At 44.3% G+C, this 288358-nt stretch overlaps 2 protein-coding genes across 2 annotated transcripts; both read right to left on the bottom strand.

Moving 5' to 3' along the window:
- Nucleotides 1-9987: 9987 nt before the first annotated feature.
- On the bottom strand, nucleotides 9988-48348 carry PAK1IP1 (PAK1 interacting protein 1). The gene is made up of 10 exons (XM_068236886.1): nucleotides 48143-48348; nucleotides 45411-45573; nucleotides 39791-39911; nucleotides 33735-33809; nucleotides 32244-32296; nucleotides 29653-29798; nucleotides 24917-25014; nucleotides 24073-24172; nucleotides 19382-19505; nucleotides 9988-10209 (listed from the first exon to the last, which is right to left on the bottom strand). The coding sequence occupies exons 1-10, from the start codon at nucleotides 48218-48220 to the stop codon at nucleotides 10070-10072; spliced, it is 1098 nt and encodes a 365-aa protein (XP_068092987.1). The 5' UTR covers nucleotides 48221-48348; the 3' UTR covers nucleotides 9988-10069.
- Nucleotides 48349-105044: 56696 nt separating this feature from the next.
- Nucleotides 105045-222077, bottom strand: LOC137518701 (N-acetyllactosaminide beta-1,6-N-acetylglucosaminyl-transferase-like). The gene is made up of 3 exons (XM_068236882.1): nucleotides 220937-222077; nucleotides 139902-139991; nucleotides 105045-109028 (listed from the first exon to the last, which is right to left on the bottom strand). Exons 1-3 carry the CDS (start codon nucleotides 221850-221852, stop codon nucleotides 108838-108840), a joined length of 1197 nt encoding a protein of 398 aa, XP_068092983.1. The 5' UTR covers nucleotides 221853-222077; the 3' UTR covers nucleotides 105045-108837.
- Nucleotides 222078-288358: the final 66281 nt, after the last annotated feature.

Here is a 288358-nt window from a genome sequence, read left to right as displayed (position 1 = left end):
GTTCCTTGATACAGCACTCTGGGAACAGCCTATTCGTTCAGAAATTTCTTTGTGTCTTACCCTCTTGCTTGAGGGTGTCAATGATGGCCTCCTGGACAGCAGTCAGGTCAGCAGTCTTACCCATGATTGCGGTTTTGAGTAATGAACCAGGCTGGGAGTTTTTAAAAGCCTCAGGAATCTTTTGCAGGTGTTTAGAGTTAATTAGTTGATTCAGATGATTAGGTTAATAGCTCGTTTAGAGAACCTTTTCATGATATGCTAATTTTTGTGAGATAGGAATTTTGGGTTTTCATGAGTTGTATGCCAAAATCATCAATATTAAACCAATAAAAGGCTTGAACTACTTCAGTTGTGTGTAATGAATCTAAAATATATGAAAGTCTAATGTTTATCAGTACATTACAGAAAATAATTAACTTTATCACAATATGCTAATTTTTTGAGAAGGACCTGTAAGTTGTTCTACAATTCAAACCACACTGGTCCTTTCTATCGTGGTTCATTTTTTTCATATTAACAATTGAAAATAAAAAATTATTTAAAGCATGAGAATAAAATAAGTCAATTAAACACATTTTTCAGTAGAAAATTACATTTATTTACTCAGATCAGTACATCAGTCCCTGAAAGAGGGATACATGAGGAAGAAAGAGGGACAGAGGGATTTGGTTCCCACAAAAAGGGACGGTCCCTCAGAAAAAAAAAGGACAATTGAGAGCTATGCTGTACAATTAAAAAAAAAAAAAAAAAAAAAATCAGGTCGGTAGAATACCGCATTTGGTATTTTAGACTTTTTTTTTTCAAAATTCACAAAGATTTTCACTGGTGCAGTACATGTTCGGTAATTGACCTAAAAATGCAGCAGGTTGTGGCGACTGGTCTGCATCAGCCATGCCCGTGTCCTGTGACAGCTTGTTAAGGCCCATACACACGTCGGATTTTTTTTAAACGACCCATCGTTTGGACATCCTGTCGTTCAGTCGTCCGAACGTCAAATCGAGCGTGTGTACAGTCCATCGTTCAGCTAATAAGACTGCTGAATGACGGAATGTACACACGCCCGATTTGACGTCCGGACGACTGACCGACAGGACGTCCAAACGACGGGTCGTTTAACCACTTGATGACCCACCCTTTACCCCCCCTTAAGGACCAGCGTGGTTTTTAGTGATCTGTGCTGGGTGGGCTCTACAGCCCCCAGCACAGATCAGGGTGCAGGCAGAGAGATCAGATTGCCCCCCTTTTTTCCCCCTATGGGGATGATGTGCAGGGGGGGTCTGATCTCTTCTGCCTGCGTGTGGCTGGCGGGGGGGGGGGGCACCTCAAAGCCCCCCTCCGCGGCGAAATTCCCCCCCTCCCTCTCCTACCTGCTCCCCCCCCGGTGATCGAGGCTGCACAGGACGCTATCCGTCCTGTGCAGCTAGTGACAGGACGTCCCCTGTCACATGGCGGCGATCCCCGGCCGCTGATTTGGCCGGGGATCGCCGATCTGCCTTACGGCGCTGCTGCGCAGCAGCGCCGTACAAATGTAAACAAAGCGGATTATTTCCGCTTGTGTTTACATTTAGCCTGCGAGCCGCCATCGGCTCGCAGGCTAAATGTAACCCTAACCCCTAACCCTAACCCTCCCTGTACCTACCCCTAACCCCTAGACCCCCCTGTTGATGCCTAAACCTAAGACCCCCCTTTTGGTGCCTAAACCTAAGACCCCCTGTTGGTGCCTAAACCTAAGACCCCCCCTGTTGGTGCCTAAACCTAAGACCCCCCTGTTGGTGCCTAAACCTAAGACCCCCCTGTTGGTGCCTAAACCTAAGACCCCCCTGTTGGTTTTTTTCGTTTAAAAATAATGTAAAAAAAAAATATTGTACTGTTTTTCGTTTAAAAATAATATTTAAAAATGTATAAATCATTAAATAATGTGTAATCATGAGAAGCAGTAATAAAACATTAAGTCTCCGGGCGCCGCTTTTAAAACGTTATTTTTCACCGGCGCCCTTTTTTTCCTATCGGGCGCCCATTAAACGATATTTATTATAGGAGTGAATGGCGGCGCCTGATTTGTCCACTAGCCTCAGGCGCCCGAATTTACTGTTTCCGGATTTCAGCACTTAGCTTCCACAGCTCCTGGTGTGGTCTTGATCCTTGATGAAGTCAAATGGTAACCACTTCCTCCGACTGTGACAGACCACAATACCCATGCAGAGCTGGAGGTCACCATGTCGTCAAGTCAGTGATGGCACGGACCGGCATCACTCGGGGATGCTGCAGCAGCAGCACACGGGGAGGAAAAAATGAAGAGTCAGAGCTCCAGATGCCAGCAGTCTGGTGATGAGCACGCCATCTGCAATAGCTCAACAGCCCAGGCTCAGCAGCTCCTTTGTGCACATCAGCTGCAATGGAAAGTACAGCACCTTAGAGGCCTACATCAGGTCGGGTACACGCGGTTTACCCAAAATGCGGGTCGGGGTACCAGTTTTTGATTTTACTCAGGTTGCAGGTTGGGTACGGGTAGCGGGTCTGCAGGTGAGAGCACCAGATAGCAGGTGCGGGTAGCGGGTCTGAAAATTAGACCCGTGTAGAGCAGCAGGTCGGGTACCCGCGGGTTACCAGAAATGCTAGTCAGGTTCAGGTACACATTTTGATTTAATCAGGGTAGCGGGTCTGCAGGTGTTGGTCTGAAAAATTAAGACTCGCTCAGGCCTCTACAGCACCCCCCCCCCCCCACAACGGCCCAGCAACCTGCACTGAGGAGAGACTCCCATCTTTGTACGGAAGGGGGCAACAGCAGGAGAGCCCAGGACTCAGCAGCTCATCAGGTGCATCAGAAAGAACAGCACCTCCCACAGTAGCCACCTCTTTTACCAGCCTAACAAGCCCTCCAGGTCCAGTGCCGTGCACAGCAACTCCCACCACACCGCAACCTACACGATGAGGAGAGAGTCCTCTCTCTTGGCAATAGACAACGGGGGCCGCAGAGAGACTATCCCTGGCAGAATATGTACTATTTAGACTATAAGATGCACTGACTTCCGCCACCCAGTTGTGGGGGAGAAAAATTGCATCTTATGGTCCACATAGTAACAGCTGATCTAGTGAAGTATCGCAATCGCTGCAGACCGCACATAGTGTGCCTCCCTGTATTTAGCTCCCAGTGCGGTCATGGTGCTCGCACTGCTATAGCAGCACAGCTTCATGAATCTGCCCCAAAGTCCCAATGGCTTAAAGGAAAACTGAAGCGAGAGGGATATGGAGGCTGCCATATGCATCTCCTTTTAACAATACCAGTTACCTGGCAGCCCTGCTTATCCTCTGCCTCTAATACTTTTAGCTATACAGAAGTGGAAGGCCAAACGCTCTGAAACCCCCAAGAGGCAGATGCTCCACCGGTGCAGGATCAGGTGAGCCAAGCCACAGGTAACATCAACAAAGGAGGATCCGCAGTCACAGCGAAGTTGTAAAAGCTGATATTCTTTATTGGAAAACGCCACAAAAAAATGACACAAAAAGGACCACAGAATGACTGACGCGTATCGGGCTCAAAATCTGCCCTTAATCATAGTCATACAGATTCTGAAAGAGGCGGGGACTTTATAGCAGAAGGGAGGGGAAAAAACCCACACCCAGTCATCCTGAAAAAGTCACAAACCCTTAAAGGGAACAATATACATCTTGTAACAAAAGACAGCTGGATAGCTAAATAGAGATAATGCATCATTACAAAAGTGCAAAAATGTAGCAAAATTTGTAAAAAAACATCTAAATGTTAAAATTTCATACAAAAGGTACAAGTAAAAAGAAGAAAAACTAGCAACTGAAAGAAAGAATAATCTTTCTTAACTGTCATATATTAAACTGATGTCCCAACGGGTGTTTAAGCCATCAGGGGAGCGGGTACCCATACAATGAATCCAGAACGCCTCTCGTTTTAGGAGAAGCTTCTGGGGGTCGCCTCCCCTGAATGGGGGGACCACTCTTTCCACACCCTGAAATTTGAAAGAGGTCATATTCCCATTGTGACAGTTCTCAAAATGCTTAGAAACAGCAGATTTTTTAAAGGTGTTCCAGCTAGTCGCACAGTAGTGCTCACCTATCCTCGCACGAAGTTTGCGGGTGGTGCACCCCACATACTGAATGTGACAGCTGGTACACAAAATTACATAAATAGTGTGCTTAGTATCACAGTTGATATACTGCAAAATGGGAAAAGACTTGTTGGTGGTATATGAAAAGATGGAAGTGCTTTTATGGTGACACCTACAATAATGACATGTGGTAAAACCACAAGGATAAGATCCTACTGTTCTCAACCAGGTCAGGGTACGTATAGAAGCCGGAGACCTAAAAAGGCTGGGAGACAGGAGGGACCCTAGTGTGCGTGTTTTGCGAGATGAAAAACAGCACCCTGCATCCAGAACTTGTTTTAATTTGAGATCTGAATGCAACACTGGGAGATATTTTTTGATGGTGTCAACAATATTTTTGTATTCTAAACTGTATTCTGTTACAAACGTGACAACACCCTTCCCTGTTCGTCTTTGTCTATCCTTATTGCTGTCCAAAAGCTCAGTCCTAGATTCCTTAGCCACTTTATTACGACTGTTTTTTAGATGCTTGTCTGTGTATCCCCTCTGCCGCAACCTACACTCAATCAGACTGCACTCCTTATTGGCACTCTCCAAATTGGAGCAATTACGGATTGCTCTGACAAATTCACCTGTCGGTATGGCATTAATGGTGTGTATAGGGTGACAAGAATTTGCTAAAAGAATAGAATTACCTGATGTGGGTTTCCGAAAAGTACATGTGGAGATTGTGTGTGTCACAGAATCACCTGTCAATGTGAGATCTAGATAATCTATCAAAGTTGCATGGGTGTTCATAGTAAAAATCAGATTTAATTGATTGTCATTAAGGTAGTTCAAAAAGGACTCCAAAATGTCGGGAGAGCCCTCCCACACCAACAACAAATCGTCTATATATCTGCCATACCATTGTATATGGGAGGCAAAAGGATTATCATCCCCAAAGATGCAGAGCTCCTCCCACCAACCCATGTATAGGTTGGCCAGGGAGGGGGAAAACTTTGCCCCCATAGAAGCCCCGCATCTCTGGAGACCCTGAACAAGCATGCAGCAGATCAGATGTCTGATATTACTGTCAGATCTGACAAAATTAGCTGCATGCTGGCTTCTGGTGCTATTCAGACAATACTGCAGCCAAATAGATCAGCAGGGCTGCCAGGCAACTGGTATTGATTAAAAGGAAATAAACATGGCCGTCTCCATATTCTTCTCTGTTCAGTTGTCTTTTTATGTTATGCACTACAGACCCTATAACACTTGTGATGGTGTATTGGTAGTACATGTATCAAAGCAGCATAGAACCTCTCAAGACTTTTTATTTTTTTGAAGCTGCAGTTTGCAAAGCAGTCATTGGCATTTTGAACCAGGGATCAGGTTTTGTTACCACAAACCTGTTTTCAAAACCTGGATTGTGCTGCAAATAAGCATTTTCAAGATACTGGAACCCACTAGCAGTGCTGGTTAGTTGGAAAGCTCTTAGGACTCGTTCACACTTCAAGAGCTTTTCTGAGCGCTTTGTGATTTTAAAAGCTCCTACTAATGTTATCTTGTGTGTGTTCACATTGGAGCGATGTGATTTAGTAAAAATCCCCCATAGCGTTGCATTAGCAAGAGCTTTTAAAATCTCTAGCATTTAAAAAGCTCTTGTGTGCATGGGCCCTTAATGTAATGCTATGGGTGTGAATCCACTTGAGAGATGTAATTTAAAAAAAATCCCCTATAGGATTACATTAGCAAGAGCTTTTCAAATCACAAGTGCTTATAAAAGTGCTGCTAGTGGGTCCCTGGCTTCAGTGTTTTCAGCTCTCAAAGGGGTATATTTACTAACCTGCAGTAATCAAAATGTTAAGATGGCCATACACCTAGCGATGGGCAGATTCGACCATGAGACAAATCTGTCAGGTGCCCATATCATGCAGGCCGAATCCCAATCAATTTCAGCATGAAATCTCTCGGGAATTGGCCTAGCCTGCCACTGCCCCTAATGTATAAAGCCTCATCTACACGCGTAGATGAGGCAGCGATCCGGCGGCTCAATTAGCCGCCAGATCACCTCTTCCGCATCCCCGCTCGCGCGCCTGATTCGATACCCGCTCGTTCTCGCGCCGCTTATCTTCCGCTTGATTCCCTGCCATTGTCCCCGCGCAGGGAGTCGGTGGTAGCAAGATCCGACCGTGTAGATGAGGCTTAAATGTGCGTTCATACATTACCTGTCCTGTGTCGTAGTGCCCTACAGCCTGATGTACAGCCACCTTAACACTTTGCACGCGTTATTCTGATTATTGCAGTTTAGTGAATATACCATTAAGTGCTATGAGTACAATAGAGGAATAGTGCTATACAAGTGTTAATGTTTACACTTAAAGGAATAATGTAGGGGGGGAAATGAGTTGAGCTTGCAAGGCAAGAGCACTAATCACTATGCCACCGTGCTGCCCTCGAGTTGTAAAATTGAAAGCGGTCTTTCTCTGAAAAGAAACTGAGCTGGCTTGGGATCTTGTATTTCTTTAAAACGTAGTTTTTGGAATGTTAAAGGGAAGGTTCAGGGAGGGTGGGTAAAAAATAAAAATCAATTTCCACTTACCTGGGGCTTCCTCCAGTCCGTGGCAGGCAGGAGGTGCCCTCGCCGCCGCTCCGCAGGCTCCCGGTGGTCTCCGGTGGCCGACCCGACCGGCAGTAGTTCTGCGCCTGCGCAGTACAGCCCGGAGGACGTCCGATGACGTCAGCGCGCCGGCGTGGGACGCAGAAGTTCCGGGTCTTGGAGCGCAGAAGAGCCCGACCTGGCAGCCGACCTGGCCAGGTCGGGTCGGCCACCGGAGACCACCGGGAGCCTGCGGAGCGGCGGCGAGGGCACCTCCTGCCTGCCACGGGCTGGAGGAAGCCCCAGGTAAGTGGAAATTGATATTTATTTTTTTACCCACCCTCCCTGAACCTTTCCTTTAAGGGCCCTTTGACACTTAATCAATTGCTCTCCATTTTAACTGAAAAAAAAAAAAACCTTTTCAAAGTAATGTCCATGCTTCCCTATGGCTCAATTTCCACTATATGTATTTTAACTGAAATATTTTTCACAATGTACTGCTATGGAGGAAAAAAAACAAAAAACGCAACTCCAAGAAAACTCAAGTTTAAAATAATCATTTCAAATGGAATCTCTTCTTGGTCATGAAACATTCATTGTTTCCTTTTCACATTCCAATTACTCTATTATTCAGTGCTGCCAGCTGTATATGTGCATACATCTCATCTAAAAATTATGTATTCTTTAGGGCCTATACTTTAAAATGTTGCTGTTTATGCTGACCTTTGTGGCAAAAATTCGACAAATGTTCTAAATCTTTCATTAATCTTACAAATAATCCAAAACAGAGGGCCCTATCCAATTCACTATTTATCCAAGTTTTTTCCTAGTAGATCATTTTCTTTTCATCTTCTGTTTAAAAAAATTTTTACACTCTGCAATTGCAAACGTACCAAAACATAGGTGAAAATGTACAGCTAAAATCATTCTGAGTATATGTTCCTGCTTGCTAGTGACTTAAAAAGACATTTATAATGTCCATCCATTTTTACCCATTTGATCAACAGTAAGTTCACCATGATTACATTTATCATACAAAACACCATAATCACAACTGTGAATATTGGACATAAAATAAACATTGCTTTCCATTTTCTTCAGACGCAGCCATCCAAGGCTCTTGTTGACCATCACAGATGTTAAGACCCATCTACAACATACAATTTTTCTGTCCAATTCAAGTCATTAATTCAATCAGACATGTCCGATCAGTATTCGATTCAATTCGCCATTGCAAAACAATGGCAAATTGAATCGAATCCTGATCGGACATGTCGAAGTGCATCGAATCGAATCAATGAATCGAACAAAAAAAAAACAAAAAAAAAAACAAAAAAAAAAATGAATGGTGTAGATGGGGCTTTAGACTGCTGATCCTATTCATCGTTATAGCTCGTTTTCTTTTGCTAATCTTGTCCTCAAACTTTTGGTCATTGGCACTTTTTACTGGTGCGTAATTGCAAAGTACTTCTTTTAATTTTTTTTTTTATTCCTACATGCCTGTTTGCACGTAGCATCCTTACATTTTTATTGTGAAAGCAAAGATCGTCTTAATTTTTTTGCATCCTGCTTTTTTCCCTCACTGAAACAGAGGAGCAATGTTTGAAAAAATTGTTCTACATGGAAGGGCAGTATTTGGTTTGTTGTAAATTTCACCATAGTATAGCAGTCATCCCCATTCATGTGTTGCAGCAGCACCGGGTATATGTTGCTACCCTGCTGTCTCTCTTGCCTCTGCTCCATCTGTAGTTAGAGCAGGGCTACAAGAAAATGTCCACTGAAGCACACATAGGCGGCCATTATTTTGTAGCCCTGCCCTAACTACAGATGGAATGGAGGCAGGGAAAGAAGAGGAATGTCAGTGCTGGAAAGCGTGGAGCTAGTGAATCAGCTGCCGCTAGCACATCCCACTGAGGGCACCTATAGCAGACTACCTATACCGGAGGCACCTACCCCTGGCTGCCTAAACAGGGAGCACCTACACCAGACTTTTTATTTTAAAACTAGAACAGGCAAAAAAATTTAAAATGTGTTTGTTCTTCCATTCGCTCTCAAAGCATAACAAAATAAAAATTTTGGTTGAAAATACTTCCCAAAGAAAGACAAGTTTGTCCTGGAAAAAAAATACTATTCCCCCTCCATGGATGGAGGGAAATATGTAATTCGGCTTCCAGCTATTGTTGGCTGCCAAATTACAGTGTTTTTATAGTAATTTGTGCTCTGTTTTTAGACAGCTCCAAAAATACTCACTGAGCACCGCTATAGCTGTAATTCCTATTACACCCTATGGCAGCGGCCAAAGCTCTGGCGCGGTTTTTACAGCGATCCTTCTCTTCCACTTCAGCATTGGTCCTGAAGGTCCAGATTTGCATACACTTGTGATGGGTTGTTTTTACCACCTTTAAAGAGAACCTGATCTGAAAATAAAAAGTCAAAATAACCATACACAGGTCATATTTACCTCCTGTGTATTCTACTCAATCTCTTTCTTCTCTCCTGCATCCTGTTTCTCCACTGAGATCAATGGAATTCTCCATCCTCCATTTTAAAAACGGCCATTACCCCATAACAGCTTCCTGGTCAGCACACTGTTAAACTGTAATATCACCCATTTGTGCCATAGGGAAACATGGACATTACCTTGCACATTCAGTTGTAACTTACAGCTGCTGATCTATAACTGACAGCAACTGGTATATTTCAGTTCTGACAAAATCTTGTCAGAACTGGAAGGGATCACTGTAGGAAGAAAATTGTGAGCTTCTGAGAAGAACTGGCGGTGAGGTTAGTATGCAATATTCACTTGCAGCTACGTCATGTGTTTATTTTAAATAATTTTACTCGCTTCAGGTTCCCTTTAAAATACCTGTATTGATAGTTTGCACTCAAGACTATAATGAAGGACACGGGTCTGAAACACCTTAGTACTTGTATAAATATCTTGAACATGTCTGAATGGCAGATAAAGATCCCAAGATTGTGTGTGCTGCAGATTTCCCCTTGCTACTACTGTCTGTCCTGCCCAGCTGTGGATGGGAGCCGGGGCAGGCTGTTCCTGATCACTTATGTTTCCACAAGTGCCTAAGCATTCAGCATAGTCCTCTGCAGCAATTAAATATCATTTAACTATGGTGGAAACAAATATCTTACTTCGCAATGAAATAAACCTCCAGACAAGTAACATCAGGATAGAGGCCTAAAACAGCTTTGCTCTGCACTTGTTAAACATTTCTGCCAAAGTTGGGCTTGTTTATACACTTTGAAATGTACGGCTGCATAATCACAGCTCTGTAAAAGAGAATGGACACAAAGTGAACAGAAGGCGCCGGTTACAAAATAACTTTAGTCTGTACAAGTCAGCAAAGTGGACATTAAAATAAAATATGTTCGTTGTCAAATGCAGTACTTATTTCGTTTTTTTCTTTTGAGTATCTGTAACTTTTATCTTCTTGTGCACCTCGTGTTTTTCAACTTTTTCTTCTACATCTGTGGTTTCAACTTTGTCCCGAGGGATCTTCCTTTTCTTCTTGGGACATTCTTCTTGTACTGGAAATTAAATATTTACAACAGTGTTAAACAAAAGCAGGATATCTTACAGAGCAAGTTCCTGTTCATGCAATGCCTGAAGGCTGCTCTTAGCTAAGATTTTAGAGTGGAATAAGTCTATTCTAGAAGAAAAAGGAGGAGGTTTAATGGGTCTATACAGCACATTATCAGTAAGGACCCTTTCACACTGTTCATTGCATTACAGTGTATTACCAGGAGCGTTCTGCACTAGCGGAGTTACTGTCTTAAAGAACTGAGCATGTGCAGAACGTTCTCGAAGACGGGAGCACGATAGGGAGGTTTCTCGTGGCTGGCTGATAGGGGGTTGCTTGTGGCACAGTAGACCGGGTGCTGGTTCAGTCTGGAACTTTACCAGCGCCTATAATAGAAGCAAGGAGGGGGGGGGGGGGGGGGAGCGCGGTAGTACAGCGAGGGAGTTATTGGGACCACAGGGCTGGAGGAAGCCCCTGGTAAGTATACAGTTGTGTTCAAAATGATTCAACCCCCACTGAAATTGAGTGTTTTGGCCAGTTTGACATTGATCTTGATCATTTCAGTCATCTTTTTTTACAATCAAAGAGTCACTTGTAAGTCAGACAAATATATAACATAACATTTATAATGAAATAGCCACAAATGTTTTTTTCTGTGCTCACATCATCAGTTTTTATTCAACCCCCAAGTGACATTCATTCTTAGTACAACATCCTTTTTCAGTTATAACCGCTTTTAAACATGAAGCATAGCTTGACACAAGTGTCTTGCAGCGATCTACGGGTATCGTAGCCCATTCTTCATGGGCAAAAGCCTCCAGTTCAGTCACATTCTTAGGCTTGCGCACTGCAACTGCTTTCTTTAAGTCCCATCAGATGTTCTCAATCGATTTAACTCTGGTGACTGCGATGGCCACTCCAAAATGTTCTAGGCTTTAATCTGCAACCATTCTCTAGTGGACTTGGAGGTATGCTTGGGAACATTGTCCTGTTGAAAGGTCCAACGTCTCCCAAGCCTCAGGTTTGTGACAGTCTGCATCACATTTTCATCCAATATCTCCTGGTACTGAAGATAATTCATGGTACCTTGCACATGTTGAAGCTTCCCTGTACCTGCAGAAGCAAAACAGCCCCAAAGCATGATTAACCCCCCGCCAAGCTTCATAGAAGGCAAGGTGTTCTTTTCATAGGCCTTGTTCTTCCTCCTCCAAACATAGCGTTGATCCATGGGCCCAAAATTTTGTTTCATCAGTCCACAGAACACTATCCCAAAACTTTAGTGGTTTGTCCACATGACTTTTGGCATACTGCAGTCGACTCTTCTTATTCTTTGGAGACAGCAAGGGGGCGCGCCTGGGAGTTCTGGCATGGAGGCCTTAATTACGCAGTGTGCGCCTTATTGTCTGAGCTGAATCTTCAGTACCCGCATTTGAAAAATCTTTTTCAGTTCCTCAGCAGTCACACGGGGACTTTTCTCCACTTTGTGCTTCAGGTAGCGCACAGCAGTCAAAGTCAGCATCTTCTTTCTGCCACGACTAGGTAATGTTTCAACAGTGCCCTTTGCCTTGAATTTGTGAATGATGCTTCCTATGGTGTCTCTTGGTATGTTTAACATCTTTGCAATCTTCTTATAGCCATTGCCCTTCCTGTGAAGCGAAATCACCTCTTCTCTGGTCTTCCTGGACCATTCTCTTGACTTCACCATGTTTGTAAACACACCAGTAAATGTCTAGAAGGAGCTGAGTATCAGTCATTTTAAATATGCCTAATTGGTGATTATTATGCTTGATTGCTGCTCGTTAACATCCACTGGTGTTTTCAATACCTGATCAAAAACACTTGAATGAACCTCTGTTCTTAACCACTTGCCTACCAGGGCTTTTCTGAATGATCTGTGCTGCGTAGGCTCTCCAGCCCGCAGCACAGATCAGGTTTTAGCCAGGGCGATCAGACTTACCCCCTTTTTTCCCCACTAGGGGGATGTCCTGCTGGGGGGGGGTCTGATCGCCGCCGGCTCTCTGCGCTTTGCGGGGGGGGGGGGGGGGCTCTTCACAGCCCCCCTCCGCAGCGTTTTCAGCGCTCCGTCCCTCTCCCTTCCCCTCTGAGCTGCGCAGGACGGATATCCGTCCTGCGCATTGTAGGATAGGCTTCAGCCTATCAAATGACGGCGATCCCCGGCCAATCAGAGGCCGGGGATCGCCGATCTGCCTTACGGCGCCGCTGCGCAGCAGCGCCGTATGATGTAAACAGCGGGGATTTCTTCCCCGCGTGTTTACATTTTGCCGGCGAGCCACGATCGGCGGCTCTCCGGCTGTTCACGGAGACAGCTTTCGTGAACGGACATGGATGGAAACTTGCAGACGACCAGTTTACGCCAATCGGCGTTAGCTGGTCGTCAAGAGGTTAAAGAGACACTGAAGCGAAAAAAAAATTATATGATATGATTTGTATGTGTAGTACAGCTAAGAAATAAACCATTAAGATCAGATACATCAGTCTAATTGTTTCCAGTACAGGAAGAGTTCAGAAACTCCAGTTATTTCTATACAAAAAAGCCATTAAGCTCTATGACTTTCAAAGTCTTGGAGAGGGCTGTTATCTGACTTATTATCTCAACTGTTATTTAACTATTTACTTTTTCTCTGTCAGAGGAGAGGTCATTAGTTCACAGACTGCTCTGGAAGAATCATTTTGAATGCTGAGTGTTGTGTAACCTGCACATATTATAGAATGATGCAATGTTAGAAAAAACACTACATACCTGAAAATAAAAATATCAGAATATTTTCTTTGCTGCTAATCTTCTAGTAATTATTTATAGTACACAACCAATTCATTATATCATATTTTTTTTTTCCGCTTCAGTGTCTCTTTAAGGCCTCCTTTCCACGAACTGTTGATAGGCAGTGAAATGCCTCTCAAACTCACAACTGCTCACTGCTGCCTGGTAACTGCTCACTGCTGCCTGGCAACTGCTTGCTGAGCACACAGCTCAACAGTTCGTGGAAAAGAGGCCTAAGAGTGGTAGTCTTTAAGGGGTTGAATAATTGTGTCAATGAAGAAATTACAAAAAAAAACATTTAACCACTTCCACACCATAAAATTTTGTGCTGATCTGTGCTGCGTGGGCTCTCCAGCCCACAGCACAGATCAGGTTGCAGCCAGGGCGATCAGACTTCCCCCCTTTTTTCCCCACTAGGGGGGTGTCCTGCTGGGGGGGTCTGATCGCCGCTGGCTGCTTGCGCTTGCAGGGGGCTCTTCAAAGCCCCCCTCCGCAGCGCTTCCTGGCCTCCTTCCCCTTCCCTCCCTCTCCCTCCCCCTGTGAGCGGCGCAGGACGGATTTCCGTCCTGCGCCTGATGGGATAGGCTTTAGCCTATCAGATGCCGGTGATCCCCGGCCAATCAGAGGCCGGGGATCGCCGATCTCCTCTACGGCGCTGCTGCGCAGCAGCGCCGTATACATGTAAATACCGGGGAAGATCTTCCCCGTGTGTTTACATTTACGTGTTCACGGAGACACCCTCTGTGAACTGACATGGAACGGCCGCTCGTAGGTATACACTTCAGGATTCAGGGGCGTATATATACGCACCGAGAATCCGGAAGTGGTTAATACTATATTACAAAAACAAGTGATGTCATTTTAGTAGCATTTGGTTCTGTAAAATGTCCTTGTAAGATTTCATTCTGAACAATTACAAATGTACACTAAATTCCCTAAAACCCTTTACAGCATTGGGGGTTGAATAATTTTGACAACTGTAAATCCTTTTATTACTAATGTCTCAGGTACAGTTTTTAGTGCTTCCTTATGCTGCCTCTGTCAAACTGCTCCAGTCTCTGACAGTTGTGAACCACTGTTCTGCCTTTTCCCTAAAGCCTTGAGGCTAGAAGTACACTTTTTGCATCTCACATCCATCCCTGCAATATATAATCACTTATATAATTCTTGTGTAGATACCATTTAACTGAAAGTCTACATAAGGTATTATTTAAATCCTTTTCCATAATTGGTACATCAGAAGCCACAGTAATGCCTCTGGGGTTTAGGCCCAGGCTTTACAAAACTAGAAAGGTTATTTCCCCAGTGGCATAATAAGCTCTCACCAGATACATGTATCACAATCCAAGTGGATGAATAAAAGAAATAGACGTTGTCACAGACCGCGAGCCGGTCTGCGGGTGGGGTAAATCGATCAGCGTCAGAAATCCTCTTACACGGTCATTTGTTCATCACGAAGGGTAACCCGCATTCGCAATTTGATGAACTGACTCGCGAAGGGAGCGTTCTGATACCAACCGAATCACTCCACACACATATACAATTCAAAGATCTGCCACCAAGCGAGTTACACAGCCCGCTACTGTAATTTTACTAGGACTTCGAGAACGCTATATTAACCCTTAGCAGTATGCAAGAATCTGGGTCAGATCGTTATGTCTGGGCCGGGTTCTCGCATACGGGTTAATAAATGTGTACTTCTATTAAACACAGGGTAGCGAGTTCAGGAGAATAGGTACGATTGTGTATGTTCAGCAACAGGTCATAACCGCTAAACGATTTTTAAACGTTTAATAACACAAATGCATTACATACAGTTATATACACCTATTAACATATAAACCACAGAGCTTAAAAATAAAAGGAATAAAACAGAAAGTTCTTACTTAGTTAGCTGAGCAGTCCATTTGAAGCATGAAGAAAATAGTCCAGTTTAAACGTAGGCATTCAGCTTAAAAGTCCTTTGTACACAACATGCGCCCGGTTCTTCCGTGAGCACATGTCTGGACTTCCCTAGTCGATGTAAATTGAAGAACTGGGTGGAGTTCCTTGCAAACGCTTTTTACTGACCAGAGTTTTGGGGCGGTCACTACCTGGAAAGTAGGTGTGTTTGAGGCAGGGTTACCTCCTAGCAGGCAAGTTACCACCCACAGACTTGGAGCAAGGAATGTACCAATTATTAATAATTTGTGTAATTCCGCCCCAGATGGGTGCAACGCAAATCCGAGACCATATTCATAAGCAGCATGCGACTCTGTATTAAATGAGACTATACACGTCTAGTCTAATGAATTGGCTCTACGCATGCCGGATAAAGGGGTCTCTCTATTGATTCCTGATAGCCAGAAAATTATAAATCATGTGAGTGATAGAACTGATTTCTGGGTATCAGGAAATGTGTTTGTTGTCTTTCTGTGCCAAACCCATCTTGAATTATTAATAAAGTAAAGGTTCTCATTGTGTGAAGCTATGAGCTTGGAGGGAAATGTGAGTCTCAACCAGTTTGAGCTGGTTTGGTGGAACATGAGCTATGTGACCAAATGTCTGCTGTCCAGGTGGTCTGGCCACGTGTGAATTCTTTCCTGACCTGAACAGGATGTGGGGGGAAGGTTACTGTTCTCAGTAAGAGAGAGGGAAATTGACATCTATTGTGCATTTACCCAAGACTGACAGGGACTGCGCACGACTATTGCGAAAATCGTTGGCGTTTACGCGCACGACTTTCGCAATATCCGTCACAGACGTTAAGACTTTATAATAATTATAAATAAATAAACAAAGTATACATACCTGGGGCTTCCTCCAGCCCCCTCTGGCCTAATCGATCCCTCGCCACCGTCCTCCACCGCCTGCAGCCTCCGCATATTATACAATACAACAACATTTGTAAAGCACTTTTCTCCCATAGGACTCAAAGTGCATCCATATTGCCACTAAGTCCTCTGGCCCGGGGCATACTGTGCAGGTACAGTCCCGGCTGTGTGCCTTCCTGTGGCAGGGAGTGTTCTTCGGCCATGGGAGCGTGCAGAGCCACACTGCGCTGACTGGCCCCTGACTGGATTACTTACAAGGGCCAGTTGCAGAGGCTGCAGGCAGTGGAAGACGGTGGCAAGGGAGCAATCAGGCCGGAAGAAGCCCCAGGTATGTATACATTTTTATATCCCTCGTCTCAAGTACACTTTAAAATGTTTACTGTACCCCAAATACATAAGGTTTTCAAACAGAAATTTTGAGATCACTTTTGAGTAAAAGTGAATAGCCAATTACTGTGTCCCTCTGCCTCCCTTTGTGGCTCCTTCTGTCCCCCTGTGCCTGTACACTGTCACCTTCCATCCCCATGCACTCTCCAAATCCAGAGATTGCCATTGGAAGCTTCTCATCTCCCCGCCGGAATACATCGTTGAGTGGCCTTCCTCTCGGCTCACAGCTCACTCTAGTGCCAGCATTTCCTCCTGTATGAAGCATAGTTTTATGCAACATGCAGTAGGTGATACTGGCACTAGAGTGACCTTTGAGCGGAAAGAAAGATCAATCATCCCTGACTCCAGCAGGCAGCAAAAGGGGACAGAGGGTGACAGAAAGAGTCCCTGATAGGATGCGTCTGGATCGGCATGTCATTGGTAGGGTGTTTGCATCTCGGGTGTTCATAAGTCGGGGAACACACACACACACACACACACACACACACACACACACACACACACACACACACACACACACACACACACACACACACACACACACACACACACACTTTCTTATGGGACATAATTCTAAGTCTTAAAACATGCACACCAAATGTGAAGCCAAGATGAGTTTGTCAAGTCTTTTAGGAAAGCTCTCCTGGATAAAGCGTGAAAGCAGATAGGACCTGAGCTCAACCACAATTACAGTTTAATCCCTTTTATTATGCAGTGTACATAATGCAGACACAACATTTCAGTCGGGAGCCCTTTCAAAAGGGCCTGCCCAAAACATTGTACACTGCATAATAAAAGGAATACATTCGTAATTGTGGTTGAGCTCTGGTCATATCTTCTTTCAGGATTCTTGACAGGGGTGGTGGTGGTGGATCACCCTGAGACCTTGGTGCTCTCACACCACGTACCCATAATTGGTGTAGCCAGCGGGATCATTGCCACTTGTTTGGGGGGGGGGGGGGAGAAAGAGCATACAGTGGCTTGCAAAAGTATTCAGCCCCCTTGAAGTTTTCCACATTTTGTCACATTACTGCCACAAACATGAATCAATTTTATTGGAATTCCACGTGAAAGACCAATACAAAGTGGTGTGCACGTGAGAAGTGGATCGAAAATCATACATGATTCCAAACATTTTTTACAAATCAATAACTGCAAAGTAGGGTGTGCGTAATTAATCAGCCCCCTGAGTCAATACTTTGTAGAATCACCTTTTGCTGCAATTACTGCTGACAGTCTTTTAGGGTATGTCTCTACCAGCTTTGCACATCTAGAGACTGAAATACTTGCCCATTCTTATTTGCAAAACAGCTCCAGCTCAGTCAGATTAGATGGACAGCGTTTGTGAACAGCAGTTTTCAGATCTTGACACAGATTCTCGATTGGATTTAGATCTGGACTTTGACTGGGCCATTCTAAAACATGGATATGTTTTGTTTTAAACCATTCCATTGTTGCCCTGGCTTTATGTTTAGGGTCATTGTCCGGCTAAAAAAGGTGAACCTCCGCCCCAGTCTCAAGTCTTTTGCAGACTCCAAGAGGTTTTCTTCCAAGATTGCCCTGTATTTGGCTCCATCCATCTTCCCATGAACTTTGACCAACTTCCCTGCTGAAGAGATGCACCCCCCGAGCATGATGCTGCCACCACCATATTTGACAGTGGGGATGGTGTGTTCAGAGTGATGTGCAGTGTTAGTTTTCTGCCACACATAGCATTTTGCATTTTGGCCCAAAAGTTCCATTTTGGTCTCATCTGACCAGAGCATCTTCTTCCACGTGTTTTCTGTGTCCCCCACATGGCTTGTGGCAAACTGCAAACGGGACGTCTTATGCTTTTCTGTTAACAATGGCTTTCTTCTTGCCACTCTTCCATAATGGCCAACTTTGTGCAGTGCACGACTAATAGTTGTCCTCTGGACAGATTCCCCCACCTGAGCTGTAGATCTCTGCACCTTGTCCAGAGTCACCATGGGCCTCTTGACTGCATTTCTGATCAGCGCTCTCCTTGTTCGGCCTGTGAGTTTAGGTGGAAGGCCTTGTCTTGGTAGGTTTACAGTTGTGCCATACTCCTTCCATTTCTGAATGATCACTTGAACAGTGCTCCGTGGGATGTTCAAGGATTTGGAAAATCTTTTTGTAGCCTAAGCCTGCTTTAAATGTCTCAATAACTTTATCCCTGACCTGTCTGGTGTGTTCTTTGGACTTCATGGTGTTGTTGCTCCCAATATTCTCTTAGACAACCTCTGAGGCCGTCACAGAGCAGCTGTATTTATACTGACATTAGATTACACACAGGTGCACTCTATTTAGTCATTAGCACTCATCAGGCAATGTCTGTAGGCAACTGACTGCACTCAGATCAAAGGGGGCTGAATAATTACGCACACCCCACTTTGCAGTTATTTATTTGTAAAAAATGTTGGGAATCATGTATGATTTTCGTTCCACTTCTCACGTGTACACCACTTTGTATTAGTCGTTCACGTGGAATTCCAATAAAATTGATTCAGGTTTGTGGCAGTAATGTGACAAAATGTGAAACTTGAAGGGGGCCGAATACTTTTGCAAGCCACTGTATATATCCTGGCTTCAGCCCTACTTGACAGAACAGTGAAAAGGGTGTTTAAAGTGTACCAGAGCTCAAAAGTAAAAAGATTTTATAGATACCTGGGGCTTCCTCCAGCCTCATCCGCCTGGATCGCTCCCACGCCGCTGTCCTCCGATGTCCGCAGCTCCGGTGCCGGCTCTGCATACTTCCGTCAGTCGGAGCCAGTCTAGCGTAGGAGAAGTGCGCTGTTTGCATATCTCTCCAGCAGCCGCTGGAGAGATACGTAGAGGGCGCACTTCTGGATTATGTCAATCCACATAAAACCTGAAATTTTTTTTATTATTTTTTTTGGCCAATGTAAGGTCTAGTTCTTGTTTAAAAGGAATTTGCACACTATTCAAACTTTTTGTTCACCACTATTCAGTTACCTTTTAGCAACCCCACGATTTACTGACATGACCCAGGATGCAAATTCTTGTGACTTTATAGCAAATACAAAAACATTGTTACATACACTACTACAGAGTCCTACATCACACACTTCTGTGAGAAAACATGCCAAACTGCAGCATGCAAAATTGTTCACAAATGTACTGTACATAAGCATACAAGTGTAATAAGGACAACTGTAGTGAGACTGAATCCTTACCAGCAGCAGTTTGTGCAGTTTCTGCATTTGCTTTATGGTCATCCAGTCCAGAAAGCCACACTGAAAGACATGTGAGTCTGGCTGACGTGCTCACTTCACAAAGTAAAGATGGTGCACAATGTACCTATAAATCGACCACAAATGAAAAGCTTTTTCAGTATTACATTATACAATTTTTAGAGGTTTTCAATTTTAACTACTGTACAGTCACTTACAAATGTAACTCATACATAAACATGTTTGATCACAGGGCATCGATTCCAACCCCCACAGCAAATCGATATTTAATAGATTTCAGGAGAAAATCTACTGAAAATGTTAACGAAATGTGGCATTTCACTGTTTTCTGCAATACAATTGCCCATCAATCACTACCCTCAATCAATGGAAATTTTCTGTCATGTTCATGACCGATTCTTTTGATCAATTTTAGGTAGAACTCAATCAAAATTCGATCAGACAATAGAGGTCTGACAGATTTAAACAACGTGATCCAGTCAGAATTCAGTCAGGAACATTGGATCTGCAAGCTTGTTCAGGGTATATGGCTAAAAGTATTAGAGGCAGAAGATCAGCCATGCAGCCAGGATATGGGCATTGTTTAAAAGGAAAAATATATATGCAATCCTTCATATCCCTCTAACTTCAGTTGTGCTTTAAGATAATTTTTTTAGCGGGAGAAAAGGCAGGTTTAGGTGATCTTTCAATCAGATTAGCAAATCAAAAATTGGTTTACATATCATTGGCAAAACCTGATACCTTAGGGATTAGTTTTATAAAATACATTTTGTTCACGGCAGCAGCACCGGAGCCTGCATTAGAATATCATTGTCAATTACTATACAAAATGGTTAGGAGAGAAACCTTGGCCACTGGGCTGACACTGCTCTGCTCAAACATGTTTTTTTCAATACAGGAAGTATAATAATAAGGGGCACATTACCAGGTAATCTTTTATTGCATGAAAATACTGCTGATCTTTCAGGTAAAGCTTGCTTACGAAAGGCGATTTAAGAAACACCAATATATTACACAGTATTATTTAAGAAATTGTAAAAGTCGCAAGTTACAAACTTCCCAGTATGGAATAAAAAGAAAAAAAAAATTCCAAAAAGAGATATGTGAAAAAGGCATAAAAATCTCATGTCAATGCTAGGGCTTGTTCACACCATACGCACTGCCATGCGCATTTTTGGCAAGACGTATGGTATGCGATCAGCAAGATCATCAGAAGTGCATAGAGAGCACTTCTGATGTTCATACTATGTGCGTTGCGCAATCGCACTGCTGCACGCATTTTGGCAAAGTGCATCGCTGATCTCATTCACTATAATGAATAGGATCAGCAACGCAACACATGGCAACGCGTGTGGCATGCGATCAGGTGTGCTTGCGTCCCGAATGCATGGCCATATACATTGCCTAAATGTGAACGAGGCCTCAAAAGGCATGGTTTTAAATGGCAAGTATCTTTTTCAGCTCAAAGGTCTTGTCTATGCATTTCTGAAATGGCCTTTTCTAAATAATATTACTGGAGGTTTTCAGTCAAATGATTTGAATGGGAAAAGAGAAGGCCAACACAAATGATATGGATCTTCTCATTGTCCTGTAATAGTGTGCATTCTTTAGTGACATTTTTAAACTGGTTTCCCAAACGCACTGCTGCAAACAGCACACACGTTACTGGAGTACGAGCACATTATCGGATGAGCATTACCGGACTCGACTAAGACTAATCTAACAAGTGTTAGAGGCAGACACACAAACATCAGAAGTGCAAGGACTGCTGTAACGATTGGTGTCAGCACACAGAGAGAATCTGATTATGGATGATCTGCAGAATCACCAATAATATAAGTATGACTAACCTCTGGACACCTAATGAAGTGTAAGTGTTTGGTGCAACTGTAGGCTATCTCCCGTGGGGTGGGAGACACAGATAACTTCGGCCAGAGACCACCTGAGGAGCAGGTGGCCCTCGGCTGTGCAGGGACTATCTCCTTAAGAGAGGAGATAGAGTTAATCTGGCAGCCAGTGATTCCCTGGTAAACTGGTAATCAGATTGTACTGAAGCCAGGGGACTCCTATGGGGTAGAGGCCACTGGCTGCACTGCAGGAAGGACTCTCTGACGAGCAAGAGTCCTTGCAGCTAACTGACACTTGGTGGAATAGTGTCATGGGTAGTACAGACAGACTGAACACTCGGAGGACGAGTGACAGACAGGAGGGCAGGTCAGGTCGGCAACACACGAGCAGATAAGGTACAAAGACAGAAGGCTGATTCGGTAACCGGGTACAGGCAAGGTTGGCAACTGGTAGGCAGAGGTACCGAATCAGAAAGCAAGAGAGAGGTCGACAGAGCAAATGGTCATAACAGATATAAAGCACAATCCTAGTCTGGGGTGTGAGGTCCTTGGTCTCGACACCCAGGAACTAGTCTAAGGAATAACACAGTATCCTATGCTTGGGTGTGAGGTCCTTGGTCTCAACACTCTGGAACTGGTCTAAAGTATAACACAGTAATAACAAGAGCGTAATCTGGCTAAGTGTGAATTCCCAGGTCCACCTGGTTCTAACACACTGTAGGATCTGACTGAGGTCTGAGTGCTCACACATAAGTATTCGCAACGGCAGACAACCAGCAACTGACAAGCAAGATCTATATATACTCTAGCACTCCTCAGCGCCGCCCCCAGCCACTCAGCCAATCAGGAGTTCCGCTGGAATCAGCTGATCGTCCTGATACCTCTCCTGCTGGCATAAAGGTCCTGTCTTCTAGCGCGCGCGTAGCTCTCCATCTGTGTGCACTAGAAGGCCCAGGCAAACCAGACGCATGCTGCTGTGCGGAAACCGCCGTTCTGAACGCGGAGACAGCCGCCCCGCCGCCAGACCATGCAGCGCCATCTCCGCTATTCATTACAACTGCACTGTCTGATGTTCACACTGCATGTGTTGCGGACCAGTGCGGTGCGCAAACGCATGCTCCACGCATTGTTTTTGCAAAACACCCGGGTTGCCCATTCACTACAGTGAATGGGATCAGCCACGTAACGCAAGCAAACGCAGATGGCGTGCAAAGGTATGCATTGCATTCCGATCACATGACCATCTGCGTGTGATGATGTAAACGAGGCCTTGGTTACATTGTTAAACTTAGCACAAGATAAATGAGGTAAGCAAATACAGGATACAATAGGCAAGGCTCAGCTCCATTTCTATGGGTGTGCAAATAGTGCAATCCTCCGCAGCCTCTATCTTTTTCCTCTCCCATGCGTCCATCGCGTTGTTACAGCGCCCCCTGTGAAAATGTGCCTGCATGTCATCACGGGGGGCTCTGTTAGTAGGCATGGGCTCAGAGTAGTTAAGAGTCCCTAAGTACTCAAATTCGTGATATAAATGAGGCTTAATTGCCTCAGGTGTGTGGCTGGATGAGAAGGGGTTAGTTACCCATAAGTCCGTTATCCTCCCTGCGCATCCAATAGGATGCGTGCAAGTTGTTTGGAGCGCAGGGAGGATGACCGGACTTATGGGTAACTAACATCTTCTCATCCTGGCGCACTACTGAGGCAATTAACCTCCCTGGCGGTAAGCCCGAGCTGAGCTCGGGCTATGCCGCGCAGGAGGATTTCTCCCGATCTATTGGGGCGAATCGCCCCATTCAAAGTGCTGTGCGTGCAGCCAGCACTTTGCTAGCCGCGCGCACAGCTCGATCGCCGCCGCTCTGCGGCGATCGCCCGCACGCAGCGGCGAAAGAGGGCCCCCCCCCTGCCAGAGCCCTGCGCTGCCCGGACCAATGAGTTCCAGGCAGCGCTATGGGCTGGATCGGGTGTGCATGACGTCAGCTGACGTCCATGATGTCATTCCGATCGTCGCCATGGCGACAGGAGAAGCCAAACAGGGGAACGCGTTATATACGCGCTCCCCTGTTTGCTATTAGTGCCGGCGACGATCGCACTAGAGGGACACATGCGCCCTCTAGTGGTGTTTCATGTAGCTACCACTCTGGTAGCTTTACATGAAAAAAAAAAAAAATTAAACAAAAAAAAATTAAAAAAAAAAAAAAAAAAAAGGATTTTTGCCCATTTGGGGAAAAGAATTAACCGCCAGGGAGGTTAAGCCTCATTTACATCACGAATTTGAGTCCTTAGAGACTTGTAACTACTCCTGAGCTGTAACTACTCGTAGCGGTTACCAATGTGACAGATGCCTGGAATCGTGGAAGGAAGGCGAGTTGTAACTACGCTATAATCGCTGCCCCCGCCGCTGTGCCTATACTGGGGGAACCTACCTATATAACCTATACTCGGGGCACCTTCCTGACTAACCTATACAGGCTACCCTATACTGAAGGCACCTACCTAGCTAGCCTACGCTGGGGGCACCTACCTATCTAACCTATACTGGCGGCAACAATACAGGCTACCTTACACTGGTGGCACCTACCTAGCTAACCTATACTGGGTGCAACTACGCCTGGCTACCTATACTGGGGGCACCTATACCTGGCTCCATGGGGGTGGTGGAGATTTTTACACCCAAGGAGGGGCATTACAATTATGTGGACTGTGAAAACTTCTATGGAATGCCTAATTTAAACTAGTGTGTGTAGTACCGCTTGTTCTACTGTTTAGACGTTCAAGACATTTTTATTTTGTTGATGAAAACTTACTATTCAGTCCTTAGTGTCTCACCTTATCCAGATCTACCTTCCATAGCTTAAAATATCCATCACTTGATGAAGATGCAAGGATATGGGAGCCTTCATGTTCAAAAGAAAACAGACTCTTCACTCTAGTACATAAAAAAAAAAAGAAGTAAATATGTGTATTAAAACACGAGAGAGGGAAAAAAAAAAAAAAAAAAAAACACATCTAAGCAAATTGTTTCTAAAGATGGCCATACTACCATACATCATACAATTATGGCAGCCAATTGACCAAGTCACAGTTTTCTCTCTGATCGAATCTGACTGGATGGATATCTGTTGGCTGCCATACAACACAGGCCGATTCCCGAATGATTTGAAAATCATCAGTGCCTGTGCTTTAAAAAAAAAAAAAAGTTTACCTGTCCGCTGTCTCCCAAGTGTCCGTTGCGGTGTCCAAACTCTAGTTCCTCATTGGTGCACCATGTGCAATACGCCGGCAACCATGTTGGGTGCCTATATGGAAGAAGAGTGCGGACACAGTTCTGGACCCTCAGGGATGGCGATACACAGTTAAGTATTAATGCATGGGCTCTGGGGTGTTTAACATTTGGGGGAACATGGCCAGGGGTTTCCACTGCATTCGTCATTTGCGATTATCGCACACCATTCCCCCGCACACCCGATCGAGCAATTAGCCCGAGATCTTCCAGCATGTCCGATCTATACATGCGCCCAATTTACGCCTAAAAATTGGTCAAATCGTCGATTGGGCATGCTCTTGGCAAACTCTATTTCCATCCGATTCAATAATTATCGAATCAGATGGTCGATCCAACACCAATTTGAGAGATGTATGGCCACCTTGAAATGGACCCAATCTTCCTTACCGTGTCTCATGGGCTGTGAATTCAGACAGACATTTCTGGGATTCCATGTCATAGATTCGGATAACTTCCTCATCTCCTGCTACAGCCAGGACACCCTCCTGTTGAGTCACAATAACAAAGAATTAAACTCTGCTGCCCTGTTATCTTTGCTGAAAGCCTTCTGAAACCAGAGAAAGCATTTTAATAGGCTCCTAATTAAAAATGTATGCAATCCATCAGTAAGAATGGCTAAAATAAAAGCCACAACACCAAACAGCAATTAAACTTACTCAAGGCTGACAGAGTTCTAAACAATGGCGGGAGAATGTATTAATAATTACTAAGTACTGTAATTAGTACAGGAACTTGTGTTTCATAACTGTTCTTTAATATATCTTTAGCAGTAGTGTTGCATCGTTCTTAAAGAGAATCTGTATTGTTAAAATCGCACAAAAGTAAACATACCAGTGCGTTAGGGGGCATCTCCTATTACCCTCTGTCACAATTTCACCGCTCCCCGCCGCATTAAAAGTGGTTAAAAACAGTTTTAAAAAGTTTGTTTATAAACAAACAAAATGGCTACCAAAACAGGAAGTAGGTTGATGTACAGTATGTCCACACATAGAAAATACATCCATACACAAGCAGGCTGTATACAGCCTTCCTTTTGAATCTCAAGAGATCATTTGTGTGTTTCTTTCCCCCCTGAGGGGGGAGTGCATAGCAGAACCACAACACTGAAGAACTTGGCAGCCTTCCAGACACAGGCTGACAAGTCTGACAGGGGAAAGATACATTGATTTATTACAGAGACTGTGATAGTACAAAGTGCTGCAGTAAGCCAGAACACATTAGAATAGCTTTTGGAACTTGTAGGATGATAAAAAACAGTTACGGAGTCTCTTTAAGTTCTTTGTCATTTACACAGATAGCTCAATCACACAAGTTTATTCCTTTTCTGTTACTCTTAGGGTACTTTCACATCGCATGCACAGCATTCTATCACAACAGTAATAAAATATTATCGCAAGGCCATGCCATTATATTGCAATGGTACATTCACATCTATGCGTCAAACTCTGTTTATGAAACCACGACTCCGACTTCAGGCATCCAATATTGCTCTGACTCCTCAACTCTGACTCCACAGTCCTGGTCAGTAGTGCGGTGGATTCTGTCAGAATAACACGCAGTATGCTGTACATTTACCGCATGAAGTGCAGAATTACAGTTGCACACTTCTATGTACTGTACGCGTTGCATCATACAATGTGACTTTTCCCCTCCACTGCATTGCAATCCTGTATTTACAGGTTATGCAAAGTCCCAGTGTGAAAGCAGCCAACGGGTATCTTCTAGTTTATGTGTGAGTAGTAGTCAAGGTTTTCAGAACAACCACATCCAACAGCACTGCGCCTATGTGTGCAGGAGCCACAGGCACAAGACTGTCACCGGGCTAGGTTGAAAACAACAACCAACTATTATCTCATATCTATGGGTACCTCTCTCACTACACTGATCCACTAGTTCCTCTCTGCCTGGACAGGGAGAATAGTTTTCCCCACACAAGGCAGATCACCTGACTCCTACCTCCTTCCACTGCTGAGAGAGAAAAAAAAATGCATATATTTGTGACCATACCTGGCTGTAGCTGAGCGGTTTCATCTCTCTATACAGTTCCTCTCAGTTTAGTAATAAAGCATATACCCGTAATTCTCTCTCCACACTTTCCCTAGTTCACATGTTCCAGTTAGCACCCTGCATGCAACTGGAAACCATGTCTCACTGTTTTTATTTAACCCTTTAACAAGGACATTGGGTAGGGTGTTGAATACATAATTCCCTCCCCCCCCCCCTACACAATGAGTAGGAAAAGGGCGATACATTTTTATTGAGCTGTAGATCAGGGCCAGATCTACCATATGGCATGTTCCTAGAGATGCCTGATGATGGAAAGGCAGCTCACTCCCATCCCCAAGTGCCTTCCTGCCTCCTTCCTTCCCTGTGCAGAGTCCCAAGCAGAGTGTAAATGAGGAGGTTATTCATCCAGCTTTCTGCATTCCACTGACAAGATCTCCCATTAGTCTGGGGCACTGCTAGCTACTTAATACTGAGGGTACCTGTGGTTACCTAATGCTAAGGGACATCTGTAGCAATGAAGGGCAAGGGAAGTAATGGAAAAGTTACAGCTGGGTTTGTAGGTTAATGCAGGGCAAAGTCTAGGGTGCCAGGACATCTGTGCCTATAGGCTTTTGTAATGTAAATCCAGGCCTCCTGTAGATATTTTAGTTTTGAAGTGTTTTGCTGTTCCTGTGGAAGAGCTTTACCAGCTTCACGACAGAACCCGAAGTTAGAGAAATTTTCCTAGATGAAAATACAGACAGTAACAACCCACAAGTTATCCTAAATCTTTTCATAATGTACAATGCACTATTCACCCTAAAGTAGAGCTGAAATCTTTTGAAGTCTTTCCTTGTCACTTTAAGAGAATCAAGACAACCGCACTGCTCTCAGGAGGAAAACTGGACATGCTTCCAGTAACAGTTTTTGCTTAGTATAAAAAAAATAAAAATAAAGTCTTTTAAGGTCATTATTGCAGTTAATATGACTAGCTATGAGGAAAAGCAAGAGGACTCATACTAAAAGCTCTTTGCGTTATAAACTCATTTCCCCAAACAAGCCACAGCAAACACATCAGTACTCCACTTAGCAATTTTAATTATGTAGCATTACAAATATCTGCATTTCACATAATACACCATTTTATAAATCAATTTACACCAAAAAGCCCATTTTTACACAGGTAACTGAACTTACATGCCTACTACAGTGTTGATAGAACTCAAATTACTTTTTCAGACTGATCTGCACTTCTGAAAATATGGTTATTTACTTTTATAATGAGGTTAACATTTCATATGCTTGTAAAAGCAGGCGCGATTTATTACTGGCAAGTCTAAAGAATGTAGGTTTTGGGGATATTTACACATAGGCTTCAATTCACAAAGACATCTTTGGTAAAAAATTGAGGCTAGGTTCACAGCGTGAACTGCAATGAAGACTGGACTTTACAAAGCCTGCATGCAACAAGTTAGAAAAGGCTCATAAAATTGTATGGGCAGTGATTCTGTAACGCAACTGAGCACAAGCCCTAAGGCTGGTTTCACAGTGGGACGTTACAGGCGCACATTAGAGCAGCCTGTAACGCACAGCAATGAAAAATCAATGGGCTGTTCACAGTGTCCACGTTGCGCTACATAGTAACGCTGCGCCACCAGACAACGTACTGCATGCAGTACTTTCTAAGCGGCAGAGCCGCATTAGACTGCTTGCACATGCTCAGTAACGTTGGGGAGGAGCGGAGAGCGGCCAGGCACATGGCTAATTAATATTCACTGTACTCAGTGACGTGCAGTGTTTACTTCCTGGAGCGGCCGCTCTGTGCAGCGATTGGCCGGCGGGACCACGTGATGCCGCATGCGCACAAGAGTATGCATCACGGACGCCAGAGTGAGCTGCACAACGCGGCTCACTCTGACGTCCACCTTAGAGAGCACCAGGCGTTGCGTTAGGGGCACGTTATGCGACCATAACGTCCCCTAAAACGCAACGTCCTGGTGTGAAACTAGCCTAAAAGTCTGGTAATTTACTGAAAAACTGTATGACAATTCACTAAGTTTTTTTTTATCTCGTGGTATATCAGTGGGTAGGTTTGGAGTGGCACACCTTGCTGTATTGGTTGGGTGCATAACCTTGGGTGCAAAGCAACACCCTATGTAAAGCACACAAGTCCAAGAATCGGTCAGCACACCAAGCTTCTCAGGAGCAAGAAATGTTGTTTTATTCCATCAAATGCATGTGTCAAACACTAAATGTTGAAAATTGTTTCGCGGCCACACAGTGTCCCCTTCTTCAGAACATAGCAGACATATTGCACTTGCAAGTTAAGAAAAGTGTGATCGGCACTAGATGCTATTGGCAGCCTATCGTGGGGTTCACGTGGACAACTCACTGTGCCTTCAGATAGCGTAATCCAATTGCTTCCATTGTTTGTATTGTGAGATGCATTAGTTCTTAATGCACCTGTTTCACTGCAATGAGTACCCTATGCAGTGAGTACCTATCAGGTGCATCTTGGTTAGATGTGCAACCATTTCATTTTCTCCCCATTGCATAGTAATCCAATGATAAATAGTAGAAGAACAGGATCCGGGCACCAGTCTCGTTGCAAAGATTCCACAATTTATTTCATCCTCAAGACAAATAGACAACCAAGGCAGGTCTGATAGCTGTTTCACAAGCTACGCTTGCTTCCTCAGAGACAATGAGACTGGTGCAATGAGACTGGTGCCTGGACCCTGTTCTTCTACGGTTTATCATTTGTCTGCACTGTTCTGAAGAAGGGGACACTGCATGGCCCCAAAAACATTGTTAACATTTAGTGTTTGACATGCATTTGATGGAATAAAACAACGTTTTTCGCTCATGAGAATGTTGTTGTGCTGACCGATCCTTGTACTAGTACACTCCCCAATCCAGGCAGGCGCAGCATCCTCTCTTCTCTCCCTCACTCATGTCAGTCTGCAAGCATTAGCGGAGCTCTGGCTCCCAAAGCGACGTGACATGGGGATGTAGAGCACGCCAAGCTTGCAGAGTGGCGTGAGGGAGAAGAGAGAACTCTGCGCCCGGCACTGGATGGGTATATGCAGTATATACTTGTTAGAAGTAAAATCAGTTTAGGGCAAAACTGTACTTACTGTAATGAACCGTACTGAAGATATTCTCTTGGGATTGGTGATCGTGCCAATAACTGATGCCGTTTCCAGTTTGTATACATCCACTTTGTTCTGTACCACTACTATATAATTTTCTCCACAAGGAGACCACTGAACTATATGTGCATCTATAGGCAGAAAAATATTGTATTAATCTAATATATGCATATAGGCAGAGGTTTATTGTGGATAGATATATATATATATATATATATATATATATATATATATATATATATATATATATATATATATATATATATATATATATATATATATATATATATATATATATAAAAACACACAGCAAACTTGCAGGTTATTTTGTCTGTTGCCCTTTGGACACCTTGTAAAACCAGTAACTAACTACAAGCAGCTTAAAGAGAACCTGAACTGAAAATTAAAGCGGAATATAACCCTGCATTTCAACTTTGCTCTAAAACATTATTTACAGCATATTATATGCAAAAAGCATTTTTTTTTTTTTTACTAGACTAGCATTGGAAGGGTTAAACACAGAGGTTTAAAGTTCCGTGGAGAGATATGCAGAAGTTCAGATTGTTTTATTCTATTTAGTTAAATGTATCTATTGAGAAATGTTACACACTCTTTGGCTGTCCTCCAGCTCCTCAGTCAGAGAGAGTGAGTCACATTCAACACTTAGATACATTTATGTAAACAAAATGTATCTAGGTCAGCTTCGGATGCGTCTGCAGAAATCTCCAGGAACTTTACAGCTCTGTGTAACCCTTCCAATGCTGGTCTAGTAAAAAAAAAAAATGCTGGTTGCATATAATATACTGTAAATAATGTTTTAGAGCAAAGAGGAAATGCAGGGTTATATTACGCTTTTTAAAACTCAAAATAAACATACTTACCTTCTGTGTAGTCCCCTCATCAATCTCTTTCTCCTCTACTGTGTCCTGTTTGTCTACTGTGATAAATGGAATTCTCTGTCCTCCATTTGGAAAATGGCCATTACCCCATAACAGCTTCCTGGTCAGCACACTGTTAAACTGATACATCGCCCACTTGAGCCATAGAAAAACAGACATTACTTAGCACATTCAGTTGTAACTGACAGCAGCTGATATATATAACTGACTGCAACTGGTAAATTTCAGTTCTGACAAAATCTTGTCAGAACTGGAAGGGATCACTGTAAGAAGAAAATGGTGAGCTTCTGAGAGGAACTGATGGCGAGGTTAGTATGTAATATTCATTTGCAGCTACATCATGTGTTTATTTCAAATAATTTTACTCAGGTCAGGTTCTCTTTAAGCGGATAAGGTATATGCTGGAATAACTGATCAAAATTAAACTCACACCTGGGATTCCATCACAGTGTAAGGTGACCGTATTATCTGAAAATCTATGCGCAATGTGTGGAAGGAATAGATCCCTCTCAGATCAGAATCTGATCTGAGATGGATACATACATTAGCCAAAAAGGGTTCCCATCTAGAAGTTTATGAATACCTTAAGTATTCCCTATTTGGGATGGTCAATGAGATGCGGCGAATTTCAAACAGATGCAGCATTACGCAAATTTTGTATGTATGCAGCTTGAAAATTAACCAATCAAATCCTGCTGAGGAAAAATTGAATTGGTCCATTTTCAAGTTGCATAAAATTTGCATAATCTTTTCAGTTCGAAATTTGCATCTCATTGATCATCCCTATTCCCTATGCCTAGAAGGAGGCTGCCAGAAATAAAGAAGAAGAAAAAAAGAAAAAAAAAAACAAAGAAAAAACAAAGAAAAAACAGTCTTGGAAAAGAGAGCAGACACTACTAAAAAAAAACATTTTTTCTGGACATACTAAAAGAAGTCCCAATGGGCTGCTAGATTTAGCCCGAACACACAGTGTAATGAGAAATACTTTCATTGGACAGTTGAGATTTAAAAAAAAAAAAAAAAAAAAAAAAAAAAATTCTCAAACAAACACAAGAGAAGTGGTATTACAGAGGTCAAGTGCAACTTAAGCCTCATACAGATACCACAGGAACTCGGAAGAGGCACCCATCCAGGACAGTCTTGGGTGAGAATAGTGTGGGTGTGTGTGCGTGTGCGTGTCCAACCATCATGCTGGACCTTTCATCAAACATGAACAGGCACACCATTCCTCTACTAACCCCTTCTGCAGGAAGCTGCCCCCTTGCATTGTCCCTTCTCCCCTCTGCATTGAACGATTGTGCCCAGAACGGTCGCTCTAGTGATCGAGTCACGATCACTACAGGCAACAGTTACTGACCATCTGTACTCCTCTTTAGCCACAATGGAGCAGGTTTATGAAGGTGGGTGCAAAGAAAACTGGAGCAAAAGTGTAACATTGGCCATAGCAACCAGATTCTTTGCTCTAAGTAAAGCCTGATAGTTTACTGAAGGTTCCATGAGATTACTAAACAACTTTTCTGCAAGTGCTCTTTGATCAGGTCCCAACAGTATTAAAATACCAGTTAATATTTAACACAAGATTACCATACTTACATAGAACCACTGCAATGCATCAAGCATAAGCAAAACCTCTTAAAGACTAAACTAATACAGAATGACACGAAATTAAAAACTCACTTTGCTTGATATTTTTTATAAACGCAGATCGGCCTTCAACAAGGTTCCAGGTCCTGAATAAAAAAGAAAATATTTAGAACGGCATTATGCAAAGCTGTTTACAGAACTAATGTAGCACAAACTCATGGAAACACTGGCATTCAGCCAGGTAAACCAATTACAGTATCCAGAGGACACAAGAAAATCAATCCGCCAGCTTTGTTAGATCACTGGAAAACAGACACAACATTGATTAAATAGAAGGCTTGTGTAATCAAGTTGATATACAAATCAGGATTTGCAACTTCTTGAAATTCACATTTAAATAGGACATCTCTAGACTCCAGATTACTGTCTGCTGCTGGCCATATTTCAAACTCAGAAACATCATCTAATGTTTTGGAGAAGTGCTCAAACAGCAAAGAAGATATTCAAATTCTGTTTACAGATAGACGTGATTTGCATCATCAACAGGTTACCTGACCTCAGGGAAAGAGAGAGGAGGAGGAAGCCTTCCTCAGTACCCAAGTGGAAAGAGGCGCCCAGGGTAAAATAAAAACCCTTGGGAAAAAAAAAAAAAAAAAAAAAAAAAAAAAAGGCTGTCTGAGGTAAGCCACCTCACTTTTTTCGCTTTAACTGTTTTTTAGCTCAAGGGGTAGCAGCCAGGAAGGGGGGCACAGCGGCACATGCCCCATTCTGCGCTCCCCCTCTTTTTTTTTTAAATCAATCCATCAGCGAACTCACTCACTTCCTTGTTCTACCGTTCGCTGCATCACTTCCTGCAATGCCGCCCACTGAAGTATGGAGGGCGGCATTGCAGGAAGTGATGCGGTGCGCAGTGCAACGCAAGGAAGCGAGTTCCCCGTTCACTGATGGATTGATTTTAAAGACACTTGCTGAAGGGGGAGCGGGGAAGGAGTGACCCAGGTGAGGGAGGGGGTCTGAGCCCCCTCCCCATTGCTGTGCCTGCTGCTCCCCTTCCTGGCTGCTACCCCCTTCAGCATGGCGGCCCCCTCCCCACCCACAGACAGGGCTGAGACACTGGAAACAAATCAGTTTCTGTGTCCAAAGCTGTCTGTGTAAAGGGAGATCCGTTTTTACATTGGTTTTCACTACCCCTGCGTGTATCTGGGGTTCGTGAAAACCCGGCAAATCCGGACCCTCTGTTTAGTTTTTAAAAGCAGATACCCTGGATCGCCCACGGATCCGCTATTTTTAACATTTGTATCCGTGGCCCTGGTTTTGGTCCGGGTCTAAAAAACAGAGCCAAGGATATGTTTTTAAAACAAATGTGAACCGAGCCTTACTTTCTAGGGCTACTGTAAGAAGAATTTGACTAAGCCGGCTATCGTGGACTTTCATGCAAACATATCGAGTAACATAGGCAAACTAAATCATTCATACATGAAGCAACTGATGAGAGATGGCTTTGTGAGCATCAGCATTTTTTTTCTATATGAGCACAACTCTATACTATAAAAAATAAAATAAATAAATAAAAAATATATATACCTTAAAGTTTTGTCTGTCCCCACAGATAAGGCTAATTTTCCAGAAGGGTGAATTGAAAGAGACGAGACATGACCTCTGTAGACAGATCAAGGTTATACAGCCGTTTAGACTCAATCACAAATTAAATGTTTACTTCTGAAAAAAAATTCCTAAAATTGAACTTGAAACTAGTGACACACAGGCGAAATGAAAAATAGAACTTAAAGAGAACCCGGGGTGGGTTTGAAGAATATTATCTGCATACAGCGGCTGGATCTGCCTATACAGCCCAGTCTCTGTTGCTATCCCAAACCCCCCTAAGGTCCCCCTGCACTCTGCAATCCCTCATAAATCACAGCCGTGCTGCTGACAAACAGCTTGTCAGAGCTAGCTGTGTTTATCTCTATAGTGTCAGTCTGCTGCTCTCCCCGCCTCCTGCAGAACTCCAGTCCCCGCCTGCATCCCTTCCCTCCCTGCTGATTGGAGGGAAGGGACGGGGGCAGGGACCGGAGCTATGCAGGAGGCGGGGGAGCAGCTGAGACTGACACTACAGATGTAAACACAGCCTCACAGCACGCCTGTGATTTATGAGGGATTGCAGAGTGCAGGGGGACCTTAGTGGGGTTTGGGATAGCAACAGAAGCTGGGCTGTATAGGCAGATCCAGCCTCTGTATGCAGATAACATTCTTTAAACACACCTCGGGTTCTCTTTAAAGTTCAGAGATTGTGGTGATGTACAGCGTTTGTCTGACCTGATCTCCTTTTGTTTTCCAGTTCCACTGTTCTCACTAAACCTACAACTTTTTCTCCAAAAACTAATAGGACAGCACACAAATCTGCATTGATTATCCCTACCACCACAAGTCTGTGCCAACAGCTATGCTAGGCCACATTCTGTGATGTCAAGATGATGCTGCTGGCTTTGCTGCATTATAGGAAGTTGACTGAACCAGACACAGAAATACTGTCACATACTGTATAGACATGCAGGCCGACCTTGTAATGGCCTCTCCAGACTGGCTTCCACACTTAACCACTAGATATAGACACTTGGCTAGAGAAACTCTATGGCCTCAATTCACCAAGCTTTATCAAACACTTTACCAAACGTTTAATAATTTACCTCATGGGTAAAATCTAATTTTTAATTCACTAAGGTGTTACAGATTTATTGAATGTTTTATCCATAAAACATTTTGATAAATATATAACACGGTGGCGAGGCAGCACGGTGGCGTAGTGGTTAGCTCTCTCGCCTTGCAGCGCTGGATCCCAGCCAGGGCACTATCTGCAAAGAGTTTGTATGTTCTCTCCGTGTCTGCGTGGGTTTCCTCCGGGCACTCCGGTTTCCTCCCACATTCCAAAAACACACGGATAAGTTAATTGGCTCCCCCTAAAATTGGCCCTAGACTACAGTACTTACACTACATAATATAGACATATGGCAATGGTAGGGATTAGATTGTGAGCCCCTTTGAGGGACAGTTAGTGACAAGATATATATATACATTGTACAGCGCTGCGTAATATGTTGGCGCTATATAAATAATAAATAATAACACTCAATTTTAGATTTTAACCATGAGGTAAATTATCAAACATTCGGTAAAGTGTTTGATAAAGCTTAGTGAATTGAGGCCTTTGTGTACACACCAATATTGCTTGTACATGACTAACTTAGTTCAAATCAAGTACAGGTATCTGGCTGCAACTGAACACAAAACCTACTTTAACCACTTAAGCTCTCAGTCGTTTTCACTTTATGCATCAGAGCAATGTTCACCTCCCTAACCACTTAAGCTCTCAGTCGTTTTCACTTTATGCATCCGAGCAATGTTCACCTCCCATTCTATAACTTTATCACTACTTATCACAATCAACTGATCTATATCTTGTTTTTTCCACCACCAATTAGGCTTTCTTTGGGGGGTACATTTTGCTAAGAGCTACCTTACTGTAAATACATTTTAACAGTAAGAATAAGAAAAAAAAATGAAAAAATTCATTATTTGTCATTTTTCGGCCATTACAGTTTTAAAATAATACATGCCTCCATAATTAAAACCCACGTATTGTATTTGCCCATTTGTCAGTTATTTCACCGTTTAAATTATGTCCCTATCACAATGTATCGCGACAATATTTTATTTGGAAATAAGAGCATTTTTTCCGTTTTGCATCCATCACTATTTACAAGCTTATAAAAAAAAAAAAAAAAAAAAAAAAAGAGAAATATTTTATCTTTACATAGATATTTAAAAAGTTTAGACCCTTAGGTAAATATTTATGTGTTTTTTTATAGTAATGTTTTTGTTTTTTTATTAAACATTATATGTGGGCATTTTTGGGAGGGTGGGATATAAATTGTGTTTTATTTGGGGAAATATTTGTGTATTGTACTTTTTTTTACTTTTACTTGTAGTTTTACTTTTTGGCCACAAGATGGCAATCTCGATTTTGTTTACATGACGTCACTAAGCGTACAATGTACGCTTAGAGGGACATAGCTTCAGAAAAAGCGTAGCTTCCGAGAGAAGCTGTCGCTTTTTCAGCGGGGGAGAGGAATCAGTGATCGGGCACCATAGCCCGATACATTGATTCCTGGGCTACCGAAACCGCGGTCGGGAGTGCGCGTGCACGCGCTTGATCGGGCGCGGGAGCGCGCCTGTCCTCCTTGACGTTTTTATACGTCAAGGAGGACAAAGTGGTTAAAAAAAAAAAGAAGCTCTACTTTGCAACGTGCCATCACTTCAACAGCCATTTTAAAAGTTAATTATACAGTAGTTTTCAAAGTGAAGCTGAAAAAAAAAAAGCTTGATAGGCGTTGAGAGAGTAAAAGCTCTGGATCTCAGAGCAGGGATATCGAACTGCCGCCCTCGTGGGCCACGGTCCTCACACCTTTTTTTAATTTATTTATTTTTACACAGTTCCATTTAATTTATGGGATTGAATCAGGAAAGGTGGGGGTCATCAAGTAGAACACATGCCTCAATCCATCTTATACACTGGCATGGATATGACCCTTGAAGACTGGAGTTTGCCATAGACATTTCCCGGTCCTCTCTCTCCCCTGTCTGTTAAATCGCTGCACCTTTGGGATCCCTCAAGTCAGCTTTGGAAGCACTTGCATCCCAAGTGCTTACAAAGACATCTGCATACAAACTCAACCGTGCACAGTACGGATCTGCTTGTCTTTGTAAATACTTGATAACAAATGTTGGGGGGGGTGTAGGTCAAAGAACTTCACTGGGGCCTGGTTGCGGAACAAGGGGATGGAGTTAGGAAAGGGAAGGCTCTTTGGGATCTAGAGCTTTTTTGAGCATCTAACTAATTTTTTTAAGTTTCCAATCAGAAGAGAAGAAGGCGATAGGCACAGCTGCTAAAATACCCTTTATTGTGGCTGGGTTGGCTAAAAAAAAAAAAAAAAAAAAAAAAAGAGCTTACAGCAGTGGGGGAGGGGGAAAGGACAAGTTTAAAGCTAATGTAACCCTGTAACGCATTCTACAATTACAGCCACTCACAGCCTGGAAATTTGCCCTAAGCTCCTCTCCTAAAATAAGGAAGAAAAACCATATCACTACCCCTATCACAGCTTTAAAAGCAGCTAGCTCAGATATTAGATTAACCCGTTGGATTGCAGCAGGAATAACATCTATTGAACAAAAAGCCAACCCTCTCATCAGATCATTTTCATCCCTAAAGCAGGAATTTAACCTTTCGGATAATGAAATATTCACATATATGCAGATCTCCCACCTACTCTCAAAACAACCCTTTACCCTAACACAGATGCATGAAAAACTTTATGGGAGCTTATATATACAGCCAAATACAGGAAGAAAGGAATATCTGTAGGATATAACTCACTTATGGAAGCCTCCCAGTCCCCATTAATCAAATACCTCAGAATATAGGAATACGATCTGCAAACTACACTACCATTACCGCAAATACTCTCGGCTATCCACTCGGTTAAGACATATTCCAAATGCATATCTCATTCCGAAACGATCAGGAAAATTATATGCAAATGGTATATTACCCCCAACATTTTATCTAAAATCCATCCAGCCATTCTTCGAACTGTTGGAGAAACTGTACACAAGTAGGCACTCTACACCACATTTTATGGACATGCCCTGCAGTGAAACCATTATGGAACACAATAGGGAGATTAATCTCAAATGCAACAAACATAAAATTCCAGCTATCTCCAGAGATAGCATTATTCCACATAGGGATAACTAACTTCCCTGGTGAAGACCAAATGGCAGTTTCACACATTATTTGCGCAACCAGACAACTGCTCCTCTCCAACTGGAATCAAACCTCAATTCCCTCACTCTCCCAGATATTAAACCTAGTTGACCAAAACCTCAAGATTGAGCATCTCCACAGATCCAAAAACAACTCTCCTCTCCCGGTGGCCCCGATGCTGCGCTGGCTCCTCCGTTCTCGTCCCACGCCGAGGGGACATCAGAAGTGTTCGGGAGCAGAGTCCTCCCGAAGACAGGCGGCGCACACGCGTCATAGAGGGCGCACGCATGTGCAGTGTAGAGCGGCCAGTCTTCGGGAGCACTCGTGACTCTGATGAAGCAGGGCTAGTCCCTGCAAAACAGCTATTAGACTTGTCCTCCCACTCCCACTGCTTTAGCAGCTGTGCCCATCTCCTTCTCTTCTGATTGAAATTGTGGACTACCATTGGAGCATGCTGCAGGTAAGCCCAGTGTGGCAGTATCCACCCTTGCTGCATTTTGTGCAAGTGCTTTTTCCTCTCCATATTTGCATTTTTTTTTAAGTGTCTGCAGCTGCTATAGGATTCTGATAAACCTAACTGCAACTGTGGCAAGATCATATGATTTGGGGGTAAAATGAGTTTTCACATCCATATAACACTGGATCAGAAGACTGCACAAAGCTTGTTAAATGGTAATAAAGCTGTATAAAGATGATTTGATGGAGTATTTTACTTATTTGGGAACGCAGAGATGCACATTTTGGCCTAGTGCACACCAGAGCGTTTCGGCTGCGGTTTGCGATCCGCTTGCGGGTGCGGATCTGCTAGGGTAATGTATTTCAATGGGCTGGTGCACACCAGAGCGGGAGGCGTTTTGCAGAAACTCATACTCCCGGGCTGCTGCAGATTTTGGATTGCGGATGCGTTTCTGCCTCAATGTTAAGTATAGGAAAAACGCAAACCGCTCTGAAAAACGGCACTTCAGAGCGGTTTGCCAGGCGTTTTTTGTTACAGTAGCTGTTCAGTAACAGCTTTACTGTAACAATATATGAAATCTACTACACCAAAAACGCTTCCCAAAACCGCAAAATGCTAGCTGAAACGCTGCAGAAAAAGCGTTTCAAAATCTGCTAGCATTTTGCGGATCTGCCAGCGGTTTTTGGTGTGCACCAGGCCTAAAAGTGTATGTGGCCAAACAAGTGGTAATTACGATGTCGCCACACACTCTGGTCCTTGTAATAGAAATCAATCAATGAACAGAATCATGTTTGCCAATTGTGATTTTTCAGCTTTTCTGTTATGGGGTTAAGGCTATGTACACATCGTGCTTTCGGCCAAGATTTAACATTTTGATCAAAGGTGCTCGAAATATCATCAATCAACATGTGAAAGGTCACCTTAAGTACAGTATATCTATCTCTATATCTATACAGTATCTATATCTATAGCCATATCTATAGCCATAGCCATATCTATAGCCATAGCCATATCTATAGCCATAGCCATAGCTATAGCCATAGCCATATCTATAGCCATAGCCATAGCCATATCTATAGCCATATCTATAGCCATAGCCATATCTATAGCTATAGCCATATCTATATCTATAGCCATATCTATATCTATAGCCATAGCTATCTATATCTCCCTCTCTATATCTCTCTCTCGATTACTCTCTATATATCCCTCGATATCTCTCTATCTGGTAAAATAAGTTTACCTATTATAAAAAAAAATCAGTTTGAATACATAATTTCCAATGCCAAAACAAAATGAGTCACTTTTCATCAAGCTCACTGTTAAAGACAGGAAAAGGACATCAGTCATGCAGCAACTCACTTATGTGCTTTGAAGGTCTGCAGGCACTCCCACTTCTTAGTATTCCACACACAGATTAGTCCATCTTCTGCCCCGCTTAAGAGGTGTGTATTACCATAAAATTCCAAACACGTAATGGTACCTGAATATGTGAGAAATTAAGAGTATAACTTCCCATTTTATTGAAAAGCCAAACATTTTGTAATGTTTATGTTAAAAATAACATTTTCATTTCAATCTCCAGCCATTTATAGTTTGCTAAAACTGCCAGATTTCACTTTTTTTGCAGCCATGGTGAAAGTACACTGCATGGTCTACAGAAAGCCCCCAAATTCACATCACGTTCCAAAACAACAAGAGTGTAGGCTGCACCCACCAACCAATTTTAATGTGCTCCAGGTGCAGGCCTCCCTGCCCTGGGAGGTGAAGCAACTGAAAAAGAAAAAAAAAAAAAAAAAAAAAAAAAAACCAACCAACAACTTAAGGATGACCCAGCACCGTCATTTTAAAATTAATTAGCTCTATATTTTCATTTTCAAAGCACGATTCAGGTTGATAAACAGATGTAATAGGATAATACAGCCAAAGAAGCTAGGTTTCAGGAGGACCACCCCCCTTTCACAAGCCCGTACAGGATCTAATGAAATAACATCGTCCCAAACATTATTATATAGTCTTGGTTCCACACGGGAACAAATTACATAGAATTCACACTGCAGCAATTCACACAACATGCTGCTGTGTGAATTCAGATTGGTTCCGGTTTGCTTATTTTGCCTATAACTACACAAATTCTGAATGCTTAATTTGCCTTTAACTACCGTCTTTCACCTAAAGTAAGACATCCCCTGAGAATTAGACCTAGCAGGAATCTCAAGAATGCTTGAAATGTAAGACATCCCCCGAATTTAAGCCCTAGCTAGAAGCCCACATGACACCAGCAAGTCACGCTTAATACAAAGGGTGGATACAGGAGAGCAGCAGTATAATGCGAGTTCTACACAGTCCTATATATGTGTCAGGCAATTTATGTTTTTGTTGGAGCCAGCCCTCCTGATCTGTTTGTGATAAGCATCAGCAGCACTTCACCTCTTCCCAGGACACACACACAGCTTATCCTGTGCTCTGGGGAGCCTGACAGAGTTCTCTACCTGCAAGAAATACAATATGAGATTTTCTGGGCAATTTACTGTCAGATTGATTATTTCCAACATGTTTGATTTGCTTTCCGACCATTTTCCGATTTCTGTGCACATTAATAGGAAATTGATCGGAAAATGCCCAGAAATTGATCAGAAAGCAAAATCGAACATGTTTGAAAGAATCAATCTGACAGTAAATCAGCCAGAAAATCTCATAGTGTGTACCCAGCATCATCATCATAAATGAGAGCCAATATCTGCAAACCACAAGCTCTGTGTATGTTGCACATGTTTCAGCATGGCATACAGTATGTACATTTTGTATAGGAAAACTACCAGCGTTTGCCCAAAAATAAGGCATACTCTGAAAATGAACCCTAGCACATCTTTTAGAGCAAAAATTAATATAAAAAAAAAAAAAAAAGACAGTGTCTTATTTTCAGGGAAACACGGTAGGTAAATTCTGAATGCTTATTTTGCCTATAACTAGGTAAACTCTGAAAGCAATCATGTTGAATAGAACAGCAGGACAAGATTACCTTTACAACTGAACTTTATCAAATGAAAAATAATTTGTGTAGCTATACAACATGATTACAACCTCTCCTGTCAGTTATTCCCCGGTAGCAGCATTGAAGTTTAAAGAGAACCTAAACTGAAAAGGATATGGATTTGTCCTTTTAAAATACTAGTTGCCTGGCTGTCCTGCTGATGCTGTATCTCTAAAGCCCCATCTACACGATATTATTCTTTGTACGATTTTATTTACGATCCGATTAAATCAGACATGTCCGATCAGGATTCGATCCAATTCGATTTACCATTGCAAAACAATGGCAAATCGAATTGAATCCCGATCGGACATGTCGGAATTTAATCGGATTGTAAATAGAATCGTACAAACAATCGTATCGTGTAGATGGGGCTTAATACTTTCAGCCACAGCCCCTGAACAAGCATGCAGATCATGTGCTCTGACTGAAGTCGGACTGGATTAGTTCATGCTTGTTTCAGGTCTCTGATTCAGCCACTGCTGCCGCCAAAGAGGTCAACAGGACTGACAGGCAACTGGTATTGTTTAAAGAGAACCCGAGGTGGGATTTAATTATGTTAGTGGGGCACAGAGGTTGTGCACACTAACACCAGCTTCTGTTGCCCCATGGTGTGCCTCCAGGACCCCCCTTGCTCGCCGCTATACCGCCCGCAGTGCTAGCAACACACAGCGTGTTGCCAGGACAATGTTTACCTATGCCTGTTAGCGCCGCTCCCCCGCCTCCTCTGTATCGGCGGGGGAGCTGCTACTCACATCTGCTCACATCTACAGTACTTCCTGTGAATTACAAAGCCCCACCTCCTCATGTGTCTAGTGTAATGCCAGAAATCCAGAAAATGTCTTTTGGCATCTACTGTTCTTTCCATTTTGATCAAGTAGCTAAATCCAGAGAGGACATAAAGAAAATTGTATAGCAGTTCCAAATGCAATCAGTCACCCTTTTGCTACTGTAACCTTAGAAGTGTTTACATTAGCTACTTGGGTGACTAATCATACTCTGTTGAGGTGGCCTACATCAGGCGACTTGGCGGCCAACCAACCATCCGATTAGATTATAAAAATTGGATGAAAATCCATGACACCAAGTGCATGTCCGACCAACAATGCAACCAATTTTGGCCCGAATTCGGTTGCATATATCAGGCCGTTGTGGTCGGTTGCAAGGCGGTAATGGCGAGCGATATTGGCAGGGCTGTAGAGTTGAGGAGTTGGAGCAATTTTGGGTACCTGGAGTTGGAGTCGGTGGTTTCATAAACTGAGGAATCTGAGCTGGAGTCTAATGATTTTTGTACCCACTCCATAGCCATGCAAGGGCTGTGGGGTAAGAATCAGATTTTTTTGTACCGACTCCAGGCCCATAGATATCAAGACATGCGGCTAACCAACCCCCCCACCCCCACGGTGCTGTTCCACTAATGTATAAATAATGTGTAATTAATACATTACCTGTCCTGGTCAGTGTCCGTCCATCTTCTGAATCCCTGCTCTTCCCCATACACGCCGCATAGCACGCTGGCTATGGAAGAGCAGCAGATTCAGAAGACGGATGGGCACCGGGACAGGTAATGTATAAATGCTTTAGGGGAACAGCGGTGAGGCCACAGATGTGGCGAGCGCAACCTATTCCCAAGAGATTTCATGCTGAAATTGATCAGGAATCGGCCTGCGGTGCATGGGCAGCCGACAGATTCAATTACAGAGAGATGTCTCTTGGTCGAATCTGCACATACATCACTAGATGTATGGCTACTTTTAAAAAATATCAACATCTGGTTTCAAATAGCTGAAATGGCTGCCAGGTTTAAGTTAAGTTAACCCTTCCTGCTCCCTTTTCACAGCCATTATCCCGGGTTGTTGTGAAGTTCATCAAGTGCAACTTATTTTATCTGTTTGAAGCAGAATCTTCCTACTCCCCCTCCAAAATGCTTAAAGGAGTTATCAGCCAAAATCTAAAAAAAATTTGCTTTACTCACCAGGGGCTTTCTCCAGCCCCTTGCAGCCAACTGTCCCACGCCAACTGATCAGCGCCGTTGTCCTGGCCTCCACGCACGGTGCAGAGGCCGACCCCTAGGCCATCCTCACTGCGCCTGCGCGAATCACCGCTGTCAATCAAGCCCATGTTGTACGCAGCTTACTGAACAGGCGCACCGTGCGCGGAGTCCGGGACGGCGTTGGATAGTCGGCTGCAAAGGGCTGGAGAAAGCCCCAGGTGAGTAAAGCAACATTTTTTTACATTTTGGCTGATAACTCCTTTAATGTGTTTGTTTGCTCTTAGCTTATGGGCAATTAAGTCAAATTAGAGTCCTGATCTGCCTTCCATGTTCTGTTGCTTGCAACTGGCTTGCCAACTGAGGAAGTAGAATACTACCTGTAACTAAACCTTAAATGTAAAAAGATGAGGTAAAAATGTAAGGTTTTTTTTTTTTGTTTTTGTTTTTTTAATTATGAACCACATTTTTAATGTTATTGAGCTGCTCTGGGAGTTAAAAATGATGCTTGATTCCCTTTAAAAGGTTGAAGATATAATTTATAGAACACACGACCATATGATATATAAAGACAGCTGCATTGTACTAGCAATCAAATGCAGATTACAGAATTCCAGTTAAATATATAAATCTTCAGATAAAAATAAAATACTAGTTAGTACATATCGGCTCAGAGAAAAATGCTTGGCTTCTACAATGAAACTGGAACCTTATTTGGCTAAGATAGGAGAGTTATTTCTTGCCCTGCTGGTTGGCGATGTCACAATGAGGCGTCATCTGCAGCCTGCTGCTCTACTTTGACTGGCATTTGGGAAGAGCTATGGGTGGAGTAGCCTCATCCTAGTCCATCCAGCTAAAGGCACCAACTAATGATGCATTACTGATTGCTGTACAATTTTACCACTTCTATGTAATATGAGGAACTACCTAAAGAATCCATGCAAAGATAATTCACTCATTTTACCCTTCTACTTCATAGATTTGGCAAGTTTGTACAATCTGCGGGCACCTTTAGGCTAATAGCTTTTTAAATAGCATCAGAATAATTATTAATGTGCATACAGTATTAAGAAAGCAGAGCGGTTGACGTGAATCTAAAAGCAGTGCTTCTGCATTTCCTTATGTACACATTACATGGAAAGGAGAGGTGTCCCTTCTCCCCAATTTGACCTGCTTCTCCCATTTCCTGTTCCCATTCCAATCAGTGACTAAGGGTGCTTTTACACTTAATCAGTTGGTACGCGTTTTTTTCTTTTTTCTCTCCATAGCAGTACATTGTGAAAAAGCTTTCAGTTAAACCGCGTTTAGTGTGAACTGTGCCATAGGAAAAGATGGCAATTACTTTGAAATTCAGTTATCATTCAGTTATAACAGAGCAACTGAATTAAGTATAAAAAGGACCATAATTGTCTCTGCCCTGAGAGCTGACAGCTATAGGTCACTTAGCAAAGATGAGGAACTACTCAGGTTACTCTGTAGTATCTGCTATGTAAAAACTCACATACACTTGCAATTTAGCTCACCAAAAACAATCAATCCGTTTCCTTTTTTTAAAATGTATACCGATGCCTCCCAACATCCGCACGACCCATACCTGACTGCTACTGAGTATCATTCTGTTATATACCTTGACAAAGGGGACTCCCTGTGGTCCTGAAACAGTCGTTGGTGACTGGAATGAACATATCGTGTGTTATGTAAATACACCACATTGAACTTTCAGGGTGTGCAGATCCTTTGGATTTTCTAGATTAACGTATTAGTCCTGCACCTTGAACTCCAGTATGGTGTGCAATTCTCTTTCTGATACAGATGCCGATAGGTTCATCCTGCTCACTCTTTACCCCTTCCCTCTACATAGAGCAGTACATGCTGATCAGCGGATTGCTGAACAACAGAGAGGAGGAGCAAAGAGGAGAACAATGCCCTTTGGATTCAAAATTATTCATACAACATACCACTGTGATGTAGCAGCGCTCCATGCTCCACCTTCTTCTTCATGTCATAAATCTGAATGGTTTCATCTTTGCTCCCAGTGGCGACAAATCTATTATTCGCTGCAACCACAGATAAGGAAGCTGTGTGCGCATGGTTTGTAAAATCAGCTGTGGCTGTCCATTGCTGAAATAAAAACAAAACCAAACACATTATCAGCAAATATATTTGCATACAAGGGAAGGTAAAGCAAATAGGTTGCAAACTTTAGCACCAGAAACAAAGCACATTATGAAAAGCTGTCTTATAATACTTTGCACTTTACCCATACTTCATACAAATATGTGGGATCAATTATTTTAGACCACTCTAAGACCAGATTACAGAATAGACAAAGTTTAAATACACATCCCGTATTTTTCAGACCATAAGACGCACCTAGATTTAGAGGACATAAAATCAGGGTCCTCCTCTGTCCCCTGCTTTCCATATGTCCTCCTCTTCCCCCCTCCCAGCTTTCCATATGTCCTCCTCTGCCCCCCTCCATCTACGGCAACAAGATACGGAAGTACCACGTGACACAAAATGCTGCCTCTCATGCCAGGCTTGAATTTGATCCGCCCCCTGCTCCCTTTTTTGATTGGAGCCAAATGTCTTGTGGGCAGGACCAAACTCATCATTGGGGCCAATCACAGCACTCCCTGCTACTCAGGGAGAGAGACTGATGCCCCAACGATCAGAATTTCGATTTATTTCCAACCAAAATAAATCAAATTGATCAATTGTACCAGATGGAACATCCATCTTAAAAGGGGGCAGGGTGAGGACACAAAAGTAGCTTGATGCCCTATAGCGTCTGGACCCCAGAGCCGGCTGATGCACACAGCTTTCCCCCATGGGTAATAGTGCTCCGCTGGGGCGCCCCCTTTCTTTGCAGATTACTCTCAGCAGCGAAAGAGAACTCATCTGACAGGCTGTCGTGCTCCCTCCTCAATTCTGCGTTTTCTGTCCAGCCGGGTCACAGAGAATAGGTGCCTGCAGGGATGGAGATGGCGTGACACAAGAGGAAGCCCACTGACTGGACAGGTTGAATTTACGTGGCTGCCTTAAGTACTTTCAAAACGGGGTCCCGAGTGAGCACTTAACTAGGTGGGAGGCCTGAAGGGCCATCAGCCAGCTTTGGGAAATCTTCCACAGCATGGTTAACCAGATTAATAGATTTAATGCAAAAATCTATTTTAAAAAATTATTTGCAGTGTGTGTCAGAAGTAGATCAGACTCTGATCAGAGAGGGATCAATGTTTTGGATAGGTCACATGGCCATCTACTACGCTATGGCCATTGGCCACCAACCGCACCTTTCTCAGAAGCAACCAGGGTTAGATAATTTAAGCTGACATAGGGCCTGACAGTTGTTCAGAGATCTGTTTACATATTCCATATATGCCGCTACCAAGAGCTTTACATAATAAGCGTGTCCTTGATCACGTGCTATCACATGTTCCCAGCCCTGCACACTCGGTGGGACAACAGAGCTGTGCATGCTTGCCATCACACAGGAGAGCAGCATGCACAATTGGATCGGTCGTCACTATAGTTGATCCCCGGGCAGATCAATTGCCATTGGGGCCTCTGTACACATGCATGATTATTGGAGGAGGTGGTCATTATCAGCCGCCTCAGCCAACTTTAAACAAGCGTGTGTGTGTACGATGCTTAACACAGTCCACCCTGCAAACTATGTATTGATCTGAGTCTATGCGCTTTGAGTCCTATGGGGAAAAAGCACTTTACAAAATGTTATTGTACTACAAAATGTAAGTACACAAAATGTAAAAAAAAAAACAACCGATTTTTCCGTTCAGTTGATGTATTATTTGTTTAAGCAATTGCAAAGTCCCATTCATTTTTATTGAGAGTGACAAACACAATCAAATATTGCAGCAGGCTGTATGTTTGCACTTCAGTAAAAATCAAGTCACAGCAGTCCAAATGACGGACCTATGGGCAATTTTGAGCAACTGTGAAGTCCCAATTATTTTTATTGATTGGGAAAAAAATATTGCAGCAGACTGTATGTTTGCGTTTCAGTGAAAGTCATACCCCAGCAGTCCAAATGATGTGCAGCCAATTACATTACTACAACAGTGTCCTTACAATAGGCAAACTACATTCGTTCTGAAAACCGAATAAAAACGTATGCCGTGTTTAAGGTGCTCAAACACTTTTCTCATCAAATTGAAAAGTGCGTGTTGGTAGAATGACAGCTAGCCAATCAAAGGATAATCTATTTGAGCCCTTATCATATAGTGTATAACCATCACCTTCCGTGATGCTACTCATCAGATGTATTCTGTACAGCCTTGTACACGTGCTACATTGTCATCTTTCACACTAACTGTTACTCAATTGTTGAAGAAACAGTTCAGGTAATAAGCACTGTACAGACATGCTGTTTGGCGACAGGTGTGCTGTTCTATGGAGAGAGAAGGGGGGGGGGGGGGGGACAAGCATCGGACAAGCAAGCCTAGGCAAACCGCCAAATGTTGTCAATGGGGAAACCCACTACATTTTCAGCCAAGACATTCAATCATATCGCATGTACAAAGCTTAAAGCACTGCACAAAATGTCATGTCAGTGCTACTGGTCTGGAGTGTATACATTTAACATATAACAATGAACAGCATGTGACATTTCAGCATCCTGAGTGAGACATCACAGAACACTCTAGAGCCACAGAGCCTCCTCACTCACCTCTCCTGTTGGCTGCACAGCGAAGCCGAATAGAATCTGCTCATAACAGCCACACACCACCTCTATCCGGTCCTCCATGCTGGGCAGTCTGGTAACACGTGAAATCAAAACACAGCCAGCCGGGCCTCTCTCAGGGCCTCTAGCATGAGGTTAGGTGTCTGTAGCATATGCCTGTTCCTGTGTGTCTTGTCATCGCTTGCTGAAATGAACGTGTTTTCATGCAATTTTGACTGACTAAGCTCCGAAAGCCGCTCGAAGTGAATATTATGTGCTGATATTGAACAGGCATTTTGAGAACAGCTAGCCACAGCTGCAGGGAGGGGCATACGAGTACGGAGCTAGTAGGCATTAGTTACATACTACATAGGGCTAGGCAATAGCTGTATTAGCTTAATATCGGGAACCTATAGGAAATTATATTGTGAACACAAAAATAGGTGCAGCAAGCGGAAAAGAACACAAGTGGGCTTGAGATTTTTAGGCGACATCGTCTGTAATGTTATTAGTGCAATGGCTATACTTTTCAGCCGCTTCTGTGTATTGGGGATGGTTTCATACATGCGCATCTGAGCAGGCGGCAGTTGCAATGCCTACTACCGTAGGTATGATCTGTATTTTGGGCTACACAGGCTGTTTCTGTTTCACAATAAAACGCGTGTAACCTCTGCTGTGTCCGTTAAAAATGGGTACTTGTAACTTGCTCTATTTGGGGCATTCCTATTTTGTCTGTTTTTAACTGACATCCCTGGAACCCTCCACTGGTCAGGCTGTTGCAAAGTATACAGTATAGACAGAGGGGTATTCGCAGTGTTCCCCAACCCTGTCCTCAAGGCCCACCAACAGTGCATGCTTTGTGTAAATCCACAGAGGCAGTTAATCAGCTCAGCTGAGACTCTAATTACCTCACTTGTGAATGTTTGTGGTTTTCTGCAAAACATGTACTGTTGGTGGGCTTTGAGGGCAGGGTTGGAGAACTCTGATTTATTGTATTTATAAAGCGCCAACATATTACGCAGCGCTTGACATTAATTTAGGTTACAGACAATATTTAGGGGTGACAAACAGCAATAGGACAATACAGGAATACAAGAAAACCATATCACACAGCACAGTATGAGTACAAGGTAATGCTTAGTCACTGGAGGGGAGCATGGAGATTAGGCAAGTTAGGTTCACTCAAATGCATAGCATGGGTGCACAGTAATGGAGGTGCATGATCAGGTAGGACACAAAAGGAGGTGGACCCTGCCCAAAGGCTTACAATCTAGAGGGAGAGGTAGGGTACCAGAGTTCAGCTGTGGGTTTAGAGCAATTATGGCTATCATTCATAAAGGTGCAGTCGGTAGTGCGGGAAAACACCGTTCTTCTCCGCAACCGGTACTTAAGACTTCTGGGTGGTCATTCATAAAGAAGGTGCCTGTTTTGGAGGAAGCTGGCGGTAGCGTGGCGGAAGACATGCGGAAAGATAAAAGCTGCCCGATTCCCTCCGTGTGCTCCTCTGTCTGATGCTGCTTGGGAGGTCCGTCCCATTCATTTACACGTATTCCGCCCGCCTATCGCTACTGTCGAGCAAGCGGTATTTTCCTTCTGCATACCGCTTGCTCTAATCTTTATGAATGGACGTGTTTGTAACTTTTTCTAGATAAATCTAGAAAAACTCTGCACAAGGCGGAAATGTATCGCTCTGTCAGCTTTTCATGCGGAAAGAGCCTTTATGAATGGGGATTTTGCAGAGTGGTCGGTAAAGTCACCGGTATTAAGCATTTCCGCATGCGGAAATGCTTTATGAATGATAGCCTATGAGGGGTGGTAGGCCAGAGTGAAAAGGTGAGTTTTGAGGGCCTTCTTGAAGGTGTTAAAGGAGAGGGCTGCCCTAATGGGTGGAGGTAGGGAGTTCCATAGTGTTGGAGTGGCTCTTGAGAAGTCTTGGAGGCGTGCATGGGACTGGGTGATGCGGGGGATGGTCAGGCGAAGTTCATTGGAGGAGCGGAGTGAGCGGCTTGGTGTGTATCTCTGAGTAAGATCAGAAATGTAGGTTGGACAGGTTTTGTGGACGGATTTGTAGGTCAGACACAATATCTTGAATCTGATTCTGGACTGAATAGGAAGCCAGTGGAGGGATTCACGGAGGGGAGCCGCCCTGGTGAAGCGTTGGGAGCAGTGGATAATTCTGGCTGCCGCATTCATGATGGACTGCAGTGGGGCTATTCGGGTCATAAGGAGCCCAGACAGAAGGGCATTGCAGTAGTCGAGGTGGGAAATTATGAGGGCATGGATGAGGAGTTTGGTGGTGGCAGAGGTCAGGAAAGGGCGAATCTTACAGATGTTACTAAGGTGGAAGTTGCAGGACTTTGTTAGGTTTTGGATGTGGGGAGTGAAGGAGAGTGCGGAGTCCAGGGTGACACCCAGACAGCGGGCTTGAGAGGTAGAGCTAATGGTAGTGTGGTTAAGGCAGGGAACACACTTGACTTTCAGTTTTCCGCGCGCATTTTTCTGCATACTTTTTCTGCACACCAAGTGTGTTTCCATGCTGGAAAACGTGCGCATTTTTTTCACAGCAGCTGATGTAATTGATAGAGAAAACTGACAAAATGTGCAGAATCATGATGCAGAATGTCAGTTTTTTTCTGCGCGCGAACAACATATTAAGTGTGTACTAGCGCATTGATTAACATGAGTTAACGCGCACGAAAACAGTCAGGTGTTTTCCCTGCCTAACAGTGACCTGCACATCTGGGAGGTCCAGCGATGACCGGGGTGGGAAGATCATAAATTCCGTTTTGTCTAGATTTAGTTTCAGGAACCTAGCGGACATCCAGGAGGAGATGGCAGATAGGCAGGAGGAGACCTTGTCCATGGTAGTGGTGGATATGTCAGGGGTGTGGAGGTAGATTTGGGTGTCATCTGCATACAGATGATAGTTAAAACCCATGGAGGAGATAACCTTGCCAATGGAGGATGTGTATAGGGAGAACAGTAGGGGGCCAAGGACCGAGCCTTGGGGGACTCCCACTGAGAGGTGGTTGGGGGTGGACGAGGACTCATTGAAAGAGGTCGTGAAGGAGCGGTTGGAGAGGTAGGATGAAAGCCAGGTCAGGGCGAGATCGTGATTGCCCATGGATTGGAGGGACTGGAGGAGTAGGGGATGATCTACTGTATCAAAAGCTGCTGAAAGGTCAAGGAGGAGGAGAATGGAGTATTTACTTTCAGCTTTAGCTAAGGCAAAGTCATTGACCACTTTGGTGAGAGCCGTTTCGGTTGAGTGGGCAGGCCGAAATCCAGATTGCAGTGGGTCTAGTAGTGAGTTGGCATTGAGGTACTGGGTCAGGCGTTTGTGAACCAGACGCTCAAGGAGTTTTGAGGCGAAGGGAAGGAGGGAGATCGGGCAGTAGTTGGAGGGTAGCGAGGGGTCGAGGGAGGGTTTCTTATGTATACAAAGCGTATTATACAGGCTGCCTCCTGCCCTGGTGGTCCCAGTGATCGAGGGCCCACTAGGGCAGGCTGCAGCCCCCCAGGTAAGCACCCAAGCACACTGATCTGCCCCCCCCCCTTCCCTCTGATCGCCCACAGCACCCCTTAGACCCCCTGCCCACCCCTCAGACCCCTGTTTGCACCCAATCACCCATCAATCACTCCCTGTCACTACCTGTCACTGCTACCCATTAGATTAGACCCCTATCTGCCCCTAGGGCACCCAATCACCCGCCCACACCCTCAGAACGCCCTCAGACCCCAGCCTTGATCACCTCGTCAGTGCATTGCTTGCCCTCTAATCACACCTTGAGACACCCATCAATCACCACCTGTCACCCCCTAGCACACCTACCCATCAGATCAGGCCCTAATTTGCCCGGTGTGGGCTCCTGATCACTCGGCCAAACCCTCAGATCCCCCTCAGACCCCCTCCCCAGTGCATTGATTGCATCTATTTTCCCCTCTAATCACCCCCTGAGACACCCATCAATCACCTCCTGTCACCCCCCCTAGCACTCCTATCCATCAGATCTGGCCCAATACAACCTGTCATCTAAGAGGCCACCCTGCTTATGACCGGTTCCACAAAATTCGCCCCCTCATAGACCACCTGTCATCAAAATTTGCAGATGCTTATACCCCTGAACAGTCATTTTGAGACATTTGATTTTCAGACTACTCACGGTTTCGGGCCCCTAAAATGCCAGGGCAGCACAGGAACCCCACAAGTGACCGCATTCTATAGAAGACACCCCAAGGCATTCCACCAGGTGCATGACAAGTTCATAGAAGATTTTATTTTTTGTCAACAGTTAGCGGAAATTGATTTTTATTGTTTTTTTTTTTTTTCACAAAGTGTCAATTTCCGCTAACTTGTGACAAAAAACAAAAATCCTCTATGAACTCACCATTCCCCCCACAGAATACCCTGGGGTGTCCTCTTTCCAACATGGGGTCACCCGTGGGATTCCTACACTGCCCTGGCACTCCAGGGGCCCCAAACCGTGAGGAGTAATCTAAGAAAACAAATGCCTCAAAATGACCTGTGAATAGGGCGCTGGGCCCCTTAGCGCACCCAGGCTGCTTTTCATCATCGGGGGACAAAGAGTTTTTGCACCCCTCTCTGGACAAAATGGGGTGACCAAACATCAAATTGTGGTCGTGGTCATGGGTGAAGTCAAATGTACAAATGCTGTTTAGGTAGCCATATGTGCCCCTTCCCCCATTCAGATAGCTTGATATGCCCCCCTTTAAATAGCCTACTGTGCCCCCTATAGATAATCAGATGTTCCCCTGTTTAGATTACTAGATGTGCCTTCTATAAATATGCAGATGTGCCCCCATAGATATCCAGATGTGCCCCCTATGGATAACCAGATGAGTCCCACTTTAGATAGCCAGATGTGCCCTATTTTTTATTCTGCTGTTAGGGCTGGAACCCACTAGAGCGATTTTCTGAGCATTTAGGGAGAGATTCAAACCGCTAGCGATTTCCCTAAACGCTCAGCTAATGTTAATGGATGGGCCAAATTCCACTGAAGCGATTGCGATTACTAAATCGCAAAAGTCAGGACATCCAGCATTTTTGAGCGTTAGCATTTCTGCAATGTAAAGTATATAAACGCTGGCATGATCACTCATCAAAACCTACACAGAGCGATTTTGCAAGCGGTTTTACATTACTGCACACTAATTGAAAGGACCAATCAGAATTAAAACCGCTAATCGCTACACAACCGCTGGCAAATTGATTACACTTTTTAAAATCGCTCCCGAAAACGCTCATGAAATCACTTACAAACCGCTCATACAAAATGCTAGCGATTAGCGATAGCGTTTTGTAGTGGGTTCCAGGCCTTAAAGAGACTCTGTAACAAAATGTTCAGCCTTATTTCTTCTATCCTATAAGTCCCTATACCTGTTCTAATGTGGTCTGTGTTACTGCAGCCTTTTCTAGTTGCACAGTGGCTGTGTTATCTCTGTTATATGATCTAATCTTCTGTCGGCCAAGGCTGGAATGTGCTGTGCTGCTTGTCATTGGCAGAAGCTATACACACCCTCTCCAAGCTCTGTATGAGTCAGAGACTGAGCTACTCTCAGCCTATCACACTCTAGTTAAAAGCCATGTCTTTTGTTTGTAAACACTGCCTAAAAATGGCAATTACAAGCCAGGATTGCAGCAGGGAGTGGCAGAAACAGCACAGTGGGGCCCAGGAGAACATAATGAACAGAATGGTATGCTTTTTATTGTAAGAATTTTACAGTACAGATTCTCTTTAATGCTTCTGCACTCAGAGGTAGGGAGAGAAGCTGCTTCTCACGCACGTGGGAGTGCAGCAACTGTGCTGAGTTCCCTCACAGTGCTATACCCGGGGACATATGCCCACCCATAGCTACGCCTCTGAGTATAGATAGAGTATTTGATATACATTTATTTTTGGTGAAAAATGAAATAATATGAAAGGAAGGAGAGTATATTGGACATAGGGCCTATATACCGCTGATACATTTTTGTAATCCAAGGGAGTAGCATGTTACGCAATTAGTGCAACTCACGTTACCATGTTAATGCACACGTTGCTATGGCAGTGCACAGTAAGCTACTTACACAAGAAGCGTAATGTGTGTTACTAAAATAATCCGAGTTTTGCCAATTGTGTAATGCGCAACTACCCTGGCTTTAGTACTGGTAAAATTGCGCTATTTGTGCAACAGGACCTTATGCATATCCCAATCAATGCATTGTGCAAGCCTAGGATCAATACAAGAGAAAAGTTAATAGAGGAAACAGAAGTCCTGGAAAAGATTATTCACAAGGATTTTGTTTCTTCTATTAACTTTGCTCTCCTATTGATCCTGGGGCTTGCACACTGCATTGAATTGGGATTGCGAATTTACCTATATGCATTGCATCAGGACCCTAGTGTGCAATATACTTTCCCTCTGTACCACAATTGTGAGAATAGATAAACTTCCCAAGTTAGATTAAGACTCATTATACCAAATTTGTGTGGGGTAATGGATTACTGGCAGATTTGAACAAAGTGACGAAATCTGATGAAAACATTTCTATGTGTATAGCCACCCTAATGCTAAGTATACACAACAATTCTGGCAGAGTTCCATAAAAACCCTAAGCCTACACATACACATTGGTCAGTTTCTTCTTTGCCTGAGTTACATTGCCAACTCAAACCTTTTTTTTTTATTGTTGTGCTATGTGTACATTATAATGCAATGCCTAAGTGTGAAGCTGGCCTTGTGTTTCCATCTAACTCCTCAGTAATAGTAGTTGTCCTTTGTATTTTTATGTTTTAAATGTAAGTTCTGATCAGAATACTTCAGAATGCTGTTACAAATCTGAAATAACATCCTTTTTGCTCTCAGGCCTGGTGCTCACCAGAGGAGTTTTTCTGAGCGTTTTGAGTTTTTGAAACCTCCTGCTAATGTTATCCTATGTGTCTATGCACACTGGAGCGATGAGGCTTTGTAAAAAACCCCATAGCATTACATTGGGAAGAGCTTTTGAAACCTCTAGCGTTTGGGTAGCTTTTCTGGTGTGTCTCAGCATTCACTTCCAATTTTGATTGGCCAACTTTACCACCTCCATGTTGTATTAGGGCCAACACATTTTTTTGCTTAAAAAGACCCTGAAGCCTGAACAGATAATAAAAAATGGGATCTGAACTTACCTGGGGCTTCCTCCAGCCCCCCATAGCTCACGAGGACACTCGGCTTCCCCTGGGTCCCCTGCATTCTCCCGCTAGCGGCTCCAGTAGTGCACAACTTGCCTGGGAGTTGTGCACAACTGCACATGGCTTAGCTAAAGCTGAGACAGAAACCCTATTGAAAAGCCATGCAAGCACATTCCCCCTTTTTCTGCGTTAGTTTGCCCACTACCTGGTAGTAGCTAACACTGATTACCTGCCGCTAAACGTCACCCATTTCCTGTCTCTAGCTGTCACCTGCTGCCACATTAAAAAGAAAAGCTCTTTTTGTGGCAAGAAGTAGGTTATATGCCCAAATCACTGGTACACATTGGAATTACTGGACCTTACTAGCTTGCATTTACCAGCAGCAGAGAATGAGGTTAGAGTGCATGACGTTTGGAGGGAAGAAAAAGCCAGATGCCTAAAAAGGGAGGAAACTGCCAGATACTTTTTACTGTTGCATTCACTAAGTGAGCTGTGTAACAAAGTATATATCATGATACCAAATTCTATGTTTGCTTGGACTTTAGCCAAGCAACCTAGCGAGAGTTGCAATCAAACAACTCTCGCTTATGTTCAACTTTTACCTGCATTGCTTTTAACTTTATGGTACGCATTCATAATTGTGGCCATTTCCTGGTACCAGGCCTTATGCAGCCCATACCTGGCCATTCACACCTGATCCTCATTCCAGCACACATCTCAATCCCTTCTGCTGTCTATTTAATCTAGTCTCTAAGTCAGATATGACTGTAGACAGATGTGCATTAATTTGAAGTGCACAGCAAAAGACCCAAATTGGAACAGAGGGAACTGCCAGGAGACTCTGCACTTCGGTTACATGGTTTGCTACTTAACTGGTTTTATCTGTTTCACCATATGCTTGCTTGTTTCTGCAATTCCTGTATCTAAACATACCCCGCCCTCCTGATGTCAGCTATCGATCTCCCTATATAGCACTTCAGAATGTATAAGATGTTTCTCTCAACCACTTCATTTTGCCTTATGCTCCTGAAAATTCACATGTCACTTCATCCTCCCACTGCCAGCAACACCATACACATTGCTCCCTCTCTGCTATCATCTCCCCTTCTTTCTGTAACGATTGGTGTCAGCAACACAGATTTTTCTGATTATTGGTGATCTGCAGAATCACCAATAATACAGATGCTATACCTGATTATGTGGTGACCTGCAGAATCACCAATAATACTAGTATAGCTAGACACAGGACAACCAATGTGGAATTGTGTTTTGGTGCGACAGTAATGAAAGAGGAGATCTCCCGAGAAGCGAGAGATGCAGACAATACTGCAGTGAAGTCCTTGATTTCAACACCTGGGATCTAGACTAAAGAATAGCACACAGATAAATAGTAGCAATATAGCAATATCCTAGTCTAGGTGTGAAGTCCTTGGTTTCAACACCTGGGATCTAGACTAAAGAATAGTACACAGATAAATAGTAGCAATATAGCAATATCCTAGTCTAGGTGTAAAGTCCTTGGTTTCAACACCTGGGATCTAGACTAAAGAATAGTACACAGATATCACAATGCAATAAGTACTTTAAGCTATCAACGGAAACTGGCTAAGTGTGAATTCCCAGCTCCAGCTGGTTCTAACACACTGTAAGATCTGACTAAGGTCTGAGCGCTAGCACGTTAGCGTTTGCAACAGCAGACAACCAGCAACTGACAGGCAGGTCCTATATATACTCAGAGCACTCCACAGCGCCGCCCCAGTCACTCAGCCAATCCGGAGCACTACTGGAGTCAGCTGACCGGCTGATCAGCTGACTCCTCTTTTACTTGCATAAAGGTCCTGGCGCACGCGCGTAGCTCTCAATCGATGTGCACTAGAAGGACCAGGCAAAGCAGCAGCATGTAGCTGCGTGGCAGAGGCCGCCAGCTGATACGCGGAGATAGCCGCCATGCCGCTTGGCCATGCGGCGGTATCTCCGCTATCCTTTACACTCTCTAGCCACGAACTATTTCTATTTCTCTGCTCACACTACCCCTCCTCTGCTCTCACTAGACCTAACTTGTATACACACAAGTCTCACCCCCACATCTCTCTGCTCTGCCTACTTGTTATGATCGCTTCTGCAGCGTTTACTGCTGACTGCACTGGTATTGCAAACCAAGCAGTTCTAATGTCATTACATGCATTTGCTTGCATAGTTTGGTTTGCACTTAAACTAGTTGCTGATTCCATCTGCAGTCGCTCTGAAGTTTATGACAGTTTAATATGCTTTTGTGTAAACAAACATTGTCTGCTGCAGTGGAGGGGCGGTCCCTTTCCTGCAGGCTGCATATCATTGTCTGCCTTTTCCTGCTATCAGCCTGTGATTAATTACCATTCACTTGTGTGGGAATCTGCAGGTCTGCTCCCATTGGATGACCTCAGTATAAAGAACTGCTTCCTGCAATGCCTCATGGGCTATCATAGTTTCAGACTCTATCTGTTACTCTGCTCGTGCCCCACCTCGTTCCTGGTCCGTGTGGACTGCGCTGACTCCTGCGAAGGGGTCAGCGAGTCCTCCTAGTTCTGCTCTTGTTCTAGAAGTTGCTACTTGCTTGTCTTGTGTCATATATTGGTTCATCGCCAATATATACGCATACTTGCGCATTTTGTTATTTTCCTTGTATTCGTGTTACGTTAATATATCAGTGTCGCTGATATATACGTACACGAACTGTTTATTTCCTGTGTTCAGCTAGTCAGTTTTCCAGCACGTTTTGGTAGTTTGCGCGTATCGTGAACACCCGTGCTGAGCTAGTTATCCTGTTCCTGGTCCTGTTTGTGGATTGCGTTCATCTCTGCGAAGAGATAACGAATCCTTCTGAATCCTGTTCCTGGTCCTGTTTGTGGATTGCGTTCATCTCTGCGAAGAGATAGCGAATCCTTCTGAGTCCTGTTCCCTGTATTACTTCAGTCTTAGTCAGAGTTCCTGCTTATGTCATATATCGGTTCATTGCCAATATATACATATGTTAGTCAGACATTACGAATAGTTTCATTGATAGCTGTAATTGTAATACGCTAGGAAAACATACTTATTGTATATTTATCTGTGTTACGTTCATCTATCTCGATCCTGCTATTTCCTGTCTCTCCTGTCCTGTCTTTGTGAGGCACGCCATCGCCGCAACGCATTGGCTGCCTCATTCCAGTCTGTCTGGTTTTGGACGCTTGCTGTCGCTAAGTAATCGCTAGCTAGCAAGCGTTCATTCTATCTACCTGTCCTGGTCTCCTCAGTCCTGGTTTATGCGCTCTGCGCTACCTTGCGCTGAGACGTTATTACGAAAGTGTTTGTGGCTGTTCAGATCTGCACCGGCTCTGTGCACCACAATCTCCTATTGGAGTCAGTCCTCTCCTCCACTAAACTGGGGATATCCTGATCCCTTGTGCTGGTGTGTGTACCTCCTTCACGTCAGCTTATGTGTTGTATGCTGACTGTGGAGATTACACCCCCAAGCTTAACACTACTACTACTCCTGGCTTCTGGGGACATATCACCAAACCCAGGGCCCACTCCTAGACCTCACACTGCTCAGACTAAAACTCATTCTACCAATAACAAACCCCACCACCTCCCCTCCCAGAACACCTTATTGACATCCACCTTCTTCCTAGCTCTCCCCTCCCCATATCTGGGGCTCTATGGAACTCCCGCTCAGTCTGTAATAAACTGGCCTTTATTCATGACATGTTTATCTCCAACACTTTCACCTTTCTGGGGCTCACTGAGACATGGCTAACTCCATCAGACATGGTGTCTCCAGCTGCTCTAACACATGGTGGTCTAAAATTGAGTCATGCCCCTAGACCAGGCCACAAACAGGGAGGCGGGGTGGGGATCCTCCTCTCTGAACACTCCTCCTTTAAGCCACTCACACCACTGCCCGTACTCTCACTCTCATCCTTTGAAGTTCGTGCTTTCCGTCTCTACTCTCCATACCACATTCAGATTGCTGTTATCTTCCGCCCACCCGGTCCAGCCTCTTCTTTCATTGATCACTTTTAAGCATGGCTTCTCCAGTTCCTCTCCACTGTTATACCCTCTATCATCATAGGAGATTTTTATATACCCATCGTCACTAACTGCCCTACTGCCACCAAACTGCTCTCTCTCACCTCCTCGTTTGACCTCGCCCAATGGTCCTCCACTTCCACCCACAAAGACGGCCACACTCTTGACCTTGTCTTTACCCGCCTCTGTTCTATTTCAAGCTTCCATAACACTCCACTTCCCCTCTCAGACCACAACCTTCTTACCTTCTCAATTAATTCTTCTCTACCGTCAACTCCTCCAACACTACACCATACAGTCATGCGCAGGAATTACCACAACCTGGATGTGAATTCCCTGACGGAGGCCTTCCTACACTGACCCTGAGGCAGCATCCAGTTACTTATTTAGTGTAGTCTCCTCTGCCATGAATTCAGCTGCCCCACTCACCACCACCTGCCCCCGCCAAACTAACAGGCAGCCCTGGCTCACTGGACAAATCAAACAGCTGAAAAGGTGCTCCAGGGTGGCAGAAAGGTGCTGGAGAAACAGCACTGCTGTAGAGGACTTCCACCACTACAAACAAACTATGCAGGAGCTCAGGGATGCCCTCACCTCTACTAAGCAGTCTTATTTCTCCTCGCTCATTTCCTCACAGTCCCACAACCCAAAACAATTGTTCAACACCTTTAACTCCCTACTTCGTCCCCCACCTCCTCCCCCTACCACATGTCTGTCAGCTGACGACTCTGCATCATACTTTACAAGCAAGATTGATGCAATACGTAATAGCTTCAACACACAACCACTGTTACCAGCTCAACCATCACCTGTAAATTCCTTCTGTCCGCCTGCACCCTTGCCCACTGCTAACTGCCTTCCCCCCTGATCCACAAGACCACTCTCCCACTCTAATATCTTTCACCACACTCACTGAACAGTGTCTTTCCTCACTAATCTCCAAAGCACATCTAACTACCTGTAGCCTGGACCCCATTCCTTCCCATCTAATCCCCCAGCTTTCCTCCTCCCTTAATCCCGCTCTAACAACTCTTTTCAATCTTTCTATCTCCACTGGCACTTTTCCTTCCTTATTCAAACAAGCTATCATCACACCACTTATCAAAAAACCCTCTCTTGATCCAACTTCTCTATCCAATTACCATCCTGTCTCGCACCTCCCCTTTGCTTCTAAACTGCTGGAACGTCACATCCATTCAGAATTGTCTACCTTTCTCTCTACCAACTCCTTACTTGACCCTTTTCAATCTGGATACCGCACACACCATTCCACCGAAACTGTCCTCATGAAAGTTGCTAATGACCTACTGGTAGCTAAATCCAAAGGCCAGTTCTCCATTCTAATACTCCTTGACCTTTCCTCTGCCTTTGACACGGTTGATCATGCTCTGCTTCTGCAGACACTGTCATCTTTAGGGATCAAGGGACAAGCACATTCCTGGATCTCCTCTTATCTCTCTGGACGCTCTTACACTCTGTCCTTCTTTAACACCAATTCCTCCCCACGCCCACTGTCTGTTGTTGTTCCTCAAGGCTCTGTTCTTGGGCCACTTCTTTTCTCAGTCTACACTCGTGGCCTGGGACAACTAATTAACTCTTTTGGCTTCCAGTATCACCTCTATGCGGATGACACCCAAATCTATCTCTCAGCTCCTGATCTGTTATCACTACTATCTAGAGTCCCCGACTGTCTACGTTCCGTTTCTGCATTTATGTCCTCCCGCTTCCTCAAACTCAACATGAGTAAAACGGAAATTGTGATTTTTTTCACCATCGCTATCTACACCCCCACCAATTGCAACCAGAACGGTAGACAACACCCCAATAACCTCAACCACTAAGGCCCGCTGCTTGGGGGTTATACTTGACTCAGAGCTCTCCTTTAAACCTCACATTGCCTCATTAACCACCACCTTCTATTTCTAGCTCAAAAATATATTCCGTATCCGTCCCTTCCTCACACAAGAGGCCACCAAAATGCTTGTACATGCCTTAATCATCTCCCGCCTAGACTACTGCAACACCCTGCTCTGTGGTCTACCGAAAAAAAGGCTAGCCCCTCTCCAATCCCTTCTAAATTCAGCGGCCCGCCTCATTCACCTCTCCACACGCTCTTCCGATGCAGCACCACTGTGCCGTGCCGTTCTCTCCACTGGTTACCCATTACCCAGAGGATCCAGTTCAAACTCCTGACTGTAACATACAAAGCCCTCCATGAGTTGTGCCCTCCATACATCTCATCACTAATCTCAAGATATTGTCCCACCCGCAACCTCCGCTCCTCGCAAGAAATTCTCCTGGGCTCTAAGCTGATCACCTCCTCTCATGCTCGCATCCAAGACTTTACACGAGCATCATCCCTTATCTGGAACCCTCTTCCACAGCCTGTACGTCATGCTCCAAACCTGGACATCTTCAAACGCATTTTTAAAACACACCTTTTCAGACAAGCTTATAACATTCTATAGCCCTTATTTACTTATCTGACACAATGTATTCAGAGGCAAAGGGTCACCAAGAAATTCTCCTGGCCTCTAAGCTGATCACCTCCTCTAATGCTCGCGTCCAAGACTTTACATGAGCATCATCTATTATCTGGAACTCTCTTCCACAGCCTGTACGTCATGCTCCAAACCAGGACATCTTCAAACGCACTCTTAAAACACACCTTTTCAGACAAGCTTATAACATTCTATAGCCCTTATTTACTTATCTGACACAATGTAATCAGAGGCAAAGGGTCACTGCCTCATCCATCCTCCAACTCCTTACCTAGTGTGTCCCCCACTACCAATTAGACTGTAAGCTCGCAAGGGCAGGGTCATCCTCCTAATGTTTACTGTTTTTGTCACATTTGTGCTGCTTTGAACTCTGTTGTACATTTTATTAGTGTATCTATGTTCCCCTTGTCGTCTTATTGTGCGTTGTAAAGCGCTGCGGAATATGTTGGCGCTATATAAATAAAAACCTATTTCAAAGAGTTTTGTTACTTCCAGTTACAGAAGTCATTTGCTCTACCTTCACTGTAGGAGGCTTCCCTTACTATCGCAACAGGCGGTTTCCTTCACTATTGTGTTTTGTTTGACTTCATTGTGCATTATCAAAAAAACATTGAGGCTGCATAAATGTACTTCAAAGGAAGGTAATGACTTTGTTATGAGGAGTAATTTAAGCTAAAAGATTGTTTTATTATCGCGGTTGACTTAAAGGACATTGACTTGAGGCAAGGCTCCCAAAGTTAAAGTGGACCTGAACTCTTGCACAGGATCGAAGGAAAACATAGAGAAATGCACCCTGTATGTATTTAGAGAGTTTACCCTGTCTTATTCCCTCTCATCTATGACTAATCACAACTGTAATTTGATCACTCAGCCAGTGGCGTACCTTGGAAATTTGACACCTAGTGCTGATTATTTAAAGACAAAAAAAAATTATTGAGGGGGAGGAGTCATGGAGGAGTCAGGATGTGGACGGCGCTAACCGTTCTGAAACTCTGTACTCTATACAGTGTTGCAGATGTCAGTGCTATATAAATACACAATAATAATATGGTAGGACAATAGGCTATGACTATGGTAGGATTAGATTATGAGCTCCTTTGGGGACAGTCAGTGACATGACTATGTACTCTGTAAAGTGTTTCAAAATATGTCAGTGCTATATTAATATATAATAATAATAATATGGTAGGACATTACACTATAACTATGGTACTATTAGATCAGAAAAGGGGGGTGCATAGGAGGGGGGAGACAAAGAGGTAGCTGCACAAGACAGAGCGTTGTGGAAGAGGAGAAATGGCAGGAAGGACTCTCATCAGGACTGCAGACATCACCAGTGCTGTTTGGCAGGGACATGCTGTTAAAAGAAGCCACTGAAATCTGAAAAGAGGAAAGGGTCATGGGAGAAGACAAGAGGGGGGGGAGGGGGAAGGGGGATGTATGAAAAGAGATAATATCACCTGCAATCAAGCTAAATTGCTTCTCTGCTCCCTACAGAAGTTGGCTGTCAGCACCTGTATCACTGGCTTCTGCAACAGCAGACTGCACTGCATTATTGATTAGTTACTCTGATCAGGATAAATAATCAATAGTCCGGGGCATTCTGCTATTACAGAAGCCAGTGCACATGGCTACTAATGACAGGCAACTTCTGAAGCACTAAACACATCCTGCCACCTCTCTCTGCTCCCAGCTGCAGCACATCAATCATTCTCTCTACTCACCCTGCTACTCTGCACATTCGCTCACTGCAGGCTGTGTGTAGAGCAGTGGCGTACCTAGGGAATTTGACACACGGTGCTGATTGCACCCCCAAAAAACAATACAATTTTGATGGGTTGCTGGCGCCGAGCGTGTCGTTCAAATTTTTTGGGGAAAAGGAGTCATCAGTGTGTGGACGGAGCTAACCGTTATGAAACTCTGTACTCTATACAATGCTGCAGAAGATGTCAGTGCCACTGGCTTTTGCAACAGCAATCATTCTCGCCACTCACCCTGCTGCTCTGCACATTCACTCGCTGTAGGCTGTGTGTAGAGAGCGAGGAGACACATTGCCCATGGGACAGGAAGGGGGAGGGCGGCTACATCTAGTGCAGGACGTGCTATAAGTCCCCCACACTGCCTGCTGCTATTTTCCTTAATGTTGCCCAAACTATGAAAAAAGGTCCCAGGTGGACTGAGCACCACAGCGGCACCCCTAGCCATAGCTACACCCGGGGCTGTGAGCACCTGCAGCCTTCTGGTAGGTACGCCATTGCCCTGTGTCAGCTTACTGCCATGGCAGAGAGGCTAATTTGAAAGCACAGGATGTTAACAATATGTCTGCTTCCATGAAAGCAGGAAGTAGATACTGCAGATTTATTGCAGGTTTTATATCAGCTGAAACGAAGAAATGTTTTTCTCTAAAGGTTATTATGATGTTGCGTATCTTTTAGAGCAGAGAAGAAGTTCTGAGTTCGGGTCCGTTTTAAAGAGGAACAAAACTTAAAAAAGCTGTGACTATATTGCCCCCATAGCATTATAAATGGGAAGCTTAACAATACTACCTAGCTACTCCTCCACCATTTTTTACATTTTTTGATAAGTGGGTTGCTGCATCAAATTCACTATCTTTAAAAATGCAAAGCGCATAAAAAAAATGCATAAACACATTTGATTTTTCTGCAATTTTGTTTAAGTTTGCAATTCTGGGTGGGCATGCAACATGATCTTGCCTTGGCAGGATGCACTGGGGAGAGAGGCTACAGTCTGTAATTAGTTACATGAATATACATACATAAAAAAAGTATTCACATACTCTCCTTCCAAGTACGAGCCATTATCAGTAATCTCAGGGTGTCCGCACTAGGCAATGGGGGACCGGAGGACAGCATGGAAAGCCTATATAGGATCCAGAGGCTTCCCTCCTTACGTATTTATTTTTTTAACTTTTTGATGCCTCGGTTACATTTTTAAGTGTTGTCTGTGACACCTACTGTCATAGTTCTGATAGATTGACACAAACTGCAAGCAAAATATTATACAGTAGCATCACAGAGGCTGAGTTCAATACTTATTATGTTTCAAGACAAGCATTTCCAAGTTAGAGTTCAATATATATTACATTTCAGAGCACAAAGAGATGATTTTTAAATAATTTATTAGCAGATAAAAAGAACTGTGCATATATACTCACAAAAATATGATGCTTAGTAGTGATCCTTATGTATTAGCCCAAAACAATTCAAGAGTGCAGCAAGTTCAGTTCTGTAGGTTAGAGTTTCTTAAGGTGCACACACACTTGTGACTAGAGTAGAGTCATCGTCTCGGATTGGGACCCACTCCCCTTGGGCATCATTGTTGGGCCGGGCTGTTGAGACAGCTGTATAGCTGACAACACGTTCTGCTGCTATGCAGGGGAGGGCAATGGAGCGGCACGTCTGTATCGCCACACAAGGGGGAAAACTGAGTGAACAAAAGAATTGGCCATGGCTTGTGTGAGTTGGTCAGCCAGGCGGTTCACATTCGGGTTGAGAGCTCCTGTACACAGACCTGATTATCGGCTGAGGCGTTTGTTATCGGCCACCTCAGCCAACTTTAATCAAGCGTGTGTATGGGCTATAGTTACCTCAAGCAACTCTTGCAGTCACCCTTGGCAACAAGGGGACACAAATGGAATCTGCTAGCATACATATGTGAGCTGGGCTGCCACCGCTCAGATCCCCGGCGGCATTAAAGAGGAGCTGTCAGCCATACTATCTCAGAAAAAAAACACCTATATACAGTAGCTTGCAAAAGTATTCTGCCCCCTTGAAGTTTTCCACATTTTGTCACATTACTGCCACAAACATGAATCAATTTTATTGGAATTCCACGTGAAAGACCAATACAAAGTGGTGTACACGTGAGAAGTGGAAAGAAAATCATACATGATTCCAAACATTTTTTACAAATCAATAACTGCAAAGTGGGATGTGCGTAATTATTCGGCCCCCTGAGTCAATACTTTGTAGAACCACCTTTTGCTGCAATTGCAGTTGCCAGTCTTTTAGGGTATGTCTCTACCAGCTTTGCACATCTAGAGACTGAAATCCTTGTCCATTCTTCTTTGCGAAACAGCTCCAGCTCAGTCAGATTAGATGGACAGCGTTTGAGAACAGCAGTTTTCAGATCTCGACACAGATTCTCGATTGGATTTAGATCTGGACTTTGGCTGGGCCATTCTAACACATGGATATGTTTTGTTTAAAACCATTCCATTGTTGCCCTGGCATTATCTTTAGGGTCGATGTCCTGCTGGAAGGTGAACCTCCGCCCCAGTCTCAAGTCTTTTGCAGACTCCAAGAGGTTTTCTTCCAAGATTGCCCTGTATTTGGCTCCATCCATCTTCCCATCAACTCTGACCAGCTTCCCTGTCCCTACAGAAGAGATGCACCCCCAGAGCATGATGCTGCCACCACCATATTTGACAGTGGGGATGGTGTGTTCAGAGTGATGTGCAGTGTTAGTTTTCTGCCACACATAATGTTTTGCATTTTGGCCAAAAAGTTCAATTTTGGTCTCATCTGACCAGAGTACCTTCTTCCACATGGTTGCTGTGTCCCCCACATGGCTTGTGGCAAACCGCAAACGGGACTTCTTATGCTTTTCTGTTAGCAATGGCTTTCTTCTTGTCACTCTTCCATAAAGGCCAACTTTGTGCAGTGCACAACTAATAGTTGTCCTATGGACAGATTCCCCCACCTGAGCTATAGATCTCTGCAGCTCGTTCAGAGTCACCATGGGCCTCTTAACTGCATTTCTGATCAGCGCTCTCCTTGTTCGGCCTGTGAGTTTAGGTGGATGGCCTTGTCTTGGTAGGTTTACAGTTGTGCCATACTCCTTCCATTTCTGAATGATCGCTTGAACAGTGCTTCGTGGGATGTTCAAGGATTTGGAAATTATTTTGTAGCCTAAGCCTGCTTTACATTTCTCAATAACTTTATTCCTGACCTGTCTGGTGTGTTCTTTAGACTTCATGGTGTTGTTGCTACGAATATTCTCTTAGGCAACCTCTGAGGCCGTGACAGAGCAGCTGTATTTGTACTGACATTAGATTACACACAGGTGCACTCTATTTAGTTATTAGCACTCATCAGGCAATGTCTATGGGCTACTGACTGCACTCAGACCAAAGGGGGCTGAATAATTACGCACACCCCACTTTGCAGTTATTGATTTGTAAAACATGTTTGGAACCAGTTACCGGCTGCTGTGAGCTGGAGAAAAAAAAACGAACACTTTTTGCCAGTAAATTAAATGCGGAAATCTTTCTGAATTGTCATTTCTTGACATTTCCCGAGGTAATTACCGCATAGGTCGGTAATTTACTTCACTAGTCGGTAACTGATTTTCTGCGCGGAGATAGGTTTAGTGAATACTTACAAAGGTGATCGGTAAAATCAGCTGTTTTCAGCATTGCGGTAATGCTTTGTGAATAGAGCCCAATGACTTATAAAGTTGCCAGAGATGATTATTTCCATCCATTCTTAGCATACGTATACTGAGTAGGGATGATCAGTGTATGCAAATCGCAAACGCTGCAGCGAACCAGCTCATAGAGAAGTGGGTCATATTTCACTCTTTCTATGCTGTTCGTAGACAAAGCAAAAAGCAGGTTCTGGACACTGATGTGGTCAGACAGTGTATCTGTGGTCTCCTTTCAGGAAGAACTACTTAATAATTCGTGTTAATTGTCTAACCCTTTCTGGTGTTAATTGCTTGATGTGTGTTTTCCTGTCCTCTGTATCAAAAGATATGCCATGTCATACTTCCAAAGTAGGTCATTAGGCAGACTCCATCCACAGAAGCACATTATTACCAGAAGTGTGTAGTGGGTAAAAGGAGCTTGTATTGTTGGGGATCTTTGGGCAAGCTCAAAGCATTAGTTCATTATTTTAGCTTTTTATTTTCAAATCCTAAAAAGTATTAATCTATTAAGTCAGTGTGGCGGAAAACCTGAATGAGTTTCTTGTTTAGCACTAGATTAGCTGAATTCCTAGTGTTGTGATTTGCTATTTTGCATGTACAGTAAGCAGGATTGTGTGTGGCTAATTTAATAAAGGAGCTGCATATTTCTGCTTACTAAGCAAACACACAAGAGCCTGTTATATGAGTTTTGTGTTATATGAGTTTTGTGTTATATGAAAACAAAATTGTTTGCTGCTATATCTTGAATTCCATTAGCTCATTTTTAGATTCTTTTTTTTTTACAGAAGACTGAATTGTTTGAAGTATAATGCTAAAGCTGACGTTTCTATTTTTTCCTAGTCCAAGTTATTATGCATTAATATAAATTTTTGGGGAGAATTTGTAATTACTTTACAGTGGCTTAACCACTTGCCGACCGCACACTCATACCGTGCGGCGGCAAAGTGGTAGCTGGAGGACCAGCGACGCACATCTGCGTCGCCAGGTGCCTCCCTAATTAATCAGGAAAGGGCGTGAGCGGCCGTTTCCTGTTAGATCACGGAGCGGGTCTCCGTGAATAGCCTGCGAGCCGCTGATCGCGGCTCGCAGACTAAATGTAAACGCAGGAGACATTTGTCTCCTTTGTTTACATTGAGCGCCAGTGGGCAGATCAGTGGCCGGGGATCACCGCCATGTGACAGGGGACGTCCTGTCACAGGCTGTACAGGACGGATAGCGTCCTGTGCAGCCCCGATCACCAGGGGGGACTGGTAGGAGAGGGAGGGGGGGAATTTCGCTGCGGAGGGGGGCTTTGAGGTGCCCCCCCCCCTGCAAACCTCAGGCAGGCAGGAGCGATCAGACCCTCCCTGCACATCATCCCCATAGGGGGGCAAAAAGGGGGGTGATCTGATCGCTCTGCATGCACCCTGATCTGTGCTGGGGGCTGCAGAGCCCTCCCAGCACAGATCACAAAAAACAGCGCTGGTCCTTAAGGGGGGGGGGGGGTAAAGGCTGGGTCATCAAGTGGTTAAAATGGTATGTGCATTATTACTGTTATTTATTTATTTTAAGTATTTATATAGCGCCGACATCTTTCGCAGTGATGTACAAAGTATCTTGTCACTTACCTGTCCCTCAGAAGGGTTCACACTCTAATCCCTACCATAGTCATATGTCTATGTACAGTATGTATTGTGTAGTGTAGCAAAGCCAATTAATTTTATCTGTATCAGCATCAAAAAAGGAAAACAGTTGAATCAGGCACTGCAGTACATACTGTTTTAATGGTGTTTTCAGTTGTGAGTAAAACCACCATTTATATCAAAAATTGTGACATTCAAAAGGTAGGTACAAAATATCATCATCTGTAGAAAAAATATCATGTGCAAACATCTTGTGCATTCAAACAGTTGCAAGAGGAGGATGTCCTACCATATCAGAGGGTGGCGGTGGTGGGTGCAGGGCAAAAACGATAGCCTAACAGCCGTTTCGCACGGCGGTGCTTCTTCCGAGGCTGATCCACGTTAATACACAAAAATGCACAGATTTTTATTTCCTGTGTCATGAACTGGGGGCGGGTACGCGATGACGTACGCATTTCTGGTCGCATGCGTAAAAACGTAAGCGTCAACCAGACGTTCACGCATCCAAAAAGGAGTCGTGTTCCCGTAGGCGTAATAAGTGACGCGTCAGCGTAGACCATGCGTTCCAATATGGGACGCATAACTTTATACGTTTGCAATCTAAAAAGAGGCATATTCACCATCTTAACCACCTGAGCGGTCTGGACGAGCTGAGCTCGTCCAACACCGCCGGAGGTCGCCGCTCAGGCCCTGCTGGGCCGATTTTAATCAAATAAAAAGCAGCACACGCAGCCGGCACTTTGCCAGCCGCGTGTGCTGCCTGATCGCCGCCGCTCTGCGGCGATTCGCCGCGAGCAGCGGCGAAAGAGGGTCCCCCCAGCCGCCTGAGCCCAGCGTAGCCGGAACAAAAAGTTCCGGCCAGCGCTAAGGGCTGGATCGGAGGCGGCTGACGTCAGGACGTCGGCTGACATCGATGACGTCACTCCGCTCGTCGCTATGGCGACGATATAAGCAAAACAAGGAAGGCCGCTCATTGCGGCCTTCCTTGTTTATTCTGGGCGCCGGAGGCGATCGGAAGATCGCCTCCGGAGCGCCCTCTAGTGGGCTTTCATGCAGCCAACTTTCAGTTGGCTGCATGAAATAGTTTTTTTTTTATTTAAAAAAAACCCTCCCGCAGCCACCCTGGCGATATAATCAGAACGCCAGGGTGGTTAAAGGAGTACATTGCTCCTATCGCAAAGAAGGCCGTTTGAGGTTGGCTGTGTGGTACAGTGACTCAAACGTGCATGTGGAATATAAGATTGCATAAAAACGCTGAAAAAGCGAGGGGAAGAAAAAGCTGGAGGACAATGGAAACAATTGTTGCAGGAATCGTCCATCCTCATTGCAGGCCTGTTTGCATAAAATTGCAACACATAAATTTAATGATTCAACTTATCAAAAATTCTTTATGCATATTTAAACCTATGAAGAATCTCGAATGCAAAAATAGCTACAGCTATGGATCTAAAAAACATGCCAAATCATTATGGTCTTTAAAACCCAATGGACCTAGGGTTCACTTTTGATAATCAGGAGCGACTCTTTTCTTAATAAAAGTCGAGAACGATCTCCCCCCCCCCGTTTGGGAATCTTGACTTGTGCTAAACCACAAAATTTTAACACATCTGGGTTGCTGTCATGTATTTGTCGGATGTGCTCTATTAGAGTGACCAGATTTTTGTGGGTCCAACCTGGGACGGGGAGGGGGGCGTGGGGGGGGGGGGGGGGGGACTGCGCGCTCAGCGCGCCGCGGCGAAAAGTGGGGAGGACTGAGGAGCGCGCAGCGCCGAAGACCGGGGGTGGGGGGGCTGCGGCGCGCATAGCGCCGCGTCGATAAATGGGCGTGGCCATGACATTGTATGGGCGGAGCTAACGTAATGATGTAACAGCGAGGCATAAGAAAGCAGTGTTTACGCCATGATGTGGACAAACGAGACTTTGCATCATGGGTGTGCAGAAACTGTGTGATGCTAATAGTATACCGTAACCACAAAGCAGCAAACATAGCCATCTATGACCATTAAATAATAAATGCAGTAACAGTTACCCCGGACACCAGAAAATAAACGCAATAGGCAACATGTCAGCACAAAATAACCGCAATGCGGGCAACATGTCAGTATAAAATAAATGCAATGCGGGCAAACATGTCAGTATAAAATAAATGCAATGCGGGCAAACATGTCAGTACAAAATAAACGCAATGCGGGCAACATGTCAGTACAAAATAAACGCAATGCGGGCAAACATTTCACCAGAAAAGAAACGCAATGCGGGCAAACATTTCACCAGGCAAGAAACGCACTGCGGGCAAACATTTCACCAGGCAAGAAACGCACTGCGGGCAAACATTTCACCAGGCAAGAAACGCACTGCGAGCAAACATTTCACCAGGCAAGAAACGCACTGCGGGCAAACATTTCACCAGAAAAGAAACGCAATGCGGGCAAACATTTCACCAGGCAAGAAACGCACTGCGGGCAAACATTTCACCAGGCAAGAAACGCACTGCGGGCAAACATTTCACCAGGCAAGAAACGCACTGCGAGCAAACATTTCACCAGGCAAGAAACGCACTGCGGGCAAACATTTCACCAGGTAAAAAACGCAATGCGGGCAAACATTTCACCAGAAAGGAAACGCACTGCGGGCAAACATTTCACCAGGCAAGAAACGCACTGCGGGCAAACATTTCACCAGGCAAGAAACGTAATGCGGGCAAATATTTCACCAGGCAAGAAACGCACTGCGGGCAAACATTTCACCAGGCAAGAAACGCACTGCGGGCAAACATTTCACCAGGCAAGAAACGCACTGCGGGCAAACATTTCACCAGGCAAGAAACGCACTGCGGGCAAACATTTCACCAGGCAAGAAACGCACTGCGGGCAAACATTTCACCAGGCAAGAAACGCACTGCGGGCAAACATTTCACCAGGTAAGAAACGCACTGCGGGCAAACATTTCACCAGGTAAGAAACGCAATGCGGGCAAACATTTCACCAGAAAGGAAACGCAATGCGGGCAAACATTTCACCAGGCAAGAAACGTAATGCGGGCAAACTTTTCACCAGGCAAGAAACGCAATGCGGGCAAACATTTCACCAGGCAAGAAACGTAATGCGGGCAAACATTTCACCAGGCAAGAAACGCAATGCGGGCAAACATTTCACCAGGCAAGAAACGCAATGCGGGCAAACATTTCACCAGGCAAGAAACGTAATGCGGGCAAAGTTCACCTGGAAAAGAAAGCATTTACTCACCTGGCAGAAGTCTCCTCTGGCGCGCTGCTCCGTCCCGGGACCGTCTTGTTCCTCCTGCTCTGGTCTCCCACGCTGACAGGGCTACGGCAAGATGGCGCCCGAAGCCCTGTACTGGAGACACAGTCTCCAGTACAGGGCTTCGGCAGCCATCTTGCCGTAGCCCTGCTCGCCTGCCGGTGTCGGAGCAGACACCGGAAGAGGAGGCTGGAGCGGGGCTGCAGGCAATGAACTGGCATGGCGTCTATAGACGCCACTGCCAGTTCATGCGGAGAGAGTGGCCAGAGTCCCGAGGCCGGGACGTCCCGCTGCTGAAAGCGGGACGTTTCCCGGGACCTCATGCTGCCTGGGACAGCGGACCTCGAATCCGGGACACGTCCCGGGCAATCCGGGACGTCTGGTCACTCTAGCTCTATCATTCTTGTGGCGCCTTTACCATTTTCGACGGAACGCCAATGTTCCTGTATTCTCTCTTTTAGAGGGCGGGTGGTTTTGCCAATGTAAAATCGGCCACAAGGGCACCACAGAGCATAGACTACGAATTTAGTATTGCAAGTAATTAAATCACGCACTGTCCACTGCAAGGCGCCTACACGATAAAACGTGCCGGTACGCATAAATTGGCAGTGGGAGCAAAATTGACATCTGTGGTTGCCCTTCGACTGACATCTTTGTAACCAATTCTCCATGGGACTAGGCGTGTATTTGCCTCTGGTGACGTGGTCTCCAATTGTAGGTGCACGCCTGAACGCTACTAAAGGGGATGGGGGCAGCAAGGATTTCAAAGTAGGATCTTTGACCAGAATAGACCAGTTCTTTTTGATGACGTTTCTGACTGTATTGGCCATTTGAGTATAATTGAACGTGAAGGCAATTTTGTCATCGCGTTTAGAATCGTGATCCTTAAACAGAAGATCGTCTTGATTTTTTTGTAAAGCTTTATGAAAGGCATTGTCAAGTTCATTCTCAGGATACCCTCTGCTGCAAAGTCGCTCCTTCAAAGCAGTTCCTTGAGCTACAAAGTCCTCCAATTCTGAATTGTTTCTCCTTAGGCGGAGGAATTGGCCGTAAGGCAACGATCTAGTTACGTGGTCAGGGTGGAAGCTATCCTTTCTTAATAGTGAATTAGTAGCTGTGGGCTTGCGGTGTCCCCTTGCTATTAGGCGGGAACCGCAACCCCGCAGCTCCAGGTCGAGGAAGGCAATCTTGTCAGGACCTGTTTCGAACGTGAAGGCCATATTGACCTCGTTCAAATTGAGGTAATCTACAAATTGGGTAAATTCCGAAGGGGACCCAGACCAGAACACCAGGACGTCGTCCACATACCTGGACCATCTCCTGATACAGCGTCTGTAGGGATTACGTCTGCTATAGACGTAATCTTCCTCTCTGTCACACTCACCACTCCGGGGCCCTACGACGTTCCCGCGGCCGTTCCGGGGTGCGCATGCACAGGGGGTCCCTAGGTCTGATGTGTGGACTTCCTGGTTGGCAGCGCACGGCGTTGTGCGGTATGCGCATGCGCGCAGACTGTGGTGCGCGCGCGTGCGCGGAGTCTTGTGCACACGCACGTTTGCGCGCGACTGGGCGCGGCGCTGCGCGCATGCGCAGTGCATTGCGTGCGCACTGCGCATGCGATGGGCGTTAATTTCGGCGCCAAAATCTTGTATAAAAGCAGCACTGGCCATTACTCCAGTGCTGCTCGTTCTGACAGCTTGGCGTAAGCCCCGTGGAACCTTTGTTACAGTTATCTCTGATTTGACTCCTGGATTTGACCTTGGCTTGTGACCCCGACTCCTGCTGATTGCCGCCTGCCCCGACTCTTGGATTGTGACCTCGTTTCTGCTTGTTCTCCGCCTGCCCCGACCTTTGGCCTGTGACCCGACCACACTGCTCTCTCCTGCCCTGGACCTCTGGAAACTGCCTGACCACGTCTGTCTCTTATCACACATTAGCGTCGCTGTTCTCCTGACCACTTGCTGAGGTTATCCCAGTAGTGACCTGGCTGGGCACTAGGCAGCTAAATCCTGCACTCCCCTCAAGGGGGTGTGGGTGAAGACCCGTGGTCGCTTAGATCCACCACTGGGCAACGCCTCTTCCTTCAGTGGAAAGGTCAACAGTGTCCGAAGACTTCAAGTAGAAGATAACAGTAACGAGCAGCCATAATGGACGCTAGTGATAATCGCTCACCAGTGGAGATCCTTTACGAACTCGTCACACAGTTACGGGTATCGGTGGATGAAGTACAAAGAGGTTATATGGAGATCCGAGACCAACTACGGCCTTCCGCTACTCCGCCTGCAGGAGTTCCTGCTTCTGCTCCTGCTCCTCCTGTCAATCCTGATCCCGTTCCAGCGCAAGGTGCTGTGGGGCCCGCACCTGAACCAAGGTTGCCTCTTCCTGAGCGGTTTTCTGGTGACCGCACGAAGTTTCGCTGGTTCCAGAGTGCCTGCCGACTTCACTTCTCTTTACTCCCAAGGACTTATTCCAACGAGGAAATTAAGGTGGGCGCTGTCATCGCTCTGCTACAAGGAGAACCACAGGCCTGGGCGCTCCGTATGGTGGAACAGCAGCATCCTGCTTTGAGCAACTTGGATACTTTCTTTACTACTATGGCGGAATTATATGATGACCCGGGAAGAGCCTCATCGGCGGAGCTGGCTCTTGAGACCCTACGGCAGGGAAGAAGGCCAGTAGAGGAATACGTCACGGATTTTAGACGGTGGGAAGCTGATGTCTCATGGAATGACTCTGCATTAAAATTCCGTTTCCGGCAAGGCCTGTCAGACGCAATCAAGGATGAACTAGCCAGGGTGGGAGTTCCGGACACCCTAAAGGAACTTATCCGTCTTGCCATCCAGATAGACAGACGTCTTAGGGAGAGACGAGCGGAGAGGTCTGGAGGTACTCGTCCCTTAGGGAGCCTTCCCACTCCTCCTAGCTCCTTTGGTCCGGTCTTTGACTCAGCTTCCGCGATCGAAGAGCCTGAACCAATGCAATTGGGATTGGCCCGACCTGCTATCTCTCCTGAGGAAAGGCTACGAAGGAGGGCATCCAACTTGTGCCTATACTGTGGAGCATCTGGCCACTTCCGGTTGAACTGCCCTGTTCGCCCTTCGGGTGAGCCTGTTTCTACTGTATGTATCAGCAGAGTTCCCTGTCTTCCGCCTGCATCTACTCATGTTCCCCTTATGCTCTCGTTGCAGGGTCCCAAAGGAAGGACAATCGAAGTTAGAGCCATCATTGACTCTGGTGCCTGTTCCTGCTTTTTGGACTTATCTGTGGCTCAAAGACTCCAGCTTCCTACGCGTCCCAGACGCCAACCACTCACTATTCAACTGGCCGACGGATCCAGTCTTGGGTCTGGTCCCATCATCTCCGAGACCTTACCCTTACTCGTGACCATTCAAGGGGAGCATCAGGAGTATCTAACTTTCGATTTGCTTCCATCACCCCTGTTTCCTGTAATTCTGGGTATGCCCTGGCTACGTACCCATGACCCTGCTATCAATTGGAGTACTGGAGAAGTGTCCTTCCTCTCCAAGTACTGCCTACAATATTGTTTTCCTCGAGCCGGGGCTCTGTTTTGTTTGAGTTCTCCCAAGAAGGACATTACCCCTGCTGTGTACCATGATTTCTTGGATGTCTTTGATAAAGCTGGGGCTGATTCTCTTCCACCTCACCGGCCATACGACTGCCCCATTGACCTTCAGCCAGGGGCGCCCATTCCTTTTGGGCGGACCTATCCTCTCTCGGAACCAGAGACTCAGGCCCTAAAGGAGTATATTGAGGAGAACCTCCAAAAAGGCTTTATTCGTCCCTCTACTTCTCCTGCGGGAGCAGGGATTTTCTTTGTGGAGAAGAAGGATGGGTCACTCCGCCCTTGTGTTGATTATCGGGAACTCAACAACATCACCGTGAAGAATCGATATCCCCTTTCTCTCATGCCTGACCTGTTCCGCAGACTCCGTTCGGCCTGTATCTTCTCTAAGTTGGATCTGCGAGGGGCTTACAATCTGATCCGGATCCGGACAGGGGATGAGTGGAAGACTGCTTTTCGTTCTCGTTTCGGCCACTACGAATATTTAGTGATGCCTTTTGGCCTCTGCAACGCCCCTGCCACGTTCCAGCACTTTGTGAACGATATCTTCAGGGATTTCATTGACGATTTCTTAGTAGTGTATCTGGACGATATTCTTATCTTCTCCGCCTCTGAGGAAGAACACCACGGACATGTGAAGAGAGTCCTCGCACGGCTACGCACTCACAGACTTTATGCAAAACCCGAGATGTGCGAATTCGATAAGGAGAACATCCAGTTCCTAGGCCTGAAGATCTCTTCAGCTGGTGTGGAGATGGACTCTCAGAAAGTTTCTGCCATTCAGGAATGGCCAGTACCCACTGATCGGAAGGCCGTCCAGAGATTTATTGGGTTCGCTAACTTTTATAGAAGATTCATAAAGAACTTCTCATCGATCGTGGCTCCCATTACCCGGTTAACGAGTACTCGCACTCCGTTCAGATGGACTCCACAGGCTCAAGAGGCTTTCGAGAGACTCAAGACCAGCTTCACTTCTGCACCCATCCTCAAACATGCTGATCCCTCCAAGGCTTTCATCTTAGAGGTGGATGCTTCCGAGATAGCTATCGGGGCTATTCTTTCCCAGCGTTTCGGCCCCAGTTCCATCCTTCATCCAGTGGCCTTTTTCTCCAGGAAACTGAACGTAGCGGAGAGAAATTATGACGTAGCCGACAGGGAATTGTTGGCCATCAAGGCTGCACTGGAGGAATGGCGTTACCTCCTGGAAGGGGCGGAGCATCCCATACTCATACTCACCGATCACAAGAACCTTGAGTACCTTCGTTCAGCAAAGAGACTTAGACCACGACAAGCACGGTGGTCCCTCTTCTTCTCCCGATTTAATTTTCATTTAACCTACCGGCCGGGGTCCAAGAATGTCAAGCCTGATGCTTTGTCCCGGATGTTCCATTCAGAGAGAGCCCCTAGCCCTGAAACAGATAACATCCTGTCGCCTCAGCACTTTCTTGCTCTCCAACCTGATCTCTTGAACTCCATAAAGCAGTCTAAGGTACCTCAGAACCTGCTTCCAGACCTAACTACTAAACAGGGGCTGTACTATTTCCAAGGCAAACTGTTTGTACCTCCTGAGAATCGCTTCCTCGTCCTTCAGTCTTGTCACGATAACAAGCTTGCCGGTCACTTTGGTGGAGACAGGACCCTTGACCTGCTCCGAAGAAACTTTTGGTGGCCTGAGATCTCAAAGGACTGCAGACAGTTTGTGACCTCATGTGAGGTGTGTGCCCGCTCTAAGACTCCTCGTACAAAACCTTGGGGGCTCCTGAACCCTTTGCCAATACCTGAGAAGCCCTGGGAAAACATTGCCATGGACTTTGTGGTCGAGTTGCCTGCCTCTCAGGGGTGTACCACCATCCTAGTGGTCGTAGACCGCTTCTCAAAAATGGCTCACTTTCTTCCTTGCAAGGGAGTTCCATCTGCCACTGAGACAGCTGATCTTTTTCTCAGGGAAATTGTTAGGCTACACGGCTTACCCTTGGACGTGGTTTCTGACCGTGGAGTACAATTCACGTCTCGCTTCTGGCAAGAACTTTGCAAGTGTCTTGGAATCCATTTCTCATTATCCTCTGGGTATCACCCTCAATCTAATGGACAGACAGAGAGGACCAATCAGACCCTCGAACAGTACTTAAGGTGTTTCATCTCGGCTTCACAAGATGACTGGGTCCCTCTGTTGGCTACGGCTGAGTTCGCCTATAACAACACTATCCATTCAGCTACCCACCAATCTCCTTTCTTCGTGAATTACGGATTTCACCCTTCTTTCCTACCTGGCATTAACTGTACGGTCACTGTTCCTGGAGTACAAGAGAGAGTGACGGCGATCAAGGACAACTTCAGCATGGTCCAGAGAATTCTTAAACAGACTTTGGAGAAGGGGAAGAGAGCCGCCGACAGATTAAGAAGGGAGAGTCCTGAGTTACGTCCTGGAGATCTGGTCTGGCTATCTACTGCTAACCTAAGATTACACTGCCCTTCCAAGAAATTAGGGCCCAAATTCATTGGCCCTTTTCCCATACTGACCCGAATTAACCAAGTGGCCTTCAAGCTTTCCCTTCCTACTTCACTTCGAATCCACCCTGTATTCCATATTTCCTGTCTGAAAAAGGTAGTTCCCAGCAACTTCCCTGACCGTACAGTTTCTCCTCCTCCACCAATTGTGGTGGATGGAGCCGAAGAATTTGAAGTTGAAAGAATATTAGACAGCAGAAGAATCAGGAATTCTGTCCAGTACCTGGTCAAATGGAAGGGGTTCAGTATGGAGGAAAACACTTGGGAACCCACCCAGAATGTTCATGCCCCGAGACTGGTCAGACAGTTCCACCAGAGGTTCCCTGAGAAGCCTGCTCCTAGGGGCACCCGGAGGTTGCCCGTAGGGGGGGGCAATGTCACACTCACCACTCCGGGGCCCTACGACATTCCCGCGGCCGTTCCGGGGTGCGCATGCACAGGGGGTCCCTAGGTCTGATGTGTGGACTTCCTGGTTGGCAGCGCGCGGCGTTGTGCGGTATGCGCATGCGCGCAGACTGTGGTGCGCGCGCGTGCGCGGAGTCTTGTGCGCACGCATGTTTGCGCGCGACTGGGCGCGGCGCTGCGCGTGCGCAGTGCATTGCATGCGCACTGCGCATGCGCTGGCCGTTAATTTCGGCGCCAAAATCTTGTATAAAAGCAGCACTGGCCATTACTCCACTGCCGGTACGCATAAATTGGCAGTGGGAGCAAAATTGACATCTGTGGTTGCCCTTCGACTGACATCTTTGTAACCAATTCTCCATGGGACTAGGCGTGTATTCGCTTCTGGTGACGTGGTCTCCAATTGTAGGTGCACGCCTGAACGCTACTAAAGGGGATGGGGGCAGCAAGGATTTCAAAGTAGGATCTTTGACCAGAATAGACCAGTTCTTTTTGATGACGTTTCTGACTGTATTGGCCATTTGAGTATAATTGAACGTGAAGGCAATTTTGTCATCGCGTTTAGAATCGTGATCCTTAAACAGAAGATCGTCTCGATTTTTTTGTAAAGCTTTATGAAACGCATTGTCAAGTTCATTCTCAGGATACCCTCTGCTGCAAAGTCGCTCCTTCAAAGCAGTTCCTTGAGCTACAAAGTCCTCCAATTCTGAATTGTTTCTCCTTAGGCGGAGGAATTGGCCGTAAGGCAACGATCTAGTTACGTGGTCAGGGTGGAAGCTATCCTTTCTTAATAGTGAATTAGTAGCTGTGGGCTTGCGGTGTCCCCTTGCTATTAGGCGGGAACCGCAACCCCGCAGCTCCAGGTCGAGGAAGGCAATCTTGTCAGGACCTGTTTCGAACGTGAAGGCCATATTGACCTCGTTCAAATTGAGGTAATCTACAAATTGGGTAAATTCCGAAGGGGACCCAGACCAGAACACCAGGACGTCGTCCACATACCTGGACCATCTCCTGATACAGCGTCTGTAGGGATTACGTCTGCTATAGACGTAATCTACCTCTCTGTCACACTCACCACTCCGGGGCCCTACGACGTTCCCGCGGCCGTTCCGGGGTGCGCATGCACAGGGGTTCCCTAGGTCTGATGTGTGGACTTCCTGGTTGACAGCGCGCGGCGTTGTGCGGTATGCGCATGCGCGCAGACTGTGGTGCGCGCGCGTGCGTGGAGTCTTGTGCGCACGCACATTTGCGCGCGACTGGGCGCGGCGCTGCGCGTGCGCGCATGCGCAGTGCATTGCGTGCGCACTGCGCATGCGCTGGGCGTTAATTTCGGTGCCAAAATCTTGTATAAAAGCAGCACTGGCCATTACTCCAGTGCTGCTTGTTCTGACAGCTTGGCGTAAGCCCCGTGGAACCTTTGTTACAGTTATCTCTGATTTGACTCCTGGATTTGACCTTGGCTTGTGACCCCGACTCCTGCTGATTGCCGCCTACCCCGACTCTTGGATTGTGACCTCGTTTCTGCTTGTTCTCCGCCTGCCCCGACCTTTGGCCTGTGACCCGACCACGCTGCTCTCTCCTGCCCTGGACCTCTGGAAACTGCCTGACCACGTCTGTCTCTTATCACACATTAGCGTCGCTGTTCTCCTGACCACTTGCTGAGGTTATCCCAGTAGTGACCTGGCTGGGCACTAGGCAGCTAAATCCTGCACTCCTCTCAAGGGGGTGTGGGCGAAGACCCGTGGTCGCTTAGATCCACCACTGGGCAACGCCTCTTCCTTCAGTGGAAAGGTCAACAGTGTCCGAAGACTTCAAGTAGAAGATAACACTCTCAAGCCGCTAAAAATAAATTAGCATAAGCGCATGCGACCGGTGTTCCCATTGCGGTGCCTGACACTTGCGTGTACCACACACCGTCAAATTTAAACGCATTATGAGTAAGGACAAAACGCAAACAGTCGCATACAAAAGTTACATGGTCTTGATCGGACCAAACCCGGTTCAAAAAACGTTCGACCGCCTCTATGCCTGCATTGTGAGGTATGCGGCTATAGAGGCTTTCAACGTCAATGGACATTAATAAGTCACCCGATAACCATTCATAATTTTCTATTCCTTGAAGGACCTCTAAAGTGTCAGACATGTGTGAGGGCACTAATTGTAACAGAGGTCTCAGGAGATGTCCAGGTAACGGGAAAGTCTCTCGGTGACGGAACCGACACCTGAGACAATCGGACGTCCTGGTGGTTTGGTCCGGGATTTGTGAATTTTGGGGAGACAGTACCACACTGGTTTTCGGGGAAATTCAGGAAGCAGATTGGTTGCTAGACTTGGGGTCAGGAAACCCTTTTCAACACCTTGTCTGAGGAGTGATCTTAGCGCCCCTTGATATTTAAGAGTGGGATCAAAACTGATTGATCCGTAGACTCAGGGGTCCCGCAGTTGCCGCATCGCCTCTTACCTGTATTGGGTGGCCGACATGACAACTACGGAACCACCCTTGTCCGATTTTTTTATTATCAAATCAGGACGATTTTTTAGCCATTTAAGGGCTCAAATTTCGGACTAATATTTGGGGGCATCTCAGGATAGCAAAGTGCTTTCATTTCGTTCTCTACTATGGTCTGCAAATGATCCAGACTTGATCCAGTTTGTACCGCAAAGGGCTCTATACGGCTGTTTTAACTTAGGTAGGAGGATGGGCTGATTAGAATCAGGGATGAGATCAGGGACGTGGGTGAGGGAAGCAGGGATAGGCGGGGAAGGAGAAGGGGGTGGATGGGGGGGTGGGGAAGTAGGGAAAAGGGGTGGGATCTGTGGGAAGACAATCAGTCATCATGGAATCTGATTCCTCCTCAATTCTTGCTTCAAGTTCCATCTCATGTAAGATTGTTAAGATATCCGGATCTTCTTTAGACCATGTAAACTGGGTACTGAACCCCAAAGGACTAATTTCATTGGCTTGGCCTTGAACATTCTTGTTATTGAATGTCCGAGTCCCAAAAATTTGCTTTATATTCACTTGTCGTATGTTTTTGTATAGGTCCACTTTAAATTGCGCAAAATCGAATTCCTCGACGAGTGAAAAATTAAGTCCCCTCTGAAGTAAGGGTATACATCCATCTATCAGCTCCACATCTGAGAGATTGATGACTTCCAAATTTGGTGATATTTCCGTGATTACCGTCTTGGATAACGGCGCCTGTTTTGGTCTCTCCATGTTACTCTTTTCCTTTTTGGCTTTCTTTTTGCCTCTTCCCCTCCTGATGCGCCTTCTAAAGGGGCCTCAGGTGTGTCTTTTGGTGGTCCCTTAGGAGTGGTTGGAACTTACTGAACTGGCACTTCCTCGCCACTCGAATCTGTGGATCTTTGGATCGGTAGTCCAATACCCAGATGGTGGCTCGCGAGGTGGAGTTTGCCCTCTAGGGAAAGGTTTCCTTCTAAAAGTAGCTTGCCATGTGAAATATTTACCCAGGGCAAAATCTTCTTTATTTATTTAGAATTTTCGTAATTTTCTTTCTTTAATATTGTTTTGCAGGGAGGTTAATTTTTTATCGATTTTTCCAATAGTTCCAGAAGCGAATGCACGCCTAGCCCCATGGAGAATTGGTTACAAAGATGTCGGCCGAAGGGCAACCACAGATGTCAATTTTGCTCCCACTGCCAATTTATGCGTACCGGCACGCTTTATCGTGTAGGCGCCTTGCAGTGGACAGTGCGTGATTTAATTACTTGCAATACTAAATTCGTAGTCTATGCTCTGTGGTGCCCTTTTGGCCGATTTTACATTGGCAAAACCACCTGCCCTCTAAAATAGAGAATACAGGAACATTGGCGTTCCGTCGAAAACGGTAAAGGCGCCACAAGAATGATAGAGCACATCCGACAAATACATGACAGCAACCCAGATGTGTTAAAATCGCTCTCGACTTTTATTAAGAAAAGAGTCGCTCCTGATTATCAAAAGTGAAGCCCTAGGTCCTTACTTATAATGCGTTTAAATTTGACGGTGTGTGGTACACGCAAGTGTCGGGCACCGCAATGGGAACACCGGTCGCATGCGCTTATGCTAATTTATTTTTAGCGGCTTGGGAGGAAGATTACATCTATAGCAGACGTAATCCCTACAGACGCTGTATCAGGAGATGGTCCAGGTATGTGGACGACGTCCTGGTGTTCTGGTCTGGGTCCCCTTCGGAATTTACCCAATTTGTAGATTACCTCAATTTGAACGAGGTCAATATGGCCTTCACGTTCAAAATAGGTCTTGACAAGATTGCCTTCCTCGACCTGGAGCTGCGGGTTTGCGGTTCCCGCCTAGTAGCAAGGGGACACCGCAAGCCCTCAGCTACTAATTCACTATTAAGAAAGGATAGCTTCCACCCTGACCACGTAACTAGATTGTTGCCTTACGGCCAATTCCTCCGCCTAAGGAGAAACAATTCAGAATGGAAGGACTTTGTAGCTCAAGGAACTGCTTTGAAGGAGCGACTTCGCAGCAGAGGGTATCCTGAGAATGAACTTGACAATGCCTTTCATAAAGCTTTACAAAAAAATCGAGACGATCTTCTGTTTAAGGATCACGATTCTAAACGCGATGACAAAATTGCCTTCACGTTCAATTATACTCAAATGGCCAATACAGTCAGAAACGTCATCAAAAAGAACTGGTCTATTCTGGTCAAAGATCCTACTTTGAAATCCTTGCTGCCCCCATCCCCTTTAGTAGCGTTCAGGCGTGCACCTACAATTGGAGACCACGTCACCAGAAGCGAATGCACGCCTAGTCCCATGGAGAATTGGTTACAAAGATGTCAGCCGAAGGGCAACCACAGATGTCAATTTTGCTCCCACTGCCAATTTATGCGTACCGGCATGTTTTATCGTGTAGACGCCTTGCAGTGGACAGTGCGTGATTTAATTACTTGCACTACTAAATTTGTAGTCTATGCTCTGTGGTGCCCTTGTGGCCGATTTTACATTGGCAAAACCACCTGCCCTCTAAAAGAGAGAATACAGGAACATTGGCGTTCCGTCGAAAACGGTAAAGGCGCCACAAGAATGATAGAGCACATCCGACAAATACATGACAGCAACCCAGATGTGTTAAAATTTTGTGATTTAGCACGATTCCCAAACGGGGGGGAGATCGCTCTCGACTTTTATTAAGAAAAGAGTCGCTCCTGATTATCAAAAGTGAACCCTAGGTCCATTGGGTTTTAACGACCATAATCATTTGGCATGTTTTTTAGATCCATAGCTGTAGCTATTTTTGCATTCGAGATTCTTCATAGGTTTAAATATGCATAAAGAATTTTTGATAAGTTGAATCATTAAATGTATGTGTTGCAATTTTATGTAAACAGGCCTGCAATGAGGATGGACGAGTCCTGCAACAATTGTTTCCATTGTCCTTCAGCTTTTTCTTCCCCTCGCTTTTTCAGCGTTTTTATGCAATCTTATATTCCACATGCACGTTTGAGTCACTGTACCACACAGCCAACCTCAAACGGCCTTCTTTGCGACCGATTTTGCAATTAGGAGCAATGTACTCCTTTAAGATGGTGAATACACCTCTTTTTAGATTGCAAACGTATAAAGTTATGCGTCCGCCTGCGTCCCATATTGGAACGCATGGTCTACGCTGACACGTAACTTATTACGCATACGGAAACACGACTCCTTTTTGGACGCGTGAACGTCTGGTTGACGCTCACGTTTTTACGCATGCGACCGGAAATGCGTACGTCATCGTTCATGACACAGGAAATAAAAACCTGTGCATTTTTGTGTATTAGCGTGGATCAGCCTCAGAAGAAGCACCGCCGTGCGAAACGGCTGTTAGGCTATCGTTTGTGCCCCGCACCCACCACCGCCACCCTCTGATATGGTAGGACATCCTCCTCTTGCAACTGTTTGAACGCACAAGATGTTTGCACATGATATTTTTTCTACAGATGATGATGTTTTGTACCTACCTTTTGAATGTCACAATTTTTTATACAAGTGGTGGTTTTTCTCACAACTGAAAACACCATTAAAACAGTATATACTGCAGTGCCTGATTCAACTGTTTTCCTTTTTTGATGCTGATCCTATGTGTATGTTTCGCAATTTTAGTCATGAGCACGCAGTATCTATAATATCGTCAAGGTGGCTTTTTGAGTATCCGTCCATCCTCACTCCCAGTAACACGGCTACAGATCCCGTAGTGCCGGCTACCCTTTACTCCTAGACTTGATTAACTTATCTGTATGTTTTTGGGGAATGTGGGCCCGGAGAAGCCCCACACAGACACGGGGAGATCATACAAACTCCATGGAGATAGTGCCCTGACTGGGATTTAAACCGGGAACCCAGCACTGCTACGCTTTGTAACTGATCACGTTATTGTAACGCGCTGTATGCAGGCTTTGTATTAAATACTGTGTCCAGTCTCTATTGCAGTTCACAGCCATTTATGATGCATTATAATGCATGCGTTATGCAACTGACCCCTGTGAACCTAGCCTTATGATACTAGCTAAAGAAGTAACCCCCCTATATAGGTGCTGACAAGCTGATCAGCAGGTAAGCCGATCCTCCCACATTGCCCTAAAAAGACACACAAAAATAGCATGACTTTCGGATAAACCCACCCCTCTACTTTAACAGCAAGCAGATGAGATGAAATGTCACAATGTCCCGCTGGATTGGTAGCAGATGTTTTTAGTCTCTAGTCAGTCCCCTTGCTTTCTGTCCCCTAAGAAATGAAGGCTCCACTGCTTCGGTCCACTCCTCCAGCAGCTCGCTCCTCGGCAGCTTGCTCTACTCCAGCGCATTTCCTCTCCAGCTCAATCCCCTCTGGACTGCAGTATCCGCAGCACACAGATATGACATGAGAACACCCAATCACATGACATCAGGCAACTGATTGGATGCCCTAATGTCACATGACTCCAATTTTCCGACCTTCAGACATTTATAAACCAACTTGAGGAAAAAAGATCCGGGCACCAGCTTGCCAATTCAGCAGTCACCTTTTATTGCATCCCCAACATCCCCATACCACAAGTGAGAAATTGCCTGACAGCCGTTTCGCGGGCTAAAGGACCCGCTTCTTCAGAGGCTTATACACACACAGAATTACACCACAACCTGACTTAAATACATAATGTACAAGAGCTTACCGCCATAGTGTCCTCCCCATTGCCGAGCGCACGCTGTTCAGAGCGCCGCCCCGAGCCACTCGAACGGACGGGGTTTGTGGCCACGCCCCCTCTCAGGGACGTCCATCCGGGAGCACCCGATAGGCCAGCAGCACAACATGTGACTGCTTACCACCGCTGTAGACTTCCGTCTGTGGTATCCATGGGGAGGAAGCATAGGCGTCCTGTTGCCAGGACAACCCATATACGCCGGCGGCAGCCTGTAAAAACAAACAAAACACGGACAGCATTAAAATCAATAGAACGGCCAAAGCCACACATATTAAAATCAACAGGCAGCGTGAGCAATACAAGAGTATACAGGATACATAGACCTCACCCCACTCCATCCAAACGCCGGCAAACGGCCTGAGGAAACCCCATTAAAGAATTTTTATCAGGGTGGTAATAAACCCTACACCCCTAATTCTATCTAGGGCCAGGGAATAAAAGGAGTGGGGGAGGTAAACAGAAGTAAACATCTTCATTACATGTTTCTGGCAGAGAATAACAGACATTAGTGTTTATCCAAGAAACACCAGAACTCATTACGTTCATTGAGGCCTAGACCTCCACAGGCCTCCGTGAGGGAGATTAATCTTGCCTCCTCCTGTCTCAAGAGCTTCTCCCGGTCACCTCCCCTATGAGGGTTTGGGACCGATTTTAACCCACAAAATCTGAGGCAATCTGCATCACCCCCATGCTGCTCTCTTACATGGGCAATCAATCTACTTGCCCCCTTTCCTGTAGTTATCGATCTATAGTGTTCTTGGAAACGAGTATTAATTGCTCTAGTAGTTTCTCCAATATAGAATCTCCTACATGGGCAGAAAATTGCATAAACCGTAAAAGTTGAGCTACAGTGGATACAGTCTCTGATATTAATCTTCCATCCTCCTAACTAGATAAATTTACACGGAAAGAATTGATGACAATGATTGCAATTAAAACATTTAAAATTCCCAGTGGGTCTTGCCCGAGTCAACCAATCAGGTTCCCTTTGGGTTCTAAATTCACTACTGGTCACCCAATCTCCAATTGTACGTGCCCGACGAAACGTAACCAGGGGTCGTTCCTTTAATTTTGGTCCTAAATTGGGACAAGTTTTCAAGGTATTCCAATTTTTAGTAACAGCCCCCTTAATTTTCTGGGCCATCGGGGAGTAATCAAACACAAATGGGACAATGGACTTTCTATCCTCCCCAAGTGGTTTATACTCTGGAGTCTTTTTTTTAACCCTTTTCAAAAGGGTCTCTCTTTTCCTGTTATCAGCTTTAACAAAAGCCTCCATAAGGAGGGGACGTGGATATCCCCTCCTCAGAAACCTCAACACTAACTCCCTGCTTTGTTCCAGGAAGTCCTCCCTTCGGCTATTATTCCTTTTAAGCCGTAAGAATTGCCCGTATGGAATTCCATCTAATACATGACGAGGATGAAAACTAGAATAAGCCAACAAAGAATTGGTGGCTGTATCCTTACGATAACCCTTCGTTAGGAGTTTGTCCCCCTCAGTATAGAGCAGTAGATCTAAAAAGACCAACGAGGAACCTCCCCATACCCCTGTAAACTTCATGTTCAGATTATTACCGTCCAACCATTTCACAAATTCCTCAAACAGTGTTTCACTTTCTGACCACACCAGGACCACATCGTCCATGTACCGATACCAGGAGACTATGGCGTGACGATAGGGATTCCGGTCAGAATAGATAAACCACTGTTCCCAATAGGCCAGGAACAGATTGGCGAAGGTGGGAGCTACCGATGTCCCCATCGCCACGCCAGAAGCCTGCCGGTACCACTGGTTATCAAAAATAAATGCATTATGCTTTAACACAAAACCCAGGCACTCGCCAATGAATTTTAACCCACTCTGCATCATAAATCCTTGGAACGCCCCCCAGGTCGACCGATTGTGTCTGCTAAAGGTGCAGTAACGGAACCTCTGTCCAGATATCTGGATTATGTGTTGAGACCGTTTTTAGAAAAAATACCTTCATACCTGGCAGATACATTGGCAGCTTTACAATCCTTCTCTGTAATGGAATGGAGAGACTCATTCAAACTAGCATCAATTGATGTTGAAAGCTTGTACACCAGAATTCCCCAGGACAAAGGGGTAGAAGTGGTGGAAGACTTTCTCCTGACTCAGGGGAAGGATGCAGAGTGGGTTAAATTCATTGGCGAGTGCCTGGGTTTTGTGTTAAAGCATAATGCATTTATTTTTGATAACCAGTGGTACCGGCAGGCTTCTGGCGTGGCGATGGGGACATCGGTAGCTCCCACCTTCGCCAATCTGTTACTGGCCTATTGGGAACAGTGGTTTATCTATTCTGACCGGAATCCCTATCGTCACGCCATAGTCTCCTGGTATCGGTACATGGACGATGTGGTCCTGGTGTGGTCAGAAAGTGAAACACTTTTTGAGGAATTTGTGAAATGGTTGGACGGTAATAATCTGAACATGAAGTTTACAGGGGTATGGGGAGGTTCCTCGTTGGTCTTTTTAGATCTACTGCTCTATACTGAGGGGGACAAACTCCTAACGAAGGGTTATCGTAAGGATACAGCCACCAATTCTTTGTTGGCTTATTCTAGTTTTCATCCTCGTCATGTATTAGATGGAATTCCATACGGGCAATTCTTACGGCTTAAAAGGAATAATAGCCGAAGGGAGGACTTCCTGGAACAAAGCAGGGAGTTAGTGTTGAGGTTTCTGAGGAGGGGATATCCACGTCCCCTCCTTATGGAGGCTTTTGTTAAAGCTGATAACAGGAAAAGAGAGACCCTTTTGAAAAGGGTTAAAAAAAAGACTCCAGAGTATAAACCACTTGGGGAGGATAGAAAGTCCATTGTCCCATTTGTGTTTGATTACTCCCCGATGGCCCAGAAAATTAAGGGGGCTGTTACTAAAAATTGGAATACCTTGAAAACTTGTCCCAATTTAGGACCAAAATTAAAGGAACGACCCCTGGTTACGTTTCGTCGGGCACGTACAATTGGAGATTGGGTGACCAGTAGTGAATTTAGAACCCAAAGGGAACCTGATTGGTTGACTCGGGCAAGACCCACTGGGAATTTTAAATGTTTTAATTGCAATCATTGTCATCAATTCTTTCCGTGTAAATTTATCTAGTTAGGAGGATGGAAGATTAATATCAGAGACTGTATCCACTGTAGCTCAACTTTTACGGTTTATGCAATTTTCTGCCCATGTAGGAGATTCTATATTGGAGAAACTACTAGAGCAATTAATACTCGTTTCCAAGAACACTATAGATCGATAACTACAGGAAAGGGGGCAAGTAGATTGATTGCCCATGTAAGAGAGCAGCATGGGGGTGATGCAGATTGCCTCAGATTTTGTGGGTTAAAATCGGTCCCAAACCCTCATAGGGGAGGTGACCAGGAGAAGCTCTTGAGACAGGAGGAGGCAAGATTAATCTCCCTCACGGAGGCCTGTGGAGGTCTAGGCCTCAATGAACGTAATGAGTTCTGGTGTTTCTTGGATAAACACTAATGTCTGTTATTCTCTGCCAGAAACATGTAATGAAGATGTTTACTTCTGTTTACCTCCCCCACTCCTTTTATTCCCTGGCCCTAGATAGAATTAGGGGTGTAGGGTTTATTACCACCCTGATAAAAATTCTTTAATGGGGTTTCCTCAGGCCGTTTGCCGGCGTTTGGATGGAGTGGGGTGAGGTCTATGTATCCTGTATACTCTTGTATTGCTCACGCTGCCTGTTGATTTTAATATGTGTGGCTTTGGCCGTTCTATTGATTTTAATGCTGTCCGTGTTTTGTTTGTTTTTACAGGCTGCCGCCGGCGTATATGGGTTGTCCTGGCAACAGGACGCCTATGCTTCCTCCCCATGGATACCACAGACGGAAGTCTACGGCGGTGGTAAGCAGTCACATGTTGTGCTGCTGGCCTATCGGGTGCTCCCGGATGGACGTCCCTGAGAGGGGGCGTGGCCACAAACCCCGTCCGTTCGAGTGGCTCGGGGCGGCGCTCTGAACAGCGTGCGCTCGGCAATGGGGAGGACACTATGGCGGTAAGCTCTTGTACATTATGTATTTAAGTCAGGTTGTGGTGTAATTCTGTGTGTGTATAAGCCTCTGAAGAAGCGGGTCCTTTAGCCCGCGAAACGGCTGTCAGGCAATTTCTCACTTGTTGTATGGGGATGTTGGGGATGCAATAAAAGGTGACTGCTGAATTGGCAAGCTGATGCCCGGATCTTTTTTCCTCAAGTTGGTTTACTTATTGTTGTTTATCTGGAGGCACAGCAATTCTGCACCTATAGACCCCCTGGGCCAGCTGTCATCTAGTGCCGATCGATCTTTCTTGTTGATATTACTTCAGACATTTATGTTAGTGCTCAGAAGTCGGCTTAATCTGTTTTGGGATACAGTAATTATCACTGAAGTGTTATATATACTTGTTACAAATATTACATGTTATGTAATATTACATTAGATTACATTGCTATTCATTTTGGGTTTTAATGCATTTTAAAGTCTTTCTCATGCAGGGTCTGTAGCAGAGTGTTCACTGTCAGTCCACGGCAGAGACCTGCATTAATGTGTACATGTCATTAAGGCACCGGGAAATTCGGTAGTAGGGTGAAGCCGAAAAACAGCTCACGCTGCTCCTGGAAAAGTCCCGGCGGTTTTAATGACTATTGCCTCTCCAGGCCACCGTGAACTCAAGGGTAAGGTGTGATTCAGCTGCCAGTTATTGCTGGTGGCTGAATGACGCTGTTTTTATCGTAATTTGGGCTCCGTCTCTTGACTGTGCCCAAATAACTGGTTGAGTGCTGCCATAGCCATTATTCACATTATAGCCTTTATTCACATTATAGCCCATGGTGGCAACTGGTCCGCCCAAATTTCCAGCGCCGTTTTTGCCTGACCCGTGCACGTAACAATACAGACATGGCTGTCAAGAGTAGCCTAGCCTTTTTTTTATTTATAACACTCAAAAGCCACAGATATATTGCTATACAGTATGTTCAGTGTTATTTAAAAAGGTAAGCAAAAAGACTGTGATTCTCTTACAGATTCTAGGAAAACACTAAAACGGGTTCACTGAAGGTGAAGAATATGATAGATATTAATACAGATACAAACAAATCTGGAATTGCCTTACCTCAAAAAACACAACCAGGCCTTCATCTTTCTACACGGTGGGTATATTTATACAGGTCGGTACTTTATGACATTTCTTTGAATTGTGATTAGGGATGGCCCTGCTTAGGAGAACTCATGGAGAAGCATGTGATCAGTTTGAACAGCTGATAGATTTGTAAGGCTCTAATTTGCTGGTTCTGATCATGTGTTAAACCTGGAAGTCATCACAGCAAATCAGGACCTTACAAATCTATCAGCTGATCAAATTGATCACAAGGTTCTCCAGGAGTTCTCCTAAGCAGGGCAATCCCTAATTGTGATGCAGCTAGTGAAGGGTTTTATGTGTGAGTATGCGTATCGTTTTTTCTTTATTTGTGTTAGCATTTGTCTTATAGATTTTTAACAGTTTAATAAACCTGATTGTTTTTGTGTCTTAAATCCAATCATAGTGTCATATTTTTGTTATATTTGTTGGTGTGCGGCCAATTTTTTGTTCATTTATGTGTTTTTTATGGGCACGAGGCACACCAACATAGAACAGTCAATGTTCATTGTCGGATATATAGCCTTCACATGTTATACATAGATGAGATCTTGTCATTAGAAATTAATGTTTTCAGTTGCTCTATCTTTTTATGCAGTTAACTAATCTAATATACTAAACTACAGTTAAAATCGTGTCAAAATCGGAATCAGAATCGCATGTGGTGTGCAAGAGGACTAAATCGTGTTTCATAGGTTTTATCCTATGTCAGGGCTGGTTCACACTGCAGGAACAGGTCTTGCTAATGTATTGCTATGTGGGTGTTCTCATTCTCATTATTATTCTTGCATTAGCAAGAGCTTTTCACATCACCAGCGCTTAAAAAGCTCTTGCAGTGTGAACCTGCCTTAACAAGCTAATTTGTGCATCCCAAGCAGCTGCAAAGTAAGTGAGTGCCTCTGACAGCCTATATGCACTGGAGAATAAGGCAGACACATGGAAGCCATCATTACTAGTGGTGTCATATTCCAGTTCATCCTCTGGGTATTTACATCTTTCCCTATGGCCATATGTGTATCCAAGCCCTGTAGACATCTGACATCTATGCAGTTGCTGCTAATTTGCTTAATTGTTATGCATCATTAGACAGCTGTTCTCTGATGAATGTGTGGCTAGACATCTGAATGTGTGGCTAGACCGCTACACACGATTAGCAAAATCGCAATTGCAGGACATGCAGCATTTTGGAAGCGTTTGCGCTTCAATTTAAAGTATTGAAGTGCTGGCAAATATCTCATGAATCGCTACACATAGCGATTTGTGTACAATTTTAAATAACTGCGATCTGTAAAAAAATTATAATAATTTGAATTAAAATCACTACTTGCTAATCGCTATCACAATCTCTGCCAAAAAGCTGACACTTTTTCAAATTGCAACCAAAATCGCCGGAAACCACTCATGAAATTGCTTATAAAGCTCTACTTAAAAACGCTAGCGATTGCGCTAGCGATTTGTAGTGGGTTCCAGGCCTAAAGTTATTTTTGGGTGGTGAAAGTATGGGTAAATCAATCAAAGGGATTATTTCTACATGGGAATAATTCTCTTTATGTTGAAACCTTCCTAGCAATTATTTAAATTAGTTGCACTAGTTTATATATCTTAAGGTGCGTACACAACTTTGAAGGATGCTGCCTGTCGGTGAGAGGGACCCGATCCCCTTGGGCGACATTGCTGAGCCGGGCTGCACAGACAAGAGTCAGCTGTGTCACTGACGATGCGTGCCTTACGTCATGTGGAGGAGTGGCGTAGATAATGGGATCGGCCATAGCGAGGGGGTGAGTTTATCCTCCAGGCAGATCTCTTGCGGCTTAGTAGCAATGAAGTTTGGTCAGCACACTTGTAAAACAGAACACTGCATTGTGACAACAAGTGTGCTGACAACAAGTGTGTTGACTGAACTTCATTGCTACTATTTATTCATGGGTGATTTGCACCCAATGTACAGGTAAAGTGTGCCACTCCAGAACTTTTGCGGCTTAGGTCGGAAGCCACTGTACACATGCTTGATTCTCGGCTGAGGCGGTTGTTATCGGCCTCCTCAGCCGAATTTATTCAAGTGTGTGTACAAGCCTCTAGATATTTTGATATCAGCTTTATATCTATTTATAATAATTATATATTGTCACATGGATAGGTACTGATCATATGTAAAAACTAACTATATTCCACTATTGATGTCCATGTACCACATATTTTCGGCATAAGTTGGTCATACATCATTTGATGTACGGGCAGATCAACCGTCAGATAGATCTCAGGAGTAGCTCCGGCAGAGAGGTGAGACTTTAAAATTCCAAGCACAGCATGGGAGGAGCACTTTACACTTGGAGGGACACCTGCCGGAGGTCCATCGGGTCCTTCGTTTGTTGTGAAATCAAATGCCGTTGCCACTGCACACCTGATCGAGCCATTACAGATGAGATTTTTCTACCAGTCCCTGTCAATCCATTTGACAGTGAAAGAACAGCCAAGTTGTGGTATCAATTCTTTTCTGATTTGATAAAATTATTGAATTGGAAGGGTGATTGGGCCGCAATATTGAGTAATGTAAGGGCCCCCTTACCCTTGGAATTGTTAACTTTTGTACCAATTGACAAGTGTTATTTTGATTGTAAGGTAAAGGTACCGATACACTACGTCAATTTCCTGCCGTTATACAGCAGATTCAATCACTGTGATCGAATCTGCTGTGAAATCGTTAACACAAATGTTGACCAATTTCCATACAAAATCAATCGATTCAGTCGATCTGTCCAAGCAGAAAATTTCACTTGATCGCTAGCTTGTCGGGAGCATGTCGTTAGTGGTGTTCGATTCGGCAACGACTGTCTCAGCAATAATCTCACCTGTCCTGCTGGCTCCACTTCCCGGGATAGTGCTGTCCCTATCTTCTGCTGGCCTTCTTCTCCATCTCCTCTTTATTTCCTGTCCTGTCCTGTCCTGTGAGAAGGAGAAGTTCAAACAGTAGAGCGTCCTCTACTGTTTGAACTTCCGCTTGTCACAGGACGGGACAGGAAGTAAAGAGGAGATGGAGAAGGCCAACCGGAGAAAGGGACAGCACGGACAAGGGGACTCGCGCCGGTGAACAGGTAATACCATTGCTACTGGTCAGGGGAGACCAAATGGGGGCGGCGAGCCGGTCGGCAGCAGCAGTTCCACAGGTTGTGAAACTATTTCATACTGAAATCGATTCAAAATCTGTGTGCAGTGTATGGGCAGCCAATAGATCTTTCTCTGATCAGATTCGATCAGAGAGGGATCTATCTGTTGGTCGATCTGGTGGCAATCGACCAGTGTGTGACATTAAAGTGAACCTCCGGACTAAAAATCGACTCAGCAGCACTGAAAAGGCCTGGTGTTTCTTTAACAGTTTCACAGCATCAGAACTTTGTTTCACTTATACAAGCCTCATTTTTAGCTGCACAGAAAAAAAACTGCCCGGGCTTTTTTTCCCCTGATGCTGTGCAAAGCATGATGGGATTTCTGATGTTGTTCTCGTTCTGCTGTTTTGGTGCAATTTTTTTTTTTTTTTTACATTTTGCATTTGACATTTGAAACCTAGCCTGTGCAGCTGGGAGGGGTAATCAGGACACAGGACAGTTGGAACTGTGTCTCCTGCTCCCTGTCACCTCCTTTCAACCAAAAAGATGGCTGCCCCCATGACAAAGATGGCAGCCCCCATGAATCACAAACAGTTGCCTGTTCTTTTAAAACAGGGTGGGTAAGATATTATATTACCTATCTATTCTAATTAACATAACTAATGTAACTTGACGACAGTATGTTTGTTTAGGCTGAAGTTCCCCTTTAAGGCTTTTTTTGTAACATGAGTCTTTAGGGTAATTTTGGGGTTATTGATTTATTACTATAAACCCCAGCAGAGAAAGCCTAAAACACATTTTTGGATATTGTGTTTACACTAGACACCGACGACATTCTTATTTTTGTATTTGAGAGAAACAGGCAATTATCTTCATGAAACTGGCAAACTTAAATCACATCTCACCTGATGTTAAAAAGTGAATATTTCTAGAAGATGCGGAATGTAAAAAATGGCCCCGCTCTGACTTCTGATGAGTCTCTATTAGAACTCACAATAGAAGCAGTGGTGTAGCAATACAGGATGCAGAGATTGTGACCCCACCGGGGCCCCTATACCAGAGGAGCCCACTATGGGCCCTCCTTCATCCGTCTCACTAGCTTTGCATTGAACACCTCCATATGTGCTATTGTATTAAGCCAACAGACTGCGCTAGAAATGCTAATATAATAGCCTTTATTAATTTCAATAAGTATTTAAATTCAATAAGTATTGCATAGTGGTAACCCTAAGGCCCCGTTCACACTTGCGTTTTGCCATGCAAACGGACCGGATCCTGATCGGATCAGGACCTGATCCGGATAGGAACCGTACGGTTCTGATCCGGATCCGATCCGTTTGCATCAGGCATGCATCAGGCTGCCATCCGGATCCGTGGGCAAAAAATAGCGAAATTTAAATAAAAAAATGTTGAGGTCAGCAGAAGGTGCACCTGTAGAATCAGGTTCCTCCACTGTAGGCCTCACCTCCACCTCCGACATTCTTCCAAACAGCTCCAGCACGTCTGTCACTGCTGCTCCACTCCAGACATGCTTGGCCCATGTGTCCCCATCCGAAATGGCCACTTGGATACGCATAGGAAGTGGGGTAGAACATCAGGTGTTTGTAGGCAGTGTGTTCTGTGCCTTCCGTTCCCCATTGGTTTCTGTGTTCCGGATTGTGCTGTCAGGCTCAGGTCCGGCTCCGGTCCGGGTGCGTGGGCTGGAGATCCGGACCCAAAAAATAGCGCTTGTTGGAAAAGTGTCCGGAGTCCGGATCTGATCCGGCTCCGTACTGTACGGAACGGACACGTGTGAACGTCCGCATAGCCTTTGCATTGCTCCATTTGTTCCATTTGTACAGTATACGGTACGGATCCAGCCCAGCGAATCCGGACAGGGAACGCTAATGTGAACCAGGCCTTACACACTGTTTCCTTACTCTAAATACACTGCTCTGACTCTGCAGCAGTCCTTGATACGTTTTGGGGCTCCATATTGATACAGTGCTTGGGGCCCCATATGAAGTTTGCACAGGGGCCTCAAGCTCTTTAGTTACGCCACAGACTAGAAGCATGCCTCTCATTGATGTCAGTGCAGTGGAAATCATGTAGCGGGTTGGAATTTTGATCACTGCCTCCCTCAGTAAAGGGGAACACACCAGAGCTGTATTTTATTTACAGATTAGCACTATAAAGTAAAAGGAGCAGCATAAAGGTTTCAGGGGAACCAACAGTCATGTCATATATTCAATGGGAAAAGTAAACACAGGACACAGACTTCCCTTTGATTCCTGTAAGCCAAGAAAAATTGAAAATGTGAATTAGAAAATCTAAACACTCCAAATAAGAATACAGCGCCCAGTTCCTTGGTGTCACCAACTGTATTCACATTTAACTTATAACACACATTTTTACAGAGATTTGCTTTCATTATCCATATAATAGCTTTGTAAAGTCCCGTCAACACCTAAATTAGCAGCATATTTTTGTGACTTCTCCATAACAGGCACAGCTATGTTTTCTTTCTCTAAGGACTAGCATCCTTTGCTTGGTGAACATGAATATATCCTGGACTCTGTGATGTTTAATAGGGATCTCCTGCACCCCATCCATTTGAAGCTGGGGTGCTTCTAGGATTTTTGCTGCCTAAAGCAGGATTTAAAATGACTGCCTTCCCCCAGACACATAAACGTGCTGAGAATGGTATGAGTGAGTCCTGTCTAAGCCACAACTAGAATACCAGTATTTATCATTTTACTTATATTGATTATTATTCATTTTGAGACAAATACCGGTAAATGTCAGCATTTGATGTCATGGAAGGGCCATCCTTGACTGGAAGGGCTGTGAACCTGAAGATTGTCCCTGGATTTTCTCTAAGGGCCTTCACCAACATACTGGACCATCACACCACTACAACCACTAGTTTACACATATTGGCATCTTGGTGACCATTGTCAAGCTCTTGACAATCTGTGACCTAGTTACCTCGTTAGAGTCTCCATTCACTCTCATTCTTTACCATCTGGATTTATCATTAAGCCTTCTGTGGGGCTCTTAGGTCTATCAGTGTAGGATATTTAGTAACTAACCTCTACATTCTGTGCAATGATATTGGAGCTGCACCCGAAACTTCCTGTCTGATGCCAATTAGCTGCCTATTTACCGTAAGTGAGCTGTGAACATCTAAATAATTGCCTAAGACAGAGATCTTTTACTTTCCTGGCTCCCTTATTATTATTATTATTATTATTATCATTGACTGGATTTATACAGCTCCAACATATTACGCAGTGCTGGACAATAAATAATGTTACAGACAATGATAATCTTGGTGATAGACAACACAATACAGGCAGTAAGCAATAAGATACATAATGCCAGATTATGCACTGGGGTAGTAATCCCAGTAATATTGCCTTACTGTAAACTGTCTTAGCAAAAACTTTGTTTAATTATGTAAACCTTACCAGGCCTTATCCTGGTTCTAGCAGCTGTATGCAGTATGTCTTATTTACATTCCAGTTCTGATCTTGTTTTTAGAAACACTTGGACTTGACTTTGAACTCTGTCCTATACATATGCAGCTTATTCAGTCCTGCCAGTAGTCATTGTCACCTTCAGACTCACTACTTCTTAGCCCTCTTGCTCATACAGCAGGCTTACTGCCCAGCTGATAAGTGTTGCAACCACTAAAAACTTTGGGCCACCCCTTAAGATTTTACAAAAATAGTTTTAATCTGAACCTGTCAAAATGGTTCTTTACTGTTAGGTCTGTAAATGTCTTCCTCCAGACCAGGCTTTAGTGGAACTTCAAACAATGGATGCCTGGATAGCAGGTGAACAGGTGTATAAAATCTGTATGAGTTGCTGGTGCCTAGTCTCAGCCGGCTTGCTCTAATTCAGTACACACTACAGTTTCGGATTTACATCCTTCCTCAGGTGTTAAGCCAGGCTTTAGTGGAAGCTGTTCCAAAAAGAACAAGAAAACTTTTTGCTCATTGTAAAGAACTACTAATAGCCATCACATAAAATTATTTTTTATTGTACAATTTGGTATTTTCTGTATAAAGGCTGATAAAAATAATTGTAATTTTCATATGGACATAATGAAACTTTAAATATGCAAAATAAATGAACTGGACAACATTATAAAAAAATGCACACTGAGTTATAACTACAATTTAATCACACACAAGTATTATTTATTTATTTTCTTCATTTCCTTCCACTATTGAGTTTCCATGCAGTTTGAATTTCACTGTAAAAGTGCATTTAGTTCGGAGTATAATTTGAAAAGGTGCTACATTAAAGTTATAATTTGTATAGAGAAAATAAAGTTGCACATTTTCACCAGCTTCATGTAGACTGACTCCTAAGGATAACAAATCAATTGTGATTTAAATATTTCTTAAACTTGGCAACATATATTCTATTAAACTAGACATTATAGTCTAACCATGTGACTTTAAGCAGTGCTGCTTTATGATACAATTTTTAAATGCTTTGAGATACAGTAAAAGCAGAACTGAGATCAATTAAATGTAGTAGTCCATCTGAAGACTGACGGCTCCATACTAGGCATGCATGTGCGCGTTCTCGCGCATGTGCAGTATAGAGATGCCCGGGGGACACAAATGCATCTGAAGCCTTCTGAGGTGACACTTTAAACCAGGGTGGTGGCGCTGGAACAAGGGGTACAAGAGAGGACAGGGAAGGCGCTATGGGATCCAGAGCCTTCCCTGTCCATAGGTAAGTATCTGACTTTTCTTATTAGTCACTTTACATTTACTTTAATTAGGTAAATTGAATAAATCTCGGTAATCTTAATATGTGCTGTCTACACATTATTTAGTGAATTTATACTTTATAAACACACCTTTTAGTCAATAGCTTACTGACCAAAACCAAACAACTCAAAAGTGAGCTGAACAAGTCTGTTAAGATGACTATATATATATCGACTTGGCGGCCGATCGACAATATGATTCAATAATTATTAACAAAATAGATAAAAATCGGTGCCACCACAAGCATGCCCAATTTACGATTTGATTGATTTCAACTAGGCCAACATGATCGATCAGGTGTGCGGCAGTAACGCCATGCGATAATTCCAAACTATGAACGCAACAGAAAGCCCCAGCTGCTGTCTCCCCAAATGTTTTATCTGCCCCCGGTGCCCGTGCACATATACTTTACCTGGCATGCCTAGATTTGAACCCAGGTCTCCTATATCAGAGCCCTTACCCATTACACTATTCAGCCACTATATGGACAATCTGTTCAAAACAGTTTTATTTTAAAAGGTAGGTCTATGATGTTAAATTTGCTATTTATTGGGCTACTTTATTTAAATGATATTACTTCTGCTTTTATGTAGGACCTGAGAAATTAAAGTATGTCAGGTACACCCCAATGAAGTTACATACAAGTATATTATGTACAATTGGATTGAGAAATGACATGCTGGATATAGTTTTTCCAGGATTCCTTTGGACTCTAGTCTTTATGCTTCACTTATTTTGGTAAAAGTGATAAAGCCTAAAGATTTGGGTCCATATTCAATTAACCTTTCCCCTATGATTTCTCCTATAAGATGTTTTCATACCTTATCCATAAGGCCTCTTGCACACTGCATGCATTTCCGATTCCGCATTTTAATCGGTTTTTACATCCGATGCATGCTGCATTTTTTGATCCGATTTTCTGTTAAATGTATTCAGGGAAAATCGGAAACTGAATCGGAATTGGAAAACGGATTTGCAGTGTGCAGGGAGCCTAAAATAGATTTTAAACCCCAACCAGCAGGAAATTCTCATAAGTTGGATATTACTTTTTACCTACCTTTTTTAAAGTAATTTTTCAGTTGCTAAGTGCTGAAAAGTTATTTTTTTAGAGAAGTTTATAAATTAGTATCTCCTGGGGAAACTTAATTGAATAGAGGCCTTGGAGTTGTCTAACTTCACAAATCTTGTCACACTTCTCATTCTGCAAATCCTCAGCACAGGGTAAGCAGTCTCTCAGAATAGAGCAAGTATTATATTGTGTTTTGCTTGTAACAGTAAATGCTAGTCAAACTTTTATACGACTGCCTACCATTGTGTTATACTGCAATTAAACTTTCTTGATTCTTAGGAAAAAGCAATAATTTCTGCCATTTTCAGAAGTTGAAGCATGCCATTCATTCTATTTCAGTTTCAGTAGCATACATGTAACTGGTCAACCTAACGAAATGGCAAGCTGACAACACGTCCACAGAGGTGTCAAATTAACACTGGGGTCCTCATCTTATAAAGTAGTAAAGTGTTGTACCATGTTAGCCATGAGTAAAAGCAGGAAGTTTTGAATCAGGATGATACCATTTATTGGCTAACTTAGAGATGGATAAACAGTGAGCTTTCGACTTATAAAAAGCCTTCGTCGGACTGGTTCCTGACCAAAACTGAAAAACACAGCTTATATACACTGACATACAGAGGAAAAATATTCTTTAGCAAACATAAATGTAATTAGATGCTTTAACTGTTATGGCCCATACTCACGAGGGACTTTTGTCGCCTCAACACGCGGCGCGCGCGTGTTGCGGCGACAGGTCGCCCATGAGTATGGGCCGTCGCACGCGCGCGCACCCCGAACTGTCGCCCGCCGCTCTTGTCGCCATGCGATTGAAAGTTTCAATCACATGGCAACAGTCGCCGCCGCACCTCCGCCGCAACTGTCGCTAGTCCGCGTGAGTACGCGGACTAGCGACAGCAACCTCCATAGAGGTGAATGAAGCTTCCGGCGGGGGGAGGAGGAACGTCGGCGACAGCTTCCGTCTCGCCGCTGGTCCCTCTTCCGCGTGTGTACGCGGAGGGACCTGGAGAGAAGCTGTCGCCGGCCTGTCGCTAGCACGCTCACGTGTGCTGGCGACAGGCCACTTCTGCAGCCTGTGAGTACGGGCCATTACTGAGGAGGCTTTCCCAGGCATCCTATCTAAACTGATAAGATCAATAGAATCCTCAACATGACATAAAGCAGACTCTAGTGATGAAGAGACATCGTAAATTCCGAATTCAAATGGTAACTGGCCTGGTTACATGCACCATTAATTCTAAGCTTAAAGAGACACTGAAGCGAGATTAAATCTCGCTTCAGCTCTCATATATAGCAGGGGCACGTGTGCCCCTGCTAAAACGCCGCTATCCCGCGGCTTAACGGGGGTCCCTTCACCCCCAACCCACCCCCCGCAAACCTTGGTCGCAGACTTGGTCGCTTTTTTTCTTCTTCCTGGAGGCAGGGCTAACGGCTGCAGCCCTGCCTCCCAGCGCGTCTATCAGACGCGCATCGCCGCCTCTCCCCTGCCCCTCTCAGTGAAGGAAGACTGAGAGGGGCAGGGGAGAGGCGGAGATACGCGTCTGACAGACGCGCGTGGGGCAGGGCTGCGGCGGTTAGCCCTGCCCCAATGCGGAAGCGCTCCCCCGCATTACGGAGGGATTTGGGGGGACAGGGACCCCCGTTAAGCCGCGGGATAGCGGCGTTTTAGCAGGGGCACACATGCCCCTGCTAGCTATGAGGTCTGAAGCGAGATCTATTCTCGCTTCAGACTCTCTTTAAGAGAATTAAAATGTTTCTATCTTTTCATTCATTTTTGTGCCATATGCTGTGTAAGATGGAATTCACTGTCACTATTCATTTTATTTGCTTTCAGGTGCTGGCTTTAAATGCCACAATTCTCTTAAGCTTAGAATTAAGTTAGCCAATAAATGGTATCATCCTGATTCAAAACTTCTTGCTCATCTTATAAAGAAAGCTTGACCAAAAACACATTACAAGTCATCTCAGTAGTACATTTGAGCAAATTATGTTTAAAAGTTTTCAATACCAAATTGTCAGAAACCAATTACATGTCATTATACTGTAGTATTTTTTTATGATCATTATTTTATGACTTATGACTGATTAATGACATATAATTTATTCACTAGTAAAAATAAAATTATGCTACTTTATATTTTTTGGGGTAGGTATGCGCAACAGTGGAACACTTGAAAGACAAAACTGTGGTACAAAAAGTGAATTAAATATCAGTCCCTGAATAGGGTAAACTGATGATATGATATGTTTGATGTCCTCTATCATATATATTTATCTGGAGCTTACCTAAAGTGACAATCACATGTCTACATTTTAATAGCTCAACAGATTGGAGTAGACAAAGTAGAAGTGAATAAATTAAGCCAGCCTTCCCCATTGGTCACTGAAGTCATCCATCACATTAGGGCAGGGGTCACACTTGAGCCCGTAGAGAAATACTGGCTGTATGAATCTGTATTCTTGGCCAAAAGCCAGCTGAGAATGCACACGATTTCAAGCAAGTGTGACCCCTGCTTAAAGCGACCTGAGTACTACAGTATACTTAATGATAGGTGCCATTGGGGGTGTGGGGCTTGGGCAGGAGCACCATTACTTACCCACAGGGTGCTGCTCCCCCAGTCCCCGGCCTGTACAACATGTGCCAGGAATGTTTAGGTGAAGACGATGGGTCATGTTGAATAGGCCAGGGACCGGAGAAGCAGCACTTCATGGGTAGGTAATGGTGCTCCCCTATTCCCCTCCTCCCCCCCCCCCCCCCAGCCCTGCATCTCCAACAGCACTCACCATTAGGAACCTCCTTAATGGAGAGGTTTTTTGTTTTTTTTAAATACATTTATAATATATAGCTTTAAAGGACCGATAAGAAGGCTTGAAAAATCAAAGTGGTAGCACTTTTACCCGATATTGGAAGAGTTCCTCATAACACTCTTAGCAGCAACACTTATTTGCATATGTTTATACAGGGTTTAGCTCTGAAACAAACAAAGACAGGCTTTACAATACTTTTTTTACACCTTTATATGTGCCTGCAATGTAAACTACAAGAGCATCACACGAGCAACACATCATGCAGAACCAGTGACGTAAATATACACATTTGTATATTAATATATGTATGCAGAGTCCCACATCCTACAGATATCTATATGTAATGGCAACATTTGACCTCTGGTTTGGATTCCCTACTTGAATCCTGTCCATAATGCCAAAGAGAAGGTGAGAGGTCTACTAATATATACCCAGAATTAATATAAAAAAAAACATGCATGGAAAGTCTGCTACAGTTCAAAAACATAGGTATTTCTTCTCTAGCTACGTCTACAAAGATAAAGTTAGAGGAACTTCACAGCATACTGACACTTCAACCATTTCGTTATAACTATTAATTACATTTTTTTATAATTTAATGTGTTTAACAGCTTTTTCCTTCATAAAATGTGTAAACATTTTATGACTATTATAATCTATGAAGTTTACACAAGGAATAGAGTTACATTATTACATTAACAAATATGTACATTCATAATATAATAACTGTCACAGTCATTATATGTCATGAAGAATTCATTTATGATACAATACTTGTTTACTCAGTGCAATACAGAGTTGAGTTCTAAAGAGACAGATGCCTAATTATGTACATCATACGGAGTGTGTTGACATACAAGTTTAAGTAACCTAACTAGTAGCCTAACAGTATACCAGTGCATGCAAATCTATATTTGTGCAAATGTGAACTTGTGCAAATGTTTACATGAATTCCACTTGTCCAAGTTATAGTTAATAATACACTACAAATACTTGTTGTCCTTAATAAGCATTACCCATGGTAAACACAACCAGTGCAGAAATGATATCTGGCAGCAAACCAGGCCTGAGGGGTTACTATATTTGCTTGATTACTGTGATGGATTCAGTTGTTCAGTTACGCATGGCAAGCAGATAGATAGAAACTCCTAGCAGTGAAAGAGAGTGGATAGACTAATAGATTTAAAAACAAAACTGAATTCTGAATATTTTCCTGATTGTTAAAGTACATCAAACACCTTAAACTATTCTTATGATTATGTGCAATACTGTATTAAATACGAGTGTTGCAACACTGCTTTGTTTTATTAAGGCAAATTGGTAAATTACATCAGGAGAAACATGTAATTTGCCCAATTTCTGCCTGAAGATGTTAATTAACAATTTTGTACAGAGCTTTAGTCACTCATACATCTAGACATGCAGATATAATAGAGTTACCTCAGCACAATCTACCTGCTTCATTGAAAAAACAAGCTATGTAATTCTGATCAATGTGTGAATATCATTATTTTAAAAACTAAATTACCAGACGGTGTGTCATCAGTCTGCATGAGAACCTGCGCAACTGAGCTGGCCTTAACTAATCATTTCCAGATGGCAAAGTACCAAGGGATGACTGACCTCAACAAATACAGGCCCGTTGCCCTAAACCCCACCATCCTGAACATCTTTAAAGACTGGTCCTCGCCCACCTGAAGCATTCCACCAATGCTCTCCTGGACCCACTCCAATTTGCATACAGGGCTACAGCTCCACAGTGGATGCCATCAACATCAGTCTAATGTACATCGTGAAACACCTCGACAGACCTCATCTGCCAACTCTGTCAAGGTCTGCAAATTTGCACAACACCACCATCCTCGGCCTCATTGGTGGTGACGGAGAACAAGCATACCGTAATGAGATTGAGTGCATTTGCAAATAGTGCAAGGAAAACAAGCTCGTACAGCAGCAAAAACAGTTGAATTGGCAATAGACTTCAGAAGGCACCCTTCTACACTCAGCCTAGTCTTCGTCAAGGGCACTGATGTCTCCACGGTGTTGGTACCATTACCAATAACTTGAAGTGGGGGGAGAACACTACCAAAACCCAAAAGAAGGCTAAGAAAGGCTGCACAAATAGAGCTTTAATATATCATTCCATGATGTACAGTTCATTTTGATAGCACGCAAAAGTTTTTAGATATTTGTGTGTGTTTTTAATGCCCAGTTAGTCCTTTTCTAATAAATACAAACACAAAAAATAATTAAGTAAATATATTAATATTTTATTTCCTGCAAGTAAGAATATGCAGGAGGCTATGTCATCATATATATGCTCTCTGAGCAAGATAAAGAACTGAAGGCTGTATACCTTCCCATCCATTTATTTGTTCCTGAAGAACACATTTGTAATTACCTGACAATACAGCAGTCAGGACAGCTTCCATGGCCTCCTTTACTTCCTGACTGCTATAAACCTTTTCTGCAGACCTATTCAAGCAAGGACAGTAGTACAGTGTATTAATGACATTGCCAATCATGGTTCTGTGCATATCTGATAATGTACAGAGATTGTGTACATTCTTGAGGCAGGCACAGAAGAACAGCAGGCTGCACCTGCTGGTACTATCTGCACAGGGTAACACAGATTGCATATAAAGAATATATAATAAGTCCAAGAGCTCACATCCAGAAATGCCACCAAGCCTCTAAAGCCCCATCTACACGATACGATTCTTTGTGCAATTCAATTACGATTCTATTTACGATCCGATTAAATCCGACATGCAATGGCAAATCGAATTGAATCAAATCCCGATTGGCCATGTCGGATTTATTTGGATCATAAATAGAATCGTAATCGAATCGCACAAAGAATCGTATCATGTAGATTGGGCTTTAGACATCTATAACCCAACAATAGACTGACAGTAGCTCACACATGCTAGATGGTCTCGCATGTGTATGGTGACATGCGACTCTCTTTTATGTGTTGACAAAAGATCCAGAGTGCCGGATCATCTCTGCCCGAGCACAGGCCAAGGGCATTGTTCTGCTTCTTACCCTTCCTGTTCTGTCATGTGCATCCGAACTGTGCCTCCTCCCACCTGCACAGTAGCAGTAGCTTATAGTGAGAGTCTACGAGCAACAGTACTCATGCATAAAGGTCCGTACACACGCTAGTTTGAACGTGGCTGAATCATGTGTACAGCAGCTTCCGGTGACTGCTCGGTCAGCAATTTGCGTGGCAGATTGATTTGGCAGAACAACAGCAAAGAGCTTTGTTCACCTCACTAACTCTGCCTGGCGTCACTACTGCGCCGCTCTGTTGGCCTTCCTTCCCCCTGCATTGCAACAGAACACATTGTTAGCCTGCAGGCAAACTACTCGTCTGCACAGCCTCAGGTCAGGGATGTCGCCTGAGGGATTAGGTTCAGATTCCCTTCGGGCAACATCCATCTAGCCTGTGTATGGGCCTTTAGTCCTGGTTATATCCTATGTATTATTAAATACTAGTTATCACTGCTAAGTGATACTGCCATTCAGCTATAAATGAGATGATCTTAGGACTACAGCTAAATTTGAGGTGGTGTACACCATTACCGATCTGATATCTTTATAGCATGCACCCCCTAGCAATATTGAGAAGAAGGCCAGGGTTTTTGGGTCTTTAGTGAGTGCAGAAGAGTTGCTGATTGACTAGCTGAACTGCTTTTTTTCTACTGTTAAGAATAAAGTACTCTCATTGGCCAGTATATATTCAGGTTTAAAAATATTCAAAAGAGGTTGGCTCCTTATTAAATAAATTTAATTTAGAGATTTTCTGGAAGAATAAAACTCACTCACAAATTCATTGTTGATTTCTAGATGCCCAATATCCAGATCCATTATAGTTCTGGAGCAAAGGCTTCTGGGATATTACCATGGTGTAGCTACCATCTATTGATGGGCTACTTGATTCATTCATACATCCAAACATTAACTCACAATAGGCTCTTTTGTGTTGTGGTGAACACTTAAAGAGACTCCGTAACAAAAATTGCATCCTGTTTTTTATCATCCTACAAGTTCCAAAAGCTATTCTAATGTGTTCTGGCTTACTGCAGCACTTTGTACTATCACAGTCTCTGTAATAAATCAATGTATCTTTCCCTTGTCAGACTTGTCAGCCTGTGTCTGGAAGGCTGCCAAGTTCTTCAGTGTTGTGGTTCTGCTATGCACTCCCCCCTCAGGGGGGAAAGAAACACACAAATGATCTCTTGAGATTCAAAAGGAATTCTGTATACAGCCTGCTTGTGTATGGATGTATTTTCTATGTGTGGACATACTGTACATCAACCTACTTCCTGTTTTGATGGCCATTTTGTTTGTTTATAAACAAACGTTTTAAAACTGTTTTTAACCACTTTTAATGCGGCGGGGAGCGGCGAAATTGTGACAGAGGGTAATAGGAGATGTCCCTTAACGCACTGGTATGTTTACTTTTGTGCGATTTTAACAATACAGATTCTCTTTAAGGAGTCCAATAGACTTCTTCACCTTTCCTGAGATAAGCAACTACTGTAACCTGTTCTAACTGATGTTTCAAATATGTATTAACAGTTAATTAACAATGTATTAACAATTAATTTTGACCACCCTTTTTAAGTATCTATCCACCTGATGCTGAGACTGGTTTCAGTATGACAGAAGGTATGCACTCTTGTAGCCCTCTACACAATTCAAGGAATTTGGAAAGAGGCAAATTGCTAGCTTCTGGCCTGCCATGCATATAACTAGTCCGCCACTCTCAAGAAAAGTCAGTAGACACATTTTTCTGATGCTCACCATGTCTCAGAAATGAAATAACATTTTTCACATGGCACTCTTGCTATGGAAATCTTAACTCGTATGTCTAGTGCTCCAAGCTGCTATAATTTATAGAACAGACTCTGATTTTTTTTCATGCTACTTTAAAAAGGAAGATATGCAAATATTGTCAGACGAAATAAAATTTACAAGAAAACAATACATTAGCCTGGTGTGACTTGAGTCCTGAACTTTACAGTTAAGTTGGCTTAAAGGGTACCTGAGGTGACACTGATTTGATGAGATAGACATGTGTATGTACAGTGCCAAGCATACAAATAACTAGACTGTGTTCCTTTTTTTTTTATTTTTTTGCCTGAAAGAGTTAAACATTCAGGTATGCAAATGTCAGTTTCTCTCCAGTAAGGACCTTGTGGGACTGTAGCATAACCCTCACTGATAAGGAATTACATCTATATAACTTTCCTGGCAGAGAACAGCTTCTGAGTGCAGGGAATACATTAAAAAAAAAGATCAGTAGTTCATAGATTTTGGCTTAGAACAGTATCAAACTGTGTGAAAGACTGTGTCATTCAACTGAGACAAAACCTACACTTTCAGCTTTTAAACAAAAAATAAAACTGGGATTCTAAAAAGTCATTTTTAGGAGTTGGAGGATAGATACAATTGTTTATCGCATCAATTTATGTTCAGCTCAGGGTCACTTTAACTTAAGTTCTCACGTCTCTGCGACATACTGATCGTTGATAAACATTTAGGAGTATGTATTAAATTACCCATTAGACAATGTTATAATGCCCATAGGAAGTGCATTTGGTTGCCGTACAGAGGCGATATGCTTTCTGTCTGTCTGTCATTTACCTGTTATCTCGATTTTTGGGTGCTATTTTCCATATGAAAATATTTACCTATGTTCATAAATCTCTGTGCTATGTGACAGCGTTTGCAGTGTGTTCTAAATGTCAGTATCATTTCAATGCAACCCATACCAAAAGAATTGCATCTTGTAGCAGCAAAATGTTCCCCTTTCTTCTTCTTCACACTAGTAAAAAAATATAATGGAATGATGCAAGCATTGTGAGTAATTAAGGCTTCACTAATGCTTGAAAAGGAAGAATCTGCTTGATGGTATCTGGTTCTAGGCTTGCAATTGCCTTTTAAGGCCAGTAGTTAAGAGAAAGCTGTTTACTCTCCCCTGCTTATCCGTATTGGAGCACTTGTATCAGTTCCTCCAGCAGCGTGCACTGCTTACAAGTACCAGTCAGGCTGCACTGGGACCTCACTGTGATTTAAAGCTCGCTCTCTGATCTTCATGTCCAGGCATTCCACCGTTGGAGGATAAGACTTCAGTTCAAACTTGTTGGCAAAAATACTATTGGAATTGAGCAACCATTGCAAGTCCCCTATGCCATAAATGCAGATATCCCGAATGTAATGACCTAGGACAGTAAAGGAAAGAAAAATTGATTAACAAAAAAAATCCACAAATCCAGACAATGGCACATCTTAATTATATCATTCTGGTTGTATTTTGTGAAGGTGCTTATTTATCCAAGTCATAAAGATTTACATGGACATATTCTGTTTTAGACATTAGTAGTTGGATGGCCCCCTCACCATAACATCTCACCACTGCTGGTACAAGTGTTACATTCTAGCGCTGTTGGGAATAAACTTTACTAATAAATGCTAAAATTATTAGGCATACTTGGCGATTCTGTTTCCTTGGACTGACTGTTTTAGAACACATTTCTCCACTTCTTAAGTTTTTTTTTTTTTTTCAGTTGTAATGAGTGAAGATTTTTTAGCACAGGTTATCCAGTAAGTTTAACCAACAGTCTTAACCACTTCACCACTGAGGGGTTTTACCCCCTGAGCACCAGAGCAATTTTCACCTTTCAGCGCTCCTTCCATTCATTCGTCTATAACTTTATTATTACTTATCGCAATGAAATGAACTATATCTTGTTTTTTTCGCCACCAATTAGGCTTTCTTTAGGTGGGACATTATGCCAAGAATTATTTTTTTCTCAATGTGTTTTAATGGGAAAATAGGAAAAATGTGGGGAAAAAAATAATTATTTTTCAGTTTTCGGCCATTATAGTTTTTAAATAATGCATGCTACTGTAATTAAAACCCATGAAACGTATTTGCCCTTTTGTTCCGGTTATAAAACCATTTAAATTATGTCCCTATCACAATGTTTGGCGCCAATATTTTATTTGGAAATAAAGGTGCATTTTTTTCAGTTTTGCGTCCATCCCTAATTACAAGCCCATAGTTTATAAAGTAACAGTGTTATACCCTCTTGACATAAATATTTAAAAAGTTCAGTCCCTAAGGTAACTATTTATGTATTTTTTTTAATTGTAAATTTTTTAATTTTTTTTTAATTACAAAAAAAAAAAAATGGGGAGTGTGGGAGGTAATGAGTTAATTTTATGTGTAAAAGTCATTTATTTGTATGTGAAAAATGTGTAGGGTGTAGTTTACTATTTGGCCACAAGATGGCCACAGTAACTTTTTGTTTTAATGCGACCTCCAAGCTTCCTTCCGGAAGCTTGGAGGAAGAATAAGGAGGCTGGACACGTGAGTTTTTTCTCACAATGATCGCGCTGCCCATAGGAGAGCAGCTGATCATTGCGGGGCTTAGATCAACGAACGGGAATGGATTTTCCCGTTCATTGATCTCTGGGCGAGCGGGCGGCGGCGGTTTTACTAGCGGCGGGCGGCGTGTTTACGAGCGGGAGCGCGGGCAGCGTCGGGAACGCGGAAAGTACGTGTTTCTCCGTCCCTGGTTTTTAAAGGATGGAAAAAGGGGCGGAGAAATACGTACGCGCGGGGGTAAAGTGGTTAAATTGACACTATTATTATGATATTATGGAAGCACACATAGCAACAAATTAGTCTTTTTGTACCTAATGCTATGTCAAAGAAAAAAATATATAAATAAGTAATTTTGTTGCCAGATACGCTTCAGTCTCAAACTGCTACAACTTTTTAAAATGTACCAGAGATGTTGCAATAAAAAAAATCTTATACTCATCCGGGGCTTTCTCCAGGACAAAGAGCAGCGATGCATCCCTCGCGGCTCTCCCGAGTTCCTCCGTTCTGCTTGTATTGGTGCCGGTAATCTGGCTCAGTCGCCCCAGTTGGCTCTTCTGCACAAGCACGGAGGTGCCATGCATGTGCAGAAAGCCGTCTGCCGCGACTGAACCAGATTACCGGGAGTGATTGCAGCTGAACGGAGGCATTCGGGAGGTTGGCGAGGGGTGCATCGCTGCTCATGGGCCTGGAGAAAGCCCCGGATAAGTAAAAGATCTGTTTATTGCGATGTCTCTGGTACACTTTAAGGAAGCTTACTAGAAACCATGGCAGTAGTACATAGCTTGATGTTAAGAGAAATCTAGAATCAGTTTATTTCATTGCCTCTGTGTCATGAACAAAGCAGGAAAGTGCAAATCAGTTCTCCCTTCACATCACTACAGTTTGCCAGGGTTTCTGCAATGATGCAACCCATTCCATAGTTGAGAGTATTTGCACCAGTGTCATTAAAGGGAACGTGGAGCGTGAGGAAGCTGGAGGCTGCCATAATTATTTTTTTTTTTATACATTGCAAATTACCTAGCTGTCATGCTCATCCTCTGTCTCTAATACTTATAGGCATAGACCCTAAGGTGCAGGAAATCATTTTGTCATCCTCTATATCCCTCTCACTTCAAGTTCCCTTTAAAACTTTTGTTCAAAAAGACCTTGTAGTTTTTGAGAAAATAGATTTTGAAGGGCTTGTTATATCCTGTTCAGTGTCAGTTTCCAGCCACATGACCCAGAACATGTCTTGTTACAGCAGCACACTATCAGTGAATGGCAGGATGCTGATTTGTGGTATAGTAAGCATGGACAAACTGTTTAATTACAGTGATGGCTAGGAAGGAAGCAAGCAGCAAAGGGGTACATACCACCACAAGTTGTGGGAAAATATGGTCAACATTACCACCTGCACCCAGGACAACCCTTCTTCATTTTCATTTCACCAGGTGGACTTATCAAATGCCACAGAGTATAGCGTGCTGCACAAGCAAAAGTGTAAGGCCAGGTTCACACTGTGCACCTTGCATAATGCATGTGTTATAATATGTGTGAACTGCAATGGACACTGTGCACGTTAGACTGCATGCAGCAATATATATATATATATATATATATATATATATATATATATATATATACATATATATAGTATATGTATGTGTATATATATATATATATATATATATATATATATATATATATATATATATACACAACCCATCGTATATACCTCATATCGTATATACCTCCCATATAAACTCTCGACCACTGGCGAGAGAGATCATCATAGCCAGTCAGAGGGAAAGCTTTGACCCGCAACCAACCAGACCAGTTAATAACAGCTGTCCGCTGCTGTTTTTGTTGGGGACCATGGCACTGTCATTGGCCCAATCACTGCACTTGATCAGTAGCAGTGACCTATCACATGCCACTGCTATGGATTGAGTGCAGTGATTGCCCCAATGACGGTGCCGTGTTCCCACCTGCAAGAACATTGGCACCAGTTAGCAAAAGGAGCAGTGGGCGGCTGTGATTGGCCAGTCTGGTGCCAGCACCCCCATGCTAGTTTCCCCTCTGACTGGCCATGGTGATCTCTCCCCAGTAATGGGGTATTGCCATAGCATGCCTCCATAAGAGGCATATATCAACACCTCACCTGCTTGTGATGTCATAGGGAAGGGTGGCAGGTGCTACCGGTTGAATGACGATAGGAAGCCAGGTGGGACAGGGTAGAAAAGGCAGGCACCTCAAAAAGTTTGTCCAAATGCCGCCCCCTAGATTTGTATAGGGCTAGACAATTAAGCCAAATCTTAATGTTAAAATATGGAGGGTTCAAAATATTTATGCAGTAAAACTAGAGGAATTAAACGTGGGTATGTTCTGTATGGGAGACATTCAGGTTTCAGATTTATTTTTCTAGCACAGATTTTCAAATGAAATTACTGCACATTCAGTGATTACACATCCATTTCTGCTTCTGTCTATGCTTATAAGGAGTTAGCTTCATAATGGAGCTGAAACAGCTACACATAAATGTAACATAATATTGGCTGGAGTAAGTAATGAATGTGATTTAAATAATTTAAGTAATGCAAGCTGTTGCTTTTAATGTCTTACTATCTTTAGCTAAGTGAATAGAGCAAAGGAGTGCCCAGATTGGAAATGATTGATCACAACACTGTGATGAACAACCATTACCATAGATAATGCCATACAGGGAGCCAGGCCCGCCATCAGGGGGAGGGAGCCGACACATCAGTGACGGGCGCCTGACACAAAACCCCTCCCCCCCCCCGGGGTCGCTAGGGGCTTAGTCAAAGGTGCCCCGAACGCTGGAGACGCAGCCGTTGTTACTATGGCTGCGTCTCCTCTCTCCGCTGTGTTATGTGTGTATGTGGGGGGGGGGGGGGGCAGAGATAGAGACACTCAGTAGCCTGGTCGGGTATCACATGGAGCCAGGCAGCCAGTGAGAGAGGAGTGAGACACTCTGCTCTCTCACTGGCTGCCCGGCCCCATGTGATCCTGGCCAGTCACAAGTGTCTGCATCGGAATGAAAGTGATGAAAGCGATGGGCGCACTGGGGAGACATGAGAGGAAAAGGAAAGTGATTTATGTCTCCAGTCCCAGCCCCCCAGCTCTCTGCATACACATGACACAGCCTGTGTCAGACTGTGTCTGTGTGCTGATGGATGCTGTGTTGTGTATAGTGTACGAGTCCCCTGACCTCCCACACTGACCTGAGGACCCTGTGCCCACATTACTGTAATGATTGGTGGGCAGGGGATACTCTTTTATTACTAACTGACTCCTATCTGCAGCTCAGGGAGCAGGAACAATCTGCACAGAGGTCAGGCATACTCTGTGTAATGGCTCACCCCCCTTCCTTTCACTATTCAGTCTCACTGACTGACCTGCCCTCTGCTCTTTTATCTGCTCTGCTCACTTCAGCCTGCATTTTCTTTTAACCCTTTCACTGCTTGTCCTAGCTTCTTAAGCTTTGTGTATCCTAATTTAATAATTTGTAGCTGCTGCTGGTCTCCTATTAAGAATGTCTTAAAGTGTACCAGAGATGATTGACAATGTTGTATACATACCTGGGGCTTCCTCCCACCCCATGCGCACAGATCGCTGCCACGCCACCGTCCTCTGCTGCCTGCAGCTCTGGTATCAGTCCCGTTAGTTCTGCCAGTCTGAGCAAGTGAATTGTGTGCCCAGGGGCGTAACTATAGATTCTGCAAGGGATGCCTCCGCAGGGGGGCCCAGAAGCCACGGGGGCCCGTGGGGGGAAAAGTTTGAGAGACTGACAGCTAAGGGCAGGAGAGGAAAAAAACGTATTCTGCTCTTACCATTGTTATATTGACTGCATGTGTACACCACACAGATAAGGACTCATACACACTCTGGAATTTGTACACTGTCCCTGCTCCCCAGGGTTCGTAAAAAACATCTGTCTCACTGATGCAAAGATCTGATGACTGCATGTACAACCTAACAAAGAACGAGTCACATTTTTAAAAAAAGTTATAGACTTTCCCTTATTCACTCTGAAAGGAATCCTAGATTCTTATCACACAGGCTAATGACCTTATGGCCTCTAATTACTTTTACAACACAGCAGAGTGGAGATTGATGTCTGACTGTTGCTGCCTCATTGAGAGCTTGTTGTCTCACTGAGTCCAAGATCCGTTAATAACAGTATCAATCAGTGACATTCTGAATGTTTTGCCAAAGTTACAGAGAATACTATATCTTATGTTCAGCATGTAAATGTCGTTCCTCCATATAGCATGTGCTCTCATGTAGTAAAATAATACGGCTGTGTGTGTATGTATGTACTGGGAGCAGAGCTACGACGAGGGACTTGTCGGCTGCAAGGGGCTGGAGGAAGCCCTGGCTAAGTAGATCTGGGGGGAGCATAGATTGCCTGACATTTCCTTTAAGTCTAAGTGTTTTTATGTGCATGGGGAAAACACATTGGTCCTCAGTTTTCCTGTGCAGCGAGGGGGGTGGGGGGCACCATCCAAAGCTTCACTTGCATCCAAAGTTTTGCGGGGGGGGGGGGGGCATCCAAAGTTTCGCAGGGGGCCCAGTGATGTCTAGTTACGCCCCTGAGTGTGCCCTCTACGTATCTCTCCGCTCCGGTGGCTGCTGGAGGGATACGTAAAGAGCGTAGTTCTTCTTGCGCAGACTGGCCTCGACTGGCTGAACTAACGTGACCTGATACTGGAGCTGCAGGCAGCGGAGGACGGCGGCGTGGGAGTGATCTGTGCGCATGGGGCTGGAGGAAGCCCCAGGTATGTATAAAACAGTATCAATCATCTCTGGTTTCCTTTAAGGTGGCCATACATCAGCAACTTGGCAGCTGATCGACCATCTGATTCAATAATTATTGAATCGGATGAAAGTCTTTGCTGCCAAATGCATGCCCGATTGAAGATTGGTTGCATATATCGGTCAGACATGCTGCAAGATGTAGGGCCGACTTTCTGGATTGGGTGCGCGACGGTAACCGTGAACGATATCGGGGCAAGCAACAAATGTGTCCTATATGGGTCCGGGTGGTGGGGCAGGCCTGATGATGTGTGAGGGGCCCAAGAATTTCTGATGGCGGCCCTGCAGGGAGCAGCCACAACATTAACGCCCCTGTCAGGTGAAGTGAGTAACATTGATAATCTTTTTACAATGGCATCTGTCAAGGAGTGTTCCTGAAGGCGCATACATACACATGCCAGACTTTTTCAAACTACGGGTTGTTAGCCTTTCCTTTTATAGAGGAGCCAAGGAGGTACTTTTTCACCACGCCAACTGACACCAGTCTCACCGGAGGCAAAATGCCAGGGAACCCCTGCATGTCACTTTTAAATTATAGAATTGTCCAATGTTGTATTGTTTTTTTCACTAGCGCTTTGTTGGATTCTTCTTTCAATTAAATATTGTTGAATTTAACATTGGATTTTTTTTTTTTAATCATTAGCAACACCACTTTATGTATTTACAGTATTTATTGTAACTTGAGGGTATTCATAAAGAATATTGTGTTCAATAAACATCATGGCTTTTGATTTGGAGAAGAGTCTCCACCTATATTCATAATAGTTTTTAAATTGTATTAATTGTTCTGGAGTATGCCTTGTAATTAAATATAATGGATGTTCTATAATAATCCTGGTGTGGTTTGTGTCCTTTGATTAGGACTGGGTCATCTTGTTCTCTTTGTTTTTCATGCTATGTATTTTCTGATCAAAAACCAGCACAGGTTAGGGTGGTGTTTACCATTATTTACCTAGTAATGGCACAATGGAGTTAATTTACAATGATATTATTATGTCAGTAATACAAGAGTACCATGAGGTAGATATCAAGAAAAGTAAATCAAACAAGGCATAAGATGGACATTGTTATAAAACAAAGAAAACAGAAAAGACAGAGTCAGAATAAGCAGGGGTGGGACTCGGGAGGCCTCTTTTAGACTAGTCATTCATGGCTGAGGTCATCTTAAGGCCTTGTTCACATGAATGGCTTGGCAAGCAGTTGAGTCACTGTCTTTCTGCCACTATATGTATGGCATGTGCAGGTATCTGGGGATGACAGGGATGCAGCTCTTGAACTGTGTTGCATTTAGTAAGATCTGACTGCATGACAATCACCCTCCAGATATGCAAAAGCAGTGGTGTAGCTAAGGAGATATGGGTTCAAGTGTCAATTTTACATTGGGCACCCTAAAGTACTCTATACATACCAATTGATAAGGAGCACCAAAATCTGCCAAAGACACCCATGGTATCAGAAAGGTGTACCCAGGGGAGGGGAACAGTTTGTTAATGATTCCTGCTAATCAAAGCATATATATATATATATATATATATATATATATATATATATATATATATATATAGGTGACCATTACCAGCATAGCACCAATGAAGACCTAGTACAGCAGTGGAAGTAGGGCTCTTGTTGGCCCCTGTGGTCCAGGGGCCCTGGTGCGATCACATGTAATGCATCCCCTAATGCTACACTACTGTGCAAACGTTTTCAACAAAGAGTTTAACGATGCACCTGGATGACTCCATTTAGTTGTATACCATATATACTCGCATATAAGCCGACCCGCGTATAAGCCCAACTTTCCCTTTAGAAACCAGGAAAAAGTGAATGACTCGTGTATTAGCCTCTCCCCAGTATAGCCCCCTCCACAGTAACCAGATGTACCCCCAGTACAGGTCAGCGCCCCTACCTATAACCAGATGTCCCCCAAGGATGATACAGCTGTGTCTCAAGACACCACTAGTTGGTGTCATAGATATGAGACACAGCAATTGCCATATAGGAAGAATCCCCGATCATTGCATTGCTGACAGGTTGCTTGCACACTCCTCTCCGCAAGCCAGTGCACAGGTAGTCTAGAGCAGCACACTCTGCATGCCACATTGCGAGGCATGGGGGGCACGGACACAGCAGGGACCCAGCTGGCAAGAGCAGGTTCACTAGAGCAAGATCCTTACGCTCCTCTGCCAGTAACAAAACCTGCTCCACCACCCATTCTGCTTCACTGACTCACAATTAAGCCGAGGGAGTAACTTTTCAGCACATTTTTGTGCTGAAAAATTAGGCTTATACGCGAGTATATAAGGTATGTAGCAAAAAAGTAGCAGTTGATGGGCAGCTGAAATGTGCAGTTGATCCGTTAATGTAAAGGAGGCCTTAGGCCTTGTTCACACTATGCAATGTTTACATAGCAGTGCATGGCACCTGTATTGCTCTCCGTTGCTGTACATTGCAGTGCTGTGTCTGAACACACATCTGCATGCAGCACTGCGGAACATCAGACAGTACATTCAGGGATGTTGAACTCCAGTTCCCAGGGGCTGAGGTCCTCACACATTTTTGGATAACTAATTAATGGCACTGATTTAGGAAAGGTGCAATTCATCATGTAGAAGACATTTCTCCATTCCTCAGTCCATCCTAAACACTGGCATGTATATGGCCTGTAAGAACCTATACGTTGGTTGCTATTGGCAACAGCACAACACACCTTTTACTCCGGCACCAGCAACTCATTAGAGCTGCAACTCACAGCGACAGCATACAGGAGATAGAGCGGAGACAGCCACCTTCATCTTTAAGGGGTTTATTCAGCAATCAGGCATATTTTGTTACATGTTGATTTCTTCAGAGTATAAACAGCCTTTCCCATGTCCTAAGTACATCACATATATTTACAGCATACAGACATGAAGCTATTAGTCTAACTAGGAAGCGTAGAGAGCGGGATAGCATGCTGAAGACGACGTAAAGTAGCCTCTGCCATCCCGTCTATTACTTTTATATGAACATCAAATAGTTAAATTCTGACATCACCCGAGCCATACCCCCAAGCTTACAATTGGCGGGCATGGGCATGTGACCCACATCATCTAATACACCAGTGCTTTATGACCTAGTTGCAAGGAATGCAATGTTTTCCAGATATCGGCTTTGTTTACCGTTTCGTCATCTAACAGTTAGACCTGAAAACATATTATGTGTCCTTCTAGAGGAACATGTTTCTTAAAGAGACCCTACATCTCAAGTCTTTACTAGACTTTAGTACCTGAGGCCTAGAAGTCAAGTATACTTACATTCTAACAGCCCCCCTGAAATGACTTGAGCTGCAGGTTTCTCCATTAGGGTTCAGACGGTTTTTGTTATGTTTCACCCTTCCATGCTCGTTTTCCAAACACACTCTCTCTGCTTTAGGTGAATGCCCCTGAGAGGGAGAGCAAGACCTCTTGTCTCTCTGGGAATGCCCTTCTTTTAAGCCCTCATCCCATTCTCTGCTCAGCATTCTCGTCACAGGCGTATCCCTTACATACTCCACTTGACCATGGAAAAGTGAAATTTGTTTGTACCCAAAGCGATGGAGCAGTGCTAGGGGTCTTCTAAAAATCCACCTTTATACAATCAGCTCCGTCCCATAGGTACCGCGGAAACCTTGTATTATGTGGCTTAGATTGAAAATATCCTTGAGTTGGACACCTGTGGTCTATGCACTTCAGATGTTCTTGTGTAGTGCACATTATACGCAATGATAAATAAAATGCATGCATATAGTGTGAACGAGGTCTTGGGGATAAGGTTCACCCAGCTTGTTTGAAAATGTTAAGGTTAGGTTTATACAGGTGGGTAAAAACAGGATTGCAATGCAATGGATGGGAAAAGTCCATTGTGGGTTATGCAAGTGTTGTGATGCAAACAGTGATGCATACAGTCAGTGAAAAATATACTTCACTGCATCTGTAAACAAGCACATTTTCTGATACCGCACAGCATGACGCATGTTATGCCGACTGCTTTAACCGCACTGCCAGCACACAGATATTCACATATTATTACAAGATAATTGCAACGTGTTAGCAATGCGATTATAATTTAGCAACAGACCTCAACGTCCCAGTGTGAATGTATCCTAATAGTGCTGAGGCCTAGTTTTTTTTAAATAAAGTGGCTACACGCCCCATATTGCAGTAAGAAGCTTTTCGTTATGTGGGTTCAGTGAGGTGTATCTGGCCTGAAAATAATTTGTGTATACTTTATAGTCTTATTTTGAAATATAACATGATTTTCATATATAACATATCAATTTGTTATTGATACCTGTAAAACAAATTAATGTATGCTCTGATCTTCCCATTCAAAAGACTTGGGGTTAGTGGGAGACAAAATGTGCCTTTCACGGCTGTTTACTGTTATTGAATCATGTGGTAAAGGGAAGTCAGCAAAATCCTTAAAAAAATAGACAAAGCACGTTTTGGAGGGACTGGAGGAGATTATGACACATGTTGTTTAGCACTTCAGGGCGGGTGAGCTGCAGCGGCAGGAGAGCGGCAGGAGAGCGGCACGATCGGCGGTAGCGGTTGGAGTGTGCAGCAGGCAAATTGAAATCTATGCCCTGGCTGGGATAAGAAGTCCAAAACAGGGCGTAGATTTCAATTAGCACCGTCCGGACTCCGGAACCTGATAAAGTACACTTAAACTGAAAGGGATATGGAGGCTGCCATATTGATTTCCTTTTAAACAATACTAGTTGACTATCAGCCTTGCTGACCTCTTTCACTGCAGTAGTGTCTGAATCCCACACCTGAAACAAGCATGCGGCTAATCAAGCCAGACTTCAGTCAGAAACACCTGATCTGCATGTTTGTTCAGGGTATTTGAGGCAGATGATCAGCAGGACAGCCAGGCAAATTGTATTGTCTGAAAGAAAGTAAATTGGCATTCTCCATACCCCTCTCAGTTCAGGTGCCCTTGAAATTGATGTCACTTCCACACCGCCGCAGTAACATTTTCATTTTAAACGCAGCTTGTTTTGGACACAGCACGAAATGTAGTTGTCACTGAAGGTTCATGCTCATTACTGCAGTTGCATTACTGCTGTTTCACTAGTCTTCGAGCAATCCTTGATATGGAGGACTATAAAATATTGCCGACAACAATTTAGTTATCACTCTCTCCTTGCAGAACTGGACCCTTGTATGAATTTGGACCAAATCACCATCCCACCGGCACTCTGGACTCCTCCCCAAATCACCATCCCACCGGCACTCTGGACTCCTCCCACATTACTAACCCCCCCTTCCCCCATACACACACACACGCACAAAAATGACCATCCTATATAATAAAAGCCCTGTGCCTCTGCGTCCTGTCCCTGTGTGTGTGTAGCTCCTTCCAGACTTGACAGTCTGAGAACCTCATTGCATTGTGGGAATTAACAGCTTTTTCCAACTGCCAAGCTAACCAACATCTCCCTGTGCACATGTACTTCGGACAGTGGTGGGGGACGGGTAAGCGGGAAGCGCCGCTATGCACTTTGCTGAGGTCTAGCAGCCGTGGCCTAGCACCCGTTTTATAACGGGAGGGCCTTTTTACTAGTAGACTATAAAAGACGTATGACTATGGTAGGGAGTATATGGTGAGCCCCATGAAGGGAAGCTAGTGGCAAAACTTGATACTCTGCAAAGTATAAACACAAACTAGATACAAACATTCCACGCCGGGTTTGCTGAATCACATAAGTTCTCCCCTGCTCTCCAGCCATGAAGAATCTTAGAAATTAGACCCATGGTTTAGCAGTGTGTTTTCAGAGGTATGTATCAGTTGGGTAAAGAAAGCAACATTTTTGTATATTATGTTCTTGTTGCAAATATGAAGCTTTTTGTTGGCGAAGCATCACTTGTGTATCCTCAGTGCTTTGTTTTCCAGTGCAGATTGCATAACGTAAGTCACACAGGTCTTATCCCCCAGGCACTTGCATACTATAAACACATCCGTAGGGTCTCTTACAATGGAATACTTGATTATTCTCTTGATGTCTAAACTGCTATGGAGATAAAGCAGAAGAATCGCAGAGCACAAACTGAACTTTCTTTCATCCCTTAGTATTTATATTCCAGTAAAACACTGATCTGCATACCTTTTTGTAGCCAAGTATTTAGCAAGATAAATATTCTACACAAAAATATAAATAATATCTTCCTCAAATAGTTTTCTGGATTAAAAGCAACCATGGAGTCTGATTACTTCATGAATTGAAAAACGTATCACCCATTCATAAGCAACCTCTAAGGGAGGATCAGTTAAAGAGGAACTTTAGTGAAAATACCATAATAATTATTATTATTATTATTATTTATTGTATTTATAAAGCGCCAACATATTACGCAGCGCTGAACATTAATTTAGGTTACAGACAATATTTAGGGGTGACATACAGCAATATGACAATACAGGAATAATAGAAAACCAGATCACACAGCACAGTATGAGTACAAGGTAATGCTTAGTCAGTCACTGTATTGAGCATGGAGATTAGGCAAGTTAGGTTCACTCAGATGCATAGCATGGGTTCACAGTAATGGAGGTGCATGATCAGGTAGGACACAAAAGGAGGAGGACCCTGCCCAAAGGCTTACAATCTAGAGGGAGAGGTAAGGACACGAACGGTAGGGGACCAGAGTTCAGCTGTAGGTTTAGAGCACTTGTGAGGGGTAGTAGGCCAGAGTGAAAAGGTGAGTTTTGAGGGCTTTCTTGAAGATGTTGAAGGAGGGGGCTGCCCTAATGGGTGGAGGTAGGGAGTTCCATAGTGTTGGAGCAGCTCTTGAGAAGTCCTGGAGGCGTGCATGGGACTGGGTGATGCGGGGGGCGGTTAGGCGAAGTTCATTGGAAGAGCGGAGTGAGCGGCTAGGTGTGTACCTCTGAGTAAGATCGGAAATGTAGGTTGGACAGGTTTTGTGGACCGATTTGTAGGTCAGACACAGTATCTTGAATTTGATTCTGGACTGGATAGGAAGCCAGTGGAGGGATTCTAGGAGGGGATCTGCCGTGGTGGAGCGATGGGAGCAGTGGATAATTCTGGCTGCCGCATTCATGATGGACTGCAGTGGGGCTGTTCGGGTCATAGGGAGACCACACAGCAGGGCATTGCAGTAGTCAAGGCGGGAAATTATGAGGGCATGGATGAGGAGTTTGGTGGTGGCAGAGGTCAGGAAAGGGCGAATCTTACAGATTTTACGAAGGTGGAAGTTGCAGGACTTTGTGAGGATTTGGATGTGGGAAGTGAAGGAGAGTGCGGAGTCCAGGGTGACACCCAGACAATGGGCTTGAGAGGTAGGGCGAATGGTAGTGTGGTTAACAGTGACATGCACATCTGGGAGGTTCGTGGATGGCCGGGGTGGGAAGATCATAAATTCCGTTTTGTCTAGATTTAGTTTCAGGAACCTAGCGGACATCCAGGAGGAGATGGCTGATAGGCAGGAGGAGACCTTGTCCATGGTAGTGGTGGATATGTCAGGGGTGTGGAGGTAGATCTGGGTGTCATCTGCATACAGATGATAGTTAAAACCCATGGAGGAGATAACCTTGCCAATGGAGGATGTGTATAGGGTGAACAGTAGGGGGCCAAGGACCGACCCTTGGGGGACTCCCACCGAGAGGTGGTTGGGGGTGGACGAGGACTCATTGAAGGCGGTCGCGAAGGAGCGGTTGGAGAGGTAGGATGAAAGCCAGGACAGGGCGAGATCGTGAATGCCCAAGGACTGGAGGGACTGGAGGAGTAGGGGATGATCTACTGTGTCAAAAGCTGCTGAAAGGTCAAGGAGGAGGAGAATGGAGTATTTACCTTCAGCTTTAGCTAAGGCAAGGTCATTGACCACTTTGGTGAGAGCAGTTTCGGTTGAGTGGGCAGGCCTAAATCCAGATTGCAGTGGGTCTAGGATTGAGTTGGCATTGAGGTACTGGGTCAGGCGTTTGTGAACCAAACGCTCCAGGAGTTTTGAGGCAAAGGGGAGGAGGGAGATAGGACAGTAGTTGGAGGGTAGCGAGGGGTCGAGGGAGGGTTTCTTGAGCAGGGGTAGTACAGTGGCCTGCTTGAAGTCTGAGGGGAAGGTGCCTGTGGATAGGGAGAGGTTGAACAGGGTAGTGAGGACTGGGGCCAATTCCGTGAAGTGAGGCTGGAGTAAATCAGAAGGGATGGGGTCAAGGGGCGAAGTAGTGGTATGGGAAGTCTGCAGTAGGTGGTTGACTTCCTCGGTGGTAGTAGGAGTGAAGGTTGTGAGGGGAGGATAGGGTGGTGGAGGAGCTGGTTGGGAGGGGGTGGGAGGTGAAGATTGGAGATTGGATATTTCTTGGCGGATGGAGACAATTTTGTTGGTGAAGTGGGTGGCTAAATCTGTGGCAGAGAGGGAGGAAACTGAGGGTGGGGGGGTGGGTTTAAGCAGGGAGTTGAAAGTGGCAAAAAGACGCCGGGATTGGAAGCTTGTGCTCCGATGAGCTTGGTAAAGTATTCCTGCTTTGCATGAGCAAGGGCAGTGTGGAACTGCAGCAGGTTGGTCTTGTACTGTAGGAAATTCTGGTTAAGTCTAGTTTTTCTCCATTTCCGTTCAGTGGCGCGTGTTTTCCTCTTGAGGTTGCGAGTATGGGTAGTGCGCCAGGGCTGGGGGTTAGGGGGTCGGTGGCGGCGAAATATTGGTGGAGCAGCTTTCTCTAGGGCTGATGAGAGAGTTTGGCGATACTGAGCTGCAGCAAGATTAGGACAGGTTAGGGTGGGGAGAGTGGAGGAGAGGGCATGGAGGGGGTCAGCAAGGACACTAGGGTTGAGCTTGCGTAGGTCTCGCTGCCATCGACCAGGTGGGTGGGTGGGTAATTTGGAGGTGCTTTCCGTGAGGAGGTTGAAGGTGAGAAGGTGATGGTCTGAGGGTGGAAAGGGTGCGATGTCAAGATCTGCAATGGTGGTGGATTTAGTGAATATAAGGTCGAGAGTATGACCTGCAGTGTGAGTGGGGTGTTAGCGTGTTGTACTAGTCCAAGTGAGTTGGCAATGGTGAGTAGCCGGGTCACAGTGGAGCTCTGGGCTTCATCGATGGGAATATTGAAATCCCCAAGGATGATGGTGGGGAGGTCAGAGGAGAGGATGTGAGGGAGCCAGGAGGCAAGGTCATCGAGAAATTGTGGGGTGGAGGCCGGAGGGCGGTATAAGACCGCAACAATGGCAGGGAGGGGGTGGTAGAGGCGGATGGTGTGGGCCTCAAATGATGTGAATTGTAGAGAGGTAGGTGGGGTGAGGACACGGAAGGTGCAGGATGGTGAGAGGAGCAGACCCATCCCTCCCCCGGTCCTATTGTCTGGTCTGGGGGTGTGACTGAGGTGAAGCCCCCCGTAGGAGAGGGCAGCCTCTGCGGCAGAGTCAGAGGAGGTGAGCCATGTCTCAGTGAGTGCGAGGATGGTGAGGGATTTGGAGAGGAAGAGGTCGTGGACTGCTGTAAGTTTATTGCGGACGGATCTGGCATTCCAGAGACCGCAGGGTAGGGGGAGTATGTGTTTGTGGGTGGGATGGATGGAAATAAGGTTGGAGCGAGGATGGGTGTTGAGGTTATTTGTGGACAGAGGGCTGTGAAGTGTATGAAGCAGGTCAGCAGGGGATGCTTGACTGGCAGCAGGCTGTGGCCCAGGATTGGTTATCTTTTTACAATATTTATAAATGATTTAGTCAGTGTTTGCCCATTGTAAAACATTTCCTATCCCTGATTTACATCCTCAAATTTATCACAGGTGGCGACATCTTAGGTCCTGTCAGGTGCAACTGTGGGGAATGTTTGTTTCTGAGAATTCAAAAGCCTGTACAAAATATACCTGGTCTCCCAAAATGCTCTGGGGGGAGAATTCTGCATAGCTTAACTCCTTAAGGACCATGGTGATTGAAATCTACGCCCTGTTTTGGTGGTCACCTGGCTGGCAGGGCGTAGATTTCAATCATTGCCGCTGCACGCATCCGCCCTTTCCGTCGGCCCCCGCCGACCTCGCCGCTGAAACCCGACGTCTCTCTCCCCAGTTCACTGGCTCTGCCTGTCTCTATGACGGCAGAGCCATGTGAGTCGGTCTGGAGCCGATTTCATTGGCTCCTGGCCGTGCCTATCAATGTAAGCCGCTCCCATCCCGGTCGGGAGCCAATTAAAGCGGCTCCTGACAGGCTCTCATGATTCTGCCGTCATAGAGGTAGCAGAGTGGATTTCAGGAGGATCCCGGCAGTTGCGTCGAGTATGCGCAGCGATTCGTTGGGATTCCGTCGTTATTGTGCCTCTGGGGGCAGAGACCGCTGGTACTTAAGTAGTTAATAGCTTAGGCTAAACATCACAAAGACATGACAGAGTGGATGGGGCTACATTCAATATACAACAATATATACCTATAGGAAGTGTGTCTGATGCTGAAACCAGGAATGGGTATCCTGAATATTTTTCTTACACTGTACAGCGCCACGGAATATGTTGGCCCTTTATAAATCAATAATAATATTAATATTCTTCTATTGTGTTCCAATTTAACATGCGGTGCTATTTATGCTCTTATGTCATGCAGGAAGAACTGTCACAGTCACAATCCCAAGTTCCCTTTCTGCTAACATTACTAGAGTGACCCTGTAGCAAGAAGGATATGGAGGCCGCCATGTTTGTTTCCTTTCCAAGCAGCATGAATAGTTGTATTGATGGAAGGAGCTGCAAAATGACAAGCAGCCTTTCACAGATGATGTAATACTGTATGGCAGGCTGCTGTCTGTAGAGAGCCATGTTCCTGTTGCAGCAACTGGCAAATGCCACAATGAACTTTAGTGAAGGAGGAATCATTCATGGATCTTCTTATAACCAGACACTACCCTAGTATAACAGGTTTCATTTTGTGACAGGTGTATTTTGGGAATCATCTTCACAGAGATGAATGAAGTGTGAATGGGTGACTGTAATGCATAAGTAACCTTGACTTAGGTGCCCTCTTCTAAATGCACATTAAAGCCCCAGTCTGTCACTTCAACAGCAATGGCCCTCAAAGACTTACTGTCCATGGATCACGGAATGCCATAGCAATATATATAAACTGTTCAATGGAACATTTTTTAATCAGAGTATGGCATTAACCTCCTTAGCGGTAACCACGAGCTCCACGGGGTGGAAAACCGCAGCTCAGAGTGGTAACCCCGAGCTACACTGGTAGTAGCTGCCGGGAAAGGGTGATTTCAATCACCTCTTGGGTGATCCAGATGCTGGCGGCCATTCCTCTTCCTCTTCTCCGAGGCTCTGCATACCCCTGGTGAGATCGCCAACTGTCGTCATGACGACAACCAGCAATCTCACTATAGGGTTACAGCGCCACCCGGAGGACGGTGGGAGAACTGCAGCGCTGGATCCCAGGGAGGTGCGTAAATGCAGGGGCTGCTCCAGGCTCTCTCTTGGTATGATTTTTCATGCTTTTAGGGTCTAAAAGCACATTAAAAAATTGTACCGCTTTTAGACCCTAAAATCAGAAGGAATCATACCGCCAGGGAGGTTAAGTCAATGAATCTTCTGGGATATTGATCTGGCTAATTAAAGGACACCCGTGAATTTTTTTGAAGAAAAAAAAATCTTATACCTTAGAATGGAGAAGCCTCTGGATCCCAATGAGGTTCCAAAACCTCCTCCCCCCCCCCCCCCCCCCCCGTCCTATTCTGCAGCCCTGATCCAGCGCTGGCTCACCCAGAGAAACAGGCACCGTAATATTTGGACACTCTTGATAAATGTCTCCCACTGGCCCCCCCCACTCTGCTGACCTAAACCTAACAGAACATCTCTTTGTCATCATGGGGGGCATTTATCAAGAGTCTGAGACAAAATATTGGTCAGTTTTTAGAAATTTGTGCAGAACTCTCAGACATATTAAGAAATCACTAAATAGTGCATATTCCTTCTTAAATTGTTCTTAAATAGTAGGGGTTACAAAGGTTTCTCAAACATTGCAGTGTGTGAGGGAAATTGCTGTTGCTGAGGTAACCAATGCATCTGCTGTATTGATACAGAAAGAGAAGTTATAATACCATAAATATATTATTTACGGTAGATTATTTTAGGTTAACTGGCAAGATGTAATATAAATAAATATGTAATATAAATGTATTAGAGCTGGAAAAAAATTAATCTTAGGAATCAATTCCCAGCACTGGAAGGGTTAAGCACAGAAGAGCTTCATAGGATTCAGCAGGGGGGAGGTGCACTTCACAAATTATGTCTAGCTTGTACTGCACAATCTATAGAAGTGCTATTAAGCACTTCTTACTTTGCGTCAGTTTAGGAATGGATTTGCACTTTTCTTAACTGTAGTACAGTTATAGAAATTCAGTTACCCCTGCTGGTTAGAACTGTTTAAGAAAAAAAACTGTTGGTAATGCTTTGATAAATCTGGCCCCATGTCTCTATCTAACCTATGTCGCAAGGTTACACCTCAGACTGTCCAGGAAATCAGTAGTGCCCTGGTCTAGATCATCTTGGAGGAGATGCCCCAGGACACCATCTGTTGTCACAATAAGAGCATCCCCTGATGTTGTCAGGCATGCATATAAGCACATGAAGGTCAAACTACTGAGTACGATTGCTGCAATGACATTTTGGCAAAATGGACTAGCCTCCAATATCATTTTTTCACTATCATTTTTGAGGTGTCTGAATTCAGCCCTCTGTATGTTGATCATTTTATTTCCGCTGAATGATGTGGCACCCTGTTGTTGCTGCTAACACATAAGTATAGATATCCGACATAATTGTTCATTGAGATCTGATGTGTTTTCAAAGTGGTACCTTTTTTTTTTGAGCAGTGTGGTGCCCATACTACGTAGATATTACCTGTGTTCACCTTCTGCTTTTTGCATTGCAAGAGTTAACAAACAAGTGCTTTTATCTATGCAAATGAGGCATTCAAATAGAAGTCAAATACAGCAGAGGTCTCACACGCTGGTTTTCTAAGTGCAATTTTATTATTCTTTGAGAAGCAATAAAAATCTATTTCACACTATCTTCTGCACCCACAGATCCAGAGCAGCATCTTAGTGTGCAAAAGGTTTTTCATCAGTCCCTGGCTGGGACATCCCCTATAAGTCCACAACGTTTGGGCTGTTTCAACTAGAAGCATGCAAATTTACCATACTTCACCATACTTTTATTGTGCTTTTATTCGCATACATATAATCGCAAAGTTTTTCTTTTTTTTAAATTTCTTTTGACATTAATGAAAAATCACATGCAGCTTGCAGAAACTGCTGTGCAGATTTTTTATGCATACAGATTCTGCACACAATGGAAACAGGCCCATTGAAATACATTGCTACGCTAATTTGTGTGCAGAAAATGCACATGAAATTCGCATGTAGTGGAAACTGCACACAAATTTGCATAGCAATATATTTCAATGGGCCTGATTCCATTGTATGCAAACGTTTCTGAATGGAGTACCAGGGGAATATACTACTAATCTAAGTCCAAAGGACAGCCCTATGAGGTACTAGAGGTCAACAGTTGTAAAGTCTGACTTGGGCTGTTGCTATTGGGAATTTTGTTGGTGGGGGGTCTAATGTCTCCATTGTATATTGTTGCAATGTACACTATCTTTTCCTGATGAAGCCTTTCGGGGTGAAACATGTTGAAACCGGTGTCACTGTATATATTTGCACCCTCTTATGTACAGGGCCTTGTTGTGTCCAGTTGGGGCAGTGATTCTTCACCCATTGGTTACACTGACCTGCATCTGTCACTGCTCAGCACTACATGTGTGTGAGATAGCTACACCCCTCCCTACGATTCACATATTAGGGAGGTGGGGGATCAGTGAGAACCCGAGCACACCTGTGGAGCCTCCCACACTGACTCATGTGGGGAGGACTCTTCACGTGTATTGTATATTAGATATTAGATGTACTTTACAACTGTTGACCTCTAGTACCTCATAGGGATGTCTTTTGGACTTAGAGTAGTACTGATTCCATTGTATCCAGAATCTCAGATGTATGCAGAAAATTCTGCACAGCAGTGTTGTCAGTTTTTGCACATTGCATGCAAGGTAACACGAAAGGCACGTAATATATTTCATAGGAAATTTGTGTGCGTTGTATGTGTGCATTTTGTCTTGCGTTTTCACATGCGAATTCTATTAACCTAGGAAGTATAGCGCGTGTTTTTACTCGCCTCCCGGGGGTTCCAGACATCGGTGGCTGTTCTCCTTCCTGTCCTCTGAGGCTCTGAGTCACTCTGGTGAGGTTGCCGTCAGTGATCTCACTACAGAGTTACAGCGCCACCCGGAGGATGGAGGGGCAATTGCAGCACTGGAGCCCAGGGAGGTGAGTAAGTACTGGGGCTGCTGCAGGCATTCTGGCTGCATGATGTTTTCCTGATTTTAGGGTATGAAAGTGCTGAAAAGACCCTAAGATCCAGAAATAATCATACCACCAGGGAGGTGAATAAAAAAAGACATCCGATAGGGTAGAGTCGGAGGCGCCCGTGACAAGTAACTAGTGTGTTGTGCACTTCGATAAGTAATGGCTAGCAGCCACGCTGGTGGTAATATATAATATATATATATAAAGGATGGTCCTACCTTAAATGAAGCAGTCCATCCACTGAATAATATAAAGAAAATCTAGCTTTATTGGACACTTTAAAAATGACAACGCGTTTCGCGGAACAACCGCTTCCTCAGGTCGAGTGGTGTGCCCTAAGAAACATATACACACAGAGCACTTAAGATAGTATACAGCTTAACCCATAACAATAGAAACATATATATATAAAAAGTTGAAAAGGAGAACATAATATCTGTATATTTGCACACATGTATCGCTGTGCTGATCGGACAGTTATATTAAATACAGCTGGTGTAGCCCTATTAATGTAATCTGCGTCACAAAGTGCATTTAACAATCCTAAAGGGATATATATATGTGTATGTGTAGCGAACCATATACATGGGGCTATCCATAATGATACCTCAATTCACCACATATGTTGGTTCTTTAAATAGGTGTAGTGTCTGGGGACACATAGGATGTACTGCTTCGGGGCATTGAAAAAATAGGAAGTAAAACATTTTTTTAAAAACAGGTTACACCAATTGGTAACGACTAATAGTATTTAGGTTTAGAGAGTGCATATATAAATTGCTAGGGCTTACCTCCAGGTAGAAGGGTAACTATCTCGGGCGCCTGTGTATAACGGCGCTCGTGTCCTGGGGATTTAAATACAAAAAGATTACTTCCTGGTAGCTCCTGGACGAGTTGCGTAGCGCCACCGCGTAGCGTATGGCGTACAACGTCATCGCGCCACGTGACGCGTGACGTCATTGGGAGGATCGCGGCCACCCGCTCTGAGCGGGGAGCGAGCAGGGGCGTGGTTAGGATATGTCTCTCCGTTTCCCAGCAACAGTAAACAAGCTGGGAAACGAGTCTCCACCCCCCAACTCTGGAGGTCAGGGTGGCTCCAATGGTAGCCTCCATTTTGTTGGAGCCTGCATTACAAACGTCCATCTATTTTGATAGATATATGCTCAGTTACTTAGCATTACCTTAAAGGTTCTCTGCACGTGGCCTAGCTAACATAGCCTTGTATATACAGAAATAAAGTTAAGATACAGCAGTGTTCTCCCCAGAGCCTATTACCCGGGCGGAGCGCCCACCAGATCTCTGTCCCCGCCCGGCTGCTGTGATTGGCCGCTTTCTGCATCATTAATTCTTTCCTCCGCACGATAGACATGACAGCTTGGAACGCAAGCAGAGACACCATCTCCGCCCTCCTCCTCAGCTCCTTCCTTCCTATCAGCAGCGTGGAAGGGCGGGGAAATCTCATAGCAGAGAGAGGAACAGGCAGACCGAGGGAACTTTCAGCTGGAGTCCGCACTGAAAAGAATGTGCGGTTTGATTTGTTATCTTTTGGTGAGTCACTCCCGCTGGCTACTACAGTGGACAGACGCTCTTCTCTTCCTCTCCATCAGAGCAGCATGTACAATGCCCCCTTCCCCAGGTCCTTCAGGTCACAAGAATGTCAGAGACCTCAAAGAAGTGTGGCACATTAACATATCAACATGTTTCTTTATTCTGGAGCATTCGGTGAGAGAGATAAGTGGTTTACAGAGGCTGTAAAAGGCAGCTTTCATTCTGCCTCCTGTGTCTCTGCACTTTATCACAAGCTGACACTTGGTTTGCTAGCTATTAACCCCAAATTGTTCAGTTCAGTTCCATCACTGTATTATCTAGCTTTCAGTATGGGCAATGGCAAAAAGTTTAGTTCAGCTTTTTACATCAAGTTTAGCCTTTTTTTTTTGTCTCAGCAGTTAGTTATTTAGGTTGAGAAAGACATCCATCCATTGAGTTCAGACAGATTACTTGTATGTTCACAAATCACTGTGCTGTACAGAACAACTGTAGTGAGAGGTATAAGGAGGCTGCCATCTTTATTTACCCGACAGCCTCGCTGAGCCTTTGCCTATAATACTTTTAGCCATAGCCCCTGAACAAGCATGCAGCAGATCAGGTGTTTCTGACATTGTTGTCAGATCTGACAAGATTAGCTGCATGCCTGTTTCTTGTCTGATTGAGACACTACTGCAGCCAAGTAGATCAGCAGGGCTGCCATGCAATGTGTATTGTTTAAAAGGAAATAAATATAGCAGCCTCCATATTCTTCTCACTTCAGTTCCCCTTTAAACTAGCATGGCTTTTGCAAAGTCTTCGCTGGAGTTCTCACCACTCATGTCGCCTGCCCGTGTGATCAGCTTTAAGTCAGCACTCCTCTGCAACTAGTGTGTGCAGCAGCAGGAGTAACATACATTGCATGCAGGGATGGTGAATGGTGTCAGGTCATATATGTGATGATGGGGCTATGGCACTAAGGCCCCATTCACACAGGTGCTTTTCAGGGAATCCTTAGAGCTTTGCTGAACGCCAGCGAACAGAGAATCGCTATGACAAAGCTGCCCTATGGTGGCATTCACACTGCTGTTGCGATTTGTATGAAAATCAGAAATGCACTGCATACAGCATTTTGTGAGTATTCGCAATGCGATTTTTGTTTCTTGAACAAGTTATCGTCCCACCCAGTAGCACTCAGTGTGATGCTGACCTCTCCCCAGCCAGTGCGATTCCCCAGCCAGTATGACCCTCACTCTCCTTTCAGCGTTTCCTTACTTTCTTACCCAGTAGCACCCTGCGTAACCTTACTTCCCCACCCGGCTACTTTTTCATGCCACCCGGCTGGAAAATATTTCTGGGGAGAACACTGTACAGTAATGTATATTGACAAGAAACAGAATAAATAAGCACATATATATGTATATATGATTATATATAAAAACATAAAGATAAAATTATGTAAAAAGAACACATGTATATGCGCGTTCTGTTAAGCAACCCAGACATATATACATGCACATATGCCACAACGTATATACACACATGGGGGTAGGATAACATAAGAGGCAAAAGCCTCCAAATTATTATATTCTTTAAAAACCACCTAGTAGATTTGATTAAGTGGTGCCACAAAGGGTCATAAGTTATTTCAAAACGGTGCACTGATATCGCTGGAGCCTATGGAGGACAGTAGACCCAATTCAAAGAGTCAGACATTCTGCCAAGAATACCAGTAGACTACGAACTCCGACGAAACAAAACCCAGTAGTAAATTCATCAATATCAGGACCATACTCTACACCAATAAGGGACATAACTCAGACCAGCAGAACAGAGGAGGAATCAGAGACTTTCAGTACACCTCTGACAAATCCAATATCTAGGAATGATAGGCCCAGAAACAGCCGGCCGTCCTCTCCAATTATTTCTCCCGAATTGTTGGAACTGACGATCCACGCCAATTCACAAGAAGAATATCTACACAACTCAGATGAACGGAAGAATGATGTAGCCCATACGGAAGAAAGAGAGCCTCCTAAAAGTGGCTCGGCCGTCCCTGTCCCCATAGGGAAGCCAGCAAGGAAGATTACGAATGCACGACTACCTACAATCTCGAAAAAGAAACTATGTGAAAAGGAAACACAACAGAATCAAATTACAGATTTTTTTCAACAGTACACAAGAGCGACCGAGTACCTCTGAATCATTCTCTACAGGTGGCACGTCTTCATCGTCTTTTTTAGAATTACCTACAATCCTGGGGGAGACGCCGCCTCTATACCCCAGGCTCCAGGACACACTGTGCAGACCAGCTCCGTTGACGATTTCCTCACCATTGAGACCTCTAAAAAGAATGGCCCCAAGCTCAGAAAGAGAGGAAGGAGAGGAGGCAAAAAGAACAAATCGAAAGGCCTCACTGTAAAGGCAGACCCACCATCAAGGGATCCCCAACTGAAGTCTATTTTCAATTTATCCAGCTATAAATTAAGTACGATAGAAGAACAGGTACTCATGAAGGGACTCTCCTTCTGCCCAACAAAGAAGTCTAACCTGTACGAACTTTTTGTAGATCTGAATTCTTTCATTAAGAAATTGACTCTGAAAAGATACTTCAGCGCTAAATTACTGCAAACCCAAAAGACTACACAAGACCGTATACTATCACCCATAATACTTAACTCTAATGAACTAACCTCCACTATCTACGTTGACCAAGAAGAATTAGCTTTTGAGAAATACATCCATACGAAGTTGAAAAATAAATCCACATTTTTCCCTACCTCCCACAAGGGGCCGTATGTAGAAGCCTTCTATAGACGGGTTATGGAGGATCTTAGCAATATGGACACCAGTGTAGACAAAAGGAACCTCACGAAGAATGAGGAAAGAGCGATGAAGAATCTGGAAACTAATGGAGAACTGATAATCAAAGCAGCAGATAAAGGAGGAGGTATCATATTGATGGACAGGAAAGATTATCTGGCGGAAGCCAAAAGAATATTGAGCGATAAAGACTACTACAGAGTCTTAGACACCGATCCGACCAAGGATTACTTGGAAACCCTGTCAGATCTGACGAAATGGGCAGCTGAAGAGGGCATTATAAGCAAACAAGAAAAAGACTTCATCCTGATCCCTGACCCAGTTATGGCACATTTCTACCACTTACCAAAAATTCACAAATCCCTTAAAGATCCACCTGGACGACCAATCATAGCTGGTATTGAATCACTCACTTCCCATCTGTCAGAGGTTATAGACCAGCATCTTCAACCCTATGTCAAGAATCTGCCATCATATCTCAAAGACTCCACACACCTCCTGTCTGATTTGACCGATATTGAGTGGAAACGGAACTACAAGTGGGTAACCCTGGATGTCACAGCACTGTATTCCAACATACACCATAGAGTGGGCCTGGGAGCTATTTGGCACTTTTTATTACAAGACGAACTTATGCCATATAAACAGAAATACTTCCTGATCCATGCTATCTCATACACATTGACCCATAATTACTTTAGCTTTCTAGATACCATTTATCTACAGACTAGGGGCACAGCTATGGGGACAATTTATGCTCCCAGCTATGCTAATCTCACGATGGGACTATTTGAGGAACGTCTATTGGGCCACAACAATCCCTTCACCTCCAATGTAATAATGTACAGAAGATTCATCGATGATCTTGTCTTCATCTGGGATGGGGATGAAGATTCAATAAAAAGTTTCTGTAAATATCTGAATAGCAATGACTGGGGTCTTGCTTTCACTTCTAATTACAGTAGTAGTCAAATTGAATATCTAGACCTAACGCTGTATCACGACGGATCAACAATAAAATCTAAGAATTTCTTTAAGTCCGTGGATGCGAATTCATACATTCATTACAAAAGCAGTCATCATAAACCCTGGAAGAAGAATATTCCATATGGACAGTTCCTTAGGATCCGGAAAAATTGTAGTGACATCAAAACCTACGATAAACAAGCAAAAATCCTCACCAGCAAATTTGCCGCCAGACATTATCCTAGGAAACTGATTAATGAAGCAAAGAGGAAAGCCAGATGCACCGATAGAAACTCCCTGATACATACAGAGAAAAATACCAGTACCAAAGAAGGAAAAAACGAAATAAGCTTTATCACAAGGTTCTCTAGCCAACATCAAGCGATAAAACAGATACTAGAAAAAGCATGGCCACTCCTACAAGTAGACCCCCTACTCAAAGCTGATCTCAGACTAAAACCAAGAGTAATCTACCGCAGGGCCAAAACACTAAAAAATATACTGGCTCCGAGTCGAATTACTAACAGCAAAAAACAGAATACAGAGGAAGTTCAGATAGCTAGCCAGAAACGGGGTGTGATTAGCCAGTGCAGACAACCAAGATGCTTATGCTGTGAAAAAATCTGCCAACAAGCTACAGATTTCTGCTCTAAAACAACACGAATAAATCACTTGATATATCAAAATATGAACTGCTCAAGTGATTTTGTCATATACCTAATAACATGTCCATGTGGACTCCAATATGTGGGACGTACTACCCAACAACTTCGCACACGATGGGGACAACACAGAAGGAATATCTTGAGGGGCTACCTAAAACATGGCCTCTCGAGACATTACAAAACCCTACATAATTGCAACCATGAAGACACGACCATCTGCCCAATTGAACAAATCCCAGAAACAACCCAAAACAGAGCTGGAAAACTTAGAAGTAGGGAGATGTACTGGATTTTTAAATTAGGCACCCTACAACCCGAGGGGTTAAACATCTGCCTTGAACATAATCTTTAAGACACTCTTAGTAGTAGCATGCTATTTTCCTGATATGATCATAAGAAATCTATCAGCTACTCCCACATAGGACCTTTGATAGCCCCCCCCCCCCCCCCCCCCGCTCTAAGTCCCATTGAGAAATAACACATATACAACGAAACTTTAGTGTTAAAAAATTAGGTTTAACAGCATATATAAGCACCCCTCTACTGTCCTCCATAGGCTCCAGCGATATCAGTGCACCGTTTTGAAATAACTTATGACCCTTTGTGGCACCACTTAATCAAATCTACTAGGTGGTTTTTAAAGAATATAATAATTTGGAGGCTTTTGCCTCTTATGTTATCCTACCCCCATGTGTGTATATACGTTGTGGCATATGTGCATGTATATATGTCTGGGTTGCTTAACAGAACGCGCATATACATGTGTTCTTTTTACATAATTTTATCTTTATGTTTTTATATATAATCATATATACATATATATGTGCTTATTTATTCTGTTTCTTCTCAATATACATTACTGTATCTTAACTTTATTTCTGTATATACAAGGCTATGTTAGCTAGGCCACGTGCAGAGAACCTTTAAGGTAATGCTAAGTAACTGAGCATATATCTATCAAAATAGATGGACGTTTGTAATGCAGGCTCCAACAAAATGGAGGCTACCATTGGAGCCACCCTGACCTCCAGAGTTGGGGGGTGGAGACTCGTTTCCCAGCTTGTTTACTGTTGCTGGGAAACGGAGAGACATATCCTAACCACGCCCCTGCTCGCTCCCCGCTCAGAGCGGGTGGCCGCGATCCTCCCAATGACGTCACGCGTCACGTGGCGCAATGACGTTGTACGCCATACGCTACGCGGTGGCGCTACGCAACTCGTCCAGGAGCTACCAGGAAGTAATCTTTTTGTATTTAAATCCCCAGGACACGAGCGCCGTTATACACAGGCGCCCGAGATAGTTACCCTTCTACCTGGAGGTAAGCCCTAGCAATTTATATATGCACTCTCTAAACCTAAATACTATTAGTCGTTACCAATTGGTGTAACCTGTTTTTAAAAAATGTTTTACTTCCTATTTTTTCAATGCCCCGAAGCAGTACATCCTATGTGTCCCCAGACACTACACCTATTTAAAGAACCAACATATGTGGTGAATTGAGGTATCATTATGGATAGCCCCATGTATATGGTTCGCTACACATACACATATGTATATTCCTTTAGGATTGTTAAATGCACTTTGTGACGCAGATTACATTAATAGGGCTACACCAGCTGTATTTAATATAACTGTCCGATCAGCACAGCGATACATGTGTGCAAATATACAGATATTATGTTCTCCTTTTTACTTTTTATATATATATGTTTTTATTGTTATGGGTTAAGCTGTATACTATCTTAAGTGCTCTGTGTGTATATGTTTCTTAGGGCACACCACTCGACCTGAGGAAGCGGTTGTTCCGCGAAACGCGTTGTCATTTTTAAAGTGCCCAATAAAGCTAGATTTTCTTTATATTATTCAGTGGATGGACTGCTTCATTTAAGGTAGGACCATCCTTTATATATATATATTATATATTACCACCAGCGTGGCTGCTAGCCATTACTTATCGAAGTGCACAACACACTAGTTACTTGTCACGGGCGCCTCCGACTCTACCCTATCTGACGTTATACCCCAACCCGGGGTTACCACTTTGGCAAGTGGATCATTTAAAGGAGCAGCGACCTTCCAAGGACAAGGCCGAGCAGGGACGGTACTTCCCTGCATGCACATCAAGTGGTTGCCTGTCTCGCAACCCAATTTTGTGAGTATAACTATATAAGAATTTTTTCTAAGAAAACCATCTGAGACTCACAATATTGCACTAGATCGGGCTCCTGGTTCTTCCTCCCGCCCTTTTTTCTACCCTACTATAGTTGCAAAAAAAGACATCCGTCCATTAAGTTCAACCAAAACAATTAATAAAACACTTCTGCATAATGTTGTATCATCTGCAAAGATGGCTACATTACTCTGTATTCTGTATACTAAATCATGAACAAACACACCCCTGCGTTACCCCTGCAGTTTCCCATTTTGAGTATGTTCCGTTTACCACCACACTTTGCCTTTTATACCTTAATCAGTTCTCTATCCACATACACACATTTTCTCCTAGTCCCTGTATTCTCAGCTTCTGCACAAGATTATTGTAGAGAACAGTGTCAAAGGCTTTGAAAAGTCCAAGTAAGAAGTACACTAAACACTACATCTATAGCTTTCCCAAGATCTACATTTTCATTCACCACTTCATAAGAGCTGAGCATGTTGATTAGTGATGAGCACAAATTTTGCATTGACGTAATTTTGCATAAAAATGCAGGGTTATATTCCGCTTTAATCATTTTTCGTAGTTTAAAAAAAAAATTTCTTTGCATTTTTAAAATCAATTTTCTCAAAAACTACAAGGTATTTTTGAAAAAAAAATATTTTTTGACTTGTAGCCACTATTCTTCCTTAGCATATATACCAATTTTGGTGACAATAGCATGTATGGAGGCTTTGCTATTCACTGTTAAATTGGGCACAAAATTATACAAAAATTACGTGAAATTATGAATGATTATAAGAAATCAATTAAATATACAAATCATAATTATGTATAGGCATAATTGCAAAATGTTGCATAATCGTAATGAGCTAATTACGTTCATCACTAATATTGATGAAGCAGGACCTGTCTTTAGTAAAACCATGCTGTCGAACTGAAATAAGATTATTCTGTGCTACATCATTTTGTATAGCATCCCTTATATATCCGCTCTCGCTGCTGCTGCCTGGGGAGATCTCTGCTTGTGAGTCTCCATTAACTTTGCTGTTATCGCTCTCTTATCACCTCTTTAACCTCCCTGGCGGTAAGCCCGTGTTGAGCACGGGCTATGCCGCCGGAAGGCACCGCTCAGGCCCCACTGGGCCGATTTGCATAATTTTTTTTTCCTACACGCAGCTAGCACTTTGCTAGCTGCATATGCAATGCGATCGCCAGCGCTACCCGCCGATCCGCCGCTATTCGTCGCGCCGCGGCTGTCCCCCCCAGACCCCGTGCGCTGCCTGGCCAATCAGTGCCAGGCAGCGCTGTGGGGTGGTTCGGAGTCCCCTTTGATGTCACGACGTCATCCCGCCCGTCGCCATGGCGACTGGGAAGCCCTCCAGGAGATCCTGTTCTTTGAAGAAGACCTTGTCTTACTACATGAAAACATTTTTTTTAAAAAAAAACTGATTTGCTGCCCCTGGCGGATTTTTAGCAAACCGCCAGGAGGGTTAAAGCAGACGGTATTCTTCGTGCCATTACCGCCTGCTCTAATCTTTAAGAATTGACATTTACTGAGATTTATGGAAGTATTTACTGCACAAGTCGGTAATTTACCTCACTGCTCGGAAATTTCAGCTTTTCATGCGGTAACTGCTTTTATGAATTGACATTTTGCTAATTGCATGGTAAAGTCGGATGTTTTCTGCATTACCACATGCGGTAATGCTTTATGAATGATAGCCAATGTGGCTTATTGATAACTGAACTCAACTCCTTTAATACCCGAGGGTGGATACCATCTGGGGCAGGTGCCTTGTCTATTTTAATCTTATTTAATTGTGCCTGTACACCCTACTGTGTTAGATAATTCATGCTGAAAGAGGTAGAGTGGGAACAACCCAGGGCCATATTATGAGCTAAGGGCAACCTTGGTAAAGAGAGAAGCAATGCAAGCATTTTAAATTTCCGCTTTAGCTCGCGGTACCTTGTGTTCCAGGACACTGACATATTCTTCAGCCAGCCACTCCTAATATTGTTTTTTGCTATGCTTTACTTACATAGCTCCATAATGCTATTCAGTGTTGGGCAGAGTGCAAACGGCAAGCGTACATACATATAACAAGTGCGATTATGATACAAACTGATAATTTCTGTCCTAACAGATACTCTTTTAGGAAATTGGAAATTATTTTTTTTCATTGGATTATTAGACTTGGATGCTGCGCTTTTCCATGCTATCTCCTGTGCACAGGAAGGATGTGCCTGCTGAAGATATTCCTTATAGCAAATTTTTATTTTCTAATGTTCTCCTATTCAATTTTCAATTTTTAAATGTTCACTTTGATGCATCAGACATTAAAGTAATAATGAAAATACAGCAGACATTACCATGACAACCCCCGTGGTCATTCATGTCTTTCCACTTAATTGCTCTGAGGTCACCTTCCCATTCTCCATCTGGCATTGATCCCGGTACATCTGAAATTGAAAGCATTTGGTTAGATTGATAATATCAAAGCTTAATTTTCATTCGACCTTCTAACAGAGCAAAGATTGGAGATATTATCCCTCATTATGCAGTCCTTGTACTGTACAATGTCATACCATGAATTATTAGGAAAGAAAAAGACAATAACCAGCCTTATTACATTTAAAAAAAAAAAAGACCAGCAGAGGGATCAGTAAACCCGGGACAGAAATATGGCCCAAAACATGTTGTTCTACCATGAACAGGGTGACAGCAAAATGGTTTCACTTTGGAGAAACCCAATGAGGCCTAAAAAGCACAGCTGTTATACATCAAAAAAGGTGTTAATGAGGTTATCAGATAAGCCTTCAGCATGGTCAGCACTCAGCACATACTGGAAATGAGTTTAGATATTAACGAAAAAAACACTTAAGCCAGCAAAAAGATGTTCTGTGGTCCAGGCGGAAAGTAATGAAATATATTTATTCTTCATAGATCATCCTTTTATCTTTTGCACAGTGTTTACTATTGTTTTTAGAGCCTGTTTATCCTTATTAATGACTGTGTGTAGATAACCCTGCCCTAGGTAACATTATCTGAAATAGAACATCAATGCATATATATATTTGTTAGGAGGTCTTACACACACATATGTATATGAAGTCTTTTCAAACTGATGCTTTAATGTAACTATACATCCTTCTTCAGGTTTATAAATGGAATATATAAATGTTTTTTTAATATCAGAATCTACTATAATGTATTGACTATTACAAGTTCAGGTACCCCGTGAACCCAACAAAAATATCCCCTGGGGTACTCAGACCGTATGTTGAGAATCTAGGGCTGATGCACAAAGCAGTGGTAAATTTCCTGTGTGCCAAGTAGGTAGCGCACAGCAATTTCACCGGTACCAACGTCTGTACCCATGGCACATCACGCATTTCCCTGGTATCACATGTTGTACTAATAGGGTGATGCTTGCCTGGTGTTAATACTGGTAAATGTTCTGTGCTTGTTGCATGCGCACTGCTAATTTACTGCTATTTCATGCATAAGGCCTCTAGGGTCTAAAGGACCCCCATACCCGTTCGCTTAGCTAGTTTGTCCATACAGTCAACATCACATCTAGGATATCCTGCTAATCTTTAGGTGAACCAATCTGTTCACTTCTACTGCTGCCTTGAACAATTAAAAACTACAGCACTAGTTGCTGCCTCTTGTATCAACTGCTAATGCACAATGACCTCAAAACCAAGTTCAGTGTTGCCAATTGGACAGTATTACTATTTATTTTATTTGTCTCACAGCGAAAATTGCAATGAAAATAGCTCCTGATCATGGTGCAGAGCTCAGCTGTCAATAAACAGCTGAGTTTAGTGCCGGTGGGGACAAGATTTTATTTTTATAGCTATAAAAGGACAATTGACCTGAGAGTGATATGGAGACTGCCATATTTATTTCCTTTTAAACGTACCAGTTACCTGGCATTTTGCTGATCTTTCATGCATCAACAATGTCTAAATCACAAGCCTAAAGGTGGCCACACACGATACAATAAAATTATCCAATTTAACAGTAATTCGATAAATATGAAGAACATTTGTATTCAATTTTTCTAAAGATTGTGTGGTGTGTGTTAGATTGTCATTTTATTAATATACACATCCTAGCAACTTTCTCAGATTTTCCAATAATTTTTATCATAATTGGGAAAAATGTAACATATGTGTGTGGTACTGTACATTGGTCATATTTTTGAAATGTTACAATCAGTCAGAAAAAATTGATTGTAATTCTTGAATTGAACAGATATTTAAAAAATTGCGTGGTGTGTGGCCACCTTAAAACAAGCATGCAGCAAATGCAGTCAAACTTATGTCACACATCTGATCTGCATGCTTGTTCAGGGGCTATGACTAAAAGAGATAGAGGATGATGATCAGCAGGTCAGCCAGGCAACCTGTATTGTTTAAAGTGAAATAAATATGGCAGCCTCCATATCCCTCTCAGGTCAGTTGTTCTTTATCTGGTGGTTGTCAGGTGCTCACACAGATCATTACCCATTACAGCAGAAGGTGTCTTTCAGAACCTTACAGGTTATTTAAACTTTTGTGTTAAAAGCAATTTTTTTTCAGGAAAAGTATGTGTATTGCAATAATTTCAATTAATGTAACAACACTCTGTTAAATTGTCTATGGAGACAGAAAAGTCAGACAGCTGTGATTTTGAGACAAGTTACATGACTGAGCACATGAGCAGAAAGTGGCAGATAGGTATATGGAAAAATGAACTGCTCAAACTGTGTGCAAAAGGAACTAGGGGTGTGAGCTCCTCAAAGTTTACACAGTTTGGCCTGGAACCCACTACAAAACGCTATAGCTAATCACAATCGGTAGCGTTTTGTGTGAGCGTTTTGTAAGCAATTTCATGAGCGTTTTTGGCAGCGATTTAAAAAGTGCAAGGTTTTTGCCAACGATTGTGTAGCGATTAGCGATTAGTGTTTTTAATTCTGATTGGTCCTTTCAATTAATTTTAATTATTTTACAGTGTGCAGAAACTGCAAAACGCTAGCAAAATCGCTCTGTGTAGGTTTTAATGAGCTATTATGCCAGCGTTTAAATACTTTACATTGCAGAAACACTAACGCTAAATGCTAACGCTAAACGCTAAAAATGCTGCATGTCCTGCGTTTTGGTAATCTCAATCGCTCCAGTGGAATTTGGCCCATCCATTAACATTAGCTGAGCGTTTAGGGAAATCGCTAGCGGTTTGAATCGCTCACAAAATTGTTCCAGTGGGTTCCAGGCCTTTTGGTTGCAAGTACGCCTATTTTGATTCATCTAACATATACCATATAGCTGACTGCGTTTCCTGGTGAACCCTTTATGGTAATTGGAAAAAATGACCACGATTTGTGGCAAAAAGATGACCAAATGTCCGACCTCTATGTGGCAGGAGCTTACTTTCATTGTCCAGTGCATGCTCTCCTGTGACCACATTGACATAAGGCCATTCTACGCTAGAAGCACTAGCTATGTACCCAGATGTTATGAAACTAGACAGAGGACCAGGGGATTACTGCAGTTTACAGAAATACTGAGACTGAGAAAATGAGTAATGCTCAATAAGATTTATTGCAAGGCACTTTAGTGCACAAACATGCCTACAAGAATATAACTATATCATGCAAATAAAGTGCAAACAACATACAGTCAGTCTACATACAGGGAAACTACATTATGACGGACGTTGTACACACAGAACACCAGTGAACCTAACTATCTAACTAAATATATACACAGGATATGCACACAGGAAATATGTGCCAAATATACAGTACACCGCATATATACAACCAGACAACGTTACAAGGTGAAGCAGGCAAGAGCAAAGTCGGGGCAGAATGCAGAATATGGCAACAGGTAAACAGGAACAGGATCAGGGATCAGAATCAAGGTTTTCCAGATACTCAGAGCTAGCAGCATACAAAGTTTGGGCAACTGGCAGAAGGAAAGGCAGTCCTTAAATAGGCAATGCATTTAGTAACAGGATGCAGCTGGTGGTGTGATCCTGCAGAAGGTTCTCCTAAACCACCCTCAGGCCAGATAAGGAACTGTAGGTATTAAAGTCATTAGAAATGCACCTGTTGGTCAATAATGGAGGGCCAGGCAACCAAATTATAAATTAAGCCACCTGAAGTCCAAAACAGGCAGAGTCACTAATGCCACCAGCAGGCAGAAAGTGGCTTTATATGATTCCTATCACCAGAACATCTTTTGATACCTCCAATGGCTCTGTTTGCTCTAAAAGCGCAGACTAACAACACTTTCAATTTTAATGCAGTTGTATAAACATGGCTCAGGGGCTGATTCCACTATACACAGATTGGATGCAAAATGGATGCAGAGAAACGGACTCCAATGAATGCCTATGGGCCTGTTTCCACTAAACGCAATTTTTCTGAAGCAGATATTCCCATAGGCTTTCATTGGAGTCAGTTTTTCTGCATCCATTCTGCATCCAATCTGCGTGTATTGGAAACAGGCCCTCATACTGTAGTTTCTCTTTATCTGCCATTTATGAGAGACTATGGATTAGCACTTCTCTAAAGGGCCTGCTCTGACAAATATTGTGCCTCCAGAAAAATGCCTGTGTGTAATGATATTATCATTAGTATGGTAACGGTATTATTATTGTGTGTTTATATAGCACTGACATCTTCTGCAGAGCTTTACACAGTCCATAGTTATATCACTAACTATCCCTCAGAGAATCAAATGTAGAGCTGGCATACCATCAATATATTATTCTGGGTGCATGGCGGGTGATTAGGCAAATCACCATAAGTACAGCAAGTCCAAGTATTGTGAGCACCCCAAACTTTTATAAAGCACACCTTTAATGTGAGGGATTGTAACTATCCCTCAGAGAAAATCACAGTCAAATCCCTACCATAGTTATAGCCTTATGTTCCTTTCATATTCTGAAGCCAATCTGGGGTAGAACCAATTACCGTATCTGTATGCTTTTGGGATGTATGAGGAAACTTACAGAGACACTGAAGTGGAAAGAAATTTATGATATAATGAATTGGTTGTGTAGTACGGATAATTGCTAGAACATTAGTAGCAACAAAAATATTCTCATATTTTTATTTTCAGTTATATAGAGGTTTTTTTTATAACATTGCATCATTCTCTAATATTTGCCGTTTACACACTACTCGGCATTTTAAATGATTTTACAGAGCAGGCTAGTGAACTTTTGACCTGTCCTCTGGAGAGAAATACAGTGACTGACAAAATACAGTGACTGACAGTTGAGATAACAAGCTTCAGAAGACAGAGCTCTCTGGGACTTTGAAAGTCATGGAGCTCAATGACTATTTTGCAGATAACAACTGAAGTTTCTTAACTCTTCCTGTACTGGAAACCATATAAGACTCATGTCTCTGCTCCTAATATTTTATTTCTTCCCTGTACTACACGTACAAATCATTATATCATAATTTTTTTCACTTCAGTGTCTAAATATCTATCTCTTAATTTTTGTAATTTTTTTGACCATTTATTTATTTACCCAAACCCCTCCCGCCCCCCCAGCCAGCCAATCATGGCGATCGGCTGTCATAGGCTTCTGCCTATGAGAGCCGATAGCTCTCTAGTGTGCCCAGGGGACAGCTGCGTCTCAAGGCTGTTCCCAGTACAGCGCTGCTGCTGATCACAGCACTGTACTAACTGAATAGACAACCTCTAATAATTTAAGCCATAGACACTGAGCAAGCATGTTGCAAATCAGTTGTCTGTGACAAATCTGACAAGATTAGCTGCATGCTTGTTTCAGGTGTGTGGTTTAGACTCTACTGACGAGAAAGATCAGCAGGACTATTGTTTAACCACTTGAGGACCAGAGGTTTATACCCCTCAAGTGACCAAGCCATTTTTTACAATTCAAATCGGGAATGTAGACAGTTCCCTATTGGTGCGATCTGACAATTCTCCTTAGGCAGCTCTCAGTATCCACTAGAGAAAGTAAAAACATGCAAAAGAGAGCGCTCTGAGTGTCAAATAAATAGGAGCATCCACCCTGCTAAAGACAGGTCTCACCTGTTCAGAAATGGCTGCTCGTAGGACACAGCCTCTGATAGCATTTGTCCCTTTAGGGGCCAGGGACCAGGCTCATGATCCAGCTCCAGGAAGGGAATCCAGAGGGCCACCAGGGAGTCACGTTCTCAGTTTGGACACTTCCAGGGAGGCTGTAGGCAGGCCAAACGTTAGATCCTGGCATACGCTCACCTCGCGAGACCAAATGGGAGTGAGCGGCGTCTATGCGATGTCAATTGTGTACCGAGTAGTATCGTGCGGCTAGCAGATATAACCGCTGTGACTTGCCGCAAATAAAATAGAGAGTGGTGAAGTAGTAAGGTATAAAAAGGGGCTTATTTATTAGTACTACTTTTGCATTTTTTTATTTTTTACAATTCGGCACTTCACAACTTTAACGGCTTATTGCTCGGTCATACAACTTAGCACCCAAATTAATTTTACCCCCCTTTTCTATTCACAAGTAGAGCTTTCTTTTGGTGGTATTTGATTGCTGCTGCGATTGTTAGATTTTTCTTTATTAAAAAAAAAGCAACATTTTAGCATTTTTTAACCCCCCCTCCCTTCTACCTCCCCCCCCTCTACCTCCCCCCTTCCCCCCCTAAACTCGCCCTACACTGCATTACATACACTACACTACACATCCATAGACATATGGCTATGTCGGAATTAGATTGTGAGCCCCTCCGAGGGACAGTTAAGTGACAAGGCAATACTCTGTGCAGTGCTGCGTAACATAAATGAAAAAAACAGCCGCTGGCAGGCCGATTGTTGGGGCCGGCTGTTTACAGTGACGGGACCTCGCGCCAGTTCCTGTGTAATATCGCTACTCACGAGATGACGCCATATGGTGTCCTGGAAGAACAACAGAGCCACTGTGCCGCTGCCAGTCTGCATTAGGTGGTCTGCAAGTGGTTAAAAGGAAATAAATATGGCAGCTAATATAGGTGAGCAGCACTGTGGTGTAGTGGCTAGCATTCTCGCCTTGCAGAGCTGGGTCCCCGGCTTGAATCCCAGCCAGGTCAACGTCTGCATGGAGTTTGTTTGCTTCCCCTTAATTTGGCCCTTGACTACGATATATATACACTACATGATACATACATAAGCATATGACTATGGTATGGATTAGATTGTGAGCTCCTCTGAGGGACAGTTACCAGTAAGTAACAAGACAATATACTGTGTACAGTGCTGTGGAAGATGTCAGTGTTATATAAACACTAATTGATAATAATAGGTTTCACTCCTTGGGTTCTTTAAGAGCCTGGAGAAAACCTCATGCAAACACCGGGAGAACATACAAACTCTATGCAGATAATTTCCTAGCCCATTTTACTGACACAGTTCACAGAAACTTTTAGAGGTAGCGTTTGCTTGGTTGCATGTTGAGAAAATAGAGGAAAGCTTAATGTCTAACTATCTCTCATTTGGTGCAATGAGTATTTAGGGCTCGTTTCCACCATAGCGAATCCGCATGCGGCGACGAGATGCGGATTCGCTTGGTACACTGAAGTGGCCGGGGCTGTTTCCACATGTGCGGCGTGCGGGAGTGATTTGGCGGTGGGCCAAATCTGCACGACGGGACCCACCGAATTCGCCTGCGTCGGGAATCCGTGCGAATCACCGCTAATGTATTTAAAAACGCATGCGTTTTTACATGCGTTTTTACCCGCGATTCGCGTGCGATTTCGCACTTTTTTCAATGTTATTTTGCCCTGGCAGTGTCATGGTTAATTTCGCATGGCACCCTGCCATGCGAAATCGCACGCGAAATCGCGGGTAAAAACGCATGCTGAAACGCATCCGCATGCGTTTTTACAAGCGTCGGAATGCCGGCGAAATCGCGTCGCAACAGTGGAAACGAGCCCTTACATATAGATCTAAAAAGTCTTCTCCTTTTCTGCTTCAATATACTGTAAATATTTACATTTAGATAATTAGTGTTTTTATTTAACGCTAGCAGCAGAATCGTAACCCATTAGCCATGGAACTAGCAACTTTTAAAAAGTCAAGAGATGCAGCTTCCATACTTCTATTACCACAGGTTTAATTCTTGAGGAATGATAGTTTAAGGAATAATAAATAAAAAATAAGGCTGTCAAGAATGTGCGCCTAGAGCCAAATCATTTGCTGTGTCATCCATGAGATAAACTGTTTTTCAGTAAAATGAACCTAAGATTAACAAACAATGGCTGTAAGTGTTAGCACCATATATAGCAGCATATGCCTCTCACATGGCCTGTCACTGGCATCTTTCTAATGCAGACCCAAAAGAAATGTGCAATGAAACAAAGCGCTTGTTTACAGAATTATGTCTCTGTAATGAAGGTGAGTTTAGAACATAGTATAAACCTTTTCACGCGGATGTTATTAAAGAAAACCTGTAATAAAAAATAAAATAAATGTTATTAAATGGTTTTGTCCTGTCATTTTTTTTCAATGCTCTAAGGGCTCATTCACACCTAGGGCGTTTCCGTTTTTTTTAGCGCCGGCAATTTTAAAAAATGCCCTAAAATCACTAGTACAATGAACCCCTATGGGACAGTTCATATCAGCGCGTTTCGTCCACTTTCCGCTCAGCAAAGCACTGCATGTACCATTTTTAGGGCGATTTTGCTACAATGGAAGGTAAAGGAAAAGCGCAAAATGCTCACAAAATCGATTTGTGCGGCGATTGCGTTCACGCTGTTAAGAATAAATATATTGTATTTATTCTTTTCCGGGTCAAATAGTTCACTTCCTGACTTGTGTCAGGAAGTAAAAAAACAAGTCGCTCTGCAGAAGCGCCTTAAAAAGCGCTTTACAAAAAATCGTGGCGCAAAGGTAAGCGACGGGAGGGGGGAAAAAATCACTCACAAAATTGCAAAACGCTGGCTTTGCAATTTCGCTTTAAAGCCCCATCTACATGATACGATTCTTTGTACGATTCGATTACGATTCTATTTACGATTCAATTAAATCCAGCATGTTCGATCCTGATTCGATTCAATTCAATTCAATTTGCAATTGCAAAACAATGGCAAATCTAATTAAATCGAATTGAATCCCTATCTGACATGTCTGATTTAATCAGATTGTAAATAGAATCGTAATTGAATCGTACAAAGAATCGTATCGTGTAGATGGGGCTTTATAGCTGCTCATTGTCCTGTTCCAAATTCTTCTGTCATGTTTATTTTAGTCCCAGAAGTTGGCCCAGGCAGTTAATGAGGGCATCTGAACTTGGCACCTGTGAGTTCATGACCCGCGTACGCTCAAAAAAAACCGGCACTCATGCGCATTCTCTTTCTTTCCTGCACAAGCGTTTTCTGTTACTGGGCATGCCCAGTTTGTAGACACAGACATGCATAGTAAAAATGCACTCATTCAAGTTTATGGGGCATACACAGTAAGAGATAGAGCTAGAGATTATGGGGCCCCATAGCATAACTTTCATGGGGCCATCAGATGCATGCCACCTGCCCCTATAGATATGAGTTAATTGGACAATTTACATTCTCATTCTATCTTCAATGCATCTAGTCCATGGGCACTGAGACAAAGTGAGAGGGAGGAAGAAGACAAGAAAGTTAATAGTGAATGCATCAAGTACCACCTGGGCCCCCTCTGCTCTAGGGCCCCATAGCAGCTGCTATGGCCATTGCTATGCCCCTGCTGTCCAAGCAAACCAAAGTGGGTGAAGAAGTGGCCACTGAATAGGTGTGTATAGTACCCCCACCCCACTCAAGAATCCCTTGAACTTGAATGGTTGCTCCCCAAGAAACAAGATAATATAAATGCAAACATAATATTATCAACCTCCCAACAGAGGATTGTACTAAGCAACAAACAGTAGGAGATGCCCAAATGTATATAAATGCTAAACCCTGTTTAAAAGTAACTGTTAGCTTACCTCCAAGGATGATGCACTCTAGAAGTGAGTGACAAAATTTATTGGCATAGCAAAAGCCAACAGCCCCACTCCCTCAGGTCCAATATTGTGCTTAAAATACTGTAAACTAACTAAGTGCTCAGATGTTTTCTTTCTGAGTTCAATAAGGCTTCAGCAGCAAAATTACTATCTTGAACTCTTTAACAAATGACCAGAAGCATTTCAGACCCGTATGGAATTCACTTTTTCTCTTCAGATATCTCCTAGGAGATACATTTTCATATTCTCTTTAAAATAACTTTTAAGCATTTTACAATTGAAAAAGTACCTACAAGTTGTTGAAAAAGTACTATCAAAACCATTTTGAGTATTTTCTTGCTTGCTGGTGTTTTAAAGGGCATCTTATCAACAGGGTTTGAAAGTATCACCTAGGAGTAAACTTAGGAGAAAATGTCAATTGCATATGGGTCTTAGGTGAACCTGAACTCAGAAATTCCTATCTACTCTAAAAGATAAGCAACAGCATAATAAACTTTAAAGAGACTCTGAAGCGAGAATAAATCTCGCTTCAGAGCTCATAGTTAGCAGGGGCATGTGTGCCCCTGCTAAAACGCCGCTATCGCGCGGCTAAATGGGGGTCCCTTACCCCCCGAAATCCCCTCCGTGCAGCCGGGGATCACTTCCTGATTGAGGCAGGGCTAACCGCCGCAGCCCTGCCCCACGCGCGACTGTCAGCGCGTATCTCCGCCTCTCCCCCGCCCCTCTCAGTCTTCCTGATAGACGCGACTAGAGGCAGGGCTGCAGCCGTTATCCCTGCCTCTAGGAGCAGCAAAATCTACGACCAATTTGTCGTTGATTTTGCGGGGTGGGGGTGGGGTGGGGGGTTTGGGGGTGAAGGGACCCCCGTTTAGCTGCGGGAAAGCGGTGTTTTAGCGCTAACTATGAGCTCTGAAGCGAGAATTATTCTCGCTTCAGTGTCTCTTTAAAGAAAAACATAGCTTATAATTTGGCAGACAGCTGAGATCTTAAATTACACTAGCTCATTACTCGCTGAGAATGGAGAATTAGACAGGCTGCTCTCTATAAATGCATACATTTCTCTGAGAAGGACCAGAGACAGCTGGTACAAGAAATTGCCAGATATCGACGAATCGCCGCACATACCTGCTGCAACTACCGCCCATGCCGCACCCTGGGAACCTCAGGCCACCCACTCTGCCATCTCTTATGACGCCAGAGCTTTGAGATCCGGTCAGGAGCCGGTTTCATTGGCACTTGACCATGTGATCAATATAAGCTAATTGGAGTTGCTTACATTGATTGACAGGGTCAGGAGCCAATGGAATTGGCTCCTGACCTGCTCACGGGGCTCTGCTGTCATAGAGACAGAAGGGCGAGTGAGCTGTGGCGGGCAGAGAGCGACAAGATTGTCGGAAGTGGCGAGAACATGCATCGGCAGTGAAGTGAAATCTACGCCCTGGCAGGTATCAGGGGATCAAAATAGGGTGTAGATTTCAATCACCGCCGTCCATAAGCGGTTAAGTAAGGTTGCATAACAATAAAAAAATGTTTCCTTTTTATAATACAAAGATTTACACATCTAAACTTGTATGTCACGGACTGCATAGTAATATTCAGATACTTTGTTGCTTTATAATTTTGTGTTTACATATGTTTTCAATCTCAATTTTCAAAACACTATTAATGTTTGTCACTTGGGCTTTGAGACTTTCTATAAACATACTATATAATTATAGAAGTATATTACAGCTTGCAGCTCACATACCTACTAATTTACACAGATGTAGCAAACAATGTGAGGCAAAGCAAATGCAATAATATGATTTCTAAGGGCTGGGGCACACTGGATATCGCTAAACGAGATCACAATCGCTGAGCACTTTTGCTAGCGACTTTTGCAGGTTTTGTGAAGTGATTTCTGTCACTTTAAAAACAATTTTTAATTGTATTTAATTTTTATTGAATGCAAATGATTGTACAGTGATTGTTCTATTTGCTTGTTCTTTTATTTTGTTCTGTTGTGGGTGGTAAAATTGCTGCTAAATTGCATTTGGTCAGCAATTGAAATGTATATCCTATACTTTGTATAGTGTGCATCAGCAGCTCCAGCTTACTGCGCAGGCGTGGCCATACTCGTGCAGGTACAGTACAGCCGTGCACCTTCTTGTTAGATTCATTTGGGGGGTCCACTCTCGGCCACCGTGGACCTGAGGACGGAGTGGGAAAGTATTTGATTTTTGACCCACGTTTTGACTCTGGTACACTTTGACGTTGTAGTCCAGTCGTGTTAATGGATTTTAAATGTTATGGAAATGTTTTTTTATAATTGCTTGTCAATCATACTGAAATAATGTTATAATAGATTATAGGTTATAATAAGGCCTCTTTCACACGAAAAGCTTAGGGTTGTAAATGTACCACCTGTTAGCTGCTTGGCACAGGCACAGCCTTGCTCAGATGGGACATGCCATGTTTTTTTTTTTTTTCTACCGAAAGGTGCTTCTACCCAGCAGATAAGAGGCAAAACTGCCCAACCAGTGCTCAGTTCAGCAGTCTATTTGAAAGACTTGTTGAATGAGTTATCACACAAGTTCAAGGTGATGAACTTTTTTGTTGTCTGTTATGTTGCTTTTGGCACAGATTGCCAGCTTAGAAAGTAGTATGCAGCTGCAATGAAAGTCAATGGCCTCAATTCACTAAGCTTATCTCCTGTCTTTAATAACTCTTCTAGAGTTGTTACCATGGTGATAAGGCATGTAGTATTCAGGAAACATTTTACCTCAGGCAAGCCTAAAGTTAACTCTTCTGTCTTTAAGTTAACTCTCCAATCCTTAAAATAACTCCAGAGTTAAAGACAGGTGTGTGAAAATAACTACAGAGGAGGTAAATTTACTACAGAGAGGGTAAATTAACTACAGAGGAGGTAAAATAACTACAGAGGAGGTAACTTAACCACTTGAAGACTGCAGTGCTAAACCCCCCTAAAGACCAGGCCATTTTTTACAATTCAGACCACTGCAGTTATAACTGTTTATTGCTCGGTTATACAACTTACCACCCAAACAAATTTTACCTCCTTTTCTTGTCACTAATACAGCTTTCTTTTGGTGCTATTTAATTGCTGCTGCGATTTGTACTTTTTATTATATTCATCAAAAAAGACATGAATTTTGTCAAAAAAATGATTTTTTTAACTTTCTGTGCTGACATTTTTCAAATAAAGTAAAATTTCTGTATACATGCAGCACGAAAAATGTGGACAAACATGTTTTTGATTAAAAAAAACCCATTCAGCCTATATTTATTGGTTTGGGTAAAAGTTATAGCGTTTACAAACTATGGTGCAAAAAGTGAATTTTCCCATTTTCCAGCATCTCTGATTTTTCTGACCCCCTGTCATGTTTCATGAGGGGCTAGAATTCCAGGATAGTATAAATACCCCCCAAATGACCCCATTTTGGAAAGAAGACATCCCAAAGTATTCACTAAGAGGCATGGTGAGTTCATAGAAGATTTTATTTTTTGTCACAAGTTAGCGGAAAATGACACTTTGTGACAAAAAAAATAATAATAAAAAGTTTCCATTTCTGCTAACTTGTGACAAAAAAAAATGAAACCTGCCACAGACTCACCATGCCCCTCTCTGAATACTTTGGGATGTCTACTTTCCAAAATGGGGTCATTTGTGGGGTGTGTTTACTGTCCTGGCATTTTGGGGGTGCTAAATTGTAAGCACCCCTGTAAAGCCTAAAGGTGCTCATAGGACTTTGGGCCCCTTAGCGCACCTAGGCTGCAAAAAAGTGTCACACATGTGGTATCGCCGTACTCAGGAGAAATAGTATAATGTGTTTTGGGGTGTATTTTTACACATACCCATGCTGGGTGGGAGAAATATCTCTGTAAATGAGATTTTTTAGATTTTTTTTACACACAACTGTCCATTTACAAAGATATTTCTCCCACCCAGCATAGGTATGTGTAAAAATACACCCCAAAACACATTATACTACTTCTCCCAAGTACAGCGATACCACATGTGTGGCACTTTTTTGCACCCTAACTGCGCTAAGGGGCCCAAAGTCCAATGAGTACCTTTAGGATTTCACAGGTCATTTTGAGACATTTGGTTTCAAGACTACTCCTCACGGTTTAGGACCCCTAAAATGCCAGGGCAGTATAGGAACACCACAAATGACCCCATTATAGAAAGAAGACACCCCAAGGTATTCCGTTAGGAGTATGGTGAGTTCATAGAAGATTTCACTTTTTGTCACAAGTTAGCGGAAAATGACACTTTGTGAAAAAAACAATAAAAATCAATTTCCGCTAACTTGTGACAAAAAAATAAAAGCTTCTATGAACTCACCATACTCCTAACGGAATACCTTGGGGTGTCTTCTTTCTACAATGGGGTCATTTGTGGTGTTCCTATACTGCCCTGGCATTTTAGGCGCCCTAAACCGTGAGGAGTAGTCTTGAAACCAAATGTCTCAAAATGACCTGTGAAATCCTAAAGGTACTCATTGGACTTTGGGCCCCTTAGCGCAGTTAGGGTGCAAAAAAGTGCCACACATGTGGTATCGCTGTACTCGGGAGAAGTAGTATAATGTGTTTTGGGGTGTATTTTTACACATACCTATGCTGGGTGGGAGAAATATCTCTGTAAATGACAATATTTTGATTTTTTTACACACAATTGTCCATTTACAGAGATATTTCTCCCACCCAGCATGGGTATATGTAAAAATACACCGCAAAACACATTATACTACTTCTCCTGAGTATGGCGATACCACATGTGTGGCACTTTTTTGCACCCTAACTGCGCTAAGGGGCCCAAAGTCCAATGAGTACCTTTAGGATTTCACAGGTCATTTTGAGACATTTGGTTTCAAGACTACTCCTCACGGTTTAGGGCCCCTAAAATGCCAGGACAGTATAGGAATCCCACAAATGACCACATTTTAGAAAGAAGACACCCCAAGGTATTCAGTTAGGAGTATGGTGAGTTCATAGAAGATTTTATTTTTTGTCACTAGTTAGAGGAAAATGACACTTTGTGAAAAAAACAATAAAAATCAATTTCCGCTAACTTGTGACAAAAAAATAAAATCTTCTATGAACTCACCATACTCCTAACTGAATACCTTGGGGTGTCTTCTGCCTAAAATGAGGTAATTTGTGGGGTTCCTATACTGTCCTGGCATTTTAGGGGCCCTAAACCGTGAGGAGTAGTCTTGAAACCAAATTTCTCAAAATGACCTGTGAAATCCTAAAGGTACTCATTGGACTTTGGGCCCCTTAGCGCAGTTAGGGTGCAAAAAAGTGCCACACATGTGGTATCGCTGTACTCGGGAGAAGTAGTATAATGTGTTTTGGGGTGTATTTTTACACATACCTATGCTGGGTGGGAGAAATATCTCTGTAAATGGACAATTGTGTGTAAAAAAATGGAAAAAGTTGTCATTTACAGAGATATTTCTCCCACCCAGCATGGGTATGTGTGAAAAGACACCCCAAAACACATTATACTACTTCTCCTGAGTACGGGGATACCACATGTGTGACACCTTCTTGCAGCCTAGCTGTGCAAAGGGGCCCACAGTCTAATGAGTACCTTTAGGATTTCACAGGTCAATTTTACTCATTTGTTTTCCAGACTACACCTCACGGTTTTGGGCCCCTAAAATGCCAGAGAAGTATAGGAACCCCACAAGTGATCCCATTTTGGAAAGAAGACACCCCAAGGTATTCCATGAGGGGTATGATGAGTTCATAGAATATTTTATTTTTTGACACAAGTTAGTGGAAATGGATTTTTTAGGTTTTTTTCTCACAAAGTGTCATTTTCCACTAACGTGTGACAAAAAATAAAATCTTCTATGAACTCACCATACCCCTCATGGAATACCTTGGGGTGTCTTCTTTCCAAAATGGGGTCACTTGTGGGGTTCCTATACTGCCTTGGCATTTTAGGGGCCCTAAACTGTGAGGAGTAGTCTGGAAACCAAATAATTAAAATTGACCTGTGAAATTCTAAAGGTACTCATTGGACTTTGGGCCCCTTTGCACAGCTAGGCTGCAAAAAAGTGTCACACGTGTGGTATCGCTGTACTCAGGAATAGTAGTATAATGTGTTTTGGGGTGTATTTCACACATAACCAATCCTGTGTGTGAGAAATATCTCTGTAAATGACAATTTTTTCCATTTTTTTACACTAAATTGTCATTTACAGAGATATTTCTCCCACCCAGCATGGGTATGTGTGGAAAGACACCCCAAAACACATTATACTACTACTCATGAGAATGGCAATACCACATATGTGACACTTTTTTTGCAGGCTAGCTGCGCAAACTTGCCCAAAGTCCAATGAGCACCTTTAGGCTTTACAAGGGTGCTCACAATTTAGGCCCCCACCAAACAATTCCAGGACAGTAAAACACCCCAGAAATGACCCCATTTTGGAAAGAAGAGACCCCAAGGTATTCCACGAGGGGCATACTGAGTTCATATAAAATTTTATTTTTTGTCATAAGTTAGCGGAAAATGACACTTTGTGGGAAAAAAAATAAAAAAATCCATTTCTGCTAACTTATGACAAAAAATAAAATCTTCTATGAACTCACCATGCCCCTCAGCAAATACCTTGGGGTGTCTTCTTTCTAAAATGGGGTCACTTGTGGGGGTCTGTCCTGGCATTTTAGCGTCTCCACAATCATTACATGTATGGCCAGTATTAGGAGTTTCTGCTATACTCCTTATATTGGGCATACGGGTGATGCATTTTTTTCTCCATAAAAGGAAAAATGAACGGCAAAGATTCTCACATTCGCATTGATCAATGTGGATGAAAAAATATCTGCCGAAATATGTGAAAAAAGAGGGGGGCATGGCGTTTGCCAGGACATAGGAGCACCGCCCACAAAATTTTCCAAACCCACTTTGCTCCTATGCCCTGGCAAACCAGATTAATCCATTCACATCGATCGATGTGGATGAAAAAAACCTTTGCCAGTTTTGATACAAAGTGCTTGCCGAAGCATAGGAGCTCCAACACCACCCCTCAGCTCATATGCCTTGACAAACGTATCTTACTGCGGAGGAGAAATCTCGTCCTGCAGCGCTGCATGCACCGACTTGTGTGTAATCTGACAGACGCGCAATGCTTCTGTCAGGATGCACCATCAGTGCTGCAGCTGGTTGGTCGATCAGTCGTTTGCTCGGTCCACCTGGAAGGGTAAAGGATGGAAAAAGAGAGAGAAAAAACATACAAAAAAACAACAAGCAAGCAGCAATGCAAGAAATTCATTAACATTAACATTCGTAAACTTTATTAAACCTTTTTAACCAAACAATAACATTTGGAACTTTTGCTTACCTGTTTTTTTTTTTTGTTTGTTTTTAACTTACCTTCCGAGGACAAACTTCTCCTTCCCCATGGGACAGTGTGCAAAGCGCAAATCGCACAGAGATGTAGCAAAGTACACTATGCACTTTGTCCCAAGTGAAAGGAGAGGTTTCTGGCAGCCCTGTGTATTTGGGTCTCTCAAAAGCAGATGTCTGGTTTCACACACAGGAGTCGCGCAGTAGCGTAGGTATGCACTAGCTTTAAGTCAACCACTTCCGGCGTAAGGGGGGACCGCAAAGTGGGACTTTCGCTAGGCAATTTGCTGCAACCATCACTCCAATGTATTTGGGTCTCTCAAAAGCAGATGTCTGGTTTCACACACAGGAGCCGCGCAGTAGCGTAGGTATGCACTAGCTTTAAGTCAACCACTTCCGGCGTAAGGGGGGACCGCAAAGTGGGACTTTCGCTAGGCAATATGCTGCAACACATCGCTCCAGTGTGAAAGAGCCTTGAGAGACTACTACTGTGTCTCACGTTCCCTACTCCAATAGCGAATGTGTTCGTGGAACTTTTCAAAACACTCCCCTATGCATAGGGCAGGCTGGTCAGGACAGTAGGGACAATAAAAAGTGGTGTCACGCCTCATTCCATCCCTCTTACAGACACGACAATGTTTTCTTGGGGTGCGTTGACCTGGGGTACTCGGAAAGACATAAGCATAGTGTCTTTCATGTAGCCGGCTAACTACATTAGGGGGATTGGCCACGGCCCCTCCTGGATACAGGAGTTCCGAAATGATCTCTTCCTGAAATTTAAGGAAGGATCCTGTTCTCCCAGCCTTACTGTAGAGAACAAAGCTGTTGTACATTGCCAATTGAATCAAGTAAATAGCCACTTTCTTATACCAGCGGCTGGTCCTTCGGGAAACTAAATAGGGAGCCAACATCTGGTCATTGAAGTCCACCCCTCCCATGTTTAAATTATAGTCGTGGACGGCGAGGGGTTTCTCAACAACCTCAGTTGCTCGCTGAATTTGGACTGTCGTGTCTCCGTGAATGGTCGACAGAAGGTAAACGTCCCTCTTGTCCTTCCATTTCACTGCAAGAAGGTCGTCATTACACAAGGCAGCCCTCTCCCCCCGTGCAAGTCGGGTAGCAGTGAGATATTGGGGGAAGCCCCGGCGACTAGGCCGCACGGTGCCACAGCAGGGAATTCCGAGTATCTTCAAATGCTGATAGAGGGCCACACTTGTGTAGTAGTTGTCCACGTAGAGATGGTACCCCTTGTGGAATAAGGGTGACACCAAGTCCCACACAATCTTGCCACTGCACCCCAGGTAGTCAGGGCATCCGACCGGCTCCAATTTTGTGTCTTTGCCCTCATAGACCCTAAAGCGATATGTATAGCCTGTGGCCCTTTCACAGAGCTTATACAGCTTGACCCCATACCGGGCGCGCTTGGTTGGGATGTACTGCTTAATGCCAAGGCGCCCGGTAAAATGTACGAGGGACTCGTCTATACAGATGTTCTGTTCAGGGGTGTAAGCATCTGCAAATTTGGATGACAGGTGGTCTATGAGGGGCCGAAATTTGTGGAGCCGGTCATAGTCAGCGTGGCCTCTTTCATGACAGGTTGTATCATCATTAAAGTGCAGGAAGCGCAGGATGTCCTCAAAACGTGACCTGGACATGGCAGCAGAGTACATGGGCATGTGATGTATTGGGTGCGTAGACCAATAGGACCGCAATACATTTTTTTTAGTTAGACCCATGTTAAGGAGAAGGCCCAAAAATATTTTAAATTCGAAAACTGTGACCTGTTTCCACCGAAAAGGCTGGGCATGGGAGCTGTTCGGATTGGCGGTGATAAATTGTGTGGCCTTACGGTTGGTCTCTGCCACGACTAAGTCGTAGAGATCCTCGGTGAAGATCAGATGAAAAGCGTCTAGGGCCGATCCTAGATGATCTGTCTCCACCTGGACTCCAGACTGGGCGGTGAAAGGGGGCACTACGGGTGCGGCGGAATTAGGGAACTTCCAATGAGGGTTTGCCAGCACCTCTGGGAGCCTAGGGGTACTACGGGCCCGTGTTTCTGGTGGCTGCGACTGGGGTCTTACTGCACGTACCACCGAACCAGTTTCAACTGCCATGCTGGTGCTCGCCACTTCACCAGGGTCTACGGAAGTACTGGCTTCAAGTCCAGGATGTGCTGCGCTGTTGGTGCATGCCTCACCATCAAAATCTGGATCAGCGCTAGCACCACTCTGCTGGCCTTGAGGTTGATCCTGCGCAACCTGTGGTCCACTGACATGGGGTCGGGAACGCCTGGCGCTAGCAGGGACCACAACCTCGTCATCAGAACTATCGGTCAGAGAGTCACTGTCCTCTACAGGTTCATATTCTGAGCCGGATTCATCGGATGAGAAGTCCCAATCACTCTCACCCGACTCGGCCATAATACTGTAGGCCTCTTGCAGGGAATACATCTTTTTTGCCATTTTGGGCTGCTAAATTTAGGGGGTATTCCTCTGAGACCACCCAGGAAAAAATGCACCTGTCTAGCAAATGGGAGTATTTGTTAAGTAAAGAGCTGCGATCGCTCAGTTTTGATTTTAAAAAAAAAAATCAAAACTGATCTTTATAGCGTCGCAGCTATTGTGTTTTTTTGCAGTGATCAGAAAACAAAAATTTCTTTCACTTGGTGGGGAGGGCTGAACGCAAGTGCGGCAGAACGATCAGACCTGATCGGGCAAACACTGCGTTTTTAGTGGAGCCTACTCTAAGGTGACCCTAACGTACTTATATAGATCTGATTGTGATCAGTACTGATCACTTACAGATACTATATAGTACCAATGCAGATTAGCGACAGTGATGACGCTAATCAGCGACTTATAGTGATTGCGGTGTAGTGGGCTGGGCGCTAACTACCTAACAAAAGGGGCCTAGCTAACTCACTGGCCAAAAAAACAGTGCACAGGCAATAGATGTCACTCAGACCTCGATCAGAGCTGTGACAGGCGACCAGATATCAATCACAATGCCGCTGTCAGATTACAACAAATGTAAACAGCAATTGGAATCACAGGGAAATCACAGATGATCAAAAACCAATCACTAATCAATCAATCAGATGTCAAAAATCAGTACACAGACAATAGATGTCACTCAGATCTCACTCAGACCTCGATCAGAGCTGTGACAGGCGACCAGATATCAATCACAGTGCCACTGTCAGATGCCAACCAATGTAAACGGCAATTGAAATCTCAGGCAATCAGATGATCAAATACCAATCACTAATCAATCAATCAATCGTCAAAAATCAGTGCACAGACAATAGATGTCACTCAGACCTCGATCAGAGCTGTGACAGGCGACCAGATATCAATCACAGCGCCGCTGTCAGATGCCAACCAATGTAAACAACAATTGAAATCTCAGGCAATCACAGATGATCAAATACCAATCACTAATCAATCAATCAATCAGATGTCAAATCAGTGCACAGACAATAGATCTCACTCAGACCTCGATCAGAGCTGTGACAGGCGACCAGATATCAATCACAGTGCCGCTGTCAGATGCCAACCAATGTATACAGCAATTGAAAACACAGGGCAATCACAGATGATCAATAATCACAACGCAATCAATCAGAAGTCAAAAAACTGTGCACAGGCAACGATGTCACTCACATGCCACTCACATGTCACACAGACCTCGATCAGAGCTGTGACAGGCGACCAGATGACACTCAGACCTCAGTCAGACGCCTTGGCAGGGCCAGTGAGGGGGGTAGTGGGGGTGATCAGCGGCGATCGGGTGGGGGATCGAGCAGGGAAACGTGCGGGTCTAATTGAGCAGGGCTGCCGTCCTCTCTCCTGGTGGTCCGGGCGCGCTGTGACCAGGAGAGGAGGAGGCAGCCAGTATAATACACGTTGTTTACATAACAACGTGTATTATACGCAAAGGATTGGGCTGTTTGAATGATCGCAGCCCGCCGGCGCTGCTAATTGGCCGGCGGGCTGAAGACACAGGGGGGCCGCAAGTCATGCCGGGCGATGTGCGCGCGCATGCGCGCGCGATCGCCCGCATTTCTGTTAAACAGGACCTTCCGCCAATCGGCGTTAGGCGGTCCTGGGGCTGCCGCCGTGGCCACGCCTACTGGCGTGACGCGGTCGGCAGCTGGTTAAGGAATGAAGAGATAAGATAACTCTCTCACTGTGTGGAGGTAAGTTTTCTCTTGCCTTATTATCTCCAGCATGATCTTAGTGAATTGAGGCCAATGTGCCCTATGCAGCTAATTCCCAAATAACCCTTGCTCCTTAGAACAAATTGTTCAGAATGGAGCACTATTACTGCATTCAAGAGAATTGAACATCTAATGACCACTTTATAGGGTAATTTCAGTACGGAATTTTCGATTTTCCAGAAACCCTGATTGGCAGTGAACAAAACCTGCTTCTACTTTATAATTATGGCATTATAAATGCAATGAATAGGTTACAATAAAAGGAGACCCAAGAAGTGGAGAACATTTTTCATTTCTTACGCTATCAACACTCTATCGACACTCATACTCACTCTATCAAGACTCTGAGATAATAATATGTTCCTTATACCTGTTAATATGTGTTACAAACTGTATAAAATTATGTACCGTTTGCTTTAAAATACACAAACTTCTCCTTAATTATCTTTGTATGGCACTATTTATAACCAGAGGTCACATCACACTGAGTGCCAGTCTTATCAGGAGACTGCTATATCTAGAATTCCAAAGACAGAAGGCATCTTAGTGTTATTATATATCTTAGCTGACTTTGTTGGGATGACTTTGTCTGCAAAGACATAGTTAAATATTTAACACTGTACATTTTTGTGGCACTGTATGTATGATTAACTAAAGAAAGAAAAGAAAATAAATTTAATTCGCAAGGCTCATGCTACAAACTCTGTCTTGTTCTGGTTGTGATCAAAGATGTAATGTTTGAAGTTAAGTTATAACAGCATTAAATACAGTATATATGATATAATATAATATGACTGTCTGATCTTAGTCTTTAAATTACATAATTTCATTCGACCTAGCTCTAAAATTTTACCTACTGTAAGTTGAAAGATAAGTACTTAGAAATATTAAATCATCCTTATCAAGAATGAAATTAGAATGCACTTTACTAATATTGCGCTTGCACACAGGCTGTTGTCACCAACATAAGCAAGAGGTTGGAATGGATTGACATCTGATAGGGATGGATACAGAATACATAGAAATTTGATAAGGCTGGCTAGGGAACAAAGAGGAAGTTAATAAGGATGGGGTGGGGGGGTCAAAAATGAATGGGGAAAGATGTGTGGACAGAATAGATAAGGGGAAAACAGGTGAAGATGGGTAGAATTTAGTTGGGAATGGGCTGAGGTGAGAATCTGTTTCTTTGCCCACTTCTTGTGTGAGTACCTGACCAGAGTCTTGTATATAGTTCAGAAAAAAATGTTTTTAGCCCATCGATTTGTAGAAATATAGAGAAATAGAACCCTTTATTGTAGAACAATTAGCGGAGAACACATAGGCAATAAAGGGTCAATATTCACGAATATATGGTAAAACTGCTGGGAGCAGATAGCGCACAGCAATTTTTGAGTATTAGCCATGTACTGCAGGTTGAGGTAACTGCACAATGCTCACTGCTCTAGTGAGCAGTTTTAAAATTGTTTTATTATAGTTTTAGTGAATCAATCACAATTTCTTTACCGTACAACATTACATCAGACAGTACATAACTGTGCGGCTGTGCCTATTAGGTAGGAAGCAAGTTTCAGAATGCCATCCTTGAAATGTTGGAAATTTTGCTTCCTGATATGGGAAGACTTATGGGTAAGCGCTGAAGCAATGGAACAAACACAGGAATGACAATTCTAGTCAGTATGAGTCCATGTATTGTGACAGTTTTTGCAGACTAAAATGAATACGTAGTTTATTATACTATTAAATTTGGAATGATTTGTGCAGCATGAATATGTATTATTATTTTTTATGAAAATGGAGTTATCCTTTAAAGAGTGGCTGTGTGGGCAGGGCGGTGGGTGCAACCATTAGACTCCTATTTAGGGCTAGATGGCCTACACATACAGTAATCCTGGTGTGAGAATCCGCTCAGCTGCCTGCGCAGGCAGGCAGCCTTTTGACCATTGTTTAGGTTTGCTTGCTGCAGGACTCTGGAAAGGAGACCTTCTGTCAGTTGTGCAGCTTGTGTTGCTGAGGGATTTGCATACATTAGTCATGCAAATCCGTTACCTGCCTTCTTTTGATGACTGGCACTATAAAAGCATTCTGCTCCCAGAATGCTTTGCTGGACATTTCCCTTCCATGGTCTGTTCCTGATGGACACTGCTGGAGTGTCAGCCATTGCTATCTAGTATAGTTAATTCCTGGGGGTTGCTTTAGGCTCCCCTTCTAGTCCAGTCAGGTTGTATTATCTGTTTTGCCTCTTCCGTCTGTCTTGTGTTTGGATCGTACAAGCCCTAGCGTTAGCGGCTGTGGATCCTTCTGATTGAGTCTGGAGTGTAGGTTGGAACAGCGGTTGTTTCTGCCTACCTCATCTGTTCTGTCTGCCGTGTGTTTGGGTCGCACTCGCCCTAGCGCTAGTGCTGGGGATCCTTCTGTTCTGTCTCCTGGGATCGCGCTAGCCACTTTTCGCTAGCGCTGGGGATCCTTCTGTTCTGTCTTCTGGGATCGCGCTAGCTACTTTTCGCTAGCGCTGGGGATCCTTCTGTTCTGTCTTCTGGGATCGCGCTAGCCACTTTTCGCTAGCGCTGGGGATCCTTCTGTTCTGCTACTCTGTCTCCTGGGATCGCGCTAGCTACTTTTCGCTAGCGCTGGGGATCCTTCTGTTCTGTCTTCTGGGATCGTGCTAGCTACTTTTCGCTAGCGCTGGGGATCCTTCTGTTCTGTCTTCTGGGATCGCGCTAGCCACTTTTCGCTAGCGCTGGGGATCCTTCTGTTCTGCTACTCTGTACCTGGATCGCGCTAGCCACTTTTAGCTAGTGCTGTGGATCCTATCTCTCGCTTGTCCCTGTTTTCGTGTGTCTGTCTTGTCTGATTCGAAACGCTTGCTGTAGGCTCGGTGAGGTAACCGTTAAGCAAGCGCTCGCGTGCTCTGTTTCATGTTTGTCTGTTAATGGTTAGTTAGGCGTGCTTGTCTCTATTGTGCTTATCACGTGGAGACCGCGCATAACCGCGTGCACTGTTGCGAATGAGTGCGGTGTTCGCGGTTAGCTAGCGTTTGTTATTTTCCGTATTTCCTTATTGTATTATTTGCTGTGCCTTTGCTACTCTCGTGCTCCGCCTTGCTGTACCTTGTGTCACGTCTGGCGATCGCACCTCTCGCGATCGCGTTCCTGCTTCTTATCTGCTGTGGTGTGTGCACAGTCGCGGGTTGGCGACTAATTTTATGCACACACACACAATCTGTCTCTGTGCTCACTCTCAATCGCTTCTCTTGCGATTGCGTTTCTTCCCTTCGTACAATTCCTGTCTGGCGTGTGTGGTAGGGCAGAGGAGCTGTTCCTCTGCACTCCACAGCTCCACCTGCCAACAGGAATTTCCCTCTGCAGGTGCATAGCACCTAGCCTGGGTGTCCTCAATTATACGCTTGTGGAGGAAATCCGCCGCGTCAGCGCACGTCTGGTGCGCTGACCACGGAGACGATTCCGCAATCGTTACACCTGGGCTCTCTGAATTAAAGCAGGTCTGCTGTTTTATTTCATATACTTGGTTAGGTTTAAAAGCAGAAAAACAGCAAGCAAGGTTTTAATATGACACAAAGTATAAAAGGAGTTAAACATAAAGGAAAATTCTATGTATGATCAAGATGGAATACCGTGCTAATCTCGTATCTAGCAATTTGTATTGTATTTGGCTAAACAAATCACTGCAGTGCTGCCCATCGCTGTACACCCACACTTTCCTTCAAATCTCATATTGGGAAATTTGTTTTGCATTTGGCTAAACAAATGACTGAAGTGCTACCTGACGCTATACAAACACAATGGGCAGAGATGAATGACTGTAAGTGGTGAGAGATTTCTCTAAATGAATAGAAACTACTCAAGCAAGACCCAGCACTGTTGCAGTTATTTCATTTAATTGAAAACGAAACTCCATAGTTTAATCAGCATATCATTTATATAAGCTGAACAAATAGCAAAGTTTCGAGAGGTGCATCCTGGCTTTTACAAGCTTGTGCAGCCATTACAATACATCCTATATATGCAGGGGTTCAAGACAAGAACCAATCATTTTCCTGAGCACCACTGTACCGATCAATCAGAGACTGACTGGCAGTAATAGGAACAGAGTCAGCTCACACTGAGGAGCTGATGGGGAACCTGTAGTCATGAACGTGCACCAATCAGGAGCACAAAGCAATGAGAGAAGCTACCAATCAAAATCAACCTTCGTGACCATCGAAACGTAAGAAAGTGCAGCATGTACTGTATGAAATGACGTGTGTCAATAACTGTAAGTGGGCCAGATGGGGAACTGCATGGTTCTCCCTAAAGACCACCCTCCCACAATATAAATTGGTAGCTTCCCCACACCACCAAATAAGCTTGCAAGAAGAAGCCTGCAAGGTGGAGAAAAAAATGGTGACTTCATTGGACGCTCTCAGTCGGTGGTGACCAATCACAGTTAGAATTCTCAAAATAGGTCTGTGTCCACTATAGGCACAACAAGGCTAAACATACAGTGGTGTGAAAAACTATTTGCCCCCTTCCTGATTTCTTATTCTTTTGCATGTTTGTCACACTTAAATGTTTCTGCTCATCAAAAACCGTTAACTATTCGTTAAAGATAACATAATTGAACACAAAATGCAGTTTTAAATGATGGTTTTTATTATTTAGTGAGAAAAAAAACTCAAAACCTACATGGCCCTGTGTGAAAAAGTGATTGCCCCCCTTGTTAAAAAATAACTTAACTGTGGTTTATGACACCTGAGTTCAATTTCTGTAGTCGCCCCCAGGCCCGATTACTGCCACACCTGTTTCAATCAAGAAATCACTTAAATAGGAGCTATCTGACACAGAGAAGTAGACCAAAAGCACCTCAAAAGCTAGACATCATGCCAAGATCCAAAGAAATTCAGGAACAATTGAGAACAAAAGTACTGTAATTGAGATCTATCAGTCTGGTAAAGGTTATAAAGCCATTTCTAAAGCTTTGGGACTCCAGTGAACCACAGTGAGAGCCATTATCCACAAATGGCAAAAACATGGAACAGTGATGAACCTTCCCAGGAGTGGCTGGCCGACCAAAATTACTCCAAGAGCGCAGAGAAAACTCATCCGAGAGGCCACAAAAGACCCCAGGACAACATCTAAAGAACTGCAGGCCTCACTTGCCTCAATTAAGGTTAGTGTTCACAACTCCACCATAAGAAAGAGACTGGGCAAAAATGGCCTGCATGGCAGATATCCAAGGCGCAAACCACTTTTAAGCAAAAAGAACATTAAGGCTCGTCTTAATCTTGCTAAAAAAAACACATCTCAATGATTGCCAAGACTTGTGGGAAAATACCTTGTGGACCGCCGAGACAAAAGTTGAACTTGTTGGAAGGTGCGTGTCCTGTTAAATCTGTCGTAGAAGTAACACAGCATTTCAGCAAAAGAACATCATACCAACAGTAAAATATGGTGGTGGTAGTGTGATGGTCTGGGGTTGTTTTGCTGCTTCAGGACCTGGAAGGCTTGCTGTGATTGATGGAACCATGAATTCTACTGTCTACCAAAAAATCCTGAAGGAGAATGTCCGGCCATCTGTTCGTCAACTCAAGCTGAAGCGATCTTGGGTGCTGCAGTGCTGCAGCAGGACAATGACCCAAAAGACACCAGCAAATCCACCTCTGAATGGCTGAAGAAAAACAAAATGAAGACTTTGGAGTGGCCTAGTCAAAGCCCTGACCTGAATCCTATTGAGATGTTGTGGCATGACCTTAAAAAGGTGGTTCATGCTAGAAAACCCTCAAGTAATGCTGAATTTCAACAATTCTGCAAAGATGAGTGGGCCAAATTTCCTCCAGAGTGCTGTAAAAGACTTGTTGCAAGTTATCGCAAACGCTTGATTGCAGTTATTGCTGCTAAGGGTGGCCCAACCAGTTATTAGATTCAGGGGGCAATTTCTTTTTCACACAGGGCCATGTAGGTTTTGAGTTTTTTTTCTCACTAAATAATAAAAACCATCATTTACAACTGCATTTTGTGTTCAATTATGTTATCTTTAACTAATGGTTAACGGTTTTTGATGAGCAGAAACATTTAAGTGTGACAAACATGCAAAAGAATAAGAAATCAGGAAGGGGGTAAATAGTTTTTCACACCACTGTAAAACACCCCTCTGCGTTATATACATTAGCCCAAGTCATATTCACGATTGAGACCTGTAGGAAACATTGTACCTAGTTTCTTTATCCAAAAGGCCTCCTGTAACGATCGGTGTCAGCACACAGAGAGAATCTGATTATTGGTGATCTGCAGTATCACCAAGACTACAGATTATACCTGATTATTGATGATCTGCAGAATCACCGATAATCCAAGTATAACTAACCTCTGGACACCTTATAGTGTGAGTGTTTGATGCAACAGTAATAACTTTGAGTAAGACCACCCGGGGAGCGGGTGGTCTTTGGCAGTACAGGCGATACTGCCTTTTGGGAGGAACAGAGACCTTCCAGTAGCCTGAGAACTCCAAAGGGGTGGAGTTTCAGGGTAAGGTAGGCGGAACCTGTGAGTGAGTGACACCTGAAGGTGGTAGTCACTACCAGGCAGGAGACCATCTCTTAACGAGAGAGATAGCTCTCGAGGTCGGGCAAGCCAGGTCGGCAACAGACAGATAAGGTACAAAGACAGAAGACTGATTCGGTATCCTAAGCGAGCAGGGTCTGGCAACAGGTAATCAGAAGTGCGAGGTACCGAATCAGAAAGCAGAGGGAGAGTCGGAAATGCAACAGGTCATAACAAATATCAACAATGCCTAGTCTTGGGTGTGAGGTCCGTGGTCTCTACACCCTGGAACTAGTCTGAAGTATAACAAAATGGTAACACAAGTCCCTAGTCTTGGGTGTGAGGTCCGTGGTCTCGACATCCTGGAACTAGTCTGAGGTATAACAGAATGATAATACAGAGTCCCTAGTCTGGGTGTGAGGTCCGTGGTCTCGACACCCTGGAACTAGTCTGATGTATAACAGAATAATAATACAGTAGTAATCTGGCTCAGTGTGAATTCCCAGGTCCTCCTGGTTCAAACACACTGTTGGATCTGACTAAGGTCTGAGTGATTCCACGTAGTGTTCGCAACGGCAGACAACCAGCAACTGACAAGCAAGCTGCCGCCCCGCCCAAGACACTCAGCCAATCAGGAGTCCAGCAGGAATCAGCTGATCGTCCTGATCAGCTGACACATCTCCTGCTGGCATAAAGGTCCTGACTTTTGGCGCACGCGTGCGTAGCTCTCCATCCAGATGCACTAGAGATCCCAGCCGACCCAGACATGCGTTGCTGCGCGGAAACCGCCACGCTGGACGCGGAATCAGCCGCCTTGACGCGGCGGCTTCTCCGCGTTTTCTCACACCTCCCTTTAGAGAATCATTCTTTGCCTGTCAGTTTGTCTCTGCCTGATCATGTTGAAATGTGACAAGATGGTGTAGAGGGTTAGGAACAGAGATCCAAGGGATAGCTCTTCTGTGGGTACTTCAATCCCATTTCCCTTTTTCTAAGGTTTCTTTGTTTAGGATCAATGACAATTCTGTCTACTTGATCACACTGATTTTTCAGGAATATTTTAACAATGTGGGGAAGATGAAAACTTTTATAATGGAGCAATAAACTCTTATCAGTTGCTTTTCTGAACAGATGAGTAATGAGTACACCTTCACTTTTTTCACACCCACATATCAAGGAAAGAGACTGATTTTACACCACAATGTACAATATAGTTAAAAATATGCATGGATATTTCTCGTGTATTTCTCATGTAATTGAGACAGTTGCTCGTGGCCCCAACTAAATGTCAATAAATAAACAAAAATGTCATCCATGCATCTCGACCACCCTTTGGAGTGGGGGAGAAACAACTGATTTGTATATATAAAGGATTCCTCATAGAGGCCCATGTATAAATTAGCATATGATAAAGCCACGTTCGACCCCATTGCTGTTCCATGTCATTGTTCATAATAAAAACCTCAAAGCGAAAATAAATTTCTCCTTAAGACAATTTGCTGCAAATTAATAAAAAAAAACCCTTGAAAGTCTGTCACACCAATACAAGTCTACAGATAGTGCTAAGATACTTCCACACTTCCATCATAAACAATGGAGGTGTAGAAAGACTCAACATCCAATTAGACAAGCAAATCCTTGTCACCAACAAACTTAATCACCCCTATCATCTCAAGGAACATTTCAGTGTCCTTTCTATATAATGGAAGTGAGACAACTCAGGGCCTAAGGGTCCAATCCAGGGACCTAGCAATAGGAGAAAATATGAGATTAAATGCCAGATGGAATTAGCAGGCTCTTGTAAACTTTTCACAAAATGTATAGGAGAGGGTTGACTGGTCCAAGTGGCCGTGGACCAAAAAGTGGGCTAACTAGTGAACAATTATTTCTTTTGAGACTGCATTTTTAATAATCCATTAATCAATTATTTCAGTCCCCAAACTGAATCCCTGTCAAGTAGACAATAATACAAATATGTCCCCTAGCTGTCTCATGATATCTGATCTGTACTGTGCACTGTCCATCACCACCCTCCCCCATTATCACCAGCTTTAATGGTATGTTTAATGTTTAATTTTTAGTGAATTAAAATTATCCTCTAGCAGTTTTAGAGCTAAAAGCTCTGACTGGCTTATGTTCTTATGTCTAGTGGGAAGATTTCTGGCAAGGTTTATTCTTTTTGATCTTCTGTACTTAAAGTTCTTCTGTTCTTTTGTTATCTGCCTTTCAGACTCCCTTTTTTGTATTTTTCTGCTCCTGTTCTATTTTGATATGAGATTGTCCCAGGCTGTGCATTCAACTTGCAGTCTGCCAGAATACTGATCATAAGGCCTGTTTCAGTATTCAGATTTCCTGTCCGGCTTCCTATTGGTTCATGGTGTAAATCAATAGGAAGTCAGGGTTAAAAAACTAAATAAGCCCCCATAGTATTGCACTTTGCCACAGAGCATAATTGCCTCTATATTAAGGGATTAACAAAGTAAATTTATGGATTTGTGTCTTTTCCTGGTTGCCCTCCAAACCACAAAAAATGGCCCCTCCCCAGTTTTATATACATTTTTTTGTGCTTTTTGGTACATTTGCCTGCTGTAGTTGCTCTCAAGAGAGCAGAACAAACATTTTCCCCACAGGTGTTCTGATTCAGGACCTCCCAAATCCAGGACATTTGGCTTCACCAGTTTGACTCACACGCTTCTAAATGTAATGTTGCCTTCTTAAAGCGGACCCAAACCAAACATTTTTTTAATTCAAAATATTTAGTTGCACCACTCTGACACATACAAATATAAATAAACACTCCTTCAAGCCTATGAGCATTTCAGTGCATGCTTTTCACCCTCCTCTTTGCATAACTAGGGTTATACAGGTGGCAGCCATTAGCAATTCCTCCATTGCTGGACACCATCTACTCCACCAGTTTGCCGGATTATTTGCCGGCAATATGAAAGGAAGGGAGGGGTTTCTCCAATAAATGTAAAATATTTTATATTTGTCATCATGCAGCTGAAAAAAGGCTGCCATTTATTATAATTAGGAAAATAGATTTTATTTCTTAAATCTTGTATTTTTAGTTTGGGTCCACTTTAAAGAGGATCTGTAAAAATAAAAACATCCACTGGGGGTTGCTTGACTAGGGAGGGGAAGCCTCGGGATCCTAATGGGGCTTCCCCCATTATCCTCTGTCCCTTGGTAGGGAGGGGGGAAAATGGGTTGGGGGGGGTTGGTGTTTATTACAGATCCTCTTTAACCACTTAAGTACCAGCGGTCTCTGCCCCCTTAAGAACCAGAGACCGCTGGTACAAACAAACTGCAGAATAGCGACGAATCGCCGCACATACCAATCCCCCAATTGCCATCACCGCTGCACATTGGGAACCTGGGCCACCCACTCTGCCGTCTCTATGACGGCAAAGTTTCTGTGAGCCGGTCAGGAGCCGCTTTCACCGGGGCCAGTGCCGCGCTAGACCGGGGCCGGTGGCGGGGAACGGCGGATCGGAGGAGGACGGCGTGGGACATTACAGTTACATGGGGCAGATAGAAGCTCCAGGTAAGTGACGGTTTTTATCCTCAGGTTCCCCCTTTTAAGTAGTTAAAACAGAAGGTATTTGTGATAATTCAGCTTTAATTGACCAACTGTGGTTTCCCATGATGCATCACTGTTGAATATGCAAATCATCTCTTTATGCCCCTGGAAGCAAGGCTGCACATCCAGAACTGCTGGTGTATAGTGAGCCGGTAGCTACTACATTTTACAAAGCCACATCAATTCAACAAGTATACAACCTGTTTTTGACTTTTGGTCCTCATACCTTCTGTTTTAAGAAGGCAAAATTACATTTTGAATATATTTTTGAATTGAGGGCTTTTTGGCCTCTTTTAGCCCTTTGTACCTTCCTAGTGCTTCTGGTCACCATGAGCTGCTTGGGTATTCCTCACATGCCTAGGAGAAGCTAACAGCCAGTGGAATCAAATTAGAATCAGAACACCTGATCTGCATCCCTGACCTGGTTCATAGAAGGTCAGCTGAAACATGCCTAGTGGCCCTGGATCAAGTAATAAACCTCACTCAGTAGTTTGTGAATCAGTGATGAATGGAGAAACCTAGTTCACATCCTGGCAATGCTGTCAGAGGTACATGATGCTTGTTCCAGATAAAACTAGCTGAACAAATAGATTTTTTCAGCTGAGTGCAATCACCTGTGTGATTCAATGGCAATAACTGGGCAGCAAACGGATTTTAAAAGCGGATCAGGACCATTTCTAGGGACGGGCACAGCGAATGACCACCCGGGGGCCAGTGAGGGAGGGGGGTGCAGCGGCATGCTGTGACTCAACCGCGGGGATGGGGTCCCCCCCCCCCTTCGGGTACCCCTCCATGCCCCCCTCAATTGCTGAAATGTATGAGCTGCGGTAAGTGGAAACTCACCTTCCGGGCTCCAAGCAAGGATGACGTACCGCCGGACTCCTCTGACTCTATTGCCCCTCACTACTTCCGGAAATCAGGAAGTAGTAAGAGACACTAGAGACAGAGGAGCCCGGCAATACATCATCCTCACTCGGAGCCTGGAAAAGTTTCTTTCCACTTACCGCTTCCTGCTGCTCAAACATTTCAGGAACGGAGGAGGGCCTGAGGAGAAGGAGGGAGGAGTCGGGCCCCCCTCCTTGCAGCTGAATCCCAGCGTACCACTGCTCCCCCCTCCTTCACTGTAATCCCCCCCTTCACTGGGGGGCACCTATGTCTGGCTACCTATACTGGGGTGGGGACACACTCATGCGTGGCTAACTATACTGGGAGGGCATCCATGCCTGGCTACCTATACTGGGGCACCTATAGCTGGTTTCCTATACAGGGGCACATATGCCTGGCTACCTATACTCGGGCACCCATAGCTGGCTACCTATATTGGGGCACCTATGGCTGGCTACCTATACTGGGGGCACCCATGCCTGGCTACCTATACTGGGATACCTATATCTGAGTTCCTATACTAGGAGCACCTATAGCTGGCTACCTATACTGGAGCCCCTATACTGGGGCCACCTATACCTAACTACCTATACTGGGGCACCTATGACTGACTACCTATACTGGGGTCACCCATGCCTGGCTACCTATACTGGGGCACCTATAGCTGGTTACCTATACTGGGGCACCTATGCCTGGCTACCTATACTGGGGCACCTACAGCTGGCTACCTATACTGGGGCACCCATGCCTGGCTACCTATACTGCAGGCACCCATGTCTGGCTACCTACACTGGGGCATCTATAGTTGGCTACCTATACTGGGGGCACCTATGTCTGGCTGCCTATACTGGGGGAACCCATGCCTCGCTACCTATACTGGGGCACCTATAGCTGGCTACCTACACTGTAGGCACCTATACCTGGATACCTATACTGGGGGTCTAAATACTGCAATGCAAATAATGTTCTCGAGCCGGGGGTGGGGGTAAGGGGTGCACAATTTTTACACCCTCACCCTAGGAGCAATTTAGCCTAGAAACTGTCCCAAAGCTTGTAACCCAAATTTTATCTCTTTAGCCTGATATTTGACAATGGAAAATGTGTTTAGCCTTTTAACTAATACAGCATACACATAATGAAACTGTAAAGACAAATGCTTGGAGATGGGGAAAAAGTAGGTGTCCCTTTTATCTTGTTATGCATTTTTAAAATTAAGCATTTATCAATAGTCAGCTAAGGTATGAAATGAACATATGGTTCAGTTTCTACAAATTCTTCTTGCAAGTTACCTTTCACCGTTATCTGCCTGAGCTGGTTAATATACAACTAAACGTCTCTGGAGACTAAATTTGACACGAGTAGTGCTGCCAATGCTAGGTTATTTTGCAGACACTGCAATAAGCACTGATTCGGGTCAGTTACCTTAGTTGCTGTGCTTTTATTTTTCTGCTATAAGAATCCAGTATAATATCATTCATTTTAGAGCAAGTCTATAATTGCACAAAATACTAACACATTATAGTATTTATAATCTTTTAACTAGTCTTCTTTGAAAAGTCAGATAATAAGTGGTTACAGTATATCCTCATGGTTACTTCCTATTCTATATGCTGGAAACATTTCTTCCCACTCTAGACATTACATGCCTCCAGGAATCATGGCTACTGTGATAAAGTAAGAAAGTTCTCACAATGTACCCAGGTGTTCTGCTTTGTTGTGATCTTTGAAGCTCCTTCTTGTACTGCTTGTAATTACTATGAGGCCTGGGACCCACTAGAAGCGCTGATTACCAGCGACCATCAAAGCGCTACACAAGTGGATCCCTATGAGGGTGGTCCCACTAGCAGTGTTGTGATCATAAAGGAATCGCAAAACACAGCGTGCAGCATTTTAGGAGCGATCCCAGAGCAATTGTATCAGTGATTCGGCAAATCGCGGGAGCTTTGCCTTTGCTGCAAAGCACCCATAGTGGGTCCCAGGCCTGGTTACCTACTGATCACCTGGCTCTTCGTTTTGCAGCTTTCTTTTAAGAGATGTCAAGCAGCTTTTAGGGACTTTTCACACTATGAGCTGCGCTGTGCACGTCAACGCGCATGCTGTGCATTGGGAGCACATGCATGAAATTGCATTTGTGCATGCATTTGTAGTGTGAAAGAGCCCTTTCTGGTTTCATATTTTGGGTGGCTTGATGCACTGTATACACCAGATAGGTTATCCTCCAGTGTATTTTAAGACTCCTATTTCATTCTGGAAAGGAGGGTGTGTTTTCACTTTTGGAGATGTTATATAGGCAACTTTTGAAAATACTTAGGGAATTGTTTTGAATCCACTGTGTTGTGGCTGTTGGTAAGTATCCGATAAACACCCTCTGTGATAACCTTATACTATTATACTCCTCTTTAAATCCTTGTATACATGTAAGACGATGTCAGTCAGAAGGGATCAGGGCACAATCTCTCAGGCAACAGTTCTGGGTCAAGTCTGTACAAGCACGGGGGGTATGGGAGGAGGGCTATGGCACACTGGAGGAGGTTGGGAGTTCTACAAGTGACCTGCTGCGAGGGGCTGGGCTAGCGGTGCATTGTGCTGCTATGCAGGGAGAGTGTGCTTGGCACAGTGGGCTAAATGAGAGGAACAATGTCCTTGGCCTGTGCTTGGTCAAAATTCTGAGCTGGGCCATTTATCAAGGCTGGTTGGGCTCATCTTTAGTATCTACAGAATAGCATTGCAGTGACTGGTATTACAAAATACAGTGAACATAACCTAACCTTCAGTAAATTACTGACCACCCATTGCGGTGAAGGTGTGATATACTGTCCTGCTTCCTCTTTGGTATGCTAGGTTACATTATCGTATCTCTCCATAAGAAGAGACAATCCTTATCAGCTCATTTCTACGTATTTTAGTTATTTTAGGAAACTGGGGTTACTCTGATGAAACCTGATCTGTTTTTCCATATGCTTCACAGTGAGTCAGTTAGTGAGTCATTGTAGTGAATCAACCAAGCTGCAGTAAAAGAAATTTACTTACAACCCAAATTAGTAGCGCTTTCCATGTATAAAACCAGTGTGTTTAATCAGCCAACAGCCCCTGATGAGTCAGCTGTGCTAATGAAACCGGTAGGGCGGAGCTAAGGGAGAAGCGCTGGACTTACAGGAGGAAGGAAGACAACACACAGCCGTGGCCTGGACTGCTTTTGAAGGGACGATGAATATACAGTGCGTTGTTATGTTCTAAAGGCTCTTATGGCTATAGACTGTTTTTATCGATTTGGCTGATTAAACACGCTGGTTTTATACATGGAAAGAGTTTTTTTTTTGAGGTGCACATGGATGCTAGAGTCCGGATGTTTCAAAGGGGGAAGACAGCAATACCGATATACCTATATACAGGTCCTTCTCAAAAAATTAGCATATTGTGATAAAGTTCATTATTTTCTGTAATGTACTGATAAACATTAGACTTTCATATATTTTAGATTCATTACACACAATTTAAGTAGTTCAAGCCTTTTACTGTTTTAATATTGATGATTTTGGCATACAGCTCATGAAAATCCAAAATTCCTATCTCAAAAAATTAGCATATTTCATCCGACCAATAAAAGAAAAGTGTTTTTAAAACAAAAAAAGTCAACCTTCAAATAATTATGTTCAGTTATGCACTCAATACTTGGTCAGGAATCCTTTTGCAGAAATGGCTGCTTCAATGTGGCGTGGCATGGAGGCAATCCGCCTATGGCACTGCTCAGGTGTTATGGAGGCCCAGGATGTTTCAATAGTGGCCTTAAGCTCATCCAGAGTGTTGGGTCTTGCATCTCTCAACTTTCTCTTCACAATATCCCACAGATTCTCTATGGGGTTCAGGTCAGGAGAGTTGGCAGACCAATTGAGCACAGTAATACCATGATCAGTAAGCCATTTACCAGTGGTTTTGGCACTGTGAGCAGGTGCCAGGTCGTGCTGAAAAATGAAATCTTCATCTCCATAAAGCTTTTCAGCAGATGAAAGCATGAAGTGCTCCAAAATCTCCTTATAGCTAGCTGCATTGACCCTGCCCACAGTGGACCAACACCAGCAGCTGACATGGCAACCCAGACCATCACTGACTGTGTGTAATTGACACTGGACTTCAGGCATCTTGGCATTTCCCTCTCCCCAGTCTTCCTCCAGACTCTGGCACCTTGATTTCCGAATGACATGCAAAAGTAGCTTTCATCCAAAAAAAAGTACTATGGACCACTGAGCAACAATCCAGTGCTGCTTCTCTGTAGCCCAGCTCAGGCGATTTTGACGTTGTTTCTAGTTCAAAAGTGGCTTGACCTGGGGAATGCGGCACCTGTAGCCCATTTCCTGCACACGCCTGTACATGGTGGCTCTGGATGTTTCTACTCCAGACTCAGTCCATTGCTTCCGCAGGTCCCCCAAGGTCTGGAATCGGTCCTTCTCCACAATCTTCCTCAGGGTCCGGTCACCTCTTCTCATTGTGCAGCATTTTCTGCCACACTTTTTCCTTCCCACAGACTTTCCACTGAGATGCCTTGAAACAGCACTTTGGGAACAGCCTATTCATTCAGAAATTTCTTTCTGTGTCTTACCCTCTTGCTTGAGGGTGTCAATGATGGCCTTCTGGACAGCAGTCAGGTTGGCAGTCTTACCCATGATTGCGGTTTTGAGTAATGAACCAGGCTGGGAGTTTTTAAAAGCCTCAGGAATCTTTTGCAGGTGTTTAGAGTTAATTAGTTGATTCAGATGATTAGGTTAATAGCTCGTTTAGAGAACCTTTTCATGATATGCTAATTTTTTGCGATAGTAATTTTGGGGTTTTCATGAGCTGTATGCCAAAATCATCAATATTAAAACAATAAAAGGCTTGAACTACTTCAGTTGTGTGTAATGAATCTAAAATATATGAAAGTCTAATGTTTATCAGTACATTAAAGAAAATAATGAACTTTATCACAATATGCTAATTTTTTGAGAAGATGTTACAGTGACCAAAGAGGTGTATTTGGATGTCGGCTCTGGAGGTTAAAAGGGGGGATGACAGATCTGATTACTGCTTACAAGAGAGTTTCAGGTGAGCAGGGGAAGGAAGAGGGGTGTGACCCCGATACCCTGGTGATGGTGTTTCCCACATCCTGGGTTATTTAGTGGGTGCAATGAGGGCATACACTGTAAGTGAACATCATGTAAAAATTGCCGCGATCGCATACCTTTTTTTATATGCATACGCGCCGATTTTTACTCGATTTTAATGAAAGTGAATGCGCTAAATCAATCTCAAGTACATAGAAAAGCGCTTATAGTGTGTCTGAGCCCTTAAGGTGTTATGTGTTTAAAGAGTCATGCGGTGATTGGATGCTTGCAACATTTGAACATTGCTACTAATTTGGGTTGTAAGTGTATGGGACTACTGGGTGGCATGAACTGCAGCGCTCCACCAGAGAAGGAACATTGAAATCACGTGAGACTCTAAGCGTGGTTTACACTACTGTTTATTAATTTACTGCTTGCTTGTTTTAAGACGGCAAATTTCTGTTTTGCATAACATTTTAGTAAGAGGGCTTTTTGATCCTTTTTAGCCCCATACACATTCCTAGGAGTTCTGGTTCACCCTTAGCCTTCTGGGCAACTGTAATTTACAACAGATAGAGCATTTACTTACTTCATTGTTTAACCCTAACAATCAGGAATGACACGCTACCATCTTTGGACACTGTGGTTTGCTTGTATTATGTGACTATGAGCAATCGGTTATGAAATTCTGTCTACAGTTGGTGGTTGTGACTGGGGGTTATCTCTGGTCACTTCAGTGAAATGAGGAAGAACATGTGATCGCTACTCACTGGGAGCTGAGCCACCAATTTTTAATAGATACATTTAAATCTGCTTAGGGATTACGTGCACTGCTATGTCAGTGCTAGGTACACATAATAGTTTTAAATCTACTTAATAAAACGGGGCAGAATATATTTCCATTTCCTGTTTTTAAGACATGCAGAGTGCATATTTTGCAAAATACATTTTTAAAATGCAAATCAAAGCTATCAATCTCGCCACCTATAGTGATGCAACAATCTTTGTGAAGTGGCAAACTCCAAGGCTCTTCTGCAGCAGCGCCAAGGTACCTTTTTTGCCACAATATTGTAGCAATTGCGATGTGGCCCTCACTGGCCTGAATGAAATTGCTCCAGATCAATCACAGTGCAACTGCAACACTGCTTTGGGCTCACTCCCATAGCCTTTCAGTAGCAAAGCTCTTTCTAGATTCCTAGAATGCATAAACTGTGCTGAAAATGCTGTAGTAAGCCCCTAGCCTCATTTCAGTAAGACTGAACCCTACTTTGGGCTTTATTCACTAAAGGGTGCTAACACAGCACACCTAAAAGCTTTCCACATGCAAACTAGGGTGCTAAGTAGTTTGCACAGCAAAGCTGTTACTGTTTGCGTGCTATTTTAGTGCGCGTAAAAGTTTGCACACATAAATTTTGTGCACATTGCTTTGCATGAAAAAGCAGCCGCTTCGTGTGCAAAGTATGCTTATCACGCTGATTTTGCACTCGAAGCTGTGAGCGCAAAACTTTGCGCGCGAAGCACAAAACTTTGTGTGCGCAAACGTTTTGCGCACATATTGGCGCGCGCAAAGCCAGTTTGCACATGCTAAGTGGATTTTCACTGGCGTGCTAACACTTAGCACGCTTTTGTGAATCAAGCCCTTTGTGTGGAAGATGGCAGATGCATCCCTGCAAACAGCTTAAAGTAAACTTTAAAGTGAACCCTAGGAGAGAGCAGTAAGAAAACAGAGGCGCCTACTGCTCTACCGTGTCCACCCCTGGTGGAGGGGTGATCTACCCCTTTTCCTGATCTACAGAGAGCGACTTCTTATCCCTGAGTGAGGACAGGTCTAATCTCCTCACCTGCCTATACAGTGGTTGCCTATGTGGTAACCCACGCTTGTGAGTATACTCTTCTCACTGATTATCCTTACTTTATTTTTGCATATCATACTACACTATATTGGGCTCTCGGTTTCTCAAAGTTTTACCTAGAAGAGAGGGTTATGGAGGCTGACATATTTATTTACTTTTAAGCAATACGTTAAGTAATAATCCTATAATAATCCTAACTAGCTGTATAGCACTTTTCTCCTGTTGGACTCAAAGTGCTCAAGAGCTGCGGTCACTAGGGGTGCGCTCAAGAGGCCACCCTGCAGTGTGATGAAGTCTTACCCAAGGACTTCTTACTGAATAGGTACTGACCCTAGCCAGGATTTGAATCCTGGTCTCCCATGACAAAGGCAGAGCCTTGTTTCTGGTGTACTTCAGACACTACTGAAGCCAAATAGATCAGCAGGGCTGCCAGGCAACTGGTATTGTTTAAAAATAAAGAAATATGGCAGCCTTCATATCACTCTCACCTTGGGTTTACTTTAAGCGGGGGAAAGAAGTTGAGTTTTACTTATGTGGGGCTTCTTCCAGCCCCATACTATCTGAGGTCCCTCGGGTCCTCCCGGATCCCTCTGTTGTGCTGCTGTCACCCCATGCGTTGTCCCAACCACACACATCCACCCGATCACATTCTTGGAGCCGGGAACATTCTGTATGCGTGCAGTTTGCAAAACTTGCAATGGTTACGAGAGTGCAATGAAGGAGACGTGCAGCCAGGACAGTGCATTGTGCAACACACCTCACATACGTTGCATTAGTATCTGTAAAATTGCGATGCACTGCCTGGGCACAGCAATAGCAATTCAACCCCATAGTGAGGAATCTTGGAGGTTAGTGAATAACACATTAGCATTTGCAAGATTGCAGTTTCAATAAACTAGGTACCAATTTCTTTTATAAAAAAAAACAACATTTTTACAATTCCTGTAGTGCCACTGATACATTTCTAACCTTTCAGCAACCCTCCCTCTGGACCAATATGACTCGGGCAAGGGCGTATATCTAAAAAAGGAGCCTGGTAAAATGGGCGTGTAATACTGTAATAGAATATCAGTAAAAATACAGATATTCTGCTATCTTTGAGTGTAACCCTAGTCTCACACTAATCTACCCCACCTACTCCTAACACTCACCCCACATCTCAACTTAACACTAACTTCCCCCAAACTACTACTAACACTAACTCCCCCATCTATGCTCAACACTAACCTAACCCCACCTACTCCTAACTCTAACCTCCCCCCACCTACTCCTAACACTAACCTCCCCCAACTTACTCGTAACACTAACCTCCCCCCACTTACTCGTAACACTAACCTCCCCCCAACTACTCCTAACACTAACCGTCCCCACCTACTCCTAAGACTAACCTTCCCCACCTACTCCTAACACTAACCTCCCCCACCTACTCCTAACACTAACCTACCCCCACCTACTCCTAACACTAACCTACCCCCACCTACTCCTAACACTAACCTCCCTCCACCTACTCCTAACACTAACCTTCCCCCACCTACTCCTAACACTAACCTCCCCTGTCTATGCCTAACACTAAACTCCCCCACCTACTCCTAACACTAACCTCCCCCCAACTACTTCTAACACTAACCTCCCCCCACTTACTTCTAACACTAACCTCCCCCCACCTACGCCTAACACTAACCTCCCCCCACCTACTCCTAACACTAACCTCCCCAACCTACTCCTAACACTAACTTCCCCCTCCTACTCATAACACTAACCTCCCTCACCTACTCCTAACACTAACCTTCCCCCACCCACTCCTAACACTAACCTCCCCGTCTATGCCTAACACTAACCTTCCCCACCTACTCCTAACACTAACCTCCCCCCAACTACTTCTAACACTAACCTCCCCCCACTTACTTCTAACACTAACCTCCCCCCAACTACGCCTAACACTAACCTCCCCCCACCTACTCCTAACACTAACCTCCCCAACCTACTCCTAACACTAACCTCCCCCTCCTACTCATAACACTAACCTCCCTCACCTACTCCTAACACTAACCTCCCCCACCTACTCCTAACACTAACCTCCCCCCACCTACTCCTAACACTAACCTCCCCCCACCTACTCCTAACACTAACCTCCCCAACCTACTCCTAACACTAACCTCCCCCTCCTACTCATAACACTAACCTCCCTCACCTACAGAGCTGGGACAAGCTCCTCCAGCACCCAAGGCTGAGACACCAAATTGCGCCCCTCCATCCCTCCCACCCCGGCCGTCACACACTGATTGCTTTTAGACTAAGAGGGCCACAGGGCCCACAAGATCCCCAACACCTTAATATCTAGTTATCTGGCTTGCAGTCACTGCTATGTATCCCCTTTTCTTATTTATTTCTGCTTCAAACACAATTAGGAATGACAGCTGAATGAATTGTGCGCCCCCTCCTACACTGCGCCCTGAGGCTGGAGCCTCTCCAGCCTATGCCTCGGCCCGGCCCTGCTCACCTACTCCTAACACTAACCTCCCCCACCTACTACTAACACTAACCTCCCCAACCTACTCCTAACACTAACCTCCCCAACTTACTCCTAACACTAACCTCCCCATCTACTCCTAACACTAACCTCCCCCTCCTACTCATAACACTAACCTCCCTCACCTACTCCTAACACTAACCTCCCCCACCTACTCCTAACACTAACCTCCCCATCTACTCCTAACACTAACCTTCCCCCACCTACTCTTAACACTAACCTCCCCCACCTACTCTTAACACTAACCTCCCCCGTCTATGCCTAACACTAAACCACTCTACCTATTTAAATGCACTTCCCTGCTGTTCCACTGATAACCCACAGACTAAATGACCTCCCGACACTCGGCCATATTAATAACCTAACTTACCTCCTGGTGCATGGTTAAATTATAGCTGAGCACTTTTTACCGCTCAGCCAATAACCTGACACCCAATTACCACTGGCTCTCATCTACAATATATTATCACGCCACTGCAGTGAGCTCCCATAGCTAGAGCTCATCTAAACTATAGACAAACTCTGGCACCCTTATTATCATGCATGTGAGCAAGGTCATAAACACTAACACAAAATGGGGTATATTCACTAAAGATTGATAAACTATATGCATGCACGTAAGGTTTACCAGGTGTTTTGCAATGTATGTAGAGCACATTGTGCATTTAGTGCAAGTCACATTACATATCCAACATGCATGTTGCTTGTACAGTATAACTGTAAGGAGTCAGCAGGCCGCCACTGCCGGTGTAGTGAAATTTTTTGCAACTTTATCAGATTTTGCAGAATCAGAAAGTGCAACCTAACCATTGACTTTAACCTATCTGTATCAGAAAATGCAACCCAACCAAACCCTATTCTCACACAGAACCCTGCACTCTTGCTCAACTAATAACCCCCCCTGGAGGGATCAATCCCCCCTCTTGCTCAACTAATAACCCCCCCCCCGAGGGAACAATCCCCCCATCTGGCTCAACTAATAACCCCCCCCCCGAAGGGAACAATCCCCCCTCTGTGGTTGCAAAAAATTACAGGCGTGTTAACAGAGAGAAGCCACGCCTACACAGTTATACACTGTCCTCTATGGCAAGTTGCAAGATATAATGGGATGCAAAATCTTTCATTACGCCGGCCCTGCCGCTGACTCACATGCGTGCAGGTTGGCAGATGGAGGACGAGTGTCAGTAAGCGCTCCGACAGTAGTCACGTGTCTCCCTGTGTGTCAGCTGATTAGCTGACAGGCTGAGCTCCGATTGGTGAAGGCTATGTATTTGAATCTGGTGAGCGCTTCTGTCTGGGCCCGTGATAGCCTATGCTGGGCTTGTAGCTGAGATTGAGCTCACACCAAGTGCCTTGTCTTGCTGCAGATTTCTGTCTGTCTCTTGACCAAGCTTCTTGCAGAATTGATTACCTGTTGCTGACCCGGATTGGACCTGACTACGTTTCTCCTGATCACCTGTTATTGACCCGGCTTGTACCTGACCTTGAATCTTTACTGGACTTCCTGTTGCCAACCACGGATTGTTAAAGGACCTTGCATGAACGCTGCCTGCCCTGATCCCGGCCTGCTTGACCACGCATCTGTATTGTGATAATTACACTTTCGTCTGGATTGCTTCAGCCCTTAGGACTCAGGTGACTATTCAAGTATACTGTGTCTTCCTATATCTTGCTGTGTTGGTGAATGCTATTTGCCATGTAGTATGTTACATCTACCCAGCCTTGGACTGACCCACCAAACTGCTGATGACTCCATCGGTGGGCATCGCCTCCTGGGGGCCCCAGAGCCGGCACAGCGCAGGAAGGGGGGAAATTGGGCACACAGAGCGGCGGGGAGGGGGGGAAGCTTCCCCCCCCTCCCTCACCTAGGGCCCCCCCCTCCGCGCTCCCCCTTCCGCAATCCCCCTCCCTCCAAAATTTCAGCCAGTACTTCCTGTGAGAGCGTGATTGGTCAGTGCATTGCAGGAGACGGAGACCAGCCAGCGGCACGCAGAGCGATGGATCTCCTCTGATGACTGATGTCTTCATGCCGGTAAGCTATTCCCCGCTCGCTGCCGCTGGCTGAAATTTTGGAGGGAGGGGGAGTGCGGAAGGGGGAGCGCGGAAGGGGGGGCCCCTAGGTGAGGGAGGGGGGGAAGCTTCCCCCTCCCCGCCGCTCTGTGTGCCCACTGACTGTCCCCCTTCTTGCGCTGTGGGACACCTGTGACCTGCGCCTGCAGCCTGCCTACCTAAACGGGGGGGCCTCCAGGTGAGGGAGGGGGGGAAGCTTCCCCGCCGCTCTGTGTGCCCACTGCCCCCCCTACCAAGCTGGGGGGGATATTAGACCTACCTAACTGGGGACACCTGTGACCTGCCTACCTAAACTGGGGGGGGGCTCCAGGTGAGGAAGGGGGGAGCTCCAGGTGAGGGAGGGGGGGAAGCTTCCCCCCCTCCCTGCCGCTCTGTGCTCACTGCACCCCCTTCCAGCATGGGGGCCCCCACTAACAGGGGACCTGACTTTGTGGGGATATCTGCCGCCAATTTGATTGCATTTTGTGGGGATATCTGCCGCCAATCTGTTTGCATTTTGTGGGGATATCTGCCGCCAATTTGATTGCATTTTGTGGGGATATCTGCCGCCAATTTGATTGCATTTTGTGGGGATATCTGCCGCCAATCTGTTTGCATTCTGTGGGGATATCTGCCGCCAATTTGATTGCATTTTGTGGGGATATCTGCCGCCAATCTATTTGCATTTTGCGGGGATATCTGCCGCCAATCTATTTACATTTTGTGGGGATATCTGCCGCCAATCTATTTGCATTTTGTGGGGATATCGGCCGCCAATTTGATTGCATTTTGTGGGGATATCGGCCGCCAATTTGATTGCATTTTGTGGGGATATTTGCCGCCAATCTGATTGCATTTTGTGGGGATATCTGCCGCCAATCTATTTGCATTTTGTGGGGATATCTGCTGCCAATTTGATTGCATTTTGTCGGAAAATCTGCTGCCATTTGACTACTTGATGAGTTATCATGAGGCATGTAACTACTTGATGATTTTATCTAAAATGTATCTGGTCGGACCTAATCTCTGTGAATAAAACTGCTACTTATTTTGTGTGGCTTTTTTTTTTTTTTTTTTAAAGTCTGCCCATGACCCATCATGACCACGCCCATGTTCCAGTGCGTGGTGACACTCATCAATTTTTGCTGCGGCGCGCCGAATGTGGACATATCCCTATTGGACACTGTCCTCAGAAGTGTTTATAATCTATTCCCTACCATAAAATCATACAAAATTTCTAGAGTACATGTATATGTGAGCCCAAAATGGGATGGGGGGAGGGGGGAGTGGGGGGGGGCAGGTTGAAACTTCCTCGGTGGGCCCTTAGTGTCCCAGTCCGACCCTGCATCTACCTGTAGGGTATTGTAGTGTATTATTAGGAAGGAGTTTACGCAGGAGTGGGGGCTGGGTTATAGGTCAGTCATATGGGCATACAGTCTGACCTATGGCAGGTGGCTGGACAAGCCTGACAATAACATGTGTTATGCAAATAGCGTAGCACACATTATGCAAGCAATGTACATGCGTATGTAACATGAGTTCTGCTTTGTGTGCAATACACATTACATAACTACCTGCAGATGTAATATAACCCAATATTAGCTTATAATCTCTGATCACTTATGTTCGTATGGATTACTTTAGACCAAGGGTGTCAAACTCAACAAAGTGGCCCAAAATTTTAAATATGGGGCCAAGTCACGGGCCAACCTCAATTTCTAGTGGCCACCTTCCTCCCTTATAAAGTTCCCTGGTGTCTAATGCCCCCTCTCCCTCAGCTATACAGTCACCTGGTGTCTAAAGCTTCCTCCCTCCCTTACACCCTTATACCAGTTCCCTGGTGCCTAATGGTCCTCCCTGCCTACCTTATACAGTTCCCTGGTGTCCAGTGCTTCACCTCCAATATAGCTTCCCTGGTGGTCTAGAGTGGGCCAAACATATTGCAAACTGGGGAAAACACTTGCAGGGCAAATTTGATGGCTCTGCGGTTCAGATTTGGCCCACGGGCCAGAGTTTGACATGTATGCTTTAAGCTATCAAACCAAGTATTTATGAGGCTACAAACATGTGTGATCACCGGACTGTGCATAAGAAAAATCCAACCCTTATTGCAGATCTTATCATAACTGCCATCTTATTATCAAATCATCTTTCCATGCAATTATTTGCTTGTGTTCAGGAACATAAACTCTGGCTGACTGCATGCTCAGCCCTGAGTACATAGACTCATCAAACAAAGCTATTACAGATGCTTTATGCATTATAGAAAGTTAATTATTTCTATAGTGTGTCACCAGCAAATGTAATCATTTTATTCATTTTGGCCTCGTTTATTTTGCAGCTTCACTTGAAGTATAAGCAATAATGGTGAATCATTAGTAATTTAGCTGGTTTCCTATCACAAATCCTGATTACCTGTCATTGATCGGTGACTGGAACACTGTAGCTAATATTTAACCTCCTTGCAAGAGGAAATGGTTTCAACACCAGAACAGGCTACTTTTTATGTGTAGCTTAGCTGCTTTCAAAATTATTATTTACTTTGTAGCTGTGACACATCCTGAGGGAATAGCGGGTGTCCCTTTGTTTCATCACTCTCATGCTGCTTTTTGTGCTAAGCTGGCTACTGTGCTATAAGAATTACATTTCCTTAAGTTAAACAAAGAACTCATTTGTAAATTTGTAACTGACTGTTACTGAATGTGAACCCTCCTCATGGTGCCAGCTTCTGCATCATCATTTAGCCAGGGCCGGTTCTCTCATGAAGCAAGGTAAAACATTTGCATCAGGTGGCATAGATTACAGGGGAAGCATTTTTGTACTGTGTTTACACTAACAGCATGTAGTCAGAGGAGGAAGAGAACTAGACTCAAAGACTCACAGCCAGCCAGTGTGCTATTGTGTTGAGCTGCAGCATGTCATGTGAGAACATTAACTGAAGCAGAGTACATTGTCAGGTGATGTGTGATCATTATAAATCGGGTGGGGGTGGGGCGCATTCTTACAAGTTTGCCTCAGGCAGCAAAAAGTCTAGAACCGGCTCTGAATTTGACTGTTGTTGGGGGGCGGTACAGAGAGTACTGACCACAGCTGTACTACATGAGAGATTATAATCTGTCACCATGGCACCAGTTTGTGTTAGCTAACAGACATCACATAAGGTGGCCATACACTAGACAATTTCACCCATTGATATCTGGCAGATTCGATCACTGTGATCAAATCTGCTACAAATCAATACCGCAAACGATGCCTGATTGATTTCCATCCGATAGCAATCGATGCAGTTTGATCGCGCATGACCGAAAATTTTGCTTTATTGGCAGCGGGGTTAGGAGCGTCACTAGTGGTATTTGATTTGGGGATGACCGACACAGAGTGTTGGCAGCACTCACGTGTCCTCCCGTGTCCAGTGTCATTACTTCATGCCACAAGGCTCCTCCTCCTTGTGTCTTCTCTTCCCGTCATGTGACAAAAGCTGTAGTTCAAAGGTCTGGCCTATATGCTGCCAGACCTCTAGTGTTTGAACTACAGCTTTTGTCACATGACACTGGGGGAAAAGACACAGGGAGGAGGAGCCTTGTGGCATGAAGTAAGGACACCAGACATGGGAGGACACACGCAGGTGGGACAGGTAAATGCTCTGCTGCCAGGGGGAGCACAGATGGGGAGACCTGGGTGGTCAGGCAGGCGGCTCTGGCTCCTCCACAGATTTTCAAAAGATTTCATGCTGAAATTAATTCATAATCTGTGTACAATGTGTGGGCAGCCAATATCAGGCCGATCTGGTGGCCATCTATAGGTTTTTGGCCACCTTTAACGCCTATACAACCGCGTTACGCCAATTGGCGTTAAGTCCTGGGGGCGTGTTTTGCAGGAGCGCCGCACCATCATCAGTCTCCCAGTGGCAGATCACTGATAGGAGACTGTTAAACGCAGAAACCGCCGTCTATTTACACTGTACAGCGCAGCAATCTAAGGCAGCGCTGTACTGAGGACAGCTGTGTCACTCGGCTGTCCCCTTGGGAGGCTCAGAAGCGATTGGCTAAAATAGGCTGATGCCTATGACAGCCGGTCGCTGTCATTGGCTGGCGGGGGGAGGGAGGGAGGGCAGCGAAAAAAAATAGCGATATTTATTTAAAAAAACCCACCACAAATAAGTTTAAAAAATTGAATAAATAAACAAGGCAGCAGCGATCAGAGACCATCAACAGGAAGCTCTGTTGGTGGGCATTAAAGGGGGAGGGGGGGGGTAATCACCTGTATGATGATTTGGGGACTCCGAGTAGAAAATAAAGTCAAAATCTGAACTTGCCTGGGGCTTTCTCCAGCCCACCGTAGGTCGGGAGGTCCCTCGGCAGCCTTCTGGCTCTTCTCCCAGGCCCTGCTCCGAAATGGCTCCCGGCGACACCGGGACCGAGTGTCAAGCTCCTTCTTCCGGAAAGATGACGTCAGTCGTCACCACGCTGGCCGCATTGCGTCATCACGGTGGCCGGCGTGACAGTACTGCACATGTGCGGTTTAATCGCGCATGCACAGTACTGTCACGCCGGCCGCCGTGGTGACGCGAGGCAGCAGGCGTGGTGACGACTGACGTCATCTTTCCGGAAGAAGGAGCCCGACACTCGATCCCGGTGTCGCCTGGAGCCATTTCGAAGCGGGGCCTGGGAGAAGAGCCAGAAGGACGCCGGGGTCCTCCCGACCTACGTTGAGCTGGAGAAAGCCCCAGGTTCAGATTTTGATTTTATTTACTACTCAGAGTCCCTTTAAAGCTGCAGTGACCTGAATTGTAAAAAAAAATAACCTGGTCACTAAGGGGTTGTAAGCCTATGGTCCTGAAGTGGTTAAAGTTTTACATTTCCCCTAGATTTTGTACCTTATGCTTTTACCTTCTTTTGTTTTCCCTGTAATGGAAGAAAGGACAAGAGCTTGTTAGGTGTAGTTTGTACTGGACAAGCCAGTTATAAGCAGGTTAGAAATACTATTTTTTGTTAAGACTTGTGCTTTGGATATGTTTATATTTTCTCGGGGTTTATGTTTCAAAGCAACTTATCTTTTATCTGATAACAATTTACCATTAGTACACCATGTCTTGGGTTCTCTAAAAAAAAACCTCAAGCAATTTGTAAGTGGTAGTAACTAATCTCACACAATCATAAAATAAAGCAGTGCATCATCTATTTTTAAGAGATCAACTAGGTCAGATAACTGTTTCCTGCTGACTTTTCTTTCTTTTGAGAAAATACAGGTTTAAAGCATTTAACTATTACAGCCGCACGGACATGAGTCTCGCGTCCACAGCTGCTGAGGCTACAGCCACAGGAACCAGTGGCGTAGCTAAGAAGCTGTGGGCCCCAGTGCAAGTTTTGCATTGGGGCCTCCCAAGCACTCTATACATAACAATTGATACGGCACACCAAATCCAATCAAGGACAACCACAGTGCAAGAAGGGGATGGGAAACTGAGTGTTAATGATCACTACTATTCAAAGCATCTATAGAAGTGATTATTACAAGGCTAGGACCAATAAAGAACTAATAATGTAGTTGAGAGTGGGCCCCATAGGGCCCCTATAGCCCAAGGGCCCAGATGCAATGGCTACCTCTGCACCCCCTATTGCTACGCCACTGACAGTAACGCGAGACTCATGTCCGTGCAGTTTATGGGGCTGCACTTGTGATCATGCGGGCGGAAGCCTGCAATCACGATCATCCCGGAGACAGGGAGGATTGGTGTCAGCGGACATGAGTCCCCTGAGCCAATCCATACTTGAACTTCGAGAATGATCTATCATTACAGTTTGTAACTGATGATTAGGGACTATTTTCTCCATGGGAACAGCCTATGTAAATTTTTGTTGTACCCACTAAGCTTGTCAGTTAGACCAGCAGGAAAGGCTGTAATGAAACATCACATTTTAAAGGGACCCTTAGCGGTAATTAAAAACGGAATTTGGATTTACCTGGGGCTTCCTCCAGCCCCTGTAGCCCGCGAGGTCCTCCGGCATCCTCTTCTTCACTCTCCTCGTCTTGCTGGGGGCTCCGGTAATCGTCAATTTTGTGCACATCCCCACCGCGTCATCACGCCGGTCACCGCAAACATCCTGCGCATGCACAGTTCAGTCTGTAGAAACCCACACATGTGCAGGAGGCTTCCGGCGACCGGCGTGATGACACGATGGGAGCGCACAGGTGCGACTTCACCCGTTCACCCGAACTCCGGGTGAATTACCAGAGTGGACCAGGAGAGGGAAGAAGAGGATGCCGGAGGATTTCATGGACTCATGCCACAGCTGAGAAGGGGGAAGGAGGTGGGTTTAGGAAGGGCATGACCTATCTGACACTAATCCCCCCCTCCTGTATTTCAGAGGCATAAGGGGTGGTAGTATGGACAACAGGCTTGAGCCCATTTTGATTGGCCAATCACTGACTACCTCCATGTAGTATGAGAGTTTACCTACACAATCTGTTCATACTATCCAAAATTTGTTGACCCTCATACTACATGGAGGTGGTAAAATTAGATAATCAACGGCCAATGAAAATTAAAGGTGTGTACCAGGCTTTACTGGAGACTGTCTAGAAAAATATGTCTGTGATTGAAGAGATGCAAGTAACGGTTGTGGTAATAGATCTAGGAAATCTAAAAAATATTTACAAGTTTTTGCTAAACTTAAAGTGAACCTTAAGTTAGAAAAAAAAAAGAGTTTTACTCACCTGGGGCTTCTACCAGCCCCTGAAGCAGTCCTGTGCCCTCGCAGCCACTCACTAATCCTCCGGTTCCCCACTGCCAGCTAGTTTCATTTTTGCCGACAGGCCAGTCAGGACTGGCCACGCGTAGCTTTTCCCGCATTCCCGACTGCAATTAGCGCTATTGCGGGCCGCAGCGCATACAAAAATATGCGTTGCCGCATATCTAAGCGTTCGTAATGCGTTCGTAATGCGGCAACGCGTATTTTTGTACGCGTTGCGGCCCACAATAGCGCTAATTGCAGTCAGGAATGCGGGAAAAAGCTACACGTGGCCAGTCCTGACGGGCCTGTCGGCAAAAACTAGCTGGCAGCGGGGGACCGGAGGATTAGTGAGTGGCTGCGAGGGCACAGGACTGCTTCAGGGGGCTGGGCTCATTTTTTTTTTCTGGCTTAAGTGTCTCTTTAAGCAAGGATTACACTCACTCATGGGAATGTTATATGCAACTTTTGATTTGTCCTCTACAATTTTAAAAATTTTGTGTGTTTTTATGCAAATAATCTGATTGTGATTTTTATGAACATACCACAATTTTAAAACAAAGACAAATCACAAAACCCATGAAACAACAGAAGCACAGGTATAATGTGATTCATGCACACCTATTTTCATTCTACTGGGAATTACTCCAGCATGCTTACTTCAAATGCACCTGTCCACAGCTGAGGGTGAAGCCTCTAGACCAGCCATGGGTAACGTATGGCCCATTTAGCTTTTTCAAACCAGCTCGCCCAGGGCCAGTTCTCTATAGAGATGGCCCGAACGGTTCGCCTGCGAACTTATTCATGCGAACTTCGGTGGTTCGCGTTCATGAACGAATGCGAACTTTATGGCAGTTCGACGCCCCCCCCCCCCCCCCCCCCCCTATACTACATCATTAGGGTCAACTTTTATCCTATACATCACAGTCAGCAGGCACAGGGAAGCCAATCAGGCTAGACTCCCTCCTGGAGCCCCCCCCCCCTTATAAAAAGCAGGCAGCGTCAGCCATTTCACTCACTCGTGTGGCTGCAGTAATGAGAGAATGGAGAGGTGCTGCAGAGACATTAGGGAAAGCTTAGTTAGGCTACAGTTAGGCTTGTTAGGTTGCTCTTTCTTGCTGATACTTATTGCTAAATAGCACTCCTCATCCTCAACAGCTCTTTTGAGAGCCAATGTTGTTTTTGTGATCTATTTTTTTTTTGTGTGTGTGTCCCGCGCAGACACTTGTGTTGCATATACAGCCCTGTCAGTCAGTCACAGCTGCTGGTGGGACCTTGGCCCCTTGGTAATTCCTACTGTGCCACTGCCAGGCCCAGCACATTCAGTGACTACCTGTGTGTGTGACAGCTGCACATTTGTAATACTCATCACTGCATATACCTACCTGTTGTTCAGTGCACCCACCCACCTCCCTACGTGACCGCACGCAGTGTCACTGCACCTGTTCACGGTACCTGTGTGTGTGTGTGTGAGAGGTGCACATTTGTAATACCCATCACTGCATATACTTACCTGTTGTTCAGTGCACCCACCCACCCATGTGAGCGCACGCAGTGTGATATTTAATACCACCAGTCACTGCACCTGTTCACGATACGTGTGTGTGTGTGTGTGTGTGTGTGTGTGTGTGTGTGTGTGTGTGAGAGACAGCTGCACATCTGTAATACCTATCACTGCATATACCTACCTATTGTTCAGTGCACCCACCCACCTACCTACGTGACCGCACGCAGTGTCACTGCACCTATTCATGGTACCTGTGTGTGTGTGACAGGTGCACATTTTTAATACCCATCACTGCATATACCTACCTGTTGTTCAGTGCACCCATCTACCTACGGTACACAGTGAGTTTGCTCTGTCAGTGTATAGCAGTACTCTAATTACACTCCCTGAATGATGTATACACATGCAAGATGTTTTAAAGCACTTTAGGTCTCCAATTTAACATGCAATGTGATTTCTGCCCTTAAAATGCTGCTTTGCGTCAAATCCAGATTTTTCCCTGGGACTTTTGGCGTGTATCCCAGTCCCCCATGCAAAAACTCAGATGTTAGACCACTTGAAACATCTTTTCCATCAATTTTGTGGCCAGCATAAATATTTCTAATTTTTGAAGTTCGCCTCCCCATTGAAGTCTATTGCGGTTCGCAAAAATTTGCGCAAACCAAACTTTTTGCGGAGGTTCACGTTTGAGGTTTGACCGAAAATTGGACGTTCGAGCCATCTCTAGTTCTCTCATGAAGCAAGGTGATACATTTGCATCAGGCATGGAGGCTACGGGGCAGCATGTTTGTACTGTGTATTTACACTTACAGCATGCAGTCAGAGTAGGAGGAGAAGCGAGAGGAGAGAGAGTGAGGTGAAGAGGTCATCATTGGGGAAAAGCAGCTTGTGCTGTGTGAGGAGCCTGACAGAGAGTGAGGACGGGGGAGGCAGAAGAGCAGCAGTGTTTCATGTGACTTGCACAGCAGAAGGGAGGAAATGGCACTGCTGTCCTGACTAAGGAGTAATGGAAGGCGAGCCGTTTGTTTGTCACAAACTCACAACCAGCCAGTGTGCTATTGTGTTAAGCTGCAGCATGTCTTGTGAGAACATTAAATGAAGCAGAGTAGATTGTCGGGTGCTGTGCGATCATTCCAAATCTGGGGGGGGGGGGGGGTATAGGCGGGGTAGGGGGTGGCATCCTCAGAAATGTGCGTCAGGCAGCATAAAGTCTAGATTCAGCCCTGAGCTTGCCTATACAGTTCCGGATTCACAGCACCTGCCTGCCTTCCTCCTTCCTCTTCTCCCTTTCCGTCCCTCTCTATGCAGAGCTCCACAGCACAGCTGCCTGCCTAATACTGAGGGCCTAGATGGCTATCTAAACTAGGGAGGGGGCCATGGTTGTCCGCACGTCTGGCAAAATGGGGCATGCGCACTCCCCTGGCCAGCTGCTGCCCCAGCCACCCGAATACGGAAGTGACCGGCCACCCACCCTGGGGTGGCAGCAGAGAGAGAAAAGGGAGCTTGTGGACAGCAGTGGGAAGGGGGGGGGGGGAAGTCCCCCCCCTTCCTTCACCCTTGGGGCTTCCCATCTCTTTCGCTCCCCCCTTTAGAAATTAGCGATGTGGGCGGCAGCGGCGGGACCCTTACTCTATCCACCGGCGCGAGTGACTCTCTCTCTGTGCGCCGCTGCTCTGGTCTGGACTAGAGCAGTGGCGCACAGATACAGAGCTCACTCGCGCCGGAGGATAGAGTAAGTGTCCCGCTGCTGCCGCCCGCACCGTTGAACCTGGGGGGTCCCTGTCACTACCTAAACTGGGGGTCACTGTCTGGGGAGCTTCTGTCACTACATAGGGGGGTCCCTGTCACTACCTAACCTGGGGGGGGGGGGGCACCTGTTTCTACCTAAATTACGGGTCCCTGTCACTACCTAACCTGGGGGGTCCCTGACACTTCCTAACCTGGGGGTCCCTGTCACTACCTAACCTGGGGGGTCCCTGTCGTTACCTAACCTGGGGGGCACCTGTCTCTACCTAAACTGGGGGTCCCTGTCACTACCTAACCTGGAGGGTCCCTGTCACTACTACCTAACCTGGGGCGGCCCTGTCACTACTATCTAACCTGGGGGGTCCCTGTCACGGGGGTGCCTGTCACTACCTAACCTGGGGGGTCCCTGTCACTACCTAACTTGGGGGGGCGCCTGTCACTACCTAACCTGGGGGTCCCTGTCACTACCTAAACGGGGGGTCACTGTCACTAACTAACCTGGGGGGCTCCTGCCACTACATACACAGGAGGGTTCCTGTCACTACCCTGCCACAGAGGTCACTACCTAACCTGGGGGGTCCCTGTCACTACCTAACCTGGGGGGCGCCTGTCACTACCTAAACTGGGGGTCACTGACACTAACTAACGTGGGGGGCTCCTGCCACTACATACACAGGAAGGTCCCTGTCACTACCTAACCTGGGGGGTGCCTGTCACTACCTAAACTGGGGGGCTCCTGTCACTACATACATTGGGGGGTCCCTGCCACTACCTGAACTGGGGGGCACCTGTCACTACATACACTGGGGGGCTCCTGTCACTACCTAAACTGGGAGCCTCCTGGAGCTACCTAAAATAGGGGGCACCTGTCGCTACCTAAACTATTCAGGCCAGCCAGCCCAGCATCACCACCAGCCAACCAGCCCAAAATCACTGTAAAAAGGCCACAGCATCATCGCCAGCCAGGCCACAGCATCACTGCCAGGCCTTTCAGCCCACACATCATCCCCAATCCAGCTAAAAACAGTATTGCCAGGCCAGCCAGGCACAGCAGCCAGTAGAGGAGAATTCAGAAGCCAGGTGAGAGGGGTCTACTATATTAAGGGGGCATTCTGCCTATTTATGTAAAATGCTGTCTATTTATGTGCCTTATGACTGCTGAATTTGTCTTGTTGGGGGCCTCATGGTTACTGAATTTGTCTTGTTGGGGGCCTCATGGTTATTGAATTTGTCTTGTTAGGGGGCCTCATCACTGCTGAATTTGTCTTGTTTGGGTCTCATGATTGCTGAATTTGTCTTGTTGGGGGCCTCATGATTGCTGAATTTGTCATGTTGGGGGCCTCATGATTGCTGAATTTGTCTTGATGGGGGGCCTCATGATTGCTGAATTTGTCTTGTTGGGGGTCACATGATTGCTAACTGCGAGACTATGGAAAAAGCTGAATCATCATCATATGAGACATTAGCATAGGGTCCATTCACACTTGAGCGTTTTACCGGCTATTTCGGCAAAACGCTCAAACGCTAGCGCTTTTCAAAGGGCTAGGATAATAAAAGCCTATGGGCCCGTTCTCATTTGGGTGATTTGCACTAATCGCCGCAAATCGCCCAAAAACGCTAAATGCAAATGCGTAGCCTGCACCATTTTCAGGCGATTTCCCGGCAATCGCTAAAAAATCGCCAGGTGTGAATGGTGATTTTTTTGGCGTTAATCGCCAAAGACCGCCAGAGCAAAACGCTAGCAAAATCGCTAGTGTTTTGCGATCAGCAAGTGTGAATGGGCCCCTAACCTAATTTTTAGCTTTTTAAAACAGAAAACAAACTGGGAGGTGCTAAAAATATGAATACATTTTTCAGGAGTAGGATGGATGAAATTGTTTATCTTCACAGTTTACTTGGATTTTCCATAATGTTTATGTATGAATTAAAACGTTTGTATTTAGTTTAAATTGCTGTTGGCACTTTGCGATAGATAAGTGACTTTTGGGTTGCAGTTTGGGCACTCGACCTCCAAAAGGTGCGCCACCACTGTCCTAAGCTAATGTCCCATCATTGCTAAGTTCATGTAAATTTGTCTCCAGCCGTGACCACACCGACATTCTGGCCATGACCACACCCATTTTTCGTCACGGCGCGCTATACGCGCCACACAACATGACCTCCTTGCGTACCCCCACTTTTCAGCACTTCTTCCCTCTCCCCCTTTTTTGCCCCCCCCCCCCCGAAAATGTTCTGCGGACGCCCATGGAGGGGGCTGCCTAATGCTGGGGGCATAGCTGGCTGCCTAATAGGGGGAAGGGGGGCATAGCTGGGTACCTAAACTTAATAGGGGGCTGTCTAATGCGGGGGTATAGCTGGCTACCTAAACTCAGGAGGGGGCTGCCTAAATGCTGGGGGCATAGCTGGCAACCTAAACTGAGGATGGGGCTGCCTAAATGCCAGGGGCATAGCTGGCTACCTACACTGAAGAGGGGGCTGTCTAATGCTGGGGGCATAGCTGGCTACCTGAACTGAGGAGGGGCCTACCTAACAACCTAAACTGAGGAGAGAGCTGCCTAATATTGGGGGCATGGCTGACTACCTAAACTGAGGAGGGGGCTGCCTAATATTGGGGGCATGGCTGGCTACCTAAACTGAGGAGGGGGCTGCCTAATATTGGGGGCATGGCTGACTACCTAAACTGAGGAGGGGGCTGCCTAATATTGGGGGCATAGCTGGCTACCTAAGCTGAGGAGGGGGCTGCCTAAACATGGGGGCAAATCTGTCTGCCTATACTGTGGAATGGACTGCTTAATACTGGGGGCATCCCCCAAAAAGCAGATATATTTCTTATATATATACTACATTATATTATTTGGATATATTATTAAATGACATTTATTTGAATTTTATTTTTTTACAAATAAGAAGTACGTTTCTTCTAGAGTAAAATGAGCCATACATTACTTCTCTCCTCTGTTGCTGTCACTTACAGTAAGTAGTAGAATTCTGACATTATCGACAGGTTTTGGACTAGTCCATCTTTTAATGGAGGCGTCCTCAGGGCTTTCTTTATTTTTTAAAGCACTTAGTGAAGCTCCGTCCAACTGCCAAAGTGTACACTGAGCAGAGAGGCTGGCCAGCATCATTGTATACATCTTTTTCAGGGAATGTCTTTATAAAGAGTAAATGCCATGCTGAGAATCCCCCATGAAGAGATGGACTAACCCAAAACCTGTCGGTAACGTCAGATTTCTACTACCTACTGTAAGTGACAGCACCATAGGAGAAAAGTAATGTATGGCTTATTTTACTCTGGAAGTAATGTACTTCTTATTTGTATGTAATTTAAATTTTAAGATTTTAGCGACAGTTCCTCTTTAAAGGGACACCAAATTAGTAATTAAAATGTTGTTGCCAAACTGAATGTAAACAGTTTATTATGTTAAGACATTATGCGTTGAAATCAATGGACATAACTTGGAAAACTCCTATTCTTGTTATTGCTGAAAGGTGAGCATTGCTGTACATCACATCCAGGTTCACACCCGTGCATGAGAACAATCATAATTAAATAGCTATGCAAAGTGAAGTATCGCCCTTGATGTTTCTGGGCCTGAATAAATCAAAATAGACAGATCAGGAAGCAGGTCTTGCTTTTCATGGCACTGTAGCCCTATCACATTCCAGTGGAAGGATTTTAGCTGTTGGCACAGATAGGTATTACATCCTCAACCTTTATTTCTCACACTTCTCTGATAAAAAATAATAATAATGAAAGAACTGTATTGCCTTAAAGTGAAACTAAAGTAAAAAAAATAAAAATAAAGCAATTGTATATCACCTCCTACTCCTGAAAATGACTTTCAGATTTTTATTTTATCGTATGTTTAAAAACATAAAAAAACAGATTTATTGTTTTGTCTGAATGAATGAAACAAAAATCACAAAGAAAGGCAAGCACCATCAACCAGATCACAAGGATGAAGGGTAGTAAGTGGGCGTGCAGAAGGGATTTCAAACAAAGCATCTACAAAACCTACCGCACCACTCCACATAGATCACAATATAAAGTCATCTTTATTCAGAAAAGCAAACAAAATTAAAAACACTTAAAAACATATATCAGAGGGGTAGTCACACAATTAGACCAATGGAATATATAAGTACAATGTACAAAAATAATTATATATAAAAATATATATATATCATACCTGTATGTATATAAACCAATGGCCAAGTATACACACCTAATTCCACAATAAAGACAATGTTGGCTGAAGCACCAGCAAGGTAAAGTGCAATTGTGCTAAGATCAATTAAACAGACATAATGTATATAATATAACATATAATGCAAAAAACAAACAATCCAGTGCAAGGTCACGGAGCCGGGATAAGAAGAATGTGCAAACAGGCAGAGTGAAAGTGCAAGAGGTGAGAAGAGCAGTGCTGACCACACTGAAAAGATGTGTTGAGGATTACCAGGGGAAAAATAATCAAGGAAAGATGTGGATCATGGAGTCCCCCCCCCGTGTCGCCGTCGCGATTCGCCGCTCAAAGATGTAAAGCAGCTTCCTCTGGGCACCTCTTCTCACCTTTTGCACTTTTACTCGGCCTGTTTGCACATTCTTCTTATCCCGCCTCCGAGACCTTGGACTGGATTGTTTGTTTTTTGCATTATATGTTATATTATATACATTATGTCTGTTTAATTGATCTTAGCACAATTGCACTTTACCTTGCTGGTGCTTACCTTGAGTATTGTATTTTGATGTGGCTGTTTATATGATACATTGTGCACAGCGCCTACTTCGGCCAACATTGTCTTTACTGTGGAATTAGGTGTGTATACTTGGCCATTGGTTTATATACATACAGATATGCTATATATATATAATTATTTTTTGTACATTGTACTTATATATTCCATTGGTCTAATTGCGTGACTACCCCTCTAATATCTGTTTTTAAGTGTTTTTAATTTTGTTTGCTTTTCTGAATAAAGATGACTTTATATTGTGATCTATGTGGAGGGGTGCGGTACTTTCAGGGAACATTCTTTCTGTATTTTTGTGAATGAATGAAACAGTCTGTCTCTGTGTCTCAGAGTTATCAAATAAATGAACTATTGTCCTTTTTTTATCTATCCTCTCCTGACAGAGAACTGGGCTTCCTAGAGCAAAGAATTTTATGGCTGTAATTCCTTATCAGTAGTCAGACTGGTTCCCAATCGGTTAAAAACTGTCAACTGCATAGCTGAATATAAAAGGTACGTACACTTGTCTGATATTTCTGAACGACTTGTCATTCAAACCGGTCATTTGAACGACAGTTTGGAGTGTGTACAAACGATCGTTAGACTGATAGCAGCAGTTTTGACTGATCCAATTGGCGCATTCGTGGACTAACTGTCGTTCAAACGACAGTTAGGTCCGTACATGTGTACAAACGACTTGTTGTTTGAAAGTCTTGTAGTTGTACTTGACATTTAAACAACAAGTCGCTTGATCAGTTATTTGATCTGGTCCATTGTCCTATCCAGTCCATTGACTAGTCAAACGACATGTAAATTAGCTGTAATTAGCATTTCAAACATTTCAAACATTTTGTCGTTTGTGTGTACAAGGAGTCTGGATGACTTTTTGTTTGAATGACAAGTCGTTCAAATGTCCGGTTTGAATGACAATCAGGCATAAATCAGACGTGTATATGCACCTTTACTCTTTCAGGCAGAGAAAGAAGAAAAGCATCACAGAATATTTATTTGTATGCTTAGAACTGTACATATACTTATCTATCTTATCATGTCACATGTCATTGCAGGCGCTTACAGGCACATAAAATTAAGAATTTTAACTTTACTGTTGAATAGAGCTCATGATTTGAAGCCATGCCTCTGTTACAAAGTTTGAAATCTAGATTGGGAAATTTGTTGTTGATAAAATTCGCAAAATAAAGGCCTGTACAAATGCTGGATTGCTGTCGCCCGATGGGGACCAATCCCTCAAGTGAAATTTGCTGGGCCAAGATGTACAGATGCATAGTCAGTCTACTGGCTGACGATGAGTTGTGTTGCAATACCAGGTTGCAGATTCACTTTAGCGCATGACCCTCATAGATATGCCACTAGAGTGGTACACCTTGCGCAATAAGCGCAACCTACGTTATATGGGTAAGGGGAAACAAACCAAGCGTTACCCATGTAATGCGGGTTGTGCTAATTTTGTGGCTCCAGTCGCAGTAGTACCAGTAAAATGTTACCGTAGGTTGGTGAAACAACCCCTAATGCCTGGTATACACCATGTTCCCATCAGATAGATGGGTTGAATTGATAAGTTTCAACAGGTCCAATCTGATTTCTGATCATTTATTTGATTCATTGTCTGATCACTTCAATGCATAATTGATCAGAAAAACGATCAGAAATCAGATCTGACCTGTCGTAAATATTCGATTCTACCCTTCTATCTGACAGTAAATAGCATGGAGTGTACCAGGCATTAGATACTGAGCAAGCAGCGATGCTTACTACAATAGTGTCATGTAGCTGACCTAAACATCGATGTAGGGAAGATATAGGGTGCAGGTAGCTTCCAATAGGCAAGAGTGTCCAATAGCAACACCTAAAGGCATGTGCTTACTCTAATAAGAAAGCCAGACCTGGCTACTACAGTATCTTGTGGTGTGGAGCAGCAAGCAACGGTAGTAGGCCACCCATAGGCTTTCATATTCTGCCACTTATTAATGTCTCTGGTGTACATAGGCAGCGCTTTGCTTGTGCAGATTTTTCCAGGTACCTGGTACAGTCTCAGATAGCGTCCATAGCTTAAAGGATACCCGAGGTGACATGTGACATGATGAGATAGACATGGGTATGTACAGTGCCTTAGCACACAAATAACTATGCTGTGTTCCTTTTTTTTCTCTCTCTGCCTGAAAGAGTTAAATTTCAGGTATGTAAGTGGCTGACTCAGTCCTGACTCAGACAGGAAGTGACTACAGTGTGACCCTCACTGATAAGAAATTCCAATGATAAAATACTTTCCTAGCAGAAAATGGTTTCCGAGAGCAGGAAAGAGATAAGAAGGGTCAATAGTTCATAGATTTTAGCTCTGGCATACTTCAATGAATGTGTCATTGAGCAAAACCAATAAAACAGTTAAAACTGAAAAAGTAGCTTTAAACATAAAATAAAACTGTGGAAAATCTTAAAAAGTAATTTTTAGGAGAAGGAAGATAGATACAATCGTTTATTTCATTCGTATATTTTCACCTCGGGTGTCGTTTAAACAACAGATTATTAGATATGCATTGTCTTATAGCCGTGGTTTGTACAGTTTAGACCTTAACCAGATTGTGTATGGGTAACATCAGCCTCTACAGTCTTTGAATCTCTCTGTAAAGAAGAGTAAGATGAATTGCAAAAGTTTTGCATGATTTAATTCTGCAACTTTTACTGTAACAAAAGTTTTAGGCATGGGTTGTAGTAAGAACAGCACTGGTGTGTTCAAATACAGTATATTGCTCTGTTATTGCAAATATATGATGAAGATGAGGCCTGGCCATGTGAACAACTAGTTCTTATGTGCTAGTGCTTATGCAAATCCAAACGAGAAAATATTTGTTTGCTCATTTACTTTGGAGGGCTAAAGGGACGCACTTTGGGTTTTTTAAAGTGAACTTTAACCACTTCACAACTGAGGGGTTTTACCCCTTCAGCATCCGAGCAATTTTCTCCTTTCAGCGCTCCTTCCATTCATTTGCCTATAACTTTATCATTACTTATCACAATAAAATCTATATCTTGTTTTTTTCACCACCAATTAGGCTTTCTTTAGGTGGGACACTATGCCAAGAATTATTTTATTCTAAATGTGTTTTAATGGGAAAATAGGAAAACATTTGGGAAAAAAAACATTATTTTTCAGTTTTCCGCCATTATAGTTTTTAAATAATGCATGCTGCTATAATTAAAATCCATGTAACTTATATGCCCATTTGTCCCAGTTATTACACCGTTTGAATTATGTCCCTACCACAATGTTTGGCGCCAATATTTTATTTGCAAATAAAGGTGCATTTTTTTTCAGTTTTGCGTCTATCCCTAATTACAAGCTCATAATTTATAAAGTAACAGTGTTATACCCTCTTGATATAAATATTTAAAGATTTCAGTCCCTAAGGTAACTATTTAAGTTTTTTTTTATTGTAATTTTTTTTATTTATTTTAATATTACAAAAAAAAAAATATTGGTAACAATTGGGGAGTGTGGGAGTTAATGAGTTAAAATTAATAGTGTAAATAATGTATTTGTATGTGAAAAATGTTTTTGGGTGTAGTATTACTTTTTGGCTACAGGATGGCCACATTTTTTTTCAGGCGTCCTACAAGCGTCGGAAGGACGATTGCAGGAAGGGAGGCTGGGAAACTGAGTTTTTTCACAATGATCACGCTGCTTCTCATAGAAGCATGCCGATCATTGCGGGGGCAGAGATCAACGAACAGGAATGGACTTTCCCATTCATTGATCTCCGGGCGAGCGGGCGGCGGCGTGTACGATCGCGGGAGTGCGCACACTTGCGAGCGGGAGCACGGACAGCGGCGGGGGGTGCGTATATCTACGCTCCGGGCGGAGAACTGAAGTCCAAAGGAGCGTAGATATACTGTACCCGGGCGGCGAAGTGGTTAAGGGGGCCCTGAAGTGACATATAACATTATGGAAAATGCTGTTACAATCCCACCTAGAACTAAACTGCATTCTCTCCGCCCCTCACAGTAAGGGTTAAGAATCCAGGGTGCTAAATGACAGTTTCTCTGCAGACAAACTGCAGCATAATTCTCACTGGTATCTGATTAGTGATCATAAAACTCCTGTCAACACTAAGAGCAGGGAAGAGAAAAAATTAACATTAAAAAATGTTCTTCTGTACTGGAGACAGTTAAAACTTTAAACTTACATTTTTAACCTATTAACTAAAATGCATTTGTTTATCTGATCAGTTTGTTTTCACTTCAAATTTGCTTTAAGGTACATCATAGTCCTAATCCTTTTCTCTTGAGTTTTCGACCAGAAAATATTTTCATCTAATCTGGAAAAAAAACTTTTTAGAAAACATACTAAAAAATAGGTAAGAAGAGTAATATCAACCTTAAAGTGACTCTGTAACAAAAATTACAACGTTTTTTCTACCATCCTACAAGTTCCTAAAGCTATTCTAATGTGTTCTGGCTTACTGCAGCTCTTTCTACTATAACCATCTCTGTAATAAATCAATGTATCTTTCCCCTGTCAGACTTGCCGGCCTGTGTCTGGAAGGCTGCCAAGTTCTTCAGTGTTGAACTGTTCCTCTATGCACACTCCAGTGTGTGTTTTATTTACATAAGCCAGCAGCTTCTCTGCTATCTTATCAGTGATAGAAGAGAGCTGGATAAAAATCCTCCTCTGGAGGCTGTGAAAGGAGCTGGTCTGTCACATACTGAGGAATTAACGACATAGGCAGAGCTGTCTGCAGGAAGCCTGTAATGTTCAGTGCATGAGAGAAGCTGGGGACAGAAGGTAAACACACACAAGTGATCTCTTGAGATTCAGAAGTAAGGCTGTATACAGCCTGCTTGTGTATGGATGTATTTTCTATGTGTGGACATGCTGTACATCAACCTACTTCCTGTTTTGGTGGCCATTTTGTTTGTTTATAAACAAACTTTTTAAAACTGTTTTTGACTACTTTTAATGCGGCGGGGAGCGGTGAAATTGTGACAGAGGGTAATAGGAGATGTCCCCTAACACACTGGTATGTTTACTTTTGTGCGATTTTAACAATACAGAATCTCTTTAAGCTTATTTGGGGCAACAGTACAGACGGCCCCCCCTACTTACAAACAGGTTCCATTCTGGGAGGTTGTTTGTAAGTTGAATTTGCTTTGTAAGTTGAATTTGCTTGAAAGTTGAGTCAGGTGTTATGCATAGTGAAATGTAACTACATTTTATTTTCAGGCAACTCTGGATTAGGACATATAGTGTAAACAATATTTTTTTTTTGCCTGCTGGAAGGTAAAAAAAAGGATTCTGTTGAAAAGATGCAAAAACATTTGCCGTGGGAAGTCTCAGACAGTAGAAAAGTTAATTGAATCCGGTTCCATGACACTTTATGGCACATCATGTTACTTGATGTAATACACCATTGTTGCTGGGTATACATTTCGTTGTTTACTGGTAAACATTAAGACTTTATACTGTAAATGTGAGTAAAAGAACTTGCAGATAAAGAAGATATTCATGCAAAAACACACAGTTGGAGATTACCATCTGTGAAAACTGTGTGTCAAAATGAGCAGTAAGTTTAGAGAAACAAGCTACAGAAATCAAAGGCAAAGTGCAACGGCAGAGGAACTAAGCTATTTAGCATCTTAAAAGCGTTTATCATATGAAAGGTTCTTATCTCCTAGACCTCTGTTTAACCACTTGCCGACCGCGCACTCATAACTCGGCAAAGTGGTAGCTGCAGGACCAGCGGCGTCGCCAGCTGCAGGCTAATAAATCAGGAAAGAGCCGATTGCGCGAGCACCTGCTTTCTGTCAATTCACGGCGGGGGGCTCCGTGAATAGCCTGCGGGCTGCCGATCGCAGCTCGCAGGCTAAATGTAAACACAAGCGGAAATAATCTGCTTTGTTTACATTTTCACAACGCTGCTAACAGAAGCAGCGTTGTACTAGATCAGCGATCCCCGGCCAATCAGCGGCCGGGGATCGCTGTCACATGACAGCGGGGAGCCTGTTAGAGGCTGCACAGGACAGATCCGTTCCTGTGCAGCCTCCGATCTCCGGGGAAGGGAGGGAGGAGAGGGAGAGGGGGAATCCTGTGGTGGAGGGGGCTTTGAGGTGCCCCCGCCACCCACATGCATGCAGGAGCGATCAGACCCCCCCAGCACATCATCCCCCTAGTGGGGAAAAAAGGGGGGCGATCTGGTCGCTCTGCCTGTTATTTGATCTGTGCTGGGGGCTGTAGAGCCCACCCAGCACAGATCTTAGAAATCAGCGCTGGTCCTTAAGGGGGGGGGGGGGGGGGGGGTAAAGGCTGAGTCCTGAAGTGGTTAATGCCATGATATCCATACGCTATCAGAAGAAGCACTGCATAGAAATTTCTAACGATTAATGAAACACCTAAGCTTTTTCCAGATTGTATTTTGAAGCAGGCAGAACTAGATAACTTCTGTAAAATTTCTTTTCAATTAATACAATATCGGTGTATATAGAATTTCACAGACATGTAAACATGATATTTTTTTAATGTTTCCTCTGGGCATAAGAGACTCCGCTCATTATTCTAGGGCTGAGTTAAGGCAGAGGTAAGAGAAGCATTCGGTGAAGTGACAAAGAGAGGTCGGGGGGGGCATCATATGAATCAACAACTGCAGTGACACGCCCCACCCTGTACAGTACAACTGTGCTTTAATCCCCCACTGTCGGTATGCTGGTCAGAAAAAGCGACTGGGGCTGACAGGGGGCATCTGTTCTGGGCTATCACTAATGTCCGCTGTGATAAAAGTGCCATCATTAGAAGTACTGATGAGTGTGTGGACCCTTCCCCTCTCTTTTCACCTCCTGTTTTGTTATAGCTTTTGAAGAAGTGGATTAAAGTTTCTGCCCTCTATTTTAGAGCCAGGACCCCTCTTCTGGTGGAGAAGGGGGCACATGACTGCTTTTATTTTATTTAATTAAAAACTAAGCTCTAAACTACTGGGAGGGATATTTTATATAACAAAATCACAGTTCTGCAGTGCATTATCACTGGACACCAACTGTACGCAGGTCTTATAAGAGACATTAAACCAGCCATGCAAAACAGGAAAAAAGCTGTCATGAATCACTTTAAATTATGAACAACTTTTGCACATGCTTTAATTTATGTACATAATTAGATGCTATTTAAAACTTTGCTTGTGTATTTTTACTGATAGTGTGAAGGAGGAGGTAAAGTGAAATCCCTAAAATAACTGCTAAGACAGCACTCATTGATATTCCAGTAAACAAAGGAGGAACTAATAAAGTTTTGTGGAATAGACAGGACCATTGATGAATGAAGGACTCACGTGGAACTAGCGACATTACAAAAACAAAACGGTTTGGTTATTCTTGCTGAATACTGTGAAATGTAACAGAGTTAACTGAATTAGATACTGATTGTTTAATGTGCATCCACAAGTCTACTGTCATCTTCACACATTTGTATGTTTTACCTTATTTGTAATTTGATTTTAGTTTTAGTTTATTATGCGGACAAGCATGTTTTAATGCAATAATGGACATATTTTTAAATGTGAATGATCATGGCAGGGTAAAGTGTACAGAGAAGGGAGGAGAGCAATCCTCTGGATACCCCCTACCCCCCCCCCCCCCCACCACCACCACCACCACCACCCTTCTTCATGCTAGTATGGGCCTCTGACGAAGTCTAGCAGGGTCAAAACCATTTGAGCATAGTCTAAAGGTGACACCAGGTTAGGAAGGCACACACTGGCACCGGGCGGCGTGGTACAGAGCTCTTTTACCCTCCATGCCTGAACCTTTGTGAATATTTTTATTTATTGATGTGTTTGTTATTCAGTAAATGATGTACTTAACACTATGAATAGGTCATCTCGGTAGCACGGTGGCGTAGTGGTTAGCACTCTCGCCTTGCAGCAATGGTCCCCGGTTCTAATCCCAGCTAGGTCAACATCTGCAAGGAGTTTGTATGTTCTCCCTGTGTCTGCACGGGTTTCCTCCGGGCACTCCGGTTTCCTCCCACATCCCAAAAACATATGGATAGGTTAATTGGCTCCCCCCTAAATTGGCCCTAGACAGCAACACATAGAATACATACATGGACATAGGACTATGGTAGGGGATTAGATTGTGAGCTCCTCTGAGGGACAATTAGACAATATATATATATATAGTTATATATATATACTCTGTAAAGCACTGCGGAAGATGTTGGCGCTATATAAATAATAATAATCTCTTATTTCTCTTGCACTGTGGTAAAGCCGGTGTTGGAGATTTAGGGTCAGTCTACACTAGCAATGAGGACAGTGTCAAGAACAAAAAAAAAGCTGCATTTACAATACCTGCACGTTCTACTGTGATATTAGTGTTGAAAAGAAGGTACATGTGGCATCCATCAAACATGAAGCACACAGAACGTTGAACAAGAACATTGGTGGGAATGCTCTCGCAGAAATGTCTTCTTTGTCGAAAGTATTATCCTAGCAATATCCCGGTGATATGAATGAAAAGGAAAAAAGAGCCCTGAAGTACAGAGAAATAAAGCTGCCATTTTGCTACTGATTACCATATGTTTTTTATTTTTCATTAACCAAAGTTGTTTATTAAAAATCACAGAGGAACATTACAGTGCAACCTTGAAGAGAATAAAGAATAACAGGTTTACAGAAAATGTGAGGTTAGATCATAGATGCAGATTTGTTAGCCAGCGCTCCCAGATTCTGGCAAACTTATTGGGACAGCCCCTGTGCTTATACTGTATATTTGCTTCTTGAATGGTAAGGGGGCCTTCACATTGGACTGCCAGTCCTTTAAGTTAGGGCAGATATGAGATAACCAGCAGAAGGCTATACATTGTTTACTGGCAAATAAAGTTTCTACTTATAAAGCTTTATCAAGTATTGGTTACCATATAGTCATTTACAGATAAACAACAAATAGGTTTTGGTGAGAATTCTAACAGTTTTTGAGGTGCTGGTGGTTGATTCCCTTGACCTTTGCTTACTGGAATTTATCAGCATTGCTCTATTAAAGACAAAAATATGTGTGGGCCATACTACATGTGTTTTCCCAAACACTGTGCCTGCAGTATTATCAGATGAAGCATGGAGCAGTATAGAGACAAATAGGCCCTTATCCAATTAACTTTCCATCTTACAAAAAAAAGACTTTCTAGCACTAAGTTGAAAAATTACTTAAACGTAGAGTATTTTCTTGCATGCTAGAAGCTTTAAAGGTATGTTCTTGGTAAGGTTTGAAAATAGTTCTTTGGAAAAAAACTCATGAGAAAAGTTAATAGGATAGGGGCCATAGTCCCATAATTAATCACTTTTCTCCTGAGTTTTCTCCTAGGAGATAATTTGTCATCTTCATCTTCTATTTACAATACCTTTTCTGCACTTTGCAACTGAAAAACTACCAAAGTACCGTAGGTAAAAAGGTCTATCAAAATTATTTTGAGTATTTTCTTGCTTGCTGGTGGCTTAAAATGCACTTTCTTGACAAATTTGAAAATATCCCCAGGAGAAAAAGTTAATTGCATATGGGCCCTTGTCATAAAATGCCTTTCAAGCCAGCAGCAAGCAAGGCAATACTCAAAATAAATAAAAAATAAATAAAATAAAAACTAAGAAAGAATTAGGCATAAAGGGGAAGAGAAAGAGTGTGATAAGAATAGTGAGTGAAAATTAGCTATGGAAATAGTGAAGAAGTAGAAAGAGAAAAAGACAGAAGATAGAAAGAGCAAGATAGAAAGTTTGGTGAGAGAAAGAGGTGGCAGACTGGCAGTGAGGAAGATAGAAGTAGGACTAGAGACCGACACAGAGAGATGACAGTGAAAGATAGATTTGAGCAGGCAGAGACATAAATGTCAGAGACGCCAGAGAGATTTCGGAGTGAGTAAGAGAAACTGTGGTGTTGTGTGAGAAATACGCAAATGTAAACCTGTTGGCACACAATAATTGTGTGAGAAATGAGGAAGTATCAATCAAACACTGGCAATGTCAAAAACAATCTATTGGCAACAGATATGCAGCTGGTATGAAACACATAATAGCCTGAGGGAAATGGCATACAGGAGAGAGAGAATAATGGCAGAAGAATGAACTGAAAGAGAGTACTGGCACATAAAGAGTGTTGAACAGTGAGGTGTGGTCAGCAAGACAGAGGTGGTGAACAGAAGGCTGACAGGAACATAGTGGGACACTGGTGGTGGAGAGTGAGCAGTGAGAGATGGTATGGGGCATCAAGAAAGATAGTGGACAGTGATGTTCTAGTTCTAGTGTACTCCCCTCCTTGCAGCAAGTCCACTGCCTGCTTTCTTGCACTAACCTATGCCACAGCACTGTCACCCTCAGCAGTGCCCCCATGTTCACTCACAACAGCGCTGTCTACTCAGAACTACTTCAAAACACAACTAATAAGTGAGGTAACTAACCTCCATGGATCTGCATAGTGGCAGGCTGTGCTAGCTAGACACAGTGAGTAAGAAACCCGTCTCACTAATGCCTTATACCTATTCAGTCAGCGCTGCTTGCCAATACACAACCAGTATATAGTAATTCAAAAATAGACAGATATGGTATCAAGTGTATATGCAAAAATCAAATACTTTAGTATGCAAACGTAAATAAAAAATCTTAAAAACAAAGAGAAAGTAGCGGAGCTATCAAAATACACGTCGTTGGCCAGCACACGACAGTCACATACACCAAACACACATACCTCATGCACCCTAATCTAGATTGTAACTGCAATGTCCTGACAATAGCGATACCACCCGAACACCTAATGTATACAATAGTCAAGCTAGCAAGTTCATGAGTGGAGAGATCCGGATTGTAATATAAGTTTGCAGTGAGTTAGGAGAAACAGCAAAGTCTTTCCTGGAAGTTACATTTGTTTGCAAGCATCTACAGCATATAGCCAAATGTCACATGTATCTCCTATTAAAGATAGATGTTAGTTGCAAGGCACATGCTGGATTAGTCCTATTAAATGCACAGGAAGTGCAAGCTGTACTTTCTCATAGCAGCATATCAACATGCGACCTCATACTTCTCCTTAGATTCAGCATTTGAGACCATAACATCGTCATAGCAGTATTAGATGGACATTGTATATATGCATCTCACCGCAATGTTGTGCAGTTGGTTCAACAGCGTCTCTCAAGTTGCTGCTGGATTCCAGGCTGTATGTCGTGTAGACCAACGCATATATCCTTACCTCTAGGCGGTGGTGTGCGGACCCTCGGTTGGCTGGCGTCCCAGCCTTACCTACCTCTGTGTCTCCGCACTCAATTTTGTCCTCCCACCTAGCACTCACAGCATTTCATCAGCCGTGCAGCGTGGTATTTCCAGCGTGGTAAGGCGATAGTGCTGGGCCTGGCCAGGCGTGATGTAGCTCCGCCCACCTACGCATTTCACGCCTCCTTTGGGAATTTCCTTAGGGTGTACTACTTCAAAACACCCCTCTCCCCCTCCTCTGCCTCCTGCATGCACATGTCCAGTGCATAACAGTGCCATGGTGGACATGAAAGAAGCAGCTGCCCAATTTTTGTGGGCACCATTTTGGCAATGTTAGAGGTGCACTGCATGTGCCCAAAGCAGCTACCGAACATGAATGTGCACACAAACAGAATGGAGCTGCAGCAATTTTCTAATTATCAAATATGCAGGTACAACACATTATTATAATTAGATCTAGATCATGAAGTCTCATGGAACCAAGGGTGAATCCCCTTTTTTAACATACAATATTGGTCACAGGATGTATAATTTGTATGTGTGAACAATGTAATGGAATTTACTCTATGTGGACTATTTGGACTTTTAGGGTACTGAAAATAATATATAAAATATACTCATAATATATAAGTATTATTTAGCCATCTGTACAATATACAGTACATTCAGTGGCACAAATAAAGGGGGGGACATGTGTAATACATTTAGAAATGTTATACACGACTCCCAATGTTCAAGTTGCATTTCAAACATTGATCATTAATTAATATACTGTATCTAAATAAAAAAATGATGGTTTTAGCATAGTTTTATCACAGCAAAATAATTCACAACTGTCACATATACATAATAGTAGACAGTGTGAGTTGGCCTTCACTTATTTCCAGACTTATTTTCTATTAGAGAGTCCCCTAGATGCACCCAAATCTGCCGTGGGTGTTAATTTTTCATTGTATGCATAGAAATAGCAGGGATTTAATGTAATATAAAGGGATTAACTTATTTATTGAAAAGATATCATGGCATATTTTACAGGATGTTTCAGGCAAAACAATTTCAAACTGGAAAGGGGAGGAATCACAATTAAAATTATGATAACAGGATTGATGGTTATTGCGATTACCCATTTGGGGTGTCTTTATAATAAAGAATAGATGTATATATAAGTCTGCTTATTCTTACTTTACTATAATACTTGAGTAAAGGTGTGTGGTGCCTTAACTGTCATATGATCTATCCCATAATGCCTATTCACTAAGTGGGATAATCCCATAATGTTTTGTTGAGCACTTTATGACATCTCTGCATAGGTGTCATATATACACATTTGCTATTAATCTGTCTTTCAGCTTAGTTCACAAAGCATAGAGCCAAATTCATTATCTTATGAAACCAAACACCAAAATTTGATAGTTGTTTTTTTATTTTGTTGTTATGGTCTCAAATCTCATTTTGAATTTGCAATGTCATCCTTTAACTTGAAGAATGGGAGTCATATGCAGAAGATGCCAATAGATATAATAAAATTGATAGATAAACTCTGACTAATATTTACTAGTAACTCTGTCTATTATTGTTGTGTGAAGGCACTCGGCATACTGACATTTGAGGAACACTTTGCATATTGGGGCAGCATGGTGGAGTAGTGTATAGCACTCTCGCTTTGCAATGATTGGTCCCTTGGTTTGAATACCAGGCAGAACACTATATGCACGTAGTTTGTACGTTCTCCCTGTGTCTTTTTTGAGGTTTCCTCTTGGCTCTCTGGTTTCCTCCCACATCCCTACATGCAGATAAGTTAATTGGCTTCCCCCTAAATTGGCTCTAGACTACGATACATACACTACTTGATAAATACAAAGACATATGACTATGGTAGGGATTATATTGTGAGCACGGGCATAGCAATGGGGCTTGCAGAGGTTGCGACTGCATCGGGGCCCTTAGGCCTGAGGAGCCCCGAAGGGCCTTCCCTCAACTGCAGTATTGGCTCTTTATTGGTCCTGTGCTCATAATAATCACTTCTATATATAGTTTGAATAGTGGTAATCATTAACAAATTGCTCTCCATCCCCTTCTTGCACCTCTGACACTGTAGTTGCCATTGGCAGGTTTTGGTGCACCATATCAATTGTTATGTATAGAGTGCTTAGGGGGCCCCCAATATAATACTTGCATCGGGGCCCACAGCTCCTTAGCTACACCACTGATTGTGAGGGACAGTTTAGTGACAAGACAATATACTCTGTACAGGGAGTTGTATATAAATACTAAAAATAATAAATAATTATGTTGTTTGGGGTAAACACTGTCTAATTTTGTTTCAGGGAAGCACTACACCAAATTAACATCTGGGTGGACACTCTGGGTATGTCTGGATGTCTGCCTAATCATATTGTTTGGGGGAGACATTTCTTCCTACTAGCATTATATGCATATCATTGGAATTTGTCTGTCTCCCTTTCACTTTGGCGCACTACACGCATTTCATACTTTATTTTATTTTGCAGCGCACTACAGGGAAAATTATGACTGCACATACTATATGGCATGCACCTGTTTTATCTGACTAAATATAGTAGGCGTAGTGTACCCAGGGGCAGTCTGTAAAAGTTGTGTTTAATTCTACTAATTCGCTTCCTTGACAGTCGCAAGAACGGTGACTGACTCTTGGTTTAAAAAGCTTGTGGACCTCTGCCCTAGGACGATGTCAAATAAGTGTTAATGCTGTAGTCCTTTGTTGCAAGCTATGCAGCCTATGTGTCAGTGACAAACTGCTACAATACTCTCTGTGTACTGTAATTTAGATGAGTGTAGCATCAAAAGAAATGTTTAACACTTTATTTGATGGTTGTTTTAATAGCACAAATGCTCATTTCTTAAAGGATTAAGGCACGTACCTACGATGCGACTTTTCCCACAATTAGCCATTTTTTGTGCACGGCAAGTGAATTTGGGATGTGGGTAGGTGTGTGCAATTAAACAAACTGTGTTTTACGATGCGAGACAATCGCGACTGTCACAGAGGATCAGATCTTTAAGATTCCAGACAACTCCCACATAAAGTGCTGCTATTGTTTGAACTCTCGTTTGCACCTGTCGTGTGCTGTCGCGTGATCCCGCGTTAGGAAGATGGATTGGGGAATGCTTATTCACTGGGTCACATTGCCATGGGTTCCCCGATCCATCTTCTGGTGAGAACTTAGCTTTAGCAAGATCCTTCAAAAAAATGACTGTTCATGCAAACAGAAATACATTCAGTACTCAGCTATGCTGTTCAGTTTGTTTGTATCTGTGAAACTTATCAGTGTTGTGTAATGAAAACAGCTGCTAACAAAAAATGCTACCTTGTAGGGCTGATTCACACGGATGGTTCTGCGATATTAAATGATGGCCTCGTAACTCGTTGCTTAAACACTGTCCATTCAGATAAAGGGATAGCTGTCTTTACGATTGCTAACTGGCATTTGTGTAAATGCAGCGTTTTGATCCAGATTTTCGCTGCAGTCTGCCCGGCACTTCCGGCACAGGTTGCTTCCAGGATAGTTTACATCCACGCTTCCGTGTCCCCCTGCGGGGATGAAAAACATCTGCATCCAATTGGCGTGAACGAGGCGGCAGCCCCAGGACCACTCAATGCCAATTGGTGTAAAACATAGGGGCCGAGATTGCAGGAGATCGCACGTCCCCACTTGAATGACGGAGCTCCGCTCTGTCATCAGCCTCCCAGCAGCGTATTATTTACATAGTACAGCGCTGCGATCTACAGCAGCGATTTACAGGGGACAGCCGTGTGACATGGCTGTCCCCCTGAGACACAAAGAAGTGATCTGCTGTCATAGGCTGGCTAGCGGGGGAGGGAGGGCGGGGTTATAAGAAAATCATTTAAAAATTAGTAATTTATATTTAAAAAAAAAAAATTTTAAATAATAAATAAACATGCTGGCAGGGATCAGAGCCCACCAACAGAAAGCTTTCACTTGTGTGCTGATTTGTACGGCCCTGCAGCGCGAACACGGTAAATCCAGCGCTGGACACTTGGGCGCAGCAGTGCAGGAGACTTGGGCACAGCCGGCGCCACCTTAGGCCGTAATAGGAACTACGGCTATCGCAGGCACAGGGAGTAACTTCAGCGCCGTCAGAAGACGGATCTGAAGTTGCTTTTAAAACAATAATTCGGCCTCCAGCAATTGCTGGAAGCAAATTATTTCATTCCCCCACTATCCATGTCGGCCTGGAGGGGGAATAGTAATTAACACGGCCCGGACTTGTGCGGCAGCAGGATCAGCCATATACTGGCTGTGTCCTGCACCCAAGTCTCCGGCGCCGTTCTCTCTCGTATGCCTGCAGCGAGCCCTTAAAGCTGCAGTTGCCTATTTTGTAAAAAAAATAGCCTGATCACTTGGGTAGGTTTAAGACCGCGGTCCTTAAAGAGAACCCGAGGTGGGTTTGAAGAATATTATCTGCATACAGAGGCTGGATCTGCCTATACAGCCCAGCCTCTGTTGCTATCCCAAACCCCCCTAAGGTCCCCCTGCACTCTGCAATCCCTCATAAATCACAGCCACGCTGCTGACAAACAGCTTGTCAGAGCTGGCTGTGTTTATCTCTATAGTGTCAGTCTGCTGCTCTCCCCGCCTCCTGCAGAACTCCAGTCCCCGCCTGCATCCCTTCCCTCCCTGCTGATTGGAGGGAAGGGACGGGGGCAGGGACCGGAGCTCTGCAGGAGGCGGGGGAGCAGCTGAGACTGACACTACAGATGTAAACACAGCCTCACAGCACGGCTGTGATTTATGAGGGATTGCAGAGTGCAGGGGGACCTTAGGGGGGTTTCGGATAGCAACAGAGGCTGGGCTGTATAGGCAGATCCAGCCTCTGTATGCAGATAACATTCTTTAAACACACCTCGGGTTCTCTTTAAGTGGTTAAGGTCCGTACATGATCGTAAATCAGGATTGCAAAATAGGTTTACCAGATTACATTATCTAGCAAAATAAATGATAAGTCGGCCAATTACATTGTACAAGTATACTAATACTCCAAACGGTTATCTCTGTTCAATACTGTGCACGCAGATGAAAGTAAGGATTCACATGACACTTGTGTGCATGTTCTGGAATTAGCATAACAAAATGACCTATGAATGACGTACACACAGACTACACAATATCTGCCCATTAATCAGAGATGATCGACTCGTTGGATCAGCCTAAATACGCAATTTCCGTTGTTTATTGTCCTTGTTTAATGTAGTTTCGTTACATTGGATGCTTCAAATGACTTTGATCTGATGTGTGTACAGTACAAGGCTTTAAAGGTAGTCATAGATTTATAGTTTGCCACTTGATGTGGCAAAAAGATAGTTTTCTCTCTAATCTAATCACAGAGGGATCTTGTCCTTCCAGACACTACAGAGATTTTCAATAGAATTCACCATGAAATATATTGAGAATCTATCGAACTGCAGCGTAGCACTGCTTGATGGAGGGCAATGCCGTTGATCTTCCGCCACTCCTACCCTGCCCCAAACAAATTACATTTTCTGACCAATTAGTTCAGATCTTAAAAACGCACACACACACCTTGTATAGAGCGTGGAATGGGTAAATGCTTCATTTCCCACTGAGCAGACAGACACTACTCAGTGGGCCAGACTCAGTCTTATGGCCCATACTCACGAGGGACTTTTGTCACCTCAACACGCGGCGCGCGTGTGTTGCGGCGACAGGTCGCCCGTGAGTATGGGCCGCGCGCACCCCGAACTGTCGCCCGGAACGGGCGCGCAACCCGAACTGTCGCCCGTCGCTGATGTCGCCAGGCGATTGAAATGTTCAATCGCCTGGCGACAGTCGCCGCCGCAACTCCGCCGCAGCTGTCGCTAGTCCGCGTGAGTACGCGGACTAGCGACAGCAACCTCCATTGGGATACGCATAGCTTCCGGCGGGGGGAGGAGGAACGTCGGCGACAGCTTCCGTCGCGGCCCCTGGTCCCTCTTCCGCGTGTGTACGCGGAGGGACGTGGCGGCGAGCTGTCGCCGGCCTGTCGCCCACACGCTCACGTGTGCTGGCGACAGGCTACTTTTGCTGCCCGTGAGTATGGGCCATTAAAGAGAATCTGTATTCACAAAATGAAGTATAAACAAACATCCCTGCCTGTTTGGGGTCATCTCCTAGCCCCCTCTGTAATCTTTTTGCTGCTCTCCGCTGCAATAAAGAGGGTAAAAAAACTGTTTTATAAACTGTTTTGTAAACAGAAAAGATGGCCACCAAAACAGGAAGTACATCAGCAGAGCAGTGAACTCAGTCAATACACAGTGAATACACAGAGAATTCAGTGAGTTACACACTGAATTCAGTCTCCAGAGGTTATGTGCAAGTTTTGAAAGAGCTCTGTGTCAATGAAGCATGACAAGCTGTGTCTTTAGAGCCTGTAGTCTCAGCTCTGCACTCATGTCAGCCTGACAGGCAGCTTCCTCCTCAGCCAGCTATTCTTTGTTCAGTTTATCAGTCTGTGTTTATCAGCCTCACAGATAGCAGACAAGCTGACAGTGAGAGCAGGGACATTGTCTGTGAGGAATAATCATCACATGAGCACTGGAGGGGCTTGGAAGGAGTTAACTTGTTCACATTACTGAAGAGTTGGCAGCCTTCCAGACACAGCCGACAAATCCGACAGGGGAAAGATAAGTTGATTTATTACAGAGACCGTGCAAGTAGAAAGTGCTGCAGTAAGCCAGAGCACAATGGAACAGCCTTAGGAACTTGTAGGATAGGAGAAATACTGCTAACATTTTTGTTACAGAGTCTCTTTAAGAGCTGTATTGCTGGCTGCAAAGAGTTAATATTGCAGCAGCATAGGAAGGAGGTGGGCATCATCAGGTGATCAGCTCTGTGTTCAAAGAGAAAGACTAGATAGTGCTCCTCCCGGTCCTCCCTGACTACCTCGGGCGGGTGATGATAGGACAGGGGAGGCTCACTGACTGCTGATCAATCTACCGATTCACAATCTGTGGAGCTGCCGCTGCAACCCCATGCGCGGCAACCCCCCCCCCCCCCGCCGACCCCGGCACACACACATTACCTGATCCAGCCGTCGCGAGTCCCCCGGTCTCCGCTGTCTCTTCTCCGCTCTGGGCTCCAGCTTCACTTTACTTCCTGTCAGGCCAAGTTTAAACAGAGGGCGCTCTACTGTTTAAACTTCCTGTCGGGACAGGAAGTAAGTGAAGCCAGCTGGAGCCCAGCGCGAGAAGGGACAGCGGGGACATGCGCCGGCGGAACAAGTAATGTATTGCCGCTAGCGTCGGTCATCGGACATTCAAATGCCGCTATCGATGCACTCCCCACCCACTGGCGATCGAGTGAAATCTTCCGCGAGAACAGATCGACGGGAACGATCGATTTCAGGCGGAAATCGATAGTTTGGTCAGCATTTGTGCGATTTCACAGCAGATCACAGTGATCGAATCTGCTGTATATAGGCGGGAAATCGTGTAAGTGTATGGACCCCTTGAAGGGACTCCGAGCTCTGAAAAAAAACAAAGCGCGCATGCGCAGTACTTTCACGCCGGCCGCCGTGATGACGCGAGGCGGCCGGCGTGTGACGTAATCCGTGTCATATGCGGAAGAAGCAGCCCGACACTTGGGAGAGTGTCGCCCGGGCTGCGGCCTGCCAGCCATTCCGGAGCGGGGAGAAGGAGAGGAGCCAGGACGCCGGCGTGGGACCTCCCGACCAGCACTGGGCTGGAAAAAGCCCCTGGTGAGTACAACTTTCCTTTTTTTTCAGAGCTCGGAGTCCCTTTAAGTCTAATTTGTGCCAAACAATACGTAGTGGGCTATTTAAGCAAAAAGTTTAGGTAACTGGATGATGACAGGGCAGTGAATGTGTAAACCCAATTCAGTAATGGGCCACTATTCCATGGATGCAAAACCTTACCTTCTCTACATATAGGCCTCCTAGGCCTATGCCTTTCCAGCACCTTCTAGTGATTGGGGCACACATTGCACCCTTTCATTTCAGAATTTCTACTACCTGTATACTATGCAGAAGCTCAGCAGGACAGAGGATAAAAATAATTGGACAGTACAAGGAACAGATCTCGGGAAGCTACCTTCCTCCCTGCACGGCTGTAGTCCTGGATGCTGCTTCTGAAGAATAAGACTCCTGGCAGCACTGTGTGGATGGGGAGGAAGAGGCTGATGTTGGGACACAATAGGGCCAGGGAATGAGTTATAAATGAGATGTGCTGGTTGGTGAGCAGCAGTCTACAGATATCCCGTTATCTCTGTGATCGTGGCTGCAAGACTGTGTATGTGTTTATGTATGCAACTATGTGCACTAAGTAGTCAGATGTGACTATGTATGCCTGCGTATATATACCTGCGTATATTATATATGCCTGCGTTTATACACATATACAATATGTATTTATGTGTATGTACGTGAGTTACCATTTGTGTGTTTGATACGTACTTCTATGTGTGTACATGTTTTTGTATATGCCTTGGAAGTTGGAGGACCTTAAGCCTTTACAGTGTTTGGGCATGATCAGGGTGTCTATAAAAAAAAGTGAAGAAGTTGACAGTCATGTTTTAAACACAAAATTTGCTGCCTCAGCTCTTTTATCTTGATCTGTGCCATTGGAAGTTATCCGTAGGCATTTTGCCTGTGTTGTAATGTGAGAGTAATATATATATACGTGTGTTGGCCCAATATGTACTATTACAGGATATGCAGTTTTGTTATTGCAGTAGCTAACCACAAAGTGTGTGTGTGTGTGTACGTGTGTGTAATTGTGTGTGGTTGGCAGTTTTCCACACTACAGTCCATTGTGGAGTATTACTACTTAAAGTTACTAAGTAGTGCCTGGTTTACTAGGAATTTATAAAACCATCAATATGACCTAAGCCTCAGGGTTTAGTCATAGTAGTAATAGTGCAGACTAGTGTACACTGCCCTGCTCAGAAATCATGAATGTTTTGTGGGTTACATACAAGGAACACTAAACCCTGTGCAAGGCAGAATTATGGGGCTTTCACTATGGGCCCAGTACTGGACAACTATCTGTATCTTTTGAAGGTGGAATTCCCGTTCATCACTGCTGCTGAGAACAGTGTGGAACAGAGCAGGAAAATAATTCGCTGTTCTGCATGTTGATGCGGTATTGAATGGGGTTAAGGCTCTCACCATCCAAGCACTTGGCAATGCTAAGCTCTGAATGAGCTTAAAACTCTGGGAAAACCAGATTGAATACATTCTTGCAGATCTCAACAATAATATTTTATCAGTCATTAATTAAACTCAAGTTCAGTCAACTCACCTTAATGTGAACAAGTGAACTCTAGTTTACAGTTTAAGAAGTCAGACAAGGATAACAGAGTTCATTATTGCATAACTAGACCAGCCATCCTGTGTCCATCTCCATTACAAGGTGCTCAGTTTGACAAAACAGCTAATTCATTTGATCAAGATTTTGCACACAGTGACCACATTGCCAGCCAATTCCACCCATGTGACACCGCACCAATTCTCTAGGCTAGTGCAGAGCGTGGAGTGTGGGGTCCCCAGAGCTTGGCAGTATTGGTACGAGAGGTGCACCATGAAATCATAATGGATATACACACTTGCAATACTGGGGATGTGCAAAGTAAAGAGGAGGCTGTGAAGGGTCCTAAAAGATCTTCCAGTAAGGGATGAGTAAAAAGTAGTGTTGCTCGGATACAAGTTGTGATCACGGAATAGCACTATCCAACATTGTGATACGAATCCGTGATCGGGAATCAATCATGGCAGTCAATCACGGATTCAGCCGTTATTCCAAGTATTCAGCCCGTGATCACGGAAAAAATATCCATGATTATAAGCTGAAAAGCCGCCGACTTTAGCGGTTAATAGCAAAGCCCCCTTACATGATACAAATACCAAATTTGCAGGATATGTTAAGTCGAACAGTGGGAGCAAGGGAAACAATTTTTTTTAAAAGACTTATAGTTTTTGAGATAATGGATTTTAAAGGTTCAAAGGAAAATAGTATACATTTAAATGTGGTAAATGACAGTTAATGTATTTACCGCATTTACATGTATAGTTTTTTCCTTTGAAATTTCCTTTGAACTTTTAAAATCGATTATCTCAAAAATTATAAGGTTATAAGGTCTTTTTGCAAAATGTGGTGTTGTTTTCTGCAAATTTGGTGTTTATAGCATGTAAGGGGACTTTGCTATTAACCTCTAAAGCCGGCGAGTTTTGGCGGTATTTAATCACGATACTTTTTCATTGGAAATTTTAAATTCGACTTTCTCAAAAACTATAAGCTCTTTTTGAAAAACTGTTTAAATTGTAGCCACTGATCACCTTTATAATCCATGCACCAATTTTGGTGATTGTAGCATGTATGGGAGCTTTGCTATTAACGTTAAAGTCTAATCTGTGATCACGGCTGTGATCACAGATTCTACAGGCAATCACGGCTAAAATCCGACTCAAATTCATAAGTCAGTTTCAAATCCGGGTCACAATCACGACTTATCCGGATTTTGGGACTGCCGTGGCCGGATTTATCGGGGGGTATCAGGGGTATCAAAGCAACACAAGTAAAAAGTGAAGCCAGGACAGTGTTTTTTATTCTCAATTATGGGGCTGATTCACCAACCGCCTGTAAAATTGCATTGGGCACAGCAATTTTATCAGTATTTACGCTTTTAATGGCATTTGCTGCTTCAACCCCCAATATTTCTAACAATAACTTTGATACCTGTTGAGTACTTAAGCCTAGTCTGTAAACTTGTCCCACCACCAACTACCCCTAAATTACAGCCTAGTCTAACTATTCGTTACCTAACATACTGTATCTAACCAATTTTATAACCTCCTGAGATTAAAGGACAACTGAAGCAAGAGGGATAGGGAGGCCGCCATATTTATTTCCTTTTAAACAATAACAGTTGCCTGGCAGCTTTGGCTGCGGTAGTGTCTGAAGAACATCAGAAACAAGCATGCAGCTAATCTTGTCAGATCTGACAATAAAGTCATAAACACACTTCCAGGAAACAGGTATTGCTTAAAAGGAAATAAATATGGCAGCCTCCTTATACCTCTAACTTCAGTTGTCCATTAACTAAAAAGAAATGATTGTTGCAAAAAGTGATATCTCCTCAGTGGTACTTTGACATCTAATTTTGCCTTGCCGGGTATTAAAAGGGCTACACACATGGCCATGTGTCCACTTTCCATACATTTTTTAGCATTGCTAAAACACAGAGAGTGTCTTGTGTCAACACCATGATGTGTACAATATAAACAAAAGCTAAAAGAATGTTATTTTATGTTTATGCTTAACGCTATTGACTGGTAAAAAAAAGTCACATACCTGAAATTCTATTTAGAGTCACCCAGTAATGTTCATCAGGGCTGTAGGTGTCCTTAGACCATTTCAGCAGATCTACAGCCCTCTGATCCTCTAGTACAAATTTAGTGAACTCTCTAGTCAGTGCAACATAAGCAGTACCAAAATAAATGGTGATATTGTGAGGAGGAGGCGGCTTTAGGGTATTGGTCCTTCGTACGTTGGAATGTACAATGTCCTCTCGATGGACATATTTTGTCCTGGGAATGGCGTGATCGGGGGGCAGCACCCCAGGCGTGATATTCTTCCCTTTAAATTTTTTCAAGTGTTGTACGACTTCTTTGTTTGTCTTTAACGGGAAGTCCTGTCCACACATATTGATCACATACTTCCATTGGACCTCTGTTTGCAGCAGGTCCTTCATGCAGTTCAGATCAGCCTGGAGTCTCGATATTCCAGCATACACCACAGGCTCCATTTTTGAGGCGAGAAACACATTAGGAAAGCATTCTGCCAAATCAGTGACAGCCTGTAGATAACCTGCTGTCGCCTTTTCGTCCACATGGATGCAGTATATGTTTTGTGGCATATAGATGGCCCTAAACAGTCTCTCAAATGTGTCAAATTCCTTATGTACAGTCATCATAAAAGCTAAAGGGAAGGCGGCTTCTTCATCTGAGAGGGGAGTTGTGATGTAATGATTTTGTCTTAAGTATTCCTGACAGTTAGTTGGGTGATACAGGCTGGTCAGCGCCGGCTCATATGGCGATTTCTTCCCATTGGAAAGGACATCACAAGCTTCAAGCAGAAGGATCCTTTCTTCAGTTGCATTGAACCTGTGAAAACCACTCCACTTCAGCAGCTTGCTGTTGTAGTATAACAACAAGAGTGTCACGCTTAACACAGGGATTGGAAACATGCATCGCATCCAAGAAGTCATTATTAAAGAAAGGAAACCATTCAAAAATGAAAATATACCTCCATCCAAATGTTCCTCTCATGGACAGCCAGCTCCCAGCTTCTCCAGCGGCTCATTGTTGCCTCTTTGGGGAAGCACTGAGAAGCATTTGCCGTCTGTCTGACAATGTGCTTGTGTCATGTCAGTGCTGTACAGCAGCACCAGTGTGTGTTGTCTCCCTTCCTTCATATGAATTTCTGCTAGCTGCATGAGGCAGTGATGACCTTCTCTGCTCACTTCAGCATTTGCATATGAAACATTCACCGCACTGATTGGTTAAGGCACTGGCAACCACCAGCATGTCACTGACGGCTTTAATCTGTCCTTTCCTCTTTTCCTTGCATATATTTCAGCAGCCAACTCCGCTCACCCCCTCTTGCTGTATTTAGAAATGCAGTAGCAACAGATTAGAAGGAACTAATTAACTGTGGATACGTTTAAAGGAATTGTGTGATTACAGCTTGGTTGTTTTTACATTCTGCATTGTAGTTTCCACTGAGTCTTTTTTCCCATCCTGCTAGCAGGATTTATTCTATGAAACTAAAAGCTTTGTATACACAGTACTGTATTATAAAAGTGAAGAACATTCAAAGAGAAACTTATGCCGATTTATAAAACAGTGGAAAAAGAAAAGAAAATTACCGTCATTCTGTTTTCTGCTTCTAAGAATCTGAATAACACTTCCACCAGCTCTACAGGATATGTTGGTGCTTTATAAATCAATAATAATACCGGTATTTGTAAAACAGCAATTATTTTTATAAAGGTCCGGCCTGTACACATGCTAAATTAAAGTTGGCTTGGGCAGCTGATAACTATCTTCTCTGTTGATAATCTTGCATGTGTTTGGCAGCCCCTGGCCCCGGACTGCCATCTGGGCAGCAATCTGCCAGGCGGATCAATTCAGCCAAGCAACGGCCGATAGCTTTTTTCTCCCTACTCATCCCACCCGCTGCCTGATGTCCCACCTGAGCAGCTCTTTTGGCCCTCCCCCCTCTCCTCCCACATTGCAACAGAACACGTTGTCTGTACAGCCTTGGTCCATCTCCGTGTGTATGGGCCTTTGTGGTTCAATCAGTGCTTTGTTCACTGTGCCGTAATTAAAGAGAACCTATGTCCAACTGTTTTGTGAGTGAAGTTGTGTATAAACACACAAAAAACGATGTGTGCGTTAGTAAGCTGGACCCTATTGCAAGAAGGACAATTCCAGGCATGAGTGTTCTAAAAACACATTGCTTCACTACAGCAGAGTAAGGCCCAGTTCACACTGGCTCTAAAAGACGGTCCAGTCGCGGATCGTAATGGAACAGATCGTAATGGATGCAAACAGATCCAATGTTAGCCTATGGATCCATTCGCATTGGTCAATACGAACAGATGAGTTCTGCGCTCTGCTGAACGGACCGCAAGTTGGTGCTGCGGCGATTTTCCCGGGCAGCGGAGCCCAGCAAAACGGAAACGGAGGCTGAAGCACTGCATTGGGGGCTCGAGAAACAGATCCTAAAAACACACTGGCTAAAAAATGGACCGTTCTAGCCAGAAAAAATCTACTTTGGTGATGGGGGTGTTGCGGAGTTATGGGGAAACGGAACTGAACCAACTGCATGGAAACGGAATGTAAATAGATCAGTTCGAATGGAAATCAGAGCCGTTTTCACGGATCCATTTCCCTGAAAGTGCCAGTGTGAACTGGCCTTTGTTCACAACCTTGTTGCTTACTGCTGTGATCCACCACCTCCTGCATTGAGATGAATGGGAGTGTGCATTTACCATAGATTGCCATAGAACATGATGACAAACTGACTTGAAACACTGCCAAACGCTTTTCTGCTCAGTAGCAAATGGAAGAGGGTCCCAGCGAGCAGCAGTGGGGTCGAGGCTTTTCAAAACCCCACTGCAGCTCACTGGGTCCCTCCCCTTTTTCACAGCCGCACTCCCCTCCATGCATGAACACAGTCGTACTACACCTGCACAAGTTCTGGCCTCACCTGTGCTGTATCCCTAAGCCCCTTATGCAAAGAGGAAAAAGCTGTGCATGAGCAACTCCATGCTACTAAGCAGGCGCAACCAGGAGTCGCACACCACGTGACCAAACCCAACAAATCCTTGTAGGATCTGCTTAGAGGGTCCCGGTGCTGGATTGATGGGGTCGAGGATAATGGGGATGCCTTAGGACTATCCAGAGGCTTCCCATTACTAAGGTAATTATCTTAATTTTTTTCAAAATCTGACTTCAGGTTCACTTTAGAGATCCTGTAGCTCCACACCAGGGGTCAGGAACCTTTTTGGCTGAGAGAGCCATAAACACCACATATATTAAAATGTAATTCTGTGAAAGCCATACAATATGTTTCAAACTGGGATAGTAGGGCTCACGTCCCTGTTGCCATGGTGATTTGTATAAAATTGATCTGCCGGGCAGTGGAAGTGTCAGACACGTCTTCAGCTTCTCTTGGGTTTCAGCAACCTCAGCAATTTCCCCCGAGGATCAGACAGGAGAAATACAGACTAACAGCTTGTACAATTAGCTAGCTGACTTGGGGGTTGATTTACTTTGTAGGTCAAGATCCCCACACTTTGGCACAATACGCTGCCTGTCAAGTCACAGGCAGCCTATTAGGTACAAGCGAAGTGCGGGAATCTTGTTCTACAAACTCACTGGACCTGACAGGGTCCAGAGTGTGACAATTGGAACAGCTGGTCGTTTTGGGGTAGCGCAAGTAAGTTAGTAGTGCATGCTACAGCAGTAGCGTACCTACTTTGAAAATGTTACTTGCGCTGCCACACTAAGCTGCGCTGCTTGAGCAGTGTAGCTTAGTGAATCAACCCCTACTGATTTTTCTGTGAGCCAGATGTAGCCATCAAAAGAGCCACATCTGGCTCCCGAGCCATAGGTTCCCTACCCCTACTTTACACACTATATTTCCTCTCTCTATCATGTTTGCAAGGCAAATAACTCAGGCCTGAGTCCAAGGCATATTTAGAAATTATGGGGACACGTAGCAAAATTTTAATTGCCTCCCTGCAAAACGGTGTTGTTGCTCCCAATATTCTCTTAGACAACCTCTGAGGCCCTCACAGAGCAGCTGTATTTGTACTGACATTAGATTACACACAGGTGCACTCTATTTAGTCATTAGCACTCATCAGGCAATGTCTATAGGCAACTGACTGCACTCAGATCAAAGGGGGGCGAATAATTATGCACACACCACTTTGTAGTTATTTGTAAAAAATGTTTGGAACCATGTATGATCTCCGTTCCACTTCTCACGTGTACACCACTTTGTGTTGGTCTTTCATGTGGAATTCCAATAAAATTGATTCATGTTTGTGGCAGTAATATGACAAAATGTGGAAAACTTCAAGGGGGGCGAATACTTTTGCAACCCACTATATATATATATATATATATATATATATATGAGAGAGAGAGAGAGATAAAGAATTTTATATTTCGCATAAATGTATTTCAGGTGCATATTTTGCAACCTGCCTGCACCCGGGCTTAAACTTGTCAGCTTTAAAGAGAAACTCCGACCAAAAATTGAACTTTATCCCAATCAGTAGCCGATACCCCCTTTTACATGAGAAATCTATTCCTTTTCACAAACAGACCATCAGGGGGCTCTGTATGACTGATATTGTGGTGAAACCCCTCCCATAAGTAACCCCTCCCACAAGAAAAGTTCGAACTTTTGTGGGAAATAGCTGTTTACAGCCGTTTCCAACTGCTAAAAACCATGCAGCAGCTACATCACCTGCCAACAGTAAAATGTTCACTGGAGTTCCTCTTTAACATCCCAAATGGAAAACAACCTATTGACTAACAAAGCAGGAAGCAATTCCGTGTAAAATTCCTAGGTGGTTTAAAATAAACATTTTTTTTTGTTGCCATTATCATTTCAATTCTGTAATTTCCCCATCTTCACATAAACATCAGAAAGGTAATGTGTATTACGCTAACTGCACAACGTGCACCATGTAGTTGCTGTAAATAATGGAAAAATTGCTGGGAGCTCACCTATTGACTTAAGCGAGTCAGACCCATTATATCAAAATTGTGTTGAAATCACTCACATGGAACTTGCACAGGTTCACTATTAACAGTTGTAACTAGAGTTACAAAAACCTCATAAGATAAGTCTTGCTGAGCAGCACGTTTACCAAACTTAGGACAATATTCAGGGCTCAACAATGTTACTGTTACTTACACCAACTCTGTATGCATTACATATTTTTTTTAAAAGAGGTACATTTTTATTAGCGTGTTCTAGTTTAACAACAATATTGTCAAAATCAATCCATCAAAACAACATACTCAAAGACTCAAAAAAGCCCCCCACATAAAAAAACTAAATAAATAGAAACAGAATCAATTTATTTGGCCAAGTAAGTTTGCACTTACAGGATCTTCTCAAAAAATTAGCATATTGTGATAAAGTTCATTATTTTCTGTAATGTACTGATAAACATTAGACTTTCATATATTTTATATTCAAATACACACAACTGAAGTAGTTCAAGCCTTTTATTGTTTTAATATTGATGATTTTGGCATACAGCTTATGAAAACCCATTCCTATCTCAAAAAATGAGCATATTTCATCCGACCAATAAAAGAAAAGTGTTTTTAAAACAAAAAAAAGTCGACCTTCAAATAATTATGTTCAGTTATGCACTCAATACTTGGTCGGGAATCCTTTTGCAGAAACGACTGCTTCAATGCAGCGTGGCATGGAGGCAATCAGCCTGTGGCACTGCTCAGGTGTTATGGAGGCCCAAGGATGCTTCGATAGCGGCCTTAAGCTCATCCAGAGTGTTGGGTCTTGCATCTCTCAACTTTCCTTTCACAATATCCCACAGATTCTCTATGGGGTTCAGGTCAGGAGAGTTGGCAGGCCAATTGAGCACAGTAATACCATGGTCGGTAAACCACTTACCAGTGGTTTTGGCACTGTGAGCAGGTGCCAGGTTGTGCTGAAAAATGAAATCTTCATCTCCATAAAGCTTTTCAGCAGATGGAAGCATGAAGTGCTCCAAACTCTCCTGATAGCTAGCTGCATTGACCCTGCCCTTGATAAAACACAGTGGACCAACACCAGCAGTTGGCATGGCACCCCAGACCATCACAGACTGTGGGTACTTGACACTGGACTTCAGGCATTTTGGCATTTCCCTCTCCCCAGTCTTCCTCCAGACTCTGGCCCACTTGATTTCCGAATGACATGTAAAAGTTGCTTTCATCCGAAAAAAAGTACTTTGGACCACTGAGCAACAGTCCAGTGCTACTTCTCTGTAGCCCAGGTCAGGCGCTTCTGCCACTGTTTCTGGGTCAAAAGTGGGTTCATGCTTCCATCTGCTGAAAAGCTTTATGGAGATGAAGATTTCATTTTTCAGCATGACCTGGCACCTGCTCACAGTGCCAAAACCACTGGTAAATGATTTACTGACCATGGTGTTACTGTGCTCAATTGGCCTGCCAACTCTCCTGACCTGAACCCCATAGAGAATCTGTGGGATATTGTGAAGAGAAAGTTGAGAGACGCAAGACCCAACACTCTGGATGAGCGTAAGGCTGCTATCGAAGCATCCTGGGCCTCCATAACACCAGTGCCACAGGCTGATTGCCTCCATGCCGCGCCACATTGAAGCAGTCATTTCTGCAAAAGGATTCCCGACCAAGTATTGAGTGCATAACTGAACATAATTATTTGGAGATCGACTTTTTTTGTTTTAAAAACACTTTTCTTTTATTGGTCGGATGAAATATGCTAATTTTTTGAGATAGGAATTTTGGGTTTTCATGAGCTGTATGCCAAAATCATCAATGTTAAAACAATAAAAGGCTTGAACTACTTCAGTTGTGTGTATTTGAATCTAAAATATATGAAAGTCTAATGTTTATCAGTACATTACAAAAAAAAATGAACTTTATCACAATATGCTAATTTTTTGAGAAGATCCTGCACAAGGAATTTCACTTTGCAGTTGCTTAACCAAGCAACTGACCAGTGACCAGGCTATTTTTTACAACTCAGCACACTGCAGCTTTAACAGTGTGCTGCACAGCCATACAACATAGCAATAGCACCCGAATTAATATTTCCTCTTTTTTTGCCCACCAACAGAGCTTTCTGTTGGTCGCTCTGATCGCTGCAGCAGGCTTGATTTTTTAAAATTAATTTTATTGCCTTTTATTTTTAAATAAATGTGTATTTTTCCCCTCTCTCCTCTCCCCCCCAAGTCCAGGTGCTGCAATAGATCGAAACACTGTACAATAAAAACAAGCCGCGGTTTCGCCATCTTATAGTCTGCCCCTGGCAGACTGTTTATGGAGCTCCCTCCCCCAGGACTTGACACCTTTTGGCGTTAGACGGTCCTGGGGGACCCACCTTGCGGCTGCCATTCGGCGTTAGGCGGTTATAAGGTGGTTAACAGACACACACAAAACAATATAAGGACAGACACTATATACAGGGGTTGGACAAAATAATGGAAACACGTAACATTTTGGCATCATAATCTTTGAACATGTTTTAAGCCATGTTTTAAGCAATCAAACTTGACACGTTAATTTTTTTTTGTTTATTATTTAAAGGAATAGTTATTTAAAATAATTGTTTTTTTACAGATATTTAAACCAAAGTTAGTTATAATTTATAAAAATGGCAGACTTCTCAGACTTTCAAAGAGGCCAAATTGTTGATGCTCGTATGGCAGGTGCTACTGTAACAGAAACTGCCCGAATGCTCGGCATTTCAAGAGGTACTGTCTCAAAAGTAATAACTGCCTTTAAAAGAGAAGGAAAAATGTCCTCAGTAAAGCACAGTTGTGGCCGAAAGTCGAAGTTGTCTGAGAGAGACCGTCGGACTCTAAATCAAATTGTTAAAAAAGCTTGCAAGACCACGGCTCCTAAAATCACTGCAGAGCTGAATGAACACCTACAGAACCTAGTTTCCACAAAAACTGTTCGCCGGGAGCTGCACAAATCTGGATTCCACGGAAGAACTGCAATTAGAAAACCTCTGCTCTCAAAAGACCACCAGAATTGGTCCCTCGAGCAAAAATATGGCGGGGGTTCTATAATGATCTGGGGTGCTATTTCTTGGAAATCCACCGGGCCAATGATTTCCCTTCATGGAAGAATTAACAGCTGAGACTATTTAGAACTGTTTCCGGAGGGCAATGCCATCTTTCAAGATGATAATGCCCCAATCCATACAGTTAGAGTTGTAAAAGAATGGCACAAGGAACATTCTAATGAAGTTGAGCATCTCATCTGGCCAGTTTCATGATTTTTTTAAATGTAATGCTGGGAATACACGTTTCGTTTTTGCCTTCGTTTAAACCTTCGTTTCGATTGTGCCTTTTGTCCTTTTCGATCCCGAAATAATCGACCGTACGGTTAATATCACCATCCACGGTTTCGTTTTTATTTCCGATTCTGATGGTTTCGTTTTTCCAATGATCGAAGGCTGCAAAGAAACAAAACGTAGTACAGGGACGGACGGCATAAACGAATATATAATCGATCTGAACAGCCATCAAGCCTACCAATGGCTCGATTAGATGGATAAAGAGAGATAATATCAAACATGTTCGATCACTAGTCGTTCGTTTTTGGGGTCTATTAATCAAAACTATAATGAGATTATGACTATTTTCACATACGTTTTCAACACTCGATTCGTTTACCGAACGAATCGAAGGCTAAAACGAAGGCAAAAACGAAACGTGTATTCCCAGCATAACTCTTTAAATCTTTTGTATACATATTGCCATACACAAAGTCATGTTAATCGTAGCAACTTGAATCATGAATTACCCTTACATGCCCCACACACTATAGTATTAATACTGCTACAGCAGCGCCTAGCTTTGGAGCTTGTGCTGAAACCACCTGCTTCGACCCCGAAGGGCAGTTCCACTAATGCCACATAGGAACCCAGTGCAGATGCTTCCGACACCATAGATGGGTTTTCTTAACTTTGCAAAAACCACCTTTTAATTGTAACAAGTACAGCCGACACAGAGTAAAATTCTACGACCACAAGAAAGGAATTCAAATTTGATCAATCTCCTTAATTTTTTTTACAATTTATCCATACCACCATATTTCTAAACAAATAACTGAATTTAGGTAATAACATTTTTACCACGTTTACCCTACCCACCAAAGTCAGAGGCAAACTATTCCATAGTAGTGCACTTATCCTTTGTGTTTTTTTACTATGGGGTAAAGGTTATTATCTAGGTACTTATTTCAATCTTTTTTTACCACTATACCCAATCGCTTCTATGTCCATATAAACGAGGTACTATTTTGAGCTGCATTGATTCCATTCTCTAATTTTAATTTATAGTCCTGACCAGGGCCGGTTCTAACTTGCGTCCCCCCCCACCCGCTTTGGAATGATCACACAGCACCCGACAATTTACTCTGCTTCAATTAATGTTCTCACATGACATGCTGCAGCTCAGCACAATAGCACACTGGCTGGCTATGAGTCTGTGTCAAACAAACTACTCACCCTCAGCCACTCCATTCCTCCTTCAGGAAGGTACACACAGTACAAATATGCTGCCCCTAAAATCATTGCGCTTGATGCAAATGTTTTACCTTGCTTCATGGGCGAACCGGCCCTGGTCCTGACCAATACCCAAAAAGGTTGATTACAAAATCTCAGACCATTAGAATATTGTAAAAATGTTCAATATTGTAGGCTCAAAGTGTCAGACTACTCAGCTAACTAATCCAAAACACCTGCAAAGGGTTCCTATTTCATATATTAGTTTCGCCTTTAGAGTTGAATTACTGAAATAATGGATTTTGCATGGTATTCTATTTTTTCCAGTTTCACCTGTATGCCTTCATATCTTGTTTAGAGCTTGGGGGCCAAAACATTCTTGTAGCGTTTGTAGAACTCACAGGGGAAGCCATCCACCCCAGGAGACTTCCCACACTGGCATTCTGATATAGACTATAGTACTTTTTCCAATGTCATTTCTGCATCCAGGTCCAAGACCTGACCATGAGAAAATGTTGGGATATTTATATCTGCCAAGTATGCAGTGAGTCCTTCTTGTGTATAATTAACTTTACTAGCATACAACTATGTATAATAATGCTTAAATATTCTCTCCGTATTTGCTCGGGCCTCATTTATAATATTGTCCTGACCCACATTCTTTGGAAAAGCCATTATTTTGACAACATTATTTTTCTTCACTTGTCTACCACAAGACTCAGTTCCCATCTACCATCGAATGACGTGTGACAATGTAGCGTCTGCTCCGATAGTCTGCTATTCTATATAGGGAATGCATCCGCCTGCCCAGTATTATCGCAGGCGGCCGCGGCACATTTGCTGCAACAGATCCAATGGATACGTTGCAGACTGACAAGTGTGAATATATAAAATAGTTCACTGTCAGTTTCGTGATGACTGGAGAACGAATGAAAAATGTTCATTTTCAGCTCGAGTGGGAATACAGCCTAAGTAATTCAACCTTCTGTAGTAATTCGACCTTTTGCTGCCAGGCCTCATATAGCTCAGATAATCTATCTTACACAAATCATCTCTGTGCAATTGTTGCTTCTGACTCTGCCTGCTCTAGCCTTAGGCCTCTTTCACATTAGACAACGTGTGCAGGAGCCGGTTCCTGCACGCGTTGAATAGGCTGCGGCGTGTCGTCGGGAATCTGCGGTGCGACGCTGAGTAGCGGTGGTAGTAATTAATTAACCCAATGGGAAAACGCCGATTACCGACGATTAAATGCTTCCGGGTGCGTCGTTCCACAACGCATCGAAACGCGGCGTCGGGTGGGAAAGGTAAATTGAAAGTCTATGGACTTTCCTTTTACCTTGGTTAGCGCAAAGTATAGACTTTGCATTAAAGCACTGAAAAAGGGCTCTGGTGTGAATGAGCCCTAAGGATGATTGTTTCCTAGTGGTGGCAATTGCTGACTTAGAGAAAATCTTTCTGGGCATCTCATGTGACATAAAAAGGAGCTGTGTCTTTATTTTCTGCCTAGTAGTTACCTATATCCCTACTAATGGCCATGTCCACTACTGGATCTGAAATCCAATAGAGAGTCTCCACATCCTAGAATTCATGACCGAGTATATATCTAGAGGTCAGAGCAGGGACAAGGTCCTCCAGCACCCAAGGCTGAGACACCAAAGTGCGCCCCTCCATCCGTCCCACCCCAGCCGTCACACACTGATTGCTATTAGACTAAGAGAGCCACAGGGTCCACAACCTCCCCAACACCTTAATATCTAGTTATCTGGCTTGCAGTCACTGCTATGGATCTCCATTTCTTATTTCTTTCTGCTTAATACATAATTAGGAATGACAACTGAATGAATTGTGCGCCCCCTCCTTCACTGCGCCCTGAGGCTGGAGCCTCTCCAGCCTATGCCTCGGCCCGGCCCTGCTAGAGGTAATAGCACAGGAGTGTCACATATCAAACTGTTTGTAGGTAGGGGACCGGCCGCACGGTGTATTCCTTTATTTTGTTTCCATCTTTATTATTAATAATTGCTGCTAATTTCAGAGAGAAAGAGAAAGAGAGGGATCATACAGTGTATATACAAATACTCAACTCATTACACCCCTCAAAAACCTCACATTATGGTTGGGAGAGAGTCCAACCATAATGCTGCTTCTGCAGGACTGTTAAAGAACTTTGTGTTTTTCCCTTCCATCACCCCGGGACGTGCTGGGAAAATAATTGCATATCTTTTCCCATTTTTTTCTCATATGTGCTTTATCTTGATCATCTTGTGGGCCTTCTGCATTTCCATACCAAAGTCTGGAAAAAATTAGACTATTACCATTATAAGTTACCCCCCCCCCCCCCCCCCACCCCGGTTTAGCCTAGCAGCAGCTCTAAGGATAGTGTCCCTATCCTGATAATGGAGTGTTTTAAAAAATAAATGGACAGGTTGGTGCCCCTGGAGGCCCAGGCCTCATTGGTATTCAATGGGTGCTCTCAATTGTAAAACAATTTGGTAAATTCTGCATCAGGGAATAAATCCTACGTTTTCAGTGAAAACCGTGGTATCAGGATTCTTTTCTTTTTTCCGGAAGCCCCGTAACTCTTACATTACACCGACGATTGCTATTCTCTGCATCTTCCATGCATATTCCATGCATATTTCTAATGGTGCAAGTCTAGCTTGGACCGAACAAATGGTGGCAGTGTGTTTAGAGCTCACTGTTTCCACTAGCAATCTTTTGTTCTGCCTCTGTCAAGCAACTTCTTATTCTTGTTCAATACACATGCAATACAGCGGGGTTTTAAATGAACAATCAACGTTTATTCCTCAGTGTTCAAATTTCTTCCAGATTGCGGACAGGTATCACAAGAACCACATACAGAGCTCCACATCAAAAAACCAAGGTACTGCCTGACACGTGTTTCACGGCCAAAGACCGCTTCCTCAGAGGCACCCAGTACACATATATATCTGTTAAGAAATACACATATGATATCAATTGTACACTCGATTACATACCAGCCATGGTCATATGTGTGAATCAGGATACAGGCAAAAAAACGTGTAAATGTATCTTAAATGTTTATGTGTAAATGTTGGCTCATAGGTAAGGTGAAATCGCAATCTGAAAAGATCGTAGATATATATAAGATCTCACATGGGTATATCTGTATAAAAGATGCCGCAACCCATGTGCTATAGAGAGCACTGTAGTGACAATAGAGAATGTATCCCATACAGAACCAGAAATAAAGATGCCAGATATAAGTGACCTCCATCTATATAGTGAGCAGCACATTGCCAGCATAATAAATCTAAAAACATATGAATATACACAGTGAAGAAATGTCCTCTGGGCAAGTGTGTATCTGCCCCATATAAGACTGAACCCCACAACGCAATTAGCGGGGGCAGTCCACATACCATCACATAACACACTTTTTGTCCATGAGTATTGGAAAAGTGAATATCAATCAATCCCAATCACTATATATATATATATATATATATATATATATATATATATATATATATATATATATATAGATGCATGTATATGCATACACACATATATACATGCAGCGATAAACAGAGAAGAAGTGCCCATACACCTCATGCATTAATACTATCGTGCAGTCATATAAGTACCTGTAATGAACAGTGAATCTGTTCTCTTCAACGAAGCCCTAAGTGCATCAGCGCATCCATAGGGAATAAAATGCCACCACCAGTGTACCCCCGCGACCATATAAGAGAGGAGGGTGTCCAATCAGTAGGGACGTATGGCAGAGAGGGTGGGACATGACCAAGGCATGCCGCTGTGGCCCGCACGCCGAGTGGAGTGGAACGCAGGCGGAAGCAGGTAAATCCTATACGGAAGTGTCATACAGCGTGACGTCGCCAGTACGCATGCGCGTCCAAATACGCACATAACGCGCCAGACTGTCCTGCGCAATGGAGATGACTCACCTCCTCTCTGCAATCATGCGTAAAGGACCAGATTATAAGGTCCACAGAGCGCCATCTACTGTGATCTATAGAGAAAGCACCCATAGTGAAATATCCTGAAACCTAAATACAGTGAAAGATATGGTTAAATAGAAATGCATCATGAGTATAAGGCCTAAAAAGCACCAGTATAAAAATTAGAGACCACAGATAATCAATTGGTGCATATATGACCCGGGATGTAAACTATTATAGATTCCCTCACAATAAGACCCCACTATATCTTGCATTGCTAAAGCCTGTCCCCGCGACACACATATACCGTACATGACAAACAAATCACATTATATAAAAAAAAAATTCGTATATCATGTCCAGAACTATATTGCGACTAATATAACTCCATTTCATAAGAACATTTTATATGACACAAAGTCGTTAAGGCCAGGATGTTCTCCGGCCGCCAATTTCCATATCCACCTCGCTTCTATTTGATACAATTTTCTGTCTATATTTCCTCTTCTGATATTGGGGTGTACTCTATCTAGAACTGCAAATTTGATATATTTTTTGTTTCCACCGTGAGCTTCTATCAAGTGTTTAGCAATTGCCGATTTCTCACCTTTCTTACCAGTGTCATAAAGGTGCTCGTACATCCTTTCTCTAAATTCTCTTTTAGTTTTCCCAATATAAAAAGCATTACATTTACATACAGCTATGTATATCACAGCTGTAGTGCCACAATTCGCATAATGTCTCAGTTTAACCATCGTATCTCTAGCTTTCAGATCTATGTTCTGGCCTCTATAGATGTATTGACAGTATGGACACCCACCACATCCGTATGTACCTCTAACTTTACAGGTGTCTCCCCGTAAACTGCCCTGATAGTGACTGTTGGTGATTTGAGTACCTATGGTTTTAGATCTCCTAAATACAAGTCGGGGGTATTTAGGTACCGCCCTACACAAAATTTTGTCCTGTCTCAGAACCGGCCAGAACTTTTTAAGAGCCTGTCTTATAATCTGATGTTCCCCACAATAGGTAGTGACCATAGATAGGGAAAAGTCCCCATTATCTACCCCCCTAGGTTGTTTCTTTTTCCCTTTATTTCCATATAACAGTGTTTTTCTATCTTGGGCCAGAGTTCTGTTATATGCTTTTTTGAGACTTTTTTTTAGAGTACCCTCTCTGAAGGAGTCTAGTTTGAAGCTGTTTAGCCTCTGTTAGGAAGCTAGTCATATTAGTACAATTCCGTTTTATTCTCAAGTACTGTGAATAGGGAATACTATTAATCGTATTTGAGGGGTGTGCACTATCTGCCCTCAGGATGGAGTTAGTGGCTGTGGGCTTCCAGTACAAGGTTGTGGATAATGTGCCATTTTCTTGCTTGAAAATTTTTAAGTCCAAAAACTCCAATTCAGTGCGACTGTAAGTGTAGGTGAACTTCAGGTTCCAATCATTAACATTTAGCCATTGAACAAAATCATGAAGATCTTGCTCAGACCCTTCCCATATCAAAAATATGTCGTCTATAAATCTATGCCAGGTGGAAATCAAATGCATAAGGTCATAACCATCATCAGAGAAGATGTCTTCCTCCCACCCCCCCAGGTACAGGTTTGCGTACGACGGGGCACACGTGGTCCCCATCGCCGCCCCCTGCACCTGGAGGTAGTGGGCCCCCCCAAAAACAAACACGTTATGCGTCAGAAGGAATCGTAATAAGTCCACGACTAACGTGTTAAGCTCCTTTTGTTCCGTTCCCATTTTATTTAAAAATCGCTGAACCATTGATATGCCCCTGTCATGTGGTATGCTACTATACAGTGCCTCCACATCCAAAGACACCAGCAAGCTATTTTCAGGTACATGGATTTCATCCAGAACGATAAGTAAGTGGGAACTGTCTCTGATATATGAGGGTAAACTCATGACATGGGGTAAAAGGTGGATGTCAATGAATTTGCTTACATTTTCAGTAAGAGAACCATGGCCTGAAACAATGGGACGTCCCGGGGGGTCATGCATGAATTTATGTATTTTAGGTGTGCAATATCTTATATCTTCTTATTCTTTCCATGACTTGGCCAAAAACCAGAGTGAACATTGTCCACTCTAGATACCAATGCATTCGGAGATGTCTGACACCTGTTAATTGCCTCAAGTAATTTGGCAGAATCTGGAGCAGTTAATAAAGTCACTGGTGCTGTTATGCTGGGCATACACGGCACTTTCTTCCTTATCAATCGAGCCGCTGATGGGCTCGATTGATAATATCCGACAGGTCCGATGACCTGCCGGATAGATTCCCCGCTGATAAGGAGCGCCGGCAGGGACGAGCGGGAATCGATCCGCGTGGACGAGAGGGGTTGCACCGGCATCGAGCCAGCGGCTTGATCCGGCGCATAATTGCATCCAGAAACATCCCGTGTATGCCCGGCATTAGAGTTGTTGGTGTTTCAGGCTCTGCCATGGTCTGAATAGCTCTTTCCTTCTTTTATTGTTTTGTAGTGCATGTATCACTAGCACCTAACCCAGTATTGGGACCTGCTCCAATCCCAGCACCACCCTCAATACCACCTTTACTAGTTTGGTTTTTTTTCCCTTGTGTCTTCTCTACTGTAAATGGGTAAAAAAAATCCAGACAGAAGTGATGATTAGAATAAAGGACTAAATATTAGCTATTTTGCATATATATTAGTGCATCAGCCAGTAATCAATAGCCAGATATATTGCAGGTATTGTAGATATATTAAAACATCAGGCTTCAGTCAATAGCCAGGTATATTGCAGGTATTGCAAGTATTGCAGATATATTAAAGCATCAGGTATATTTTAAAATATCGGTCAGGTGTCAGTAGCCCGGTGTATTGCTGGTATATTGCAGATATTAGAGATGTATTAGAAATTAATAGCCAGGTGTATTGCAAGTATTGGTACAGCGGGAGACATGGCAGCGCTTTCATACAGAGGCTGTACCTGAATGATCTATCTGCATGGATGTGCAGAGCTCCAGAAACTGGACAACATTACACAACTAGCACTCAAAACAGGTATAACAAAGGAAGGTGTTAGCTTCAGTAAATAATTTGTGCACAGATTATTCCCTACTGGACTTCCCCACGGCAATTGCCATGGGTGCAGCCTTGAGCACTGCCATTTGCCTGCCATATTGCAAGTATTGCAGATATCAGCCATGTACATTGTAGGTATTACTTGTGTATTACAGGTATATTAAGGCCAGTTTAACACCTGGCCGTTGCATTGTGGTGTGATACATCGCATTGCACTGTAACTCAAAAAAATTCATTCATATGACCCTGCACACAGTGCACCAACAGTGTCATGTGCATAAAGATTGTGATTTTTTTTCCTTTGCAGGATATTATTTTGTGGGAGACTGGACTCTGGTCTCCCTCTTGGATGGTTGTCTGCAGAATACAGGGTTGCATTATGAAAGCTGGGATTCATCCTTAACTCAGAACCTTTTTGCAGTAAATGTTCCAGATTTTGCAGTCTGGAGTAAGGATACATTATCTGCATATTCATTTTGAAATCGAAGCAACAGAAATAGTGCACAAGCCAAGCAAGTGGCATTTGTGAAGGAAAATAATAATGGTACATTTCATTACTTTTCCACTTTAGATGTCCTGTTAACGTCTAAAGAACTAATCTCCAATCCACGCAAAAAAGGAGCATTACATTTTTGCTTAAAGAGAATCTGTACTCTAATATTCTTACACTAAAAAGCATACAATTCTATTCCCTATTTTCTCCTGTGCCCCTCTGTGCTGTTTCTGCCACTCTCTGCTGCAATCCTGGCTTGTAATTAACAGTTTTAGGCAGTGTTTACAAACAAACTAACCAGCTTGTGATAGGCTCACATAAACAGAGTCTGTGGGTCATACAGAGTGTGCAGAGGGCCTGCAGAGGGTGTGTGTTGCTTCTATCCAATCACAAGCAGCCCTGCACATTCCACACATTCAAGCCTTAGCCCAACAGACACGACAGAGGAAAGGAGATAAGATTTATTACAGAGACAGTGCAATTAGGAAAGGCTGCAGTAAGCCAGAGCACATTAGAACAGGCATAGGAACTTATAGGATAGAAGAACTGAAGACTGAAAAATTTGTTACAGAGTCTCTTTAAGTGCTTGAAAATCTCATTAATTATTTACAAAAATATCAGCAGCAGTACAGTTTAGTTCCAGAAATCATCAGAATAAATAAATCACCAGAATAAATTATTACAAGGTTATGCTAATTCTACATTGATAATACTTGCTTCAACTGATCCTAATTAACCACTTTACCCCCGCCTGTACGAATTTCTCCGTCCCTTTTTCCATCCTTTCACCCCCAGGGACAAAGAAATCTGTACTTTCCGCGCTCCCGCCGCTGCCCGCGCTCCCGCTCGCTCTAGCGCGCACTCCCGCTCGTAAACACGCCGCCGGCCGCTCGCCCGGAGATCAATGAACGGGAAAATCCATTCCCGTTCGTTGATCTAAGCCCCGCAATGATCCGCTGCTCCTCCGCTAAGCAGCGCGATCATTGTGAAAAAAAACCACTTTCCCAGCCTCCTAGTACTTCCTCCAAGCGTCCGGAAATGGGCAAATACATTTCCTGGGTTTTAATTACAGTCGCATGCATTATTTAAAAACTATAATGGCCGAAAACTGAGAAATAATTAATTTTTTCCCACATTTTTCCTATTTTCCCATTAAAACATATTTAGAATAAAATAATTCTTGGCATAATGGCCCACCTAAAGAAAGCCTAATTGGTGGCGGAAAAAACAAGATATAGTTCATTTCATTGCGATAAGTAATAATTATGTTATAGATGAATGAGTGGAAGGAGCGCTGAAAGGTGAAAATTACTCTGCTTCTCAAGGGGTAAAACCCCTCAGTGGTGAAGTGGTTAAGATGATTAAAAAACACAGACTGTTTTCCCAAAGTAGACAGCCAGGGGCACAGACTATCATGTGATCAGGAATTAGTCATCTGTTGTTTCAGATATTGTATTTTTCATTATGGTCACCTGAGTACAGCTGTCCTATAAATAGAACACAAAGATTTGATTGCAGTCATTTACCTTATGTCATCGGATGAGGGAAACGTTGTTTTACTGCAAAGCCCCAATAATGTTAATTTTTATTCATATATCAATATTTTTATGTATGCATGCTTACAACAATGTTCTTCATAAATCAAAGAGATCTTTTAAAATTGTGTTTAAAGAGATTTGGAGGGACATGTCCCTTTTAGCAAAAGCTGGAAAGCTATGAAAAGTGTGAACGAAACAGAATGTGAAACTTACAATAGCAGGGTGAGCTGTTTTACAGATTCACCCTGCGGCCAAATTTCCCATTGACCTTTATACATGTATACCCGCCGCATGCCCAGGTAGTAGTGAAACAAGGCATATGTGGTATCATTTTAATCACGAAGTGCCAAAGAATATATTTGTATGGCTTCTGCGACTTGTCATGTGAAAATTAGGAAGGGTGAAAACTGAAAAAAGTGTATTTTCTGCATCTGCTTCCATTTCTTCCCATAAAAAATGCCTATAAAATTAACCATTTCTTAGGACAAAAATTACCCCTTAAAGTCCAGATTGTTCTGAAAACAAAAAACAATATATATATATATATATTATATACATATACATACACATATATATATTTACACACACAGTGGCGGACATACGGCTGTGCAAGCGAGCGGGGGCCCCTCAAGTTCTATTACTTGAGGGGCCCATTAAGTATCGCCGCATTTTTATTTATTGTTTAAAAAAAAATTCGGGGGGGGGGGGGGGGTGGGTGGGAGGCGACTCTTATCCTCCCTCCCTCACCTCGGGGTCCCCCTTCCTCTAATGTGCAGCGGAAGGAAGATACGAGAAAGCTTCAGCGGGCTGCAGCAGACGCTAGAGCTCCAGCCCGCAGGTCCACGCTGTCTCCTCCTCTGTAACACCGCTCGCACTGCTTCCTGATTTAGTGTGAGTGAGCGGAGTTGCTGAGCAGGAGACAGCGTGGCCTTGCAGGCTAGAGCTCTAGCATCTGCTTTAGCCCGCTGAAGCTTTATCTTCCTTCCTCCTTCCCCGAGGTGAGGGAGGATAGGAGTCAGGCCCCGCACCATGTAATGCAAATGCCCCCCCTCCCACCCCCGCACCAGGTAATGCAAATGCCCCCCCTCCCACCCCCCGCACCAGGTAATGCAAATGCACCCCCTCCCACCCCCCGCACCAGGTAATGCAAATGCACCCCCTCCTACCCCACCCCGCACCAGGTAATGCAAATGCTCCCCCCTGCACCAGGTAATGCAAATGCCCCCTTCGCACCAAGTAATGCAAATGCCCCCCCGCACCAGGTGCTGAAAATGCCCCCCCTCACACCCCCCCCACCAGGCAATCCAAATCACCAACCTTCCCCCCCCCCCCACCACCACCACCAGGTAATCCATATGCTCGCCCTCCCACCCCTCGCACCAGGTAATCCATATGCCCAGCCAGGTAATCCATATGCCCACCCCCCACCAGGTAAATCTATATGCCCACCAGGTAATCCATATGCCCAGCCACCCACCCACCCTCCCTACCTGGCAATTGTTTAGCCCACCCACTCACTCATTCACTCACTCACTACCTACCTACCTACCAATTGTTTAGCCCACCCACCTAACCTCCCTACCTACCTGGCAATTGTTTAGCACACCCACCCTACCTACCCACAAAACCAACCAACCGTTTATCACTCACTCACGACCTACCTACCACCCACCCTCCCTCCCTCCCTGGCAATTGTTTAGCCCACCGGAGATGGACAGGGGAGGAGACAGGCAGAGAGGAGGACATTGACCTGGACCGATCTAGCAGCACAGCAGCAAGAAGCCAAGCAAGCACCATGGTTGGTCGCTATCGGTAAGCACTGACATCTTCTACAGCGCTCTACAGAGTACATAGTCATGTCACTGACTATCCTCAGAGGAGCTCACACTCTACTCCTACCATAGTCATAGTCTAATGTCATACCATATTATTATTTTGTATTTATATAGCACTGACATCTTCTGCGGCACTTTACAGAGTACATAGTCATGTCACTGACTGTCCTCAGATGAGCTCACAATCTAACCCTACCATAGTCATAGTCTAATGTCCTACCATATTATTATTATGTATTCATATAGCACTGACATCTTCTGCAGCACTTTACAGAGAACATAGTCATGTCACTAACTGTCCTCAGAGGAGCTTACAATCTATTCTCTGCTATATGTATAGTAAGAAGAACATCATTTTTTATCAGGAGAGGGGCTGCATTCGGTTTCCTGTTGATGCCCACTGTCAGTGAATTATTAAGGACCCGTTTCCACTTGCGCGGAAACCGGGCCGAATCCGCAGGCAAATCGGGCGGGAAAACTCTGCCATAGAGAACAATGGCACTGCCGGCCGAATCGCTTGTGTTAGCGATTCGGCCGGTATTTCCATCCGAATCTGTGCAAATCCCATAGCCGTGCATGGCACAGCTCATGGGATTAGTCAGCGTAACCGCAGATCCAGAAGTGCCACCACACATCTCGCAGACGCGTGTGGCTGCAGTGGAAATGGGCCCTAACTGCTGCTAAGTTCATGTACATTTGGCCCTGCTCATGACCTGTCATTACCGTGCCCACTTTCCAGCGTGGCAATTTTTTGCCACAGGTCAGCTACCCTTATGGTGAATGTAGCAATTGCATAGCACCCTCCAAAAAAACATCTTGGAGCCACCTCCCTGTTTCCAATCCACTGTCCTGTCTTCCCAGTGCACCTCCTGCCTCCTAGCTCACTCACCCTATGTACTGGGTTCAAGTCAGGTAGTCTAGATTGCACACTGCCGCTGCAGGCTGCACCATCTTTGGCTAGTGACTTGTCAGTCCCAGATTGATTTGCATTTGCTCCAGTCAGCTCCACGCTTCAGAAACATCTGATTTGCATGCTTGTTTAGGGCCTATGGCTAACTGTATTAGAGGCAGAGAATCAGCAAGACAGCCAGGCAATGTGCATTGTTTAAAATGAAATAAATATGTCAGCCTCCATATCCCTCTCACCTCAGGGGTGCTTTCAAGTATAAAATACAAAGCCTGTCAGGTCATGCTCTGTGTTGTTATAGGATTGGGGTTAAGTTTTGCATTTGGTCAGTAACCTGTATAATGCAGTTTTTACATGTATGCATAAAGAAATATTTCTGGGCCTCAGGGAATGTTGCCATAGACCAGGGGTGTCAAACTCAAATACAAAGTGGACCAAAATTGTACACTGGGACATAGTCGTGGGCCAACCTCAATGTCTACTGGCCACCTTCCTCCCTTATAAAGTTCTGTGGTGTCTAGTAGTCCTTCTTCCCCTATACAGTTCCCTAGTGTTTAGTGCTTTCCTCCTCCCTCCCCATATGGCTTCCCTGGTGACTTAGGGTTTCACCCCCAATATAGCTTCAGGTCTAGAGTGGGCCAAACATAATGCAAAGTGGAGAAACCACTTGAGGGACAAATTTAATGGTTCTGAGGGCCAAATTTGGCCCGCGGGCTGGAGTTTGACATGCATGCCATAGACTGTATTGGTAAATATATGCAATATGTAACCACACCCAATTTAGTTACGGCCACACCCACTTTTAGCTGCCAGGGGCCTGCAACTGGTATTTTGCACAGGGGCCAGCTCGCTGCTGGCTGTGTCCACCACTACACACACACACACACACACACTATGTATATATACAGTGGCTTGCAAAAGTATTCAGCCCCCTTGAAGTTTTCCACATTTTGTCACATTACTGCCACAAACACGAATAAATTTTATTGGAATTCCACGTGAAAGACCAATACAAAGTGGTGTACACGTGATAAGTGGAACGAAAATCATACATGCTTCCAAACATTTTTTACAACTAAATAACTGCAAAGAGGGGTGTGCGTAATTATTCAGCCCCCTGAGTCAATAATTTGTAGAACCACCTTTTGCTGCAATTACAGCTGCCAGTCTTTTACGGTATGTCTCTACCAGCTTTGCACATCTAGAGACTGAAATCCTTGCCCATTCTTCTTTGCAAAACATCCAGTCAGCTCCATCTCAGTAAGATTAGATGGACAGCATTTGTGAACAGCAGTTTTCAGATCTTGATACAGATTCTCGATTGGATTTTGATCTGAACTTTGACTGGGCGATTCTAACACATGGATATGTTTTGTTTTAAACCATTCCATTGTTGCCCTGGCTTTATGTTTAGGGTTGTTGTCCTGCTAGAAGCTAAACCTCCGCCCCAGTCACAAGTCTTTTGCAGACTCCAAGAGGTTTTCTTCCAAGATTGCCCTGTATTTGGCTCTGTCCATCTTCCCATCAACTCTGACAGTGGGGATGGTGTGTTCAGAGTCATGTGCAGTGTTAGTTTTCCGCCACACATAGCGTTTTACATTTTGGCCAAAAAGTTCCATTTTGGTCTCATCTGACCAGAGCACCTTCTTCCCCATATTTGCTGTGTCTCCCACATGGCTTGTGGCAAACTGCAAACGGGACTTCTTATGCTTTTCTGTTAACAATGGCTTTCTTCTTGTCACTCTTCCATACAGACCAACTTTGTGCAGTGCACAACTAATAGTTGACCCATGGACAGATTCCCCCACCTGAGCTGTAGATCTCTGCAGCTCGTCCAGAGTCACCATGGGCCTCTTGACTGCATTTCTGATCAGCGCTCTCCTTGTTCGGCCTGTGAATTTAGGTGCCATACTCCTTCCATTTCTGAATGATCGCTTGAACAGTGCTCCGTGGGATGTTCAAGGCTTCGGAAATCTTTTTGTAGCCTAAGCCTGCTTTAAATTGCTCAATAACTTCACCCCTGACCTGTCTGGTGTGTTCTTTGGACTTCATGGTGTTGTTGCTCCCAATATTCTCTTAGACAACCTCTGAGGCCGTCTCAGAGCAGCTGTATTTGTACTGACATTAGATGACACATGGGTGCACTCTATTTAGTCATTAGCACTCATCAGGCAATGTCTATGGGCAACTGACTGCACTCAGGCCAAAGGGGGCTGAATAATTACGCACACCTCACTTTGCAGTTGCAGTTATTTATTTGTAAAAAGTGTTTGGCATCATGTATGATTTACGTGTATATATATATATATATATATATATATATATATATATATATATATATATATATATATATATATATATATATATATATATATATATATATATATATATATATACACACACATACTATCTGATGGCCCGACGTTGCCCGGGTATGTATTGGATGGTGTTGGCTCCGCCCACTTTTTCTAACCCTAACACACAATTACCAAGTTTGTGAGCTTTGCGGTCTTTGGCATCAATAATTTGCATTGAAATTAAACAAATCTGATTAGCTATTTGTGGCTCCAGCCCCTTTTCTGAATTTGGACCCCAGTCACTCAATGACAGACTGTACCAGGTTTGAGGCTTGTGCCATTAACAGTGCAAGAATGGCAGCAATTAAATATTCCCCTTGAAAATCTATAGGTGAATTTTGATTGGCTTTTGTAGGCTCCACCCACTTTTCTGAATATTAATCCCAGTAACCCATTGACCAACTGTGCAAAGTTTGAGAACCCTGCCATTAGCAGTGTAAGAATGGCTGCAGTTTACATTTTCCCAGTGAAATTTGTATTTGTCTCCGCCCACATTTGGTTATGGGGATAAAAAGTATCCTGTATGTTATTCTAGGTAATGTACTGTGTGTGCGAAATTTCATTCAAATCTGTTCATCAGCAATTGTTGTGTGATTAAGTAACAAACATCCAAACTTTCGCATTTATAATATTAGTGAGATACACATACACACTCACACAAATATTTGGAGGTTTTAAAGAGAGTCTGAAGCGAGAATAAATTTCGCTTCAGAGCTCATAAATAGCAGGGGCACGTGTGCCCCTGCTAAAACGCCGCTATAGCGCGGCTTAACGGGGGTCCCTTCACCCCCAAATCCCCCTCGATACACCCGGGGAGCGCTTCCTGGTTGGGGCAGGGCTAGCCGCCGCAGCCCTGCCCCACGCGCGTCTGTCAGCGCGTATCTCCACCTCTCCCCCGCCCCTCTCAGTCTTCCTTCACTGAGAGGGGCGGGGGAGAGGCGGCGATGCGCCGCTGACAGACGCGACTGGAGGCAGGGCTGCAGCCGTTAGCCCTGCCTCCAGGAAGCAATAAATCACGACCAAATCTGCGACCAAGTGTCGCAGTGGTCGTTTTGGGGGTGAAGGGACCCCCGTTAAGCCGCGCTATAGCGGCGGTTTAGCAGGGGCACACGTGTCCCTGCTGTTTATGAGCTCTGAAGCGAGATTTATTCTCGCTTCAGAGTCTCTTTAAATAATAATAAAAATGATTGCTTTGTTTCAATAGCGACAAAGCGGAAGTGTCTAAATTGTCAGGAACATGCTCATGCTTATTCAGGGTCTACAACTAAAAGTATTAGAGGCAGTGTGAATCAGCAGGACAGCCAGGAAATTTGGATTGCTTAAAAGGAAATAAATATGGCAGCCTCCATATCCCTCTCATTTCAGTTGTCCCTTAAGGGAGCAGAATAGCTCAGTGCCAAGGAGATTAGACACAACACTTAATTTATGGTACCTGAAAATAGTACAAAGACAAAATATCAAATGTTTAGACTGAGAAATATCACTCAATAAAATATATACAGTATGTTCAACATTTTGTGGAATAGTGAAAGAAATGGATGACAAGACAACTGATATTTATTGTGTATAAAAAAAAATAGTGTCTAGAGCGACTAATTCTGTTAGAAGTAAGTATAGGGAGGGGTGTGAAATACTGCATAGGAACAAACTGCAAAAATTTCAAGAAAATATCCAGGATGAATAAAAAGTAAAAATCTACTTACCTGGGGCTTCCTCCAGCTCCTGGCAGCCGTCCTGTGCTTTCGCCGCAGATCCGCTCCCAGCCAGTGGTCTGGAGTCCCCTCCGGTACAAGAGGCCTACTTGCGTTCCAGCGTGCAGGACACGTAGTCGCGCTGACGTCATCCAGACTGTACTGCGCAGTCATGCGCCTGCTTTAAGATCTGCGGGCGATTTCCAGCCGGTGCACACCATGTTCGCTGAAGCAGTAGGAAATCGCCACAGTCACAGAAGCAAAGTACCCAGTATAGACTTGTAGAGGAGAATTCCAACCAGCAGATGGAGCTGTGGAGTACAGAGGAACAAGTCCTCTGCACCGCCACAGATGCCAGGTTGAAATTACACGATTGAGCAACACTGAACAATATAAAGTAACAACTCAGAAGAAAGCAAAAACAGGGTCAGACAATATGAATGTCTACCAATCTAGTCGCGACCCTGCAACGGTAGACATATCACATCATAGCAGGCCAGAGTGAGAAAGCTAATCGCAAGAAAGGCGATTGCTATCAGCAACACAAGACTGAGCAAAGACAGAGCATGAATTAAGTAAGGAAGACACAGCAAATAACCACAATCTGAACGCCAAGGAAAATAACAAAAGAACTCGCTAAACGCGGTCCCCGCACGATATGCGCAACAGAGACAAGCGCGTTAACGGTACAGCCACCGCACGTTAAGCGCAACAGTGGCAAAACACACCAACCCTAACTAACAAATGAACACAGAAAACAACGACAGACAAATAACGCGAACGCTTGCTAATCGGTTGCCTCCCCCCAGACAACAGCAAGCGCCCGCGCCAGACAAAACAGACTGAAGGAGTAACCAGTAGCAACCGCAGCTAAGGTTACACTCCAAGAGTCAGACAAGGGAGATCCACTGCCTCTACCGCTAGGGCGAATGCGATCTAGGAACAGAACGATTCACTGTCATCCGCTGCTGGCGACAGTACAATCGCACAGACAAGACAAGACAGACAGAAGGAGTAATCAGTAGCAACCGCAGCTAAGGTTACACTCCAAGAGTCAGACAAGGGAGATCCACCGCCTCTAACGCTAGGGCAAATGCGATCTAAGAGCGAGACCAAACGATTCACTGTCAACCACCGCAGGTGACAGTACAATCGCAAGGACAGGACAAGACAGTACAGGAATAAACAGTACAAATAATACAGAACCTGACTGCACTATAGGAAATGCAGGGTGCACTCCCAAATAATAAACTGCAGTAGAATATTCGCAACAAGAAACAAAAGAGGCTGAGGTTCCAAGGTAAGTTTCCCTAATTAGGAACTATGTCAAGCAAGGAATTCTGGGAGGAAGTGATATTAATACTAGAAACCCTCAAAGGAAGCAGACAAGCAATTTGCATGACAAGTGGATGCAAATCAGTCAGCCTTGCAAACTGACAGAAAGGCCTCTTTTCCTTAGACTGAACCATGCAAACTGCATAGGAAACAACACAGTCCAAGGAATCAAGGCCAGCAGAGCGGATTTTGACACCTGCGCAGTACAGTCCGGATGACATCAGTGCTACTCAGTGAGCCGCATGGTGAAGCGCTAGCAGATGCAGACCTAGCAAGGTCGGCATCTGCACTGGAGAAGACCGGGAGCCACCGGAGCTGCAGCGATGGCACAGGACGGCTGCCGAGGCTGGAAGAAGCCCTAAGTAAGTAGATTTTTACTTTTTATTTATCCTGGACCTTCCCTTTAAGAAAAACATTCCTCAACATAAAATTGCAAGTAATTTGGGGAATTCAACATGTACAGTAACAAAATCATAAAGTTAGGGTTCACAGTAAGAAGGTCTGCACACCACTGTTCTGGAACTGTGTTTTTTGCACTATCACCAAACATGACATCTGAACATTTAACCAATGCAGGGTCCCCTTTGTTAAGGCACAGTACAGATCACATGTGCAGTGTGCAAACCTTCCTTAAGGTAGCCACTAACGATCCAATTTCTAGGGAAAGATCGTTCAAGCGATCAGATAATTCTGATCGGAAGAAAAATTGCTCACTACACCATCAACGAACCAATCTTTGCTTTCTATCTATCACAACCGACAAGAAAATCCCAATCCGACGACTATTTATATAATCATTTGTAATCGATTGTGCCTATCAACAGAGATAATTTACAACCAATCCGATCAGAATTTCTGAATGCTCAAATGACTTTTCGCTAGAAATTTGACTGTTAGTGGCCACCTTTACTTTAACTGGATTTCCACTTGCTACTGGTCCTGCACCCGCCATGTATTATGTAGTGTAGTGCATGTATCATTTGTGTAGGGCCAATTTAGGGGGAAGCCAATTAAGGCTTCTTTTCCATGGACTTTTGATAGGCAGTGAAATGGCTCTCAAACTCTCACAACTACCTGGTAACTGCTCACTGCTGCCTTGTAACTGCTCACTGCTGCCTGGTAACTGCTTGCTGAGCACACAGCTCAACAGTCTGTGGAAATGAGGCCCAACTTCTCTGTATGTTTATGGGATGTGGGAGGAAACCAGAGTGCCTGGTGGAAACCTAAGCAGGCACAGGGAGAACATACAAACTCCTTGCCAATGACGTCGGATTCAAACCGGGGACCCAGCGCTGCAAGGCGAGAGCACTAACCACTATGCCACCGTGCTGCCCAATCTAATGTAGCTCAGTGACATTGCATTGCATTTCATTTGCTTTCATATGCAAATTTCCATTTGGCATTTTTCAGCACAAGTGAATTGAACACAGAAAATGTGCATAAATATTCTTGTTTGCATGAAAACTTGTGAGGTTTTCATAAATTATCATCATTGGCAATTATGGAAAAATCTCAACACATACAAATGCATAAAAAAAATAAATCACAAAAACCCATGTGAATGTTCATGGAAAAAAGGATACAAAAAACAAACAGAACTATGCATGTGGACAATCCCATATATAAAATGTTAGGACAGGTGTGAACGATCCCTAAAAGATTCTAATGAAATCTCTGTAAGTGGGGACATGGCCAGACTAACATCTGCTGGCTGCGATCTTTAGCATCCTTAAAAGCAGACATAATTTAGTAGTGAAAATCACTGTGTTAATTCCGGAACACTTCCAAAACCCTTGTCTGTGAACACAGTTTATTGCTACATCCACAAATGCAAAAACAGGCATGATCCAAAAACTCCACCACTTTAAAGGTGGCCACACACGATACAATAAAATGATCCAATTTTACAGTAATTCGATAAAAACGATCGTATCTCTCGAAAAAATCGAAAGCTTTTTTTTTTCATTCGACTGAAAATTCCGATCGGATTTCCCGTTTTTTTCGATTTAAAACAATCCGGAATGCCAGATATTTCTCTTCAATTTCTACTAAAGATTGTATGGTGTGTGTTGGATTGTTAATTTATTAATATACACACCCAAGCAATTTTCTCTGAGTTTCCAATCATTTTTATCATAATTGGGGAAAGAATTGAACATAGGTGTGTGGTACATTGGTCATATTGCAATTCTTAAATTGAACAGATATTTAAAAAATTGTATGGTGTGTGGCCACCTTTACTGTTCTGGCTTGAAAGTAAAGGTGACCACACACGATACAATAAAATGATCAGATTTTATGGCAATTTGATAAATATGATAGGATCTCCCGAAAAAATTGAGGTTTTTTTTTCATTCGACTGAAAAATCCGATCGGATTTCCCGGGTTTTTTCGATTTTTATCGATCCGGAATGCTGGAAATTTTTATTCAACTTTTCTAAAGATTGTATGGTGTGTGTTAGATTGTCAATTTATTAATATACACACCCTAGCAATTTTCTCAGAGTTTCCAATCATTTTTATCATAATTGGGGAAAACGTTAATATGTGTGTGGTACAATGGTCATATTTTTTAAATGCTACAATCAGTCAGAAAAATGTATTGAAATTCTTGAATTGAACAGATATTTAAAAATTTGTATGGTGTGTGGCCACCTTTAGTTTGATCTGCCCTCATCACAATTAGCTTCTATGGGCTTCTCTGCATATGAAGATGGTTGTGTGACTAGCAAGAGTATGTGACTACTTCATGTTTTTTTTAAACCATTCATGTTTTTATGGGAGGGAGAGGTCTTATTTTACACAGGATTTGATGTGTCGGTATGTTGTTTTTTTTTAATTATTTGTTCTGAAGTTTATGAATAAAGGATTTTGGTAATTTTGTTCCTGTTATAGGCTGCCATACATGTTCTTTTTTTTGTAGGTAAATAAGGATGTTTGCAGTGGTGTACAGTGAATGTGTAGCTAACTGAAAAGAGACTATGTATGAATAGAAAATAGATGTATTTCCTGTTACTGACAAGTTCATCGTTTGTTGTAACCACAAAAAGTTGAGCTGCTGAAAAACCATACAGATAACAACCGTGTCTTGCTGAACCACTTGTTCCAGAAGCCACAGTGCATAGCGTTCACAAGAGATTATCCAGTACAGAGATCATCATATATGTAGAGTTATTATTACTAATTTATAAAGTGCCAACATATTCCATAGCATGAGTTTTAATGAATGAATGACATTAACACTATTATCAATGCAAATAATATTAGCATTAGTATATATGTGCATTAATTCTACAAACGAAAGTGCTTTTGTTCAGCTGTAATAACTACTTAATCAAAATATCTGTTGGATGTGGTAAAGACTGCATACCCTCAAACTAAATACAACCAAGCGTAGACCAGCTTATTAAAGGCAAGTGTGCATTTAAGAATTGTGCACCATGTACGGGTGATGAGATGCAGGCGAGACAAAGATACACATTCGAAGACGTCACTTCTGCAATGCATGAAATGGTAACCAGGGATGCAGAAATCCTCTCAAAGAGAAATGGGACAGGCGGGGAGAGTCCATTATTGTAGCCAGCCACATGGCTACTTAATATTCACTGCACTGCAGTGTTTACTTCCTGGAGCGGGACAGTGCCCAGAGGTGAGTAAATGACACAGGGCCCTGGGAGAAGGCACAATGGGAATGGAAGGAGGCACAGGTGGCGTGGATAAAGGCATCAAGGGATGGATAGAGGAACAGGGGGAACAGAGAGAGACAGTGGAATGGATGGACACACAGAGGGGACAGGATTGTACATAAGGGGCACAGGGGGGGTTCAAGGAGGCACAAGGGGACAAGAATGTATAGAGGGGCATAGAAAGGAGGCACAGAGTTGGCAGGGTGGGCACCAAAGGAAAGGAGGCGGGGAGAGGGGGCAGTAGGGAGACACCAGAGGCACATGGGGACAGAGATAGCACAGAGGGGGACACTGGAGGCATGGGGACAGAGGTATTGTTACAACTTATGGACACATTCATGTTAAGAATGAACCTACAGTACCTATCCTGTTCGTTAACCTGGGGTGTATGTATATTCTATATATATTATCACTTTTTGGAATGATTACTACTGCTTAATTATATGAAATTATGATGCAGCATTATATACATTTAAAAGAAGCTGTGCTCCATATTGCTATATAGGGCTGCCAGTCACATACATGAGTATACAGGCAAATGCTGCCTCCTGTGCATGTCTTACTCCCTGCTGTGTGTGCCCTCCCCTGTTTTATTGTTGCCTGCTATTGCTGCTGTATGAGAGCCCATGCCACAGCAAATGGAGGTGACATGCTTCTGTGATGTATGTGCAGTCACCCATCAATTCCTTTTCCCTTTGCTGCAGTTTACCATAAGGCTGCTTTCACAGTAAGACGTTACAGGCGCTCGTTAGAGCAGCCTGTAACGCAGCCCAACGCACAGCAATGAAAAATCAATGGGCTGTTCACAGTGCCTAGGTTGCGTTGCATTGTAACGCGGCACGTTTAAAGAAACTGCTGCATGCTGTATGTTATACGCGGCTTTAGCCCTGTTAGACTGTTTGCACATGCTCAGTAATATGTTTTTTTTTATATTATGAGGCAGGAGAGGAGGCGGGGAGAGTCCATTATTGTAGCCAGCCACATGGCTACTTAATATTCACTGCACTGCAGTGTTTACTTCCTGGAGCGGCCGGTGATTGGCTGGCGGGCCCACGTGATGCGGAGTGTTCGGATCACGTGGTCTCCGCAGTCACATAGGACAAAAAAGGCACACCAAGAGCTGCATAACGTCTTGGTAGCGTCCTCCTTCAACACCACCAGGCGTTGCATTAGGGGCACGTTATGCGACCTGTAACGGCTCCTAAAACGCAACGACCTGGTGGGAAAGAGGCCTCAAGCTTCAGACCCTGAGGGAATCCTAAAGGCAGTCAGCAGTGCAGTCAAAGTAACCTTTTGGATTGGTTGGCGAGTCCGCACACAGTCCAATTTCGATTGTATATACAATCGATACAATCTGGGCTCTCATATAGAGGCCAGGTCGCTGCCACCAATCCGCAATAAAGAGTGCAAATGCGCTAAGTCTAACTCTAGCTAAATCCTGTAGGAAAAAGGCTTAATTTGACAACCTTTCTAGAGATAGAAAAATAACAATATTAATATCAAAACTGTTATGGTAACGTCTCTTCGGAGATATGAATCCATTTAAGGAGATTTTTTCAGAACAGCACTTAGACGAACGATTTTTAATCGTTTATTTAAAGAAATAATGCAGAACAAAAATATAGCAATAGAATCAAATTGATAAAGAAATAATTAGGATTAAATGTAAAAATAGCTATTGATAATCTGAGCAATTTGTCAAGTTATTGTGTCCTTTGCGATAATAAGTCCAACAGAAGATATGAAGTCCAATTCTGGAAAGTTCTGTGGAATGGATATAAGTCCTTTGATAGAATGAAATGCCAATCCTTTGATGGTACCGATGGCTGGAGAAAAGACTCTTCTCTGTGTCCAGCAGTGTTGTTTTAACTCTTCAGCTACATACACATGAGGCACGGATGTCTGCAGTTGCATGGAGACAAGCAACAGTTGAAAGTCTCCAGCAACGACAGTTGTATACAAGCAACAATTGTATACACGCGGCAACAACCTGTCTGCAACATAGCGGAAACTGTTGCTCAGCAACTTCTGTCGCGGGTTCAATGAACTGTCGGACTCACAAGAGTTGCTAGAGACTAGCATACACACGGCCGCACCGACTTGAGACTAGGGACGGTTGCTGCAACAGCTGTTGCCGGGGATTGAACAAGTTAATCGCCTGGAGACAGCTTTGATTAGCAACAGTTGCTTGCGCGCGCCTCATACACATGGAGGAACTGTTGCCGCAACATGCGCGCGCCATGTGTTTCCAGCAACAGTTGTAGCCCGTGTGTATGGGCCTTTCCTCTGCCAGAGGGCGGAGTTGGAACAGGAGATGGGGGTGTGTGCCTTCTCCTGCCCTTTGTCATGACAAGCAGGAAGACTATACAATAACTGGAATGGTTATAATGCGGTGACAGCCGACTATAACCCACAGAGAGTGACACAGGTACGCTGCTAGCAGTCTCTGCGTCACACAGGTACCAAACCAAACACGTGTGTCCTGGGGTATTCCACTGTGGAACACACTGTTGCTTGCCTTCGGGAGGTGGTAGGGCCATGCTGAGTGGTCCCATCACACACAAATCATTTTTAATAATCGTCGGCTAATTTTGAAATGGCTAGCATTGAAAGAAAATGGATTAATTTAGTAAAATGTCTGAATGACTTATTCTTTCATATCAAGGTGAATTAAAAGTCATTTCTCTACTCTGGTTCAGGCTACGTGCAGGAATGTTGTCACCTAATGATGTTATGAGGGGTTCTGGTTGTCCAGGCATCCCCTTATCTTTACTAGAATGGGGAATCTTCCTGGAGGATCTTTATTGCCCCCCTGATAAATAACCTTTTTCCTGTGTGGATGGTCTGGTTTTAGGGTAAATGGCTTCTCTGAGTAAGTACAAACAAACACTCACATCCCCCCCAGTGCAGTGGTCTCCCACCCAGCATGGGTATGCATAAAAATACGCCCCAAAACACATTATACTATTTTCTCCAGAGTACGGCGATACCACATGTGTGACACTTTTTTGCAGCCTAAGTGCACTAAGGGGCCCAATGTCCTATGAGTACCTTTAGAATTTCACAGGTCATTATCAGTCATTTGGTTTCTAGACTACTCCTCACGCTTTAGGGCCCCTAAAATGCCAGGGCATTATAGGAACCCCGCAAGTGACCCCATTTTAGAAAGAAGACACCCCAAGGTATTCCGTTAGGAGTATGGCGAGTTCATAGAAGATTTTATTTTTTGTCACAAGTTAGCGGAAATTGATTTTTATGGTTTTTTTTTTCACAAAGTGTCATATTCCACTAACTTGTGACAAAAAAATAAAATCTTCTATGAACTCACCATACTCCTAATGGAATACCTTGGGGTGTCTTCTTTCTAAAATGGGGTCACTCGTGGGGTTCCTATACTGCCCTGGCATTTTAGGGGCCCTAAACTGTGAGGAGTAGTCTAGAAACCAAATGCCTCAAAATGACCTGTGAATAGGACGTTGGGCCCCTTAGCGCACCTAGGCTGCAAAAAAGTGTCACTCATGTGGTATTGCTGTACTCAGGAGAAATAGCATAATGTGCTTTGGGGTGTACACATACCCATGCTGGGTGGGAGAAATATGTCTGTAAATGGACAATTGTGTGTAAAAAAAAAAAAAAAACACAATATTTTCATTTACAGAGATATTTCTCCCACCCAGCATGGGTATGTGTAAAAATACACCCCAAAACACATTATACTACTTCTCCTGAGTATGGCGATACCACGTGTGACACTTTTTTGCAGCCTAGGTGCGCTAAGGGGCCCAACGTCCTATTCACAGGTCATTTTGAGGCATTTGGTTTCTAAACTGCTCCTCACGGTTTAGGGCCCATAAAATGCCAGGGCAGTATAGGAGCCCCACAAGTGACCTCATTTTAGAAAGAAGACACCCCAAGGTATTCCGTTAGGAGTATGGTGAGTTCATAGAAGATTTTATTTTCATTGCATAATTGTGTTCTTTTCATATTGTTTATAGGGCATTCCTCAAGCCAAATACTTTTTTTTGTTTTGTTTTAATACTCTAATTCCCTACAAACTAAACAAGCCTCGCCCACAGCTTTTCAGAGAGCCTTGGCACTCAGTCCCAGGTAGCAGGGGCTTATGGGAGCTCAGTCTGGGCAGGAGGAGGAGGAGGATACTAGCCATTGATTGATTGAAACTTAAGTGAAAATGAACTGAGAAACAATGGTGTCTATTTTCCTACTCCTAAAAAGGACTTAGATAGGCCACGGTTTTATGTTATGTTTAGAAACTTAAAGGAATCTTTAGCCAAAATGAACAAAATCCGCTTTACCTACCTGGGGCTTTCTCCAGCCCCTTGCAGCGGACTGCCCCGCGCTGAACGCTCCGCTCTCCACGCCTGCGCAGTAAGCCGCAGACAACTTTCGGCTTGATTGACAGCGGCGCTTCACGCAGGCGCAGTAAGGACGACCTCGAGGTCGGCCTCTGCACTGTGCTGGGAGCACAGGATGGTGATGGAGAGCAGAGCGGTCAGCGTGGGACAGTCCGCTGCAAGGGGCTGGAGAAAGCCCCAGGTAAGTAAAGCAGATTTTTTTCATTTTGGCTGATGATTCCTTTAAAGTAGATTTATTGTTTTGTCTCAGCTCAATGAAACATCTGTTCAATGTCTCAGAGTGCTGAAATATATATTTTATCTATGCCCTGCTTTCAGAAGCCCAGTTATCAGTCAGGAAAGTATTTTATGGCTGTAATTCCTTATCAGTGAGGGACGCTATAGTCTGACTGGGTCCCGACTTGTAACGATTGTGGAACTTTCTCTGTGATCAGCGCACAACGCATGCGCTGATACGGCGGAAATCCTCCACAAGCGTATATTTGCAGGCACCCAGCAAAAGGTGCTACGCACCCGTAGAGGGAAATTCCTGTCGGCAGATGGCGCTGGGGAGTGCAGAGGAACCAATCCTCTGTACCTCCACAAATGCCAGACAGGAATTGTACGAAGCGCAGAACGCAATCGCAAGAGAGGCGATTGCGAATGAGAACGAGCAAAGGGACAGGTTGTATGTGTGTGCGCCAACCTAGTCGCCACCCCGCGACAGTGCACACACAACAGCAGATATGAAATAGGAACGCGATCGCGAGAGGTGCGATCGCCAGAAGTGACACAAGGCAGATCAGAACAGAATACGAGGTTAGCAAAGGCACAGCAAATAATACAATGAGAATAACAAGGAAAATAACAAACGCTAACTGAATGCGAACACCGCACTCATTCGCAACAGTGCACGCGTTCGTGCGCGGTCTCCACGTGATAAGCACAATAGAGACAAGCACGCCTAACTAACCAAGACAAGACAAACATGTAACAGAGGACGCGAGCACTTGCTTAACGGTTACCTCACCGAGCCTCCAGCAAGCGTTCATAGCAGACAAGACAGACACACGAAAACAGGGACAAGCGAGAGATAGGATCCACAGCACTAGCCAAAGTGGCTAGTGCGATCCAGGTACAGAGTAGCAGAACAGAAGGATCCACAGCACTAGCGGAAAGTGGCTAGCGCGATCCCAGGAGACAGAACAGAAGGATCCACAGCGCTAGCGAAAGTGGCTAGCGCGATCCAGGTACAGATTAGCAGAACAGAAGGATCCACATACTAGCGGAAAGTGGCTAGCGCGATCCAAGGAGACAGAACAGAAGGATCCACAGCGCTAGCGCAAGATGCTAGCTCGATCCAAGTGAGACAGATCAGAAGAGATAGCTGGTAGCAACCGCTGCACCAGCTATACTCCAAGAACAGAGATCAGAACCATTTCCTGTCGACCACCGCTGGGACAGGACAACAGCAACAGAACAAACAAACAGATAAACAATCCTAACTGCACTAGGGAATCAGCCTAGCACAGTTTCCAGGAATTACTCTAAGCTGATCTTCAAACAAAGAGCATGGCTGACACTCTCCAGAGTGTTTCACAGGAAGACTCCTTATGATCAGCAAAGCATTGTGGGAAATACATAGTACTTATAGTACACGCCTCCAATGAATGTGGCCAGGCAATTTGCATGACAACGTATGCAAATTCCTCAGCAAGCACAAGCTGCAAAACTGACAGAAGCTCTTCTTTCCAGAGTCCTGCAGCATGCAAACCTAAACAATGGTCAAAAAACTGCCTGCCTACACAGGCAGCCGAGCAGATCATCACACGACTGGAGAAAAACTATTAGTTGCATAGCTGAATAATAACGCTTTCAGGCAGAGAAAGCAGCATTTTTTTGTGTGCTTGGCACTAGTGTTGGGCGAACAGTGTTCGCCACTGTTCGGGTTCTGCAGAACATCACCCTGTTCGGGTGATGTTCGGGTTCGGCCGAACACCTGATGGTGTTCGGCCAAACTGTTCGGCCATATGGCCGAACTAAGAGCGCATGGCCGAACGTTACCCGAATGTTCGGCTAGCGCTGTGATTGGCCGAACGGGTCACGTGTAGTGTTGGGCGAACATCTAGATGTTCGGGTTCGGGCCGAACATGGCCGAACTCCGAACATAATGGAAGTCAATGGGGACCCGAACTTTTGTGCTTTGTAAAGCCTCCTTATATGCTACATACCCCAAATTTACAGGGTATGTGCACCTTGGGAGTGGGTACAAGAGGAAAAAAAATTTAGCAAAAAGAGCTTATAGTTTTTGAGAAAATCGATTTTAAAGTTTCAAAGGGAAAACTGTCTTTTAAATGCGGGAAATGTCTGTTTTCTTTGCACAGGTAACATGCTTTTTGTCGGCATGCAGTCATAAATGTAATACATATAAGAGGTTCCAGGAAAAGGGACCGGTAACGCTAACCCAGCAGCAGCACACGTGATGGAACAGGAGGAGGGTGGCGCAGGAGGAGAAGGCCACGCTTTGAGACACAACAACCCAGGCCTTGCATGAGGACAAGAAGCGTGCGGATAGCAATTTGCATTTTGTCGCCATGCAGTCATAAATGTAATACAGATGAGAGGTTCAATAATCAGGGACCGGAAACGCTAACCCATCACAGATGTTCATTGTTCATGTTACTTGGTTGGGGTCCGGGAGTGTTGCATAGTCGTTTCCAATCCAGGATTGATTCATTTTAATTTGAGTCAGACGGTCTGCATTTTCTGTGGAGAGGCGGATACGCCGCCGATCTGTGACGATGCCTCCGGCAGCACTGAAACAACGTTCCGACATAACGCTGGCTGCCGGGCAAGCCAGCACCTCTATTGCGTACATTGCCAGTTTGTGCCAGGTGTCTAGCTTCGATACCCAATAGTTGAAGGGTGCAGATGGATTGTTCAACACAGCTACGCCATCTGACATGTAGTCCTTGACCATCTTCTCCAGGCGATCGGTGTTGGAGGTGGATCTGCACGCTTGCTGTTCTGTGTGCTGCTGCTTGGGTGTCAGAAAATTTCCCACTCCAAGGACACTGCCGATACCATTCCCTTTTGGGCACTAGCTGCGGCTTGTGTTGTTTGCTGCCCTCCTGGTCGTCCTGGGTTTGCGGAAGTCAGTCTGTCGGCGTACAACTGGCTAGAGGAGGGGGAGGATGTCAATCTCCTCGTCTCCACAAGGGCCTGCTGGTATTCTTCCATTTTGACCTGTCTGGCTCTTTCTTCAAGCAGTTTTGGAACATTGTGTTTGTACCGTGGATCCAAAAGGGTATAAACCCAGTAATTGGTGTTGTCCAGAATGCGCACAATGCGTGGGTCGCCTTCAATGCAGTCCTAGGCCGAAGAGGTCATAGCCTAGGGTCACAAAACCTGTTTATTTGGGCAATTTCAATGGTGGCGAGTCTGACGTACATAAATCGCAGCAATGGCCGTTAGCAACGTCTGAATCTCACGAAATGTCTCATGCAGGTAGAAGACATATTGTTAGACTTGGGCTCCAAAGATGGGTTCCCTACATCTCTGCAAACCAGAGTTACAGGGCTCCAAATTTGGTAAAATCCCCCATAGGCTTTCATTGGGCCTCCTATTTACAGTTCCAAAATCTCACATCTTTTCAAAGGGCAATTACTCAACAGTGGCAAATTTTCTAGCATTGTAGGGACCCTTAGGGGGAACATGACTGGTGAGTTTCGGGCCCCTAGGCCAAAGAGGTCATAGCCTAGGGTCACAAAAACCTGTTTATTTGGGCTATTTCAATGGTAGTGATGGTGACGTACATAAATCGCAGCAATGGCCGTTAGCAAAGTCTGAATCTCACGAAATGTCTCATGCAGGTAGAAGACATATTGTTAGACTTGGATTCCAAAGATGGGGTCCCTACATCTCTGCAAACCAGAGTTACAGGGGTCCAAAATTGGTAAAATCCCCCATAGGATTTCATTGCCTCCCTATTTCACTTTCCAAAATCTCACATCTTTTCAAAGGGCAATGGCTCAGCAGTACCAAATTTTCTAGCATTGTAGGGACGCTTAGGGGGAACATGACTGGTGAGTTTCGGGCCCCTAGGCCGAAGAGGTCATAGCCTAGGGTCACAAAAACCTGTTTATTTGGGCTATTTCAATGGTAGTGATGGTGACGTACATAAATCGCAGCAATGGCCGTTAGCAAAGTCTGAATCTCACGAAATGTCTCATGCAGGTAGAAGACATATTGTTAGACTTGGATTCCAAAGATGGGGTCCCTACATCTCTGCAAACCAGAGTTACAGGGGTCCAAAATTGGTAAAAACCCCCATAGGATTTCATTGCCTCCCTATTTCACTTTCCAAAATCTCACATCTTTCCAAAGGGCAATGGCTCAGCAGTACCAAATTTCTAGCATTGTAGGGACCCTTAGGGGGAACATGACTGGTGAGTTTCGGGCCCCTAGGCCGAAGAGGTCATAGCCTAGGGTCACAAAAACCTGTTTATTTGGGCTATTTCAATGGTAGTGATGGTGGCGTACATAAATCTCAGCAATGGCCGTTAGCAAAGTCTGAATCTCACGAAATGTCTCATGCAGGTAGAAGACATATTGTTAGACTTGGATTCCAAAGATGGGGTCCCTACATCTCTGCAAACCAGAGTTACAGGGGTCCAAAATTGGTAAAATCCCCCATAGGATTTCATTGCCTCCCTATTTCACTTTCCAAAATCTCACATCTTTTCAAAGGGCAATGGCTCAGCAGTACCAAATTTTCTAGCATTGTAGGGACCCTTAGGGGGAACATGACTGGTGAGTTTCGGGCCCCTAGGCTGAAGAGGTCATAGCCTAGGGTCACAAAAACCTGTTTATTTGGGCTATTTCAATGGTAGTGATGGTGACGTACATAAATCGCCGCAATGGCCGTTAGCAAAGTCTGAATCTCACGAAATGTCTCATGCAGGTAGAAGACATATAGTTAGACTTGGATTCCAAAGATGGGGTCCCTACATCTCTGCAAACCAGAGTTACAGGGGTCCAAAATTGGTAAAATCCCCCATAGGATTTCATTGCCTCCCTATTTCACTTTCCAAAATCTCACATCTTTTCAAAGGGCAATGGCTCAGCAGTACCAAATTTTCTAGCATTGTAGGGACCCTTAGGGGGAACATGACTGGTGAGTTTCGGGCCCCTAGGCTGAAGAGGTCATAGCCTAGGGTCACAAAAACCTGTTTATTTGGGCTATTTCAATGGTAGTGATGGTGGCGGACATAAATCTCAGCCATGGCCGTTAGCAACGTCTGAATCTCACGAAATGTCTCATGCAGGTAGAAGACATATTGTTAGACTTGGATTCCAAAGATGGGGTCCCTACATCTCTGCAAACCAGAGTTACAGGGGTCCAAAATTGGTAAAATCCCCCATAGGATTTCATTGCCTCCCTATTTCACTTTCCAAAATCTCACATCTTTTCAAAGGGCAATGGCTCAGCAGTACCAAATTTTCTAGCATTGTAGGGACCCTTAGGGGGATCATGACTGGTGAGTTTTGCCACTGCTGAGCCATTGCCCTTTGAAATGGTGTGAGATTTTGGAACGGTAAATATGAGGCCCAATGAAATCCTATGGGGGATTTTACCAATTTTGGACCCCTGTAACTCTGGTTTGCAGAGATGTAGGGACCCCATCTTTGGAATCCAAGTCTAACAATATGTCTTCTACCTGCATGAGACATTTCGTGAGATTCAGACGTTGCTAACGGCCATGGCTGAGATTTATGTACGCCACCATCACTACCATTGAAATAGCCCAAATAAACAGGTTTTTGTGACCCTAGGCTATGACCTCTTCGGCCTAGGGGCCCGAAACTCACCAGTCATGTTCCCCCTAAGGGTCCCTACAATGCTAGAAAATTTGGTACTGCTGAGCCATTGCCCTTTGAAAAGATGTGAGATTTTGGAAAGTGAAATAGGGAGGTAATGAAATCCTATGGGGGATTTTACCAATTTTGGACCCCTGTAATTCTGGTTTGCAGAGATGTAGGGACCCCATCTTTGGAATCCAAGTCTAACAATATGTCTTCTACCTGCATGAGACATTTCGTGAGATTCAGACGTTGCTAACGGCCATGGCTGAGATTTATGTACGCCACCATCACTACCATTGAAATAGCCCAAATAAACAGGTTTTTGTGACCCTAGGCTATGACCTCTTCGGCCTAGGGGCCCGAAACTCACCAGTCATGTTCCCCCTAAGGGTCCCTACAATGCTAGAAAATTTGGTACTGCTGAGCCATTGCCCTTTGAAAAGATGTGAGATTTTGGAAAGTTAAATAGGGAGGCAATGAAATCCTATGGGGGATTTTACCAATTTTGGACCCCTGTAACTCTGGTTTGCAGAGATGTAGGGACCCCATCTTTGGAATCCAAGTCTAAAAATATGTCTTCTACCTGCATGAGACATTTCATGAGATTCAGACTTTGCTAACGGCCATTGCTGCGATTTATGTACGCCACCATCACTACCATTGAAATAGCCCAAATAAACAGGTTTTTGTGACCCTAGGCTATGACCTCTTCGGCCTAGGGGCCCGAAACTCACCAGTCATGTTCCCCCTAAGGGTCCCTACAATGCTAGAAAATTTGGTACTGCTGAGCCATTGCCCTTTGAAAAGATGTGAGATTTTGGAAAGTGAAATAGGGAGGTAATGAAATCCTATGGGGGATTTTACCAATTTTGGACCCCTGTAACTCTGGTTTGCAGAGATGTAGGGACCCCATCTTTGGAACCCAAGTCTAACAATATGTCTTCTACCTGCATGAGACATTTCGTCAGATTCAGACGTTGCTAACGGCCATGGCTGAGATTTATGTATGCCACCATCACTACCATTGAAATAGCCCAAATAAACAGGATTTTGTGACCCTAGGCTATGACCTCTTCGGCCTAGGGGCCCGAAACTCACCAGTCATGTTCCCCCTAAGGGTCCCTACAATGCTAGAAAATTTGGTACTGCTGAGCCATTGCCCTTTGAAAAGATGTGAGATTTTGGATCGTGAAATAGGGAGGCAATGAAATCCTATGGGGGATTTTACCAATTTTGGACCCCTGTAACTCTGGTTTGCAGAGATGTAGAGACCCAATCTTTGGAATCCAAGTCTAACAATATGTCTTCTACCTGCATGAGACATTTCGTGAGATTCAGACTTTGCTAACGGCCATTGCTGCGATTTATGTACGTCACCATTACTACCATTGAAATAGCCCAAATAAACAGGTTTTTGTGACCCTAGGCTATGACCTCTTCGGCCTAGGGGCCCGAAACTCACCAGTCATGTTCCCCCTAAGGGTCCCTACAATGCTAGAAAATTTGCCACTGCTGAGTAATTGCCCTTTGAAAAGATGTGAGATTTTGGAACTGTAAATAGGAGGCCCAATGAAAGCCTATGGGGGATTTTACCAAATTTGGAGCCCTGTAACTCTGGTTTGCAGATATGTAGGGAACCCATCTTTGGAGCCCAAGTCTAACAATATGTCTTCTACCTGCATGAGACATTTCGTGAGATTCAGACGTTGCTAACGGCCATTGCTGCGATTTATGTACGTTAGACTCGCCACCATTGAAATTGCCCAAATAAACAGGTTTTGTGACCCTAGGCTATGACCTCTTCGGCCTAGGACTACATTGAACGCGACCCACGCATTGTGCGCATTCTGGACAACACCAATTACTGGGTTTATACCCTTCTGGATCCATGGTACAAACACAATGTTCCAAAACTGCTTGAAGAAAGAGCCAGACAGGTCAAAATGGAAGAATACCAGCAGGCCCTTGTGGAGACTTTAGAGAGGAGATTGACATCCTCCCCCTCCTCTAGCCAGTTGTACGCCGACAGACTGACTTCCGCAAACCCAGGACGACCAGGAGGGCAGCAAACAACACAAGCCGCAGCTAGTGCCCAAAAGGGAATGGTATCGGCAGTGTCCTTGGAGTGGGAAAATTTTCTGACACCCAAGCAGCAGCACACAGAACAGCAAGCGTGCAGATCCACCTCCAACACCGATCGCCTGGAGAAGATGGTCAAGGACTACATGTCAGATGGCGTAGCTGTGTTGAACAATCCATCTGCACCCTTCAACTATTGGGTATCGAAGCTAGACACCTGGCACAAACTGGCAATGTACGCAATAGAGGTGCTGGCTTGCCCGGCAGCCAGCGTTATGTCGGAACGCTGTTTCAGTGCTGCCGGAGGCATCGTCACAGATCGGCGGAGTATCCGCCTCTCCACAGAAAATGCAGACCGTCTGACTCAAATTAAAATGAATCAATCCTGGATTGGAAACGACTATGCAACACTCCCGGACCCCAACCAAGTAACATGAACAATGAACATCTGTGATGGGTTAGCGTTTCCGGTCCCTGTTTATTGAACCTCTCATCTGTATTACATTTATGACTGCATGGCGACAAAATGCAAATTGCTATCCGCACGCTTCTTGTCCTCATGCAAGGCCTGGGTTGTTGTGTCTCAAAGCGTGGCCTTCTCCTCCTGCGCCACCCTCCTCCTGTTCCATCACGTGTGCTGCTGCTGGGTTAGCGTTACCGGTCCCTTTTCCTGGAACCTCTTATATGTATTACATTTATGACTGCATGCCGACAAAAAGCATGTTACCTGTGCAAAGAAAACAGACATTTCCCGCATTTAAAAGACAGTTTTCCCTTTGAAACTTTAAAATCGATTTTCTCAAAAACTATAAGCTCTTTTTGCTAAAAATTTTTTCCCTCTTGTACTCACTCCCAAGGTGCACATACCCTGTAAATTTGGGGTATGTAGCATGTAAGGAGGCTTTACAAAGCACAAAAGTTCGGGTCCCCATTGACTTCCATTATGTTCGGAGTTCGGGTCGAACACCCGAACATCGCGGCCATGTTCGGCCTGTTCGGCCCGAACCCGAACATCTAGATGTTCGCCCAACACTACTTGGCACTAAACATCCACATCTCTATCTTATGTCATGTTACTTAAGCTTCCCTTTACTACAAAGCGCTCTGGCCCCTCCCTAATTAGAGTAAAGGTGGCCATCCACTTATCGGTCTCCCATCCATATCCTGCAGGTTCTGAGCACTAATCAAATCTTGCTTTACGTCCATAATCAATTAAAATCAACTGACGATCAGGTCTGATACTGCTCAGTTACAGGATGACCAATGTGTTAGACACGTGAGTGTAAGCTCCACTGCCTACTCTGCGTGACCTGGGGGGGGCTGAAATATATGTCTGGCCTGTGGAAGAATTCAAACCTTCTCAGATCACATTTCTGAGAAGGATCTATCGGATGTTCAAATCTGGTGGCCATCTATAGCAATAGGGGTTGCAGAGATTGCGACTGCAACGGGGCCCTTGGGCCAGAGGGGCCGCTAAGGGCCCTGCCTCAACTTCAGTATTAGCGCTCTATTGGTCCTGTGCTCATAATAATCACGTCAATAGATACTTTGAATAGCAGTAATCATTAACAAACTGTTCCCCATCCCCTTCTTGCACCTCTGACACTGTAGTAGCCAATGGCAGGTTTTGGTGTGTCATATCAATTGTTACGTATAGAGTATTTGGGGGGGCCCAATGTAAAACTTGCATCGGGCCCACAGCTCCTTAGCTACACCACTGATGGCCACCTTCAGTATCTTGAATTGTATCTTTTGTGCGATATGCAACCAATGCAGGGGCTGACAGAGCCTTTTAGCATAAGAGGAGTGAGTAAAGGTTGCTTCAAGATTTATCATCAAAAAAAATTGCATAACTGCTGTCAGGGTTCTTGTGAACCGTTTGGGTTCTGTTGATCCAGTCACGGATATCAAGGGGTGAGCAGCCCCGGGGCGTGGGGTCTAAGCAAGCATGGGTCTTCACCAGCGCATTCCTCAAGGGATGCTAAGCCATCACCCCTAGTGGGTGGTGGACTACTTTGCTGCCTGGTGCTAGCCAGGTCACAACCCAGCACCAGTGATGGAAAGAACAGAGCGTACCTGACTGGATAAGAGGGGTCTCGAGCAGAGTGGGCCTTCGAGCAATCAGGCCAGGACAGGCCAGCTGGATAGGACTGGCAGGGCAGGAAGGCCTAACCTATTGGGATCCCAGGAAGGATAGACAGGAGGAATTCCCAGGAGGGGAACAAATAGACAGAGTAAACCCGGGAAGGGTATGACAGGAGGAGTTTCCGGAGGGGAACTGGCAGGCAGGGGGATTATCCCCATGAAGCTGCAGAAGACTGGAGGGTTCCCAGAGGGGAACTGGCAGGCAGGGGAATCTCTGAGAAGCTGGAAACTGGCTAGAGTAGTTCCCAGAAGGGGAACGGACCAGCTGGAGAAAACCCTGTGATGCAGCGACAGACTGAGGGAGTTCCCGGAGGGGAACTAGCTGAACAGAGAAAATCCCGGAATGCTGCAGATGATTGTAAGGTTCCCGGAGGGCAACTGGCAGACTAGGGGAAACCCTGGGAGTGCAGCGGACAGGGAAGTGAGGCAGGGAGACTGATGGTGCTTGGAACAGAATAGGAAATAAGTGGCTGGGGAGTGATTGCAAGGAGACTAGCAGGGAAGTGACTGAGGGAATGACTGGCTGGAGGAATTCCAGGAAGGGATCAAGCAGGCTCGGATCCTGGGAGCAGGGTTGCTCGCCAGAGATTGCGAATTCGAATTTACCCGTAGATTTTCATGATTGCCGAACTCGAATTTGAAGAGCGATACTGCTCCCGAATTTGAAGTCGAATGTACCTGAATAATCACTCTCGAATTCGGCCGTGATCATGGGTGTTAACGCGTGATCACAAATTCAGCTTCGGTATCCAGGGAATGACGTCATTGGGCCAATCAGAAGGCCTCCAGGTGAGGCCCTAGCAACCAATCAGAGAAGGGGAGGCTGGCCCTCCCTTTTATAAGGCGGCGGTCATCTTAGGGAGCCCGTCCTTGCTGTTTGACTCTGCGGTACTGAGAGCATCTCCAGTGCTGGTGCGTGTCTTAGAAAGTGCTTTTCAACTGTTAAAGCCAGCGTTTTACCTCCTACACACCGATTATATTGTTTTATAGTTAGTTAGTGATTTGATTGTTATAGTTCAGTCAGCTAGTGTAGTATACTGTGCTAGGCTAGTGTTAGGTCTGTGTGCAGGCTAGAGCCTGCTAGCCTAGGTTGCCTTAGCCTACTAGCTTAGTTAGGTTAGGGATTATAGTTAGTTGTGTACTAGTACTAGTTTAATTTGTACTGTTAGTCTGTGAGTTTATTAGCTTCAGTACTGTGTTAGTTACTTTACAGGCCAGCATCTGTTGTGAATCTGTGACGGTCATCTGCCCGACCCTATTGATTGCATCCGTGTGTGACAGACTTTTATTGTCACTGTCTGACTGTCACACGAATTAGTTATCAACTACTGTATACACTACTGCTAAGGATTATAGTTAGTAGTAGTCGTTACCTACGTACTAGTTTACTTAATTTGTGTTCTGCTATAGTCTGTGAGTTTATTTTGTGCCGCAGGCTTCACTATCACTATTACTGTGTAATAGTTACTTTACAGGCCACTAGGCCAGGCAGCATCTGTTGTGATCTGTGACTGTCATCTGCCCGACCCTATTGGTTGCGTCCGTGTGTGACAGACTTTTATTGTCACTGCCTAACTGTCACACGAGTTAGTTATCGACTACTAAACTACTACTTCGGATTACAGTTAGTTGTTACCTACGTACTAGTTTACTTAATTTGTACTGCTATAGTCTGTGATTTTATTTAGTGCCGCAGGCTTCACTACTACTGTGTAATAGTTACTTCACAGGCCAGGCCAGCATCTGTTATCTGTTACTGTCATCTGCCGAATCCTATTGATTGCGTCCGTGTGTGACAGACTTATTTGTCACTGTCACACGAGTTCGTTATCAACTACTGTAGACTACACTACTGTTAGTACTACTACTATAAAAAAAAACAAAAAACAAAACAAACTTTTTTTGTCACTCACCACAAGTCACCACCAACCCAGAATATCAAAATTTACATCCTTTCCCTCTCTCTCTCTCTCTCTCTCTCTCTCTCTCTCTCTCTCTCTCTCTCTTCTCTCTCTCTCTCTCTCTCTCTCTCTCTCTCTCTCTCTCTCTCTCTCTCTCTCTCTCTCTCTCTCTCTCTCTCTCTCTCTCTCTCTCTCTTCTCTCTCTCTCTCTCTCTCTCTCTCTCTCTCTCTCTCTCTCTCTCTCTCTCTCTCTCTCTCCTCTCTCTCTCTCTCTCTCTCTCCCTCCCTCCCTCCCTCCCTCCCCCTCCCCTCTCTCTCTCTCCCTCTCTCTCTCTCTCTCTCTCTCTCTCTCTCTTCTCTCTCTCTCTCTCTCTCTCTCTCTCTCTCTCTCTCTCTCTCCTCTCTCTCTCGCTCTCATCTCTCTCTCTCTCTCTCTCTCACTATATCTATCTAGATCTCTATATCTCTATATATCTCTATATATCTCTCTCTATATATCTCTCTCTATATCTCTCTCCTCTATATATATATCTATGTGTATATATATATATATATATATATATATATATATATATATACACAGTAGATATATATTTGTTTTTGTTTTTCTTATTGTGTTTGTATATTATTGCACAATGACTGACAGAATAAAGGGCGAGGCACCACCACTGCCATTGCTGCAGCCACTGGCAGCACCAGCAGGTCTGTGACTGGTCTGCCGCCAGCCACTGACAGCAGAGTTGTGGAGGAGGGAGCAGAGCGCAGCAGCAGCATGTTGCGCCCATCTTTGCCGTGGGTCCGTCGACCCGGCCCATTGCGGAGAGTCAAGCACAGGCTGTCATGGAAATGATGGCGGAGCAGCAAGCCACCGTTTCCAGCCAGGCCTCCAGCATCAGTAAGACCAGTGCCACCACCACCAGCACTCTGGTCCGCAGCAGGCCTCCACCACCGCTTCAGGTCATGTCGACCCCAGCGACCAGCCTACCCTCACTCTTCACCCAAGGGACTGCGAGCGTTTTGAGGGATGTTGTGGAACAGTTTGAGGAGATGATGGGGGCATGCAAGGAGGAGGAAGTAGGAGTGGAGGAGTTTGTTGTTGGTGCACAAACAACCAAAATTTCATGAGGAGGAGGAGGGGCCTGATTTAGGGGATGTTGGCAGAGGAGTTGGTTGAGGGCTCAGAGGAGATGTTTGGGGATGATGATGATTAGGTGGGGGACCGTCACTATGTGCCACCACCAGCACAGTTGGTTGAAGGCAGCTTGTCATCGGAGAAGGAGGAGTCTCTGACACAGAGGCGTGGCAGCAGCATGGCGGCTATCATAGGTCATGGAAGGCAGGAGCCACAGCATGCTACTTCAGCCACTACCACCACCACCACCCGCACCAAAGCTCCTCAAGCAAATGAAAAAAACTCAGCCCTCCAAAGGCAAAAAACCTCACCAGCTCTCAAGCTTGAAGGGCAAGTTGAAATCCCCAGTCTGGCGGTACTACACTGTGTGCGTTGACGACAAACCCCGTGCCATTTGCCACAGTTGCTGAGTCCCTGCGAAACGATTGTAAGGCAGTGCACCACATTGGCGCCAACACCTGCCACCTCCCGACACCGAGGTACAGCATCTCCAGCATTTGCAAGAACACTTTGTATAATCATCACGCTGCTTGTCAGATTTTATTGCATGTTGTGACTTCCATGCATTTTTGATACTTTTTTTGCACTGCTTTTACACATGCTGACATTAAACTATAGTACCAGACTTTTCATGTCTCCTCCAACATTTCTGCTTGGTGTTGGCTCCCTTCCTGCAAGGAACCAACCTGGTCAGCGAGGATCGGGCATCCCTCTGCCAGTGGGTGCCCATTGTTTGTCTGCTGGACAGGGCCCTGGGTGATCTGCTGGATGTGGTAGAGGAGGCCCTGATCCAGCTGGAACAGCAGCCACCTGTGCAGTCCACTTCTGTGCAGGATTTTGAGTTGTTGGAGGAGGAGTTGGAGGTCCTGGGCGTTGCTGTTGAGGGGGAACAGCGGAGCGCTGCTGCAGTGGTGCAAGGGTGGAGAGAGGAGGAAGAGGAGCAGGGGCCAGAGGAGGAGGGGGACAGCTTCGTGGCCACTGACCCTGATGTCTCTGCTGGACGGACCACCCTGTTCCCCATGGCAGTGCACATGTTGCGGTGCCTGCGCACAGACCCCAGGGTGAAGCAGATGCGTGCTCGGGAGGATGCCTGCATCAGCATGATCCTGGACCCATGGCTGAAGGGGAAGGTGGGTCAGTTCCTGCCTGCTGGAGACCCTTAGCAGTGAACAAGGGAGTTGTAGGAGATCCTTGTTCGGCGATTGGAGGAAACCTTCCCCCAGCCTTCCACCCCCTCTGTCCCTGTCCAGCCAGCACAGCAGCCGGTGCCTGCAGCCAGCAGCAGCATCAGGCGCCCAGGAGACCTGCTGTCCTTGACAAAGGCACTCTACATGACGGTAGAGCAGCCGAGAGAGGAGGTGTGTGCAGCAGCATCCTCCTCTCAAAGTCACAGCCAGTGCCTCACCTGGATGGTGGCCGACTACATGGGGTCCTTCAGTGGGCTTGACACCGGCGAGGAGCCTGTGGACCCCTTGGAGTACTGGGTCGAGCGGTTGCAGATCTGGAGTGAGTGAGCTGGCGCAGTACGCCCTGGAAGTCCTGTCTTGCGTGCTGTCCGAGAGGTGCTTCAGTGCGGCCGGAGGCGTGGTCACGGAGAAGCACTCTCGTCTGTCCACAGAGTCAGTGGACAGACTCACATTTTTGAAGATCAACCAGGCCTGGATTGAAGGCACGTTCCAGGCACCTGTTGTCGGCAAGAGGAGGACATGAGGTGCCTGGGAATTATTTTTTCATAACACCGACCTTTAGTCCCCTGCTAATTTGGCCTGGTTTTTATGTAGGTGCTGTGGTACCACCGCTAGGGACCATGGCCTGTTACATTGCCTGCTGCCACACGGCACTCCTACTGCTGCTGCTGCTGCTGCTGTATTTAACCTCCTGCTGTCTGTGTTCGCATCGCTAGGGTCCACAGAATTTTGCGCCATGCACCACTAGCTATTACGCCACTACAATAGCTACATTTTGTTGTAAAAAAAATATTTCTGAGATGTCTGGGTTGAAAATTGTGCTGTCCCAGTTGTGTATTGGACACAATGTGGGCTTCACGACTGCAGTCCGGAACTTCCTGCTGTATGGTGTTTATTATTACAGCCGTGGTAGCAACGCTAGGGACCATGGCCAATTACATTGCCTACTGCCAAACATCACTTCTCCTGCTGCTGTATTTAACCTCCTGATGCCTGTGTTCCCACCGCCAGGGTCCACAGAATTTTGCGCTGCTGCCATGCGCCACTAGCTATTACACCACTACAATAGCTACATTTTTTTGTTTAAAAAAAAAATATATATATATATTTCTGAGGTGTCTGGGTTGAAAACTGTGCTGTCCCCGTTGTGTATTGGACACAATGTGGGCTTCACGACTGCTGTCTGAAGCCTCAAGCTGTTGGTATTTATTTACAGCCGGGGTACCAACACTAGGTGCCATGGCCCGTTACATTGCCTGCTGCCACACGTCACTCCTCCTCCTGCATTTAACCTCCTGCTGTCTGTGTTCCCGAGCTAGGGTCCACAGAATTATGCACTGCTGCCATGCGCCACTAGCTATTACGCCACAAATTTAGCTATGCTGTTTAAGAAAACATTTTATAACAGTTGAGTTCTGTAAGGGGAAAAACATTAAGTTGGGTACAAGAGGAAGAATATGAACACACACAAAAAAATGGAGGAGGAGGACGACCAGATGATGATGAAGAAGACGAAGAAGAACCAGGTGAAGAAGAAAATGAAAAACCAAGTGAGGATGAACCAGAAGAAGAAGAAGAAGAACCAGGTGCCAGTGAAGGAGAAGATGATGAAGATGATGGTGATGAGAAAGAAGACGGTAAAAAAGAAAAAGAAGAAGACGGTGAAGAAAAAGATGGAGAGAAGAAAAAGAAGGTGAAAAAGAATAAACAAGAAATGCAGAGTTTTTTTTTTTTAAATTACACCTATTTAATTGTGATTTTCCTTGAAAAAAAAATTGCTTTAAGGCCATCCAAATTCGTGATCACGACTACTACCCGAATTCAATTACCGATCACGACTCTAATTAGATTCGACTTCTATGGTCGTGATCACAGCCGAATCCGAATATGATCCAGACCCGAATTCGAATGTACTCGAATCGAATTTGGGTACATTTGAGCATCTCTTCCAGGGAGAAGGTAGAGAAGACTAGGGAGTCTATCAGGCAGGGATCCAAGGTTAAGTTTACAGGTACAAGCGGACAGGCAGACTAACAGGCAGGGAACAGCAATAGGGAGAAGCCAAAAGGGGAACAACGTGGAAAGTGAGCCTAGTAGAGAAGGAAATCCAAACGGATAACAACTCGGAGGGGGAAACCGAGGTTGAACGCCGTTGTTGTGACCAGGGTTGCAACAGCATCCTAAGGGCCTATTTCCACTACACTCAGAATTGATGCAGAATGGATGCAGAGAAACTGACTCCAATGAATGCCTATGGGAAAATTTGCATCAGAAAAATCGTGTTTAGTGGAAACAGGCTCATAGGCATTAATTGGAGTCAGTTTTTCTGCATCCATTCTGCGTGTAGTGGAAATAGGCCCTAACAGTGAGAGTGCAGGACTCATATACCCTGCCTCTCAATTAGGGAGGGTGCAGTACTGCCTACGGCCACTGTGCTAAAAGGGGAAGATGTGCGCATGCCTAGCAACAGTGGACGCTGAACCCAGAAGTCCATCAGGTTTGCATCCTTTGCCATGCGGGAAAAGACCGTGTGAGACGCGGCGGCTGGAGTGCAACGAGCAATCGTTACACTCCGCCACCCTTGCAGGAGTCAACGCTGGAGGCATAGAGAGGGGACATGAACAATTATAACAACTGCTTGCTTGGTCCATTATAGATTTACCCGATTTCCTGCAGTATCACTCTTGTATGGTCATTGTTATGATCGCTTCTGCAGCGTTTACTGCTGACTGCACTGGTATTGCAAACCAAGCAGTTCTAATGTCATTACATGCATTTGCTTGCATAGTTTGGTTTGCACTTAAACTAGTTGCTGATTCCATCTGCAGTCGCTCTGAAGTTTATGACAGTTTAATATGCTTTTGTGTAAACAAACATTGTCTGCTGCAGTGGAGGGGCGGTCCCTTTCCTGCAGGCTGCATATCATTGTCTGCCTTTTCCTGCTATCAGCCTGTGATTAATTACCATTCACTTGTGTGGGAATCTGCAGGTCTGCTCCCATTGGATGACCTCAGTATAAAGAACTGCTTCCTGCAATGCCTCATGGGCTATCATAGTTTCAGACTCTATCTGTTACTCTGCTCGTGCCCCACCTCGTTCCTGGTCCGTGTGGACTGCGCTGACTCCTGCGAAGGGGTCAGCGAGTCCTCCTAGTTCTGCTCTTGTTCTAGAAGTTGCTACTTGCTTGTCTTGTGTCATATATTGGTTCATCGCCAATATATACGCATACTTGCGCATTTTGTTATTTTCCTTGTATTCGTGTTACGTTAATATATCAGTGTCGCTGATATATACGTACACGAACTGTTTATTTCCTGTGTTCAGTTAGTCAGTTTCCAGCACGTTTTGGTAGTTTGCGCGTATCGTGAACACCCGTGCTGAGCTAGTTATCCTGTTCCTGGTCCTGTTTGTGGATTGCGTTCATCTCTGCGAAGAGATAACGAATCCTTCTGAATCCTGTTCCTGGTCCTGTTTGTGGATTGCGTTCATCTCTGCGAAGAGATAGCGAATCCTTCTGAGTCCTGTTCCCTGTATTACTTCAGTCTTAGTCAGAGTTCCTGCTTATGTCATATATCGGTTCATTGCCAATATATACATATGTTAGTCAGACGTTACGAATAGTTTCATTGATAGCTGTAATTGTAATACGCTAGGAAAACATACTTATTGTATATTTATCTGTGTTACGTTCATCTATCTCGATCCTGCTATTCCTGTCTCTCCTGTCCTGTCTTTGTGAGGCACGCCATCGCCGCAACGCATTGGCTGCCTCATTCCAGTCTGTCTGGTCTTGGACGCTTGCTGTCGCTAAGTAATCGCTAGCTAGCAAGCGTTCATTCTGTCTACCTGTCCTGATCTCCTCAGTCCTGGTTTATGCGCTCAGCGCTACTTTGCGCTGAGACGTTATTACGAAAGTGTTTGTGGCTGTTCAGATCTGCACCGGCTCTGTGCACCACAATCTCCTATTGGAGTCAGTCCTCTCCTCCACTAAACTGGGGATATCCTGATCCCTTGTGCTGGTGTGTGTACCTCCTTCACGTCAGCTTATGTGTTGTATGCTGACTGTGGAGATTACACCTCCAAGCTTAACATTATGATAGCCCCATTACCAATCCCCATTGTGGGGGGGGTTCCCAGCAAAAATGACACTGTTTGTTATGGTTCCTGTTCCTTTAAGAAATTTGAGAAGCTCAATTCTGAAACAGAAAATGAGTTTTTTTCTGAATGTGCCAGGTTCCTGGCCAATCCTGAGCTCCAGGCTACTCCTGTTTCAACGTGGGCCCCCCAGCTAGTTTATGTTTTATTTAAGGGAAGATTGTTTCAGTGGGCCTACGATGTCTTGGATCATACCAATTTAAAAGAAAGACCACTGGAATTTCTAGCGTTTGTGATCCATAACTGGCTGCGCAAAACCGATTTGCCTAGCCCTTTTGATAAACTCCTGGCAGCTTGTCAATCAGCTGCTCCTTCTACTGCCTACAAAAATAATCAGCAAGCAGATAATTGTTCTGATAACTTTTCTTCTGCTAAGGCAGCAGGGTCTAAAGCCAAACGTAAACGCTCCAAAAGAAAAGCGTTACAATCAGCGGAGTCGTTGCCCTTGGCGACTGCGCATCAGATCTGTAACGAGACTCCACCATTAGCAGATAATGAAATTCAGTCACCATTCAGGGGAGTCAAATGGACCTATAAAACTACTAATGAACTTTCATTGCTAGCCAGGGAAAATAAAGGTTCTTGTTTAAATGAATTATCTGAATATGATTATGAAGATATATTACAGAGTATTGAACAGATCAATTTATTCGTGCAGCAAGGGAAATTTGCATACACTACAGTTCAATACTTGCTACAGGTATTGGAGATCCTTAGGAATAAGAAATCGGCCAATCACCTGCTAAATAACCCAATGTATGTTTCTGCCACTAACACATTTGCAAACTATGATCAGCCGGAATGCTCAGCTGTTAAATATGCATGGGATCCTCCATTTGAGAAAGGAGAGATGGAAGCTCTGGTCTATGAATGGAAGAAAGATGCAAGTTCATTTTGTCAGTTTTACAGTGCAAAAAGTGAATTAGTATTGAATGCATGCATTAAGTCTGCTTATAACCTAATAAAAACTGGTGTGTGTGGGTATGACTTTGTGGCTCCATTGATCGATGTGTGGAGAATGATTCTGGACGATTTTTATGCAATTCAATCAGTTGATACCAGGGAAGACACACTGTCAAGTGGAGATTGTTCCACTTCCTCAGTTCCTGAGGACTCGCCTGCTTCAGCACCTTTGGCTGATTCAGCGAGTGATTCTGAGCTCCTTTTGTGTGAAATTGAAGTTCCTGTAATTCCACCCTGTACCATGGATAACTCAGTGTTACTTCCCAGTAAGACAGAAATTACTAATACTTCCTTAATCTTGCCCTGCACAAATTTCTCAGCAGAGGACCCAGAGGTCCTGCTGACTTTCGAGTCCAGCCTAGCCAGTACTCATGACTCTTTGTTTAGTGAAACAGACACCAGAAAAATCTTGCCTGTCTCTGCAAACACTTCTGCAGAAATTACCTGTGTTAATAAAGTTCAACTCCTGTCTGATCCAGCAGATGCCAATAGATGCATTACATCAGTTTCCGAGTCCCAGCAATCCTGTCTAGAATCCTCAGAACCCCAGCATCTGAATTTTCCAATTTTACAAATGAATGGTGATTCAGATGCGCAAACATTGTGTCTTGATCTTCCTGTTTCTACACCTCGCTCTAGTTTCGTGAATAGCTCAGAGCATCTGCTATGTGAACCTGAAATCGCAGAATTATTACCTTGTTCAGAAAATTTTCCAATAAATTTGCCCTGTACCATGAATTGTGCAGTAGATCTCTCCAATGAAACTCAGGTCACAGAATCATTATGCTGTCCAGCAGGTGCTTCCATGGTTTTGCCCTGCAATATGGACTGTTCAGTGATCCTGTCCAGTGAAGCTGTGGTCGCAGAGTCTTATGCTTCACCCAGTACTTTGGATACTTTAAACCCTTTAGCAGAGGAGGCTGAAGCACTGCTTACCTCAGTTGGTGTTGCAGTAATATTCACTTGTCTAGCAGCTGTTTTGGAATTACAGTCTGCTCTAATAAAACTTAATGAATTTCTGCCCAGCGAAGCAGAAGCCATTGAAATATTGTCCTCGTCAGCAAGTGTGTTAGATACCTTGCCCTGTACACAGTCTGATTTAACCAATGTTGTTGAGTCCCTCTCCAGTGTTGTAACAGCCGAGGAACTCCAGCCCTGTCCTCTGAATGTTTCAAAAGTCTTGCCCTGTAACATGGATAATTCTGACTCGCTGGAAAAAAATAATAGAAATCTCAGAATTTCAGTCCGGGTTAATGAGTGTTTCTGAAACCCAGCCCTGTATCCTGGAAAATTCTGGTTCTCTGGCCGGTGTGGCAGAAGTTCCAGAGCCCCCTTCCTGTCCAGTGAGTTACTCAGTTTTGCCTAGTTCAGTGGGGATTGCTGCAATATTGACTTGTTTTGCAGCCCTTCATGAGCTCCAGTCCAGTGTATTTGATGAGTCTCTGTCTAGTCCAGAAGAAGCTATGGGAACCCTGTCTAGTTCAGTGCATACATCAGAAGATTTGCCCTGTCTTGTAAATGCCCCTGAACATGATTTGTTAATAACCCTGCTGGAATCAGCGACATCTAAGTCTGATCCTGCAGTTTTTAGTGAGAATCCAGTAACTATGAAGTCTAGTCATGATGAATTTTTTTTGCCCAGTTCTGGTTTCGGTCCTGTCTTGACTGACTTTGAGGTTCGCAGTTCCTTGACATGCCCAGAGGTTTCTCTTGTGCCGGTGTGCCCAGATGTGCTTCGTATGCCAGACTGCCCAGATGTGTCTGTGTTAGCGTGCTCACGTGCTTCCCTAGTGGAGACATGTTCTGATGTTTCCGGTTGGCCTGCATGCCCGGAGATGGTTCTGGTCCCTAAAAGCCCTGATCTTGATGTTTGTCCTTGTGACCCTGACTCTGGAGTTGCCCTGGGTTCCATAGGGGTTCTTGATAGTTCTCCATGTGAGCCTAAGGGGCGTTCTGACCTGTGGGGATCTCTTTGGAGCTTCCAAGTGTTCTGGGAGATCTCTGAGGAAACTTGTCCTGGTACCTTGGACTGGTTCAACGGTGGGTTTTGTGTTGGTAGGGACAGTTCCGGTGGGCATTGCAAAGGCTTTGGCGTTTTTGGACAGTCCTTGGAAGGCGGTGGGTATCGCGCAGAGAGTTTCTTGGGGTTGTTTTCTGGAAGTCGTGGTTCTGATGGGTGTCACACTGAGGCTTGTAGTGCTGACGGGCATGGTTCGGTAGGTTCTGGTTCCAATTGGTCTAGTTTTGGTGAGACTGATTCGGGAATTTGGTTTTGTCGGACGGATCCGACCTTCATGAATTTTCAGTCAGATCAGTTTGCTGGATTTCCCACTTCTGATTTTTTGGTTTGGGTGGTTCAGGAGAAATATGTCAGTTTTCATAGGCGTCCAGAGGCCGCGTTTAAGGGAGGGGGTACTGTTATGATCGCTTCTGCAGCGTTTACTGCTGACTGCACTGGTATTGCAAACCAAGCAGTTCTAATGTCATTACATGCATTTGCTTGCATAGTTTGGTTTGCACTTAAACTAGTTGCTGATTCCATCTGCAGTCGCTCTGAAGTTTATGACAGTTTAATATGCTTTTGTGTAAACAAACATTGTCTGCTGCAGTGGAGGGGCGGTCCCTTTCCTGCAGGCTGCATATCATTGTCTGCCTTTTCCTGCTATCAGCCTGTGATTAATTACCATTCACTTGTGTGGGAATCTGCAGGTCTGCTCCCATTGGATGACCTCAGTATAAAGAACTGCTTCCTGCAATGCCTCATGGGCTATCATAGTTTCAGACTCTATCTGTTACTCTGCTCGTGCCCCACCTCGTTCCTGGTCCGTGTGGACTGCGCTGACTCCTGCGAAGGGGTCAGCGAGTCCTCCTAGTTCTGCTCTTGTTCTAGAAGTTGCTACTTGCTTGTCTTGTGTCATATATTGGTTCATCGCCAATATATACGCATACTTGCGCATTTTGTTATTTTCCTTGTATTCGTGTTACGTTAATATATCAGTGTCGCTGATATATACGTACACGAACTGTTTATTTCCTGTGTTCAGTTAGTCAGTTTCCAGCACGTTTTGGTAGTTTGCGCGTATCGTGAACACCCGTGCTGAGCTAGTTATCCTGTTCCTGGTCCTGTTTGTGGATTGCGTTCATCTCTGCGAAGAGATAACGAATCCTTCTGAATCCTGTTCCTGGTCCTGTTTGTGGATTGCGTTCATCTCTGCGAAGAGATAGCGAATCCTTCTGAGTCCTGTTCCCTGTATTACTTCAGTCTTAGTCAGAGTTCCTGCTTATGTCATATATCGGTTCATTGCCAATATATACATATGTTAGTCAGACGTTACGAATAGTTTCATTGATAGCTGTAATTGTAATACGCTAGGAAAACATACTTATTGTATATTTATCTGTGTTACGTTCATCTATCTCGATCCTGCTATTCCTGTCTCTCCTGTCCTGTCTTTGTGAGGCACGCCATCGCCGCAACGCATTGGCTGCCTCATTCCAGTCTGTCTGGTCTTGGACGCTTGCTGTCGCTAAGTAATCGCTAGCTAGCAAGCGTTCATTCTGTCTACCTGTCCTGATCTCCTCAGTCCTGGTTTATGCGCTCAGCGCTACTTTGCGCTGAGACGTTATTACGAAAGTGTTTGTGGCTGTTCAGATCTGCACCGGCTCTGTGCACCACAATCTCCTATTGGAGTCAGTCCTCTCCTCCACTAAACTGGGGATATCCTGATCCCTTGTGCTGGTGTGTGTACCTCCTTCACGTCAGCTTATGTGTTGTATGCTGACTGTGGAGATTACACCTCCAAGCTTAACAGTCATCCACTGGAAGATGCCACTCTTGACAAAAATGTAGCAGCTATATGCTGTCAGACAGCACCAGGGATGAGGGCCGATGATAACCGATTATGAATTGGGTGGCAACACTCTATTCCCGTCCTGTAAGCAATAACTGGCACTTGGCTGTTCAAATATTATTATTATTATTATTAAGTATTTATATAGCGCCAACATCTTACGCAGCACTGTACAGTATATATATTGTCTTGTCACTAACTGTCCCTCAAAGGAGCTCACAATCTAATCCCTACCATTATCATATGTCTATGAATCTATTATGTACTGTAAGTACTGTAGCCTAGGGCCAATTTTAGGGGGGATCCAATTAACTTATCTGTATGTTTTTGGGATGTGGGGGGAAACCGGAGTGCCCGGAGGAAACCCACGCAGACATGGGGAGAACATACAAACTCCTTGCAGATGTTGACCTGGCTGGGATTCGAACCGGGGAGCCAGCGCTGCAAGGCGAGAGCGCTAACCACTACGCCACCATGCTGCTATAATAGCCAAGCACCTTCACTCAAATGAAATGCTTGCAAATGCAGACTGCAGAAATAGAGTAGGGTTAGCAATTAGGGTTAGGATATAGATATGAAAAATGAAAAAGTAAGGGTAAAGGGTAGTGAGAGTTATAATTAAATAGTTATAGATAAGAGGTTGGGTATCAGGAGAAACGGGTGCTGCTAAGGTGTCAAAAGACAGGGTCCATGTTATGTGGCAATGGCAGGGTTCCTTTTTTTGTTTGAATCACATATTAAAAAAGGCTAAATATACTATATACAACACTAAGCAAAAAAGTGTAGATTACCGGAGTTTTTCCAAAAAAATGTAGTGTGTTGCATGACCAAACAGCCAAAAACATTGCACTACAATCTGCCCCTTACACTGCACAATACCTTGAATAATAATAATACAGCATAATCAGGGCCAGATTACCGACCAGGCAACAAAAACAGTCGCTTGGGGCCCCATTCAGAGTCAAAGGGGCCCCATCAGCACATAAACCAGTCCTCGCCATCCTGTCAGCGGTGGCTGGATGGTATAATGGTTAAAGGGATTCTGAGCAGTGCAGTAACTATGGAAAGTTGCATATCATTTTAAAGCTCTCTTTCTCCTCTTTCCAATGATATATAAACGGCCGCCCTATGCCTTTTAGTTTTCGATATATTCGCGATCGAAATCACGGCCAGAGGACGACTTTTCTCCAAAGTCGGCAGCTCGATTCAGCACAATGCAATGAAATATAAGGAACCCAGGGGGATATAATTACAAACATCATGCTGGTAGGTGTGAGGATGTAATTAATTAGGTGTGGGTATGCTTAAAGGCATACCCACAGGCACTGCTCGGAGTCCCTTTAAGGGCTCTGCGTCTGACACAGGAGACCAGGGTTCGAATCTCGGCTCTGCCTGTTCAGTAAGCCAGCACCTATTCAGTAAGAGACCTTAGGCAAGTCTCTCTAACACTGCTACTGCCTATAGGGTGCGTCCTAGTGGCTGCAGCTCTGGCGCTTTGAGTCCGCCAGGAGAAAAGCGCAATATAAATGTTATTTGTCTTGTTTTGTCAAATGATGCCGTGCGCTGCTGATTGTCTTCAGAGCCAGGCTCTCCGCCTAGGTCCCCCTCCTGCTACTGTGCGCTCTGCCGCTGCCCACTCCGCCCTCCCTTCCCACAGAGAACCACAGCTGCAGCACGAATGATAGCAGCAGATGGCAAACGCTCACTGCAGTGGCGTTCCTACCATAGGGCGGCATGGGGCGCCCCGCACCGGGTGTCGGGTGCCCCAGGGGGTGTCACCAAGGCCTCCCACAGAGGCCTGGGCACTATGCAGGCAGGACAGGAGGGGGAAGCAACCCGGAAAGGAGGGGTGGCGGGGAAAGCGGCGGGGAGGGGGGCCGGACCCCCCACCTCCCTCACCTGGGTCCCCTCCTTCTGGCGCTTCCCCCTCCTAATTAGCAGCAGCTTGATGAGCGGGCAGGAGCGGGCCTTACTCACCTACTTCCTGCGTTCCAGGCGATGGCGCATAGCGTCATCGTCACCTGACGCTGGTCTCCACCTTCTCCACCGCCCACTGTGCTTCCTGATTTGCGGAAGCACAGTGAGCGACAGAGAGACCAGCGTCACGTGAGGATAACGTTATGCGCCATCGCCTGGAGCAGGTGAGTAAGTCCTCCCCGCCCGCTTCGCTAAGCTGCTGGCTGCTGCTAATTAGGAGGGGGAAGCGCCGGAAGGAGGGGACCGCGCCACCCCACCTTCCAAGCTTCCCTCATACCGGGGGCACCTTGGCTACACCGGGGGCCACTATGCTACACCGGGGGGCACCTATGCTACACCGGGGGCACCTATGCTACACCGGGGGCCACTATGCTACACCGGGGGCCACTATGTGTACACCGGGGGCCACTATGCTACACCGGGGGCCACTATGCTACACCGGGGGCCACTATGCTACACCGGGGGCCACTATGCTACACCGGGGGCCACTATGCTACACCGGGGGCCACTATGCTACACTGGGGGCCACTATGCTACACTGGGGGCCACTATGCTACACTGGGGGCCACTATGCTCCACTGGGGGTCACTATGCTACACTGGGGGCCACTATGCTACACTGGGGGCCACTATGCTACACTGGGGGCCACTATGCTACACTGGGGGCCACTATGCTACACTGGGGGCCACTATGCTACACTGGGGGCCACTATGCTACACTGGGGGCCACTATGCTACACTGGGGGCCACTATGCTACACTGGGGGCCACTATGCTACACTGGGGGCCACTATGCTACACTGGGGGCACCTATGCTACACTGGGGGCCACTATGCTACACTGGGGGCCACTATGCTACACTGGGGGCCACTATGCTACACTGGGGGCACCTATGCTACACTGGGGGCACCTATGCTACACTGGGGGCACCTATGCTACACTGGGGGCACCTATGCTACACTGGGGCCACTATGCTACACTGGGGCCACTATGCTACACTAAACTATACTGGGGCCACTATGCTATACTGGGGCAACTATACTAGCTATACTGGGGCAGTGGCGGTGCCAGGGGGGTGGTTTGGGTGCTGAAGCACCCCCAGCGTGAACTGCTATTCGGCGTCTAATAGACGCTGTGTCAGTTCACTGACAGCAGCAGCCCGCAGCTCCAACAGCGGCAGAGCAGGGCTACAGTAAAATGGCGTCCGAAGCCCTGCTCTGGAGACGGAGTCTGCAATGCAGGGCTTCGAGCGCCATTTTCCCGTAGCCCTGCTCTCAGCGCGGGAGTTTCAGTTGCTGGCTGGCTGCAGAGGATCGTGAGAGCTGCGCGCCGGACGGAGGCCGGGACAGGAGGTCTGCTGCTGCTTCAGGTGAGTAAACTTTTATTTAATTTATATTAGCAGGTGTATCGACTGTTCTGGCCAGGTCTGCTACATGATTGAAGTGTTTTCTGGCCAGGTTGGCCACATGATTGCATATATTTTCTGGGCAAATCTGCCAACATGATTGCATGTATTTTCTGGGCAAATCTGCCGACATGATTGCATGTATTTTCTGGGCAAATCTGCCGACATGATTGCATGTATTTTCTGGGCAAATCTGCCGACATGATTGCATGTATTTTCTGGGCAAATCTGCCGACATGATTGCATGTATTTTCTGGGCAAATCTGCCGACATGATTGCATGTATTTTCAGGGCAAATCTGCCGACATGATTGCATGTATTTTCTGGGCAAATCTGCCGACATGATTGCATGTATTTTCTGGGCAAATCTGCCGACATGATTGCATGTATTTTCTGGGCAAATCTGCCGACATGATGGAACGTGTTTTTTGGGCAAATCTGCCGACATGATTGAACGTGTTTTTTGGGCAAATCTGCCGACATGATTGAACTATTTTCTGGTCAAATCTGTTCACATTACGTGTATTTTCTTGAGAAAACCTGAACAATTATGTGAATTTTCTGGGGAAAGGCCCACTGTCTTTGTGTTGCACTTTTAAGGGGAACCCGAGGTGAGAATAATATTGGGCTGCAATATTTATCTCCTTTTAAGCAATACCAGCTGCCTGGCTGCTGTGCTGGTCCTCTGCATCTAATTCTTTCAACCATAGACCCTGAATAAGCATGCAGCAGGTCAGGGGTTTCTGACAATATTGTCAGAACTGACAAGATTAGCTGCATGGCTTGTTTCTGGTGTAATTCAGTTCACTACTGCAGCCAAATAGATCAGCAGGGCTGCCTATTGTTTAAAAGGAAATGAATATGGCAGCCTCCATATCACTCTTATCCCGGGTTCACTTTAAATTAGTTAGCTCTGCCCTCATCCGGTCATGGCCACGCCCATTTTTCGCCGCGGCGCGCAATGCGCGCCGCATGTTATAGCCGCACCCATTTTTTGTTAGCTATACTGGTGCCACTATACTATACTAAGGACAACTTTAGGGGGGGGAGCGAGCCTACACCTGGCATTACCCGCCGTGTCACGTTTAGCATGCCACATTTGCTGTTTTTTGGTTTTTTTATGGGGGGGGGGGGTGTCTTTTTAATACCCAGCACCGGGTGTCAAATGCCCTAGGTACGCCACTGGCTCACTGACCTATCCATGATCCAAGCGATAGAGATCCCGTCATCTGAAACCCATCTGTCTCTTCTACAGTGCAGCCGCTCGCTCTGAACTTCCTGATTCTCAGATCAGACAGGAAGTAGGAAGTAGTAATAGTAGTAACAAAGTGGCAGCACTCTAGAGGATACAGATGGGCTCCGGATGACGGGAACTCTATTGCTTGGATCGCAATAGGTGAATGTGAGTCATCTGGTGCTGTCATTCTCCCCCGCTTCGGCTGCCTTCTCTGCTGGACTATCGTATTCACTGGGATGGAGGCTGCATGGTGGCTGTCTAGTTTGGGAGGAAATCGGTTGTTCGGTGGTGGGGGTGGTTATGTAATTCTGTCTGGGGAACGGCTTCCGGTTTGGCGGTGTCCAGAGCTTTCTGCTATTGCCAGGCTGGAGATGCAGGGGGAAAGTGCTGTTGCTGTGATATCTGGCGCCCTCTTCACAGGGGTGCCCCAGCCCCTGAGTGCAAATGTCCCAGCCATTCATCTCTTACTCTGCATTTTGCCGCTGCTATTCCCTGCATTGTGCACCCACAGAGGAAAGCGGGCTGTTGCCCATAGCAACCAGTAGCTCGGCTGCCCCGGGGTGTGAGGCATGTTGCTGTGCAGCTGCATCTTCTGATTCTATTACAACATGATGGGGGGGCCCAAATCAGTTACTTTGCTTAGGGCCCCATGTAGCCTTAATCCGGCTCTGAGCATAATAGCAACACATGATAGAGTCACCAATATAAAGTACAGAAAACTTCCTACACACTGCACCGTAATACCCAAGAGGATTACTGAAGATTCATATGAAACAGTATAGTAACCTGGCTTGCACATAGAACTGCAAAACGCCATACGATGCATCTTACAAATTGACAGTGCAGGAACTTGCCGCACACTCTGGACTGCATCCTAAGTTCTGACCCAGAGATTATTGTATCCACTTATACGCCGTTCTGCACCACCTGCCTTCAGACACTAACAGATCTCAGATCAGCACACAGGAGGTGCACATCGAACTGCAAATGCAGGAAGTGACTAATTGACATCACTTCTGCATCTGAAGTCCTCTGCCTGCACTGTGTGCCACTCTCCTGGCTTCTGATCACTGCTAATCTGAGGTCTGTGAGGGCAAGATGGCACAGCACCAGGGATCCACCGAGGCCCCTGTAAGAGTGAGGCCTCAAGCCACTGCTTGTGGCTAGCAGCTGCCCTGAGGAGCAACTGCACCTGGTAAAAGGTGGGCGGGGAGAGATTAGGTTCACCCATTAGGAAAAGCTTCACGTTGGGGGTTTAGGTTGGGGCAAGGCATTGAGAAGGAGAAGGGCAATATTTAGGTAGAACAGGTCACTGGGGTTGGCATAGCAAATACTGAAAAAAAAGAGGCCCTGTTTTAGATTACAAAATGTGGTCGTGCACTATGATCATTATTTTTCTGATCTGAAACTGGTTGATGGTTTATACCTTGTGCCATTCGATATGAAACAGATTTCCGTAAAAACTTTTTTTTATCAGTTTCAAAATGGATCACTCAATTGTAGCTCCACCACTGGTAGTTGATTGTTCCATCAGAGCAACAAAATTTGCAACATTGAGGAGCATAGACAATATAGAGCAGAGCTTGGTGCTGACTCAACAGGTGTGAGTAAATAAAGACCTGGGAAAGTATAGATTGTAAACTCAATTGTTTAACAATATCCTTAAGGTCCGTACACACGCCGGACTGCAGGAAACGAAGCGTCCGTCGTCACCTCCCGCTGGGCGGGCGTTCCAGCGACAGTCAGGCGTGTGTACAGTCTGTCTGCAGACTGATACGGCTGTTTCTGAGCGATATTTATATCCCCGCTGTTCAGGGAGCTTTATCTCCACCGCCGTGAGACCGAGGAGGACGGGGGAAGCCTCAATAGGATCCGCGGAGATAGAGCAGACCCGACGGAGATCGGCTATTTTCGCCTATATCCGTGCGGAAAGCCGCAACAGCGCCCCCGCTGTAGCCAGGAAAGGTAAATAAATCTGCGCTTGTCAGCCTTGTCGAGGGAGGATTCCCGGGACACGTCGAGGGAGCCAGCGCTGGACTGCCTGCAGCTACAGGGGAGGGGAAAGCCTCATTGGGACCCTGAGACTTCCCCCTCTCCGGGTGAGTACCCCCCAGGGAAACTTTTTTTGGCTACAGGGTCTCTTTAAAGTGGGATTGTCACCATAAAAAAACAAATTTCAACAGTAAGTGGTCTAAGTGTATTAAGTGATAAAGATGCTAATCCTGCATTCAAAACTTTTTCTGCTGTTATGATTTGGAGCTATCACATACTTAAGGAGCACTGGCCCTTTAGTAGTCAGTGCCAAACAGATGCATGCTGGGGGTTCTTTTTATCTATAATATATTCCTCCTCTTCCATTTATTTCCCTGCCTAGCTGCTTCTGTGTGTGTGTTTTTTTTTTCCGTGGCATAGTATGGCTAATTCTCCTGCTTTAAAGAGACTCCGTAACAAAAATTACATCCTGTTTTTTATCATCCTACAAGTTCCAAAAGCTATTCTAATGTGTTCTGGCTTACTGCAGCACTTTCCACTATCACAGTCTCTGTAATAAATCAACGTATCTCTCTCTTGTCAGACTTGTCAGCCTGTGTCTGGAAGGCTGCCAAGTTCTTCAGTGTTGTAGTTCTGTGATGCATCTCCCCTTTCCTGGCCCCTCTATGCACACTGCCTGTGTATAATGATCTCTTGAGATACAAAAGGAAGGCTGTATACAGCCTGCTTGTGTATGGATGTATTTTCTATGTGTGGACATACTGTACATCAACCTACTTCCTGTTTTGGTGGCCATTTTGTTTGTTTATAAACAAACTTTTTAAAACTGTTTTTAACCACTTTTAATGCGGCGAGGAGCGGCGAAATTGTGACAGAGGGTAATAGGAGATGTCCCCTAACGCACTGGTATGTTTACTTTTGTGCGATTTTAACAATACAGATTCTCTTTAAGAAGTAGTAAATAGTAAATGCAAATTTAGACATTGGAAAAGCAACAAGTTTACTTGGGTTTTGTAAAGGCTTTGGCACTTTTCCTCAAAACAGTCTGGTGCAGAAGAGGCTGATGCAGGAACTAGGGAAGAATGTACAGGATCTTCTCAAAAAATTAGCATATTGTGATAAAGTTCATTATTTTCTGTAATGTACTGATAAACATTAGACTTTCATATATTTTAGATTCATTACACACAACTGAAGTAGTTCAAGCCTTTTATTGTTTTTCTTATTGAGGATTTTGGCATACAGCTCATGAAAACCCAAATTTCCTATCTCAAAAAATTAGCATATTTCATCTGACCAATAAAAGATAAGTGTTTTTAAAACAAAATAAGTCAACCTTCAAATAATTATGTTCAGTTATGTACTCAATACTTGGTCGGGAATGCTTTTGCAGAAATGACTGCTTCAATGTGGCGTGGCATGGAGGCAATCAGCCTGTGGCACTGCTCAGGTGTTATGGAGGCCCAGGATGCTTCGATAGTGGACTTAAAGGAAAACTTAAGTGAACTATAAAAAAAGAGATTTACTCACCTGGGGCTTCCCTCAGCCCCCAGCAGCCGATCGGTGCCCTCGCAGCCCCGCTCTGACGCTCCAGGACCCGCCGGCGAACACTTCCGGTTTGGCCGCCACCGGCCGACAGGCATGGGAACGCGAGTGATTCTTAGCGTTCCCAGCCTGTATATCGCCCCCTATTGCGGCCAGCTGGTCGCAATAGCAGCATAGGGGGCGATATACAGGCTGGGAACGCGAAGAATCACTCGCGTTCCCATGCCTGTCGGTCGGCGGTGGCCAAACCGGAAGTGTTCGCCGGCGGGTCCTGGAGCGTCAGAGCGGGGCTGCGAGGGCACCGATCGGCTGCTGGGGGCTGAGGGAAGCCCCAGGTGAGTAAATCTTATTTTGTATAGTTGACTTAAGTTTTCCTTTAAGCTCATCCAGATTGTTGGGTCTTGCGTCACTCAACTTTCTCTTCACAATATCCCACAGATTCTCTATGGGGTTCAGGTCAGGAGAGTTGGCAGGCCACTTGAGCACAGTAACACCATGGTCAGTAAACCATTTGCCAGTGGTTTTGGCACTGTGAGCGGGTGCCAGGTCGTGCTGAAAAATGAAATCTTCATCCCCATAAAGCTTTTCAGCAGATGGAAGCATGAACCCACTTTTGAACCAAAAACAGCGGCAGAAGCGCCTGACCTGGACTACAGAGAAGCAGCACTGGACTGTTGCTCAGTGGTCCAAAGTACTTTTTTCGGATGAAAGCAACTTTTACATGTCATTCGGAAATCAAGGTGCCAGAGTCTGGAGGAACACTGGGGAGAGGGAAATGCCAAAATGCATGAAGTCCAGTGTCAAGTACCCACAGTCAGTGATGGTCTGGGGTGCCATGTCAGCTGCTGGTGTTGGTCCACTGTGTTTTATCAAGGGCAGGGTCAATGCAGCTAGCTATCAGGGGATTTTGGAGCACTTCATGCTTCCATCTGCTGAAAAGCTTTATGGAGATGAAGATTTCATTTTTTCAGCACGACCTGGCGCCTGCTCACAGTGCCAAAACCACTGTTAAATGGTTTACTGACCATGGTATTAATGTGCTCAATTGGCCTGCCAACTCTCTTGACCTGAACCCCATAGAGAATCTGTGGGATAGTGTGAAGAGAAAGTTGAGAGACGCAAGACCAAACACTCTGGATGAGCTTAAGGCTGCTATCGAAGCATCCTGGGCCTCCATAACACCTAAGTAGTGCCACAGGCTGATTGCCTCCATGCCACGCTGCATTGAAGCAGTCATTTCTGCAAAAGGATTCCCGACCAAGTATTGAGTGCATAACTGAACATAATTATTTGAAGGTTGACTTTTTTTGTTTTAAAAACACTTTTAT

Source organism: Hyperolius riggenbachi, chromosome 5 (genome assembly GCF_040937935.1).
Source record: "Hyperolius riggenbachi isolate aHypRig1 chromosome 5, aHypRig1.pri, whole genome shotgun sequence".
Classification (NCBI taxonomy): Eukaryota; Metazoa; Chordata; class Amphibia; order Anura; family Hyperoliidae; genus Hyperolius; species Hyperolius riggenbachi.
The sequence above is the reverse complement of the archived record's forward strand: the minus strand, read 5'-3'. Positions and strand labels throughout refer to the sequence as shown.

Coding starts and splice junctions, on each gene's coding strand:
- PAK1IP1 (XM_068236886.1), bottom strand. CDS start 48,220: ATGGAGGACCGGATAGAGGTGGTGTGTGGCTGTTATGAGCAGATTCTA. Junction 19,506..24,072: donor GGAAGGTAGATCTGGATAAG/GTGAGACACTAA, acceptor GTCGATTTATAG/GTACATTGTGCACCATCTTT. Junction 10,210..19,381: donor AACTGCACAAACTGCTGCTG/GTAAGGATTCAG, acceptor TTTAATTTCCAG/TACAAGAAGAATGTCCCAAG.
- LOC137518701 (XM_068236882.1), bottom strand. CDS start 221,852: ATGACTTCTTGGATGCGATGCATGTTTCCAATCCCTGTGTTAAGCGTG. Junction 139,992..220,936: donor GACTCTAAATAGAATTTCAG/GTATGTGACTTT, acceptor TTTCAATTTCAG/ATGTACCGGGATCAATGCCA. Junction 109,029..139,901: donor TGACCACGGGGGTTGTCATG/GTAATGTCTGCT, acceptor TTACTGTCCTAG/GTCATTACATTCGGGATATC.